Below are 250,642 nucleotides of genomic sequence, written 5' to 3'. Positions count from 1 at the left end.
AACCTAGTAAATCCATTACAAAGAATTTCTCCTAAGAGAATAATTGGAGTTATGCTCAAACATATTTTTATAAGAAAGTGTAAAGGTTTTTCTTTTTTCCTCTTTCTAGAAGGAGGAGGTATTTAACCTTTCTGAGGCTCCATGGTTTCTCTCTAAATGTGACTGAAAACTGAGACTCCTTCACATTTCCTTGGATGGTCTTAAGAAAATACAGTAAAACAAGTCAACCACTGGCTTTGAGAGTATATAACCTATAGGTATAGGTGAGAATGGTTGGCAGCACTCCCACTAGAGCAGTCAGGGAAATGGAATCAGTGAATGCTGGACTCCTTACAGAGAAAAGCAATTTCTTTCATTTCAATATCAGGAAGCGGTTTTTCCTACAGATATCAAATATTCCTAAGCATTTTTGTTGTGAAAACTTGTTTCAGAAAAGGATCCTGAAACTAATTTTTACAAAGGCATAACAGATAACCATGTTATTCTCCACTGAAACGCTTAATAAAAATTTTTCCTCTTTCTATCCGAAGGTTTATATCAGGAAGTTTGCAATGTGACCCATGATCAGCATTTAACAAGCATGCCAGATGATTTTTAAGGAATTAGTTTTAAGATGACACTGTGAGAAACACTGCTTTAACATGCTATCTCAAACATGGATATTTGCATTTCAACAAGAACCAAAGCCTCAACTTAAAGGAGCGAAGTCAGTATCATTTCTGACAGCATGGTGGGCTAGAGACCCTAGTCAATTCTATCACTGGAAACAACTAGAAATCCTGGATAAAATGTCTTTTAGCATGTTTTAAATTTGTTGATGAGCTGTCCAGAAAGGAAGGCATCGTCTGAGGCCAAAAAACCTAAATTTAAAGCAAGAAGCCACAAGTGTAAGCAGAGCAGTTAGGTTGGCTTTTGCTCTCAGGGATTTGCCAAACCCCAGTAAAACTGAGTTTCAGTTTTCATGGTGCAAAGGGTTCAGGGAGAAAATAGTACACAGACAGTGGGGAGCCTAATAAGACATGTCCATTGAACCTGGGGTTCACAGGGCTACATACTCACTTAAGAGGTGGACTAGAAATAATCCAGCCCCCATCCCTGGGTAATGTAAGGAAAAGTACCTCTCTCAAACTGTGGGGAGGGTAGAAAGGAGAAAAAGTCTCCCTTAAGTATTCTTAACCACAAGCCAGATTTCATGTGGCTTCATGCTACCTAGGCCATCCAAAACTCCTCAACATGAATATTTGGTTTAAAGTGTTTTGGGGTCAGTAGTTGCCCAGAATCTTGGCCGAAGCAAGAGAAAATTTTCTCTGATGGAAATCATTTTTGACCCAAGTACAAAATATTGCCAAAGATAAAGTTTTCAAAATATGAGCTCTTAGAAAAAATTCCCCATATACATACAAATATATAGAAGCTATCAATATCACACTGTATTACTATATCAACAAACCCTGATGACTTGATCTTTAATATATGTGCACCATTTCACCACCTCCATCTTTACCTCCCCCACCTTAGTTCAAATCAACATCATCTCTCACATGTGCTGTATGTTCAGGCTCACAATTTTAGATATATAATATATGAACAAAGAATTCTGAAGCATGATCTTAAAAATGCTGTTTTACAATAGTATTAAAAATACAGAGCTCTATCTTGGATTGGAAGAATTAATATTGTTAAAATAGCCATACTACCCAAAGCAATCTACAGATTTAATGTGATCCCTATCGAACTACCCATGATATTTTTCACAGAAGTAGACCAAATAATTCTAAAGTTCATATGGAACCATAAAAGACTCAGAATTGCCAAAGCAATCCTGAAGAAAAAGAACAAAGCAGGAGGCGTAACCCTCCCAGACTTCAGACAATACTACAAAGCTACAGTAATCAAAACAGTGTTGTACTGGCACAAAAACAGACATATGGATCAATGGAACAGAACAGAGAGCCCAGAAACAAACCCACACACCTATTTAAGTCAATCAGTCTTCAACAAAGGAGGCAAGAATATGCAATGGGAAAAAGACAGTCTCTTCAGCAAATGGTGTTGGGAAAGTCGGACAGCTGCATGTAAATCAATGAAGTTAGAACACACCCTCTCAACATACACAAAAATAAATTCAAAATGGCTTAAAGACTTAAACAGAAGACATGACACCATAAAACTCCCAGAAGAGATCATAGGCAAAACATTCTCAGACATAAATCATACCAATGTTTTCTTAAGTCAATCTCCCAAGGCAATAGAAATAAAAACAAAAATAAACAAATGGGACCTAATCAACCTTGCAAGCTTTTGCACAACAAAGGAAACCATAAACAAAACGAAAAGATAGCCTACAGAATGGGAGAAAATATTTGCAAATGATGCAACCAACAAGGGCTTAATTCCAAAATATACAAACAGCTCATACAACTCAACAAAAAAAAAACAAACAACCCAATCAAAAAAAGGACAGAAGACCTAAATAGACATTTCTCCAAAGAAGACATACAGATGGCCAATAGGCACATGAAAAGATGCTCAACATCACGAATTATTAGAGAAATGCAAATCAAAACTACAGTGAGGTACCACCTCACACCAGTCAAAATGGCCATCATTAAAAAGTCTACAAATAACAAATGCTGGAGAGGGTGTGGAGAAAAGGGAACCCCCCTACACTGTTGGGAATGTAAGTTCATATAGCCACTGTGGAAAACAGTATGGAGGTTCCTCAGAAAACCAAAAATAGAATTACCATATGATGCAGCCATCCCACTCCTGGCCATATATCCAGACAAAACTATAATTCAAAAAGATACAAGCACCCGTATGCTCATAGCAGCACTATTCGCAATAGCCAAGACATGGAAACAACCTAAATGTCCATCAACAAATGAATGGATGAAGAAGATGTGGTACATATATACAATGGAATACTACTCAGCCATAAAAAAGGACAAAATAATGCCATTTAAAACTAGAGATTATCATACTAAGTGATGTTAGTCAGAAAGAGAAAGACAAATACCATATGATATCACTTACATGTGGAATCTAAAATATGACACAAACGAACCTATCTATGAAACAGAAACAGAATCACGGACATAGAGAACAGACTGGTGATTGCCAAAGGGGAAGGGGTTGAAGGAGGGATGGAGTGGGAGGTTAGGGTTAGCAGATGTAAGCTTTTACATATAGAATGGATAAACAACAAGGTCCTACTGTATAGCCCAGAGAATTGTATTCAATATCCTATGATAAACCATAATGAAAAGAATATTAAAAAAATAATATATATATGTATAACTGAATCACTTTTTTGTACAGCAGAAATTAACACAACACTGTAAATCAACTATACTTCAATTTAAAAATTGATAGAAGTATATAGAGCTATATATCTAGCAAAAAATATGCAAGGCCTTCATAGAGAAAGTTAAAAAATGTTATTTCAAAGATAAAAAATAAATATAGCATTAGATCATGTTATGAATTGGTTAACTCAGTATTGTAAAGTTGCCAGTTCTCCTAAAATCTATAAATACAATGCAAAGCAAATCAAAATCCCAAGAGATATATTTTTAATTTTCCCTTTTGTATGTATGTGGATAGATATATAACTATACAAGCTGTGAGTAAAATACATATGGAAGTACAAAGAACTAAAAGCAGTGAGGAGTATCTTGGTAAAAAATTGGTGGGAGTGGAAAAATTTACCTAATCGCATGTCAAGAATTATTATACAGCTACCTCAGTGCAAACAATAGAGTATTAGTAAGGGATAAAATGGAACAGAACACACATGTGGTTTATGGCAGAGAGAGATGACAGAACAGCAAAGGAAGGATGAACTTTTTTTAAAATGGTACAGGAACAACTGGTTATCCATAAGGAAAACTGATCAAATTGGAGATCTTCCTCACAGCTTATGTGATAATCAATCCCAGGTGAATTAGAGACTTAAGAGAGAATGGCAACATTTTAACATTTGAAGGAAAAAAAAATAGAATATCTTTATGACCATGAGATAAGGAAACATTTTCTAAAGTAAGGCTTAAAAGCACAAACCATAAAGGAAAGACTTTGCAAACAACAACTACATGAAAATTAAGTACTTCTGTACATTGAAGGACATCATAAAGAGAGTAAAAGGATAAACCACCAACTGGGAGAAGACATTTGCACCATACACAACAGACCAATGTTTAATATTCAGAATATATAAAGAGATTCTACAAATAAAAAAAGAAAATGGCCAAAGCTTGAACAGACATTACAAAAGAGAAAATATATCAATAAACATGAAAATATCAACTTAGTAGCAGTAAGAAAGCTGCAAATGAATGGTACAATTATAATAGCATTTCATGCCTACTAGAAAAGCAAGAAATTAAAAATTCTGAAAAATAGCAAGTATTGGTTATGATTTTCACACTAATACAGCACTGATGGAAATTTAAATTGGGGCAACCACTTTGGAAAATAATTTGACATTTTCTAATAAATTTGAAGATGCACGAGCCCTACAATTCTACATCTTCTCTCCTAGGAATAAACCTAGAGAAACTCCTGCACATATGCACCAGAAGACCCATGCAAGAATATTCATAGCAGCACTGTTTAGTGGTAGCAAAAATCTAGAAACAATATAAATGTCCATCAGTTGTAGAATAAAATTTAAATTGTGGCATACTCATTCAATACAATTACATGTACCAATGAGACAAATGAACTACAGACACACCAAGAACATGGATGAATCCCAAGATATACCACTGATTTTTTTTTTTTTAAGTTGCAGAACATAGTATGATTCCACGTATATAAAGTTCAAATATAGGTAAAACCAAACAATATGTTTAAATATAAAAGGTAAAATCTGGGACTTCCCTGGTGGTCCAGTGGTTAAGAATCTGTCTTGCAATGCAGCGGACATCGGTTCAATCCCTGGTCAGGGAACTAAGATCCCACATGCCACGGGGCAGCTGGGCCCAAGTGCCACAAGTAATGAGCCTGCATGCCACAACTAGAGAGAAGCCCACGCGCTGCAACGAGGAGCCTGCGTGCTGCAACTAAGACTCGATGCAGCCAAAAAATAAATAAATAAATTTTAAATATATATATATATGTATATATATATATAAAAGGTAAAATCTTAAGCAAAAGCAAGGTGATGATCAACGTGAAAATCAGGATAACAGTTTTCTCTGAGAAGGAAGAGCCTGCAAAGGACTTTAAAGACAATGATAAACTACTTTTCATTATTCATTTTATCTTATACATGTTTTATTTATCTATTTTGTATCTTTCACTTTAAAAACTACTTTCAGATATTACATGTTCCTCAAAACACTGAATTTCTATTAGGGTATTTCAAGCTTTTACAAGCAATCGGGAAAGAGATTGAAAAGGGATTCAGGGAACCTTCTAATTCCTCTGACCTGTGGGTATGAGGAATGATTTCCTTCCCAGAAATAGGTCCCTCTGACTCTCCTGTTCTGTCGTCTCTTTCGAATCTTGGAGTTTAAAAAATTCCCCAACTCTCCTACGCCATTTGCAGGTATTCTTTTCAAGGCCATCGAGGCCCATTTCACAACCCCCCTTTGTAAATGAGCACATTTACCCACCCAGGGTCTGTCAAACCTATAGAAAAGCCCTCAATGGGCAGTGCCATTTCCTCTCAGCAGAATTTGCCCAGACCTCATCCCACTGGCCCACCGACTTTCCTGGTTACTCAAAAGCCCTCATTTTGACCTAGTTCCTTGGTTCTTGACATTGCTCAGCTCTTGAGATGGGTGACCTAGCTGGGCCATGTGTTCCTGCCTCATCTTCAGCACTTTCTCTAACCTCCCTCCTTTCAGCCTGTCCTCCATCATCCATCCCCAAGCCTCACGCACCCATGATCTCCGCTGACAAATGGCCTTGGGAGGAACAAGTCAGGCCCCCTCAGACACTCACCTCTCCATCCCAAATACAGAGGAGAGCAGTTGCTTCAAATTTGCCGTAATATAGTGATTTCATATCATCTGAGTCATGTACCTCGGCCAGTGTCCCCCATTCAAGCCCTGCTGACATTAGCAAGTTGAATGCTCCCACTGGGAAGTTCCAAACAATGGAAAAACTCTTCAGAGAGATTGATGACTGTTTTACTTTTGGCCTTTTGGCCTTGGGGTAGGATGGGAATTCCAGAGAACCCGTCCAACACACCACCTGATCTGGTCCTTTTACTCTCTGAGTTCAAAATGTTCCTCACATTGCATTTTACAGACTGCTGCCCAAGGAACTTGTTGCTACAACAAAAACTCCCAAACCATGGAAACTGTTTGTGTCGGCCAAACCCAAAGCTCAACTTTATACACAGCCTAAAAATCAAGTTGCCTTAATCTTGCATTTTTGGCTCATTTTGCCTGGCCACATCCTAAAACCAAATGGGTTGAATTACTAGGTGAAAAATAAATTTCATTCGTGGGAACTGTTGCTATTGTCACAGAAAACAAAGGGAAGGCCTTTTTCTGCCATATCTTGGAAGAGGTGAAGTCATTGTTTGAGGATAAAGGATCAGACTTAAATTCCTGCCACATGCAGAAAAACAAAGGTGGGTGCTTAATTAGACTCCCTGCTGAAAGGTCTCTTATTATTTTAAATTGTGTTTTAAAATAGCAAGTCCAGGGAAACCTTTTGGGGAACAAGTTGAAAATGTGTATTTAAATTCTTTAAAATGTATGTGATTTTACCCAGTAGTTCCAATTCCAGGAATCATTATGAAAGTGCCCAAAAGAATTATCTTCGTGGATATTTTAACAGTGAGAAAGAAAAGAACCTTTAGATACCCAGCATAGGAAACTGGTTAAATAAATTCCTATATAGTAGAAGTATTCTTTAAGATCTACATAGCCCCCTGGATTAACCATCACTCTCTATTCTTTATATATACGTATTGTGTAATGCCCCAGCATGCTGAGTGTTCACAGCTGGTAGCTCTCTTTAGCTAAGCCACACACTTACACTCCCACCAGGTGAGCTGTATGCACATCAGGAATCAGTTGTGTTTGTTCCCAAACCTGTTTTTGCTGCTATAGCTTTTATTGCAATTATGTAATTTAATTCAATAAGATGTACAGCAATGCAATGACAAAAGAGAGATTTATATTTTAAAAAAAAAAACTGTATTGGATATTTTAGAAAGGCTGGATAAGGTTGAGCTGCCAAAAAATAATAATAATAATAATGCTGTTGAGTTAGGTGATAGTGAACAACTGTAAAATATTAAGGGAGAAAACTTTAATGATGCCAAAGTCTCTTCTCTATATTGGTAAATATTTCTTAATCTAAAATAAATGGCCTGGGGTACGTTGTAAGTTTAAGTTACTCTGATCAAGTTGGATATGAGAGAGTCTACTGAACACCCATATGGTAGAATACTAGTCAGCTATTAAAAATGAGCATGCAGAAAAATAGATGATGAAATGGAAATATGTTTGTGGTACATTTATTGATAGGTACAGCAAATCAGTTATGGAAGAATATATAATATACAATCCTAATTTTGTTTAAAAGTATACATTTTTGCATGAGAAAACCCTAAAGGGACGTATTCTAAAATGCTCCCAGTGGTTATCTCTGGGTGAGCATTATGGGAAGCTGTGGCTTGGCTATGGAATATCGCGTGGACCATATTTAGCAGGCTATGGAGGGAGGTGAACAAAACAGAGAAGTCTGACAAGGCAAGAGATGCAAGGGATTACTATCAGCTTTCTGCTTCCATTTTCATTGCCTGGTAACTGGTTCCAGTATTTTTCTGAGGCCTAGGAACATTCCTGGCTGTGGTTCTCCAAGACACCCGTATTATTAATTCCTCATTTTTGCTCAAGCTGGGTTTCCTAAGCTTGGTTTCTGTTACAGCAACAAAGAATTTAAGTAATATAAACAGCTAATAAATAGACTCACTTTTAAAAACAAAAAAGTGCACACACTCACCTAAAACTCAGGTAATCTTGATGCACATATGCAAAAAAGTGAGTCTGAGGGTTCATTAATTACCTTCAGTGGCACTCCAAGTGCCATTGAAGCTGTGTTATAAGTAAGTGGAAAGGTCCATTCTCTTCTGGGTGTTCATCTTGAATCTGACAAGGTATAAACCTAAGAAAACGTGAGAGCCCATCTCAGGGTCTGGAAGAGCCAGCAAGTATGTTCCCACCAGCCTGAGATCTGGACCTATGGCTTGTCAAGCCTGGACAAGGGTACTGACCAATGCCAAGGGTGCTTGATTGGCACCAGAGTTCATCCTTGTTACAGGGGACGGGCATGTTGCCCCGTGTCTGTGGTTGGGGCCCACTGTGGTCGGCATCAGTTGGACTTAACTGACCCATTTGAACTTCACTAAGGACATAATATGCCAACTGAAGTCAATATTTTTCTTGAAACTTGCCCTTGAGGATCCTCTATCAAATGAACTGGGGAGCTTGTTAAATGCCCTTTCTTGGACCTCACTTGAGTCCTACTGAATCAACACACTGGGTTGGAGGCTTGAGAAGCTGCATTTTCCAAGCATGTCATGGGATTCTGGCATACACTAATGTCTGAGAACCACTGTCCAACCATTGTGTAAGCATTGCATGAATTCTGCCTTATCTCCTCTGAGTTATGACTCTAAGTCATACTTCATTGAACTGAGTTCTGCCCCTGGTCCTGACTTCAATTTGCTCTGTGATCTTAGGCAGAACATTTAACTTCCCTGGACTTCAGTTCCCTCATTTGTAACCTGAATAGGGTTGGAGAATAGATCATCTCTAAAATCCCCTGCAGCATGAAAACTTTCAATTTCTGTGTTGTGACGGATTCTTTTTTATTTGAAATGGGCCCAAAGTCATTTCAGGCTTATAGTGGGCTTTAAATAACCATTGACTGATTGCTAAAAAACATGTACCAATGCATATAGTGCATAGCAGAATTTGAAAATAACAGAGTTAACTATATAATTGCAGAATTTCAGAGTTTCTGTACTCTGTACTAAAATGGCAAGTTCCTTCTAATTCATCATCAACCATTAAATCATTAGGACAAGAACAGATTTGGCAATTTTCTACCAGAGGATATGAAGAGAGATATAAGAATGACATTAGGGCTTTTCACCCTGGTTTAGAAACCACTTCCTAAGTAAGCCACCATTATGACCAGGGTTGGGGATGGGAAGGAATTGTATGATTTCCTTTTTATTATTGAAAGGAAATATATGATTTATTTATTAAGATTCTAGTCCAACCTAGAAATTATAAGAGGAAAATAATTGATACCCAGAGAAGTAAATGACTGGGCCAAGGTCACCCCTCCATTTGGAGCAGAGCAGAAATGTCAGAACTCTGTCCTCCTGACTTCTTGTCCAGGGCCCTTCTTGTCACACCACCAAAGGCCTAGTTCCAGGGCCACCAGACTTTTCCCAGGGACTTGGGGCCTCCCAGCATCAGAGGTTTCACTTTAAACCCTCTGCTGTTCCCTGGGGTAGACAATGTCCAAGGAAGGGGCTGGTTAACATTTTCCTTTCTGGGGATGTAGAGAAGAATTTGCAACATTCCCCAGCCTAGGTCATCCTCCCAAGCCTCCTGAGGCAGCTGTGTAGGGAAAAGGCTTGTTATGTTCACCCCATCCCATTCTCTCTCGCCACACACACTGATTTATGCAGAACAAGGTGGGACTCTTAACTCTGCAGCAAAATGCCAATTCAGGCTGAAAAAAAAAAGTGTGGTCCACCTGGGATCATAGGCCATGCACGTGGCCTGCAGAGCTGTGCTTCTGGCTGGGATCTACCCCAGCTTGTCCTCCTAATAGGGTTAACGTTGCCCCTTTATAGGTGACTCCCTGATCCCAAACTTCTGTCCAGTTACCTTCCAGAGCTCCAGCTAAAGCAAAGGACAATCTTTGCTCAGCTGAGCTCTTCTTTCCCTCCTGAAGCTTGTTGCAGTTTCTGTGTTTCTTATTCCTATTGAAGCCATCCCATCCTTCTTTTCAGAGACATTTGAGACCTCAGAGACAGCTTTGAGGGTTTCTCTTCCCTCAAGTATCAGCAACAACAAGAATGACAGCAATGACAACAGCCCTCCTTGGTGCCGTGATGAGGGTCTGCTGTGTGCACACACAGTATTGGGGGCCCTACACACATGACCTTATAACCACACCATGAGGTGGGGATGGCTATCCCCGTGTTTATCTCAGAGAAGGTGAGGAAGTCACTGAAGGACACACAGCTAGACAGTGAGGATGCCGGTACCAAACCCAGCTTGGTCTCAAGACCCCTGGGTCCCCACTCTGCAGCAGTGCCTCCCTGCTCCTCCCTTACATGCCCAACCCACCACGGTCCACCTTTACCTCCTCCCAGAGCGCTGTGATGCTTCCTAGTACCTGGCCCAGCTTTTGGCCTTTCTGTGTTTCAAACCACCCTGAAAGTAGCAGCCAGAGTTCTCTTTTTAAAGAACTACTTTAGCATGTTGCTTCCCCGCTCCGACATCCCCCATAGCTCCCCATTTCCTCCCTAGGAACATGCATATTTCTTATGTGGGCAATAAAGCCTTTCCACACTGTGGACCCACATGCCTTTCAAATCTGACTCTCATGTACCCAGGGTTTCACTTTGAAGACTCAGGGTTTGCATCAGACTCTTCTGACATGGGGCCTGCTTTCTTTGTTCCCTTCCCCACACCATCATCTCCACATGAAAGTCCTTTCCTTCTGGACAACATGGCTAACATGCCACCTCCTCCAGGCAGTCTTCCTCAGCTCCCCAGCCAGCAACGATTGATCCCTATGCTGACCTCCATCAGCCTTTATTTGAATCCCTCTAATGTCCTTTGTATGTTTCACCCTTTGGAATTTTGGGTATATGTCTAATTTCTCTATTAGACCATGGCATCGCTGAAGCAAAGACTGAGTTTTCTGTTTTATCTCCCATGGTGCTTCACTCAGTCCCTACCCGTAGGCAGCATCGCCTTTGTATCCTGGCTCTACCACCTACCAGCTGTGTGACTTCAGGCAGGTTGCTCAACCTTTCTGTGCCTGTTACTTCATCTCTAAAATAAAATAATTTTATCATGTCTCCTAAATTCTACAGAAATTAAATTACCCCATAGAATTAAGTGAGTTAATAAATGTGAAATACTTAGAATAGTGCCTGGCACATAGTAAGCATTCATTAAATATTAGTTATTATTAGTTATATATGTACCAGCACTTATAAAATACAGACATATGTTTTATGTGCTTCTTATAAGCTGGCTTCTGCAAATGACTAAACTCTGGTTACTAATTTAAATGGAAAAAAGATAAATAATAAAATAACTAGGGATTTCCCTGGCTGTCCAGTGGTTAAGACTTCGCCTTCCAAGGCAGGGTTTGCGGGTTCGATCCCTGGTCAGGGAGCTAAGATTCCACAAGCCTCGCAGCCAAAAAACCAAAATATAAAACAGAAACAATATTGTAACAAGTTCAATAAAGACTTAAAAAATGGTCCACATCAAAAAAAAAAAAGTAGCAGGGGACACGGGTTCAAGCCCTGGTCCCAGAGCATCCCACATGCCGCAGAGCAACTAAGCCTGTGTGCCACAACTACCAAGTCTGCGCTCTGGAGCCTGTGAGCCACAACTACTGAAGCCCGCACACCCTAGAGCCAGTGCTCCACAAAAGAAGCCACTGCGATGAGAAGGCCGCACACCACAACGAAGAGTAGCCGCCGCTCGCCACAACTAGAGAAAGCCGCGTGCAGCAATGAAGACCTAGTGCATCAAAAAATCTACAAATAATAAATGCTGGAGAGGGTGTGGAGAAAAAGGAACCCTCTTGCACTGTTGGTGGGAATGTAAATTGATACAGCCGCTATGGAAAACAGTATGGAGGTTCCTTAAAAAACTAAAAATAGAGCTACCATATGATACAGCAATTCCACTACTGGGCATATATCCAGAGAAAACTCTAATTTGAAAAGATACATGCACCCCAATGTTCATAGAAGCACTATTCACAATAGCCAAGACATGGAAGCAACCTAAATGTCCATTGACAGATGAATGGATAAAGAAGATGTGATATATATATATACACACATACATACATATAATGGAATATTACTCAGCCATAAAAAAGAGTGGAATATTGCCATTTGCAGCAACATGGATGGACCTAGAAATTATCATACTAAGTGAAGTAAGTCAGACAGAGAAAGACAAATATCACATATCACTTATATGTGGAATCTAAAAAAATGATCCAAATGAACTTATATACGAAACAGAAACAGACTCACAGACATAGAAAACAAACTTATGGTTACCAAAGAAGAAAGGTGGGGGGAGGGATAAATTAGGAGTTTGGGATTAGCAGATAAAAACTACTATGTATAAAATAGACAACCAACAAGGTCCTACTGCATAGCACAGGGAACTATATTCAATACCTCATAATAAACTACAATGGAAAAGAATCTAAAAAAGAATATATATATATATGAATCCTTTTGCTGTACACCAGCAACTAACACAACATCGTAAATCAACTGTACTTCAAAAAAACCCCACAGTTGTCCTTATGAAAAATAATAATAATTTGACTGAATTTGAAGCACAGGTGGACACTGTTGAGGCTATTATAACATCATAATTTTTAGCTGTTCATCGGGATCAATTCAAGGAGAAACCTTACAACCTAAGTCTGATAACTGCAGGTACTCAAAAGAAATGAAGTTATTTTTTAGAAATAATATTCTAATAATCAGATAACTTTTCTAAATCAGACTAGTAGCTCTACTTTAATCTAGATTAGTGATCAATAATAATAGGCATACATGCACACCTATAAGGAAAGACTTAGTACATTCACATGGTGGCTAATTTCTACCATAGGAAAGTAGTAGATTTAACATTTATTGAGCACTTATTATTTTCAAGTAACTGTGAGGAATGAAAGATTAACAACAAATAGTTCCTCAAAGCAGTAGCCCAACAGACCAGTGTGGGAAATGCACACAGATAGATGGATTTAATACAAAGCAGAGGGAAGCCCTACTGTAATGTTTGATGAAAGTAGATGAGGGAGCAGTTAATTCTGACTCAGGGAATGAGGAAAGGGTAAGGTTTCCAGGAGCAGAGCTGGGCCAGGGCACCAGTGGATGAAAGCACATGAGCAATAGTCGATGTGTAGGAAAAGGGCTTGCCCTGGGAGCATTGAGCAGCTTCTCGTGAGTCGAGGGCGTGCCCATTTTGGGTGGGGATGAGCAAATGTGTGGGAAACAAAACTGGAGAATCAGGCTGTGGCCAGACCAGGGAGAGGCTTGGAGACCATTCCAGGGAGCTTGGGCTTTATTCTGTAATGGGGGAATCCACCGACGTTTATTGAGCCTAGGAGTGAGCAGATCTAGGTTTGGGGCACTCTCTTAGGCAGCCATGGGAAGGACGGTTTAGAGTTAGGAAAACCTGGAGACCAGTGAGAAGGTCATGGGGTCCAGTGTTCCTGGTTGAGACTTTTATTCCCTGTCCTCCAGTTTCCTGCCATCTTCAGAGAGGATGATTAGTATATCAAGATGCAAGTTTCTGAATCTAGAAAATTTATAAATTAGGTTTATCATTATTTCTTTGTTCCAAAAGACTGGTGATGAGAGATTTTTTTAGGGCCCTTTTCATAATCTAAGAGCCTCTAGTGAGCTAAATATGCAAAAGAATATATATTTACAACTTGCTCAGTTTATAAATATTGGCCATGTTAATTGACAATGTGAGATTAATTTTTTAATCTGTTTTTGGGGGTTTTTTGTTTGCTGTTTTGCAACTCTTACTAAATTTTTTCTTCTTTAATGTTAGTCCTTTTTTTCTATGCATCTACTATTATATGACATTAATGTGTTTTTGATATACAGATGATGAGAGAATGTTCTGTGAAAAATTGCCTATTAATGCATATCTATCATTCTTGAATAAGTTGCTAAGGGCATTCCACCACCAAGAACAGAACTAAAGAAAATTAGTTCTGCTTTGTCTACAAATGGTGACTTCTACCTTGGGGTCATGTGCACTGAAATGAACATCAGCTCAGTGTGCATGGGAGGGCATCGTGGGTGGAGGGGTTCAGTTAGATGTTCTTCTCTCAGGACATCCCCAATAATTTAAACATAAGTGCCAGCATCTCCATGTCATAAGCAAGCACATAGACCAAAGCTTTAACTGACTAGTTTCAAGATAAGCACCTAATGAGTTCTAAAGCTGAGAGAAAATCCTCATCTTCAGAATTCTTGTTGTATACCTAAATGTAAATATAATAACTTGCTGCTAAAGACATTTCCCCCTCTTTTATCCTAGAAAAAATACCATGCCCAAATGTTTCCAAACTTTCTCCCAGAACTCCACACGTTTAAATATATCAAATATAACCAATTTACTGGCAAAGCAAGTTACAAAGTACAACATATTTATGCCCCTACTTTTGAAGAAAGGCAAAAAAGGTTACTATGTAAAAGATGTTTTTCTCCCTCACACATCATCATGGCTTCTAGCACACAACATATACTTGGACTGTATTTCAAAATTTCTGAAAACTTCACATCCCTTGTCTCAAGCCCTAGGTCTGAACCTGCATATGATCTTGTGGGGTCAGAGGGGGAGGCATCTGAGCTAATTGGTTGATCTTAACACTTCCTTTCCTGCCTACAGCGTAAGCCACAGACACGCTAGAAGAAGGGGTCTGCAGCTGTGCCCTGTGATGGAGGAAATCTACCCAGGATGTGTGCACCTCATCCTTTGCTTGAAACCCTTTCTTTTTGCCTCAGCTTCCTTCCTGACATCATCCACCTAGAATCTGCCCAAGTCTTTTGGGTGGACGACTCACTGGGCAGCCTGCCTGGATCTATGTTCCAGCCTCTCTTGCAGATAAGATGCCATCTCTCAGATCCTTCTCTGCTTCTCACCCATCAACCCAAGGGCCAGATCTTCCCAATCCAAGATGGGCCCCTTCTAGAAGGGAATTCACACAGGGTAAGTTAAAAGCAGTCACAGCAAAGGATAAATCCTTCTAGCTCTACACATGATAGGCCTTTACTGCTTATCCTTAACTACAGGAATACATCATAGCCTCTTCAGCACAACTATAAAGAGAAATTTACATTTGCATATAAGAAAGAAGGTTGTTGGAGCTGTGGCTTGCCACCTGACATATTAGAGGCTAACGAGTCACGCCATCTGGCTGACTGACTTTGCCAGACTCCCCGTAGGTGAGACTCTAATGACTCACCTGAACTTTTAACATTCTGAAGGCTGGACCTTCTATCTGGAAAGTTTTCTGACGAGCAGGATGTTAGTTTGTGAGCCTGAGCGCTGTCTTGACCTCTGGCCGTGTCTGCGTGGCAAACGTGGAGACAGAGCTCAGCACAGATGGGGGCTCCTGACCATTAACTGCAGGCAGCTGTGTTCAGCGGCCGCCGAGCTCCCTGGCAACACGTGTACTGCAAGCCCACGGACTGTGCCGAGAAATAGTATGAGGCCTCTTGCAGGTCGTAGGCCATAGAACACATGTTCAATTTCTTCAGGAAAAAAAAGAATCCACTGGCAAAAAAAAAAAAAAAAAAAAAAGACAGAAAAAATCTGCCAAACATCTCATTTCCTGCTATTACCCAGGTGGTTATGAATCACGTAAAAATCCCTTCCACCTCATGAACAAATATTTCATGTTATTTACAAACTAGGAGTACATTGGTGTCAGCATAAATGCATAAGAAACATCTAGGCCAGGGAATATCTTTCTCAAGTATATGGAAAAATATATAACATTCAAATCTTTATCTTCCTGGGTTTTCTGAATAATGAGTATTAAACAGTTATTGATGATCCAACAAAGATTCTTGGGTGTTCAAATGCTAGACACATCACTATTCCGGGAAAAGGATTTTCCGCGAAGCAGTAACTAAACTTTTTCACTGTGGTTTCACCCTCTTATTTAACAATAAACATTTTTGGTTATGGCTTTGAAAAGAGAAAATGAATGCTTTTTTGAAAGAGAAAAGAAAAGGGAGAGAGGAGGGAAGGATTGGATGGTCCTTTGCCAGCCAAGGTGCCTACGAGCTGTGAACAAAACTAGGAAATGCTGGAGCTTTCGGCACATCTGCCTCTCCCTGGGGCAGAGCACAGGCCCTCAGGCTCCCAGCCCCCCAGGGGAAGCGCCAGCCTTCAGCACAATCTGGCCCAGAGCGGTTCTGGCGCTGTCCTCTTTGGCCTCCTGACAAGAATGTTCGCTTACACATCCCAAGTTATTCCAAGTCCATCTGTTGTGTTCTGAGGGTCAAAAACAAATGTGGGAGACTCGCCTGTCCGGCACCCACCCGATCTCTCAGGCTCTGGCCTGCTTTCACAAGCACTTGGGGTGAAGCCCAGACTTGTCCCAGGCGGGTGGTCTGGGACGCAGAGCCGAGCACACGGCCAGTGGCGCCTCTGCCCGCTCACTGCGCCCAGAGGCGGGATGAATCAGCCGGCGGCCCCTGACAAACAACGGGGACAAGGGACCGCAGTGTCCCCAGAGCCTTCAGCTTGGAGATAAACCACACAGCTTTTGGTTCGTTTCTTGTTAGAGACAGAGCTATAAGGAAACTTGGAGATGATTTTATAGAAGGAAGACTCACGAGGGTCAGCAAGGCCAAGCAACTCGTGCTGGTCACACGCTGAGTTACAGAAAGGTTGGGATTAGATACCAAGGATGGGGATTTTATTTTTAGTGTCTTGCCATCGCATGGATTGGATTAAATGAAAGGTGACAGCCTTAACCCAGGTACTCTTCAAGAGGAAATAAAGCCAGGACTTTGGGGGTGGTAGGGAATGAGAGTGAGGGGAAGAGGAACATCAGTCAGCGTTGGTGTCACTGAACAGACGCCTTTTGGACACAGGTGTGATGTGTCCAATAAAATACCATGCCATATGCACCAACCCGCCTGACAGGAACAACTAGCTCAGGTGCCAAGGTGGCGGGAGGAGGGGAGGGTGCAGGAAGAGAAGAGAGGGGGAGAGGTTTCTACTGCTTCTCAGGACAGCAGCCTGGCACCTTGATTTCTGGGGACAATAGAGCCACTATGTGCCCTACATCACCCTGGGGGAGAAGCCTGGAGGCCCCTGCTTTGTAAGCCGCACCACTTCCTCCCTGTTGACTCCTGATTCCAGGGGCTCCCAGTGGGCAGCGACTGAAGTCCAGTCACACGAACTGCCCACCCAGCCCGTCCTCGATTTTCCTTCGTTGCAGGAAGAAGGCAGAGGGTAACTGGGGGCTCTCTGGAACTGGATTTTCTGACAAAAGAGGACTTATAAACAGAACTTGAGGGCCTTCCTGAAAAAGGGGAATTGGTCCCTCTTCAGCCGGGAGCCAGGGATTATTTGCACTCCAAGCAGACAGCGCTCAAGCTGACAGTAAATGGCTCTGGGGACGTGTCGCTCATTGACCCTGGGAATTCACTCCAGACACCTCTGGAATTTGAAAATTGCTGTTAATCACATTAAATTCTGAGGGTTACAGATTCTTCCAGAAGGAATGACCATTAGAAATGCAAGGTATCAATTGAGGGTCTGATGAACAGGCACTACCAGTTTAAATTGTTTTTCTTATAACCCAAGTCCCTTAAAGTGATCTGAGATTCATACATGCAAGTTACCTCTGAGTCAGGATTGGCCAATATTATGGGAAGTGAAGTTAAAACTTGTATTCTTACCACCTCCCCTTAAACATGCAAACTGCATTTGTCTGGTGCTGGAAATACCCTCCACAGGTTATTGCTTTGGGCTTAAGCACTTTTGTATCCAAGACTTTCTTCAAGATGAAAATATCCTGGGAAGGGACAACATATCAGGCTGTCATGGGCTATATTAAGTCCCCTCAAAATTCATATGTTGAAGTCCTAACCCCCAGTACTTCAGAATGTGACTGTACTTGGAGACTGGGTCTTTAAAGAGGTAATTCAGTTAAAACAAGGTCATTAGGGTGGGCCCTAATCCAATATGACTGGTGTCCTTACAAGAGGACATTAGGACACAGACATGTACAGAGGGAAGACCATGCAAAGACACTGGAATAAGACAGCCATCTACAAGCCAAGAAAAGAGACCTCAGAAGAAACCAACCCTGCTGACCAATCCTGATCTCAAATTTCCAGCCTTCAGAATTGTGAGCGAATAAATTTCTGTGATTTAAGCCACCTAGTTTGTGGTACTTTGTTACGGCAGCATTAGAAAACAAACACACAGGCTATTTACTCTCAAACATGAATTACTGATGGTAGAAAAAAAGCAAGCCCTGTTGATTCCACAGGAACGGAGACTGTGTCCAACCAAGCCCCTTGCAGGGATGCTGGGGCACAGTGTTTAGGGCATGAGCTTTGGAATCAGCACTAGCTATGGAACCCCAGGTAAACTACTTAACCTCTCTAAGCTTCAGCTGGTTCATCCATGATGTGGGGATTATAATTGTGCCAACCTTATAAAGTTTTTAGCATTAAATAAAATACATGGAAAGTGCATAGTTCCTGGGATGTGGTGACTTCTCCATAGATTGTAGTTATGATAATGGTGAGAGGACCAGGAGAGGAGACCTCTGAGAATGGGACTGGGGAAGAGAGAGACTGGGAAGTTGACAGAAACAAGGGTGGTCTGGAGAGTTGAGAGCCAGACTTTAGTTCCAGCTCTGTAGCTGATTAGATAACTCTGAGACATCACTTAGCCACTCTAATCCTCAGTTTCCTCATCTATTTGATAAGAGGTCTGGCTGGACAATATACAAAAGGAAGTAGGGGGACAGGGAGCTGAAAACCACCTTAATTTTTTCTCCAGGTGTTCCTGGTTCTTTGCTTTTCCTTTCTACAGATGTCAATTATGGCTCAACTTCAGAGTCACACTGGGGACTTTAGCATAAGTTTCTACTTTCTTTTTTTTTTTTTTCTGTTCCACCAAATTCCCATCCTTGTAGTAGCTACTATGATTGATAAGAAGAGCATTTTCCTAGGCCACCTTTAGCAGTGATCTTAGGACTCTGGCATGGACCCCTCAACCCCTCTCCAACAATCTTCATTTGAGCCTCGCCTCCAGACTTTCTGTAATCCAAGAAACTTAGATTCCCGCATCCCAGGGCAACATTACCCTGGGTCCTAGGAGAGTGAAAGAGCTTGGATGAGTTAGACCTTCTGTTACCCAGAGATTTACCCTGGCAATAAATTCTCTGTCAACATCAACCTTAAGAGCCTTAATCACAAAAATGATTACATTTATTAGATGACAATTGATGAAGCTTTGAACAGAGCATACATTCATTCAGGCAGTCGGCACTCGCCCTGTGCCTTCTTGCTGAGCAGACACTGTGCTAAGCGCTGGAGCTGTACATGGGGAGGAAGAAGACACAGTTCTTTCTTGGGAGGCAAGGGTGGAATTCATAGAATATTAGACAGTAAAAAAAAAAATTCCACCATTTTACCATGCTTCTTATATCAAATGAGCCGTGGCATTTTGCTGTGAAATACTGTTACGAGCCATTGTGAAAATAAACTTCCTCACCTTCCAGAGCCATTAATTGGCCATTTCTCACCAATGGTGGGGAGAAGGAAGAAGGAGAAGAAGATGGCAGAAGAAGAGAAGAGGCAGGGGGAGGGGAGAAAGGAGGGGAGGAGGAGGATGATGGAGGGAGGGGGGAGAGAGAGAATAGGGAAGGGAAGGGAAGGGAAGGAATTGTCAAGCTCTGTTAATAAGCGGGCCTGCGTGCATAGAGATGAACTTGGCTGGCTTGACAATAAAGATTCTAACACAGAACTTCTTTGAAGATTCTGCATATAGTAGTGTTCCTCGTGCTCCCTGGAGAGTGGACTTTTCCAAAAAGGATGCATGATCAAAAACTTCCCCCAGCCAGAGACGACTCAGAGCTGCCACACAAACCTCACTTCTATCCTGTAATGAGTTGTGAAGAATATGCTTCCCCTTAGATTCTTGACTACACAAATCATCTAAATGCTTACAAATGAAAAGATTCATGAGATATGGCTTGAAAGTATGTATTTTTAGATGAAATAAAAATTTTCTGAAGCTGGAAGGTTTTAAACTTGCCACTAGAAGGTTTCTTAGGAGAAAACAGGATGCCAAAAAAGTTTGTCCGTACAATAGTTAAAATGATTCTCTCTGCTTTGCAGAGTTAAGAATATATTCAGGGCTTCCCTGGTGGCGCAGTGGTTGAGAATCTGCCTGCCAATGCAGGGGACACGGGTTCGAGCCCTGGTCTGGGAAGATCCCACATGCCGCGGAGCAACTCGGCCCGTGAGCCACAATTACTGAGCCTGCGCGTCTGGAGCCTGTGCTCCGCAACAAGAGAAGCCGTGATAGTGAGAGGCCGGCGCACCGCGATGAAGAGTGGCCCCCGCTTGCCGCAGCTAGAGAAAGCCCTCGCACAGAAACGAAGACCCAACACAGCCATAAATAAATAAATAAATAATTAAAAAAAAAAAAAAAAACAATATATTCAATCAGTGGAAGGAAAATGCTAAGTTTTTGAGGAAAGGCCTAGGAGCTAATACCAGCAAGTAATGTTTATTGAACATTTACTATGCACATTTGCTCTTCCCAACAACTCATGTGATGGGTATTATTATTTTCCCTGTTTCATAGATTAAGGCAGTTGAGGTTAAGTGATATTAAACTTGACCAAGGTCATGGGATTTGTCGGTAGCAGAGGATAACTAAGAAGCTGGAGTCTGACCCCAGCGCCTACCTATTCCTCCAAGTATTACATTGCACTGTCTCCCTACAGATTAAAAAGGGAAACATCTTAATCTTCAGTTGTCTGAGGAAATGACAGGTGATTCCTCTGCTTTGGGGGTCAATAAAGTATGTATAGCGCAAGAGACTATCTTCCGCTCTCTCCTTCCTCTCCAGGATTTCCAGTGCTTGCCCTCTTGTCAGTGGCTCAGCATACAAGGAACCTAGAACCTCCACCTATTTTATTTTCTCTCCAGCTGGAGCCAAAAGCTGCTTCACCCCTCAGGCCTGCCCCAGCTACGAAAATCCACCTACTCTCTCACACAGCAAGGCGTGGGCAGTCTCTGAAGAGGCAACACACACTTGATGAGTACCAAAGAGAACTGTACCCTCCAACAAGGAGGTGCCAGGAAACATTCCGCAGGCAAGTCTGGAGTCACGGGACCTTTGAGAGAGACCACCCACTGAGGAAAGGAAAGTGCAGAGCTTTTCCATTCTCAGTTGATCTACGTATGGAAGAATCCTCTGTTAATTACGAATGTAGCACGTGTAAGATCTCAATTCTTCTGTCACCCGTGTCAGTCGTTGTCTTTGAAGATGGGCTAATGACTTGCTCATTCTTGCTGGCCAGCCATCTCTCGGTCATTTGTCGACAATTTAGTACTGTGTAAGGGGTGAGAAAGTAAGTCAGACTTCAATCCATCAAAGGTGATGACATCCTGAGAAAGAATTGAAGCGGTAGGAGGATAAACATGCCCTGTCAGAGCAGGAACTTTGTGTGTCTTGTTGACTGTCAGTGTTCCATGAATATGTGTCAAAAAAGGAAAAAAGAGGAGGAGGAAGAGGAGAGATGAAACTATTGCTCCCACTGGAAAAGTGCCATTTGATGCTCACCTGAGCCCCGGGCTCCTGCTTGTTCTCAAGGTCTAATTACGCTTTCGGTGGGAGAGATTTACATTTGTCAAGCATCAATATAGCACTGAGTCAATTTGCTGCCAGTTTCTTTTGATTATGTATTTAAGGTCAGGAATGAGAGTGATTGTATGATTCAGTTATCTACTGTCACATATAAGCTGTCCAGAAACATAGCGGCTTAAAACAACAGCAATCACTTATTTGCCCGTAACTCTATAATTTGGTCAGGATCCAGTGGGGACAGTTTGTCTCTCCTCCATACAGCGTGAGCTGGGGCAGCTCAACTGGGGCTGGATGGTCCACTTCCAAGATGACTCACCCACAAGGCTGTCAAGTTAGTGCTGGCCGTCAGCTGGGACCTTAACTAGGGTTGATGACCAGAAGCCTCATTCCTCCCCCCGCCCCTGAAGCCTGTCCATGTGGCTTCTTAAGCTCTTTCACCACATGGCGGCTAGGTTCCAAGAGCAAGTATTTCGAGAAACCAAGACCAGTATGAAAGCACTTATCAAGCTTCCACTTGCATTATACTTGCTAATGTCCCCTTGTCCAAGGACAGTTCCATGACAAAGTCCAGAGTCAGTGTGATCAGTTCCATGACCAAGTCCAGAACCAGGAGTCCTGGTTCATTGTTGGCCACCAAAGAAATAGTTTACCACAGAGTATGATCATTTTTGTTTCCACAGTAGAGAAAAATGGGAAATTGGTGTTAACTGCCCACTTCTACATTTTTTATTAGCCAGAAACTTAGTACCAATGTTTCCTAAGTTTTCAATTGGCTTAGGAAAATTGTCAGGGAAAAAATTCTCTGAGAGGAAAAAAAAAAATGTTATGGGTATATAAAATCAGGAGAATAGAAGTTCTTATTTAACAAACAAACAAACAAACAAAAACTATCCTGGAACCACAGGAAAGGAAGGGGTGCACATGTGACTGGGGAATGAATAAGTTATAGGTGAAAATCATGGCATGCTGGTTGGCAAAAAACACATACAGACATAAAGCACACATAAATGTCATAAGAGATGGAAATGTCACAAGTCAATAAAGGTTCATGAAGAAATAATAAAGACTCCTCAGGTATAGCCAGAAAAAAAGCAAGAAAATAGTTCACTTTTGTAAGAAGCAACATTTCAACAGGATTTCAAAGGGTTGTTAATTTGACATTTTATGTTCTTATCAAGATTGTTAAAATAGTGAGATGACTAATATCTTGAAGGATTGGATTAGATTTCAAATTAACTGAACAAATAGAAGAACATTATTATTTTTTGAGCTGTTACACGTTCCAGGCCTATATTAAGAACTCCATGTACATTTATGTTCACAAAATACCTTAAGCCACAGAGAGTTTTAGTCATCTTCTCAAGGTCATAGTGCTGGTCAGTGGAGGAGACAGGATCTGTAGCCAGATCTGTCTGCTTATTTTGATCAGTTTGGTCGATAACAAATCTCTGTAAATGGAAGCATTTGTTTTTTCACTGGCTCCATGAAACTGGAAAATATCTTTCCAAAGGAAAAAAAAAATACTGATCAAAGATGCAATAAAAACATCACATATAAGAATTTTGAAAGATCTTCTAATCCCCAAACTGAAAGAAAATGTTAATGAAATGATGATACTAACTCTCAAAGTAATTAACCAAATCAAATACTGAACCTTCAAATATCAAATTATAAGCATGTTTCCCTGTGGCTAAATATATATGACAGGAACTTCCCTGGTGGTCCAGTGGGTAAGACTCCACACTCCCAATGCAGGTGGCCCGGCTTTGATCCCTGGTTGGGGAACTAGATCCCACATGCATGCCACAACTAAGAGTCCGCATGCCACAATTAAAAATATATATATATATATCCTGCATGCCACAACGAAGATCCCGGGTGCTGCAACTAAGACCCAGTGCAGCCTAAATAAATAAATAAATGAGAGAATATTTTAAAAGTAATAAGCAGCTTCTTTCTTTATTCCAAGTATTCTCTTTTAAATTCCCCAAAAGTTAAAAATTAAAAAACCCAAATCTAGGTACTTTTAAAAAAAAACTTTAAAACAACTTGTGCTATAGAGTCTTTATCTTAGCTTATTTGCTTATTTCCTATGGGTCCCTCCCCAATTTTTTATTAGCTAAGGATTTTGCTCTGCTTGGGCCAGGAATAGTAATAAGGTTTGTTTAATTGATTCATTTGTTTGACACCCTTTGTAAGTTCTTGATGCCAGTGAAAAAAAAAAAATCACTCATTTTTATGTTCCTTCTTAGAAGTAAAAAGGGTATGTATAGGGATTGACCATTACTGTAGCAATAAAAGTAGCTCTATGAGATACTATTAAAAATCCCTGGCTTCCTGAGTTACTGTTTCTTCCAAAGTTGACATTTCTTCACAGTGAGGAAAACGACCCAGTAGAGCTCCAGCATAAGCATGGACCATATATGCAGGAGGAGAGCATATAGGACTATGGGATGGGTCCTCTAGTCCATTTTTCTCAGAGTTCTATTAGAATTAAATGTCCAATTTTGGACTCAGTAACTTAAGCCAGTAGAGGAAATTTTGGAAAGTGTCCAGAAAAAGAGCTATGAAAATTATTAAAAGGCCAAGAAAAGAGGTCTTATGAGAAATCTAAAAGAACTGGAGCTATTTATTCTATAAAAGAATGCCTAGAGTGGGATTTAAGATCATCTTGATGTCTGGGTTTGGCTATTAGAGGAGTGGTGGTGTCTCCCCCATGAAGGGGACTGAGGCAGAAAACGAGTACGTCTATAAGGACTGCAAGATTCTAGACCAGATTGACAGAAAGGGGAGTTGATTTAAAAAATAAGCTAGAAGCCTCTTTCTCCAGTGTTGCCCAAGAACAGATTTTTACTCGATCATCAGCAACAGAACTGGCCCCATTTCTAGGACATTAATTATTCACAGAATCCAATGAGATTCAGAGACTAGGCCAGAAGGGCAAAACCCCTGGCTCCACACTCCCATGTTTTGTTTACAGGGGATTCTTCTAGTGCAACACTGAGTATTTGCTAATGGTAATGTGCTCTCAGGAGTCCATCCAGGGTCCTGGAAGGAATTCAGGTTTGGGATTGAAGCAGATCTAGGTTGAAACTCCATCTCTGGTATTTTATCAGTTGGTAAATTCTTAATTCTTAGTTTTTCAGAGCTTTGTTTTCTCCACTCTTGCATGAGGGTAATAAGGCTTAACTTTACACCGTTGTGAGGGTCAAATGAAACAATATAAGTAAAATTCCTCGTGCAGAGCAGGAGCTTAACAGCTCTTGGCTCCTCTCCCTTTCTGTGATGGGGCAGGATTGTAAGAATGGGGAGGGTGGAAGGAGTATTCAGTTGGAGAATGAATAGGGATGGTACACGTTTTATAGCTAAATTTCAGTTTTTCAAATACCAGCAATATGTAAAAACTACCCACAAGGTCAACCAATCTTCAAGTAATAGTTCTAGAAGGCTCAGATTCCTATTGACTGCATTCCAAGGTCTATTGCATTTCTCAAGTGCTTTCTGAATGCCAGGTTCTTTGCCGGGCCCTTTACATCCTAATACAACATGTTATTGGCCCTACCTTATAATTGAGGAAACTGAGGCCCTGGAAGATTATGTACTTGCTAATCAAGACACATGGCGACCAAGCTGTGGAACTGGAATTGGAACAAGGTTCTTTCCCCCACCTGAAATGGCCAAGGGGAAGGGAGAAATAATAGGATGCGGGGGCAAAGCTAGAGTTAGAACTAGAAGCTACCAAGTTCAGAACAACTGACGAGCACCAACCATCAGGCTCTGGCACCTGGAATCTGTCACCACGTCTAGGTGCCATTAAAAAGATGTTTCCAGGAGTTCGGCCTGAGCAACCTGCTTGAAACCCAGGCTAATGGGTGTGTTACAAGGAAGATAGAGAATTGTTTACTTCCTCAGGCCTAATCTCTTTACATCTCAAGTGGATTTCTGAGAGTACAGACAAAACTCTCTGCTCCTGACACCAGTAAGTCTTGAGTGTCGCTTGACTTACGCTCCTTCTCTCTTGTGCCAGCGTGCCTCTCTGTGCCTACAAATAGCTCTCCATTCATTTCAGCCACACAGGTAGGAACAGAGCAGTTCTGACTCATCACTAGGCAGTTCCAACCTGGCGCTATTTGCCTTTCTTCACCCCGTCACCAAGTTAATGGGTTGTATTAACAGTGATATTTATAGACAACAAATTGAACCCCAAAGCAGCAGCTGTGCCCATCCATTTAGAAAGGGCCTATTCACTGTGGCTCTCATACTTGCAGTGCTGCTATTTCCTGGTGGCCCTAATCCCAGCGTACTTGCCAGAGAGTATATGTGTTTCTCTCCCTTTCATGTAAGAATTTTTTGGCTATGGCAATTGAGGGAAGAAAGAGTAATAAAAGAATGTACATGATATTTATCCTGATGTTTAATGGTTATTATGTCCTGTCACACTTAGAATAAAATAAAAAATTATTCCTATGGCCTACAAGGCTCTTCATGATCACACTCCCTCCACCCCCACCCCCCCCACACACACCAACTCCCACGTCTCTCCCCCTTGGTCACCTGGCTCCAGGCAGTGTAGCTCCTTTGTTGCTCCTGGAAGACACTTAGCGGTGTCCACCTCAGGACCTTTGCACTTCTTTCCCAGATGCCTGGAACTCTCTTCCCTTATGTAGCCTTGTGACTGACTCCCTCACTTAGTCCAGGTCTCTGTTCAGATGTTAACTGAATAAAGAGATCTTCCCTGCCATCCTATCCCAAATAGCACCTTCAGTCACTCTTTATCCTTTATCCTGTTTTATTTTCCTTCTTAGCACTCAGCTATTTGACATCATGTTGTCTATCTGCTTGTTACTTTGTACTCAGTCTTCACACACACACACAGAAGCTCCATGAGGGCAGGGTTTTATCTGTCTTATTCACTTCTACAGCCCCAGGTCCTAGGACAAAGCCAGTCCTATAATGAGTGCGGGACAAATAGTGGTTGGATAAAAGATTGTATGTGTGGTTAGACTAAATTTTAAGGTGTGATAAAGATTCCTAAAAGTTCTATATCTCCATTGTCAGCTGGCCTCACAGGATGTTAGAAACCATAGTTTCAATTTTTATATCAGGAATTTATTGTGAAAAGAGTAGCCCCTAGAAAAATGATCCTTCTCTTGATGTGGAAGGAAAGAATTTGACACAGGTAAGGGAAACAAGGAAAGACAGAGAAAGAAGGAGGTCGACAGATCTAGTTACCAATTATGATGATACAACAATTTTAACTGAAGAGAGTAGATAAACCTATTGTTAATTTTGAACACTATTTGGATCTTAAGCTAATACAGAAACATATTCCAAAGAGTGCTTAAATTTCATGGCAGAGTATTTCATAAGTCATTGCAAACACCATGCAAAATACAGTTGGTGGTCCAGAAAAGAGACATTTTAATCTAATGTTTTATGTTAGAGGAAGCAGAGCTCATAAGTCACCAGAGGTCTTTATAAGTCAACAGAAAATGTTAAGGGCTGGAACCCAGGTGTCCCCTCTGGCTGATTTTCTCCCAAAGGTACTCATTTCCTCTGGTTGCCTCTTCCTTTGGGCTTTTATATTAACAAATTATCATCTTTTTGGCACAAAACTCTGTGTTCTCTCCCTCTTCCAAAGGAAAATTCATGTTTATTTTAGAACCCAAGTCACCATTTCCCAAACTGCATTCTAGATAGTATGCAAAGTATTTACAGAATTCCTCAAATTAAAATACATATATACAATTTGGGAGATGGATGATGGTGAGAGTTGCACAACAATGTGAATGTACTTAGTACCACTGAACTGTTCAATTAAATATGGTTAAAACAGTGTGTTTTATATTATGCAACTTGTACCTCAATAAAAAAAATTTATTTGTATATATATATGTATATATATACACACAAACACATATATGTATATTTCAATAAGTTTAGGAAACTAATGTTCTCTCTCTCTTTCTCCTATAGGTATGTAGTGCATAAAAGACCCTGAGAAGTCATGCAATAGAGGAATTGCCTACCTTTGTTTAGCTCAGTACTTCTAGAACTTATTTGACCAAAGAATATTACTTTTTTTTCAAGGAATTTCCCACAGACACAACTGATGAAATAAATATTCCTTTCTCTCTCTCTCTATACACACACAAGATAAATCATTTATAATACACTGCTTATATGTGGAGAGAAATGTACAGAAAGAAGATTACACGTCATATGTACACATATATACTGTTGGAAGTGCCACCGGCTAGCCCGTTTAATAAAGTTAGAGTCGCAAAGCTCAAATTGCAGTTTGCTGGCAGAAAGGAAAATAGGGGAGCAGGGAAAGCAGACATGCTATTTAATTTTTTGCCCAGCACCTCTTTTCTAGGAACTGCTTCAACCCACTCACTCGCCACCCAATAGTTATAGTAGGAAAGGCCATGTCTCTGTACTCTGGAGTCCCTGCCCTCAGAGCTGTGGTCGACTGGTACATGATTAGCATTCTCTACTAAGACTGGCCAACTAGTTCCTTCCCTAGGCATTTTGGATCTATGATTGAAAGACCATAAGGAAAAGAATAAACATGGCACTGAGAGAGAAGCTAAGACGAGATTGGGAGAAAGGAGGCCTTCCTGGAGACCCCCTGCCCACGAGTCTCCTGCCAAGGCCCAGCCGCATCCTCCCCTTGGAGTCTATGAGATACCCCCCGCTAAACCGCCAGTAAATCTTCTCCCTTCTCCCTTTGTCCTGATTTTTTGCTAGTATTGGTTCCTGCTCTTTGCAGACGGACTAATACACCAGGGCAAGAGGGACGTAATGAATCAGTCAAAGGTAGCAGGGAGCAAACACTAGAACACAGAACCCACTCATTTGTCATTTTCCATCCCCCATACCCTCCATTTTCTCCCTCTCTGTCTTTTCAATGGAAAAAAAGTACAGTTCATGGAAGGAAGAGAAACCAATTTTGTAGAATGAGATGCCAAGGAATCTTGCTTTTAGATTTTCATCAGTCTGTCAAAACCTGATTACTTTTAATAAAAGCTTTTAAATTGTCCCACTGTTTTCTGTAAGTTGGTTGCGCTGCTCATATATTATATCACACTTTTCTTCTTAAAGATCTCTTTCTTTCTAAGCACCGCTGAAGCATTTTTTTGGGGGGGGGGAGGTGGGGAAGTATTTCAGGTGGCTAATTCTGTTTCAGTACAAACGTTATTTAGCCCTGTTAAAGCTCATTGATATTGTGGTTACATGTAAAAAGCACAGCTCTAGATTGCAATCCATATTTTGGTGGCTGGGGGTAAGGAGTATCAGAAAGCAATAAACAACCTAATTTTATTGTGATCATTTGCCTTAACTCAACTTTAAACAAAAGAATCACTTCCCCCCAAATTAGGCCAACGCAAAAAGAATTGAACAAGTAAATAATATTAGAGGCATACAGTTAGGAAAGGATTCAAACTTACAAGCAATCAGAATTACAAACTAAAACAAGGCATCTTTTTCTATTAGTAAAATTATATATATCCACCCACCTACACACACACACACATACACACACACACACACACGTATGTGTGTATCCTTTGGGGGATAATTTGGCAGTATATACCAAATGCTATATAAATGCATGTGCCCTTTGATCCACAGTTAAACTTCCAAGAAAAAGGAAAAAAACATATTAAATATGAAAAAGTTACATCCTTAAATATGTTAAATAGTATGATTTTTAACAGTAAAAAATGGACACAAAAAAACTAATGTCCAGCTAGAGGAGAATAATGAGGTAAATTATAGTATACCCACTTGATAAATTGATATACAATAATTAAAGCAATGATTTTGGAGACTATACAGGCAACTAAAACTTACTCATAATTTTATATTAAAGAGGAGGGCCAACATTGCATATATGAGATACTCACAACTATGTAAAAAGAAATATATGAAAAAAAGTCTGAAAGAAATAGTCCAAATTGTTTATAGTGGTTTATTGAATTGTAGTATAACTACTTTTTGGTATTTTTTAAAATGTGATTGTATTATTTTTCTAATTTTACATTTTCTAAATGAAGCAAGTCTCGAAAACTATAATAGTGAATGTTCATACTCCAAGAAACCAAATTCTGATACTAACATACAGCCAACTAGAATTTAAAGACTCAAGAGAATCCCCAAAAAAGAAAGCATCTGTTAAAAAATGCAATTAGATCACTGATCTATACCTAGTTTAAGTCCTAGGGAAAGTATTATAGTAGGAAATATAATATCAGAGTACACAGTGTTTTAGAAGTTGTGCACTGAGAAAATATTTTTAAATGTTCACCAACGCAGTTCCCAGGTGTGATAATATGCTATTCAGCAATGGACAAGATAATTAGATTGTTTCCTTCTGGCAAATTATACTGTTAAATTTTTTTCTGAGGGAAAGCAAACATACTACATAGTGTTATAAATATTAAACATCTACTCTTTTACATATTGTTACTTTTTTATCAGACTCAATTCATGTGCATGAGAAATTCTGAAAACAATTCTCCAATGTATAACAAATTCCATCAGAAGGCCGCTTTGAAAGAAATGAATGTTATTGTTCCCATTGTTGTTGCTATTACTATTACTCTACATTGGAACTGAAATTTAACATTCTAAAGACAAACTTTGCCCTCCCTCACCACCACTCTAAGAAAACTTTCCTCCAAAATGCACTACTGTATATAAAATAGATAACTAATAAGAACCTACACTATAGCACAGGGAACCCTACTCAATCCTCTGTAATGACGTATATGGGAAAAGAATCTAAAAAAGAATGGATATATATATACGTATAACTGATTCACTTTGCTGTACAGAAGCTAACATAACATTGTAAATCAACTATACTCCAATAAAAATTAATTTAGGGTCTTCCCTGGTGGCGCAGTGGTTGAGAATCTGCCTGCCAATGCAGGGGACATGGGTACGAGCCCTGGTCCGGGAGGATCCCACATGCCGCGGAGCAGCTAGGCCCGTGAGCCACGACTACTGATCCTGCGTGTCTGGAGCCTGTGCTCCGCAACAACAGAGGCCGCGACAGTGAGAGGCCCGCGCACCGCGATGAAGAGTGGCCCCTGCTCGCCGCAACTAGAGAAAGCCCTCGCACAGAAACGAAGACCCAACACAACCAAAAATAAATAAATTAATTAATTTTTAAAAAAATGTCATTCCTTACCTCCCTTTGCCAAAGGCAATGAATGGTCTTTGTCTTCTCCCGATTTGCGTGGAGTCCTCTATAGCGTTTGGCACCATTAACAGCTTTTGAATTATTTCTGTATTCCAGGCATTGTTCTTAGTGTTTTCAAGCATGATCTCAATCCTCACAACAACCCTATGAGCAGGTAATTTTAATAGCCTCGTTTATACACATGGGGAAATGGAGACACCCAGAGGTTAAGTTGCCAAGATAACCCTGCTAGTTATGTTATGGAAGCTAAACTTGAACTCAGCCAGTCCTACTTGAAAATCCATGCTCTTGTCCACCAAATCAAAGTGATCATCTCCAAGCTGCTGCGCTGCTTGGAGTGACCTCCTGTTGAATCACTTCTTCTGTGTCCTTTGCTACATTCTCATGCTTTCTCTCCTTTGCCCCAACTGATGAATAAGCCCAGGACCTATTCCCCCTCTGCCCAGAGGTTCTTTCTCCTGGACTTAAAGATCATTTCATGACAATGAGGGCTCAGACTTTAACTGGGAGAGTCCATTTAAAATACTTGCCCCATGTGTAATTAATGGTATTATTATTATTATATGAGAATAGTGCTGTATATGAGCATATGCTTCAACCCATTTTTTAAAATTTAATCCTCAAACTCTACATGTGCAAGGTCAAGTTAATTACATTTCTCTCCAACAACTTTTGGCCTCTCTTCTTTCAGGGTGCTATCATCCTCCTGTGCTCAAAATCTGAGTCATCTTTAATTCCTCCTTCTTCCTTAGTCTCCACATTTGATCTGTTGCCTTGTCCTATAGGATCCACTTTCACCAAGCTTTTGAGCTTTTGTCCCCTTTCCGTTTTCCTTGTAGCTAAAGCACACTCCACGAATATCATCCTCCTCCCTCAAGAACATTCAATGGCTCCCTACTACCTACCAAATTAAGTGCAACCTCCTGAATCAAACATTAAGATTTCTTTATGTCTTCACCTTATCTTTCAGCATTCACTTAATTCATTATGTGCGTTCCACACTCATTCACATTAGACAACATTTATGCCTCATCTTTAAGCAAAGGGGACCACTGGAGGGTTTCAGACAGATTAAGTCACAAGCATTTTGTCTTAACAATTGTCAGACTCTTCTCAATGGGTGACTTTAATTTGGCCTGAAAATTTCCTATAACATCTTGCAGCTATCAGCTAAGATTACTTCATCCTTTAAAAAAGTAAATCATGTAACTGTTCTCCAAAGTTACATTTACAAAATAATCCCCACTTTTTTTTTTTTTTTTTTTTTGGCTGCACCACGCAACATGTGGGATCTTAGTTCCCCGACCAGGGATCGAACCTGCGTCCCCTGCATTGGAAGCACAGAGTCCTAACCACTGGACCGCCAGGGAAGTCCCAATCCCCACATTTTAACACAGAAAGCTGCTCCTTCCATTCCATGTAGCAGTAGAACAGGAAAAGAGAAAGGTACAGAATACTGTTGAGCTATTGAAATTGTGAAAATCCCTTTAAATGTTCTCCCTGTCCTAATAAAAGAGTATGGTTCCCAAATAAGAAATCATTGTGAGTCAGAAGGATTGTAGTCATGACATCCGGTGCTATAAACAGGGTTTCCCTGAATGATGAAAGCAGCCTAAGGGTAGTGAGGCGGGTAGCAAATTTTTTCTTAGCTTATGATTTAAGAACTTACTCATATGAATCATCTTTAAACCTAATTTTGGTACTATTATTTAAATTCTACATTTTTAAAGAAGTAAAAATTACCTTATTCTCTCTGGTAAGCCTGATAGTTTGGCCACTCAATCAAGGCCCTGAAGTGCCCCCTGGTGGCAGCCTATCATTATTGCAGGTTCATACTTCCTTGAAGGCTCTCCAGTTTCACCCTTTCCCGAGTTCTAGATAGACATTCTTGCCTACACGGTGCTACTTCAGGGGCTATTAGTTCTAATCTTCCACCCATCTTTCAAAAAGCCCCAACCACCTAGCCAATGCCTGATGTTCTTCAGGTAGTCCTTTATTACTTCAGGAATAAAGCACTGGGAGAGACAAAAGCTATGTATCATGTACACCTGATGTCAACAGGCTACTCCATCGTGTGAATAAGTTCACGACTCTTTGCTGAGAAGGTTTTGACAGCAGAGACACACTCCAGGGTCTTCAGAAGAGAAGGGGGTATTACTGGCAAAGGTGAGGGACAGGCACAAAACAGAGGGGCTAGATGGGCCAAAGATCAATTTTGTCCATCTTGATGTTTTCTTTTTTAAAACCCTAGTCAGCTTTGGGAAGGAAGTATCTTTGATGGAAGCAAAGACGTTTTGGTGAAAAGGAGCCTTAACATGAACAGAGGTACTTGGACAGGTGAGGGTTGGGGGATGACCATCCTTCCTGAGTGCCTCTACCCTTCCCTGTCAGCATTAGGAAACTGTTCTGTGATCTGTCCTGAGAAATGTGTTTAACCTAGTTCTCAGCACACGTCACTAACACTTTCTTCTTACTTGCCTCAGGCTCAGAAGAGCTACATGACCTGGTTACAGTTTAACACATGCCGATGGCTAAGTGATTTCTCTCAATTCTTTAGGGGGAAAAAAAAAACAACCCATGGTAAAAATCAGATCCTAGGAATCCAATCTAGGAAGATCTTTATTATATTCATCAGCTGGTTTGGGAGATCAGTGAATGAGGCTTCTTTTCTAAGAAGAGAAGGAAGATTGGGACAGGAATGCCAAGCCTCAGAATTTTATCCTTCCACATCCCTGATTCCAGCACTGACTCAGCTATGCAGATACGAAAATCTCAAAAGATGCTTGTGCTTACTACCAGTTGATTCCAGGCAAGGAAAAGAAAATGTAGCCAATGACTACATCCTTATTTTTTCCTATATCAAAGTCAGTGGAAGCTCAGTATTTCCCAGTATCATAGGGTGCTGAGAAACTCAGCACAGTATTCATTTGTGGACCTTAATATAGCATCACAGAAGGATTGGCCCATGTCACTTAAATCTCAGACATTTCCCTTTTTGGAAGAAACTTTGCAAAGTTTCTAAATTCTACCTCCTCAGACACTTCTGCAATGATCTTTAAGAAGCTGTTGGCAAACAGGAAATAATATGGAATTACACCTCATTGTCTCCTGAACCATCACTTCTATGTTAAATGGGCACTCATTTTGTTTCCCACAGGTGGCAATCCAACTTTCATAGTCGGCGCTACTGGTTTTCCTTGAAGCTGCACTGTCCAACATGAAAGCCATTAGCCACAGGTGTCTACTAAATTCTTAAAATGCAGCTAATCTGAATTGAGATGTGCTCTAAGTATAAAATACACACCAGGGCTTCCCTGGTGGTGCAGTGGTTGAGAATCTGCCTGCCAATGCAGGGGACACGGGTTCAAGCCCTGGTCTGGGAAGATCCCACATGCCGCGGAGCAACTGGGCCCGTGAGCCACAGCTACTGAGCCTGCGCGTCTGGAGCCTGTGCTCCGCAACAAGAGAGGCCGCGACAGTGAGACGCCCGCGCACCACGATGAAGAGTGGCCCCCGCTTGCCGCAACTGGAGAAAGCCCTCGCACAGAAACGAAGACCCAACACAGCCATAAATAAATTAATTAATTAAAAAAAAATACACACCAGATTCTGAAGCTTTACTAAGAAAAAACAAAATATCTCATTATTGGTTTTTATATCGATTACATGTTAAAATGGTAATATTTTGGATATATTGGGTTAAGTAAGATATATTGCTAAAATTAATTATACTTTGTTTATACCTTTTAAATTTGGCTACAGGATCATTTAAGATTACATTTGTGCCTTGCATTTTATTTCTACCAGTGAGGCTCAACTCTTGCTGCATTAAATCACTCAGAGCTCTTAAATACTACCAGACTCCAGGCTCTCATCCCCAACAGTTAAATCAGAATAACTGGGGTTGGGGCTCAGCATTGGGGTTTTTTGTTTGTTTGGTTTTTGCTTTTTGAAAGCTTCCAAGGTGATGCTAATATACAGCCAACATGGAGAAGTACTGCTCTACATTCTGGAATTCTGTGATTCTAGGATTCTGCACAACAACGCAGGCAGGTTAAAAGTTCAGAGTTGTTTTTTTCCTTATTCTGTATAATCAACTTTGTCTGTTCTGATCTATTTCTCCCTAAAGAAACAATGAAATGTTTTTCGAGTCATGCAAGTTAGAAGTTGTTTGTTTTATTTTTTAATGAAGTTCACATGAATCTAACCCACTGCCAGGGCTAGAAAAAAAAGCACTGAATTTGGGATTTTAAGGTTGATGAGTAACATGTAATCTTTCCTGGGGCTGCTTCTGACACTTGCCTTTTCTTCTTGGAAGCATCTGCTTTGTCCCTGCTAACAACAAGAAATGCGTTCACAGTGATTCTAGACTTGACTGTGCCTACGAATCACCTGGGCATCTGGTTCAAATGCAGATGCTGATTCAGTTGGTCTGGGGGACGGCCAAGTCCTGCATTTCTTTCAAGTGTCCAAGTGAGCAACAGGGCTGAGGGAATTAGCTATGACTCACCTGGGCGGGTGGGGCTCATGCATAGCTGCCCAGTCACACACAGGAAAGTCAACAGCATGCTGACTCTGTTTTCTGAATATGCACAGAGCAAACTTTTCAATGATGCTTCAATGGACAAACTTTCTGCTCTGGTTTGTCCATTGAAGCATCATTACATGGGCACCTATTTCTATAAATGTGAGGGTCCTGCAAGTGGGGTGGTATCTTCATCACATCTATTAGACCTAACTCCCCTGGACCTACTTTCTTCCCATCCTCAGGGCTGAGTAAGGATCCTGTGAGCTGGAGAAGAGACTTTGAGTGGGACTAATTCCATATTTCACCAGACATACTTGCATCCGCCAACAGGACTCAAAACTGAGTCCCAGGGAGCCACCACTATTGGCCTTGGGTCCCCCAGGACTAATTGTACCATGTTTGCTATCCTTGTCTGTATCACTGGCCACGAGAAGCCCAGGCTCCCAGGTCGCCCCACTTCTCTCATTCTTTACTTCCCATCAGGCTCCTCACATCCCTCATATGGTATCCACCTTCCAATCACAAGATTCTCAAACCGCAAGACCCCCCCCCCCCCACTGCAGTGTGCAGGGCGCCCTCTGGATTCACAATCCTTCTTCAGCAACATCTATTATATCCTCAGCCTCTTCTCTGAATGTTCCTTCCAGCTGGAGCCCCTCCTGAGGGCACTGCTCCCCTCGCAGGCAGCGGTGATGTTTCCCCTCCTTCTTCTGACATCTCTGGGCCTGGAGGCAGAGTGGGTGTCCTCCTTGCCCCGCAACACTGCCTCCATACCACTCTCCCTCCTTCCTTGCTAAAACCCTCAGCCTTTCTCTCAAGCTGTCACCTTCTATCACTCGCTACCTCTCCCGGTTGCTATGACCCTTCTGGTCATTTGATTACTTTAGCTCCTGGCTCACTGTCACTCTCTCCCGCACTGTTTCTCTCCCTTCTCTTGGTGATTTCAACACACACATAGATGGAACATCCAACCGGTCCTCTTAGTCACTTGAACGCTTCTCCTCTGACAATTGTGTTTGACATCTCCCCTCGGCTACTCACTCCGATGAACAAACCCTCCCAGAGCAATAATTTCAGCATCTCTGATTTAGCCAGGGTGGGATCGATGCTTTATAAATATCACAAAATCGAACAAACTAAGCACAGCCTGAGCTTATTCCTGGCTCGTGGCACATCACCGTATTGGGGTTGGGTGGAGAGCCTTCCACATGGTGATGCAGGGACCCAGGATCCTTCTGACTTGAGGTGCCGCCTTTTCCCAGGTCTAACAGTTCTTTTGCTGGATTCTCTGCATCCAGCTGGCAGACAGAAGAGAGGGAGGATATGGGATAGCAGGAGAGGATTTCTTACGGGCCAGGCCTAGAAACAGGGTACGTCCTTTCCACTCACATTTCATTCGCCAGAACTAGTCACTGGCCATATCTAACTCGAAGGAGGAATAAAAAGTGTAGTCCAGTCAGGTGTGGTGGTGAACAATGACCACGCCATCCACATTCTCATTTTTCATCCATCCCGGTGTCTGACCCCTCACCACCTAGCTCTCCAGTTCACTTCACCTCATGCCCCAACTACAACAGGCCTTCAGCCACTGGGAGCCCGGATCCATTGATCCCGCCACCTTTTGCCGTCCCTCATCCTCTTCCCTTTTTTGCCCACTGAAATCACCTGGTCAGTCATCGTAATGACTCCCTGGCCCCTCTAGCTTTTTCACTTGGCAAAACCTCAACCCTGGTTAAATCCAGCAAACTGCCTGCACCTGAACAGCTAAACACAGCTGGGGGAGAACTCACAGCCACACTCAGTGATCCCACTTCAACTTCGTGATGAGGAACATCAGTGAGCTCTTGCCGCTGCCAGGCAACCGTGTCTGTTTTCCACTCTCCTAGACAACCACGTAATAATACCTTATCCACTCTCCTCGGGCCTCTGATAGCTTCTCCACCATCCTCACTTTCAGATGATGGCCTTGCTTCCTATTTCACTGAGAAAGTTGAAGCCAGCGGAAAAGAAATCCACAAACTCACCCCGCTACCCACCCTCTGGCATCAGGACCTGTGTGTCCTGCCTTCTCCCCCGCCCAGACTATAGTCGTCCACCTAGTGCCACCCCCCCACACCCCCATGCTCTAGATCCATCCATTCCCACCTATTCAAGAACATGGGTCCACCAACTCCTCTCTCTCCAGCACCAAGAATCCCTCCTCTTCTTATTCAGTTATTCTCATTGTCACACAAAACTGCTATAGTCACTCCCATTTAAAAACTGAAAACAAACTGAGAAACTTCTTTTGCCCCCAATTCCCCTACTGGCTACTTCCAATCCCTCTACTCTGTCTCCAATTCCTCCCCTCCCCTTCTCTCTTAAACCCATCCACACTGGCTTTCAGCCTCTACACCACAGACTCTGCTCTTGTCAGAGTGACAAAAGCCTCCCCTTTACTGAACCCACCAGTCACTTCTCAGCCCTCCTCTAACCTGACCCTCCAGCAAGGTTGGCGCAGATCCTCTCACCCTCTTCCCTCCATGCTTGCTTCCCGCGGCTTCCAGGGCACCACACTCTCCTGATTTCCCTTTCACTTCACCGGACGTTCCTCATCAGACTCCTTTGCGGGTTCCTCCAGACCTCTTGGGGAGCCTGGGGCTTAGGCCTTGCCCTTGTCCTGCTCTCCAGCTGTACTACCCAGTGATCTCATGCAGTCCCTGGCCTTACACACCATCTCTACCCTGATGGCGTCCACATGTGCCTTTCATCCCAGGTGCTTCTCCTAAATCTAGACCCTTAGTCAATCAGTGCCTCCCAGACATCTCCACTTGAGAGTCAGACTCCAATGACCAAAAGCAAACTTTAGTATTCCTTCCCCAAATATCTTTACCCACTATCCCCCATCTTGAAAGCAACTCCATCCTTTCAGTTGGTTGCTCAGGCAAAACCAAAGAAACAAACAAAAAAACTAAACCAAACCAAAACAAAAAACTGTAGAGTCAGTAGTTCCACTCTTTCTCTTACACCCACTTCAACCTGTCAGGAAATCCTGCTGAATTTTTCTCCAAAATATGTCCACTTCTCACCATTTCCATGGCCACCATCTTAGTCCAAGCCTCTGGAAGCCTCCTTACTGTCTCCTCTTTTGTAGCCCTGCCCTCCTACAATCTCTTCTCAATGCTGCAGCCAGAGTGATCCTGTTCTAATACAAGTCCAAGCCCCCTCTGCTCCTGACCCCCCAGTGGCATTCTATCTCACTCAGTATAAATGCCAAAGTCCTAAATGCCTGACAAGACCTGTCGTAATCTGGCCATTTTCTCTTTGACCTCATCGCCCTTTACCTAACCTCTCTCACTTCACTGAGACCACCCTGGCCCCTTTGTTCTTCCTCAGACATCCCCTGCAGGCCTCAGGGCCTTTGCACTGGCTGGTCCTTCTGCTTCAAATGTTCTTACTCCAGATACCCACATAGTAAAACTTCTGCTCCTTCTTCAAGTACTTGCTCAATGAATCTCCTTAACTATCTTATTTAAAATACTCTAACATTTTATTACATTCTAACATTTTATAATTTACTTACTATGTTTACTTTTTTATTGCCTCTCTCTCCCTCTCATAATGTAAGCTCCAAGAGGGTAGGGATTTTTATCTGGTTTTTACTTTTTTCACTGATACATCCCAACACCCTAGAGCCATGCTCATTAAATATTTATTGAATGAAATCATATCTCCATGATTCTTAGCCCAGTGTCACGTGCCCAGTAGGCACTCGGTAAATTTTCATTGAACAAGTAAATTAAACCACTCTACAACCTTTATTTTAAAATGGGTGTGCTTTGTTTGACAAAAGCTCTCTAGCAGAAAGTCATTTTTTAAAATCTAGAAAAACTGGAAAAGCATGTATAAGACATTTCCTTCAGACGAAATACTGAAAGTACCATTTTTCACACTTTCATCTTCGCCGTTCCAGACATTTAAAGCCGACTAATTAGCAGCAGGACCTCAGTCTTGTAGCTTTCATCCAGCATTTGCTAGAATCAATGTCCAACAGGAACACTGTCGGCCTTTACTTGTTTTTCATGCCTCTGCTTCCGCACGCACCCCATGACTGAGTCCACTTATGCCCACACCTAATACCAAAGAAAAAAAAAGGAGAAAAGGATAGGAAAGAATTGGAGGTGATGGCAGTGAAGGAGGAGGTGCATAAAGAAGCTACCATTTCTCATTGCCTTACTATGGCAATCCAATGCTGCTCAAGTCAGCCTGAGTTTTGTGATCATCTGTAAACTTTCTAAAACCATAGACGCTTGGAACCCACCCCAGAGTTCCTAAGTCATAATCACCAACAGCCAGGTCCACGTGTGTGTGCCTTGTTAAAACTCTCCATAGCTAGGTGTGAGCAATACTGGACAAGGCGTTTCATGTTATCCCATTTCATCTTCAAAACAGCCACAGAAGGTAGGTATTTTGATCTTCATTTTATAGACAATGAAGCCAAGTCTCAGAGAAGTTAAGAACTTGCCCAAGGTCACACAGTCACGAAGTGACAAAAACAAAGTTCAAAGTCAAGCCTTTCTAAGCTCTACTCTGTCTGCAAATACAGGCCACCCCAAGTCCTACAGCACCCTGACAGGGGCAGGCCATGCTGACACCCCTGATGGAATCTAGTCATCAGTCACTCTCAGGAATCTCAGAAATGCCTGCCAGAGTCAGGTCTCAAGGACTGCCCCCTGGGCACCCATTAGGTCCAGCACTCCTGCTCACCAACCCCAGGCCCTAGTCCTTGGCTTTGGCCTCAGCCCCAGTTCCTAAGCCCTGCCTCCCGGTCCATCTCTGATAAAGTTATGGGGTGGTCCCCCTCCCTATAGTAAAATTGCACGTTTCCTTAAGGTTGTGAACACCCCTGCCCTGGATTCCCCATCTCCTTGCTCTACCTCCTCATGAGACTCTGATCCTTCACCTCGTAGAACCACCTGCCCAACTCCAAGCCTGAGGCTACACCTATTATCCACTTTATCCATTCATTCACAAAGTTTTTACCGAGCACTCACTGAGAACCAGAAACTAGGCAGCTCAACGGTCCTAGTACCTTCACGAAAGTTATGGCAGAGACAATGTGAGGGTCAACTCACATTCCCACCTCCATTCGTGTACCTGGATCTAGTCATCTGTCGTAATGGCCATTTGCTCCTCCATGTATTCAACAAAAAGAACACATGGTAAGTGCTTTGAAGGAAAACAGGAAGATTCAACAGGCAGGGGACAGAGACCTTGACCCGTAAGAGGCTAGCCAAGAAAGGCTTTGCCGTAATGAACTCGTCTACACTGTACCCATAGGATGGGAAGGTGCCAAGTATGGGAATAATGACAGGAAGGACATCAGAGGGAGAGGGGACAGGATGAACAGGTCTGCTGGGCAGGAAGGCGCTCCGAGGGGCAGCAGCAAGATGACCAGCAGGTATAGGGCTAGGGTCAATGTGTGCCGTTCTAAAGGGAGAACAAGTGCAATATACACATTTTGCCAAGAGATACATTTAGACTAACAGACTCATACAAAGCCGTGAATACCAAAATGGGGCAGCAGGGAAGAAGCAAGGCAGGAGGGAGGCAGAAGTAAAGCCATGGACCACTTCAGACTCTTTGTGAAAAAAAAGAATACTTGAACAGCGCTTTTTAAATCATGTTCTGCAAGGTCTTTCACTCATCCTTTCAACAAATATCTATTACATGCTTATGTGGTGTCATATACTGACACTGAGGAGCCAGGGGCAAATAAGAAAAGTCTCTTTCCCTCCTCTCTCACCATTAAACAGATTCTGACTCTGCCCAGGTGGGATCTTTCCCTCCCTGCCTTGCTAGGTTCCTCCTTGGGGGTCTTTAAGTACAGAATGGGGAGCAGAGGATAGAAGGACAAAGTGGCACAGACTAGGGCTAGGGGACAATGTCCCCACCACCATGCCACCAGGGATTTTTAAGAAAGAGATAGTGCTGCAGTATGTGAGGAAAACTAAGAGGAAAGAACGAAAGTTTTAAGAAATAGAAAGAAATAGCATAGCTAACGTACTCAGCTCTTACTCTGTGCCTGGCAATATTCTAAACATTCACATGTATCATCTCACTTAAACCTCATGATTTACAAACTATAATGACATCCATTTTACAGATGAGAAAACTGAGACACAAAGAGGCTGAGTAACTTGCCCTGGGTTACCCAGCTTCTAAGTGGCCAAAGCTGGGATTCGGACCCTATTGGGGTGGCTCCCACGCCCATTCTCTCTATCATTCCATCATACTGCTTCTTGACACAAACTGCTCTTGACTGTCAATGTTTTTTATGGCATTCATGAAATGTAAATTTTAAAATTGCTACTCTATTTTCTTCTTTCAACCTTTCCATTATAAAATAAAACTGATTCAGAAAACAACACAAAGTGAATGTATAGTTTAATGAATTGGTACGAGGTGAACACCTTAGCAACCACCATCCAGGTCAAGAAACAGAACTTTGCAAGCCACCCCCAAAGCCCCTCCACGTGTCCCATCCTGGTCAATGTGTCTTCCTCCTCACAAGGTTAACCACTACTCTTTTAAGCTAATCATATCATACTTGAGTTTCTTTGTAGTTTTATCGCCTAAGTATGCATCCTGGTGTACTACAGTACAGCATTACCCATTTGTAAATTTGACATGTCTTTTAAGTCTATTATATTCTACAGGTTCTCTCCTCCATCGCTTTCTTTTTTCTTACAACTTCTCTGGGTATCTGACCTGTAGAACTCCCACCATCGGCACTTTACTGATTGTACACTCTCGGGGCAGTTCACCATGCTCCTCTGTCTTCTATGTTTTCTGCAAATGGGCAGGTGAATCCAGAGGCTTGGTCAACCTCAGGTTTGATCTCTTGGCAAGACTCTAGGTGCTAATTTGTTCTTTCACCAAGAGCCATGTGGTATGTCTGCTTGTCTCTCTTTTTGCAATGATAGCAGCTGTTGGTGCGTAATGCCAAGACTTATTCATCCAAAGGGTGTTGCAAAAGGGTGATATTCTACTTCTATCATTTCTTTTCTACTTATTAATCCATCCGTTGGAACACTTTTATAAATAAACATTTTCCCTCATCTACTATTTGGTTACCCCACGATACCATTCATATAGGAAAAACAGAATAAATGATTCTTTTCCTTCATCTACCAATGTTCACAAAAATAATTGGTTCCCTACCATCCTCTGAAGGAGATCAATTTTTTAAAATATCATTATGAAGTCATGGATTTCAACTTATTTGATGGGCTTCAAGTGATTATAATTATTATCCTTTTTAAAGCTTAAATTGTCACCCTTTGGCCAATAGAAGCCTTTTCAAGTTGGCTCCAGGGTGTTTCTGACATAGCCCTGGTGGTGTTTGATAGCTTCCTCACTATCTATTATGACAAGATGTTCCAGGTGCATATCCTACATTTTCCACCCCAAACCTGGAATTTGTCTAGATTCCTTTAGTGGGAAATGGCATTTCAAGACTACAATCTGGGCACTAAGGATGTCATAGAATCCAAGTTCATGTGCCCAAAGCACAGTGAAGACAAACAAACTGAACCGTCAGAGTTGGAACAGAAAAAGTTTTACTGAAGGGCCAAGCAAGGAGAATGGGCAGCTCATGCTCAAAAAGCCTGAACTCCTGATGGTTTTCAGGGAAGAGTTTTTATAGGCAAAATTTTGAGGGAGGGCTGCAGGGTGCATGACGTTTCTCTGATTGGTTGGTGGTGAGGTAACAGGGCAGTGCTCCAGGAATCTTGTGCTCAGTCTGAAGTTACCATCCTCCACCTGAGTGGGGATCTTAGTTTCTGTAGAAGAACTCAGAGATATATTGTTATGTATATCCTTCGAGGAGGAACCAGGACTCTGCTTCATCTACACTTTTGTTTCTTGTCTGCTCCTCCTTTGTTTCTGCATTCCCTCCCTTCCCTAATTAGTAACTGTTTGAATCTGTCCTTTAGAACTCAGGTAAGGTCTAGGAGGCCAAAGCCTTTTTCCGAAAAACATGAAATGGGAGGCAGGGAAAGACTTTTGTACCCAGGAGAGCCCTACAGGGTCCTGCTCAGTTTCAAGCATGCTTATTGCTACTGGTTTGATCATTGCTTCTAAGCCTTTTCCATGAGCAGAGCTAGGAAATATGCACACACACACATACACAATGCACATACACAACATACTTTTTTGTATGTATGTTATAGTCAATAAAAAGGTTTTTTTGTTGAACATTTTGTCCTTCATTTTGCTTCCTAAACTCCCAGTAGTATAGCCCACTGAGGACCTATTGGCACAAAGCCCATTTAGTATTTTGAAGTCTTTGTGGAGAAAGAAAGCAGTTCTTCAGTTTGAGTTTATGGATCCAACTCCCATCTCAATGTTGTTCATTTTCTCTCTCATATATTAGTTCCAAAAAATCTCTGCTCATCCATACCATTTTACAAAGTCTATTTATATTTTCCATATGCCAAAATTTCATCAAATAATCCTCTTGGGGGACTGTTTGAGATGCAAGCTGTTGCAGAAAAGAAGAGGAAAGAATGGCCTGTAGGCCAGCCCACCTGTGCTTTGCTCTCATTCTGTGAGTTTGCTAGTTGCAAGTCCGGACTAAGAATGAGCTACACAGGTTGCTAACACAACAGAAACACACCTTCTTATAAGGGATATTAACAAGAATATGGCCCTGAATCCTAATTTTAGCTTAAATGCTAGGCTATGAAAGGAGAAGTACAAGGGGCACTAGATTAGGGAAGGATTTAGTCTATACTGAAAAGCGTGAGAATAGGATGGCAAGTGCAAAAGAGTCAAGGGCAGATATTCAGTTTCTGTCACACTTCCCAATGGAGACAGAGGGAAACATTTGCTGTAACAGTTGTGTGGTCTTGAAGACAGGTCCAATGTGTCAAGTATGACATGGCATAATACATGTGAAAGGCCTTTGCATGTTGCAATACACTGTGCAAATGAGCTAACGATACTATTATTAAATATTATTTAATTAAATTTGGAAATTCTTCTCTTAAAATTTCTTGACCAAGTCTGTGTGCCCCGACATGTCATTTTCAAATGAAAGGCAAAGGAACATGAGCACATGAGGCTGGTTGCCTCTCAGTGCCTGCAGGGAGGCCAATAATATGACTCTGGGATCATCATTATCTTCATAAAAAGAAAGTCTGGAGGTTGAAATGGAGCCAGCCTCCTTGGCTTCCCACTGACAAAAAGCACAAAGGCAAAACTCTTCTTATGCCCACAAGTCCTCACATGCCTTTCATTGTTTACCAGAACTCAGGCCACAGGCATTTTGACAGAGGTGCCATGTCTCAGGAAAGTTCTAGAAAGTGTGCTGCCCTGAGGCGGGGCACTGGGGCCTGAGCAGAATGAAGGGAAGGCAAGAACATGTGTGATGTTTCAGGGAAACTGAAAATGAATGAGTTTTTGAGAGACAAACAGGCAAGGAATGTAGATGTCCTGTGGGCCCCTAATTACGCAGGTTTATGCGTGGGAATCCCAGCAACACTGGAGGTAAATGAGAGTTATTTTATCAAAGAGATTATTCTTCTCTAGAGGGGACAGAATGATGAAGCTCCAGCAAAATAAGTGGGGAATGCTATAATTATGGATTAAGTTGGAGGAATATCTTTAAAGAAGTTTCACAAATCATTTTCTCTAGGTTTGTATCTCTCTGATCTGTGGATGGGTACAGCCTCTTCCCCACTATGCAGAATTCTAGTCTTTATTTTATAAACAGTTGTTAACTTTTGCACTCATACGAGGAGTTTTCACTGAATTTGTTCTAATGCTGTTAAGAAAGAACAAATGTGCCGCCCAAGAATAGGAAATATAATTATTCCATTTTTACAACTTACTTTGCTTTCCTCTGCTGTGAGAGGAATAACAAATGAGATGGTTAAACTAAAATTTCTGACTCAGAAAACAGATCCCCTTCCTTTCCTAAATGGAATGTTATGACTGGAGACAATCAGATAAACAAATGGCTAACTTTTTAAATATGCATTTCAGAGAGAGGTTACAGCCTCCTCTCTCTCTCTCTCTCTCTCTCTCTCTCTCTCTCTCATCAGTTCAATTCAATGCTCCAGGAACATCCAAATTCCTTCTATACAAAAGAACATAAATGTGCTATCAGGAACATCACTGATGGTATGAAGAGCTCCCATGTCCTGGCTGCAGCACAATCAGACTCTTTAATCCCCAGAGAATGGGGGTGTTCCTGTCACCTCAGAAAAGCCCTTGCTCTCTGAGGAAGCACCAGCATAAATGTCTCTGGGTTTCAACACGCTGTCTTCTCAGCCTGGATGTAGTACTCAAATCCAACCTATCCTCAGCTTCTACTGTCCCTGCCACCTCAACTTCTGGCTTCCCACTCTCTCTTCCGGTTCCAACTTGACCTTTATTTTCTTGGTTCTCACATCACCCACCATCAGGAGCCACTGCCTCTGTTTCTGACTCTACGGCCCTGTTCTCAGGTGTCAAACTCCATCAGCTGTTTCCTATTTCTGCCTGCTGACAGTGAGAACCCTGTCTGCCCAGAGCTGGCAGGACTCAAATTTAGCAATCCTAACAGGAATTAATGCATTGGGTAGTAGCGGCTACTCTTTTCCGGAGGGTAATGTTTTCTAAGCTGCCTCACAGCTATCATGCCATGGGCTCCTGGAGTATAAGAAGATTAAGGACACAGAGAAGAAGCATGCCTCAGCTCAAAGGAAGGAATATGTTAAATGGGCAATGGCAGTCTGCCTCAGGGAGAGAAGCACAGAAAGGGCTCATTTAGCTTCAGGAAGATCTCTTCAGTGTATTACAGCAAGAGAAGGTTGTTTTCTCAAACCAGAATCTAACCAGAATCACTGAGAATAATTGTAATAGGTTCAGTGAAGCAATATTTAAATAAAATGAGCAGTGTCAAATTTGGTTACAGAACAAGGTATGTGAAAAGAGATTCTAAATAATCTTATGCACAAGTCAGAAAGAGGAGGCAGTGTGTTTTTGTTTGTTTTCATTGGTTTTATTTTTATTTATTTTTTAATTGATGTATAGTTGATTTACAACATGTTAGTTTCTGGTATACAGCAAAGTGATTCACTTATATTTTTTTCAGATTTTTTTCCATTATAGGTTATTAGAAGATAGTGAATATAATTCCATGTGCTGTACAGTAAATCCTTTTTGCTTCTCTATTTTGTGTATAGTAGTTTGTATCTGTTAATCCCATACTCCTAATTTATCCCTCCCCCATCCCTTTCCCCTTTGGTAACCATAAATTTTTTTCTAGGTCTTTGAGTCTGTTTCTGTTTTGTATATAGATTCATTTGTATTATTTTTTTAGATTCCACATATAAGTGATATCATATAATATTTGTCTTCCTCTGTCTGACTTACTTCATTAAGTATAATATCTCTAGGTCCATCCATGTTACTGCAAATGGCAATATTTCATTCTTTTTTATGACTTAGTAATATTCCATTGTGTATGTATACTACATCTTCTTAAGCCAATCGTCTGTTAATGGGCGCTTGGGTTGTTTCCATGTCTTGGCTATTGTAAATAGTGCTGTTATGAACATTGGGGTGCATGTATCTTTTCAAATTAGAGTTTTCGTCTTTTCTGGATATATGCCCAGGAGTGGGATTGCTAGATCATATGTTAGCTCTATTTTTAGTTTTTTAAGGGACCTCCATAGTGGTTGTATCGACTTACATTCCCTCCAACAGTGTAGGAGGGTTCCCTTTTCTTCATACCCTCTCCAGCATTTGTTATTTGTAGACTTTTTGGTCATGGCCATTCTGACCTGTGTGAGGTGATACTTCATTGTGGTTTTGATTTGCATTTCTCTAATAATTAGCAATGTTGAGCATCTTTTCATGGGAAGCAGTGTATTCTTTGTATGGACAGGAAACCTCCACTCTCCAGAGCCTGCAGTCTTGCAGGACAGGTCAGACCAAGAAGCTGAGGTGAAGCGCAGGCTCTCTGCTGGAGCTGCAGCCTCCAGCATGCTGAGCCCACAGGGAGATTTACTGAGACTCGCTGGAGAAGGGACAGGATACAGCAACTCAGCAAAATAAGGGTCACTTGGGGGCGGGGTAGAAAAAATGGGAATCATGACAAATCAGACACTAGAATGGAAACCACAGCAACTTCGGAAAAGAGAATCAGCCGGGAGAGCTCTGCTCTCTGGTAGGAAGCAAAGAGCCATCTGCCCTGCTACTCAGGGTAGTGTCCTCACAGGCAGGCTTAGAGGATAGCTATGCTGTGTGCACTTGTGGATGAAAGCAGAAGAGGAAATCTCCAAGGCCATCAGGAATGCCTCCCAACAAGTACAGTGGAACAATCACAGGACCTTTGGCTGTTTATAGTTCCATTTCATGAAGTTCAGTTTCCTCATCTGCAAAACGGGGCTAATAACAGCACTTACCTCAGTTAGGGCTGTTGTGAGGATTAAAGGGCTTAGTACCTGTAAACAAAGGTACTATGTGCCTGGCACATAATAAGTACTCAGTAAACATGAGCATTATAACTATAATAATTGTATGACCACCATTCAGAGTTAGGTCATCTACATATAATATTGTATTCACACAAATGACACCAGGAGTTAGGTGTTTTATAGTCCGCTCCTCCAGTAAAGGATCTAGTGGAAATCGATGAACGGAAATACACAAAAAATGTATAAAATGGCATTTTGACAAAACAGGACAAGTACAAGAAAATGCTGTTTGAGCCCTAAACTATGAATTGATTAACCTTGTATGACATTAGAACTCAGATTTGATTACTGTTTAAATTCCAAATAGATTCTTCAGTTGTACAAAGTTAGGAGCATGCCACATGTAATTTAAGCTGGAGAGAAAAATGTCAAGGGGCTCAGATGCAGGTAGTATAAGGGAGACTAGTTTGTTACTCAAAGGGCAGAGTCAGCTGGTATATAAGGGGCCAGTCTGAAGGAGAGTCCCAGGGTTTTCAGGGAGGTATCCAGAGGCAGAAATCCAGGAAAAAACAAAGCCAAATTGGGGGACCAAGACAGATTGCCCAAAGTCTCCCTTGACATCCCTCATTGCTTTGATGAAGCCACTCATGAGTTTGACCATGAGGCAGATTAAAGGTTCCAGCCATGTTTTAGTCAACGTTCTCCAAAGAAACAGAACCAATAGAATGTGTATATATAGAGAGAGATTTATTTTAAGGAATTGGCTCACATGATTATGGATGCTGGCAAGTCCAAAATCTGCAGGACAGGCTGGCAAGCTAGAGACCCAGGGAAAGCAGATGTTGTTGCAGGATTCTCCCCTCTTCTGGAGAGATCAGTCTTTTTCAACTAAGGTCTTCAACTGATTGGACAAGACCGACCCACATGATGGAAGGCAATCTGCTTTAGTCAAAGCTACTGATTTAAATGTTAATCTCATCTAAAAAAAACCTTCACAGAAATGCCTAGATTAATATTTGATCAAATATTTAGGTATTGTGGCCTAGCCAAGTTGACACATAAAATTAACCATTGCAACCCACCCTCTGACAATTAAAAGGCAGCCCTCTGAATCCCAGCACCTAGACCTGAGACTCTGGAAATGACCTAAGTCTCTAGAAATGATCTCAAGTCAAAGGGTTAAGGAAGCTCTTGTCTCTGCACTTTTGATAGGGCAGAAATACCCTATCAGCAATGCAGCTTCTTCAACCATGTGTGTTTTTCAAAGTACTGGATCTGATGTTTCAATTCAAAACACTAGACTAAAGAGGCTAGAAGAAGCTTGTGAAAATGTCAGTTCAGCATTAGTGACAGAGAAATCTTTTCATTTTATCATAAACTAATTTCTGAATAGATGTTGTCCTTTCACATTTTAAAATTCCTATGCAACTGTCCTACATTAGTGCTATTTGCCATTTTCCAGCCTCATTAGTAGTTCTACATGTTTGAGAAGAAAGACAGGTTGACTCTTGGGTGTATTCAGTCTGCAAATACCCATCAAATAAGACCCTCGATGTGTAGAAATTATCTTGGAAGAATGAGGTATCCTGTATTTACTTCCTGCTACGGAGCACATAGATAGGCAAAGTGCACAGCAAAATACTTTGCATGCATTCAAATGTTGAGTGAACTGAATCAATATACGTATTTTTTTAGCAAGTTCTTTCATTGCTCTGTACCTTAATAAATAGGTAATTTACTAATAAAAGGCTTATCTAGGAGTTGCCAAAATATTTGACTTTTTAAATAAAGTAGAAGCCACTCTGTGCAAATCATGGTTTTATTCAAAACGTAAATATTAACTCATTAGACACTGCGGACCTTTTATTCTCACTTCAGCAATAAAATGTCCCTGTCAATTAAACTGAGCAATTGTCAGTTAAACCTTAAGGAGAGCTTATACAGAATTGTGGTCTGGCATCCTGACAGCAAATGTCCAAGTTTCCTTATGAAGACAAAACCTTTTTACTCTTCAGAGTAAGCACTCTCCAGATGCCCTACTGTGCGTTCCTGAAATGTTGAAATATATTCCTCTCTGATTCTCCTTGAAATAAACAGAGTGGGGTATGAGCTGATAAGGAGTTGCCTTTGGCCGTCTGGGTCAGGAATGCAGAAAGCATAGTGCTCCAAATCATGCTGTCAGCTCAAAGTCTGCTGATAGGACCAGTGAGGGAGACTCCCGTCTTTGGGTTACTGACCCAGTTTGCAGGAAGATGACCATCTTTGATGCCCAACAGGACCTCTCTACCTATGTGAGTGGAAAACGGCAGTACAGTGACTGCCAAACCTGGCTTTATCTGTACATGAAAGGAAGAACCTGAACTCTAGAAGGAAGTAACACAGTTTTCAGTACCTGCCACAATCCTCAACGTTCTCTACATAGTTTGGAGGTGCTGTTTCTCATTTGTTGGTTATGTCAGTGGTGGTGTGTATCTTCCACCCATAAATTTGGGGTCATCTCATGGCATCCTATATAATAGTTAACTCCTTGGAGGAAAATCTCCTGGAGCAGTCATTCCCAAAGTGTGTGCCAGGGAGCACTAAGTCATCAGGAGTCAGGGTTACTTGTGGGGAGAGGGAGAAAGGATTCTGAGATTAATTTCAGGAAAACACGATTAAACAAAGTTCAGTAGTTTTCTCGTGCAAGACTTCTCAGAGCCTTTAATATGCTAATGTGGGTTGCCATCTGTGTGTTTTGTGTGTGTGCACGGTGGGTGCTGTGTATATTGTGTCTGCTGCATGTGTTATATGTGTGTTGTATTGCTGAACTGGTGTTTTTCCAAGTATATACAGAGTACAAACTGGAAAATTCTATGTATTTAAACTTGACTTTTCATATGTACTTCTTAAGCTTTATTTTTTTTCTGCATTAAAAAAATTAATATATTTTTAGACTAGATGAAACAATTCCTTATAACATAGCTATTTCTGTTTAACAGAATTCTAGCTAGGCTTGTGTAAAAGAAGCTTACAGAAACTGAAAGAAAAAAAAAGACTAAACTTAAGTTTAACTTAAAGCTTAAAGAAGAAACTTCTATTAAATACAAATGCCTATTAAGTCTGTAATCAACTTGGAAAGTGTTCAGCTAAAAAACTGAATGTATTAGGCCTTGATACAAATAATACAATGAAATGTAGTTTTTAAGATAATATTCAAAAAGGCAATAAAGCACTAGTGAAAGAGTAGCAATCATACCTCAAATATGAGTGCTGTACACAAAATAAATTGTAAAATGAGAACATTTAAATAAAAATACAGAACACCAATAGAATGTATTTATTCACTTTACCATAACTCTAATATTGACACTGCACAATTCCTAAAATTTTCACAATTTTTAAATTAATTTCCAGGCATTAAGTACCTAAATAATTTTAATATTGTATCTAAGGTCTTTCTTTTCCTTTCTTGGCACTTTCTCCTTTCACTTGGACTTAAAGTTTTCTTTCCACCAATTTCACCCACCCAACAATACCGGAGCAAATATGGTAGCTTATAAAGGGAAAGCATGCTTACCTTGCTTAACTTCAGAAAGTCACCCAATGTCTATCTACCATCAATCAACTTCATTTTGGTTCCAATCTAGTGGTTTAACACGGTTCAACCACTCATTCTTAATATTTCAAAAGCTAATGGAAATTGCATTAACTGTAACACCAGATGTCTTTGCTTTTAGCCAAATTACATTAATTATAATTATTCTATCTAGAATATCTCAAGCTGATCACAAGTTCTGTGTAGCTGATTAATTAGAAATAGATGGGAAGGTGAATTATTACTTAGTAAACTAAATTAACATAATGGACAAAAATATTCAAAACATGGAGTACATGGAGGAAAGAAATAATGAAAATGTTCAGCATTATGAAACTAAAAATATCCAGCTTCTGCTCGCAAGAAAAAACATTTGTTAAGAACTTACTATGCGTTGGGTACCATCCAAAGTGACTTACATGCATTATTTCATTCAATCCTCAACACCCTGAAATAGGTACTATTTTTATAGTTAAATTCAGAGGCTCAGAGAGGTTAAATAATTTGCTAAGGCTGAATAGCTAATGAATAGAAGAGCTGAGATTTAAACCCACCCTCTTACATACTACCCTGAGAAGGAGACTGTATTAATTTTCTGTTGCTGAGTAACAAATTACTACCAACTTAGTGGCTTAAAATAACCCCCATTTATCATCTCAGTTCCTGTAGGTCAGGAGACGAGGCATGGCTAAACTGGGTCCTCGGCTCAGGGTCTCTCAAGGCTGCAATTCAGGTGTCAGCCTAGTTGTGTGCCTTTCTGGAGTTTGGGGTGGTATGGTTACTCACATGGTTTTTGGCAGAATTTGGTTCCTTGCAGCTGTAAGACTGAGGTCCCTGTTTTTCCGCCGGCTCTCAGCTGGGGGCCGCTCTGAGCCTTTAGAGGCTGCCTGCAGTTCATTGCCATGTGGTAGCTTCCTTCTTCAAGGCCAGAGGAGACTCTCTTTCTCCAGTCTGCTACTGTGGACTCTTGTATAACAATAACATAACCATGGGAGTGACTATCCCATCCCCTTTGCCATATCCGATTTGCTAAAAGCAATTCACAGCATTCAAGGGGAGGGAATTATACAAGGATGTGACTCATTGGGGCTCACCTTAAACTTGTGCCTACTACAGGTTCCAGTGTTCTCTTCTTAACTGATTTATTTAACCGATGACTGCTATCTTCTGCATAGGGGTTAGTACTACACAGGAACATGAAAGCATTCCAGTTGGCCACAGCTCAAACAACCAGCCATAACAGAAATCAAATGAGAGATTCAAGTAGACAATGTGGAGCCTCAAGTTCTATAAGTCTGAGGACTTTTGTGTCTACGGTCATTCTGTGATTTCATACTAAACAATTTGAGATCAATATTAGATGAATTCCCAGCAAATGAAGAATATTGTTTAGAACAGAACGCTAATGATTAACTTTCCATAGGCCAGATTCTTTATTAGTGAACTTGATTTACAATAACTAAGGACCATTTAAACACTGAGATTTTCAAACTAGTAATCAAATAAATCAACCCTAAGCTACCATTTTACAATTATTGAACTGAACCCCCCAGAAAATGTTTTCATGACAACCTCCAGAGTGGATAAGTTGTTGTGACCCAGGTGACCCACAGACATTACCACTGGTGAGATTGTCAAGGGGTACGTCCCTTCTGTAAAGTGGTAGTGTACTGGCTTTTCTAGTCAAGTCCTTCAGGGTTATAAGGAGGATCTGTGCACCAACTATTAACAAACAAAAAAGTTTATTGCAGAGAAACATGGGAAGGTTCAGCAAAATGGAGGGGGGTGCATTATCCACCAGCAGCCTAGATACTCAGGACCAACTGTAATGTGCAGCTTCATTAATAGTTAGTGCCATTTGCTTACTATTACTCTAGACAAAGCAACAACCTTCAATGTTCTCTTTGATCATCTCATATTTATAAATACTTTTTAGAATAGGGATTTGATTCGGCCATTTAGCATTGCATGGTATTGAGGGACTTAATGGGTACAATCTCTCCCAATCTCCCAAAGGTGATTGGTTCCCTCACACACAGCGCATATAGCATGGCTTTCAGTTTCTGAATCTGGCCCAGTAGGTGGTAGCCAGTTAATACTAGGCTCCATTCTCTAAGAGAACAAGAACTAGTTAGTGATTATAACAATAGCAAAAAGTTGGGAGGCCATTTTTCTTAAAAGATGGATGTGTAGGTGAATGGTCTTTAAAAATGTATGAATATCTCCTTCAGGCCATGTGATTCAAATGAGGGACATATATATCAAACACTATAAAAATATTTAATCTCTTTGACTTTTTGAAAGCCTTTGACTCTTGAGAATTTACCCTATGGAAAAAGAACATGAGAGAAAAAAATATATGTTTGAAAATATGTTATAGTATTGTTTATAATACCCCCAAATCAGAAACAATCTAAATTCCCAATAATAGGTGTTCAGTGAACATTTTTATCATTAGCCATTAACTGTAACTATGAAACCATGTAAAAACTTGAAGGAAAAGGTAAACCAACTCCTAGGTGGGGGGAAAAATATCTACATATACATAGATATAGATATTGATATAGATATATAAATAACTTAAAACGTAGCAAAAACATGGTGATACAGAGTTGAGAACCAGCATTAGATTTTCTGAAGTCATGAGAACATATAGCATGAGAAGAGGGGAGAACCAAGGATAGACTCTTGGGAAATAGAATCAATTAAGGAATAGTCAGTGCTATGGACTGAATTGTGTCCTCTACAAAATTCATATGTTGAAGCCCATATCCCCAATGTTATTGTATTTGGGATGGAGCCCTTGGGAGGTAATTAGGTTTAGTTGAGGTCATGAGGGAGGGGCTCTCATGATGAAATTAGTGCCCTTATATGGAGAGATACCAGAGAGCTTGCTCTCTCTCTCTCTCCACCATGTGAGGACAGGGAGATGATGGCTGTCTACAAGCCAAGAAGAGAGTCCTCAAGAGGGTAGAAAGAAATAGAAGAGGGTAGAAGAAAATTGAACCGAGCACTGTGGAGAATCGGAAAGAGAGCCAACCAGGGGCATGAAGAAAAACGACCAGGCAACGTGAGACCTGAATGAGATTAGATTACATAAAATAAATGAGTAATGGCACTAATCTCTGTGGTTAGTGATTTTTCTTCAGCAGCCCAGACACAGGTACAGAATCGGCAGATCTTATGATTGGCCCAGGGTGGGAAACTCAGCAGTGTGTCAGAGCAAGCGGGGGTGGGGGGTGTGTGTGTTACTGTTCACTAAAACTCTGACTCAACCCTTAATTTACTTATCAAACATTTAACACAATGAACCAGAGCATTCTTTCCTTCAAATTTCCTTCACAAATTAAAAAATAATAGTAATATCTGAATGAATAAGGGTTCCCTGTTAATTCAGTATGGACCAGCACTGGAATAAGGGATGATAGATTGGATTTTATCCATCTCTGGAAGTACACCCAAGGAAACAATTCAAGAAGCAGATGAAAATTATTTATAAAAATTTTCATCACAACATTATTTAATTAGCAAGAAGTTGAGAAAAGATTAGAAAATGTCATATTTATGGTCATTCATTCCTTTTAAAAATATTTATTGAGTTCTTACTCTGTCCCAGGTACCATTTGATGCATGAAGGACATATTAGTGAACAGAAATAGCTTGCATTTTGGTGGGTAAATACAGGTGCCAATCAAATAAACGAGTAAATACATTGTATGCTATTATGGGCTGAATTGTGTTCCCAAAAAAGATGTGTTGAAATCCTAACTCAGAATTGACCTTATTTGGAAATAGGATCATTGCAGATGGAATTAGTTACATTAAATTGAGGTCATACTACAGCAGGGTGGCCCCTTAATCCAATAGGACGGCATCTTTACATGAAGAAGTGAGAGACACAGAGGGAAAACAGCCATGTGAAGATGGAGGCAGAGTTTGAAACCATGAATATAAACCATGGAAATATAAACCAGAGTATAAACCATGGAATGCAAAAGGATTGCCGGCCATCACCAGAAGCTAGGACAGAGGCAATGAACAGATATTTTCTCAGACCCTCGGAAGGAATCAACTCTGCCCACACCTTGATGCCAGACTTCTAGACTCTAGAACTGGGAGAGAATAAATTTATGTTTTTCAAGCCACCCAGTTTGTGGTACTTTGTTATAGCAGCCTTAGGAAACTAATACATATGCAAAATACATAGAAAAAGCAATATGGAGAAAAATAAAAACAAATAAGAGTGTGGGGAGAGAGTATTGGGTAGAGAGAATGCTCTTTATAAAGATTACTCAGGGAGAGCCTCACAGATAAAATGGTATTTGAACATATACTTGAAGCAAGGAGGGACAGGCAGCTATCTGCAGGGAAACATATCAGGTGAGGACACAGCCAAGCAAAGCGCCAAGGGGAGAGCAAGCTAGATGCATGTGCGGCCGGAGCAGAGTGGATGAGGGCCAGAGAGGTGGGGATAGAAGCAGTGATGGAACATGGTGGCTTTTAAATAGCAGTGAGATTAGAATCCTTTCGAGTCTTAACTGTCATGGGGCCAGGATAGAATCAGGATAAGACCCATTAGGTGGCTACTGAAATCATTCAACCAAGAGGTTGAATGATGGTGTGGGCCAGAGTGGCTGCAGCAAAGGTGAAATGAGAGGTGACTTTCATCAGATTCTGGACATACTTGAAAGGCAGACTAGAGAACTGGTAGGACTTTTTTTTTAATCAAGAGAGAGTTTATGGAAATCCAGAAATTATCTTTTAAAATAATAAGGTTTCATAATAAAATTCATTCACCAGATTATATACGAGGATACAGAAATTTTTAAAAATAAGCAAACATTCTGAAATTCTTTCAGCATTACTTCCAGATGGTTTCTTTTGTGACTGTTTAAAATACTCCTGGGCATATATCCGAAGAAGAATATAATTTGAAAAGATACATGCACCCCAATGTTCATTGCAGCACTATTTACAATAGCCAAGACATGGAAGCAACCTAAGTGTCCATCGACAGATGAATGGATAAAGAAGATGTGGTACATATATACAATGGAATGTTAGCCATAAAAAAGAATGAAATAATGCCTTTTGCAGCAACATGGATGGACCTAGAGATTATCAAACTATGTGAAGTAAGCCAGGCAGAGAAAGACAAATATCATATGATATCACTTATATGTGGAATATAAAAAAGGATACAAATGAACTTATTTACAAAACAGAAATAGACTCACAGACATAGAAAATAAACTTATGGTTACCAAAGGGAAGGGGGATGAGAGATAAATTAGGAGTTTGGGATTAAAACATAAACACTGCTATATATAAAGTAGATAACCAACAAGGACCTACTGTATAGCACAGGGAAATATACCCAATATCTTGTAATAACCTATAATGGAAGAGAACATAAAAAAAGAATATATATATTTATATATGTGTATAACTGAATCACTTCACTGTACACCTGAAACTAACATAACATTGTAAATCAACTATATTTCAATAAAAATTTTAAAAAATAAAATAAAATGTTAGCAGTAACTCTGTTTACTATTGCTGTTTGTTTTTATGCACATAGACTGAAAGGTTTACACTTAAAAGAGAAGATGCCTACCTCAATCACTGATGTCACGTGAAGTCAAACCACAAGTTTGAGCTTGTGTAACATGGAAAATCTAATACATGTGAAAACTAATCCCAGTATCAAGAAATCAGATTATTATTATCAAAAAATAATGATAGATGACTTTTCAAATGAGAGGTTATTTTTAAGAAAAAAGCAATCTGATTGAATTCTTATAGCTTTCCACATCACAAGGACTGCTTTTCCTTAGGTGATTTATTAGTGTTTGGTCCTCATCTTGGTATGACATTATCCCCTACTCTAGCTTTGGTCTTCTTTTTTCTTCCCGTTTCATTGAGATGTAATTGACATACAGCATTGTATAAGGTGTACAGCATAATTATTGGACTTACACTCATGGTGAAATGATTCCCATGATTCGTTTAGTGATGTTAGGATTTGCTGAAGGGTTGGATGTGTGATATAAGAGTCAGAGAAAACCTCAGACATGGCGTGAGCAGCTCAGGGATGGGGTTGCCATTTGCCGAGATGGGGAACCTGGGGTGCAGGTTCATTAGGAGTTTAGCTTTAGGCATATTAAGCTGACTATGTCCATTAGTCATCTAAGTGGAGGTGGCAAATAGGCAGCTGTACGTGTGTCTAGTGTTGAGGCTAGAATTTGGGAGCTGGCAGTGGATCAATGATATTTGAGGCCATGGTACTTGATGGGATCATCTGGCAAGTGAATGCACCTGGGGAAGGGAGGAGGCCTGAGGCCTTAGGACTGAGCTCTGGGGCACCTCCCACTGTTAGGAATTGGAGAGATGAAGATCTTCCACAAAAGAGATTTAGAAGATTCTCAGGATAACCGAGAGAGAGATGTCCCAGCCAAGTGAAGAAAATGTTTCAAAAAATGAATGTTAAAATATGATGCAGCCATTAAAAATAATGTATTTTAATCTTAATGTTACAGAAATAGGATGATGTAATATGAAGTGAGAAGAATCTAGGGCTCCAAACTGTATAGAGCAAAATCTTAATTTTGTTCAAAGAACAAAACATGTTTAGGCCTAGAAAAATAGCCTGAAAGAAAATATAGCAATGTAAACAGTGATTTCTGAATATTTACTTTAGGATGGCATTTGTTTTCTGCCTTCATAGCAATTTCCAAGTTTTCTACTGTGAACTTATTTTTTAATAAAATTATATATAAAATTTTAAAAAATCACAGTAGCAAAGACTTTTGGATTCAGCCTTTTAAAAGTGAAAATGTGTAACACTTGCAAAGTCTTTAAAGCAAGACAGTAGAAACTGTTGACATAGCGTGTGGTTGAGTTAATTTGGTAGACTTAGTTCTCTACTCAAAAAAAAAAAAGCAGGAAAGTATTTAAATTTTTTTCTTTTGTTTTCACTTGCATGGCAATTATCTCCTCCCAGAAAAGAGCAGTGTAATTAAAATAATATCTGATCATTTATATTCATTTAAAGAATCACTTCTATAGATATGGAGAAGCTGGCCTTCTATTTTTAAATGTTAGGGTTTGAGGGAAATAAGTCAGACAGACAAAGACAAATATTGTTTGATCTCACTTACATATGGAATCTAAAAAACCAGACTCATAGGTACAGAGAACAGATTGGTGGCTGTGAGGGGTAGAAGTGGGCAAAATGGGTGAAGGTGGGCAAAAGGTACAAAATTCCAGTTGTAAAATAAACAAGTCCTGGGGGTGTAATGTACAGCATGGTAACTATAGTTAACAATACCGTACTGCATATTTGAAAGTTGCTAAGAGAGGAGATCTTAAAAGTTCTCATCACAAGGAAAATAATGTAATTCTGTGAGGGGATGGATGTTAACTAGACAGTGTAATGATCGTTTTGCAACGTATACATATATTGAACCATCACGTTGTACACTTCAAATTTATGCAATGCTATATGTCAATTATATCTCAATAAAACTGGAAAAGAAAAGAAAATTTTAAAGCCGAAAACAAATGTTAGGATTTCCATGTGGCCTTGAATAGGACACTTAATAGGTCTGTGTCCTGGTTTTCTCGCCTGTGAAATGAGATTGATGGACCCTCCCCACCCAATAGTGTGGTTGTAAGACCATTAGACTGAGTTCAATTTGACACAGTGTGGTTGTGAGACTGATGAGAGATGGGGGTGACTCTCCATCTAGGTTCCGGCTTCACTGCCAGCACCAGCAACAATAGACAGCTTAGACCAGTCAGCTCGCTTTTAACGCCCAGAAGTGGCCACACTACCTCTGCAGATGGGCCTTGAGGGCACAGCTCCTGCTCAGCAGGCGAAGGAGAGGGTGGTTTCCAGCCAGGCCCCAGAAGTGCAGGTTTAGTTTCTGATGCTGGTAGTGAGACGGGAGCCATTTACCCTGTTATTAGCCTGGTGAAGTCAGTGGTGGAGCTAAGCTCTGCCCACCCTGAGGCCTTGCCTGGGCATGTGCTGGAAGCCTCTTTGAACAGCTTCAAATAACAACATTTTATGTCTCAAAATGCCACAAGCAATTGAGGGCAGTCTGGACTTAGCAGGCTGCCCGTCTCTTTATTTTATTCTATTATACTTTTTATTGAAGTATAGTTGATTTACAGTGTTGTGTTAATTTCTGCTGTGCAGCAAAGTGATTCTGTTATACATATATATACATTCTTTTCTTTTATATTCTTTTCCATTATGGTTTATCATAGGATATTGAATATGGTTCTCTGGGCTGTACAGCAGGACCTTGTTGTTTATGCACATCTCTTTAAACAAATAGTTTATCGCCGATTCTTTTAGCAAAAAAAACACAAAAACAGTGTAGGGGAGAAGAGGTGAGGAATGACACTAACAGAAATGACAGATGCAGGTATGAAAGTTCCAAACACACCCTTTTCCTCTGACGTTAATTCCTCAATAAAACATACACACAACTCAAGAACACACACAACACAGACCTGGTCTCCACTCTACGAATTAGGAGTAAGATTGTATTTATGTCCCATAGACTCGAAGCTGACAGTTTTCCCCTACCAAGAGCAAGGCAATAAGCAGAAGAGACAAGCCTTTTCTTTCTCTTGCGGAGTGGGGTGCCTCGAGAGGCATTCTCACTCCCAGGAGAAGGAGATGAGATTTGGGATCTATAACGCAACCAGCCACTTGCAGACCTGCATGAGTCAGTCAACCATCGGGAGACCCAGCTCACTTCCTATTTCTGTAAAACTTGGGCTAATCATATCCACTCCCAGGGTGGCTGTGAGGCTGAAATGCTGTAAGCACAGCTGGCTTTTTTGGCTCACATTTCCCGTGTGCCTACGTTACATCGCCGGAGCCATTGCCCTTGTGCTTTTCAAGACCCCAGGTTACGTCTTGCAGCTGCTGTTCAATAAACACCAGGTTCTCTCCTCCCCACACGCGCCCACCCCCAACTTTGAGCAGCTCGCAGCCTCCAACGTCAGTTTTCGATCTTTGGCTCTGTAATGGTAATGGCGATCCACTGCTGCGGCCCTAGAAAATCTTTCCTCATTAGTCCTGCTCCTTCGCTCAGCCAACTCTTGCCAGGCCCCTAGCTTTTCCAGCACTTGGGAATTCTGAATCAATCTGCAAGTCCTCTTCCTAGAATCCTTCCCCAAGGGTTCTGATCACATAGGAAACAAGTTTAGCCATTGTGCAAATCAGTTCTGTGGCCAAGTTCCTAATGCAAAGTCTAACAGAAGCCAAGGGTGGGACTGGGAGAAAGAAGTGAGTGTGACAGCCCGTGGCAAGGGGGAGGGAAGGAAGGCTGTGTGATCCACGGGAAAAACACTGGACCAGGAGTCAGGAGACTTAACGTCCAGTCTTAGCTCTACCCTTGAGTTCTGTGACTGTGGGTCACATACTTCCTATCTATGGCTTCAGTATCCTCACATATGAGATCAGGAGGTCGGGACCAAATCAGACACTGCAAATAGGTAGCAGTGGTGCCGTCATTCTCTCCCTCCCTCCCCCCACGCCCATGGCAAACATCCCTGATCAATCAGTACGGTCTTTCCTGTGGAACCCAGACTAGCCCAAGCTCTCCACGCGGCCACCATCAAACCAGTGCTATTGGCACAGGAGACAAAAACGTCTTTGCAATCCCCGAGCTACGATCAGAAATCTCCCTTGTTCTTCAACCAGTCTCTGCCTCTGTGACACGGACTGCCTCCAAGTACAGGTTTGCTCGCTGATGAGCATCACCAGGAAGTAGGCGTTGTGACTTTCCTAGAAATCAGCCATGCACACCTACAGTCCAATGCCCTTTAACACTGCAGCTCTGGGCAGACTAGGGATGGGTCCTGCCAGTGTGCCATGCGAAGGAAAACCAATCCTAACTATAACTCACAGCTGGGTGGAGTTTGCCCCAACCACGCCCGTGCAGCGGGGTCTGGCCCTTTAAGACGACACTGGCTTTTTGTTGGAATTTCCAAAGAACATATCCCATGAGCCTCATTTCACCATGGTTAATCAGACTAGTTCCACAGAACTAGTTCCACAGCAGAATCTGCTGTGCCAAGTCCTGCCTTACTTGCTAGCTTCAGTGTCTGCTTTGGCCTCCTGCCCTGCCTGTGAAGCCCTGGCCCGCTCCACTGTAGATTCCACAGCACATGACCTTGACTCAACTCCATGTCTGGCTCCAGCCATCTTGGGCTGATTTGGTGTCTCTCTCCCTCACCAACCAGGCAGGGCCTAGCAGCCCCGGAACTGCTCTCTGTTGCCTCCTCTCCCCACCTAGGCATCCAACTCAAATGCAGATTCTAAACTGACTCTCCCCTGATGTATCTGACTTCTCACCACTTTGCCCAAGAGCATGAAAGTGGCATCCAGCTTTGGGAATCTCCTGGCCCTGCTGGGTCCATGAAACAGTGTTATCTCTGCTACTCAACAGCCTTCAACGGTTTCAGTACTTCCCTTTTCTCATCCGTATTCCTCTACCTGCTTCTAAGGCCCTTGGTGACCCAGCCCATCCTACACACCTTCCAGAACACCCCCCAACACTCAACTCAACTCACTCAGGTCTTCTTACTGTGCGATCAGCTCCCAAACCCCTTTCTGCTTCTGGCCACCAGACATTATGTTCCTTTTGCCAGGCACTTCCTGTCCTTTCTTAGACCCCAAATCTACCAATTCTTCACAATCCAGCTTACATCCCATCTCCTCTACGAAGCTTCCCCTGAGTATACCAGGCCTCAGTTTTCACCTAACATTTAACTTTTACATCAGGAAATCTAGTACTTAATTATATGTTACTTCACAGGATTCATAAATGTTTTGTCAGTGTTGACCTTCACTTCTCAACTAGAGTGAAAATTTTTTGAGGACAAGAAACTGCCACAGGACCTGGATGTCTCTCACTGGTGACATAACAAATCAATAAACACATGGTTGAGCATCTAGTCTATGACAGAAGTGCTCTGTAAAGCAAGTTCACTAATTCATTTTTCTAACTCAGATGCATCAAATTCTTATCCATTTATGTCCGACCTGGACCATAACAGACACTTCCCTCCCTGAATTAAAAAAAAGGTTAGATTATGCCAGAGCCCAAGAAAGTATTTGCCTATTGGACTTCAGCAGTGGTTTGCACACTTTTAAGTACAAAGAGTCATCTAGAGTATTTTCTAGAAAAGCAAATTCCCCAGCTGCATTGACACAGTTTCTGAATCAGGGAGTCTGGGGTGAGACCTAAAATGTGCATTTGAATAAGTGGCCTAGGTAATTGTGAAGTAGACAGTTTCCCCTACTCTGAGGAAAACTGGACTCTGGGAACCTCATTCTCCAGAGACACTGCAGCATGTGGGTGAAGGCAGACGAGGGCCCACCAACCCTCCCAAGTCTATGCAGGTGGCCTCTGGCTGAGAATTTCCTCAGCCTCCTCCCTGGTTTCAGTCCAACTCTGGTCACCAAATCTCGGAGCCCTTCAGCCAAAAGACCATTTGGCCTTGAAGGATCATTTTTATCTTCGGCAATCTCCCTCCTGAAGGCGTCCATTGGCCCTGCCCTCATTGAAGGAAACAAATCATCACACCAGTGCTCTCACTCAACCAGCAGCCATCCTGGGTTCACAGGCGGTTTTAGCTCCTGCTATGAATCAGAATGGATTTATGAATAATTTGTATGAGGCTTGTCATCTCTTGTTGCAGCCTTTCTTCAGCACATAGTTTTCCTCGTTTGGCCTTTCCAGTACTTATACCTCCGTTTATTTTAAAGGCTTCAAGTCTGGAATATCACATATGCAGCATTACACAGAATCTGGCTTCTCATAGCGGACATCTCAGTAAGCTCTCAAATTTAGAGCCCCACATGTCAAAAGCAAGGAAACAGAGAAACTTTCTGAGCAGGCAGGGCAAAGCCAGGTAATAGGCATCTCAGCTCCCCTAGATCCTGCTGGCACCCTGGCTGAGTAACCCTTCTGTGTGTCTTAGCATGTTGTTTACAGAGTCCTGAGGCCAAGTGGTTTTCCACAACAACGTTGTGGGATTATTAGCACTCATTCTGTTGGCAAATGAGAACTTTGTAGGGTACACAACTGTTCTCTCTTCCTCCAAAGCTTGATTCCACTCTGGGGTTCGCATAAGCATGTGCAATATGTTTTGGAAAAACTGGTTCTTGCTTTCCTGCAGGTGTACAGGGTTTCTGAGCTGTGAGGCAGGTCGTAGAGTGGGAAGAGTGTCTGGGAAGACTGAGAGTAAGGATGCCCCATCTGATGGAGGAAGGGAAACAAATGTGTGCCTACCCATTTTTGCACTTGGCCCTTTTCATCTGCCTTCACACTGGACTCGCGCAGGCCCTAAGCAAGGCCATTGCATGCAGCTGATTGGCTTATGTTGAATTCTCTTTCAACTCACCTCAAGCATGAGGAGAGTCACCTTTCATTAAACTTCACCAAGCCTCTTTTAAATTACAGTTCTCCCTTTGAAACGATAGCTGCAGGCATTGAAGTCCAAAGGTGCAGTAACTTTGATCACCATTCAACAGAGGGTCAGACAAGGTTGCCCACTCTCACCACTATTATTCAACATAGTTTTGGAAGTTTTAGCCACAGCAATCAGAGAAGAAAAAGAAATTAAAGGAATCCAAATCAGAAAAGAAGAAGTAAAGATGTCACTGTTTGCAGATGACATGATACTATACATAGAGAATCCTAAAGATGCTACCAGAAAACTACTAGAGCTAATCAATGAATTTGGTAAAGTAGCATGATACAAAATTAATGCACAGAAATCTCTTGCATTCCTATACACTAATGATGAAAAATCTGAAAGTGAAATTAAGAAAACACTCCCATTTACCATTGTAACAAAAAGAATAAAATATCTAGGAATAAACCTACTTAAGGAGACAAAAGACCTGTATGCAGAAAATTATAAGACACTGATGAAAGAAATTAAAGATGATACAAATAGATGGAGAGATATACCATGTTCTTGGATTGGAAGAATCAACATTGTGAAAATGACTATACTACCCTAAGCAATCTACAGATTCAATGCAATCCCTATCAAACTACCACTGGCATTTTTCACAGAACTACAACAAAAAATTTCACCATTTGTATGGAAACACAAAAGACCCCGAATAGCCAAAGCAATCTTAAGAACAAAAAGTGGAGCTGGAGGAATCAGGCTCCCTGACTTCAGACAATACTACAAAGCTACAGTAATCAAGACAGTATGGTACTGGCACAGAAACAAAAATATAGATCAATGGAACAGGATAGAAAGCCCAGAGATAAACCCATGCACCTATGGTCACCTTATCTTTGATAAAGGAGGCAAGCATATACAGTGGAGAAAAGACAGCCTCTTCAATAAGTGGTGCTGGGAAAACTGGACAGCTACATGTAAAAGTATGAAATTAGAACACTCCCTAACACCATACACAAAAATAAACTCAAAATGGATTAAAGACCTAAATGTAAGGCCAGACACTATCAAACTCTTAGAGGAAAACATAGGCAGAACACTCTATGACATAAATCACAGCAAGATCCTTTTTGACCCAGCTCCTAGAGAAATGGAAATAAAAACACAAATAAACAAATGGGACCTAATGAAACTTAAAAGCTTTTGCACAGCAAAGGAAACCATAAACAAGACCAAAAGACAACCCTCAGAATGGGAGAAAATATTTGCAAATGAAGCAACTGACAAAGGATTAATCTCCAAAATTTACAAGCAGCTCATGCAGCTCAATAACAAAAAAACAAACAACCCAATCCAAAAATGGGCAGAAGACCTAAATAGACATTTCTCCAAAGAAGATATACAGATTGCCAACAAACACATGAAAGAATGCTCAACATCATTAATCATTAGAGAAATGCAAATCAAAACTACAATGAGATATCATCTCACACTGGTCAGAATGGCCATCATCAAAAAATCTAGAAACAATAAATGCTGGAGAGGGTGTGGAGAAAAGGGAACACTCTTGCACTGTTGGTGGGAATGTAAATTGATACAGCCACTATGGAGAACAGTATGGAGGTGCCTTAAAAAACTAAAAATAGAACTACCATACGACCCAGCAATCTCACTACTGGGCATATACCCTGAGAAAACCATAATTCAAAAAGAGTCATGTACCAAAATGTTCATTGCAACTCTATTTACAATAGCCTGGACATGGAAGCAACCTAAGTGTCCATCATTGGATGAATGGATAAAGAAGATGTGGCACATATATACAATGGAATATTACCCAGCCATAAAAAGAAACGAAATTGAGTTCTTTGTAGTGAGGTGGATGGACTTAGAGTCTGTCATATAGAGTGAAGTAAGTCAGAAAGAGAAAAACAAATACAGTATGCTAACACATATATATGGAATCTAAGGAAAAAAAAAAAAAAAGAAAGGTCATGAAGAACCTAGTGGCAAGAAGGTAATAAAGACACAGACCTACTAGAGAATGGACTTGAGGATATGGGGAGGGGGAAGGGTAAGCTGGGATGAAGTGAGAGAGTGGCATGGACTAATATATACTACCAAATGTAAAATAGATAACTAGTGGGAAGCAGTTGCATAGCACAGGGAGATCAGCTCGGTGCTTTGTGACCACCTAGAGGGGTGGGATAGGGAGGGTGGGAGGGAGGGAGATGCAAGAGGGAAGAGATACGGGAACATATGTATATGTATAACTGATTCACTTTGCTATAAAGCAGAAACTAACACAACATTGTAAAGCAATTATACTCCAATAAAGATGTTAAAAAAAAGATAAAGAAAAAAAAAAGATTAATAGTTCCCCATGGAAAAAGGAAAAAAAAAAATAGAGGGTCAGAGACTGAGTCAGTCAACTGGGGTGAAGAGCACCCACAGGCTAGGGTGAAGGGCAGCCTGGTGGGTATCAGTGGCCTGGGTACCATCCAAGGGGACCTGCCTTCTGGGGTGCAGACATCATGAGTGGAGGGGCAGCAGGACCAGTGGTGAAGAGCACAGGGGCCACAATGAGACTGCTTAGGGGCAAATCCTGTCTCCATCACCTCTAACCATCTCACTTTGGGCAGTTTACCTGACTGCCCTGTGCTTTAGTTTCCTGGTCTGTGAGGTTGGGATAACGACAGGAACAACTTCAGGGGACTGCTGTGAGAATTAAATGAGCTCACCTATGTAAAAATATTCAATAGACATATAATAAGTGTGGAATCAATATCAGTTATTGATTCTATTTAAGGAATATGGATGCAGGAGTTAGAAGACAACTCGTTATGAGTATCTTCTGAGGATGTTAAAAGGGACAATGCTTCAGAGGCCGCCTGACATGGTGACACAGGTGGCAGTGTGATCGGGCACAGTTGTCACCACAACTGCTCACCCCAGTAATGCTCAGATGGTCTAAGGGAGACATCCGATGGAGACATCTCTTGATCTCCACCTCGGGCAAAGAGAAGAGGAAGCCTTTCTCCACCCTTGCTTTTGTTTTCGTTTCATGAAAGAATTTAAGACCTTCATTGAATTTCATGGGTGTACAGTAGAGTTCTTACCTGGCAGAACTAATCTGCTGGGGAACAATAATTATTTCATGTTAAGTATGTACTCTCCTCAGTCTATTTTATATTTATTATCTTAGCTTTTTCTCACAACAACCCAATGAAGTAAGTCCTGTTATCATTGCATTTTACAGAGGAAAACTGAGGTCCAGAATGGTCACTTGCCCAAAGGCAGCAGTTTAACGAGGACTTCCTGACCCAAGTGCCCACCCTACAAAGCCATGCCTCACTTAACCAACCCACTCTCTGTGTGACTCACTTAAGTATTTTATTTATTTTTATTGACATGTTCTAAGAAGGACAAGTGGATAATGAAAAATGTTAGTGAACATCCATTTTACCAAAACTGTACCGAGCACTTAACCATGAACCAAGTTACAAACCACTCTACTGGGACTAGAGGTGAAGAAGGGAGGGTCAGACATGCAGCCCCTGCCCCCGTGATGTTCAGTCTCCTTGATGGGAGGGCAAGTGAGGGAGAAACCTCGGGAAATAAAAGTAGGGGAATATAAGGGAGGGAGGGGATATCTGGGTAAGGACAGAGGGCTGTTGGGATAATTTGGTGCCACAAGGAAAGTTAGTGTGTCTTTTTCTCTTTCATAGTAAACAGAGGAAACAAGCTCAGAGATCTTAAACAGTAAATCTTGCATTGCTCAGCAAGTCAGAGAGAGAGACAAGAGTCTACTCTCTGACTCTGCAGCCCACACTCTCCCCACTGCACCATGCATCTTGTGGAGCCTGAGAAAGTGATTGAAGGCCATGTCCTCAAGAGTCTGAATGTTGCTCTAAGAAGCTTGGGCTTTATTCGCTAATAGACGGAAGTACCCACAATGCACCCTCAGCTCTAAATTTAAGAGCATCATCCAGGGATTTCCTTGCAGGAGTCAAATCCCACTGGTTTCCCTCTGTGCCTACATCTATGCCCCCACCCCAGGGGCGTCCAGTGAGCCAATCAACCATTTCTTTCATTCTTTTATGCAAACACAGCAGCTGGATTTGCTGCACCTGTAGCCCCTGCTGTGTCACACATGATAAAAGGATCAAAGCCTGGAAAATGACTTCAGACTATAATTTAAGATAATTACAATTTTTAACCTAAATTACATTTTAACATTTCATAACAGAGCTGTCAAGATTCTATCTATCAAAACTCTATCAAGCAAACAAAAGAGGATAATTATATTTTCAGACGCATGCTGTCATCACTGGTTTCTCATAGAAAGACTGCTGTCTTCCTTCACATTCTCATTTTCAAATACCCTTCCTCCTTCCCACCCACCTTTGGAGTCTGAGACTATATGCTCTTAAACAAGTGGAAAATATGCCAAAGGCATCTGTAACTCAGGGTATGAAAGCATTTCTCAGAAGCAGCAACTCTAATGAGAAGTGCATCAAAAGGAAATATCTCTGAGTTGGTAGCGGCATCCTGTCTCACTAAATAGACTCTGATTGGGGATGGGAGAAAGGCAGGATATTAAACTCCTCAAATCAAAGAGAACAATGAAATGCCAAAACGCTTCCTACTAGAAGCTGAATTTGCTTTCATGCTGTCCCACTGGATTAGGAAGTTTGTTCTAAGGTCTTCTGTGAGATATCAAGGGAAGAATACTACCTATATCGGGTATTGTTGGATGCCAACTCATTATCCATTTTACCCCTCCTTGGACCATTAGGAAACAGCCATGTTGTTTGGGTAACAATGACCCTTCCCCCAGCCCCAGGAGTGTGTCCCCAGTAGCCTCAGGCACTCAGTGTAACCTTATCCTCTTTACAACTAGGATTGATGCAGGAATGGGCAAGGAACACAAGCTTCAGACAATCAGTACATGGCATCCCCCAGCCCCAGGGATCAGGCGGGACAGGAGCACATGACCTTAGTTGGTCCAATCAGAGTGAAGTTCACAAGTTTTGTTGGATGGTGGAGAGGAGAGAAACGCTCCCCTTTTGGACCTCTGGTGAACAGCATTGCACCTGGAACTGCTGCAGGCATTTTGCTACCAGTAAGGGAAGCCAGAGGACCAAACCAACACACGAAGGAGGGCAAAACCAAGAGCGTGACAGAGAAATGGAGCAGGAATCCTAATCAAACCGTGCATGAAAACTGACACAAGGCCAGTTTGAGGTGGGTTTTCTTTTGTTTGCAGCCAAGAGCATCCTAACTGATCCACCAGCTCTAATAGTTCAGTGACTTGTGGGACTACAGCCTTTTGAAAATCTGATGTAGGCCATGATCTCTGTTCCCAGAAAAAAAAACACATACACAAAGTTTACACAGAATTTAGGGAGGACAGCATCACTGACTCCAGATTGAGAGCTCCCAGCATACAGGTTAGGAACTTAGGTTTGGGGTAGGACAGATTTGGGTTGAAATCCCGCCTCGGGCATTTGCAACTGAATGACTTTGGGGTTCCCTTCCGTGACTCTTCTGAATTTCATTTCAGTCCTCTATAAAATGAGAATAATAATAATAATACCTACTTCATAGGGATGTAAAAATTAAATAAAACTATGGCTATCTAGAGATTAGCATGCCACATAGTCACGACCCAAACACTATGGCATCAAGTAATTAAGAATAGCCCTTAAGGGGCTCCAGAGAGAAAGCCCTTTAGATAAATGTCCGTGTCAAATGTTAGGACATGCAAAAAGTGAAGCCATGACTGCTCTGAAGATGTGAAGCAGTTGATCAGGGATTGGTCCTAAACTGAGGAAAAAACTGACATTTGGGGCAGGATTGGGGTCAATACACAGCTTCCTCACCTGAAAAGTACCTAGATGGTGCTCAGGGTTATTGTGGGTCAAATGAGAGAAAAAGGATTTGATCCCCCAGGGGCAGAATGGGGAAGGTTTTGTTAATTGTGAAGTTTTTAAAAAGCACAATAAAACGGGAATAAAAAAAGATCTACCGATGCAGATCTGCTAACAGACTTTTAGAATCTAAGAGAACACAAAGTTGCAATTTCCCACCCCAGCTCAGCAGAATTGACTCACCTGGCTGTCCTTCACAGGCCAAAACCCCAAAATTTCTTTTAAAAAGGAGAGATCTTGGACTACACAGGCAGTGGCCACCCTGTCTAATGCCCCGCCCTGCTGTTCCACCCTTGCCCTCCCACCTCCAGCACCTTTGAGCCTACTCCGCCTAGAGGCTTTCCCGGACATGCACATTCTAACACAGTCATACGGCTCTTCGAATATATTCCCTTGACTTATGACTTGGAAATGTCAGCAGGAATGGAAAATCCAGGGTAGAGCCAGGAGGAATCCTGTCCAGGGACATTTTAGAGCTGACACAGCCCATTTGCTTGGCCTTTCACTGTGGTCCTCTATTTCTACCTTCCATTATCTTATTTTTTTCTGCCTCAAAACTTTCCTTCTTTTTCCACTCCATTTTTCTAAGTAGGCCAGTCACAAATAAGCACTTTTTTGAGAATGAATGCAATCCCATCTTTGCATTTCCTGCATTTATCTCATTTATGTTGACACCAAAGCAAGTCCCAATAAAGTGGCATGAACCAACCCCTCCCTACTGTGAGGTGGGCAGAAAGCCTGGGCTGGGAGGAATTATGTCCCATCCCAGGCTATCATCCCCATTAAATCAATTCCTTCCTATGAATCTTCTCCCTCAACACACCCTCAGAGCTCCAGGGGGTAAAGTAGGGGTCACACATTAACAGAAAAATGTTAAAAGCTGTTCTGACTTCCCACATCACAGCCAGCAATGACTCAGTGACAAAGTTCTACTCCCTCCTAGAAACAACTGAGACCAAGAGGCAAGAAGAAATGCTGACAGAAACCCACAGAGCCTGCTGCAGTTTGGTAAAGCACCAAGTCAGCCAACATGTCTTATGGAAAAGGAGAGCAGACGTGACCCCAGTTGGCACTGACAATAGCCAAGCCACAGCGCTGCTGATGACAGTCACCACTCTGGAGGAATGCTCCAAAGGCAGCTGGCTCACTGAGGAAAAAGTAAGTCACGGCTGAGGGGAGGGATGGTTGGGCTGCTCTCAGGGAGTGGCTGTAATATCTGCTCCGTGTCCTAAACCAAGACCTCAGCCCAAAAGCAGAGATACCACACTACTATGGAACAGGTAGAAGAAAAGGTAAGGGTTTCCCAGATCTGATGACTGACAATCCAGCCATAGCTTGGGAGAGAGCAATTCTAAGGTTCTGGCAAAAATCCTGTTTAAATAATTTCTGATGGAGTCCAGGTTGGGTAGGTGACAAATGAAGCCAAAATGATACTGATGAATGAGGACACAAGAGAAGCATCTAGAGAATGGAGGCAAGGACTTGAAGAGACAAAGTTCAAAGGCTATGAAGATTTTAGACACAACCCTTGGAGATTTTTGTAAATTGATGAGCACCTAATATGTACCTTTTTTTTTTTTATGTAAGATAATAGTTCTGCAAGCCTAGTTGTTCCCACTTTTCTCAGAGGAAAAAATTTGAACTGAGTCTCCTACACTGCAGCTCAGAGCGACTAACTTTTCCTCCAGATAGCAAGTATCTAGGAAATGAAGGATCCACAAATAATTATTGGTGTGCTGAGCACTGAGACCTGCTCCATCGCCAAGGTCTCAAGCTGAAAAAGTCCTCTTCCTGACCTAAATCTCCTTTCCTTTTCATCCTACAGCTCTCTCTTTCCTGCTGAATCTGTCCTCACCTTCTCTGGGTCTCCATTCTCTTGATGCTAAACAAAGGAATACAATGCAAAATGTAATGATGAACAGAAATATCAGTATATATAGTATTAATTCTAATTAAGCTTGACTATAAGCAAAGCTTAATAATAATATGAATAACTAACAAGGAATTAAAAACAAGGTAGAAGAAAATAGTAGGTGCCAACAACATGGATATGGGAGTAGAGCTGAATCAAAAAGTGGAAGTTCTCCATTATGCTAAGTGAAATAAGCCAGCCACTTAAGGACAAACATTGCATGATTCCACTTACATGAGTACTTAGAGTAGTCAAAATCATAGAGGCAGAAAGTAGAATGGTTGTTGCCAGGGGCTGGGGGGAGGGGGAAGGGGGAATTATTGTTTAATGGATACAGATTTTCAGTTTTACGAGATGAAAGAGTTCTAGAGACGGATGATGGCACAACATTATGAATGTATTTAATATTACTTAACTGGAGACGTAAAAATAGTTAATATAGCAAATTAATGTTCTGTGTATTTTACCACAACAAAAAAATTGGGAAAAAAAGTAGAAGTTCTCACATTGTTTGGGAAATGTTCACCTTAAACTTAGTCAAGTATTGATGACAAAAAATTAAAGATTACCACCAACAGAAATAAAATGTATAACTTCCAGGGGACTTCCCTGGTGGTCCAGTGGTTAAAACTTTGCCTTCCAATGCAGGGGGTGCAGGTTTGACCCCTGGTTGGGGAGCTAGGATTCCACATGCCTCACAGCCAAAAAACCAAAACATAAAACAGAAGCAATATTGTAACAAATTCAATAAAGACTTTAAAAATGGTTCACATCTAAAAAATTCTTTGAAAAATAATAATAATAAATAAAAGTTTTAAAAAAATGTATAACTTCCAGATTAGAAAAGGAAGAGGGAAAATAAAGAAAAATCAAATGTAAGGACAAAAAGAATAGCAACAAGAATGGAAGGTAACACAAAAACAGAAAATTAGATAGAAGAAATAAGTCCAAATTATCAGTAATAAATGTAAAAACCATTAAAACTACTGCTTATAACATAGTATCAGATTGGAACTTTAAAAATTCCAACTGTATGATATTTATAATGGACAAATGAAAAAAAGACATGCCAGGCAAATAGGAACTGCCAGAAAACTATAGAGCCTTATTAATATCAGACAAATTAGAATTTAAGGCAAATAGAATTTACTCATATTAAACATACTAAGTGAAAAGGACAGTTTTTTCAGGAAGATAGAATGAGCCTGATGCTGTTGTGCTGAACAACATGGTCTCAATATACATAGCAAAAAGCTACAAAATTATAAGGAAAAAAAAAATGGACAAATCATAGAGGGAGATTTCAGTATGCCTTCTCAGAAAGTGATAAATTATATGGATCAAAATTTTGGTAAGACATAGAAGATTCAAATAATTATAACTATCAACGTTGACTAAAGGAAATGTAGAATCATGAATTCCCAAAATGCAGCAGAAAGACATAATTTTGTAACAATGGAACAATTACACATGACAAGAAAACATTTTTCCAAATAATGTGCGAGTTAACAAAGAACTCATAATAGAAATCATTAGCACAGCATGCCAACATTTGAGGATGTGGCTAAAGCAGCATTAAAAGGAAAAATTATAGCCTTGAATATATATCTATATACACTAAAACTAAGATGAGCTAAGCATTCAATTCAAGAAGTTAGAAAAAGGATAAAACTCAAAGATAGTAGATGAATGGTTATAATAAAAATAAAAGGAAGAAACAATACAAAAGAATAATAAAACCAAGTTTTTTCTGAAATGGCAAATCAAATAGATGATTTTCTGGTAAGACTGATCAAGAAAAAGCGACAGCACAAATTAAACAATGATAGGAGTAGAAATGAGATCATCATTTCAAGTGAAATAGAGACTGAAGAAATGACTTAAGTGAATGCTATGAACCCAAATTTTGAGAGCTAAATTTATAATTTTTAGACAAACTTGTCAACATTGACTCAAAAAGAAATTAAAAGTTTGCATATATCTATAATTTTTTAAATAGCAAAAATACATATTCATATAAACTTCCAGGGCATGACTATTTTTATTAATGAGTATTGTGAAAGCTTCAGCAAACATAAAATTCTAATATTATGCAAGTTATATTGGAAAATAAAATAAAAGAGAAATTTCTCGATCTCCCTGTAGGGGCTATTATAATCTTGATAGCAAAACTGCACAAGTAGAGTCTAAGAAATGATAGCAATAGGAAAAAGAATAGCAATTGAGATACACTGAATGTTCATAAAGCACTGGGAACTATTCTAAGAGCTTTACTCATGATTTCATTTAATATCTCAAAAAAAAAGACTATTTGGTAGGTGTTGTTGTTAACTCCATTTGGAGATAAGGTAACATAGACTGTTTAAGTAACTTGCCCAAGTTGAGAGTCAGGAAGTGATAAAACAAGGATTCAAAATAGAACAGTCTCACCTCAGAGCCTGCGTCCTTAACCATTATGCTATATTCCTTCCCAATTTTGCATCTGTAGCCAGTATGCAAATACTAAAGAATGAACAACAAATCAACGTAGATACTATCTATCTATCTATCTATATCTATCTATCTATCTATCATCTATCTATCTATCTATCTATCTATATATCAGCACTTCTAATCAAGCAATTTTTAAAGCATTTAATAAAACTGGAAACCCATCCATGATTTCAAGAATAAGGAAAAACACTTAGAAAACTAGGAAGAGAAGGGGAACTTCCTTAATTTGACAAAGGGCATCTATAAAAATCATACATATTATGGTCATTGATTTCCCATTAAGTTCAGTGAAAGAAACGGATTCCCCCATCACCATTTCTAGTCAACATTGACCTGGAGATCGTATCAAGTAAAATAAGTCAATGAAGAAAATTAAATGCATAAGACTTGGAAAGAAAAAACAAACTTCCGACTTTCAGACTATGTTATCAATATTATATATATAGAAAATCCAAGAAAATGTTAGAATTGAAAAAGTTGCTTCAGAAAGATTCCTACATAAGAGATTAATATAAGAAATATTTGTTGAACTCATTCTAGTCATGATAGTAACAAAAATATATACATTCAATAAAAATTTATTGAGTATCTGCTGTGTACCAGGCACTGAATTATGCACTGGAATAATAGGTACAAGACTTTCACGGAGAAAATTATTAACCTTTCCTGAAAGATATGAAAGAAGACCAAATAAATGGAGTAATATATCATGTGATAGGAGAACTTAATATCCTACACAGGATAACTCTTCTCGAATTAATTTATAAACTCAATAAAAGTGCAATCAAAACCCAAAATAATTTTAATTGGAATTTGACAATATGATTTTAAAATTAATGTGAAAAGGCAAAGAAACAAAAATATCGAAAACAATTTTAAAGAAGAAAAACAAGGTGTCGACATTTGTCCTATTAAATGACAAAATTTATTTTCAAGTTATACTAATTAAGAGAGTGAGTTCTTGGCACTAAGGTTCACCTTGAGAGGGGGTGGGGCAGCTCGCCTGGACCACTTTTATAGGCCCTGCATTGCCCAAGTTTACTGATAACAAATCTACTGTCAGCTTGGTTTTGAAAAATCATAAAATTGAATTCTCTGCTACCCTTCATGAAGAGCTCCTAGCCAAAATAGAAAAAGCATTCAGTTCTGTGTCTGGACAATGTAAATAGCTTCTTGGCAATAATCTGTAAACTGAGTATCAAATATAAGAGTCTTTCAGAATCCCATGCAGAAAGGCAGCCTTATCAGGAAACAAAAGTAGAGGTTGAGAATTGCCCTGGCTGGGGAGGGAAAGACTTCTGAGAAATGAAGGCCAATCATGGTGACCTTGAATGGCCTTTGTTAACAGGAGGTGGTATGCTTCAGAAAACCAAGATGAGCCATTTGCCACAAAGCAATTCAGGGCTAGAGGGCAGTGTCATTAAAAACTAAACTCTTTGGAAGGCAGAATCAGTCTTTTCATTTTTCTCTACCTCCACCCTCTTCTCTCCAATTTGGAAGAGATCCCTTTGGGATGATCCTTTCCCTGGGGCTGAGAAGTAACAGTCAGCAAGCCAGATTAGGACAAGAACTCAGTTTATTTCAGACATGAATATTAAATGAGATTTAGGACAGATGGAATACTTGTTAATTCTTTCTATTAGTAGAACCATTCATAACAGCAAAGAAAGGGCCATCCCCAAACACACAGGGATGTTTTTAGTCCTTTCTCTTGAAGACTAATATTCAGTCTCTCTCTCTCTCTCTCACATACACATGCACACACACACGCGCACACACACACACACACACACACACACACACACACGTCATCCAAGAAAACCAAACTGCCCTCAGCTATAAACCCACATTCCCACTGATCCCAGGAGGAGTTGTGGGCATGGCATCTGGAGCCAGAATGTGACCCATGTCCTATTAATTAATCAGTCCTACAACATAGGAATGGAATTTGAAGTTAACAGAAAGAGTCCTGTGCTCCAGCACTCTGCTCATCGACTCCCGTTTGTTCACATGAGAAGAGCAGCCAGAGCCCTAGACGGCCCCTTGTTTGTTAGCAAGGCCCCTACTTCTAGCCCCTACTCCCATCTTTTTGTGCTGCTACATTAAAAAACCTTGGCCAATAGCCCCTCTCCCCAGTGTCTTTACTATATGACTGTTCTTTTATCAGGCTTTTAAGGGACCCCAGCAACCTCCCCCAACCCATTTGGAAATGACAGTTCAGTGTGTGAACACAGATCAGCTCTCCTACAGGGCTCAGGACCAAATAATGCAGGAAGCTGACCTACAGAGCAGGCAGGCTCCTTTCTGCTTAACAGTTCTCACTTCAGAAAGGTGAAGGCTAGTACAGGTAATGCAAGAGCTAGAGAGAGCAAAGATAAGGGGAATGAATGAAAAATATTCACCGAGGTTGTAATGACACCATCCGTCCCATATCCTAACTTGAGTTGCTTCTCTCCCTGGCAGAGCTGATATCACTCCACCAAGTCCAACGTACCAGCTTTGGTTTGCTCAGGTATTGGGGTTTCAGAGAGAGACTGAGTAATACTGGCATTCGATGAGTCATTCATTTCTGCATTTATGCATTCAACATTTTACTGAGTGCTATAGACCAGGTACCCTGAACAATCTAGGAAGGAAAAGAAAGATCATTGCAATGCAGCATGATCAGTGGCTAGACTGGATTTGTGTTTGTGGTGCAGGGGTAGGGTGTGGAGAAAACTTCCCAGGAGAGTGACATTTAAGCTGGATCTTGAAGAACAAGTGTGTAGTATATAAATATATATAGTAATATATTTAATATATATAGTGCTCCCCTGGTTCCTTAGTGTTCTTCCCTTCATCAAAAGCACTCCAGAAGCTTTGCGGTATCCCCATTAAAGGTGAGTCCTCAATTTGCTTTTGAAGCATTTCATTTGACCAAAATGAAACAATAATTCTAATACAAGGTGCTCCATTTCTTGGAAATCATTAAAATATCCTGAACGTTTTTTAATCACATAAAACATTTTTAATCATGAAAGGAATACATGTTTTCCATAGGTACTCTGGAAAATTCAGAGAAGGATAAAGGAAAAACTTAAAAATTAGCAGGAATCCAGGTATTAGAGAAAACTCTATCACTATTTTGGTGTTTTGACTTATTTTCTAAGAATAGACTTTTGGTTCTGTGCAAAACTGGGACCACATATCGTACACATAATTTTGTAACTTTTTTTTTACTTATTCTATTCTAAACAGTTGCCACATCCTTGAATACTCTTTGAAAACAGTGCTTTTAATGGCTGAAAAATATTCCATCGTACGGATGGACCACAAATATTTCAACTATTGCTCCACGGGTGGTGGTTTATGTCACATCCATTCTTTCGCTCTCTTTGCTGCAATGATTATAAATTTGTCTGTACATCTATGATTATTACCCTACAGTAAATTTCCAAAAGTACAATACCTGGAAAAAAGGTCATGTGTATTTTTAGGATTCTTGCTACATATTGCTGACTTTTTCTCCAGAAATACAAACATAGTACTACTATGCAGTGTAGAAATCAATGAATGAACAAATTATTTTTAAGATTCTCCATAATACTCTTGCTAGAAATTGCCAGGCTTAAACCAGAGGAAACTCAACTCTGTGGGAGTAAAAAAACCATTGGATTGGGGAAACTAGTAAACTAATAAAATTCTAACCACTTTTGAGAAGAATATACACCAAGAATTATTTCTAAAGTTGAGTTACATATTTATGTGAAAATTATGTAGCCAAAGTAATGTTGCAGAAGAATAATTACTGTTATAGGAAATTGTGCACTATGTATCAAAAGCAGTCTCTAAAATCATACAGAGTATGATCCCATTTTTGTGGAATATGTATATGAGTGTATACATATATAATATAAAATATGTTGTGTGTAATATTAAAAAACCAAATGCCAACATTTTTTTCCAGTTTTACTGAGAAATAATTGATATACTGCACTGTGTAAGTTTAAAGCATGCAGCACGATGGTTTGGTTTACTTATATTGTGAAAGGATTACCACAGTAGGTTCAGCTAACACCCATCTTCTCATCTAGCTACAATAAAAAGAAAAGAAAGAAGAATAAAGGAAAAGACTTCTCCTTGTGATGAGAATCTTGGGATTTACTCTCTTAACAACTTTCCTGTGTATCATACAGCAGTGTTAGCTGTAGTCATCAAGCTGTACATTACATCCCTAGTATTTATTTTATAACTGGAAGTTTGTACTTTTTGACCACCTTCCTCCAATTCCCCCTCCCCAACCCTACCCCGTCACCCCTGGTAACCACAGTCTGACCTTTCTTTCTATGAGTTTGATTCTTACTGTTGTTTTAGATTCCACATGTAAGTGAGATCATACAGTGTTTGTGTTTGTCTGACCTAATTTACTGAGCATAATGCCTTCAAGTTCTATCCATGTTGTTGCAAATGGTAGGATTTCCTCATTTCTCATTGGTTAATAATATTCCATTGTAGATATATAGATATAGATATAGATGTATCACAACTTCTTTATTCATCCATTGATGGACACTTAGGTTGTTTCCATGTCTTGGCTATTGTAAATAATGATGGAATGAACATTGGGGTGCAGATATCGTTTCACATTAGTCTTTTTGTTACCTTTGGATATATTCTCAGAAGTGGAATTGCTGAATTATATGGTAGTTCTATTTTTAAGCTTTTGAGGATCTTCCATACTGTTTTCCATAGTGGCTGCAAACAATATCACCAGCAGTGCACAAGTCTTCCTTTTTCTTCACATCCTTGCCAGCATTTATCTCTCGTCTTTTTGATGATGACGATTCTAACAGATGTGAGATATATCTCAGTGTGGTATCAATTTGCATTTCCCTAATGACTAGTGATGTTGAGCATCTTTTCATGTACCTGTTGGCCTTTCATGTACCTTTTTTGGAAAAATGTCTATTCAGGTCCTTTGCCCATTTTTAATTGGATTATTTGGGTTTCTGCTATTGAGTTTTATGATTTCTTTATATGTTTTGGATATAAATCCCTTACCAGATATATGGTTTGCATATTTTTTTCCATTCTGTAGGTTGTCTTTTCACTTTGTCAGTGGTTTCTTTTGCTGTGCAGAAGCTTTTTAGTTTGAGGTAGTTGCCCCTGTTTATTTTTTATTTTCGTCACTTGTTCTTTAGGTATCATACCCTAAAAATCATTACCAAGACCCATGTCAGGGACTTTGTTCCTATGCTTTCCTCTAGGAGTTTCATGAAACCCCAAAATATTAACAGTTATTCTATGTGCTGGATTCTAGGTGATTTTTCCATTGTGGGGTGTGTGTTTGTGTGTGTGTATGTGTGTATGTTCTAAATCTTGCACATTGAGCATATATTACTTTTTTAATCAAGGGAAAAAAATGTTTTAAAATGTTGAGTTATCATGGAACTAAAAGAAATGTTTCCGGGCTTCCCTGGTGGCGCAGTGGTTGAGAGTCTGCCTGCCAGTGCAGGGAACACGGGTTCGAGCCCTGGTCTGGGAAGATCCCACATGCCACGGAGCAACTGGGCCCGTGAGCCACATTAATGAGCCTGCGCGTCTGGAGCCTGTGCTCCGCAACAAGAGAGGCCGCGATAGTGAGAGGCCCGCGCACGGTGATGAAGAGTGGCCCCCGCTTGCCACAACTAGAGATAAGCCCTCGCACAGAAACGAAGACCCAACACATCATAAATAAAAATAAATAAATACTTTTAAAAAAATCTGAATTATTTTAAAAAAAAGAAAGAAATGTTTCCTACAGTGAGACAGTAAACAAAATGATAAACAAGCAATTCTTCCTCTGAAGGTGTATTAGTCTGCTCAGTTGCCATAACAAAATACCATAGACCAGGTGGTTTCAACAACAGAAATTAATTTTCTCACAGTTCTGGAGGCTGAGGAGTGAGATCAGGGTGTCAACGTGGTTGAGTTCTGCTGAGGACTCTCCCCAGCTCGCACACAGTCACCTTCTCCCTGATGCTCACATGGCCTTTCCTTGGTGAGTGCTCATGGAGGACACCAGCCCTCTGGTGTCTCTTCTTATAAAAGCACTAATCCATCATAGAGGCCCAACCCTTATGGCTTCATCTAATCGTGATTACCTCCCAAAGGCCCCATCTCCAAACACCATCACATGAGGGTTAGGGCTTCAACGTATGAATTTCGGAGGGTCACAAACATTCAGTCAATAACAAAGGGAATCCTTCAGAGATTAATATTGAGACAGGTTCAAGTTCACATTTAAAAAAAATAATAAAATATATAGAAGAGTCATCTTGCTAGATGATATAATACAGAGGGGGGAAAAAAAAACCATAAACAGGATACAGCCCTGGCCTCAAAGGGATACATTTTTGAGAAGGAAGACAGAAAATTATTACTAATCAGTGCCATAGAATTCTCACAAAAATATATGCTGACACATATTTGAGTGGAGAGGGAGAACAGAGAGGAAGTGCTCTTAGTCTGGGAACAATCAGGAGATAATTCTACAAAGAAGTGAAACTTAAGCTGAGTTTTGAAAGGAAAAAAATGTAGAACGGGTCAAGCATGTGGAAGGCTGTGCCGGGCAGAGGGAACAGTTCGTACCAAGGCATGGAGGCTGGAAAACATGGCTCCCCACGCAGGAAGGGGTGAGGCGGGAGAAGAGGTCAGAGGAAGGACTCCAGTCTCTAACACGGTTCCTGAATTCTGGATGTCACCAGAGACTGAATGAACTGAACTGTATGCCATGCTAAGTTTGAACTTTATCTCAAGGACCATGCAAAGCACGGAATTTTAAGCAGAGTGGAACAAGACATGACTAATGATTTAGAAATAGCCCTCTGGTAATGGCTTACATATCAGTTTGGAGAATGGAAAACCAGTTTAGAGGTTCTCCTAATAGTTCAGAAGAAAAATGATGAGATCCTAAACTAAGCACAGTTATTTATCAGGAAAATAAATTAGGTATGTATTGTCCAACAGCCAATTTGGTTAGAGACAATTTCTATAACAAAGCTATAAGCTGTACATGGTTGGGGTACTTAACTGACAAAATAGGTACCTAAGGTGACATCCCTGGACTTCATTGGTTGTCCTGGTACAGCTATTAACAGCAGCACCCCTTTGTCTTCAAGAGTGTCCCAATTTGGGTGATAAATTATGGGGACCCTATAGTTACTCCCCTCTTCCAACTCCCTGAATTTTTAGTCTGAACGTCCTACTTTAGACACCATTCCTTGGAGTCCTCTTTTTTTCCCCAGATGAGTTCACCATCTTGCCACCTTCTAGGCCATACTTTGGGTCACCAGAGAAGAAAGCTGCCTGTTCTGTCTGAACCCTAAGATCAGCCTTCTTATAAGATTGTTTACCTTACCGTTATCTGAATCTCTCCATTTTTGGCCACAGAAGTTCCATGGAGGAGACACTTCTGTCCTGGATCCAAGCCTGTTCCCAAATCAGCTTCTTCTGCTCAAATTCCTCCTTCTCCCTTCAGCACTGGTTGAGTGCCTGGCCTTCAAAACCCCAGCCACTTCACCGCTAACACTGCCCTTCATCGTATCATCTTGAGCCCATGAACCCTCTAAACTAAAATGTCAACGGTCAACGTCATTCCCCGCTTTGCCTCACGTTGCCTGATCATCTATTTGGCCAGAGTCTCAAACTCCTAACACAGACACATCACCCTGTTCTCCACCAGGGTCAATATTTGTTGGACAACGTTAGTCTGTCACATGCCCTCTACTCCCCCATCAAGACTAACCAAAATGTAAAAGTTGTTGTTTATGTGGTAGGACTACATATGATTTTTATATCTCTTTTTATTTATCTACTTCTTTGTATATTCCAACTTTTCCACAATAGTATTTTATAATGAAATACATTTAAAATACGACAATTCTACCTTCACTCCCTTCACAAATTTGGACCACTCTTTCTTCTCCACTTCCAAGTCCCACTGAAGCTACTTATCTTGTAGCTATAACTTCCCATTTACAATCAGATTTGGCTAAAGTATTAGCCATTGTGCCAAGTTCTCTGCTAGAGTTTTCTCATAAATCGTAGAACAGCTAGCAATTCGAAAAGAATAACAAAAGAATCCTACGTCTGACAGTAAATATTTTTGACTCCATGTGAAAGTTTAAAAAAGAGTTTTAAAAAGTTTAAGAGATGGGTGGAGAAAGGGCCAAAATCAAAGAGATAAAAGTAGGTTACAATAGATGTTGATAGATATCCAGGGATTAAAGCATCATCACTGCTGTCTCCCAAAACATCGATTGTCAGAGACAGAAGAATTCAAAGACCAAATAGCGTGAATGAAGTGGAAGGCTTGAATTAGGGAGGAAAAGCAAATACACTAGAAACAAGATTACTTAAGCAACATGGCAATCAACCCGTAGGACTATTTCAAGGCTGTGTATTGAATCATCTTTCTGTAAATCAATCACAGTTGTAGTAATTTAATGTTTTAAGATAAATTTTTGGATATCTAACAATTCGAACCAGGGCTTTTTAGTTTAAGCTCTGAGGCTACTGCATGTAGACAGGAGGTGGCATAAAGAGGTAAATGGGTAAGACTCCTGCCTCCTACCCCCTTCAGCCAGTCTTTACTACTTTAGGAGATAAAATATGTTTGAAAGCCACTGGTCTAAATAAGTGTGTGTGTGCACACACACGTGCACACACGTGTGTTTCTACAGGGGATATGCACCACCTAACTTTTCATATGACTTCAACCTAACTAAATACATGCATCCTTTTAGCCTATTAATCAGCAACATATGTTTTTGTCCTTGTTCACAGGAAGCAGAAACATTTCACTGAGAGGTTTAAAAATGCCTCTTTTTATCCAATAATAATCTCATATTCATGCTTCTAATTCATATATGAACTCATGTGGAAATTTAATGAGCACACCACAAATCATGTGTTTTACATTCTCCCACTACATGATAAGTTCCTTGGAGACAAGGGTCCCCTCCCTCCCACTGCCTCGTATGTGTACTAGGAAGCTCAATAAGTATTTGCTGCTGAAAAAGAAAAGTGAAGGCAGGACAGATTTTAATATACATAACCAAAGAAATTCTTCTGTGAACCCAAAAGTAATTCATCTGAAGAGAAATATGTTCAGGGTTAAAGTTGTAATCCACAAACATATAGAGAGAATGCTAATTATCAGGAGAATGATTTTGCTATAAAGGCCTAACAGTGATAATGAATCAGTACACCATAACCCTGGTTTACAACACAGCCAACCTGGGATGTGGTAGGAACATAGCACATCAGAGTAGTTTGGCCTTATGTTAAAGAATGATACCAGCTTATTACCTTCCAAATGATTTTGGTGAAAAATTTCTTTTCTCAATGCTACTTTTTCTCTTTATGTTAAAATACACACACACACATTCATTCTCTGAACCAAAGAGATAGGGTTAAGCAAACCTTATTGTCTCTAGTAAAACCTTTGTATGTAATGATAAATACAAATGAGATGAGAGGCCTATCTTTGTGCAGCCTGCAGGCATTTTTTAAAAAAGGAAGCATCATGGTTGTGTTGACTACCTCAGATATTGGACCTAATATCTCATTTGAAATTTTAGTGTACAAGAGAAAATGCCACCTGCAGTGATTTTGTGGGTTTAATGAAAAGGTCAGATGGAGCATGAACTTGTTTTAAGTGCTTGAGAATCATATAGGGAACACAGACAAAATCACACAGGAAATAAAAGGGTGTGCCGCTGTTAGCTGTTTATTTCAGGCATCTGATGATGTTGTGAGGGAAAAAGTTACAAGCCAAACAATAACCTGGAGACTGTTTCTCCTAGAATAATTAAATTTATAAATGTAAACTATGCATGTTGTTATTTTATAAAGCTTTTTGAAAGCAAGTGGAATAAAGGAAAAACAGCTTAGCTGTCTATGGATAATTCCGCTTTGATACCAGTTTGAATAAAACAAGAACCCTTGGGTGGATTTATAATATGACAGTGCAATTCAGGCATGGGATGGATTAAAGGTGACAGGACAGGTGGCGTGTAAGCAACACGCTGACTGCGCAGCCTATAGGAAAACACCGCAGATATGGAAAGCGGTTGGGCACGGAGAGAACTGCGCTCCGTGATGCCCTGCATATTTGTGAAGGAGGATTTCTTAATGGGTGGTATAAATTCAATCCATTACCTTTCATAATAACTTTGTAAATTTAAAACACTGCTCTTTGAAAAGTGCAATCACAGTAAATCTGAGATCCCGTTATATCCAGTACAGCAAGAGACATTAGGACCACAAATAGGTGGCTAGTGACAGCCCACCACAAGGGGTCTACAGAAGGGTCTGCTGCAGGAGATACCCCACCATCCTCCACGACTTCTCTTACCCATTGATACTGAGTTACTTCATCCACATCATCCTCACCATCTTGTGTTTTCAGACCCAACACTCAGGATTCTCCCTCATATTCTTTTATGCCACAGATTATTTCTCAATCCTCTTTCTCGACTTCTCGCACTTCCGGTTACCAGTCTTGAGAGCTGGTTTCCGTTCTACAACCAGGCGTCAGCTCCATCCCAATCCAGGGAAATGGTGAGAAGAAATTCACCTTCCTTCAACATAAAGAGTGTGAAACAAGGATGGGAATCCAGGAAAAAATGAGTACCAAGAGATAAGATTTTTTCCTAGCCCTGTAGTAAGTCTATCACCAAAAACTACAATGAACGGCACAGGTCTAAGAACAGAGGGTGATGCCTATTCAAGAGCCAGTGAGAAGAGTCAGGTGCACACTCAAGGAAAATTCCCAGAAGACTGGATGCCAAACCAAAGCAGGAGGGAGCATGTGGTGGAGGGGTTTCAATGAGCAGCTGGTCTCCCACTACTCTCCTCTCACTCAGAACTTTTTTCAATTGTCACTTCCCTTAAGCCACATGAAGAGTCTTTCCATGATTCTCTCACCTCCGTGGATTTCTATTCTTGGGATTGGGTGCAAAGCCAGGAACTTGAAAGGACTCCTTCTCTTCTCCATAAATCACCAAACAGACAAAAATAGAGCCCATTCACCAGTTACTCTTCTCTTCTCAAAGGGTTCTATTTACAGAGCTCTACCAAGTGAGTTAAAAGGGAAAAGGCTTAGGAAAGTTGGCTGACCTCGGTAACTATCTCTTATGGTTTCACTGAAGTTAAACAGAATGGGCCGGGAGTACATCATCAAGAAGCATGCCACGAGAAAACTACAAAACCTCTTGGTAGAGGTCTTGGTCCTGGAGGCACAAACATTGAGCCCCAAAGAATAAATAAACCTGCAAGTTTGCAATTTGATTTCATAAGCTTATTCTAGAATCACAAACACAATAACTGATTAAAAGAAAAGAATAAAGCTTCTACATGGATGTGTTGAACACACACAGCTCTTTCATTGTGCATAATATAAGTAAAATTTCATTATGATGGAACTATTTAACTTCCTGTACTGCTATTCACCTCCTTCGTGCTTTTTCTAAGAATAACAGCAATTCAAACAATCAAGAAATTATCCATTGTGATTTCTTAAGAAAGGTTCATCTCTTTGTTTCTAAAATGCTCATTTATGTAGTGAATGACCTCGAATTTGCAGGGAAATATTCACCTGATTATGTGATACAATTTGAGGGCATGAATCTAGCAGCAATGATTAAATCTTAAACACAAGTGTGGGACAATTGTTCAGCGAGCGTGCAAAAGTCCTACGTGATTAAGTTAAGCAGGAATTAGAAACCAAAAATACTATATAAGAATCATTGCTTTGCCTGAAATTCTTCTGGGAAAATCAACATAGTATCTATCTCAGAAATCACAAAATCTCTAAGTTGAGAGAGACCTGAGATGACATTAAGGGTGATCCTCTTTGGTAGGGTGACCCCTTTCACCAGGTTGCCTGGGATTTTTCTGATTTTAACACTGAAAACCTCAGTCTTAGGCAAACTGGGATAGTTGTTCACTCACCTCTTTGGATCCAAAGATCCCCTCGAGGACGGAACCTACAAGAGACTTAACTTTCACAGGGTTCTATTCCCAATCATGAGTCAAATCAGTGTCCCTATAACCTATCCTTACTCTGCCTTCTGCAGCAAAACAAAGTTTATTCCCTCTTCTACCTGGTAGCCCTCCAAGTATTCGAAGACTGCCTCTTCCCATCCCGTACTTCCCGAGTCCAGTCTTTCTATTCTCTAGGTTAAATTGACCCAGTTCCTCCATCCACTCCTTGAGTGTTCCTGTTCCATTGGTGACCCCATTACTCTCCTCTGGGCAAGCTCATCTGTCCAGGTCCCTCAGATGGTGACGTTCCAAACTGAGCTCAAGCCTCCACACTCTGCCTGAGCAGAGTCCCTGAGCCCCTCCCCTGTCCTGGGCATTGGGTTTCCATGCCGACAAACTGACATTCCCTTGGCTCATTTGGCCACCACATCCCACTCTTGAAAAACAGTATGATTCACGTCAACGAAAAGCCTTGGAGATTTTCCACACGTACTGTTGTTCAAAGCTCTGCCATCCTGTAGTTATGTAATTGGTCTTTAGACCCAAACATCACACAAGGATCCCTTAGAATGAACCCATTATTGCAGCCCATGATTTCAGCTTTGGATCATAATTCTCTCACCCAAATCATTCACTCCCCTCCCAGGTTCATCTTGTCAGCAAGTATTTTCTGTGCGTCAGCATCTGCAGTCCTTCAAATCATTGGCAGAAATATGTATGAGGTCAGGAGGAAGACCAGCTCATTCGCCAGTGCATGGCTATTGGCTGCATAAAGACAGGTATTCACTTGGGTCCTTTATTTTGAGATATTCTCCAGGGCTTTTCCTATTTCCAGGTTTTAGGAGGGAAGTTGAAACTAGGAGAGAGCAAATACACTGAAGCAATACTTTCTTCATTTTCAACCAGCAACTGCCTTCTCCTTTACCTGTACCCACATATATTCCTTCAGGTGTTTCCAAATTTCAGTCAAGCATGTATGATGGAATTCCCACCATGAGCCTGGAACTGAGCAGGGCCCTGCAGGCAGCGAGTGTGACTTATTAGTGCAATTCCTCTGGTGTCCCCGACTCTCCTCTTCCAAGGTACACATCAGGGTTTCACTTGCCCACCCCTTTTGAAGTTAGGCATGGTCATGTGACTTGCTTTAGCCATTGACACGCTTATAGAATGATATGCCCTGTATCCTGGCAGAAGCTTTAAAAGCCAGCAGTGTGGTTTGTCCTGTTTTCTGCCCACTGCTGTTTTCATCAGGGAAGCAGGTGTCAAGATGAAGCCTTTCATGAGCCTGGGTCCCTGAGAGACACATGACTCACATGATCCAAAGCCCCCTGCTGGCCCACACTTGACGTGCAGGTGGAGTAGGAAATAAAGCCTCTGAGATTTGGGGCGCAATAAGCTCATAGTATAGTTGAACAGATAAATCATACCCACAAAATAAAAGTAGGGACTAAAGTAGCATAGAGTAAAAATCTGAATTGGAAAGTAGAAATAATCAGCAAACAAGATATGGTGCTAAAGGTGAGTCACTCAGACAACGCATTAAAATGGAATTAGGAAAGGGGAAGTCCAATGTGGAATGACAGTTCTCAGAAGACATCTCATTTCTGATAAACAAAAGAAAATTATGTAATTTACTGAAAAATATTCTAGAAAATGGTTCTACAAATATGTTGAGTCTACTCTTTTTTTTATTTTTATTGAAGTATAGTTGATTTACAATGTTGTGTTATTTTCAGGTGAATAACAAAGTGAATCAGTTATACATATACATATACATATATCCACTCTTTTTTTTTAGATTCTTTTCCCATATAGACCATTACAGAGTATTGGGTAGAGTTCCCTGTGCTATACAGCAGGTTCTTATTAGTTATCTATTTTATATACAGTAGCGTGCATATGTCAATCCCAACCTCCCAATTTATCCCTTCCCCTCCTTATCCCCTGGTAACTATAAGTTTGTTTTCTACATCCATGACTCTACTTCTGTTTTGTATTCTCTTTTAAAACTGCAATAAAAGTGTGAACCTAAGTTATGGGCCATTTTAACTATATTTGATTTTAGCCTTTTTAATAACCAGCACTAGTAAGGCACTTTGTTTTTTTAAATGGATATATTATAGGTCTCTCTCCCTCAAAAATGGACAGATTTAGCGCCCTATTAAAGACAGAGGGGTCATCATTTACAGGAGTTTTACAGGAACCTTGGCAATTTGGGGAATGCCAATGAAATGGAGCTGATCTTAACATACACTTAAAATGTGGTTTACTTTATTTTACAGAAAGGTCCATTATTATAACTATAAAAATAAATACTGGCTTGAATCCTCAAGGCCAAATACCAATTTGGCTGATATAGCAAAAATACGGCCTTCTTTTTCTCTTTAAAATATTTTCAGCATCTCCTTTCTGTACTTTTATAGGGAGGGAAGAATTTTGATATTACTTGGAACAGTCATTCACTCAGCAGAGATTTACCAAGCACTCCCTGCCTGGGACTATGCTAGATGATGGCTCTTCATTACTGAGAGGAAGAGTCAAGGGTCTGTCCTCAGGAGGCACAGTTGCAGAGGGGGAACAGCAGGGAGTGGGGAAGGTGTGGGGGACTCTCCAAGTAGAAGAAACACCATGTGTTCCCTACCCTGAAGCAGGAAAGGGCCTTGAGTGTTCAAGGCAATCAAAGTCCAGCATGTACCAATCAAACTGTGTGTGATTCAGGACAAGGATGGGAAATGGAGAGGAAAGTCGTTTGAGATGAGGTTAGAGTTGGGTAATGGGTAAACCACCTGGGCCTTGTAGCCCCTGTTAGGGATTTCTGTTCACATTTTTTCCCAAATGTCCTCAGAGTTTTGAACAGGGGGTGCATCACGACACAATTTCCATTTTAAGAACATCATCCCGGCTACTGCGTGAAGAAGGGATTGATGGGATTAGAGTAGAGATGGGGATTAAGAGGAACTGTTGCAATAACCCAGACAAGAGGTATCAGTGACCGAGACTGAGGTGGTAGCAGTAGTCGTGGCGTAAGTAAATTGATTGGGAATATATTTGGAAGTAAATGCTTCAGGACTAGGTAACGGGGTGGGTATGGGGGGATGGGTGTGTAGGGGAGAACCTCAGGTTCCGGCAGGAACAATTTCTCCACTCTGTGCAGTGGGAAAGCCAGACTGAGGGAGCCAAGTAGGAGCTCTGAGTTGAATTACTGTTCTGAAGCGCAGCAGAGCAGAGTAGCTGAGAGATACACACAGGCGGGTCACGCCCTGAGCACGGGTGTTAGGCTGTGGGAGAGGCTCAGGCGTGTGTAAAATGGCTGTAGGCTCACACAATGGATAAGGGGTGTGTGGTTCAGGACGAGGATGGGGATGTGGGTTTGGAAGATGTGAGCAAGATCAACAATAATGCTTGTGAGCTAAAAGGAAGAAGTCTAATGATTTAAGAAAATAATTCTTGGCAGCCCTTGATCCCACCCCAGACCTACAGAAGAGTATGGAAATGTTCACACCTGACTCCACTGTGCTCTCCAAATCACAGTTCAAAAAAGTGGCATCTCTCCTGTGCTACCCCACATAGCAAGCTAAGTTTGTATTCAACATTTACTGAAGTTTCATCTCCCACTCAATGACTATTTTTCAAAAAAGAATGACATTCTTATCACTTTGAAAGTTTTTACTACCCAAGCAATTTTGAGTAGAAGAATGTTTCCCAAATACCAAACTATGACAAAATGCTTACCAGTTCATGGCAAAATGAGGAAACCAGAACCATGGAATATATATATACATATATATGTATATATACCTCAACATCAGGTGGCCAGCTATCATTTCCCAGAGAAGACGCCCCTTTATTCTGAGATAATATCAGTCCTGCCATTTCAGTATTAAAATGCCCTTCCTTTTATGAAATAATGGTGATAAGAGATCATTTTTAATGTCCTTACTTGGTAAAATTAAAAAAATCAATAATTCTATGTATGACTCCAGTCTTTTTTCAATTGTACCAATCTGTGAAATCCCAAATCAGGAAAGAACCAGAAAAGAGAACAAAAAAGCATCACTGAAAAACTCCAGTGCCAGCTCCCAGCTGGGCACACTCTCTTGCTGGACCATTCCCTCCAGGCACAGCCCTGCAAGTGTCTAGGATTCACCTTTGTGCCTGGACAGACATTGCTAAATGCCATGGATATCTGCAGTTGCTTCCAGACAGTCAAAACCACAAATATTAGGGTGCACTTTATTGGCAATGCTGAGTCATGCTTTGCAAAAGGCAAAGAAATTCCTAAACTCTCAGAACTGTAAACAGGGCCCTGTGTCGCTGGTTGCTCTTTCCTATATGCCCCACCCTGTTGGGACCTTGATTCAATCAATTCAACTACAACAAGACAATTGGAGAGGGACTCCCCTGGTGGCGCAGTGGTTAAGAATCCGCCTACCAATGCAGGGGACACGGGTTCAATCCCTGGTCCGGGAAGATCCCACATGCTGAGGAGCAACTAAGCCCGTGCGCCACAACTACTGAGCCTGTGTGCTGCAACCACTGAAGTCTGCGCACCTAGAGCCTGTGCTCCGTAACAAGAGACGCCACCGCAGAGAAGCCCACGCACCGCAATGAAGAGTAGTCCCTGCTCGCCGCAACTAGAGAAAGCCCATGTGCAGCAATGAAGACCCAATGCAGCCAAAAATAAATAAATAGATAACAATTTTTTTAAAAAACTAAAAAAAAAACAAAACAATTGGAGATATCTGAATACAGTCTGGATATGACTTGCTATTAAGGGATTATTGTTCATTTTGTTAGGTGTATTAATGGCATTGTGTTAAGAAAATATTCTTTTTTTTAGAAATGCATATTTTTAGATATACTTGAAGTGAAATTTATGCCATTTGAGATTGTTTTTAAAATACTTTAGCAAAGATGAACCAGATAAGCATATGTGGCAAGCCATTGAACATTGTTAAATTTAGATGATGAGGAAGGTACATTTCACTATCTCCTTATTTTTAGGTATGTTTGAAAGTTTTCACCAATAAGAAGTGTCAAGGAAGGAGGGGATGGAAGGAACGGAGAAAGACTACCCTCCAACACCCTTATTATCGTTTCATAATGAATTTAAATGCAAGGGAGGGAGGTGGGTTAGGAGAAGAGAGAACTTACCACTAAGTTCACTATCTGTGAACTGCACCCTTGGGGTAGCCTCTGAGATGTGCCCGTCACGTGCACTCACGTGACGCGGCAGGTGGGTGTTACTGTCACCATTTTACAGACAAAGAAAATTAGACTCGGGTTAAATCTACTTTTCCACATGGAAACTAGAAAGAGAACAAACTGGCCAATTGGAGCTATTCTGGCTGCTAAAGAAATTCATTTCCGAGCGGATTAAAAACAAAAGCAATTATGCTAATACCTAATGGGCTGCCTCTAAATCCCCACAAAGCAGACACATGGGCTCTGCCAGGACTGGGGCATCCTCTTTCTCCAGGTCCTTCCCATTTCCCTGCCACCGAGGTAAAGGAACAGGAATTCTGACCTGGGGCACATGAAAAGGACAAGCCGACTTCTGTCATCACATCCAGAAAAAGGCAGGATGAAAACCATAAACCATTGACTACGACACGTGACGCAGAGCCAGTTTCCCGGACACATCAAGAGAGGGGGGGAGGGGGGCTTCCCTGGTGGCGCAGTGGTTGAGAATCTGCCTGCTAATGCAGGGGACACGGGTTCGAGCCCTGGTCTGGGAAGATCCCACATGCCGCGGAGCAACTAAGCCCGTGTGCCACAACTACTGAGCTTGTGCGTCTGGAGCCTGTGCTCCGCAACAAGAGGCTGCGATAGTGAGAGGCCCGCGCACCGCGATGAAGAGTAGCCCCTGCTTGCCGCAACTAGAGAAAGCCCTCGCACAGAAACGAAGGCCCAGCACAGCCAAAAATAAATAAATAAAGTGAAATTCTTTTAAAAAAAAAATTAAAAAAAAAAAAAAGAGAGGGGGGAGGACACCAAACTGAAGGTTCTGCCGAGAGCAGGGAGGAGAGAGCCCGGTAGATCCCTCTGCCCTCCCCGAACGCCTTCTGCCCTGCACGCCCTGCTCCCCTCTCCTAGACACTGCTTCCTTCAGATTTCATCCCTGCTGCAAAACACTCAATGGTGCTGTGCCTCAGCAGCGTGGTGCTTCCAAGGGCAGGCTCGCAGCCAGACCACCAAGGGTCAAATCCTGGAGCTGGGTGACCTGGGACTAGTTCTTAACCTCTCTGTGCCTCATTTCCTCCTCCCCTCTAAAAACAAGGCTAACCCCAGGGCTACTGAAGATGAGTGAGTTCAAGTAAAGCACTTTGAACACGGTGACACATAGCTTGGCATTATTGCTATAACCCACCCTTATCTGGTTTCACCCCAGGCAACTCACTTTACTATTGCTCCTCCAACGCAGGCAGATCCTGTGCCCCTTTATTCCTTGCCTTTGCCTGATGGTCTTCTCAAATATTCTGTCTCCATTGTCTCTGCAAATCCTCCCCACCTGTCAGAACCCAAGTGAAGGCCTACCTTCTCCCCAAGGTCTGCCTTTTGCAGCCTCCCAAATCTCCTGCTACCATCCGTAGTATTTGACCATATCTACCACTACCTGGAAATTTTGGGGAAATGAGTCAGTGAATCACAGTGTCATCAGAAAACAGGCAGCACCTCACAAAAGCAATCAAGGGACTGTTTACAGGGAGGTGGGCAGGGCGAAGGGAAACACAAACGGACAGTGAGGCAACCAAGGACCATCAAGAGGGGAAGCAGTTCTCCCCCAGGCCTGAGGGCACGGGGAGGGGAGCACTTACTGCGAACCAGTGAGAGGCATGGAAGTGGGTACCCAAGTCGCGGCTTTCAAGTTGAGAAAGAGCAACTGCCAAGGCATGGGGAAAGGGGATGAATAAATGTCTCAACCTCCATCTCTCCCACACTCCAGTCTCTTGGAGGTGATTCCACTGGCCAGTCCCAACTGGAGGCCAGTGGCCAGGCAGAGGTCAGTCTCCCAGGGAAGGCAGAGGGTGGAGAATGGATCTGGAGGGGCAAATGGAGACTAATCAGCATGGAGAGGTTTGTACCAAGCTAATCATCACTAAGCTGGGGGCTCTCTTGTATTCGCCCTTGTTGCCTCTCACACGTGGGCCTCTGCAGGAATCAGCATGGTGAAATGGAAAAGCATGGACCTCGCAGTCAGAGACCTGGGTTAGAATCTAATCCAGCTGCACAGCCTTAAGAAAGTGATTTCACCTGAGTCTCTGATTCTCGGCTTCCTCATGTGTGAGATGAGAGCGATGACGCTGGCCTCCCAGGGTTGTGAGAGTTCAATTAGAAAAGTTCTTTCCTCTGTCCTAGTCTCTATTCGAACTAGTTATACTGCCCTTAAGACTGAGACTCTAGCTCTTATACTTCTTCTGTGCCTAGAAATGCCGAAAAAACAGGAGGAATGTGCATACACAGTTCTGAGAATTCAGTCATTCTAGGCAACTTAAGGAATTTGTGTGGTCTTTGCCTTAAGCTGGCTTGTCTACTGAGGAAAGCAGAGAGATCGATACCTAAGGACTCATAGAACCTTGCAAATCAAAGTGTGGTCCAGCAGCATCACCATCACCTGAGAGAGAGCCTGTTAGAAATGCAGACTCTCAGGCACCCTACCTCCTTCCCAGCCCCACCCCTGGAACCTGAATTTTAACAAGATCTCCAGGTGATTTGTATGCACATTAAAGTTTGAGAATTCCTACTTTTGAACTACAAGGAGCTCCAGAGGCCATCTAGATCCTAGTTAAACCACCTCATTTTATAGCTGAGGAAACTGATTCCAAAATGATATAAATTGTCCAAGGACACCAGGGCAGATGCTGCCCCTTGACTAATCCTATAGGCATTTCCAGCCCCCTCATCCCTTGCTACTTTCCACTTTACAAGGTGAAACAACTAAATATTTTCCCAGTCTCCCTTGCAGCTGTGGGTAGCTATCTGACAGTTCCAACCAGTGGCATCTAATGGGAGGGTTTCTTGGAAATCTGCTTTCTTGGGAATGTTAGCCAGCTATGGATGTATCATCCTTCCCTGTTTATTCTGCGTAGTCTGGAGCTGGGGTGGGCATCTTGTGACCACAATAAAGCCACAAGCAAGAGGGTAAAAGGCCCACATGCTAAGGATTGTGGAAGGGAAAGATAAAGGGTACCTGGAAGACATCATTCAGCTGGCAGCTGAATCAATCCAGTAACTTCCTCCTTTTAGCCTTCTTGTTATGCAAAAAAAAAAAAAAAAACAAAAAACTCTCTTTGTGTAAGGTGCCACATGTAGAGTTTTCTGCTACTTGCTGTCAAATCCATCCCATGCAGTGTCACACAGCTAGCAAATGGCTAAGGCAACATTAGGACTCAGGGCCCCTGACTCTTAGCCCAAAGATTTTTTTCCTATGCTTCTTTCATCATTAAGGCAGAGAAATCTCCTTCCTGGCTAAATTTTAATAAACACATATGGAATCAAGAAGGAGAAGCGCTTCTGTGAGGATGCACCTGTTCATGAGAAGAGAGGCGTTATATAAACTCTCGTAAAGTTGACAAGATCTCCAGGGTAGATAATCAGGTTCAATCTAGAAATTCTGCATGTGTGTATTTACCCAACCTTTAAAAAGAGAGACAAAGAAGAGAGGAGAGAGTGATGAGCAGACAGATCCCCATTTCATCAAAAAAATTTCCACTGACCATTTGTGTACCACGTGGTACTTGATCTATAAAATTTAAATAAATGCTAGGTTCCTGTTCCGTGACGCCACCACCAAATGTCATGTTGATTCCTCAGTGCCCAAAGATTCCATTAATATGGATCTACTGAGTTATAAAAAATGCACGCTTGTCTAACTGCAGGTTGCTGTTCCCAAACTTACTTTTTTTAACCATTTTTTTTTAACATCTTTATTGGAGTATAATTGCTTTACAATGGTGTGTTAGTTTCTGCTGTATAACAAAGTGAATCAGTTATACATATACATATGTTCCCATATCTCTTCCCTCTTGCATCTCCCTCCCTCCCGCCCTCCCTATCCCACCCCTCTAGGTGGTCACAAAGCACCGAGCTGATCTCCCTGTGCTATGCGGCTGCTTCCCACTAGCTATCTATTTTACGTTTGGTAGTGTATATATGTCCATGCCACTCTCTCACTTTGTCACATCTTACCCTTCCCCCTCCCCGTATCCTCAAGTCCAATCTCTAGTAGGTCTGTGTCTTTATTCCCGTCTTGCCACTAGGTTTTTCATGACCTTTTTTTTTTTCCTTAGATTCCATATATATGTGTTAGCATACTGTATTTGTTTTTCTCTTTCTGACTTACTTCACTCTGTATGACAGACTCTAACTTAACCATTTTTTATTAAAGTATAGTTAATTTACAATGTTGTGTTAGTTCCAGGTGTACAGCAAAGTGATTCAGATATATATATATGAATATATAGAATATATATGTACTTCTTTTTTCAGATTCTTTTCCATTATAGTTTATTATAAGATATTGAATATAGTTCCCTGTGCTATACAGCAGGTCCTTGTTTTCTACCCAAACTTACTTTTTAAAAATCAACAAAATGAATGAGCTAGAATTTATTAAGTCAGAGAAATCACAAGAGTAAATGAAAGCGACAGCACACCCAGAAATAAGGACAACTTCCAGAAGCTAGACAGCCTATTGGAGGAAATGTCACCTCTGGTTGAGCCCAGGGAAGATTCTGAACAGGCATGACCGTCAGGGCCAGGGTTGAGGGGACAGGACACACTTGCCTCCTGCCCCGGCACAGAAAGGCTTTTGGAGTGAAAGAGGCGCCCATCTGGGCTCCTGCCCAATCAGTCTGTCACATTCAAGTGAGTAAATTGAGTTATCAGATACCGAGCCCTCATAATCGTTTTGTTTTTGTAAAGCTACTTTTTTACAAAGCAGGTTTTCATCCTTACTGAAGCCTTGTCGGGTTGGGTCTGTTCCCCGTTTTACAGATGAGTAATTAGGAAACTTTCTCAAGATCACATACCAACAAGTAGAAAGGAAAAACTCCATAAGCCCCTGCAGGATCTTACCCTGTTTCCCTCTAACCTCATTGTGATATTTTCCCTCACGTTTAGTCAGCTTCAGCCCTTCTGGCTGGGCCCCAACACACCACTCATTCCATTCCATTTCTTACCTCTTATTTCTGGTCTCAGGTTAAAAGTTACCTGTTTAAGAAATCTTTCCCTCAAGCCCTATCCCAGACTAAGCATTCTTTTAAGAACTCCCAGAATGCTGCATACTTCTTAGCACTTGCAACTGTCATTAACTAACCAATTGATTGATGATTAAATAAATCATATAATGTCTTATTTACTCTCTGATGTTGGCACCAAGGGGTGGCTCAGTGTTCTGTTGGGGGAGAGGGCCACTTGACAGTCCCCATCAGCTTTTCCTTACCATCTACCCCAAACAAACGGATAACATGAGAGGAGACTAGTCATTTTGCAACACAAAATGGCCTTCAGCATAAATCTCTATGCCACTCTCTTTCTCTCTTAAAATCATATTGAAGCCCCTGTCCCTTTCCCTATAGAAACTTTAGAACCGTGTTTTAGTGTCTTTCACTCTATTAGAGTAAGCACTCCGCCGAGGCACAGACTGTGTCTTGTTCACCCTTGAATCCCAGCACCTGACACAGTGCTTAGCACATGTGGTAAGCAGTCAAGTGTTTGCTGAGTGAATGAATGAACAGATGAATGAATGACTTAGTACTCTGGGATGGGAGTTTTTCCACGATACCCCCTGCCTCCTCCCAGGTAGAAGGCTACAGAAACTGCTGCCTGGGACATTCTCTTCTTCGGTCTTCAAAGCACAGCTTTGGTGGGATCCAGGGCTGGGAAAAGTGCACCCCCTGACAGACAAATCTTGGTTATGGATTTAGACTCGATGTTTCACGCCACACTCAGTCCCCTTCCAGGGGTACCTTCTCTTGGTGGGGAGAAGTATGACCCAACAGACCCAACAAAATCAACTCAAGAAGGACAGAATGTATGAGGGCCCAGAGGTCCTTATCTTCATCCCAGCTCTCAACATTTGGAAGAATAAAACTCTTTAGGGCCCCTTTCTCAAAATCCCTTGGAGATATTGATTTAAAAAACAAACAAACATAACAATTCCAGGACACCACCCTAGACCTACTAAATCAGAATCTCTGGGGATAATCCAAGAAATCTGTGTTTTTAACAAGCTCTCCAACAAATTCTGATGTTAAGTGTGGGACAGTCTTAGCTCTCAAGTCCCCTTTTAACCTAGGATTTTCAGAGGCTGAGCATCAGTTTAGTCCAGGCCAGGCCTGGGAGGCAGAGGAATTCCATGGAACTCAATGAGAATCCATCCAAACTAGCCTTTTACATTTTCAAATTACAGCATAAAAGTCACCACCCCTGGCAAGTGGCCTGGATCTCTGCCCCTTCAGCGCCCCCATAAGCTTATCCTTATCACAGTCAGGGTATCTCTGACCTGCCAGAGGGAGAGGAAAACGAAAGGATTAGGACCTGGTTTATGTCACTTAAAAACACAGTTCAAAGTGCCAGATTAAACCTGGATGGCACAGGAATGCAGTAGTTTGTCTTTGTTTATTTTGAGGAAGAGCAGGGACATCTGGGCAGCCAAATCCCCAAACCAAGACAGAATCACAAAGCCCATCTCCCAGGTATCTTGTGTCTAAGGAGTCACCCTCAGATGCTGCTGGGTCCCACCCAGGCCCCTGCTGAGGCAAAACTCCCACCGAAGTGCCCATAGTCAGGAGGGGCCCAGGGCCAGGTCACAACTGACCCACAGTGCTGACCAGGGGTTCACGGACTCTTTTGTTCTTTAAAAAATGGACATTTTTGAGAAATTGATGACAACCGGCACCGCTCTCCTCAACACCAATAAAACACACATAATACCCAGGATTTTTCATATAATTTCAGAGGTGCACAGGCTAACTGGAGCCCATCCATGGACCTCTGCCCTTGAGCCCCAGATTAAGAACTATCATAAACATGATGGAGGATTAAGAACCTGAAATGTCTAGGCTTTTTCATCCATACGTGAGGAAAGTCAAGGTGGGGATGGGTTGGGATGGATAAGGAGAAAAGTTGTCTGTATTCTTTTTATTCCTGTTCTGTTTGTTAACTGAAATTTGGCAGAAATGTAGATATATGCAATAATTAATTTTCTGGTCCTTTTATTAATCTGAAGTGATTTTGTTATTTTAGGGACATTAATAATTGACTATATAAAATTTAATCTGCTTATAAATAATCATGCTTGGCAAATTTAAAAGTATAATCTTTTGTGGCACATATATACAATGGAATATTACTCAGCCATAGAAAGGAACGAAACTGAGTTATTTGTAGTGAGGTGGATGGATCTAGAGACTGTCATACAGAGTGAAGTAAGTCAGAAAGAGAAAAACAAATAGCGTATGCTAACACATATATATGGAATCTAAAAAAAAAAAAAGAAAAAGAAAATGGTCAGAAGAACCTAGGGGCAAGACAGGAATAAAGATGCAGACCTACTAGAGAATGGACTTGAGGATACAGGGAGGGGGAAGGGTAAGCTGGGAAAAAGTGAGAGAGTGACATGGACATATATACACTACCAAACGTAAAATAGATAGCTAGTGGGAAGCAGCCTCATAGCACAGGGAGATCAGCTCGGTGCTTTGTGACCACCTAGAGGGGTGGGATAGGGAGGGTGGGAGGGAGGGAGATGCAAGAGGGAAGAGATATGGGGACATATGTACATGTATAACTGATTCACTTTGTTATAAAGCAGAAACTGACACACCATAAAGCAATTATACTCTAATAAAGATGTTAAAAAAAAAAAAAAAGAAAGAAAGAAAGATGGCCCTCACCAAGATCCAAATCTGGTGACACCTTGATTTTGAACTTCCCAGCCTCCAAAACTGTGAGAAATAAATTTCTGTTGTGTAAAAAAAACAACAACAACAAAAGTATAATCTTCAAGACAATTAAATATTTACTAGTTGCACTGACTTTAAAATATTTTATATTTGTGGTGGGGTATGAAACTACTATACTGTTCAAGAATTTAGGTTTAATTTTCACTATTTTATAAGAAGTACCCCAGAACTGTAAACATTTTCTTTAAATAAAAACTATGCTTTTTTTTTTTTTTTTTTTTTTTTTAATCCTTTGTCTATCTCAAGTTCTTGTGTCTAAGAGGAGGACCGGTTCTTTCCCCCTCCATACCTGAGACTTGTTCTAGCTCCTGTTTGTTAGTCATTTGGGTTGCATACCGATGCTCCTACTCTCACAGGCCTGGCCAACTGTCTGCCAACTCTGTGCCGAATCGCCTAAGAGTGAGCCCACCCGCAGAGAAGGCACTGGGTCTGTCTTCCTTTTCTGTAAAATGATAGTGGCTCCCTGAACGTCATAAGCCTGCATTTATACCACTTTCCATTGATTCTAAGACACACCTTTCCTTATGTACCGTGAAGGAAAGAACACTGTCCATTCAACTAGGACACAATGCCTTAACAATAGACCCCACAGTTATGCAAGCCTCTCCTTGCTTTGACTTCTTTTAATTCAAGAAGTGTTGATATTTTCTCCGGTCACCCAGCTGGGCTTGTGATGGCAACCCTAACGTGGATCTCAGTAAGAGTTTCTTTTACTTCGGGGATGGTTCTTCCTCTCTTTGCTTCTGGAAAGCACTCAGTTGTTGCTTTGCAAAAACTATGAACTTGTGTTCGTTCCTCCAACCACGTATATCTGCTTCACCAATATCAAAGCCCTGTTGCTCTGTTTCTACACCTTTTTGCACACATGATAATTTTTCATTTCAATGCCAAGTCATAGTGTGATCTTTCTGAGGGCCTTTTAAATGGCAACTCAACACCTGCAGTAAGAACAGTGCACTTAATTTGACTGAACTGATGGCAACATGAGCAACGATGGCCAAGTTGGAGCACCATTTACAACTGCATCTCCACTGAGCCCAGCTGACACCATCAACTGATCCCCAGAGATGCTGGAAGGTGGGAAATGTGCCTTCTAGAATAATGAAATATGGTGCCCACTCCCTACCCCATCCCATCCTCTTAACATCTCACTTAGACCAGGAGTCGTAACTAAAATTAGGAGGAAAATAATTCCAACCAAGAAGAAGATAATGGTTAAAAGAATAATATAGGCTTTTCACTATTCAGACTCATTTCACTGTTCTGACTCATTTCCATTGCTCTATCTTAAAGTGAGGGCCTCAAAGCTATCTTTCTTCCCTACTCCCCTACACTACGTCACATTACTTTACAATGATCTTAAAGACAGTATCTCACTACATGTCTTTTTCTTCCCTCAACTTGTCTCTTTTTTCCTCTCTAATAACCTGGAAGTATAAGTAACTACCCGACTCCTGTGACATCTGTTAATATTAGTACCTTGACTTTGAGTTTATAATAAAATTCCTTCCTCTCATTTTTATCATGATTCCCCATAAAAATTTCATTGAGTAGTAGAGACAGGAAGAGACTACGATTTTTCAGATGATGAAAGTGGGGGACAGGGGAAGCATGGAGTGTTGGTGGGGAAACAAGTACTAGCACTCAACCTCCCACATTAGTGTTTATCTTCTCTGTTGCTGACTCCTGTGGGAAGAGCCAGTCCACAAACAGAAGAAACTGTTACTGAGATCCTGGAAAGGATATCCCATCACAAGCCCACCACAGGATGGAAAGGATTTATTGTGGATTCCTTAGAAGTTGAAGTCTGTTAATCTATGCTCTATTTAGTAAGTACTCATTAAAAGACTATGCACAAATTGGGAAACATATCTGAAAAAAAATGGAATCACTTTGCTCTGCACCTGAAACCAACACAACAACTATACTTCAATTAAAAAAATAAGTAAAAATTTAAAAATTTAAAAAAAGAGTAAACAAAAAAGTGTGCTTGCAATAGCCTATAAGATTTTTCATAAAAATAACATTTTCCAATTTTATGTATAGCTAACAACTAAAGGAAAAAGAGAAAAACAGAATACTAAGATTTCCAGAGGGAAATAAAACCTATATTTTATTTTAAAAAACAAAAACAAAAGAAAAGACTATGCACAAATCATACCAGGCAGGATGCTGTTGGAGATTCATACATGAAAGTCATGGTCCTGCCCTCCAGTGATTCACAATCTAGGGCTGTTCTCAACTTGGGGATGGGGAAAGAGGCAAGGAGGTGACACTGACCCTTTTGTGAATCAGATGACATTTACAGGTCCCAGAAAATTGTTCCAGGTCCCCATGCACACACACACGATTTTACAAATAATTTCTTGGGGCTTATAGAGCTCCTGGACATTGGAGGAGTAGCTTATGTGTGTGCCCCATAACATCCAGCCACAAACCTCACATAGATGAGCTTTTCCTCACAGTTACCCCATCCAAGTACAAAGAGAGTAAGCCAGTCAAATAGTTCTGGAAGAAAGCAAGAGCCTGCCCTTTTGCCCAGGTTTTCTTGGTTAACAGCTGCTGCAGAAACGCCTTACTCTTCTCCCTCAGACTTGGTGTTTTGAGGCCTTCTTTCCTGACAGGGGATGACTGTATCCACCAGAATGCACAGCCAGCCAGGTGCCCTAAGTCAGGGAAGCCTAGGCTCTCCTCGCTGGACTTGCCCACAATACCCCGGCCTCCTCGTCCCTTTCCAGCCCCTGGGAGACACTGAAGCCTCATTTTACCAGATGAGCCATGCAGAAAGGAGGGCTCCTCTTAAAGAAGTTGGGGGACCCTGCCCTGCAGGGAAATCTCTGGCCAGGGCTATGGCTGCAAAGACTTTCTGGAATTTGTGAGTTGGCTGGTGTTTGGGGATTTTCCAGTCATTTACTACTCTGGAAAAGCAACCAGATTGTTCATTTTAAGTCAGGATGTTGAAGTGTCACTGAATCGCTGGGGACGGACATCTGGGATCAGAGCCTTGTCTTGATTGGAGCCAGAGCCTCAGTATCACTTAAGGACACAGACACTTTGGCTTCCTCCCCACATTAACTTGTGAATATAAATATGAGGCTTCTATTATGTTCCCCACACCCTCTCTTACAAAAGGGGACAGAGTTCCTGTCCTGGCTTTTCATTGTGACCTTCAGGCCTAGAGCCACAAAGGATCTGTCGAAACTCTGAAGCCACAGTCATTTTCCAGTGTTTGTCATCCTTCTTCTCTGGATGCTGGTGCTTCAAGGGACACTGCAGGGGAGGCCTCTTTTGAAATACTACCACTACTAGTACTAGTACTAATAGTAATAATATACAGTGTTTTTAATCTAGAAACAGTAAATGCTGGAGAGGGTGTGGAGAAAAGGGAACACTCTTGCACTGTTGGTGGGAATGTAAATTGATACAGCCACTATGGAGAACAGTATGGAGGTTCCTTAAGAAACTAAAAATAGAACTACCATACGACCCAGCAATCCCACTACTGGGCATATACCCTGAGAAAACCATAATTCAAAAAGAGTCATGTACCAAAATGTTCATAGCAGCTCTATTTACAATAGCCAGGACATGGAAGCAACCTAAGTGTCCATCAACAGATGAATGGATAAAGAAGATGTGGCACGTATATACAATGGAATATTACTCAGCCATAAAAAGAAACAAAATTGAGTTATTTGTAGTGAGGTGGATGGACCTAGAGTCTGTCATATAGAGTGAAGTAAGTCAGAAAGAGAAAAACAAATACCGTATGCTAATACATATATATGGAATCTAAGAAAACAAACAAACAAAAAAGGTCATGAAGAACCTAGGAGCAAGATGGGAATAAAGACACAGACTTACTAGAGAATGGACTTGAGGATATGGGGAGGGGGAAGGGTAAGCTGTGACAAAGTGAGAGAGTGGCATGGACATATATACACTACCAAATGTAAAATAGATAGCTAGCGGGAAGCAGCCACATAGCACAGGGAGATCAGCTCTGTGCTTTGTGACCACCTAGAGGGGTGGGATAGGGAGGGTGGGAGGGAGCGAGATGCAAGAGGGAAGAGATATGGGGACATATGTATATGTATAACTGATTCACTTTGTTATAAAGCAGAAACTAACACACCATTGTAAAGCAATTATACCCAATAAAGATGTTAATATACATATATATATATACAGTGTTTTTTGGTTTAAAAAGGGCTTTCATCTTTACTGTTATTTTAACAATTGTTATTCTCCCAAGATAATGTATCAGTCGGGATCTCAGCAGGAGTCAGGCGGCACATTTAAGGAGTTTAATTGAAAATTATTTAAAGAAGAAACTATTTACAGAGATACATCAGAGTCCAATCAGGAAAACAGAAACCATGCCAATTATTTTGATAAAGAGAATGTTTAAAAGAGTCAGAGATCTTTACATGATTCACACAGACAGAAGGTGGAATGGGAGTTGCAGGGCTGGGGAGCAGGGAAGGAGAGTTATTGTTTAATGGATACAGAGTTTTAGTTTTAAAAGATCAAGGTTTGACATAAATACATTACCATGCGTAAAATAGATAGCAAGTGGGAACCTGATGTATAGCACAGGGAGCTCGGCTGGGAGCTCTGTGACGATCTAGATGGGTGGGATGGGGGGGTGGGGGGGGAGGGGATATAGGTATACATAGAGCTGATTCACTTCACTGTACAGCAGAAACTAACACAACAGTGTAAAGCCATTTTACTCCAATAAACAAATAAATAAACAAACAAATAAATAAAAGATCAAGACGTTCTGTAAATCTGTTTCCCAACAATGTGAATACACTTAGTGCAACTGAACTGGACACTTAAAAATGTTTAAGACGATAAATTTTATGTTATGTGTTTTTTACCACAATAAAAAGAAAAACAGGTTGGAGATCTGAATACGTGAAAGGGCCCACTGAGATAACACAGAAAAGTAACTGTAAAATAGCAGCTAGCACTCCTGGGGCCAGGGAACCAAGGGAAGAGCTCGGAGTAGTTATAACCCAGCACTCGAGAGCGGGCACAAAGAGGACGTTCCTGGGAGTGTCAGAAAAAAGCAGGAGGCTGGACCCCGGTGCCTGGGGGACCTGCCTTTGCGAGACGACTGGAACAGGAAGAACAAGCCAGGGGAAGACCAGGTCCCTCGGGCCCTGCAGGATCCCTGTCGCAGCGCGCATGCGCAGAACTGGCGGGGAGCTGCCGCAAAGAAGGGTGCAGTTTGCAAACTCCCAGCCCAGCACCAAAAAGCAGGTCACAGGGTGGTTAGGGGCTGAGCATTATTAGCTTAATAATGGTGTGGTTTCACAAAAGGTGCGCACAGGGTTAAGGGAATGATAAAACAACCAGCCACTGGAAACAGCCGGAGGCAGTTACCGCCCTGAAGCCTAAGGGGACAGATGAAGGATCATGACACCGTAGGGACCTTGTCAGGCTCATGGCTGTGGGAGAGGGGCTGCCCAGTGGGAACTGCAGCCAGCTGCCCAAACCAGGGTCAAGCAAGGAGGGGATGGGCAGGGGTTGGGGGATAACCCCCTGACGTCTCGCTCCTCCCACCCGCTGATTTCCTGAAACTGCTGCAGCTTATCCAGACCAAACTGGAAGTCGGAGGGCAGTATGTTTAATGGTCGTTTAATGAAAACGGAACTTACCATATACATTTATCTGCATCTTCATCTCCCCACCTAAGAACAACAATAACAACAGCAACAAAATAGGAATCTCTCCAAGTTTATATAGATCAACTCATTCTTTCTAAGAGGCTTAATAACTCAGCATGAAGGAAATTTGGTTTATTTTAGGCATGAAAAATTGGCAGTATTTTTCAAATCTGTTGAATGCCTTAATATATGCCACTAAAACCCTTGCTTATTGATTTTCACAAACACCTGAATGTAAGGAGTGGACTAAATGCTTAATACCTGCTTCTCTTGACAGTGGCTAAGAAATCAGTTTGCCTTCAGGGTCCCCATCTAAAATAGGAATGACAATAATACACATCTCACAGGATAGTTATAAGATGAAATGAGAAAAAAATAGGTGAAAGCACTGTGGAAAGGTTGGGTTGTTTTCTATTCTCTTTAGTTCTCCCTGGATCTCAGTGTTCTTTAGAGTACCACCATCACCATTATCACCATCAGCATCATCACCACCACCATCACCATCACCTTTCTCATCACCGCTATCACCACTACCACCACCATCATCATCACCATTATCATTATCACCATCATCACCACAATCGACTTCATCATCACCACCATCACCACTACCATCATCATCACCACCGCCACCATCACCATCATCACCACCATCACCATCATCACCACCATCACCACTACCATCATAATCATCATCACCATTATCATTATCACCATCATCATGACCACACCCACCATCACCTTCCTCATCACCATTATCACCACCACCATCACCTTCATCATCACCACCATCACCACTACCATCATCATCATATCATCATCACCACTACTACCACCATCATCATCATAATTGCCATCATCATCATCATCACCTCCACCATGACTAACATCATCATAGTCATCACCATAATCATCACTAACATTATCTTTTCTCCTGGTGCTAAATATCCTTGCCCTTGGGACCTTCATAATTCTATTGAGCAAAAAAACGCTCTTGGAAGGAAATGAGATGTGGGACTTGGAGTCAGGAGGGCCTCTGTCATTGACCATTTGTAGGCTCCTTCTCAGTTTCCCAGTTTTCTCATCTGTGAAGTGAGAACACCTACCTACCTCTGCTGATTAGTCTCCCTTTGCCCTTCCAAATCCATTCTCTACCCTTTGCTGTTCTTTTCTGTGTCCATGGAGGAGGATGACCTTTACAGACTGAACTACGTAGGCTCCCCTGTATGTCTATATTGTTGTATGAATATTGATAGAAGGGATAGAAAATATACATGCCAAGCTTAAGTTATCTGGTTTAAGTGAGCAGGGGTTTTGGTGGTGGTACTAGAGATGTTTGTTAGGTAAAAAAGAAATTTTAATTAGGTGAAAAAAAAAACTAGGGCAAAATGAGAAAAAATTACATCTAAAAACATTATGCTCAGTAAAAGAAATGAGACACAAAATCATACCTATGTATTATAACATTTGTGTGAAACTCTAGAAAATGAAAACTAATCTATTGTGACAGAAAGCAGATCAGCGGTTGCCTGTGGCCAAAAGTGGAGGGAGAGATTGACCATAGTAGGGTACGAGGGAATTTTTGAGGAGTAAAGGAAATATCTGGTATCTTGATTGTGGTAGTGGTTACAAGGTGCATACTGTAAAAACTCAACTACCTATACTTAAATGGGTACAGTTTATTATGTGTAAATTATATCTGAATAAAGTTGATTTTCTAAATATTCATGACATAAGTGGAAGATATAGATCATAGAATTCCAGATGTGATATTACTATAAATTTGTACAACATGAATACACACATAAGGACCAGAGGCTGACATGGACCAGTGAACACAGCAGTTTAGTTCACAGATGCCTGCTACTTTAAAAGCAACAAACAGAAAAGACAGCACTGAAGAGGACATCTGAAGACAGGGCCCACCCAGCGATACCAAACTCATTGATGAGGCTGCCTTTTAAGGAAATATGTATAGGCATATTGGAAGGGTCAAGAGGAAACAAAGAAGACTCTATAGGGTCCTGATGCGTGTCTCATTTTAAAATAAAGAGTTTTATGCAATGGACTATTGAGTTATAACGAGGCTTACAGGTAGAAGGAGCATGGTCTCAATGTCATTGTGATCAAATAAGTTTGCTAACCTCTCCAATTTTCAGTTGCTTACTTTATAAACTAAAAATAACATTAGCCTTCAAACGCCAAGTTCTCAAGACCCCAATTGCTATGAGAAATAATTCCAAAGACATGAAAGGAAACATCTATTGACTCAAACACAAAATGTGTTTGGCCCATCAGCCTTGGGTTAATTGTTCAGGAAATTTAAAACACAATTAGCTGGATCATATGGTAGCTCTAATTTTAGTTTTTTAAGGAACCTCCATACTGTTCTCCATGGTGGCTACACCAATTTACATTCCCACCAACAGTGCAGGAGGGCTCCCTTTTCCCCACACCATCTCAAGCATTTATTGTTTGTAGATTTTTTGATGATGGACATTCTGACCGGTGTGAGGTGATACCTCATTGTAGTTTTGATACATGAACTTCAATGTTCTTTGCAGCACTATTTACAATAGCCAGGACATGGAAGCAACCTAAATGTCCATCAACAGAGGAATGGATAAAGAAGATGTGGTACATATATACAATGGAATATTACTCAGCCATAAAAAGAACGAAATAATGCCATTTGCAGCAACATGGATGGACCTAGAGATTATCATACTGAGTGAAGTAAGTCAGAGAAAGACAAATGTCATATATCACTTATATGTGGGATCTAAAAAAATGGTACAAATGAACTTATTTACAAAACAGAAATAGAGTCACAGATGTAAAAACAAACTTATGGTTATGGGGGCGGGGAGGGATAAATTGGGAGATTGGGATTGACATATACACACTACTATATATAAAATAGATAACTAATAAGGACCTACTGTATAGCTCAGGGAACTCTACTCAGTACTCTGTAATGGCCTATATGGGAAAAGAATCTAACAAAGAGTGGATATATGTATATGTATAACTGATTCACTTTGCTGTACACCTGAAACTAACACAACATTATAAATAAACTATACTCCAATTAAAAAAAAAAAACTTAGGGGCTTCCCTGGTGGCGCAGTTGTTGAGAGTCTGCCTGCCAATGCAGGGGACACGGGTTCGAGCCCTGGTCTGGGAAGATCCCACATGCCACGGAGCGGCTGGGCCCGTGCGCCACAACTACTGAGCCTGCGTGTCTGGAGCCTGTGCTCCGCAACAGGAGAGGCTGCGATAGTGAGAGGCCCGCGCACCACGATGAAGAGTGGCCCCCGCTTGCCACAACTAGAGAAAGCCCTCGCACAGAAACGAAGACCCAACACAGCCATAAATAAATAAATAAATAAATAAATAAATAAAAATTAAAAAAGAAAAAAACAACAACAAAACTTAGAGGTTAGAAAAAAACCTCTAACCTCCTCTGAATTTATGGAACTAAGTAGAACCCATCCTCTTTACTCCAGTCAAGTGGCTCTTACCCTGGCTGTGTCCCACAAGCATCTACAGAACTTAAAAAGTACAGATTCCTGAACACAACTCTTGGAATGTATGACTCAGTGGGCCTGGGATGCAGCCCAGAGAGCTGTGTAAGTTTCACGGTGACTCGGCACCATCAGCTAATGGTAAGAACTACACCACCTGGCACTCGTCTTGATATTTTTATGCAGCCTGAGCATTCCAGCAGAGCCCTCTCAGAGCACACTCTCCATTTTCTGGCATGAAAGAAGTTTTTTGATATTCATTTAGCACTACCACCAACTCCATGGCCTCAAGATTTGAAAGAACTACAAGGCAGCTTCCTTACCCAGCTGAGACTAGATACATCTGAACTAGGGTAAAGGAGACAGAGAGATAGGATGGTAGGGATCCCCTTCCATGTTTCCATTAAAAGGGCTTAATTTGAAATGTAATTATTATGTATCTTCCTTTCTACTTCTATTGGTGGTTGAGCTAGTTAACAAATAATACCTGAGAAGCACCGTTGGCACCTTATGCAATAAAATTTTAAGGAAATGAGACAACTTCCTGACGTGCTTATGACACCCCGACATACATGCCATCCTGAGATCCAGGCTTTTCAGGAACCAGAAAAACCAGCTCTTCATTCATTTCTTCAAAAAATGTTTATTGTCTGCCTACTTCATACAAGTTCTGTTCTAGGCACTGGGGACACAGTGGGGCATGAAACAAACAAGGTTCCTTCTGTTCTTGGCTTACAACCTAGTTAGAAGGGACAAATATGAGACAACAAAACAAAAGATAGCATCAGATTATAGTCACTGTAATGCAAGAAATTAAAAATATGTTGTGATAAAGAGTGAAAGGCAGGAGGCAGGACGCAGGGGTGGGCAATGAGATAGTGGGCAGTCAGGGAAGGCCTCTCTGAGGTGGTGAAATCTGAGCTGAGATTCAAGGGAAGGAAGAAACCAGCATGCAGAGAGCCCGGAGGGGAGCCCGCAGAAGGAACAGTGTGACAGCCGAGGTCTGTCAGGAAGCAGAAGACACCCAAAAGTGACTCTGTACAAAAGTGCAGACAACGAACGTTAATGAAACTAGCAAGAGAGAGGGAATACCCGAGGGCTACCAAAAGTGGGGGGAGACAGGGGCACTCGAGGCCTGCAGGGGCAAAGGGAGGAGGGGTTGCCAAAAGATAGACAAGGTCCCGTAGGAGCCATGGCCCTTGGTAAAGATATACAGCCAATCCCCAGGGACCGAGCCAGAAAGGAGCAGGGGGAATAAATACCCTAAAAAAACCCATCTCCTCCTTCCCTCTCTCTGATATTCTGCTAGTGCTTCCCATTGGCCAATTCCAATAGGAAACCAGAAGGTGAGAGTGTCCATTGATGCAGTTCACACAGTCAGCCTGCTGGGGCACAGAACACGGTGGGAAAGCACGGAAATTGGGTGTGGAAGGGTAAGTGGAAGGCATCAGCACAAACAGCAAGGGCAAAGGCTTGAGACGGGAAAGAGCATAGCTTGTTCAAGGAACAGAAGGGCCATGGGGCTGGAGCTTAGTGGACAAGATAGAGGAGGAGGGCAGGGAGGAAGACAGGCCAGATCATGCGGGGCCTTGTATGCCATGTTGAGGTGCTGGTACTTCATTCTGTGCCCAACAGGAGGCCTTGGGATGGTCTGGATGGGAGATAGGATCCGATTCTCACACTTTGAAGGCCTGCTCTACCTGCTGTGTGGGGTAGGAACTGCAGGAGCGGTGTGTGTGTGGTGGGAGGAGGGGAGGAACAGGAAGCAACCAGCATAGCAGGGTTGCAACCAACTAACCCCAGAACGCAAATGTGCACAGAAATTAGACTTCCACTTGGTCTTGAGCTGATCTAGTCTTGCTCACCAGTTCCTACCCATGACAGGAAAGCAAAAGGAGCCGAGTGATAAACTTTAGACCAACACAATCATTTGAAGTTCCTTTTTAGGGGAGGGAGAGGGATGGACCGGGAGTTTGGGGTTGGTAGATGCAAACGATTACATTTAGAATGGATAAACAAGGTCCTACTGTATAGCACAGGGAACTACATCCAATCTCCTGGGATAAACCATAATGGAAAAGAATATTAAAAAAGAATGTCTCCCATTTGCAGGGAATGTATCTGTTCTAAATATTGCTTGTCCTCAAAGTAAGGTATAATGAGAAAGTCAGGTAAACTAGGAAAAAGGTGTGGTTTTTTTTTTTTTTTTTGATGACTAGGAGACAAAATAAATGTGCATAAAAGCATAAATCACTAAGAAAAAAAAAAAAGAATGTCTCTATGTGTATAACTGAGTCACTGTGCTGTACAACAGAGACTGGCACAACATTGTAAATCAACTACACTTCAATTTAAAAAAAAGGAAAAAAACAATAAATAAACTTCCTTTTAGACAGAACTCAGCTTCTTTGGTTGGACACGTTTAGTCTCTAGATTTAGGCACCACCCCTGTCCTCAGGACCGTGCATGGCGGGACAGAATCCCTCCAGAATCCATGACCTTGTGGATTTGGGGGAAAGAGTCCTCAAAAGCATGCAAGGCCCTCTGGCTCCCCAGCAATGTCCCTTGTCCCCCCTTGTCAATGGCCTGCAATGGGGTCATTAGGGCCTATGGCTGAGGCTGCAGCTGCTGTACATCTTGGTCTGACCTCCCTTTCAGCTCGGTGTCTGACTGACTCATGTCACCTCAGCTCCCACTGGCATTACAGGCCCCTCTGAGTGACTCAAGGTCCCCATGTCGGCCCTGCTGACTCTCAACTCCGCATTCATGCCTTGGGAGAACAGAGGAAGGACTGGGGAAACCAGTTAGACCCTCATTTCCCTGTCCACATCTCTGGATTTATTTTCATGTGGTCACTCTCCAGGTTGGTCAAGAAGGCCCCTCCCGGACCCTCCAGGTGACTCTTCCCAGGGTCCCAGACTAGAAGCCAGGAAGGAGCCCCCCTGTCCTCTGTATCCTCCAGCTATTGAACAGACCTCCTCTCTCTGGGCTGCAGTCTTGAGGGATGATCAGAATCCCTAAATGACCAACTGCTTCCTCTGTCTGTCTCCCTTCTGTCTTCCTTCTCCAAAATTTTTTTGGGGGGCAGAAGCACAAGCTTCATCATCATAGCCCCATCTTCTGAACTCCAGCCTTATCACTCAGCATTAACGGTGAAGAGTATAAACATTCTGCATGTTATGGGAGAAATTTATCATCTCATCTTGCAGTCCTGACCCCTGCTATGTAAATAGGAACTAGAAACATTTATAAAATCCTTTCTCTCCCTGCAAAGACTAGCTTTCAAGCCCATTGTCCTTCTGTAGAACCCGATTTTTAAATGTCAGAAGCCAAATCTTAACTCTTTCTTTCAGTTTCCATTCTTTTTTCTCCTCTGAGCAGGTATAGTCAGGAAAAAGAGAAAAGCACATTAAATTTTTCAAAACTATTGCCATCATTACACCTTACATTGTTAGGAAGCACACTATCTTAATGGTCTAGCTGAGAGATAAGTACAGCTTGCTACCTGGTGGAAGTGGAGTAGAGAGCAGGAAAGGGAGAGAAAAGTAGGCAGGTATAGAAAATATTTCAGCAGGAGAACTAATAGAATTGGCTGATGGATTAGATGGTAGGGGTGAAGAAAATGGGAAACCCAGAATGACTCCTACGTGAGTAATAGACAGATGGTGGTCAGTTTCTCTGGAATGGAGAATGCTGGGGAAGAAACAGGTTTGGGGTGGGATAAGTCAAGGATGCTGTTTTGCACCTAGTAAATTTGAAATTCCATTTAGACATCCAAGTGATAATGTGGAACAGGCCACGCAGAAGGGAGGTCAGAGATGATGATAAAAATTTGGGAGTCAGCAACATACAGATGGCACCTAAAGCTCAACACTCGGATAAAGAAAGGCTCGGTCCAGGCATGACTATACCAGGGCTGGAAGCTTCTATAGGCCATGCCATGTCAGGACAAGCAGAAATCCTGACCCAATCCAAACCTACCTCAAGGCAAGCTCTCAGATGCAGCATAACATTTAAGGTGCAGGCAGCACAAACCCATTTGATTTTAGTGATAACCACAGAGGAGAGAGAGCATATATACATTGGAACTAGGTCATCCATTTTGTACAGACTTATATCCCAGAGAAAGAAACAAATACTTATTTGGGGCCTATCATCACGGAGCAAATGCCCTATGCAAGCAGGAGATGAACAAGAAACGAAGCACTCCTTCCGGACTTTTTTCTCAAAAAGGAGCTGGTTGTGGACAACTTTTCATCCAGAAGTCACCCAGAGGCTGAGGTCTCTATTCAAGTTTTCCAACATACACTCAGACATTTTTGTTGTTGGATAGGAACGGGGGGGAAAAGAATTCATAGGCCCTTCTAACTAAATAAGAAGAGGCAGAGTGGAAGGATGGGGGTGAAAGGACTAGTACTATTTCCAAAGAAATAGGCCCACCTGCTGAAACACATTTCCTTCTGGATTCCCATAGAATCACTCTTCTGAAACAGTAAGAGATCTCCTCCACCATCAGGGAATGGAAGTCTGACAACTAGAAGACAGATACGCTTAATAAGGGTTTAGGGAAACCTAGCGGAATGTCAAAAAAGGAACCAGGAAAATAGAAAATGGTGAAGAGGACATGATTCTTCAAAATGTAGGGTGGAAGAGAAAGACAGAGAGAAGAGAAAAGAGGAAGAGAGGGGAGGGAGAGGAGAGGAGGAGAGAAAAGGAGACAGAAGAGCTCTTTTTCAGGAATTATTACTACTTAACTATAACCCTCTTGCTCCCTCTGGAGGTCAAGGTCATGAATAACATGTGTGTAAAAGAAAAAAAAATCATTGTATTGCTAGAAGCTGTGGCTTCAATTTTCACTGCACCTTTCTTCTTCACTTTAAAATAAGTCAGTATTAAAATAAAAGGACAAAACAAAGAAATGCAAGAAATTAAAATTCCACTGGCTTTCTGGCACTTTCCACATACTCTGAAATCTGAAGCCCAAGAATTTGGGGTGCTTTGTAAGCAAAGCCAGACCTACAGTACCAATCAAATACACAAGATGGGCCTTAGAAGATGGGGAAAATATATACTTTTGCATCAGCCTTCACTAATATATTTCTCCAAACTGCTCATTGTTTATTTTGAAAACAGGAGGAATCTGTAGGATGGCATTATTCCTCACATCAATGTTAAAGTCATTCTGGAAGAACAATGTCTGGACTTTGTTCCAGGTTTTCTGTATTTGAACAAGGATATCATTGTTGCCAGGCAACTCTGGACTCCAGATGCAGGTGCACCCAAAAGTTAAATGACCTTGTAATTCTAACGACTGTACTCTGGCAGTAATTGCAGTATTACAATTTGTTTAGCTAGATCCAGCAGCTGAATTAAGAAAACAAGTCAAGGAGCCAAAGACAACGAACCTTAATAAAGCCAGTGCTCATTAGGCTATTCTTCAAGGTTTCAAGACAGTGGTTCCAAAGTAGCACTGAGAGTAATTTTAGAAAGCTTCATTTCAGCCTAACGATTTTACAATATAACAGATACTGATAACATTTGGACAGAAGGAGCAATGTCTCATAGCTTTGGGTTCAATTTGGGTAACAGTGTTTTATAAATACAAAGCCAGAGGGTACATTTCTCTAGCTTTCAAGATTATTGTTGCAATAATTAACTATACTTTCAGAAGTACAAACACCAATCTGGAATGCTATCTGTGGCTACAGGCAATGAATAGACAGCATAAGACAAGCCACACCATGACAAAGGACAAAAAGAACAAAAATGAATATTTAAAGGTGATTCCATGCAATTTATTATACGATAAATGTGACATCTCAATGCACTGAGGCAAAGATGGGCTTTTTAATTAATGGTGTCAGGACAAATGGGTAGCCATTTAGAAAAAAAAAAAAAAGGTAAAGTTAGCTCTGTATTTCATCCCATACAAAAGAATAAACTCTAAATGTATCAGATATCTAAGTGCAAAAAATAAAACTATACAAGTACTAGAAAAAAATGAGTAAATTCCTCTTCAGTCTCAGTGTAGAGACAAAGACCTGAAATATAGAGGCAATAAAAGAAAAGATAGATAATCTGACCACATAAAAATAAATACAAAGCATAAGCACGGGTGAAAGACAACTGACAAAATGGGAGAAAATATTTGTAACAGACATACCCCTAATATGTAAAGAACTCTTAAAAATCAAGGAAGAAAGGACAATTCACCCAAAAAATAAAAAACAGCTCTTAAATATATGGAAAAAAAAGTTAGAGAAATTAAATTAAAACAACACTGAAATACCATTTTTTATCTATCAGACTGGTAAAAATTATAAAGTATGGTAATACATTCTGTTGGCAAGGCTCGTTGCTGGTGGGAATGAAGATTGGTATAACTCTTCTAGAAGGAAATTGGACAATACTTAACAAAAACTACAGATATATTTAACTTTTGCCCCAGCGATTCCACTTTTAGGAATCTACTCTGAAGATAAATCTCCAATAATACAAAATGAATATTTACAAGGTTATTCACTGCAACAGTGTAACTGCAAAATATTAGAAGCAACTTATCTCAGTGACATACATTGGAGAGTGGCTAAATTCTCCTATGGATAAACTATGATACATCCACACAATGGAGTACTAAGCAGCTATAAAAAAGAAGAAAGATCTCTGTGAAATTATATGGAATGATTTTTTTCCAGGACACATTAAATTTAAAAAGCAAAATGAAAGAGTATTTATAGTATGCTACCTTTCATATAAGGCAGAAGGGGATATGAATATATATATTGAATATTCACATATATAATATTCTATATATATTCATTTGTATACAAATGATTGTACAAATATTCATTTGTACAAATGAAATGCCAAAAGGATAAACCTTAAATTAATGAGATTGGTTACCTACAGTGAGTGGGAACAGGGCAGAAAAAAATGGGGAAAGAGAAACACGGTAGTGATGGGAGGGAGTGGAAATATTCTGAGTGTACTTTGTTTTAAATAACTCTGATACTTAAAACAATGTAATGCTTCACATACCCAAAAAATAAATAAATGATTGCAATAAACTAGGAGGTGGGGAGAACCCAAAATGGAATAAACAGTAACAAATAAACTTAACTGGATTACAGATGAATAATGTTCCCATATGAAAGAGGTGGGAAAAGGAAGAGCTATCCTAAGAAGCAGTATTTTGACGATCTACTACAAAAAGAAGCAAAGACAAAAAGAAATGTGTACAAATATTGTACTCTACTTAGTAAATTTGTGAATACTGGTTGTGAACAAACAAGTAAATATATTACGGATTATGGGAGCCAGGTTTCTCATTATCAAAGAAAGACATTACAAATAAGGAAGAGGGGGTAAGGGGCTGGAATGAATCCTATAGTACTGGACTGGAATTGGAGGTGTCAATATGAATTCATAGTTTTTAATATTTGTACAGATGGAAAGCTATAAAAATAGATTTAAATGTGTGTGTGTGCATGGGTTAATATACATACATATATTTCCTAGCTCTATCCTCTGAGAGGGCCTAGAAGCAATGAGCACACCTCGCTCCAAGATCTTGGTTTCCAAATACCATTCTCCAATAAATGGAACCAAAGCTCCTTGGAGAAATGGTAGGTTCCAAGCCTGGGACAGGAAAAATAGAAGATGCACCTGGAACATCTTCTGGTGCCAGAAAATAAGGAAGTGCTCAAAAAATGATAGGGGCATGCTGAAAGGATGCAGGAGCCAAATGGAAGGAGCTAAGGCAGGAACAACACACATTTTGATATCTGAGCAACAATATATATAATGATAGTGATGGATTATACCCATGAGTCCAAAACTGATAAAATAAATCAGCATTCCAATTAATAAATGTGGAAGGAATGATGGAAATAGAAAATCAGGGTTAGGCAAACACCATACCTAATAACTGTTGCATAGAAGAACCATCAATGGATGGTAAAATTAGCAGACAAAAGTATTATGAGAAACAGGATTTTTGCGTAGTCTCAAAGTATCTCCCTGCAAGACACTTAATGATTACAAAGGGAAAAAACAGTCACCTTACAGCACAGAAACCTGGCATACAGCATCCTAATCAACTTGTCAAAGTGAACATCACCAGTAATAAGACATGGTGACATCACGTACCCCTGATGGGATGCACTGAGAAGGGCACAGCATAACTTCTCCAGTATTCTTACCAAAAAATGCATCATCTCAGTCTAATCATGAGAAATCATCAGACAAACCCAAACGAGGGATATTCTACAAAACAACTGATCAGTACTCCCCAAAAGTGTCAAGGTCATGAAAGACAAAGAATATTAGAGAGATAACAGAGACATGACAACTAAATGCAGTACGTGATCCTGGATTAAATCTGGGACCAGAAGAAGGATTTCTTCAACGTTAGTGGGAACACTGTTGAATGTGAATAAGGTTTATAGATTGGTTGATAGTAGAGCATCAATGTTTATTTCCTGATTTTTCTGTTGAATAAGTATACACATGAGAGAAAGCTGGTGAAGGGCATATGGGAACTCTCTGTATTATTTTTGCACGTCTTTTCTGTAAGTCTACACTTATTTCAAATTAGAAAGCTTTTTAAAGGATTAAGAAGTGTTTCTGTGAAGTGAAAACATGTCCATGTGACACATTTCTGAGGTTATTACATGTGTAATACCTTTTTATAATTACTGAGCTTAAATCCCTCTGCAGTTATTGGTGTAAATTCTGTAGGAAGAATGTTGGACACTAGAGAAAACATCAGCAGAACCATACTTTGTTTAAAACATCATAAAATAAAATAGAGCCTATTTGCCATTTAGCAGATTTGGGGAAATAAGAATAATAATGAGCTATTTGTGCTATTTCCATATTTTCAGAAATATAACCAAGTAGTCACTAGATGCATACTATGTGCTCAGAATTGAGCTGGGGCCTATTAGTTTCACGAAATTTTAATGGACACCTCTTAGGCACCGATGTACATCCTTTGGTCCCACCTTTTGGAGTTTACACTTGCATGGCCAGCCTTAGCCAACAGGAGGCAGAAACCAATGGATAAATGCTCTCTCCTTTTGTTCCCCAGGCAAACAGTTCTGAGACACATTTAAAAGAATATCCCATCAATACTGAGCACCAATCACCCATAGGTACGGACAACTTAATAATCTATCACTGTATTAGTTTTTCCTCCCTCCCTGTTCAATTCCCCTGATTCCTTACCCTTGCTCAATGGGATCACGTCCAAACAAATTACTTGCTCACCAGTCTCTGTCCTAGGCTCTGCTTTTGGGGGGCAGGGAGAGCAGGGTGGGAAGGGAATGTGAAGGAAGGGATGGCAGAGACACAAGCTAAGAAAAAGATACAGGCTTGCCTTTAAGTGTAAGTTGCAGACACAAATATGAAATAGATATCAATCAGTGGGAGTATATTACCAAGTACATAAAATAGCCATAAAGATATCCGCAAATGAGAATTCTACCCAGTGAACAACCTGTTCCAGATGGAGGTAGGTTGTGAAGTGATCCCTGAAGGAGTAATAACTCTTTGAGAGAGTGACAGAATAAGCAGAGGGCATTCCTCATCCATGGAGAGTCAACTCAGGAACCAGCTCAAGATGGGTTTTCTTCTTGCCACATGGAAAACAAGACCGTCAAAAGACTTCATCAGCACTGCTCAACAACTTCTTAAGTACATGAGCTCTTAAAGAAGTCCATTATTAGCCAGCAAAGATAAAAAAAATGAGAACATTTTGACCTGGGAAGGAAAAAGATGTATTTCTGGCTTGTTTACATGAAGTGTAAGGCCTACATTTTTTTTTTTTTTTTTTTTTTTTGGCTGCGTTCGGTCTTCGTTGCTGCACGCGGGCTTTCTCTAGTTGCGGCGAGCAGGGGCTACTCTTCATTGCGGTGCGCAGGCTTCTCATTGCAGTGGCTTCTCTAGTTGTGGAGCACAGGCTCTAGGTGCCCGGGCTTCAGTAGGTGTGGCACACAGGCTTCAGCAGTTGTGGCACACGGGCTTAGTTGCTCTGTGGCATGTGGGATCTTCCCAGACCAGGGATGGAACCCGTGTCCCCTGCATTGGCAGGTGGATTCTTAACCACTGCGCCACCAGGGAAGCCCTACATTTTTTTTTAAGGGAGAGATTTCTTTTGTGAAATACCAGATAGGAAATATTTGGTTTATTTATACAAGGAACAAAAAAGGCAGAGGAGACTAAAAGAAATATAACTTAGCAAAATTTACATTCAGCTTTTTAATAAAAAATAAATTCAGTGCTATCGATACTTGAAACAATTTTTAACAAAACAGCTACGTATCAGTTTATGGTAACCACAATCACATTATTTTATGTTTGGCATACAAAACTTTTGTTGCTCTTTTCTCCTTGTGTTTCCTTTATTTATGGTAATACATTAGTTTGTTTTCTTTAAAAGATGTATTAGCTACTTCCTTTAAGAAGAAAATATAGGAATTGTGAACTAAGACTCTGGTTAGCCAGTACCCATGTTCCTTGCCAGTCTGAAATTTCAGCTGGAAAATAGTCAGCTACTAAATATAGTGTATTTTAAACCTAGTCAAGAAATCCAGCAAGGTTTTGGAAGATTTGCAAGAGAGCTACTTCTCCTGGCATGAATGGCTTCTCCCAGGTGTGGTAAACACACACACAAACGAATAAAAAATCATGTGTATTATATATTAGTTATACATCCTAATAAAAAAATTAGGAGTTTACCTATTTTATATATACATTACTATATATAAAATAGGTAAACAACAAGGACCCACACTGTATAACACAGGGAAGTTTGCTGTAGACTTGAAACTAACACAACACTGTAAATTAACTATACCTTAATTTTAAAAATAAATGATAACGTTTGACTCTAAGAGTTTACTCTTGTTATCTCCATATTTAACACACCTGATGAGGATGACTTTTAAGTTTCTAAATCCCATCCCCATGAAACAAGTTTTCCTCAGTATATCAAATCATGTTGCTTTCATTCATCTTTTTCCATTTCTCAAACTATGGGATGCAAGCTTTTAGGAAATCTAACCACCCCACACAGTTATACAGCTTGCACTGCACAAATGTACCAAGGGGATGTGAGGGTCAAGGAGGGGGTTGGTTGGCCCAAAGAAAATGCATGAATATAAATATATGTGCAAAACTACATAATTTCAGGGGATCTCAAACCTTCTGAAGTCCAGATCACAAGTTCAGAACCCCCTGCTCTATTAATTTCTATCCAAATAAATGAGATTTGCATTTTACAGTAATGATTGACAATTTGTTGCTGAGTCAATCCAACCTCAGGCACAAAGCTAACTACAAATGTGCCTTCTTCAAGGAGAGAGAAAATTTATCTTTACCAAGTTAATTAACTATTTTGTCCTCTGCGGCAAAACATAGATTTTTATCTAAATAAGATCTTAATGCAATAACTCTCAAGTATTTTCTCTACAATTTCTCTTCTGCCTCATGAAAGGTCATTCTCTGGCCTTTATAAATTTAATAAAGAACTAACATAATGGAAAGTATATCCAGAAGTAAAAGTCATATTTATAACTTTGTGATATCTACTTTGTATCATTTTTAAATTTCACTAAAATGAGTAGAATTTATCATTTGAAACTATCAGTTAGCACAGCCTAACTGAGTGAAATGATGCAGGAACATACCCTTAGATACATACATTCATCTGTCAAACCCAACTGATTTAATAACAATATTTGACAATAAAAGGGAGGAACAAAAGCATCACACAATTTCAGGACTCACCTATAAATTTAAACTCAATTCTGTGTTTGTGAAGTCACCCCTATGCTTCAGCATAAATAAGGTCCCAAATGTAATAGTTAAATGATCTTCCACAATAAAACATTTCTGTTAATCTTTAATTTTCTCAAAACAGTGCTGAAGTGATGGCAAGGAGATTTTTTTTTTTTAAGTGTAAATCCACAATACAAAAAAGAATAGGAGAGTACTTCTGCCTTAGGCAATTTAGTGAAGTGGATAACTCGAGAAAAACTCCTAAGACAGACACCTAAAAGGTCTAGATAAATGTTTTTTTAAGTCTCTTTAAATTTATGGCTGGGCATTTAAGGAGAAACTCTCCACAGGCCAAACATGAAGCAAAAACTTGAATCCAATGAGACAGCTAAGGTCAAGACCTAACAGCTACCACTGAAGCTTCTGCCCACCATTGGTAGATTTGATTTCCAGCTTTTTGGTCTTTATAAAAACAGGGGCACCGGAGAAAAAGCCTGGGATGACAGGTCAGATGAGGTGAAATTTGCCAGTAACTCCTTCAGACATAAGATAAACACAGACATCATAAGAAAATGTGCCTGTTTTACCTTAGATCTGGGGGAAAGGAAAAGTCTTCTCTGGGAGTTTCTATCCACAAGGTGGCCCTGCACACAAAGACAAAATCTGTACCACCTTCACGTGTGAAAAACTCCATGGTGAGCATTTACTTTAAGACACCACAAGTGACTGGCAGAAATAAATGAAAATCCTAGAGGAAAATACCTTAAAGCCAGGCCTCCAAGGATTTACAGATAAAGTAAATATGACCTTAAGATCAAAAATTCTTAGGCACAGAAGGAAACAAATTAGCATACACGACTGACACTCAACAGAACACAAACAACTACATCAGACTCACAATGACTGAAAATAATTATATTGACTATATTTAAAAGATAGTATTTAAAATAACAAGATTTCATTAGTACAGTGCCTAGAAATTTAAAATATATAATTGAATTTAGAAACTCAATGAAGAGATGAAATAGAAGATTAGACATGAATAAAGAAAGAATTACTATTGGAGATAGTTCTGAAAAAATTATTCAGAATGGAGGAAAGAATAATAAAGAGATAAAAAATTTAAAAGGGAATTTGATAGATATTGAGAACAGAGGGAGAATGTTTAACATAGCTCTAATAAGACTGTCAGAAGGAGCTAATAGATAATATAGGGATGAGTCAATATTTAAAGACATAACAGCTGAAAAATTTCCAAAAATGATAAAATGCACAGATCCTCAGATTCAAGAATTCAGATGAATCCCAAAAATCTTAAATAAAGAGATACACACATAGACACAACAGAACAACAAAAGGCAGATCATATATGCAGTCAGAGGAAAAAAGACATCACCTTTAAAAAATTATTCTAATAACTGGCTTCTAAAATTCAGAAGACCTACTACTCCAGGAGGAAGTAAAATGGGCCCAAAATCATGGTACATGACACAAAATCCAATGGTGAGCAAAATAAATGAAAACTATATGGGAAAATAGAAATTAACATTGTATAAGACAGCAACAAAATAGTACTATCTAAATTGTGGGGTTAAAGATAGAGAACTAAAACTAAAAATTATAGCATATATATTGAGAGATGGGCAAAAATAGTGATTACATTTTGAAGTTGTTAAGTTAAACATGCTTGTTAGAACCACAAAAAAATTAAAATAGCATCATTTTCAATGAAGGAGAAAGATGGAATTTCTTTAACAAATTGTTAAATCTCTGTCAGTCCAAAAGAAAGGAGACAATATGTATATAAAAATCAAGACACAAAGCACAAAATAAGATGGTAGAAAGAACTCCAAATATATCAGTAACCAGAATAAATATTAAGGGACCATATTCTTCAATAAAAGAAAAGGTCCATATATCACCACCTGTTTTGTAAATATTATGTTATTGGAACATAGTTCCATTCGTTGATTTACAGAGGGTCCAAAGCTGTCTTTGTGCTACAACAGCAAAGTTGAGCTCTTCAACAATGTCTCACTCTAGGTATTCCTAGTTACTATAAATCTCTCTGCCTATTTGTATGGGAGTAATCTGTACAAGCTTTTAATGTTCTGACTTAATTTCATGGGAATCACTGGGGGCCAAAGGCTTACTACAATCTTCTTCTTGACCTAGTGGCAAAACCTACTGCCCTGGTAAGGGCAATAGCTACAGCATCTAACTTAGTGAAGGCTTCTGCAGATTTTGTTTTAGGGTCCCCTTTAAACTTGATGCATCTTATGCCATACAATCTTTGTTGCTTGCTGAAAATACACATTTCTGAGCAAGTGGGCTTACCCCTATGAAATCGAAATCGTATTATTTTCTCTTCCACATATTTCATTCACTGTTACAATATTTTAAATGCTGCTACTCTTCTATTACCTGGAGAACGAGAAACCCCCGACTGTTTAACCTCTATGTGTGTACGACCTATACTCCAAATTAATTCATTAGAAAATCCAGACTTAAACTTCTCTGTTGATGGATCATATCTTAAGACCTACATAAAAAATATTAGGAGAGATACACCATAACAGGTCTCACTTCACCTCTAGAATATGACCCCTTGCAAGAGGCAAAATTTGCCTAGATGGCAGAACTCATTACACTCACCAAGCCTTGCTGTTTACTTAAAGATAAGAACATTGATATATAAACTGATAGCAGATATGCTTTGGGGGTAGACCATGATTTTAGAATGCTTTGGATACAGTAAGAGTTCTTAGTTTCAGCAGGAAATCCAATTAAGATCAGTTAGCAAAATAAAGAATTTTTTTAAGTGCTCTAATACTTCCTAAGGTGCCAGTTATTAAAAAGGTCAGAACTCACCCCCAAAAGGGCTAACCCTCAACAAAATATCCTGGCTGATCAGTGTGTGAGACAGGCATCTCTTGCTAAGATCCTAGCATCCATGAAATCCCAAAAGACCAAATTTTTAAAGAGACTCAAAAAGGCTATTACAGAATGCCAGCAATTAGATCCAGAGTCAAAAAGAGGTGCTGGGAGAAATCTGGATGCAAATCATATAAAGATCACTTCTGGCATTTTCAGCATGGAATGTTGTAAAGTTTACATGAAATTACTCACCACAGTAAGGAAAAATTGGCCACTGTACTGAATCAACATTCGTTCATGTATTAGGGTTCTCCAGAGAAACAGAATCAATAGAAGACGTATAGTTATAGGAGAGAGATCAAGAAGGCAGAGTAGGAGGACGCTGGGCTCACCTCCCCTCACGAACACCTCCAAACTACAACTACATATAGAGTGACTCTTGCTGAAATCAACCTGGGGACTAGCAAGATAGCTTTTCTACAACCAAGGCTGTAAAGAAAGATCCACATGGCGTCTGGTAGGAAGGGAGAAGTGGTCAGGTTGGGACCTACACCCCTAGTAGGAGACACAGAAGAAGAGGGAAATATCACAGGCTCAGGGATCCTCCCTGCGGGGTGAGAGATTCAAGCCACATATTAGGTACCCCAGCCATGGGGTCTGGCACCAGGAAGACAAGCCCCCTTATTTAGTTTGAAAACGACTGGGGCTTACTGGAGGGCTGTAAGAAACCAAGACTCCACTTTTGAAGAACATGTGCACAGATTTGCTTACTCATAGTCACACTGTGGATGCAACAGACTAAAAACTGCCTGGGGCTCTGGCCTGCTTCCCAGGACTGCCCTGGTGTATCCCCCAGCCCACACCAAGCTCCTGCTCCAGCCCTTCTTGCTCCAGGGCTGCTTCCCACTAAGGTGGAGGCTGATAAGGAGGATGTGTACACTTGAGTGACATGAAGCTGGCTGGGACCCTCGTGACCAGAGGCAGCCATTGCCAGCATGTGCATCAGTGCACACACTTGGGAGGGAGTGAAACCAGCTCAGCAGTGTAGTACCAACCTCTACAGTCCCAATCCAGCCTCTAACCAAGGCACACACACTGGGGGAAAATGTGAAACCAGCAGAGAACTATACCCCCAAGCCCTCAGGCACCAGTCACGCCCCTAACCAAGGCAGAAACTGCTATCACACCTGGGAGAAACCCAACTCCCTCAGGGCTCCTGCTCCAGACCCTCAGGCCCTGATCCACCCCCCTTCCCCCATAGGGTGGTGATGGCCATGGAGCCTAGGAGAAACCCCAGCTTGCACCTGGCTCTGGCTCTAGCCCTACCCCCTCACTAAGACTGTGGTTGCCAGCACACCCTGGGGGGGGAGATGCAGCCCGTGTTCACTTCAGATCCAGCTCTCCCACCAACGCTGCTGGGCACATGCCAACCACAAAGGGAGGCTCCCACACAAGGACACGCTATCAAGACTGGGATATGTAACTGTTTTACCTAATTTTATAGAGACAGAGAAAGTTAAGCAAAATGAGAAGGCAGAGGAACATGTTAAAGCAAAAGAACAAGGAAGAAAATGCTAATGAAACAGAGATAGTTTCCCTAATAAAGAGTTCAAAGCAATCATAATAAGAACTGAACTTGAGGAAAGAATAGATGAACACAGTGAGAATTTTAACAAAGAACTAGAAAATATAAAAAGAACCAGACACCGCGATGAAGAGTGGCCCCCACTTGCCGCAACTAGAGAAAGCCCTCACACAGAAACGAAGACCCAACACAGCCATAAAAAAAAAAAAAAAAAACCAGACAGAGCTAAAGAACACAATAACTGAAACGAAAAATACACTAGCGAGAATAAACAGCAGACTAGGTGATACAGAATGCATAAGCGATCCAGAAGATAGAATAACGGAAATCACCTAGTCAGAACAGCAAAAAGAAAAACAAATTTTAAAAATGAGTACAGTTTAAGGGACCTCTGTGACAACATCAAGCATACACATAAAAAAAGAATATGTGTGTGTGTGTGTGTGTGTGTGTGTGTGTATATATACACACACATATATATATATATGAAGAGATTTATTACAGAAATTGGCTCACATGGTTATGAAGGCCACAAAGGCCGGCAATCTGCTGCCTGCAAGCTGGCAAAACAGGAAAGCCAGTGATAAAATTCAGTCCAAGTCCAAAGCCCCAAAAACCAGAAACTCTGGTGTCCAAGGGTAAGAGGAGAGTGAATCTACCCTTTCTCAGCCTTTCTGTTCTATTTGGGCCCTCAACTTATTTGATGTTGTCCATCCACATTGGTGAGGGTGGATCTTCTTTATTCAGACTACTGATTCAAATGCTAATTTCTTCCAGAAATACCCTCACAGATGCACCCAAAAATAATGTTTACCAGGATCTGAGCAACCCTTAGCTCAGTCAGGTTGACACAAAATTACTCATCACAGTAGGGAAAGTTTGCTAAATTTGCTGGTGCATGTTTCATGCCACCAGCATTACCCTGGAAAAGCTGTAAAGTTGAACATGGACAAAAGCTCCCCATTCAGGTCCTCTTTGAACATGTCCAAATGGATTTCATACAAGTACACATTGCTATGGGTTTTAAATATGCCCTGGTCATTATTTGCGTATTCTCAGGATAGACGGGTCTTTCCTTGCCAGAAAGCTCTGGCTCTACAGTAGGAGAGAAACTACCATATTTCATGCCCCAACCTGGGGAATTCAAATCTATCTCTCTAGTGTCAGGGGCAGCAATTTTTCTGGAACTGTTATTAAAGAGCTTTAATAAGTGGTAGGTAAAGCCCTACCACTTAATCAGAAAGTTTGTACAGGCAAACCTTGGAGATACATCAGGTTCAGTTCCAGACCACTGCAATAATGAATATTGCAATAAAGCGAGTCACACAAAATTTTCAGTTTCCCAGTGCATGCAAAACTTATATTTACATTATATTTTAGTCTAGTAAGTATGCAATAGTATTATATCTAAAGAAAAACAGTGGACATTCCTTAATTTGAAAATATTGGGGACTTCCCTGGTGGTGCAGTGGTTAAGAGTCCGCCTGCCAATGCAGGGGACATGGTTCAAACCCTGGTCTGGGAAGATCCCACATGCCGCGGAGCCACTAAGCCCGTGCACCGCAACTACTGAGCCTGCGCTCTAGAGCCCGTGCGCCACAACAAGAGAAGCCACCACAATGACAAGCCTGAGCACCGCAATGAATAGTAGCCCCTGCTCTCTGCAACTAAGGAAAGCCCGCGTGCAGCAACGAAGACCCAACGCAGCCAATAAATACATAAATATATTTATTTTTAAAAATATATTTTATTGCTTAAAAATGCTAACCATCATCTGAGCCTTCAGTGAGTCATAATCTTTCTGCTGGTGAAGGGTCTTGCTTCCATGTAGACGGCTGCTGACTGATCAGGGTGGTGGTTACTGAAGGGTGGGGTGGCTGTGCTTTTTCTTAAAATAAGACAGTGATGAAGTTTGCCACATCGACTGACTCTTCCTTTCACGAACGAGTTCTCTATAGCATGTAAAGCTGTTTGACATAACCATTTTACCCACAGTAGAACTTTTTTCAAAATTGGAGTTAATCCTCTCAAACCCTGCCACTGCTTTATCAATTAAGTTTATCTAATATTCTAAATCCTTTGTTGTCATTTCAGCAACCTTCACAGCATCTTCAAGAGAAGTAACTCCCTCTCAAGGAACCACTTTCCTTGCTCATCCATAAGCAACTCCTTATCCATTCAAGTTTTATCATGAGATTGCAGCAATTCAGTCACACCTTCAGGTTCCACTTCTAATTCTCGTTCTCTTGCAATTTCCATCACATCTGCAGTCACTTCCTCCACTGAAGTCTTAAACCCCTCAAATTCATCCAGGAGGGTTGGAATCATATTCTTCCAAACTCCTGTTAATGTTGATATTTTGACCTCTTCCTGTGAATCACATATGCACTTAATGGCATCTAGAATGATGAATCCTTTCCAGAAGATTTTCAATTTACTTTGTCCAGATCCATGAGAGAAATTACTATCCTTGGTAGCTTTAGCCTTAAGAAATGTATTTCTTAAATAGTGAGACTTGGAAGTCGAAATGACTCCTTGATCCGTGGGCTACAGAATGGATGTTACCAGGCATGAAAACAACATAAATCTCATTGTACATCTCCATTAGAGCTCCTGGGTGACCAGATGCATTGTCAATAAGCAGTGACACTTTGAAAGGAATTTTTTTCCCTAATAGTCGTTCTCAACAGTGGGCTTAAAATATTCAGTAAGCCATGTTGTAAACAGATGTGCTGTCATCCAGGCTTTGTTGTTGCACTTACAGAGCACAAGCAGAGTCAACTTAGCATAATTCTTAAGGGCCCTCAGGTTTTCGGAATGGCAAATGAGCACTGGCTTCAACTTAAAAGTCCCCAGTTGCATTAGCCCCTAACAAGAGTCAGCCTGTCCTTTGAAGCTTTGAAACCAGGCATGACTTTTCCTCTCTAGCTATGAAAATCCTAGATGGCATCTTCTAATATAAGCCTGTTTAGTCTACATTGAAAATCTGTTGTTTAGTGTAGCCATCTGTATTAATGGTCTTAGCTAGATCTTCTGGATAAACTTGCTGCAGCTTCTACATTAGCACTTGCTGCTTCTCCTTGCACTTTTATGTTATGGAGACGGTTTCTTTCCTTAAACCTCATGAACCAACCTCTGTTAGCTTCAAACTTTCTTCTGCAGCTTCCTCACCTCTCTCAGCCTTCATAGAATGGAAGAGAGTTAGGGCCTTGCTCTGGATTAGGTTTTGGCTTAAGGGAATGTTGTGGCTGTTTTGATTTTCAATCCAGACCACTCAAACTTTCTCCATATCAGCAAATAAGGCTGTTTTGCTTTCTTAACATTCATGTAGCACTTTGAATTTCCTTAAGAACTTTTCCTTTTCCTTCACAACTTGGCTAACTGACACAAGAGGCTTAGCTTTCGGCCTGTCTCGGCTTTTGACATGTCTTCCTCACTAAGCTTAATCATTTCTAGCTTTTGATTTAAAGGGAGAGACATGCAGCTCTTCCTCTCACTGAAACACTTAGAAGCCATTGCAGGGTTATTAACTGGCCTAATTTCAATATTGCTGTTTCTAAGGAGATAGGGAGGCCCAAGGAGAAGGAGATGGGGGTGAACAGCTGGTGAGTGGAGCAGTCAGAACACACACAATTTATCGATTAAGGTTGCAATCTTATCGGGGCAGTTTGTGGCACCCCAAAACAATTACAATAGTAATATCAAAGATCACTGATCACCATAACAAATATAATAATGAAAAACTTTGAAACATTGCAAGAATTACCAAAATGTGACTCAGACACAAAGTGAGCAAATGTTGTTGGAAAAATGGTGCTGATTTACCTGCTCGACACCGGGCTGCCACAAATCTTCAATTTGTAAAAAACATAGTATTTGCAAAGAGCAATAAAACAAAGCACAATAAAATGGGGTATGCCTGTATCCATATTGCCTCCAATTTCTAGGAAAAGTAGAAAGAGCAAGTGGAATTCTGAAACTCAATTTAGCAAAGCTCTCAGTCTCTCAAAGTTCTATGGTCTAAGATCTTCTCATTGGCTTTAATGACTCCTCTGGGCTTCATCAGCTCTTGGCTTATGATTAAGTAACAGGCCTGTCCAGACATCTAGGAATATTTCATCTGATCCTAGACTCCACACACTACTAGCAAGTAGACATGACTAAATATTGCAAGGAGCTCATGCAATACACCCAGCCTTGTCATCAACGGGTATGAGCAGCCTTTCCTCAAAATCCTCCTAAACCTTGCACAACCTAAAACCAAAGATTTAGTCTTCAGGAATAGACAGTTTACTCATGAACTGGTTAAAGCATGCAATCAAACTAACTGCTGCAATTGTACACATTTTCCTTTGGGAGGAGCACCCAGCTTTCCTTGCTTCTACTTCCTTGTAATGATATCAGATGATTTTCTGGGTAACTGACAACTGTTTTATTAGGTGACTTTTTGGATGGCAAACACAAGTATAGCCAGAAATCTAAAATCCCCTATCATCATAGACTAGATGATGATCATCTAGGTGAAAAAAAAATACTCTTGTCTCCACCAAAACTAATACTTGGGACCTTCTGTGGGAGCTAGCTTTCACAGATACAGAGCTTGGGAGAGAACTAGGGAATAGATGGTGCATATTTGGAAGCTGTCTCACTTTATCCAGTTTTATAGGTAAAACACACTATTTCTTTCACTTTAGATCTGCCCAATTAATGGTCTTGACACTTCATCACCTGGAGCCAGACTACTCTTAAGTGGCCCCCAAATCATAAAAAACTATTTGACAACCCATAGGGGTATTTTGACCAAAAATAGATGACTGGGTGGCACCAATGACCAGATTTGTAACACAGAATTGAATTTGTAACACAATTACATCTTTTTTTTTTTTTTTTGACTGCCCCTCGCAGCACGCAGGATCTTAGTTCCCTGACCAGGGATTGAACCTGTGCCCCTGGCAGTGGAAGCACGGACTCTTAACCACTGGAATGCCAGGGAAGTCCCCTATGTCTTAAACACAAAAGCCCACCATCTACTACCTGCAAAATGGACAGGGGGCAGTTACCTTGATAGATGGATACCTGCCCTCAGGATAGTCTGACATGCTATGATTCAGAGAAAAGCGGACAAAGGGGAGCTAGACAAAGCCACCAAGGCTATAAAATTCCACCAAGGAACTCCTCATCCAAGAGGTTCAGGAAATTAAATGGAATAAGAGCCCATTAGATATAATATTGGTGTCTTGAGGGGGAGCATGTGCTGTTTTAGGCAGGTAGGGGGAAATGGTGAGCTTATATCCTTCCAAACTTCTAGGACATCTTTATTACTACTAAAGAGATCTGGTAAACTAACAAAGAAATTACAAAATTGGGTAATTTGGCTAATAATCCCATATTTGGTACTGCAGGCTCATTACACTGGAAATGAAATCTGTTCTTCCAGTTTAATTTGGGCACTCTTGGCTCATGCATTAGAACTCTATAAACTCTGGTCATAACCCTTCCCTTGCTGTTTGTTATACAGGGCCTCAGATGGGTGACTACAAGTTTTATAGCCACCATGCAACTGTCATCCCACCACATGATTAAAAAAATGACCCAGTAAAAGAACAGAAAAATCTCACACTTATGGATGTTGAAACAACCATCTAGGAAACCTGATACATGATAATGATGCCATAAATAGCGGTGAAGCTCTGCAGTCAAGATTGTGAGATCACATCCCCAGTTGTGAATCCTTCAGCTCAGGCCAAAGAATGGCAGTAAGGGGGCCATACGGATAACTGAACCCATTTGCACCCACAAAGCTTACTATTAACAACTTTATTATTCGACTGTCTTCATTCACATGGCATTTATATTCTAGGAAACTTGCCCAGGAAGCTAAAGTTGCAAATAGCTTCATTGTTCAAGAACTTCTTCAATGTCATTTATCTGAACACTAGACTATTCAATTTACCCTCAGCCAAGTTTATACTCCCTTCTCAGAACAATAGATGGCATTGAATGACTGTTTACTTTTCAAATTTGCTTTAAAACCCTAGTCCCTAATATGTCCCATCATAAACAAGCCCTCAGATCAAAAAATCACCTTAAACCAGATCCCAAAAGAACTCAATAACCTGCCTCTATCCAAGACACTACTAAGACTGTCAATGTAGTGACTGGCTTTACCATATATAGTAAGCAATAAACTCAGCTTTAGTTTATCAATAGGATGATTTTGGTGTATTTTCAGGAAGCTAGCATTCGACAAGAGTACAAAGCTTAAATTATAAGGTACCATACAAAAAGTTCCATACAAGATTAGGGTAGTACAGTATAGGAAAAGTTACTACACTAATATTCCTCCAAAAGTGTACTTTAAGGAATACTAATGCCTTGGGGTGTTTAGCGTGTGTTAGTTTTAAAAGGGGTTCTATATTCAAATAAATCTGGGAAATACCAGGTTGAACAAAGGTAAACTGGTCTTGTTGGTACAGGGACTGATGTATTATGAGCATCCAGAAGGAACAATACACACAGGCTTTCCCAAACTCATTTCACCATGAAGATCTTCTTCATGAAACATCTTGTGGGACTAGTGTTCTACAGAAGATAATCTGAGAAACATTTAACTCTATACTAAAGTCAGCAATCCTAGGTTCGAGTCTTAATTGCAGCACTTACTAGTTGTGTAATCTCAAGCGGGTCTCTTGGCCTCTCAGAGTTTCAATTTTCTTATCTGTAAAATAATAATAATAATAATAATACCTACCCTAAAATCAAGGTTTCTATGAGACCCAAAGGAAATAAATCTTGTGAAAGCCCTTGGTAAACTCTAAAGCAATACACACAAGTAAAGCGTTTTTAACAATACCTCACATTAGAGATAATGTAAATCAATGGGGATCATGAGACAGAGTATAGAAAATACTGTAATAAAATTTGTATTGTACAAAGTCTGATAACTGGCACCACCGGAGCTTTCTTTGGCGGTCTGCCTCAAGGTCAGCGGTAAACATTGCAGAATGAATACATTCAGCAAACATTAAGCTGTCATAGTGCCAAGACATGAATGCGATCCACATGAACTTAACTTGGGCAATTCTCTTCTTACTATAAGTTTTATAATGATGCTTCAACTAAAAAAAAAAGAAGAAAAAAAAAAAAAGGCTACAGAACCTCAGTGTACCTAACTGGTCTTTCTGTTCCTTAGTACCAAGCATCAGATTCAATCGCATCTCCCTATATGAAGAGGCAGAAATGTTATTAATGCAACTAAATTTGAAAGATCATCATTCACCTTGATGATTCTGTCTTTCCAACACAGACACATAGAGAAATGAGACTACAGGCCTAAGTGGTACAGTAATAGTCACCTGATAGATCTGTAAGCCAACAGCCCTTTTTGATCAAAGATTTGGGTTCCATTTAACAACACGAATAGCGCATTTAAGTTTGCAGTGGTATAACATGGCATGGCTTCCACTAACGCCACTCAGAGAAAACTTCGTGAAGTAGGAAGAAAGCAGTTAATGGGAGGAGACCTGAATCCTCACTTTCTACTGCCTTTTATGAGCTGTCTAGTGAAGAAACTTCAGTTTACTCATCTCAGACTAGATGAGTTTGTTCTCAAAGTTCAAAATTTTGTGGCCCAGTAAAATTCTCCAAATTTAGGATACTCACAAGAGATTGTCAACTCTGAACTTTTTTTTTTTTTTTTTTTTTTAAAAGGATTTTCTTTTATTTATTTATTTATTTATTTGTTTATTATTTTTGTCTGTATTGGGTCTTCGGTTCGTGCGAGGGCTTTCTCCAGTTGCGGCAAGCGGGGGCCACTCTTCATCGCGGTGCGGGGACCGCTCTTCATCGCGGTGCGCGGGCCTTTCTCTATCGCGGCCCCTCCCGTTGCGGGGCACAGGCTCCAGACGCGCAGGCTCAGTAGTTGTGGCTCACGGGCCCAGCTGCTCCGTGGCATGTGGGATCTTCCCAGACCAGGGCTCGAACCCGTGTCCCCTGCATTAGCAGGCAGATTCTCAACCACTGCGCCACCAGGGAAGCCCTGAACTTTTTTTTTAATTTAGCATTTTTAATTTTAAAAGCATTAAGAAGTAGAAGAATATATCAGAATAAAAGATGGTCCTTTAACTTAATGAAAAAAGAAACTCACCACATTGTCCTGTTCTTGTGTACTATAATTTCTCTGTAAGCTCATATGCAAGGGGGAGAACAAGTAACATCGTTTTGTACAATTTGTGTATCCTCGGATTAAAAATCAACCTGAAGGCTGCGGCCATTGCACAATCTGAACTCATACATAAACACCGAACATAACAAAAGAATTTTTACATGCTGTATCTAATTGAAAGTTATCGAGTCGTTTGGTTTCTCCAGCAATGATGTGTCAAAGCATCCATTGATAAGGAGCTCAAAAATCATATCAAAAAAAGTAATCATACTCTTTGCAGGTCTGCAAAAAAAGCCTTCAAAAATAGCTCAAATTACAATGCAAGTTACATAGTCTATTAAGCAGTAGGGCTATTCAACTGAAATCCCCTTTCATAACCATTAGATTTTTTTTTTTTAATTTTATAGCTACTTTATTTATTTATTTATTTATTTTTGGCTGTGTTGGGTCTTCGGTTCGTGCGAGGGCTTTCTCTAGTTGCGGCAAGTGGGGACCACTCTTCATCGCGGTGCGCGGGCCTTTCACTATCGCGGCCCCTCCCGTTGCGGGGCACAGGCTCCAGACGCGCAGGCTCAGTAGTTGTGGCTCACGGGCCCAGCTGCTCCGTGGCATGTGGGATCTTCCCAGACCAGGGCTCGAACCCGTGTCCCCTGCATTAGCAGGCAGATTCTCAACCACTGCACCACCAGGGAAGCCCACCATTAGATTAAGAAACATTCCATATTGAGCAGTTTGCACGTGCTAAGTTATAACTGGCATTTTCACATACATTATCTCATTTAATCTTGACAATAAACAAAAAATAAACTAAAAAAAAAAACAACCCACATATTTCAGAAGACATAAACATACCTCAGCCTTTACTTCCTCCTCCTCAAAGGGGACAGAATGGCAAAATAATTCTTTCTTACCACCTTCAAATTTACACTGCTCCCGTTCTCAGGAGAAGACTCAAGTTACTGTCAAAATGACACGTAAGATTTTGCATACTAAACACAAAATCCACATAAAATAGGATTTAAACTTGCCCCTAGTAAGCGAGGACGGAGTCAAGCTTCCTCTGAAGCACAGGGCTGCAAAGAAATGCAGAACTTAAAATCTGGGTTCTGGTGTGAATGATGACATCAGTGCTTACCATGAGAGTAAAGGCAGAAGAGTTTTTCTTTTCCTGCTCCCCCATCTCAGTAGATTGAGGACCCAAGTGAGTTCCTAGTGACACTCACACAGCTTACTGTCAACATTAGTAGCTTTACTATTTGACTGTCTTCCTTCACAAGGCATTAATATTCTAGGAAACTTGCCCAGGAAGCTAAAGTTACAAATAACTTGAATGTTCATTTCAAGAATTTCCCCAAAGTCGTTTATCTGAACACTAGACTACTCAACTCACCCTCGTTTCATAAATATGCAAATCAATGTCCAGAGAGGCGGCAGTTGCATTCCTGGGTCAGGGGCGGAGACAAGATTTGAAGCCAGGTCCCTTGACCTCTGCCCAGAAGTCTCCCCCCAACACTACACTTCGTATCAAACTAACAATAAGTTCCAGGCCTCAAGGAGCTGACAGTCAGCTTTTCGAGACAACAGATGAGAGCAATGTTTATCTTGTTGAAGGTAGAGAACCTCCGAAATCACTTTACTCACAAATCGAGGCCTAGAGATGTACTCTGGTTGCTCCATGTCAGTTAATTGGTAAAATAAATGCAAGAGGAGAAATATTACAAGATAGTATATGATTTAACTGCCAGAGAATGGTAGAAACCCACAAAATAGTTTCTTTCTGAAATAAATGACTGTGGGCCAGAAAGGACTCACAGGATTTGAGCTGACTCTTGAACCAACAGATGGAATGAGGCAGGCTCAGAGAACAACAGTTCATTTATTAAAGTAGTTTCAGGAACATTAGTTGGGTTGGGGCCAGAGGGATAGGGTTAAGAGCATTTACAATTTCCAACCAAGTATATACTTGATTCTGTGGCAACAGAAAGACTAAAGTTTAGAGAAGGTTTCTTAGGAATGCCTTGGTAGCAATATGTTGAAACTTCCTAAGTACTTACTTGAGTTGATACATTCTAACCCACTAGCAACCTTCTTTCTACTACATGCTTTAGTAAAGCACTGAAGCTTCGGAAGTTTAAAAAAACACTTAATTACTTAAGTTATTCTTCCAAGTGAAGTATCAACATATTTTCAATGAATTTAAAACATGACTCTCTCAATTATGCTTAGATTTAAAAGAAGTTTCAGATAAATCAAACCTCTATTTGCTTAACTAATTATAATTTCATTTTCAGGATACAACCAGTCTGAGTTGTGATACTACAATGAGAACAGGCTTATAAGTACTGTCACACATAGCCAAATGGGTAGAAAGGAAGGACAGCTGATTTCATTAATGGCCACAATACAGTACTGATATTATCACCATTTGTAATGAATGAATCAAAATAAAAAAATCATTAAAGGAGAAGGAACATTTTAGATGTTTAGTTCAAGTATGTAACTGAATCTTCTTATAGATTATCAAAGTTCCAATTTAAACTTGTTTTTCTAATTTCAATGGCTCTAAAACAGGTGCTGGATATGAAATACCAACATATCTAAATCTGCAAGTAGGATATTCAATTTAAAATTTACTTTTAGAATTACACAATTATACTCAGTATGACCGCTCATTTAAATACCAACCCAAAACAATTATGATTAATAAAAGACCCACATCGAAAGTAATTTGTCAGGGCTTCCCAGGTGGCGCAGTGGTTGAGAATCTGCTGCCAATGCAGGGGACACGGGTTCGAGCCCTGGTCTGGGAGGATCCCACATGCCACGGAGCAACTGGGCCCGTGAGCCGTAACTACTGAGCCTGCGCATCTGGAGCCTGTGCTCCGCAACAAGAGAGGCTGCGACAGTGAGAGGCCCGCGCACCGCGATGAAGAGTGGCCCCCGCTCGCCGCAACTACAGAAAGCCCTCGCACAGAAACAAAGACCCAACACAGCCAAATAAATAAATAAACTAAATTAAAAAAAAAAAAAGTAATTTGTCAATCATACCTCAGTAAAGCTTGGGGAAAAAAATTATCGAAAGAATTCTAACTTAAATTACGCAATGAATCAGAATATCCTAGGTAACTTTAAAATGAGTTAAAATGTTCATTCAAAAATGTTTATCTAATCACAAGTCCAGTACTATGCCTTTTTATGCATCGGGCTCAATAAGAACACAACTGACTAGAGAGAAATCTGCTTTCAAAAGCATCATTTATGGTAATAACCTCGATTCTTTATGCAGTACCCAAAACACAAGACTGCAAGTACTGAATTCTGGTATTTCTGAATAGTATTTGTTGCAATATTCTGGTAAGAGTGAAATTTTTATATTTATATTGTCATTTCATATATAAATTGCTAAACTTGCAGTACTCATGCTGAAAAAAAAAGCATGATTTGAAATCTTGTGGTTTCAAATTGTACCTATTTCTGCCATAGCTCTCTGAGCCTGTTCACCTGAATGACACGTAATGCTCAGATATCACATACTGTAGTCAGACTAAATGAATTATTACAGGAAAATAGCACAGCTCCAATACTCAATGAATGGAAAGTGTTCCCTATGGAACCTTCATTAAAACTATTGTCAGTCTTGCCCATTTAAGTATTTAGGCAATACGTGGTAGAATACTGCATTTTCTAGTGGAGTGATCAAATTTCAATACTTCAGTGGTGGAGCTGAATGACTGAGGCAGTGTGGGGAGCAGCGTTCTCCAGGATGCTGATATTGCACCTTACTCCCTCCTAGACGATCTGTTGCTAAGCTGCCATGTGGAGCCCCTTTAAACCAATGCAGAAACAAAAGGGGTCTGTTAAAGGTAAAATGATCCCAATATAGTTTCTGTAAGCCTCTGGTGTGACAGAAAATTGATTATTCAGATGTCTACAGTGACAATCCTGAAGACACACAAGATCATCTCTTTTCTGAAATATCAAGTCTCTACATGTTCAGCCTACTTGTAATCTTCTGTATATATTGCATTTTTTAATCACTTAAAAATATAGTCATGTATACTACAAGACTAGAAAAATAGAACGCTTAATTAACGAGCAGCATTTCTCTATCATCTCAAGTGACAGAAACAGATGTGTATGACTCTAGCCTTTTGATTACACATATCAAGTATATACACAGTGACACAAATATTCACTTGAACACTGTTAAATGCAAATTAATTAAGCATCGTTAAATATGCAACTAGAAATCACACTTGCCTTCAGCTTCAGTGAAGTGCTTAGAAAAGTTTATTTTGTGCTTAGATTATTTTTCCAAAGAATCACAAAATTACACATCCAAACTCTTCAATGGCAGAATATTTAATATTCTAAAGGACAGGCCTTTAAAGAAAACTGTTGTACATTATGATATTGTAAGTCTAATGGATTCACACAGCAGCAGAACCTAGATGAAAGGGGACATTACAGAAATTGTCTATTACCATAATGGAGAGGCGATCCATTCTAAATATTTATGCTTTTTCCCCTTCTTGTAGCTAATACAGTTCTCTACTGCCACCGCACACATCCGCCCACCCCCTCTTTTGCTGTAAAGTGAAAACTCTATTCTTAAACTCTTCAAGGAGTAAAAATATATTAAATGTCCCACCTTGCTGATACCCACCTGTGAAATACCACACAACAGAAAGTACAGTAGAATATAGAGTTTGTCTTTTCAAAAACATAAGACTTTTATGAGTTTAAGACATCAAGCATACATTGACTTTGTAAAATCAATTAAGAACTTTCTGTATGAGGACAAATATACACTGGAAACATACACTACAAGATGCTTTTTCCTGAGTAGAATGCTGACTTTATATCAAATTAAGCTTCTGTGAATTTTCAAAATGTAAAATACCAAGGCTTTTCCACAAAATCAAATAAAAATCAGGAATGTTCACCTTCACATCCAAAAAAAGTTCAAGTAGAGGTTCAACAAGAATGATGTAAAATCTGAAACAAGTAGCCAAGATTTTAAATTATCAGTAGATGCCTCTTCACTTTTAAGGATTCCTCAGTAAACTTCAGTTTGAAACAATTTATTAAAACATGAAAAACATTTCCAAGAAATTATCCAATTTGGAAAATGAAAAATGTAACTCATGGTAAGAAAAATACAAATCATACACTGAACAGAGGAGAACAAAAAGGCAACCAACCTTTTATAGGAATCAAGACAACACCATGGGCTTATAAAATCTTCCTAAACATATCCTGTATTATCATATGTAGAAAACTGTAACTAAAGTAAGGTAGCTTTTATTAGTTGCATACTCTAAAGCTATGACTAAATTTTGGACTTTACCTCTGAAAGGACCTCAGACTTGTCACTGAAATACACATTTCTTGAGACAATGGGCAAAGTTCCCATTAATGGGAAATATGTTCTTTTTTTCACACAGTGAAACTGAGAAAAATTGTATCAAATGAGAAATCTTTTTCTCTAAAGTAATCTCCTTCAATACCTCAATAATGCAATACTTGGGAAATGTAATTTTTCAACTCAGACTTGAAAAGGTTATTATGAAACAAACATACAGAAATCTTATTGCTTGGCACCAGATTTTTCAAAAATTAAACAACTGTTTGAACCACCATACTGTTCTCAAATCCTGTGTTTTCACATAGTGCTACTTTTATTTCCTTAAGGTAGACTGTTCAACCTAATGACAATCTAGACTGAACCCTGCAATGTACAAGCAAGTCACAGTTCACTTCAAACCAAAAGAAATGATCCATCTTCTGTTTTTGTCAGAATCATAGGCATATACTTGTACAAATTAACTAGATTTATCTGTGGCCAACGAAGGAGCCACAGAACGTTGTCTTATGGCATTCTGTGCAGAGTCTGCGTTTATTCTTTCTTTGCTTTCAGGTTCCTCTTCTGAAACATCTTCTTCATCAGCCTCTTGTTCTTCCTCCACTTTTTTCACAGGTTGAGAAGATTCTAGGAATAATTTTTCTTAAAGATAAAAACCAGAAATGTTCTTTTGTTGATGTATTAGAGTTGTGTTAAGAGTACAATCAAGACACAATTCATACGCCCATAAATTGCTTTGGCATTTGTTTATCAATCATGTTTGGATTTCCAAAAGGAAAAAGCTATCTTCAAGAACAAGTGATACTGTAAAAATAACTGGTTTGGAAGATCCATTTTACTTACCAAATTCATTCTTATTATCCACCTATTCATAAACTGAACTGAAATTAATGAACCAGAATTAATGCTGTGCATATGGATGTTGTAAGAAAACAGACTGCATTAAATATAACAATTTTATATTAACTTGCTATTAAATCTTCTAGCTAAGAAGTATACTAAGACAAACTTCAATACCACCCTTGTTTCAGCTCCCAGGAGAAAAGGAATCAGACACTTAAGTTGAAGGCTATTTTCCTAGCCATGTTTTTTTTCAAGTGGTTTCATAAAGATGCTTCCACTTCTCCACATGTGTAATTTTATTAAGGTGTAATTACAAATAATATAAGATACATATCTTAAGTATACAGCTCAATTAATTTTTTAATATGCACACACACACATATACCCCCCTCCCTTTGTTAATAGGGACTGTTGCTAGTTAACGTAAACTTAGAACACACCATGTTACTGAGATCCAGAACACAGAATTTGGCCAATGAGCTTTTCTCTGTTCAGTGATCCGAGACCGTCCCTAATCCTAGGCAACCCGGAACGGAGCAGGAAGAAGAACACGGGGGTGCAAGGTAGAAGAAATTACGGGAAGGAATTACCGTAAAGTGGACAATCTGTTGTTTGGTCTGCCTAGCATCCCTCTTCCTGTTGGGTTACCCCTTCCCTATGCCACACCCCAGGTGGCTGTGGTGAGCACAAACGACAGTTTAGAGCAGTGGTTCTCCACCAGGGGTGATTCTGCCTCCTCGGGAACACTTGGCTATGTGTGAAGATATTTTTGGTTGCTACAACAGAGAGGGGCGGTGCTGCTGGCAGCCAGGGGGATGCTGCTGAACATTCAATAATGTAATAAAGACAGTTTATCACGATTAAGAATTATCCAGCCCAGGGGCTTCCCTGGTGGCGCAGTGGTTGAGAATCTGCCTGCTAATGCAGGGGACACGGGTTCGAGCCCTGGTCTGGGAAGATCCCACATGCCACGGAGCAGCTGGGCCCGTGAGCCACAACTACTGAGCCTGCGCGTCTGGAGCCTGTGCCCCGCAACGGGAGGGGCCGCGATAGAGAAGGGCCCGCGCACCGCGATGAAGAGCGGTTCCCGCACCGCGATGAAGCGTGGCCCCCGCTTGCCGCAACTAGAGAAAGCCCTCGCACGAACCGAAGACCCAACACAGCCAAAAATAAATAAATAAATAAATAAATAAAGTAGCTATAAAAAAAAAAAAAATTAAAAAAAAAAAAAAGAATTATCCAGCCCAAAAGACCAACAGTGTCAAGGCTGAGAAACCCTGGTTTACAGTGACTGTTCCAAACAGTGAGCCCTCTATATAAGCGGAATACACCAGAATTTTTCCAAAAGATAGGTGAGTACAGGCAGAAGTATATTTCCTTCTTACTCTGGATGAGCTATAGCTTTCTATAGTCATTCTATTCTCAGGACTAAAAAGAGCCCAAAATGGAGCAAGCAAAGTCATAGAGAACTGAGCAATTCAGAAACATAAAAACATTTGAGCCCCAGGATCCAATCAACTCTGCCCTCAGGCTTCTTGACTACGTGAACCAATAAATTCTGATTTTGCTTAAAGTTAGACTCAGTTGGATCTTTCCCTAGCAACTCAAAATCTAAGCCAAACACACATAATGGAAAACAACTCAAAACTCCTGTAGCCTGCTGCAGAAGGGGTAATATCACATTAAAGTATGGATTAGTATCAGTTGTGTCACAGATTACTTAAGAGACAAATCTGTTGTTAGGCTTAAGGTTTCTGAAGCAAAATAAATATAAAATGTACATTCACTGACTTAATTGTCTTTTAAGTAATCTGTGCTTATTATATTTTTTCCTGCAGGTCAGTGGCCCTTGGTGGATAAAATTATTCCCTCCCCTACCTGTGTCCTTCTTAGCATCAATGCAACTATCTAAGAAATTTTTTAAAAAACCTTATCAGTTGTTCGACAGACGAGGAATACTGTAAATGCAATCTCCACTGATTTCATTTCAGGAGTTTTGACCTCAGTTTAAGTCCTAAGTCACGAAACACAACAGAACAGAAATGTCAGGCCAAAAGTCTGGTTTAGGTTCTACTCTCAGCTCCGTCATTTCTGTGTGAACTTGGAAACACAGTTCATCTCTCTGAGCTTTAGTTTCCTCAACCACAAAATGGGAAGAGTATCACTTATGCAGTCTACTTTAAAGAGCTGCTGAAAAGCCAATGGGACGACAGAAAGTGAAAGCTCTTTACAAACAGCAAATAAGAGGGCCTTCATAACAGTATAATTTTCATGATTAAAAATAAATGATTGGTAGGTAATTATATTAAGATAAACAGCAGTGAATATTCTAATTCTATAAACCCATCGTGTAGTAAAATACAGTGTCAGTGAGAATCCTCAAGCAGCTACAGGATTTGCTTTTCCCAATAACCTAACAGAAAAACTTAGACTTGACCAGCATACAAAGAAAAAGCTTCAAATGTGGTCACTATACCAATGAAAAGACTTCAAGAGTGGAATATATTCAACTTTTTTTGACCCAAGTATATTCAAATGGATCCATGAGTATCACGGAATTTTCAAACAAATTGACATCAGGTCAATGGTTATCAAATATCTATAAGTTATATGCAGTGTTAAAATTCTCCACACTATAAAAACCAAAAAAAAACTATGTTTCTAAATCCAATGGGCTGTCATTCTTACATGAAATATACATCCCTCTTCCCCCACCACTCCATATTTAGAAACCTAAGCTAGAGAGGCAATTTGTTTTATGTGTGATTGTGTTTATTACAGAAATCAATGGGATTATAGTGAATAAAAATAAACATTTAAGGGGCTTCCATGTTGGCGCAGTGGTTGAGAATCTGCCTGCCAATGCAGGGCACACGGGTTCGAGCCCTGGTCTGGGAAGATCCCACATACCGCGGAGCAACTAGGCCCGTGAGCCACAGCTACTGAGCCTGCGCGTCTGGAGCCTGTGCTTCACAACAAGAGAGGCCACGATAGTGAAAGGCCCGCGCACCGCGATGAAGAGTGGCCCCCACTTGCCGCAACTAGAGAAAGCCCTCTCATAGAAACGAAGACCCAACACAGCCAAAAAAATAAAAATAAATAAATAAATAAGTCAGGCGCTCTTAAAAAAAAAAAAAAGTAAAATAAAAATACAGATATTAAAATAAATAAATAAATAAACATTTAAAAATATACTTACTGGAAGGGTATGGCTGTGGTCTGCGCCTTTTTGAAGGACAAAGGCAATCTGCCACAAATATCATGCACTGCAAAAATAAACATAAGAAATATGATGTACAATATAAAGCTAGTGAAACTATACTGAATTATGAAATTCTAAGATATTTTTCTTCCCAGTACTCCGAAAATGAAGTGCTTACAAGTCCTAATAATAGTCCCGAAAGCAGAGTTGCTAAGGCAAACACTGTATATGATCCCCAAACCGGTAATCCAAGGTCTTCAATAAAATAGTTATGGCAAGTCTAAAATCAAAAGAAAAAAATAAACTAAAAACATGGTCATTTCTTAAAAAGTGACAGTGTCAAAATGTTTAAAATGGAAATAAAATTTTAGCCCATACCCTGATCCACATAGACAGCTGAAAGAGTGCTGACATACTACTCATCCTAAAATAAAGAGACAAGTGAAAAACTGAATCAGATACACAGCTTTGAAGTAGAATACATGTGTGTTACCTATATCTTCTATTTTTTACTCTATAATTTCCCCAACACAACAGATTTTATTGCTGTTACTCAAGATTAGTGATACATCAGTGATTTCAAGCCCATAATAAGGTTTGTTAATGGAAATTAACAGTTTCTGAATTTTTGCCACTATGTGATATCCTCATAAACAAAACACTTGATCATTTTTGTTTCCTTTTCTCCTATTGTTTTGACTTTAACCTTTCACCTGATGATTTCTCCAATATACTTTGAGTACAGGTTACAAGCTCCATGGAACAAACTGGTTTGAAGTTAGGCACACTGTAAGCAAATGGCAACTCTTATTCACCCTTAAAATCCTCCAAAGAAAAAGTAGAGAAGGGAGTCTGAAGGCAGACTGGGAGCACTTGTTGAGTTGATCCTTCCCACCTAAGAATTACCCTCCTTTTGTATTAAACTTACAACAGCATTAGTTTGATATAGTTTAATGATACACAAAATAATTACACAAGAAGTAAATGCTAAGTTACCATATAAGTAAAACGGTAAAAGTAAAAATAACAATTTTCACATAATTAAACCCAAGTAGCTTTGATGGGCAGTTAGAAAAGAGACCTGCTCCAAAACTTAGCTTTGTGGGTTCTCTCTAGCAGAAGTGGGGCCACGAACACATAAACTAATTCACACACAAGCCAGAGGTCCTGCATGCAGGATGGCCTAATCCAATCACCGATCGCTGTGTGGGTGAACCTGCCAAGCTGACCCTGGGAGCGTCTCTTACTCAGTCTACCAATAAAAAAGGTATGGACTGCTGCCCAGAGGAGTCAGCGGAGACTTACAAGCGACCCCCACTTCCTTGACCAGAGACGGGAAGAATCGTTTATGACATGAGATTTCAAACAAAAATCAGTTACATTTTCAGTCCAACACAGACAGGTACATTAACCGTGTTGCTTCTGTTCTTTAAAACACAAAATGGGAATAGGAACAAGGAACTGAAACATGAATCACTGTGTTGTCTCACTGTAGTCTGTGCTAATTAGATTCTATCAGGAAGAGCAGGTGCCTTATTTGGGCTGGGCATGGTGGTTCAGTGGGGGAATTCTGACAGTTCAATTCAGAGGTGTTAGGTAAAGGTCCTAAAGATGAACTTTCTTTTTCAAAATACTGTTTAGGGATGATCATGCCCCCACTCCCAGATCCAGAGCATTATCGCTTACACTCTCCATCCTCCAAAGGCAAGTGTGGTAAGAGGACAGGAAGAGATAGCTTAGCCACACCAGGATGAGTCCATGGTGGCCTCAGCAAAACTCAGTATTCCCAGAGGTCTCTCAAATGACCCGTGAGGCCTTGCTCCCCAAGGAAGTTTCAGAAAATGCGTTAGTTATGCCCAATCCTACTGCTCCATAGCGAGCTGCTATGGAGAAATGTACCCTCTACCTACATATAAAGCTCAGTGGTTAGTCATGCCATCGGGCTCATTGTTCATCCGTACTATTCATACAAAAAGCTATCAGACAGGTGGAATAATTCAATCACATTAAATCAAGAACTGAAATCTAAAGGTAGCATGAGTAGGTATATGGTTGAGGCTTCTCATCCAAATGCTAAGCTTAAATGATAGGGACTTCCCTGGTGGTCCAGTGGTTAAAACTCCGCACTCCCAATGCAGGGGGCCCGGATTCGATCCCTGGTCAGGGAACTAGATCCCGCGTGCCGCAACTAAGAGCCCGTATGCTTCAACTAAAGATTCCACACGCCGCAACTAAGACCTGGCACAGCCAAATAAATAAATAAATATTTTAAAAAACAACAAAAACAAACAAAAAAACCCTCAAATGATAGTTTTACCTATTATATCGCTCACACTCTTAGGGGGATTTATTAGTTTTTGATGATACAAATGACCATATTTACAGAGCTAAAATATTCCTAAAAAGACTTTCAGCTTAATTCTATAGAATGCCTCCTTCTACATTAACAAGGATCACAGTATGCACTGGACTTAGAAGATAAAGTCAAACTGAAAATATCACATAGTAAATCTGAACGTATCTTAAGAGTCCTAGAGTTAAAACTAAGTATATATGCTTTATTTACATGAAATATATGTCCCAATTAATCCTGAAATAAATAAGAGAAAAACCCCTCATACTTACAAAACAGAACCTGGACCAAGCCATGATGAAACGGGTTCAATACTCTTCCACTCTTTTTCACTTATAAAGTTTATGAAGTCCTTCTTAGTCCTTGAGCCCTGATAGCGCCTAAATTCACCATTTTTACAACTAAAGAAGATCACAAGTAAATATTAATCAGCACCAAATAAATAAACTTTGTTCTGCTATTTCTATAACCTCATTTTACAATCAATCCTAATCTTCAAAATCATCAGCAATGCACAAGTAGCAAATTACACTAATTACCTACCCTTGACATCCTAGCCCCAAATTTAATTAAACACTGAGGTTATATTTTTAAACAATCATAAGTCTTAAGACTGTTACTGTTACTCTTCCAAATAATAAAACTATGAAACACAGTAGTAGTTATATGTCAATTATGTCTCAATAAAAAACTGGGGAGAGGGCTTCCCTGGTGGCGCAGTGGTTGAGAATCTGCCTGCCAATGCAGGGGACACGGGTTCAAGCCCTGGTCTGGGAAGATCCCACATGCCGCGGAGCAACTAGGCCCGTGAGCCACAGTTACTGAGCCTACGCGTCTGGAGCCTGTGCTCCGCAACAAGAGAGGCCGCAATAATGAGAGGCCCGCGCACCGCGATGAAGAGTAGCCCCCGCTTGCCGCAGCTGGAGAAAGCCCTTGTGCAGAAACGAAGACCCAACACGGCCATAAATAAATAAATAAATAAATAATTTAAAAAAAAAAAACTGGGGAGAAAAAGAAACGCAGTACGTAGATATATCTCAGAAAATTATTTTTAAGCCATGATACACATATGAAAGAGATGACTTCATGAAAAAGCGGTTAGAATCGCGCCTGACATTTATTATTTATTAGCTATTGTTAAAGAGCTTTCACAGCCATCATGCTTTAAGTCGCTGGAGGCATCTGATGCAGTGACATTCGGCTTTGCGTTCTTCCTGACACCCACCTCCTCCTTCCCATTCCCAATACACGGAGCTCTGTCAGGATCGTAAGTGCTCTCCCTGTTCCCACATCTTCACCATTTCTAAACTATCTTAAATAATACTGCCAGTCTAACTCTACTCAATGAACACTTCAATTTTTATCACTTAAACGCAAAAACTTTCCATAGCTCCCCACTACCTACAGTAAGATTAGAGGATCCTTTATCCATCCAGAGCCAAAGACAACAAGGAAGCCCCCACTCAAAAACCCAAAGTTTTGCGGAGGAAATGACATTTGAGCTGTTTTTGAAGGATAGGTAGGATTTCAGCAGGCAGAAATTAGGGGAATGGGCATGATAAACAATGTTACTAAAAGAAAAAGGCAGGAAATTCCAGAAAATTTCAGGGGGTGTTGAGACAAGGGGGAGACTGACTAGCCAGTTAAGGGGCATGTGGAGAAAAGGACTGAGTAAAAACGGAGAGAAGCACTTACAGAGACAGAGAAGAGACATTTAAACATATACAAAGGGAGTAGTGGCAAATAAAAAGGTACAGGGAAACAGATACAAACTTGAAAAAAAGACAAGGAAAATCGAGAAACACACAGAACCGCCAACTTCTTGTTTTCGTAACTTTTAAGTGAAGGAGAGAAGTGCCTCCTGGCATTCAACCCACCAGCTAGATGAACATTAAGGTTCAGGGCAGATACAGAGATTTAAGATTTCTTATGGCCAGTTCAGAAGATAAAGACAAACTAAAAAACCTGACACTGAAGACTACATAATCTTGTTTATTCTGACTTAACAACCATTTCACCTACCACTGTCCCCAAGGCTGAGCTACAGCACTTTCTAATAGCTAATGTTTGAACATACCCTGCTCCTAATTATAACTGTTTATGAGACTGTTCTCAGGATGGAATGCTTACTCTGCACTCTTGAAAATGCTACCTCCAAGGTTGAGTTTAAACCTCATATTCTCCAGGAACCAGTCCAAAGCAGCGATTTTTTCCCTTACCAAACTTCCTACAGTACTTACCACAACTCTGCGCTCATAATCACTTACTAGCTGAATGGTATCACACCATTTCTCATGTACATCATCTTCTAAAATAATTACAAATCTTTGGGATCCCAGATTGTTTCATGCATCATTCATCTATCTAAAGGCACCTAGGATAGCACTAAGCAAAGTAAGCCTTCTAGTAAACTTACTGAATATAATGCTCTTTAAACATGATCTAGGCTAGAGGTCTACTATTCTGATTACACTATGATGCATCTTTCATAACTACAGAATCTTCAAATACTTACTGATAAATAGTAGGAAGAGCAGTTATGATAAATCGTCCGCTTAGTCCTACAAATGATAAAGAAAGATTAGAAGTAAATACAAGAAAGAACACACAGCAGGTTTTATATGGGCCAATCACTTACTACTTAAAAGCTGACTCTGGGGGCTTCCCTGGTGGCGCAGTGGTTGAGAATCTGCCTGCCGATGCAGGGGACACGGGTTCTAGCCCTGGTCTGGGAAGATCCCACATGCCGCGGAGCAACTGGGCCCGTGAGCCACAATTACTGAGCCTGCGCGTCTGGAGCCTGTGCTCCACAACAAAAGAGGCCGTGATAGTGAGAGGCCCGTGCACCGCGATGAAGAGTGGCCCCCGCTTGCCACAACTAGAGAAAGCCCTCGCACAGAAACGAAGACCCAATACAGCCATAAATAATAAATAAATTAAAAAAAAAAAAAAAAAAAAAGCTGACTCTGAATTACTTGACTAATAGGCAAAGAATATGAAATTATACCTAAAAATAGTTAAGCTCTGTAATATAAACAGTGAAAGAAATTCCAATTACGTACTTAAAGCAAGTGAAAAAAAAACTACTATACATTATCTCCATTTAAAAGTTATGTAAAATCTGAATATTGAAGACATTTGTGAACATATATATATGTATAAACATTTGGTCAATTATACTACTCTAAGATTACTAGCAATGAATCATGGGACAGCACAATATAACTGTGGTCTTAGGTCTAAAATCAAATGAAATTGCATTTGATAATCAAAAAACAAACACAGAGTTTCTAAGGTATTGTTAAAAATGGAAAATATTATGAATCTTTCAAAAGGTGGGCCATAACAACATCAGCTAACATTATCAACCATGTGTTAAACACTAAAATAATTAAGAATCAATCTATGACTCAGTTTTCTGATCTGTAAAACGGGGATATTATCTACCCCACAACGTTGTGTAAGGACTACATAATAAATGCAAAACACTTGGAGCAGTACCTGTAATAGTAAGTGCTCACCAAATATTATCAATTATTACCATTCGGGATAGGGGCAGAATCAAGAATCCAGGTTTACTGTGACCAAGAACAGGTAAGAAGAAGCATCTGTAAGGGCAGGGCCTGACACTTCTCCAGGGGGCCAAGTCAGGAGGCCACAACCATGAGGGCTTTGTAATTAACAGCCAGTGTCCTCAAATCATAGTTAATGGATTAAATTTGAAAGCCAATTGCAGAGATTTACACGACTCACACACAGGGAATGTGACCTTGACTCTACAAAGAACCTCAACCACATGCTCCTTATTCTGAAGCTTCGTACAGATGCAAATGCTGGGTTGACCAATGTCCACCAGAGCCGCAATGTTCTAGGGCTTCTCACAGACGTCTTACATACTACTCTGGGGCCTGAGATGCAAAGGAAAAAAGATCACAGGCAGTTCTGTGAGGGAAGAGTCGGGGGAGGGAGATGTCTCCAAGGTCCCTTAGAGCAATACAGAAAAGAAGTAAGCTGCCATACCCAACCAGGGAATCCACTTTTTGCGGCACTTCACACTGAGCCCCCATCAGGGAGGTGGGTAAGTCAGCCTAACCAGCTGAAGACAGTTCTGTTTTTAAAAACTAGTGAAAGGTAGAGTTAAGATCAAGCAATGTGGAAAACAGATCAACAGATCATCCCAATCTGCAACGAAACAAAATTAACCACAGACTTACGGTACCTGGCTGCTCTGTGACATCCACTTTTGCAACATTAACCTCAAGATCTTCTCCCCATTCGGCAAAACTTTCCCATTCTGGTTGAAGATTCTGACAAGCAGGACACCATGGAGCATAACTAAGAAATAGTTTTTAAAAAAGTTAAACACTCTAATATGATTATATTGGGATAAAAATTCTAAAATGTGTAACTTGTGAAGAATATTTTATACTAAAAACAAGATAGCAAAGTGGTTAATTTTGTGAAGATGAAAAGGTTTTAAGTGTGAGTCGAACACTCTGGGAATCAAGAACTATGAATTGATAATGCTAATCACAGAAAAGTAATTCTGAGAATAAGTTTTTAAGACACAAGGCCTTTTTCAAGTGCAAAACAGCTCTTTAAAAACCTTTGGATTTCTCTTATTATAAGGTGGGCAGAAAGCTCAAAGCCAAATTTGGAGTTCATCAGTTTTAACAATGGTATGTGCAGGAGTCACAAGTGCCAAGGTGCTAGTAAAAAAAGAGGAAGCACCCACGGCTGCGGTGAACAGGAAACACATGCCTCATCTTAAGGAAGGAAACACTACTTAGCTTGACAAGTCCAGGACAGCTGGCCCAGTGCAGCAGGCTATTCTAATTTAAAAGGAGCTGAAAATCTGCATTTTTATGTAAAAATGCTACCTCCAAACTTAACCCAGACACAAACACTAGGCAGACCAAATGAAATTCTTTGCCCAGACCTTGGTCACTCTTGGGTTTATAAATCTGTGGCCAAGCATATTAGCATTTTAATTACTCTTCTGGTATTCAGTCTTAAAAGGCCCTGAATCTTTCCTAGGATTTTATTTTTCCCATTTTATTGTATATTACCTCATAATTTACCTCAGTTTTTTTTAATGGAACCAGGAAGAATAAAGCCTGTACCTGTTAAACACAAGAGTACAGCTTCTGTACTTCATTCTATTTTGACTTATTTTATGAAAATAAAATTCTTAAAAGTAATATGCACTGTGGAACAAGACTAGTACCATACACAAAAGCCAAAGTCCATAACAATAAATTGAATTACAATGAAAATATCTCTGTAACATAACTCCTGATCAGGGCAGATTTAACGCAGATAACTAACTTGTAATAAGAGCAGACTATCATTAGAAATACTAGATCCTTTTTCAAGTTCCTTTTGTTTCTTAGGTGCTTTTTAGAGACTTCATATTCAGTAGGCTAGGGGGAAAAATACTATGGTATACTCTTAATTTCATACTGATGCTCTAATTCAAATCCCCAAATACTTCACTTCTGACTGCTGTATTGATATAGTTTGAGCAAATGAGTTAATAAAAATTTCCTTGAGTAATACTTGACTGAATTTGCATAAAAGTTCATAATCACAATTGCTCAACACATTATTTATGAAATTGTGAATATTTTACGGGCACAATCTAAAACAAGGTACCGAGGACAATGAAAACCAAATGCTGTCCCTGGTTGTATTTCCTCTCCCCTGCATCTTCAACGGTGCCTGAAAATTCATTTCACTGAGTTACAGATTACATGCATACTATATAAACATTTCCCCTATTGTATCCTGCATATAAATGTTCTATGCCTTGTTTGACTTTATGACTCAGGAGTTACTGATGTGACCTTCTGGGTTCTTCCTTGGGGATGTCCACCTCCACCTCCCTCCTTAACCGGCAACCCAACCACCCAGATAAAAGCCCGCCTGAACCCTGTTAAGGAAGGGGGTTATTCTAACAACATCTGCATGTCTACTCTGTGTTAGTTTCTGAAGACAAGAAGAAAGCCACTATGGCAATACCTGGACATGTTAATTAAAGCTTTTAGATATGTCTCTCATCTGTAAAATGCGGGAAATAATACCTATCTTATAGAATTTGTAAAGAATTAAATATGATAACGTATGTAAAGAACTTAGAAGTGTTTAGTACACAGTTAACAGTCAGTAATGGTGTTTTTTTACTAATGAATAATGACTAGTACCACTAATAATTCTGCCACCACCGTCACCACCACCACCAATTTAGTGACTAAAGCAAAGGCAGACAGTTTATTATCTACCGATGCAGAAGGGACATTATTAAAACGGAATCACCACAGACACATGGTTTTATCTGAACAATAAATGACGACCTGACGCTCTTTTAAGAGTTTATAATCACACTCGTACATTAATTTTTTGAATGCAATACCATTTAGAGAGGCATAAGAGTAATAACCCAAGACATTCAGTACTTTGCAAAAACACACACCCAAAAGAAAAATGAAACGTGGGCAAAGAAAAAAACAACAACAAATGATAAAGGGAACGCAGATGTTTAAATAACGCAACTTGAATTTACTTGGCATTTAAAATAAAAATATGCCTAATCCATAAAATAACATTTAAAATAAACTAAGAGTCTCACGTTCTAACACTGTAAGTGGACTAATTTTTAAGGATAATGAGACAAAAAGAGAGAAGAGGTTCACTCAGTTTCCTCCTTTGTAGAGTTTGGTGAAATAAGTCTGTAAGTCTGTGAAGACTCATTCCAAAATAAATAATTGTATAGGAACTACACAGACCAACCACCCTCAACCCCAAAGCCATGAAGAAAAGTTGAGAGAATTCAAAGCTGAAAGTAACCTCACAGGCGCACCTCAGTCCTAGCAACCGAACTAGGGTGCACGCTTTAGAAGAAACTTAACAGAGTTATCCCCTGGTCAGAAACGAGGAGGAGGTGGGACCAAGGCTGCGGAGGATCCCAAGAGGAGTTAGGGGATCGCGAGGAGTCGGGGGCTCCCGCCCCGCGGCTCGGAGTCGCAGTCCCGGGGAGTCTGGGACTCGCATGAGACGAACGGGGATGAAAGCGGGGGTCCAGACTTGGATCTAGGACCCCGGCCCACCGAGGGGGCCCCGAGACCACCGCCCCGCACTCACAATTCTATCATCCACTCTCCTTCCAGCAACTCTCTCCAGTTCTCGTCCGTGATGATCCGCACGTCGCTCCGCCGCCCGTGGGTCCAGGGAGCCCCCCAAAGCAACAGCAGCAGCACTGCCACGGGGATCCTGAGACTCCGGGAGGGCGCCATGTCGGCCGCTCGCCCACCCACAGCAAGCGCGGCAGCCCTCACTCCGCGCAGCGCCTCCTCACTTCCGCCCGCGCAGGCTGATCGGCCCGTGCGCATGGGCGCGACGGCGCTCGCGCGCGCGCGCGCCTTGAAAACTCTCAATGCGCATGACGAAGCCAGGTCCTAGTGGGTTGGTGGAGCAGAGAAAAAGGGAGCGCGCCTGTTCCCTAGTGCGCATGACAGAAAAGGGGTCTCTCGTCCTACCTTCTGCTTTGCTCTAAACCATTTTGGAGGAAGAGTGAACGGAGGGCGTGGTGTAGAAAGGGGGGCGGGACTTCGGAGAGGAACGGCTTAAAAATTTGCCTCAGGACTTTGGCGCCGAATGATTGGCATTTATACTTAACGAAGGCAGTAGGTAAGTTTACACTAAAGCAGTTTCCAGTTAAATGCCCGTCAGAGTTTTCTTTTGTTTCCTTTGAAAAATTTTGTAGGGAAGCTAATGGATGTTTGTATGAGTCAGAATATTGGTTTTCTTCTGGGGGATTATAGACTGTAACGGGGTACAAGAGAACCTTATGGGTTCACTTTGTATTCTGTATCTTGGTCTGAACAATGCTTACACAGGTGTACGCATACCTAAAAAACCATTGAGACTGTATAGCTCAGGGAACTCTACTCTGTGCTCTGTGGTGACTTAAATGGGAAGGAAATCCAAAACATGGGGATATATGTATACTTATAGCTGATTCACTTTGCTGTACAGCAGAAACTAACACAACATTGTAAAGCAACTATACTCCAATAAAAATTAATTTAATCAAAAAAACACAAAAAACCATTGAGCTGTACGTGTTTAGTGCACTTAGGATGTATATTATGCACTTTAGGATGTATATGATCCCTCAGTTTTTTGTAATGCAGCAGTTACAGAGATGCTAAATCAGAAATTCACATGGAACAAGACGCAGGCTTGTAACAAATATTTAAGGGTTTTTTTCCTCAAGCATTTGTAAATACAAATGCAAATCAAAATGTGCACTGTCTTTAGAAAGTATTAATCAGTCAAATGAAAATAGTTGCCATTACACCTCCTCACTTCACATTCTCTCCTAAACTCAATCCAGTTGGCTGATTTCCCCACCCCTTCGCTGAAAGGCCCTTTCTAGGACACTAGTAATCCGCATGTTAACATTCTTTTTACTTGACTGCCTGCAGCATTCTGTCACCACACCCTTCTTGAAAGGCACAGTGTGGTGCCTCACTTGCTTTTTTTTCTCCTTCCTCACTAGCTGCTCCTTCTGAAATTCTTGGCCGTCCTCCTGTACTTGACTTCCAGACATTGGCTTTCCCCAGGATGCTGTACTGGCCCCCTCCTCTTCATATCCACACGCTCCTCCAGATAGCCTCAATTCTGGAGCCCTAAAAGCTATCAGTATGCCTGTCGTTCCAGCCCTGACCTTTCTGGGAACTTCAGACATGTATGTGGTTAAAAAACAAAAGTCAACCAAGTAAATTTAAAGATCTAATTGTCTTGGGACTTCCATGGCGGTCCAGTGGTTAAGACTTTGCCTTCCAATGCAGGGGGTGCAAGTTCGATCCCTGGTTGGGGAGCAAATGGGAAGGAAATGGGAAGGAAATCCAAAAAAAGAGGGGATATATGTATACTTATAGCTGATTCACTTTGCTCGTGGCTCGTGGCCAAAATATCAAAACAAAAAACAGAAGCAAAATTGTAACAAATTCAATAAAGACTTTAAAAATGGTCAACATCAAAAAAAAAATCTTAAGAAAAAAAGATCTCATTGTCTTTATTCGGTGATTGATGAATCAGGCAGCATCCCATCTAGCAACTAGAAGGGCTCTCCTAGAGGTTATACAGGATGGAAGGCTTTTATAGGAAGAAGGGTGAGGTAAGGGAGTTATTAGCAAAAGAAAAGAAACAATTATTTTTTAGGCCTTTTTAGGAGAGGAGAACTGGCAAGGGTTTTATCATGAGATTGCCTCTTCTTTAAGTCTGGATTTGCTCTCATGGGGGACAACTGACTCCATTTTGAGACTTATTTCTTTTTCAACAATATTCAACCCGTGGCTGGACATCTCTTGGATATCTAATAGGTAGCTTAAACATAACAGGATCAAAAAATAAAATTCTTGATTCTTCCTCTCCTGGTTTTCCATCTCAGTTAAGAGCCCCAAGGTCCAGCTGGTTGCTCAAGACAAAAATTTACATTTTAATTCTTCATTATTCTCTCTTTTCACCCCCTCTTCATGTACTCCATCAGCAAGTCCCATGAACTCTACCTTCTCTAATTTTCATCTCCACAGCCAATACCCTAGTCCAAGTTTCTATCATCTCTTGCCTTGACAATAGTAGATTCCTAACTGATCACCCTGTGTCCTCTCTCTTGCTTCTCTAAACAAGATCTAGCAATTTCTCCTTAAAACCCTCCAAGTGGTTCCCACTGCACTAAACATTAAAGCCAAACTCCTTAAACTCATTACTATGGCTTAAAAAGTCCTACATGATCTGACATCTGCCTCACTGCTACCTCGTGTAGTACTGGCTCTCCTCCTCCCTACCCTGCTACACTCCAGGGGGTCCCTGAATACATCAAATTCATTCTCACACTAGAGAATTTGTATTAGCTGTTCCCTCTGCCTAGATTACTTCCCCACCAGTCTTCACATCACTCCTTTTTGTCATTGATCTCAACTTAAAAGTTACCTCAAAAAGGCATCTCCTGACCACCCCATCTAAGGAGCCTTCCCAGTCGTATTAGTGGGTCATATTATCCATCATATTTGTCCATGATAATTCTCTACATAGTATTAAACTGATATGCTTCTTTGTTTATTATCTAATTTCTTTCCTTACCCAGTAAGCATGTAAGTTTCATGACAGTGGAAACTTCTCTGTTTTGTTCATTACTACATTACTACAAATCTACAAGGTTTAGTGCCAAGCCACTATTAAAACCTGGCACATTATAAATGCCCAATAAGTATTTGTTGAATGAATGAATTAATGAGGAAAATTATAATTATAGATATGCTGTGCTTTTATTATAATGTATGGGCTTCATTGATAAAAAGAACGTAAATATATTCTTATATGTAATATGGAGCAATACCTGCCATTTATACCTCATGGAGTTGGTAAAATGATACAATGAATTTATGTTCATGAGTATTCTTTTTAAACTAAATCATTCATGATAATGTGTTAAGATTTCATTTTAATATTTCATTTATATTACAAAAGAAATTCAGTCTTATGACTAAAAAGTGCAAAGTACAAAAGGTTGGAAAGTGAAAAGAAATATCTTCTAGATTCTTTTCCCATCTCCTGCCAGAATTTGCATCCCTTAGGCAACTGCTATTAACATTTTCTTTTGTATGATTTCAGAACTTTTCTATGCACATAGACTACTCTTTAAAAAGACACTAATGAGCTCATATTTCATTATTAGTCAGCTTTTGTCACTTAACAATACATATATATCAGTTTAATAGAATTCTAATGTGGTCTCTGAAATATTTGTCTAAAAGTATAAGTATCAAGATATATATGAAAGTATCCATAAAATATCATGGTATTAATAATTTATTATATTAATAATTATTAACCATTAATTTAAATGTAGTTAATATTATAATTAAATAATATAAATTAAATAGTATCAGATGGTATTCATTATATTTGATAGTATTTAATATATTATTGATATTATCATTTTTTCTCATGCTCTGAATGCTACCTTATTCTCTGTCAATTAAAGCTGGTATGCAGACTAGACCATATGTACTCTTGACCATTGAGTTTTATTTAGTATACTGTACTTCCTCTCTGTATTAACCAGAATACATTCTACCATGCAGCATGAGTGTTTTCTGAAACTAGTGCCACCCTGTGAAAGATCAAAAGGCAGTGTAGTGTAGTGATTAAATGAATGCACTTGGGGCTTCCCTAGTGGCGCAGTGGCTGAGAATCTGCCTGCCAATGCCGGGGACATGGGTTCGAGCCCTGGTCTGGGAAGATCCCACATGCCGCGGAGCGGCTGGGCCCGTGAGCCACAACTACTGAGCCTGCGCATCTGGAGCCTGTGCTCCGCAATGGGAGAGGCCGCGGCAGTGAGAGGCCCGCGCACCGCGATGAAGAGTGGCCCCCGCTTGCCGCAACTAGAGAAAGCCCTCACACAGAAACGAAGACCCAACACAGCCAAAAATAAATAAATAAATAAATTAAAAAAAAAAAAAAAAAAAATGAATGCACTCTGGGGCCAGACTGGGTTAAAATCCTGCCTTTACCACTTAAATGCTCCTTGATCTTTGGCAGGGTTGCTTAACTTCTTTGCTTGGCTTCTGTGTTTGTATTGATAAAAAGGGGTAATGATTGTCCTCCCTCATGGAGTTCTTATGAGGATTAAGTGAGTTAACATTTGTAAAGTGCTAAACACAGAGTCGGTTCAAATCCTCCAAGATAAGGGTCCCCAACCCCCAGGCCACGGACCAGTAGCGGTCCGTGGCCTGTTAGGAACCGGGCTGCACAGCAGGAGGTGATCGGCAGGTGAGCTAGCGAAGCTTCATCTGTATTTACGGCCACTCCCCATCGCTCACATTACCGCCTGAGCTCTGCCTCCTGTCAGATCTGCGGCAGCATTAGATTCTCATAGGAGCACGAACCCTACTGTGAACTGCACATGTGAGGGATCTAGGTTGCGCGCTTCTTATGAGAATCTAATGCCTGATGATCTGAGGTGGAGCTGAGGTGGTGATGCTAGCGCTGGGGAGTGGCTGTAAATACAGATTATCATTAGCAGAGAGGTTTGACTGCACAGAGACCATAATAAATCAATTGCTTGCAGACTCACATGAAAGCCCTATCAGTGAGTGGCAAGTGACAACAAGCTTAGGGCTCCCACTGATTCTGCATTATAATGAGTTGTATAATTATTTTCATTATCTATTACAATGAAATAATAATAGAAATAAAGTGCATAATAAAGGTAACGTGCTTGAATCATCCCGAAACCATCCCCGGTCTGTGGAAAAATTGTCTTCCACAAAACTGGTCCCCGGTGCCAAAAAAGGTTGAGGACTGCTGCTCCAAGAAACAAATGCTAAAAAGGGATTAGACATACAAGGGATTTATTGGGGGAAAAGGTCTGTGAAGGATAAGGGGAAGAGAAGCAGCAGTAGGTGGCAAAACTTTCAGTCTGCAGTGTTGATGCGACACCTGTGAAAGGGCAAGGCGAAGGAGGATTGGCTGGGAAGAGCCTCAGACCAATCACAGTACAGTTATAAGAAAGGGTCAGCCAGATCAACGGGGAATTGTGAGCCAAAATTGCCTGTTAGAGGAATCCCACATCAGGCAGGAAAGGCTGGCATTAGTGTATCTGCTACTCAGTCATTGGCTGGGAGCAGTGGTTAAGGGGACAGGGAGGGGAACGTGGCCTCAGCATTCACAGTGCAGCAGCTGGGGACCATCCATCTGCTAATGGTCCCACAGCAGACTGTCTTGAAAGTGATCTGAGTAATGCATCTACAGCCCACACAGGGCCTGGCACATACTAATAAGTGTTGATAAATAATGAGGCATAAGAGTCTAGGGCAATTCTGTCCAATAGAAATATAATGAGAACCACATATATAAATTTTAATTTTCTTATAGCCATATTTTTAAAGTAAAAATTAAACTTAATTTTCATAATGTTTGAATAATGTAATTGAAAAACATCAATCTAATAGCCCTATATCAAACTCTAAATTTTGATAACAGAGAGAATATATTTTCTTTTCAGTTACTCAGAGAACTTTTACTGAAATTAACTTATATAAGACTACAGAGAAAAGATCAAAAAATTCGGGAAACTAGATGAAGAATAGCATAGTGGTTAGCCTGTCTTGGGTAAATCCCACCTCCACCCTTGGCTAGCTGACCATGGGCAGTTTTCCCTTGAACTTCCTCTTTTCAAAATATCACCAATTAGAACAAGAACAAGCCATAATGCTCCAGCAATGTCCTGGTGGCCCCTGTGGCAGCTAACAGTTAATTAATGCTTTAGTTGCGAGGAGGTCTCTTAAGAGGGAAGGTGGAGGGCAGGGGTAGAAGCCGGGGTGGCCACGGTAGCTGGGAGCTTTGCGGAGGTTGGTGGGGGAGAGGGAGGAGGGGGAGGAGGTAGGTGGCTCCAGGCAGCAGCTATTCACCGACCATCCTGGATGTATTTTAATATTTTAACAACTGGTGCAGCTTTATTACAACAATGTAACTGAATAACTATCCTGGGCTAAGTGCTGTTCCTCTTCCTCTGCCAACTAGTTTTTCATTGTTTTAGTTTATTTCATTAGGTTTAGGGGGAGGAGCCATTGATGATCTAACATCATTGCTCCATCTTAACATGAAAGCTCTCAAGGAGATACTATTAAACTTGAGTCACTAAAACCAGATCAACCCTCCTAACTGATCAACCAAGTCTTCTAGTCCTGTGCATGCTAACTCCTAAACTGATCTCAAATCCCTCTCTTCAACCCACTATCACAGCTTTGATATATGCCATCACCTTTTATTTTCCTGGAGTCTGCCGAGTTTATTTTTTTGTAACATCATTGTTGATATATAACTCATATACCATACAGTGTACCTACTTAAAGGGTACAATTCAATGGTTTGTAGTATATTCACAGAGTTGTGCAGCCAAATCAAATTTAGAGCATATTCATCACCCCAAACAGAAACCCCATATTCATTAGCAGTCACTCCCCATTTCCACCCAACCACCACTTTCCCCAGCTCTAAGCCACCACCAGTCTACTTTCTGCCTCTATGGTTTTGTGTAATCTGGATATTTCATATCATATAAATGGAATTTTTTTAACATCTTTATTGGAGTATAATTGCTTTACAATGGTGTGTTAGTTTCTGCTTTATAACAAAGTGAATCAGTTATACATATACATGTGTTCCCGTATCTCTTCCCTCTTGCGTCTCCCTCCCTCCCACCCTCCTTATCCCACCCCTCTAGGTGGTCGCAAAGCACCGAGCTGATTTCCCTGTGCTATGTGGCTGCTTCCCACTAGCTATCTATTTTATGTTTGGTAGTGTATATATGTCCATGCCACTCTCACTTTGTCACAGCTTACCCTTCCCCCTCCCCATATCCTCAAGTCCATTCTCTAGTTAGGTCTGTGTCTTTATTCCCATCTTGCCCCTAGGTTCTTCATGACCATTTTAAATGGAATATTTTAATACATGGTCCTTTGTGACTAACTTCTTTTATTTAGCATAATGTATTCAAAGTCTGTACATGTTGTAGCATGTACCAGTACTTCATTTCTGTTTATTGCTGAGTCACATTCCATTTTATGAATATGTTTATCCATTCATCAGTTGATGGACATTTGTTCTGCTCTTTGGCTGTTTATGAGTAATGCTACTATCAACATTCACAAGTTTTTGCAGGGACGTAATGTTCTCATTTCCCCTGGGTACACACCTTGAAATGGAAATGCTTGTGGTGTAGTATCTAAGAAACTGACTATTGCCCAATCCAGGGTAACCAATGTTTTTTATCTAAGAGTTTTATAGTTTTAGCTCATACATTTGTGTCTTTTATCCATTTTGAGTTAATTTTTATGTATGGTGTGGGATAGGGGGTCCAACTTCATTCCATAGCATGTGGATAGCCAGTTGTCCCAACACCATTTGTTGAAAAGACTATTCTTTCACCATTGAATGGTCTTGGCATCCTTGTCAAAAATCAGTTGGCCATAGATGTTTGAGGGGGGTTAATTTTCCCCTGACTTTTCAGTTCTATTCCATTGATCTGTGTGTCTCTCTTGATACCAATAGCACACGCTCTTCATTACTTTAGTTTTGAAATTGGGAAGTATGAGTCTTCCAAATATGTTCTTTTTCAAGATTATTTTACCTATTCCGGGACCCTTGATTTTCCATATAAATTTTAAAATAAGCTTGTCAATTTCTATTAAAAAGTATGCTGGGATTTTGCAAGAGAATGCATTAAATCTGTAGAACAAATTGGGGAGTATTGCCCTTTTAACAATATTAAGCCTTCCAGCCCATGAACATGGGAAGTCTTGTCATTTATTTGGGTCTTCTCAATTTTTTTCAGCAATGTTTTATAGTTTTCAAATTCTAAGTTTTGCACCTCTTTTATTAAATTTATTCTTAAGTATTTATTCTTTTTGATGCTAATGTGAATGGAATTGTTTTCTTAATATCATTTTTGTTTTGTTCATTTCTGCTGTATAGAATTACAGTAGAATGTGGTATTTATCTGTATCCTGCAGCTTTGCTGAATGTGTTTATTAGTTCTAAAAATTACTAGATAATTTTTAGAGGATTCCTGAGGATTTTTTGTGTACAAGATTATGTGATCTACAAGTAGAGATAGTTTTACTTCTTTGTTTCCAATTTGGATGCCTTCTATTTAATTCTCTCACCTAATTTACCTGGCTAGACCTCCAGTACAATGTTGAATAGAAGTGGCAAGAGTAGATATCCTTGTCTTGTTCCTGTTCTTAGGGGGGAAGCATTTAGTCGTTTATTATTAGTATGATGTGAGTGTGGGTTTTTCATAGATGCCCTTTATAAGGGTGAGGAAGTTTCCTTCTGTTCCTAGGTGGTTGTGTATCCTGAAAGAATGTTTAATTTTATCACATGCTTTTTCTGCATTTATTAAGATGATCAAGTAGTCTCTGTCCTTTATTCTATTGATATCATTTATTAATTGATTTTTGAATGTTAAACCAACCTTACATACTGCTCACCATATGACAGGCCAGTAAACCTAGAGATGAATTGTTGGGGCACAGAATAGTGACTTTATTTTGAAAGCCAGAAGACCGAGAAGATGGTGGACTAGTGCCCCAAAGAGCCGTCTTGCCTGGGTTTGGATGCTAGTTTCTTTTATAAACAAAGAGGGGGAGATGAGGAGGTAAAGTAAAAAAGGTAATACACAATAAGTTGTTGCAATATTTCCTGGTTCCAGGTAGACTCCGGAGGAGATGCGGTAATTTCTTCTTTCCTGCAGCAATTCACAGGTGAGCCTGGTCAGGATGTTTCCTGTGAGCTTAAACGAAGGTATTTTTGCTTGACGTTCAGGCATGGGAGGCAGGGTACCTGGAAATGGGCCATTATGTATACTTTAAGCTATAGGCAACATCCCTTTAGTGATTAACTTGTATTATAGCAAAAGCAATACAATACAAAGGTTAAAGTAAAAGAAACAGATCCAATATGGAGTCAGATCTGTTATTCCCTATTAATGGTGTTTAGTTTTTTTTTGTATATTGCTAGATTCAGCTTGCTAGTGTTTTGTTGAGGATTTTTATATCTGTATTCATAAGAGATACTGGTCTATAGTTTTCTTGTGATGTCTTTATCTCATTTTGTTATCAGGATAATACTAGTTTCATAGAATGAGTTGAGCAGTGTTCCCTCCTTTTCTATTATTGGAAGTATTCGTGAAGAATTTCTTTTGTCGTCTTCTTTAAATGTTTGGTAGAATTCTGCAGTAAAGTCATCTGGGGCTGGGCTTTTCTTTGTGGATATCCAATCTCTTGTAGATTTATTCAGATTTTCTATTTCTTCTTGAATCCGTTTTGGTAGTTTGTGTCTTTCTAGGAATATGTCTATTTCATCTAAGTTATCTAATTTGTTGGCCTACAAGTGGTCACAGTATTCCCTTATAATCCTTTTTATATTTGTAAGGTCAATATTAATGTCTCTTCTTTCATTCCTAATTTTAGCAATGTGAGTCTTTTCTCTTTTTTCTTGATAAGTTCAGCTAAAGGTTTGTCAATTTCATTGATCTTTTCAAAGAACAGACTTTTAGTTTTGTTGGTTTTCTCTATTGTTTTTTTATTCTCTCTTTCATTATTTTTTTCTTTTTGCATGATTTGGATTTAGTGTGCTTTCCCTCTCCCCCTAAAGTATTTTAAAGTAGAAGACTAGGTTATTGATTTGCAATGTTCTTCTTTTCTTAATGTAGGTTTTGAACCGCTGAGTTTCCTCTAAACACTTCTTTAGCTGCATCCCATAACTTTTGTCATGTTTGTTATGTTGTGGCCCTCATTTCATTCATGTCAAAGTATTTACTAATTTCTCTTTTGATATCCTCTTTGTCTGTTATTTAGAAGTATGTTGTTTATTTCCATATATTTGTGAATTTCCCAAATTTCTTTGTTATTAATTTCTAATTTCACTCTATTGTGATCAAAGAGCATACTTTCTGTGATTTCAGTTCTTTCTAATTTGTTGACACTTGGTTTATGGCCTAGCATATGGTCTATTCCAGAGAATGTTCCAACCCTTGAGAAGAATTTGCATTTTTCTGTTGTTGGGCAGAGTGCTCTATAGATGTCTATTAGGTCTAGGTGGTGTATAATGTTGTTCAAGTCTTTTAGTTCCTTGCTGACCTTCTGCCTAAGTGTTCTATTATTGATAGTGGGGTATAGAAGTCTCCAACTATTGTCCCTTCAATTCTGATAGTTTGTATTTCATGTATTTTGGGGCTCTGTTTTATATATCTTAATAATTGTTGTATATTTCTGATGGATTGACTCTTATAAAACTTCCCTCTTTATATCTAGCAACATTCTTTGTTTTACAGTCTATTTTGTCAAATATTAGTAGAGCCACTTGCTATGATTTTGTTAAATTAACACGTGTTATTAGAGCCCTGGGGTGTCAGATGGATAGCTGCCTTCCGACAAAAGACCACAAAAGACCACCAGGGAAATTGAATAGAGAAGTTTATTACTCACAAGTCCTGAAGGAAGTATACAGCATGCCTTGAGGGCCCACGCAAGGAGGATGAGGCAGGGTGCAGGCAGAGAGAAGCAGGACTTGGGGCACATGCCTTTCTTAGGGTCAGTGGGTGGAGTGCTTTGGTGTTCCTGGGCAATTCAAACCAAAAAGAGCAGGGTTTTAGTAAGCTTCTCAGGGGTCTTATCTAAGGGGTGCACAGAGCAAAGCCCCTGAGAGGATGAGGGGGACAGTTTATCACAAGGGCCACTGGGGGAGTCATATCAGTAACCTACATTTACTTGTGACCCTCGGGGCTGTTATCTAGGGCATACACTCACAGGAGGGGCTAGAGTTAGTTCAATGCCCCTGCAGGCTGCTGGGTCACACAAAACGTATGCCGAGGGCTTCCCTGGTGGCGCAGTGGTTGGGAGTCTGCCTGCCAATGCAGGGGACTCAGGTTCGAGCCCTGGTCTGGGAAGATCCCACATGCCGCGGAGCAGCCAGGCCCGTGGGCCACAATTGCTGAGCCTGCGCGTCTGGAGCCTGTGCTCCGCAATGGGAGAGGTTGCGACGGTGAGAGGCCCACGCACCGCGATGAAGAGTGGCCCCCGCTTGCCACAGCTAGAGAAAGCCCTCGCACAGAAACGAAGACCCAACACAGCCATAAATAAATAAATAAATAAATAAATAAAAATTTAAAAAAAGAAAAAAAAAAAAAGGCAGCGTAATACCCAAAAGAACTGAAAACAGGCGCTCAAGAAATCTCAAAAAAAAAAAAAAACGTATGCCGAGGCAGCAATATTATAGCGTAACTTAGCTAAACTCTCCGAGAACTACACTAACAGTAAGATAACATCCTCAAATGGTCTCACAGCTCTTTAAGCCAAGATTAGGAAGATTAATTATTCTCCTCTCCCATTTGGATACAGCAAGGCAAAAGTAAGGATCATTCTAAATGTATGAGGTTGGCTTTAAAATTTAACTTTAAAGACGCTTATTAAATATTTTATAATGTTCATGCATAAAATATTTAAACCCAGCTAGAGAAAATTGTAGCTTTTCAAAGGGATACTATCATGTGAAACCCTATATTAGAGTTAATAAATGAAGATTTGGCCATCTGAAGGGTTACTAATCACTGACATAATTACTTGGCAAGTTGCAGAGTATTTGTAGCTCAAGGTTAGCTTAATATATGTTATTGCAGTTGTCCAAAAGGCATAAGGAAAGCTAAAGCTATAGACACCAGAGTTAAATTCGGAAGTCTGGCCAATTTTAGGAGGAGAAAGAGAAGTGTGTTCACTTAGCATTAAAATCTCTGACACAAGTAGCAGCTCTTCCCATACAGATGGCTCAAGGCATAGAAGAGGTCATAAATGATGCAGAGTCAGGACAACAAGAAATGCTTGAACTGAACCAGGACAGATGGTTATCTGAGCACACCATGGGTCTCACAGTTTCCCTGCCCATGAGAGTTGGCAGTTAATATAGAGCAACATTGCATCTTAACTTATTTTTACCTATTATATTAATTATAGTAGGTTAAGTATCAAATTTTATATATGTACACTGATATACCATACTTACATGTAAATATGTCTCTGAAATTCAATAATTATGGAAAATGACCCCTTAATTGTTGTTATGGACTGAGTGTGTCTCCCCAAAGTTCATGTGTTAAAGCACTAAGCACCACTACCCGCTCCCTGTCCCATGCAATGGTATTAAGAGGTGGGGCCTTTGTGAAATAATTTGGTTTAAATGAGGTCATGGGGATGGAACCCCCTTGATGGAATTAGTACCCTTATAAGAAGAGGAAGAGAGACCAGAGCTTGTTTTCTCTGCCATGTGAGGATAACAGCAAGAAGGCAGCTATCTGCAAACCAGGAAGAGGACCCTCACCAAGAACCCAAACTGCTGGCACCTTGATCTTAGACTTCCCAACCTCTGGAACTGTGAGAAATAAATGTCTATTATATAAACCACTAAGTCTGTGGTGTTTTGTTACAGCAGCCTGAATAGACAAGGACTGTCATTTTTTAAAAATTAAAGGCAGCAAGTCAGTATGCTTTTGTTTTTTTGTTTGTTTGTTTTAATTTATTTATTTATTTATTTTTGGCTGCGTTGGGTCTTCGTTGCTGCGTGTGGACTTTCTCTAGTTGCGGTGAGCAGGGGCTACTCTTCGTTGCAGTGTGTGGGCTTCTCATTGCAGTGGCTTCTCTTGTTGCGGAGCACTGGCTCTAGGCACACAGGCTTCAGTAGTTGTGGCTCGCGGGCTCTAGAGCACAGGCTTAGTAGTTGTGGCGCACTGGCTTAGTTGCTCTGCGGCATGTGGGATCTTGCCGGACCAGGGCTCGAACCTGTGTCCCCTGCATTGTCAGGTGGATTCTTAACCACTGCACCACCAGGAAAGTCCCTGCTTTTGTTTTTTAATATTTCCATTCTAAATAATATTTGGACCCAAATATAGCATAGGAGTATCTGTTTTTACAAAAACCTAATATATTAGTTATCTATTGCTTCCTCAAATTGCTTCAAGTTTAGTAACTTAAAAACAATAAACATGATCTCTCACAGTTTCTGTGTATCAGGAATTCAGAAGTGGCTAAATTCCTGGTGATTCTGGCTCAGAGTCTTTCATGAGGTTATTGATAAGATGTTGATCATGGTGCAGTCATCTGAAGGTTTAACTGGTACTGGAGGATCCACTTCTCAAGTGGCTGTCATGTGCTGGCAAGTTGGTGCTGACTGGTGGGATACTCCAGCACCTTTCCACGTAGGTCTCTCCATAGACTGCTTGAGGTCTTCATGGCTCCAGGAAAGCAAGCCAGAAACAGTGATGCCTTTTATGACCGAGCCTCAGAGGCCACTCGCCATCAGTCACTTCTGCAATATCCTACTGGTCTCGAAGGTCAGACCTATTCATTGTGGTAGAGGATCATACAAGAGTGTGATACACATAGACAGGGATCACTGGGGGCCATTGTGGAGTCTGGCTACCATATCTAATAGCTCCATTTTAATGGTCATGATGGCTTAGGTCTGGTGGCTAAGAACCTGGTTCTGGTGTTGGGTAGACAAGCATTCCAGTTTTAATTGTACTACCTACTTACTCTTTCTAATCCTCTGTTTCCTCATCTGTTGTATGGAAATGGTAGATCCATGTCACAGGTTTGCTGTAAGCATTAAATGAGTTAATGGACACAGAATAATCCTTTCTGTCAGATCATGTCATTTCGTAACTTAAAATCCTCCAGTGGCTTCCCATCAGACTTAGAATTCAACTGGTCTACCAGATCCAGACCTAGCTACTAACTGACTTAGACACTACTACTACTGCTGCCACTATCACTACTACTACTACTACTACTACCACCTCCACAACCAGCACCACTACCTAACCTAGCTCTGATATGGTTTCTTCTCACTGTCTCCCTTCCTCACTGCACTCTATCCACTGGCCTCTTTTCTGTTCAACCATACTAAGTTCTCTCCTACCTCAGAGCCTTTACACTTGCTGTTCCCTCTACCTGGAACATCCTTTCCCTGTATGTTTTCATGGATCATTTGCCCACTTCATTCAGGTCTCTGCCTGAATGTTACCTCCTCAGAGACCTTCCCTAGCCATTCCTTTCATCCCTTTATCCCTCTTTGTTTTTCTGTTTATAGCTCTTATCACTACTTGACATTTTATTATATATTTGTTTGCCTATTTTGATTTTTGTGGCTCTCCTTCATTAGTATGTGAGTTCCATGAAGACTATGTCTCATTCACCACCTTATCCTTAGTGCTTAGAAGTATGCCTGGCTTATAGTACACGTTTCATAAATATTTGTTTGAAAATTAAAGAATGCATGCAAATTACTCAGCACATTGCTTGACCCACAGCATCATGAGGAGTTCAGTAAATCTTAGCTGACTTCAACCTCATCGTCATCTACATCCTTCCCATCTTCCCCAACCACCCTAATATCTCACATGTATATGGTGCTTTACAGTTCTCAAATTCTTTTGTCGTTTGTAGAGAGTAGGTAATAATACTTTAAAGCAAAGCTGTAATTATGTAGCTATAATTGAAATGCTCTGACAAGTAATGAAACTGGAAAGTGCAGGGGGAGGATTTGTCTCCTGTAAACAGCTTTTTTTTTCAAATGGCCCTGCCTGAAAATTGGTCTTTTCCCACCAAATGAGCAGGCTTTCCTCAGGACAGATCAATGTATTATAAACTGGTCATTTTAAGTTCATTTAAGACTTGACTCTTAAAAGAGTCGTTAATGGTTGAGCAGTACCCTGGATCTTTCCAGGCCAAACTCTGAAGCAGAGGATCATGTCTTATGACTTTTCAACTTTTGGAATTCTCCTGGAAGGTTAGTCATTTCTTCCACACGCTCACTATCCCTCTGTCTACACCCACTGTCCCTAGCAAATCAGATCCCCATGCTGGCCTGCTTGCCAGTCTGGCGCCTTCACATAAATTAGGAAAAGGAAACCTTTCCTCCTGCAGGGGCCTTGACTTGGCAGAGATAGCGGCTGGGGCACAGGGCACTGTCTACAGAATACAAGATGAATTTGAGCCTCACTTACCCCTTGGCTGGAGGCCCTGGAGGACAGTGGCGGGCAGTGGAAGTCTCTGCTTCCTTTGTGCTGCCCACAGGCCACCCATCTCCGCTGTCATCCTAGGGGATGACTATCCTGCCGAATCCTATTGAGTAGAACAAGTCTTGGCTGAGTCTAGTCCAGTGCGGACTGTATAGCAAGGTGCTTAAGCGTCAGGGGTCTAAAGTCAGATTCCTGGCCTTGAATCCTCCCTCTACCAATTAGTGATCTGAGACCTTAGGCAAGTTATACAATCTCTCTGTGCCTCAGTCTTGGGCTATTGTGAGGCTCATGTGAGTTAATATATGTAATGTGTACTGAATACACGTTATTTATTGATATAGAGTGGCCCAGAAAACCTAGGAGCATTGTCCAAATAGTGCATCCTTGTGCATTTTTGAGCAACTGGATGAAAATATAGTAACGTCTAAGAATGCTTCATTTTGATGCCTTCCACTCACCCTTTCTGGAGTCAGAGACTGGCGCTGAGTCATTCAGCAAGCATTTGAACACTTCCTGTGCACAGTGGTGGACAAACACATTTAGAGAGATAACCCCCACCTTCAAAGTATGTTCCCTAATTCTCAAAAAGTGAGTCAAACTAAGAGAACACTATTGTCCTAAAACAAATGTGACCATATCAGGAAGCATGGCATATTCTGGTTTACTGGCATGGACTCATGCTTTAGAGATAGATCATCTTTCAACTCAAGCTCCCTCAATTATTGGTTGTGTGACCTCAAGTAAGTTACTTGACTTCCACGAGCCTCAGTTTTCCACTAAGTAAAATGAGGGGGGAAAAGTTTCAAGGGTTACTGTAAGGATTGAAATAATATTTAGAACGAAAGGGGTCTGGTACACAGGAGATAATTATTCAGTGGTAGCTTTTGCCCTTATCAATCATCTAATTTCCATTGTAAACATCTGTGATGGCTTCTAATATCCCACAGGTGAAAGTCCAGATACATCCCATTCCAGGCCTTTGGGAATCTGGCCTCACCTGCCTTTCTACACACTACTTTCACCGTGAACCTTACAGCCCAAACACATGGAACTATTTACAGGTTACAGAGCCTGCCGTCACACATACCCTGCCTTTGCTTCCAAGGTCCCCTCTGTCTAGATGACCCTTCTTGCTTCTTTTGCCAGTGAACTTTCATTCTTGTATAAAACAGATACATTTAGTTTAAAGAATAATAAAAAATAAACATGTTCTTACCCCCAGTTTAAGAAATAAAATAGAAGGCACCTGAGCACTCCACACTTAAAAAAAATCAGCACTTGTGATATTTGTATTTTAAAAGCATAGAAGATGAAATCCTTATGTTTATGTACCACCTCTACCATGAAGACACCAGGGAACTTACTTGTGTCCTAAAAGCCATAAAGTCTCCCTCCCAGTCACTCTGCAGAGATGCTGTTAGCAATTAAATATTGAAATACAATTTGATTAATATAATATTATGAAGAAAAAATAATGTTAAATTTAAGCAGTTTTTTGCTACCATGTATTACTTCTTTTGAAAATCTACAGCATGATTCCTTTGTTAAAATAAATGTGGCTTTTGTGGGGAGATTTGAGGGTGTCTTTTTATGTTTTCCTTGACTGGTCATAAGGAGCCACTAGGTGGCAGAGGACACGTCTTTAGATTACAGTGAGAAAACATGAAAATATTTTCAGCTGGAAACAGGTTTTGGAAAACATAAAAAGCATCACTTCAGGGCTTCCCTGGTGGCGCAGTGGTTAAGAATCCGCCTGCCAATGCAGGGGACACGGATTAGAGCCCTGGTTGGGGAAGATCCCACATGCTGCAGAGCAGCTAAGCCCGTGCGCCACAACTACTGAGCCTGCACTCTAGAGCCCGCGAGCCACAACTACTGAGCCCGTGCGCCTAGAGCCTGTGCTCCACAACAAGAGAAGCCACCGCAATGAGAAGCCCGCGCACCGCAACACCTGCGCACCGCAGCAGAGTAGCGCCTGCTCGCCACAACTAGAGAAAGCCCGCGCACAGCAACAAAGACCCAACACAGCCAAAAATAATAAATAAATAAAAATAAATAAATTTATTTTAAAAAAAAAAGCACCACTTCATAGGTTAACGTGTTGCACTAGTATCCCATGGCCCTGCAGTTAGCAATTTTGGCCTGTTGCCTATATTGTAGTAACAATATCAACAATATCAAGACCACAGTATTTATTGTACGATAACTGTGTATGAGGCACCAGATGAAGAGGTGTCCAGATATTATGCTGTTTAATTTTCACAGCATCCAGAGGAAGCAAACGCTGTTAATCACCTTTTTGCAGATGAGAAATCAGTCTTGAGAAGAAACAATATGCCCAGGACATTGATAAGCAGCAGAAGCCAGATTCAAACCAGGTCTGTCAGATCTTAGAGCCTGGGGGATTAACAGCTTCACTCCACAGACTCTCAGAACTGGGAGAACATTTAATTTTTTTTGGAAGGATTAACCACTGTATGATATCATGTTTTAGAAGTCATGTTAATATCTGTGAGCTTAGTCCTTAAAGGCCTTATCAGATAGAGTTTATTAAGGCCTTAACAGGTGTGTGGGCCCAACCTCTTATCTCTTTCCCCATTTAGTGACCATTTGAACCCAATTCCTAATCATCATGTTTAATCCATTCCCTCAAAATCTTTCCATTGTGCCTGTATGTCAAAAAAAGGCAATTTATGAATGAAAGCCAAATTTTCCCCAGTATTTTGAAGATCTTTCTCTAGTCAAAAAATTTTAAGTTCCTTGCAACAGTGTAATTGGCAAGAATAATATTATAATGGTGTCAATATACACATGTAGATAGTAAAGTGAAATCAAACATCATTAAAAAATTAGTCTTTGCAATCCCATGTGCTCATCTTCAGAAAATGATACCATGTTCTAAAGCCTCAAAGTAACAGAAGACATCCATCATACCAAAGAAGCATTTTTCTTTATTTCCTAAAAACACTGAATAACAGTCTTAAAGGTATAATGAGAAAAGCGAGAGATTATGGAGACAATACTGGTTAATGTTAAGCTTTGTGGCAGTGTGTGACTGTTTTATAAATCTGAAATGGGGCAGTGATCATTTAGAAATATCTCAGGGCTACATGATTCATAGGGCCGGTCCTTCTTCTAATTGATAAAGTTTTCCTTAGTGTCTTTATACTTGTGTTTCCTTTCTATTTTTTTACTTTGGGGAAAAAAAAAAGGCAGAGGGGTGGAGGGAGTGAGGTGATAACCTATACGTGCATAGATGTTAATTGAATAAGAGAGTGTCTCCAAATGTTCATGTTCCTGGATGTGAAGGTGGGAGTGTAGGCTAATAGAAGGAAGCTTAAATCTCATATGTCTTTACTTGTTATGACATTGTCCTCAAATCATCTAGATTGAATGATATCTTACACTACCTTCATATTATGCTTTATAGTTGAGAAGGTGCTTTCAAAAACATCAGCTTATCCTTTGAAATAGAGGAGAGAAGTGCACAGATTAGAATGGCGATGGGTAGTTCATTAGATGTTGATAGTTTGTTGGATGTTAAATGTGATGCTTATTTGTATTATTATTTAAACTAGATTGTAGTGTTTTTATTTTTGTTTTGAAGATCAAATGATAGTAGGCAAAATTTTTTTTAAATACTCCTTTATTTGGTTTCCTTTTAAATATTCAATCTTTATTTTGGTCAAACTTAAATGTCTAATATGGCTGTACATTTTTTTCCAGCAGGTTTTTTTTTTAGTTTTCTTTTTGCTTTTTAAATTTTTAAAAATATTATTGAAGTATGGTTGATTTACAATGTTGTGTTAATTTCTGCTGTACAGCATAGGGACTCAGTTATACATATATATATTCTTTTTCATATTCTTTTCCATTATGGTTTGTCACAGGATATTTTTTTTTCATATATAAATTTATTTATTTATTTATTTATTTTTGGCTGAGTTGGGTCTTTCTTGCTACGCGTGGGCTTTCTCTAGTTGTGGCGAGCAGGGGCTACTCTTCGTTGCGGTGGGCAGGCTTCTCATTGCAGTGGCTTCTCTTGTTGAGGAGCACGGGCTCTAGGCACGTGGGCTTCAGTAGTTGTGGCTTGCGGGCTCCAGAGCACAGGCTCAGTAGTTGTGGCGCACGGGCTTAGCTGCTCCGTGCATGTGGGATCTTCCCGGACCAGGGCTTGAACCCGTGTCCCCTGCATTGGCAGGCGGATTCTTAACCACTGCACCACCAGGGAAGCCCTGTCACAGGATACTGAATATAGTTCCCTGTGCTGTACAGTAGGACCTTGTTGTTTATCGATCCTATACATAATAATTTGCCTCTGCTAATCCCAAACTCCCAATCCTTCCCTCCTCTACCCTCCCCTCCTTGGCAACCACAAGTCTGTTCTCTATGTCTGTGAGTCTGTTTCTATTTCTTAGATCAGTTCATTTGTATCATATTTTAGATTCCACATATAAATGATATGATATGGTATTTGTCTTTCTCTTTCTGACTTACTTCGCTTTGTATGATAGTCTCTAAGTCCATCCATGGTGCTGCAAATGGCATTATTTCATTCTTTTTTATGGCTGAGTAATATTCCATTGTATATATGTGCCACGTCTTTATCCATTCATCTGTCGATGGACATTTAGCTTGTTTCCATGTCTTGGCTATTATAAATAGTGCTGCTATGAACATAGGGGTGCATGTATCTTTTCAAATTATAGTTTTGTCTGGGTATATACCCAGGAGTGGAATTGCTGGATCATATGGCTAACTCTATTTTTAGTTTTGGGTTTTTTAAAATATTTATTTATTTATTTATTTGGCTGTGCTGGGTCTTAGTTGCAGGGGAGGGATCTTTGTTGCCCGCGTGCGGGCTCCTTTAGTTGTGGCATATGGGCTCTTAGTTGTGGCATGTGGGATCTAGTTCCCTGACCAGGGATCGAACCCGGGCCACCTGCATTGGGAGTTCAGAGTCTTAAACACTGTACCACCAGCAAAGTCCCTCTATTCTTATCTTTTTGAGGAATCTCCATACTGTTTTCCATAGTGGCTGCACCAATTTACATTCCCACCAACAGTGTAGGAGGGTCCCCTTTTCTACACACCCTCTCCAGCATTTGCTATCTGTAGACTTTTTAATGATGGCCATTCTGACTGGTGTGAGGTGGTACCTCATTGTAATTTTGATTTGCATTTCTCTAATAATTAGCGATGTTGAGCATTTTTTCATGTGCCTCTTGGCCATCTGTATGTCTTCTTAGGAGAAATGTCTGTTTAGGTCTTCTGCCCTTTTTCTGATTGGTTTGTTTGCTTTGTTGTTGTTGAGTTTTATTAGCTGTTTGTATATTATGGAAATAAAGCCCTTGTCAGTCGCATTGTTTGCAAATATTTTCTCCCAGTCTGTAGGTTGTCTTTTCATTTTGTTTATGGTTTCCTTTGCTGTGCAAAAGCTTATAAGTTTGGATTAGGTCCCATTTGTTTATTTTTGCTTTTGTTTCTATTGCCTTGGGAGACTGACCTTAGAAGACACTGGTACGATTTATGTCAGATAATATTTTGCCTGTGTTCTCTTCTAGGAGTTTTATGGTGCCTTGTCTTATAGTTAAGTCTTTAAGTCATTTTGAGTTTATTTTTGTGTATGGTTTGAGGGTGTGTTCTAACTTCATTGATTAACATATGGCCATCCAGCTTTCCCAACACCACTTGCTGAAGAGACTGTCTTTTCCCCATTGTATATTCTTGCCTCCTTTGTTGAAGATTAATTGTCCATAGGTGTGTGGGTTTATTTCTGGGCTCTCTGTTCTGTTCCACTGATCACTATGTCTGTTTTTGTATGGCTGTATATTTTTAATGTGCCAATAAGTTGTGCATGTATATAATTTAAAACTTTTCTAAAAACAAAACAAAATAAGTAAAACTTTCAGGAATCCAATTTCTTAAAAATTTGGGAGTAAAAGTTGCTATCACACTGATTGTAAATTTTACTGACAAGCAGTTTTTAATATTATTTTTTCCTTAGGCTAAAGAAATAAACAGAAGTATGTTAGGGATTAGCAATTTAAAGCTATTAAGTGTCACTTTAATGATTAATTGATTTTTTCATAAATGGTTTACTAGCTCCTTTTTTTCTATTGTTTTGTAAAGAAGTTATATTTACCTATAACAATTTAGAGAGACTTCTTGTCAAAAGAGATCTCTCATCTAACTAACTTTACAATTTAAAATGCTGTACATTTAGAATGTAATTATCCTGTATAATATTATTTTAGCCTACTTATTTCTTCTAGCTGTTGGGTAATATTCTGTTTATCCGTTCATTGTTTAGGAAGAGATTACTGCCTGTATTTTTATGTTTTGCATGATTTGTATATGTATTGTTATGCAATAAAACCACTAAAAGTCAGATGTTTTATATATTTGTACCTTTCTCCCCTTCTCTGAGCCTTTGTAACACTTTTTGTTTTCCTACTAAAAATAGCTACTTTTTGGTATCTAAGCATCAAGGGTCATCACTCCACTGAAAATGGTAGTGTAATTTTAACAAAAAGGGGGCAGCCTTGACAAAGGCATTAAGGAGAAACAATTTCATATTGTATAAAACTGCTTCCCCTTCCCCACTGTACTAGAGTAAATAAGGCTAGCTGCTGTGACAGTCAAATCTCAAAATGTCAGTGGCTTAACACAATAAAAGTTTATTTTTGCTCTCCTGTCAAGTCTAATGAGGGTGTTCTGGGCTGGAGGACAGCTTTCAGTGTGGTCATTCAGGGTCTCCTTCCCCCATATGGCTCTAATTTGCTAGGATCTCAGACTTCTCTGTTGGATCCTCTGCATCCAACTGGCAAATAGGGACTGAGAAGGTACAGAGGATCACATAGGGAGTTTGCATGCCAGGCCTGGAAATGGTCAACGTGGTTTGCCCTTGTTTCGTTGACCATAACTCACTCATGTGCAAGGGAGTCAGGGAACTGTGATTTAGCTGTGTGACCAGGAGGTAAAGGAAAAGGTTTTGTTGAACATGTAGTAGTCCTTGCCTAGCTAGTGAATTCTGTTACTGAGAGGTCTCAAATGTTACATGGCTCTGGAAGGCTTGAAAGCAGACAGTGGTTATGGATGGGCATGAAAGAGGAAAAATGGACATGCAGTAGCTGAAGCGGGGGCTCAGATTTACCTGTGTCCTCTGAGGGCACTTCCCAGATGCCGCAATGAGAGCTCTACTGCCATCATTCCAGCTCTCCTTTGAATTCACTTTCCATTGCCTTTAGCATGACCTGGCCTCCACCTCTGTCAGCCAGAGAACTCATAATCAATCAATGTGGCCAATATTCATTAGTAGAATGAAAACTGAAAACCTGAATAAGAAAATTAATGAGGCTATAGGCTCATTAAGCAAATGTATTAGTGAACAGTTTAGTGATATCTGAACTAGATTACGATGTTGTTTTTATCCTTATGCTATGAAGGACACTTGTGCCCAGCACTGAATTTGGTAATTGGGTTGTTTGGTTATTGAAAATTACATTCAAGTGTATTGATCACCTTTTTAATCTTTGAAGCTGACTGAATGTAAATTTGATTTGATGGTTTAAATTTGAATATGTCGTAAAAGGGCCTTAACCCCTTTTATAGAGATTAAGAGAAACCTCTTCCCGTTAACTTGTTTTATTTTTGTTACCATGGAGACCACAAGAGGCACAATCTTCATAAATTCATAATGCAGATGAATTAGCCTCCAAGTAATGAATGTTTTTATACATTTATTCACTTCAAATAATGTTTGAAGTGATTTACATTTATGTCAAAAATGAATATGGATTTTTTTTACTTTCTTGAGATTCATAAATATGCAGTCTAGGATCATAGGTTATGAATATAAAATTAATTCACTGAGATACCCACTTTATGAGTCTAAGTTATTAATTAGTTCATCACAAAATGACATAGCAAAAAAGCAGTTTAATGATATAAATTGCTTTTATCAACTACAGATCATTAAAATGTACAGTTATAATGGAAAGAAAATCTTATACATAATATCAAGCTTAACATTAATACTCTATTCTAAAGTATCTAGTATTCTATAGGATATATATTTTCTGTTCTAAATTTTGGAATAATAATTATTATTTCAAAATATATGCATAAAATGGGAATCACCAAAAGTCATGAGCTAAAGTAATTTGCTGCTGTCAGTTTAGTGTTAGTAATGGTTATGACCAGCAATATTTACTTAATTCTTATAACAAACTCTTTGCTTGAATGGTAACATTTCCTCCCTCACCCCTAAATAATTGTGTCTTTCTCACTGAAGAGTTACGACCCTCGCAGAAATCTCTGCGAGGATTCTGGAGAGAATATGGATTTAGCCCAAATGGCTGTTATAATTCTATAAATTCATTCATCTTAGCCAGAAATGACATCTCATGTTTACGTTAATTTAAGAAGAAAAGTTCTGATATTGTCCTCAAAGAACATTCAGCAAGACTCTGCATATTAGCTTGAGTTCAGATGCAGCCTCCTTCTGGGGGCAGAGGGAGGAAGCAGCAGTCCTTTTTAGCTTGGTGGGGATTCCCTCTCACCAGCCTTCAACCATCCAGGCTAGAGTCATCTATCCCTTCCTAAAGCTACTGTCCCCACTAGAGACCCACAAAATAGTTTTTCCCACAGCCAGTAATTAGCATGTAGATAGAGATGAATTTGGGGTCACTGGGGGCTGTTTTGTCTACACTTCCCCAGCAGAGAAGCAGAAAAGCTTTGGAGCCTCAGTTTGTTGCCTCAGCTCAGGCATTCACAAATTATGGAAACTTGGTCAAATTATTAAACTTCTCTCTTCCTCATTTTCCTATTAACATAAAATGGGGATAATAAGAGTACTTGCTTCATAAGCAATGGTGTGAGGGCTTGTATCTGTTTGCAAAAGTCAACTGTTAAATTTTCAGGAATTTTGCACGTCATTGTTAAATATAGCCCCTATTAAAAATTAAATTATATAATTTAATGAATAAGTTATATTAAATCAGGTAATAAATAATCAAAACTCATCACTTCCTAATTATTTGACTACATTTTACTATTATCTATGGTTCTGAGATTATTTACATCTGTTGAATCTATATGGTGCAAATAGCATATAATGGTGAACTACTGTGAATTTCTGCCCAAGTCCCACGTTCAGTGACATCAGATTGGTAGCTTGAAATTGGCCATGGTGGCGATGTAAGTTCTCAAAATGCGTTAGCCATTAGTATTTCTGAGGTGTGTTTATTTCATTTTTCGCATCTCTGTTCTTTCCAACCTTTCTCCTTGAAAGGTCTCTTCTTTTCCTCTTCCCTCTTTCCCTTCCCCCACCCCCAAACCCAAAGCAGGGGGTATGGGGAGATATGACAGTAACTGGAAACCATTCTAGGTCCCTTTCCTTTCCCTTTCACCTCTATTGACTTGACTTTAAGCTCTGCCTGCACCAGATCACAGACAGTGTATATCTGACTTAACAATGGATCTCCAGAACCAAGCAATGAGCCTACCCTGTAGCAGCCCTCAAATAATCCCTGCTCTGTAGACCCACCTGAGGACAAGGAGGGGGAGTGTTGTAGAAGCCCTGCAGGACACACATTTGCAGTCTTCTTTCTGCTCACTCTGACTCTCTTATGACCCTTTTGGTTCTAGAAAGTCAAAGCTATAGCTGGGAACTGCTGCTTTTCAACACTGCTGCCCTCCCCAGATCACTGCCAAGATTAACTAGAAGGGTTCTAGAAAATGTTCTAGAGAGTATATTTGATTAAATGACCTCAAGCAGCTGTAAACAGCAGTAGACTATTCTGTGAAGAAGTATGCAGAGCTAATGACTTACTAAGGTTTTCATTTGTCCCCAGTTCTGGAAACTTCATCTTTGCCCTTCCTCCTCTATTTTATATGCCTAGTCAAGAGCTTTCCTATGTAGCGATTGTTGTCAAATTGGCTCTGGTTTTGAGAATCAGCTATTCATCCTGTTTGTCAGTTTAATGACCTGCTTTGGTTCATTTTACAATTAAGTATCCTTCTGCCCCATGGCCTAATTCAGTTTTCATTAATTTGCCTTTTAATGAAGAACTTTGAGATATAGTTTTACCATGTCTTGGCTGCGTTCTATTTTAAATTATAGGTTACCATTTTGCCCTAATTCAAACTACCAGTAACACCTGCATTTTGAGTTGCAGTTGAGCATGTAAAAATAGATTTGCTATGGAATAACTACCTTTAATTATACTTTTAGTAAACAGAGTCAGTTACAGATTCCAAAATTTAGAGAACTATCCAAGGGATATTTTTTTCCTCCAAGGGATTTTTATGACTGACTTTTGCCACAATCCTCAGTGATCTTCCTAGCGCTCTTCATGATCAAAATAGTTCAGGGTTCTGTAACTGGCTCTTTTATCTATGCCACTGGGGCTACTTTATCTAAATATGTACACTTGTATCTTCAAATAATTGTAGATAAAAAAATGAAATTCTAAGGTAAGACCTTTCCTTTAATGACCTAGTCCCTTAAAATTTTTTTGTTTTTTTTGTTTTTAAATCGATTAAACACTTTCTCTCAAGATTTTGCTGCCCAGATCATCTTAAATAGGCCATGGATTGGCATTAACCCACCATCTGGGGCAATTTAGTAGTTGCTTTTTAGGTTAAAGGGGGCCTTCTGCAGGGGCAAGTTAATTGTCTAACCAGCACCTGGTATTGTCCCAGCTGCAGAGCAGATGGTGCAGTGAACAAAGCGCAGCTGTGGGGCCCACCCCATGGTCTCACCTGCTTGCAGGCCACAACACACTCTCTCTGTCTCTCTACTGGGGGCTCAAAAGCATTCTCTTCCATCTCTGCCTCCGCAACCCCAGCAGAGTTCTGAAATAGAAACCATCTTTTTGTGTAATAAAAGATAATGGAATGACTTCCACAAGTGTTGCAAAAAATTTCTTTGAGTTTAGGGAGGAGGCCTGGGTGAGAAGTTCCCTAAAGAACAGGTGTTAGGATGTGTTTGAATAGTGGGCCATCTGCTAGGCTGTGGGAACCTGCTGGGTGTAGCTGGCTGCCTGACACATCAGGGTGTCACTGATTAATACATCACATGTATTAGCACCATGCTTGTAGGAAATGATGCCCAGTGTGGTATGAAGCTGAAATTAAAATAATAGATCTGTAACTTGTTTGTTCTGCTTGGGGTGGCCTAGTGTGTGATTTAAAGTATATCATACTTGGGAGCATAATAAGATTTTCATTCACTTACTTAGTAAAGCTATAAAGCCTGTTACTTCTTCTTTTATAACAGTAAGGTCTAACAGCATGAATCTTTCAAAATGTAAAATATCCTTCTCTACAAAATATAATGCAATCAAGCAATATTCTACTCAAAAGCACATCTCCCAAAGATCAGATTATCTCTTTAGTAAAAGATTCTTCCGTCCTAATCCAGAATTTTTTAGAGTATTACCAGAAGTTAATATTCTCTTTCATGAATGTAGTATATATCCAAAGTGTATTACTTTGTCTTGACTTCCTTTGAATGACATTTCTGTCTCATAGAAGTTCTTGTTCATATTTTCAAAGGGAGTAGGTGTAGAACCATTTGCAGCCATTATATAGCTTTTGAAATAATGTTATGTGTTATCTGAGTGATCTGTCTGCTACTCTTACATCTTTCAGACAGGCTGGCAAATTACTAGTAGCTCTCTCCATCTTGAAATACAGTTGACAGAAACTGAAGGAAACACCTTACAACTACTGGGGAAAATCTTATAATTGGGTTATAATTTTCCTCTCTGAAGGGAAAATACCATTTAGACATAGGAAATAGGCTGGGAAATATAAACTAAGCTTAGGAGCAACTCGATCTGTAATACATAGACAGCTTTCGGTAATCCTCAGTGAAATTAGAAAATCTCTTCTTCGTGATGGAAGTCTTACATGAAAACAGAGCACGGTTTTCTGTGTTTTCCTTTGTCGGATCTCTCCAGTTCTCATAGGAATTATGCAGGTAAATAGCAATAATGTGCTAATAGTCCTAGACATCAGAAGCATCATTGGTTATGTTGTTGGTCTGTGAACATCTATTGCAAGTTTCATCTCAAAACTCAAGTCACAGTCTCAGGCTTTCCTTCTCCCTCTAGCAGAGGGCACAAGATCTGGGGTCGGACCCCTGGGGTTCCGGCAAGTTGAGAAGAGTGTTTTGCCCATCTATTTAAATGCTCTGTGAGCTCCAGTCTGGTCAGCCTGGACCTTAAGACACAATTGGTCTGGGCCTTCAGGAAGCAGCAACTGGGATGGAGAGAGAGGAGGGAAAGGAGAGGGAGACAGGTAACATGGGCCCAGCAGCCACCATCCACGGGAAGAGTCCATCCTGATCCTGGGCAGGAGGGAAGGGCAGTTCTTGCAGTCAGGCCAAGTCTACAGAACGGGTGTTGGCACATTAGTGACTCCCTGCATGAATTAAAACCCAAACTCCCCAAACTAAAGACATGCTCATCTTTATAAAGTGCAACCATCTGCCGGTGCATCGGTGGGCTTCCTCTTGCAGCATCAACCTATGATGACAATCAACATTCAAGGCAATTATTATTCATAAGAAGTAAAATAACGTTTTAAGGAATTGTTAGCTGCTCCTTTGTTAGGTAAAGTGATTCTACAGAAATTCTGGTTCACCCTGATGAAATTCAAGGATTATGAAAATTAGACAAACTAAAAATACTTCCAACAACAACAAAAAATTAAGTTTAAGATGTTGTGTGCATCTAACTAAGGAGAACAGAAATCTGAGCTGTGTTCAAAGGAGGTATCTTTTACAAAAGCAGGGGCAGATATAAAAACAGAAATCTGAGCAGTGGCTCACAGCCAATTTTATATCATTTGGGTTGGAACAAATGGTACCATAGCATCTATCATTAGAAAAGAACATATCCTGCCCAAACAGAGAATGGGAGAAAGTGATTTATGAGGTGCTTTTGAAGAAAACTTGCCTTCTGGAAAGCAAATGAGAGACAACCAACGGAACAGCTGTAAACGGTGACTACTAAAATTCAGGAACCAGACCAATATAAATTGAAACATTAGCGTAAGATGAATAGGTAAGAAAGATACCTTAAGGTCAGTACTCATCTCAGGCTCTTTGTATTCAAATGACCATAACTAATTAAGTCTCTGCCCTTTTATTTTCCCAACATATATAAATTCCACCAATAACCTAAACTTAAAGTTATGTTGTCTTTGTATGTTTTCAATATATTGAAGAGAAACAATAAAAAAAAAAAAATCACCCACTAAAAGGAGGTCTCTTAGCCACCTAGAACTTTCAAGTTTGGAAACACTGAGTCATCTAAATTGATGTTCAAGGGCATGGTAATTTTTATTAATCTGGAAGCTGGATTCTAAGGTAAAGGAGGTACCATCCACTGGCACTCACTTCTGGGGCAGCACAAGAGTTATGTCTCCGATATTGCATCAGCAGTTTAACATAGGAAATGCAGAGCCCATCCCTGTTTTTTGAGTAGGACCTTGGTGACACATTTCCTGGACAGAGTGGACATGTGATCCTTCATCACTTCCCTCATGTTCTCTTGTCTCAGCCTTCTCCTCTGCTACCACCAGCCCATGTGGTCACAGCAGAAGGAACTAGCTCCAGCAGAGAAGGGGAACAAAGCTGCTTTTTGCCATAGGATCTGCCTCTACTCTTGACCTGCCTTTGGCAAGGCTCCTTCTGAAGGAGACTGGCTGGACCAGGGCAGCAGGTGACTCTGGACCTCCCAACCCTCTGTCATGTGCACTGGATGTGGGGAGGGGGTCGTCCCAGGAGAGGAGCACATTGTTCCCTCCATGGCTTTAAGAGGTGTTCACTTTTCCACATTTCCACTGAGAGGGGACTACTGAGCTCAGGTACCACTGAAACCAGGGAACACACACAGCTAGCTATCAGCTGACCACCCACAGGCTTGCCATGCCCGAGAAGCCAGCATTTCTGGTTTTAAAAAAAAGGAATGCTGTATGCAAAATTGTTTAGCCAAGAAAAATGAGTACTATTTCTTTCTCATTATGGAAAAAAGTGCTAGACTTCAAGTGTGATAAATACATGAACTGGCCCAATCATTATTTTTTCTTAAATGACATAGGAAATTTATCCAGATTAAACTTAGTTTTCATTGGTACTTCTTTCTGTTTGGAATTTTCATAAAGAAGTGAAATTTATTTTGTACTTTATATTTATAAAGAAATTTCAGTAAAATTTTCAAAATTTCCTAATATAAATGGTACCATTTTCTATAAATATAAACAGTGTAATAAAATATCTCTATACATAAATACTACAAAATAACAATAGTGACAGACAGCAATTAAATTAATCAAAAGAAATATAAGTATGGTAATCATCCTTTAGTGAGATACAATATAAGATATTGTATCTTTAGTGAGATACAATATTTACAAATTGCTTTCAATCCAAGTGTATAGGGGGACTCAATTAAAGGTTGAATTTTCAAGAACAAAAATAAAGGTAACAAAAGAGGAATAAAACAAAATAAAGATTAAATAAGATTTTACATATCAAAACTGAGTGAGATTATTTAGGAATTCCAGACTCCCTGATCACAAAAGCCAAAAATCAACCTTTCTACTACACTAATGTTCGAACCTATATTTATACATATATATATTTTTTGAAGTATATGGGGAGAAATCCCACGTAAATTGTTTTTGTAGAGCCTCAAACAACAGTTAACTGATGACAATTATCGACAATATTGGTATACCTTAGAATTCAATGTCTTTGTGGGGGAGAAGGAAAATTGTATAACAGCTTATTGTACCATTTAATGCTACAAAATTAGAATACTTTATTAAGGTTATGTACATAAAAGAGCTCTAACTTAGTTAATGGGAAGAAAGGATCCTGTGTTTTATGTTCAGTAGATTATGCTGCATACTTTTTAAAGTTTTTTTCTTAAAATTCCATAAGTTATGATCAATGAAAATAATACAGTGCATGCATGTTGACAGAGTCTGTGGAGGTCTATCAGCCATTTGAAACTTAGTTTTGAAAGGCTTTATTAAGCTCACCCACACTTCACCTCACCAGGGGTAATTAATAAGTTCTACATTCACCCACTTGCCATTTTTGCTGGGTTTTTCTTTTAATAAAGTATGGTATTTATTGTTTAGAGCAATGTTCCCTCTGGAAATAACACATGATAAATAGTGAGAAATTATTAGCCACAGGGGAGTATTGGATTATGGATAGGAAACCTTGGAGATGTAAAGCCTTCCATGGGGACTAAACTCCCAGGAGACACAGCCACCTCCAGCATTTTTATTTCCTTCTGTCTCTTGCCACAGGTTCTGCTTTGCTTCCATCAAGAGAGTCCTGCTTGGCCTCCTGTGTCATATAGATGGGTAAGAAAGTCCAAGTTTCAAGTTCAGTCAGAAAACTATCAAGCAGTTTTGAATGTGGGTCTCATACGCTGCCTACAGCCATGCTTTACCAAAGTAATTCTTGAAAGAAGCTAGAGAAAGAGGGATTCAATGATTACTGAAAAAATTCAAGCTAAACATGGAAAGAATTTCATGGAGATTGATTATATACTGGAAGTGGATATTGAACAAGGTCATGAGATAGCTACCTAATAAAAAGGTCTTTTCTTAATATAACTTTTATTATGACAATATAACAATCTGTTTTATGACATAGTAGCAATTTGACTAAGGCAGAACACTGGATAATGGGTTATCAGTTCAAAAATGTTCTCCACAGTGCCTATGATTGTGTAAGAAATATCTCTGATTTCTCTTTTTCAAAAAGCCAGTAAAACATTATGCCTGTGTTCCTAAGAGACATTGTAAGCATAAAGCATTTGGACCCCGATGTACCTACATTTTTTAACCCATTGACTGCTGGAATATATGGAACAATGGATTTCTCAGACTGTTTTCCAAGCATACTAGATTCAAAAAGGAAAATAAATCTCCTTTTTCCCATAGGCAAGAACATCTTGCATTCCTCAGACTTAAATTTATTCCAGTCTATTTTCTATTCATCTAGTCCATTCATTTGCCAAAGGATTATTTCCTAATACACCATAAAGTATGAAATGAATGGATGAATAATGGAGTGAAGATAACTAATAATTATACCTCATAGTATGTACAGTAGAAATTATAAAAGTCACAGATTTAAAAATCCCCTGCAAGATAAATATTCTTTCTTTCTACTCTGTGTTGTAACATAGAGAAAGTTAGCATTTTGGAGTTAAGTTGCTACTTGAATCATGACTGGTGGCATTTTTGAAAAGGAAATGCCGAACTGTTTTAAGATTTCAAACAACAGAAGAATCAAGGGATCAGAATTAAAACTGGGATAGAAAGAAATCCCTGTCACTTAGAGATTGACGCTTTCATTCATCTTCTAATTACTTCACTCAGAAATGTCTTCCATTATACACTGCCTTAGTCATCCCAGTTATCACTGCTCTGGGATTGAGCCCTAAGTCCCTCCTACTCTTTTCTGCACACAGCCATCCATATAGTACTAATTTTATTCCTGGTGGCCTTCCAATTACCCATATTCTGCCCCATGAAGGAATTCAAGGTGAGTACTGTTCCCAAGGAGTTATCTGGTTCCAGTCTGTTACCTTCAGGTAAGTCAATAATGAAAGCAACCATCTAAATACATCTTGATCTTCTCCACACTAACAAGCTTTACACCTGGAGAACAATATTAAATTTGTTCCAGAATAGAATCTGATGTTTAAAATTGTCCTAACGTAGCATGCTATGTTCCAGTATAATCAGCTTTGGTAACTTCTAGTTCATTCCTTCCTCAAGCCCAGCCATTTGGTACGTTTTTGGAATCATCGATTCATTCACCATCTTGTTTAATCAAGACACTTCAGTGTGCCTGCTGTAATTCAACAGGAGACTTATAAACTAGTGTTTCCCAAAGTATCTGTGGTAAAGAATGATTTTTTTTAAATTTCCCCACTGTCACAGACCAATTGTTTGGTAAAAGACAATGAAAATGAATTACTAGAAAATGATACTGGATATCAGCAAAATCAAATTGCTATTAAAAACCATCTAAGACTTGACTCTCAATTTCTGTACTTGTCACAAATCAGCCTCAGGGCATAGCCCATGCCTTCCTTGCATAACACTATTCCCAAACATTCTTGTTACTTTATCTCAGGGTTTTGTCCTATGTGTGCATCATTATCATGCCAAGAACAGGGAAGTGGGAGCAGACCACCTGGGAACATGCAATAGGAAATTGTATTGTCTGTAGACAATTTTTTTATCTTTTTCAAATTTTATTTATTTATTTTTATATTTATTTTTGGCTGTGTTGGGTCTTCGTTTCTGTGCGAGGGCTTTCTCTAGCTGTGGCAAGTGGGGGCCACTCTTCATCGCGGTGCGTGGGCCTCTTCACTATCGTGGCCTCTCTTGTTGCGGAGCACAGGCTCCAGATGCGCAGGCTCAGTAGTTGTGGCTCACGGGCCTAGTTGCTCCGCAGCATGTGGGATCTTCCCAGACCAGGGCTCGAACCCATGTCCCCTGCATTAGCAGGCAGATTCTCAACCACTGCGCCACCAGGGAAGCCCCTATCTTTATTTTTATTTATTTATTTTTTGGCCATGCTGAGTGGCATGTGGGATCTTAGTTCCCCAACAAAAGATCAAATCCATGCCCCCTGCAGTGGAAGCGAGGAGTCCTAACCACTGGACCACCAGGGAACTCCCTGTAGACAATTTTTAAACAATCATAAAACTGAATAAAGACCAGAGGACAGACAGCAGAAGCAAATAGAACTGCAATTCTGCAGCCTGTGGAAGGAAAACCACATTCACAGAAAGATACACAAAATGAAAAGGCAGAGAACTTTGTACCAGATGAATGAACAAGATAAAACCCCAGAAAAACACCTAAATGAAGTGGAGATAGTCAACCTTCCAGAAAAAGAATTCAGAATAATGATAGTGAAGATGATCCAGTACCTCGGGAAAAGAATGAAGGCAAAGATCGAGAAGATGCAAGAAATGTTTAACAAAGACCTAGAAGAATTAAAGAACAAACAAACAGAGATGAACAATACAATAACTGAAATGAAAAATACACGAGAAGGAATCAATAGCAGAATAACTGAGGCAGAAAAAAGGATAAGAGAATTCACTGCCACAAAACAGAATAAAGAAAAAAGAATGAAAAGAAATGAAGACAGCCTAAGAGACCTCTGGGACAACATTAAATGCAACAACATTTGCATTATAGGGGTCCCAGAAGGAGAAGAGAGACAGAAAGGACCTGAGAAAATATTTGAAGAGATTATAGTCAAAAACCTCCCTAACATGGGAAAGGAAATAGCCACCCAAGTCCAGGAAGCACAGAGAGTCTCAGGCAGGATAAACCCAAGGAGAAACACGCTGAGACACATAGTATTCAAATTGACAAAAATTAAGGGCAAAGAAAAATTATTGAAAGCAACAAGGGAAAAATGACAAAAAACATACAAGGGAACTCCCATAAGGTTAACAGCTGATTTCTCAGCAGAAGCTCTACAAGCCAGAAGGGAGTGGCATGATATAGTTAAAGTGATGAAAGCGAAGAATGTACAACCAAGATTACTCTACCTGGCAAGGATCTCATTCACATTCGATGGAGAAATCAAAAGCTTTACAGACAAGCAAAAGCTAAGAGAATTCAGCACCACAAAACCAGCTCTACAACAAATGCTAAAGGAACTTCTCTAAGTGGGAAACACAAGAGAAGAAAAGGACCTTCAGAAACAAACCCAAATCAATTAAGAAAATGGTCATAGGAACATACATATCAATAATCACCTTAAACATGAATGGATTAAATGCTCCAGCCAAAACAGACAGGTTTGCTGAATGGATACAAAAACAAGACCCATGTATATGCTGTCTACAAGAGACCCACTTCAGACCTAGGGACACATACAGACTGAAAGTGAGGGGATGGAAAAAGATATTCCATGCAAACGGAAATCAAAAGAAAGCTGGAGTAGAAATACTCATATTGGATAAAATAGACTTTAAAATAAAGAATGTTACAAGAGACAAGGAAGGACACTACATAATGATCAAGGGATCAATCCAAGAAGAAGATATAACAGTTATAAATATATATGTACCCAACATAGGAACACCTCAATACATAAGGCAACTGCTAGCAGCTATAAAAGAGGAAATCGACAGTAACACAATAATAGTGGGGGACTTTAACACCTCACTTACACCAATGGACAGATCATCCAAACAGAAAATTAATAAGGAAACACAAGCTTTAAATGACACAATAAAACAGATAGATTTAATTGTTATTTATAAGACATTCCATCCAAAAACAGCAGATTACACTTTCTTCTCAAGTGCACACAGAACATTCTCCAGGATAGATCACATCTTGGGTCACAAGTCAAGTAAATTTAAGAAAATTGAAATCATATCAAGCATCTTTTCTGACCACAATGCCATGAGATTAGAAATCAATTACAGGGAAAAGAATGTAAAAAACACAAACACATGGAGGATAAACAATACGTTACTAAATAACCAAGAGATCACTGAAGAAATCGAAGAGGAAATCAAAAAATACCTGGAGACAAATTACGAAGATAACACAATGATCCAAAACCTATGGGATGCAGCAAAAGCAGTTCTAAGAGGGAAGTTTATAGCTATACAAGCCTACCTCAAGAAACAAGAAAAATCTCACATAAACAATCTAACCTTACACCTAAAGCAATTAGAGAAGGAAGAACAAAAAATCCCCAAAGTTAGCAGAAGGAAAGAAATCATAAAGATCAGATCAAAAAGAAATGAAAAAGAAATGAAGGAAACGATAGCAAAGATCAATAAAACTAAAAGCTGGTTCTTTGAGAAGATAAACAAAATTGATAAACCTTTAGCCAGACTCATCAAGAAAAAGCGGGAGAGGACCCAAATCAATAAAATTAGAAATGAAAAAGGAGAAGTTACAACGGACACCACACAAAGCATCCTAAGAGACTACTACAAGCAACTCTATGCCAATAAAATGGACAACCTGGAAGAAATGGACCAATTCTTAGAAAGGTATAACCTTCGAAAACTGAACCAGGAAGAAACAGAAAATATGAAGGGACCAATCACAAGTAATGAAGTTGAAACTGTGATTAAAAATCTTCCAACAAACAAAAGTCCAGGACCAGATGGCTTCACAGGTGAATTCTATCAAACATTTAGAGAAGAGCTAACACCCATCCTTCTCAAATTCTTCCAGAAAATTGCAGAGAAAGGAACACTCCCAAACTCATTCTATGAGGCCACCATCAGCCTGATACCAAAACCAGACAAAAATACTACAAAAAAAGAAAATTACACACCAATATCAGGGATGAATATAGATGCAAAAATCCTCAACAAACTACTAGCAAACAGAATCCAACAACACATTAAAAGGATCATACACCATGACCAAGTGGGATTTATCCCAGGGATGCAAGGATTCTTCAATATATGCAAATCAATCAGTGTGATACACCATATTAACAAATTGAAGAATAAAAACCATATGATCATCTCAATAGATGCAGAAAAAGCTTTTGACAAAATTCAACACCCATTTATGATAAAAACTCTCCAGAGAGTGGGCATAGAGGGAACCTACCTCAACATAATAAAGGCCATATACGACAAGCCCACAGCAAACATCATTCTCAATGGTGAAAAATTGAAAACTTTTCCTCTAGGATCTGGAAGAAGACAAAGATGTCCATTCTCGCCACTGTTATTCAACATAGTTTTGGAAGTCCTAGCCACAGCATTCAGAGAAGAAAAAGAAATAAAAAGGATACAAATTGGAAAAGAAGAAGTAAAACTGTCACTGTTTGCAGATGACATGATACTATACATAGAGAATCCTAAAGATGCCACCAGAAAACTACTAGAGCTAATCAATGAATTTGATAAAGTTGCAGGATACAAAATTAATGCACAGAAATCTCTTGCATTCCTATACACTGACAACGAAAGATCAGAAAGAGAAATTAAGAAAACAATCCCATTCACCATTTCAACAAAAAGAATAAAATACCTAAGAATAAACCTACCTAAGGAGGTAAAAGACATGTATGCAGAAAGCTATAAGACACTGATGAAAGAAATCAAAGATGACACAAACAGATGGAGAGATATACCATGTTCTTGGATTGGAAGAATCAATATTGTGAAAATGACTATACTACCCAAAGCAATCTACAGATTCAATGAAATCCCTATCAAATTACCAGTGGCATTTTTATGGAACTAGAACAAAAAAATCTTAAAATTTGTATGGAGACACAAAAGACCCCGAATAGCCAAAGCAGTCTTGAGGGTAAAAAATGGAGCTGGAGGAATCAGACTCCCTTACTTCAGACTATACTATAAAGCTACAGTAATCAAGACAGTATGGTACTGGCACAAAAATAGAAATATAGATCAATGGAACAGGATAGAAAGCCCAGAGATAAACCCAAGTTGACCTATGGTCAACTAATCTATGACAAGGGAGACACGGATGTACAATGGAGAAAAGACAGTCTCTTCAATAAGTGGTGCTGGTAAAACTGGACAGCTACATGTAAAAGAATGAAATTAGAACACTCCCTAACACCATACACAAAAATAAACTCAAAATGGATTAGACACCTAAATGTAAGCCAGGACACTGTAAAACTCTTAGAGGAAAACATAGGAAGAACACTCTTTGACATAAATCACAGCAAGATCTTTTTTGATCCACCTCCTAGAGTAATGGAAATAAAAACAAAAATAAACAAATGGGACCTAATGAAACTTAAAAGCTTTTGCAAAGCAAAGGAAACTACAAACAAGACAAAAAGACAACCCTCAGAATGCGAGAAAATATTTACATTCAAGTCAACGGACAAAGGATGAATATCCAAAATATATAAACAGCTCATGCAGCTCAATATTAAAAAAACAAGTAACCCAATCAAAAAATGGGCAGAAGACCTAAATAGACATTTCTCCAAAGAAGACATACAGATGGCCAGAAAGCACATGAAAAGCTGCTCACCATCGCTAATTATTAGAGAAATGCAAATCAAAACTACAATGAGGTATCACCTCAGACCAGTTAGAATGGGCATCCTCAGAAAATCTACAAACAACAAATGCTGGAGAGGGTGTGGAGAAAAGGGGACCCTCTTGCACTGTTGGTGCGAATGTAAATTGATACAGCCACTATGGAGAACAGAATGAAGGTTCCTTAAAAAACTAAAAACTAAATTACCATATGACCCAGCAATTCCACTACTGGGCATATACCCAGAGAAAACCATAATTCAAAAAGACACATGCACCCCAATGTTCATTGCAGCACTGTTTACAATAGCCAGGTCATGGAAGCAACCTAAATACCCATTGACAGATGAATGGGTAAAGAAGATGTGGTACATATATACAATGGAATACTACTCAGCCATAAAAAGGAACGAAATTGGGTCATTTGTAGAGACGTGGATGGATCTAGAGACTGTCATACAGAGTGAAGTAAGTCAGAAAGAGAAAAACAAATATCGTATATTAACGCATATACGTGGAACCTAGAAAAATGGTACAGATGAACCTGTTTGCAGGGCAGAAGTAGAGACTCAGATGTAGAGAACAAACGTATGGACACCAAGGGGGGAAAGTGGCGGGTGGTAGGGGTCGTGGTGTGATGAATTGGGCGATTGGGATTGACATGTATACACTGATGTGTATAAAATTGATGACTAATAAGAACCTGCTGTTTAAAAAAATAGATAAAATAAAATTCAAAAAAAAAACTGAATAAAAATCAGTCTGCTTTTGAAGTCACTGTGACTGTTCTGGTCTTGAACTAAATATCCACAATTTCCTGATGGTGTGGCCAGCAGAATTAGGTAGTGCCAGGCGACAAGTATCAGAGATCTTTAAATGGCATTCCTTTGAAGATTAGCAAATCCTGTCTTCTCAAATTCACCAGTAATCTTTTTATTTGTATTTATTACAGGCTGGATACATAGTAAGAAATCAATAAGTTCTTTTCTTTGTTTGTTTGATTAAAATTTTCCAATGTGTAAAAACACACTCACAAAAAAAATCAGTCTGCTTTTTGTTATCATCTTTCATCATTCAGTCATTGACATTTCTAAACAATGTCAGTAATAAGATCTTCTCCTTGATAAAAACACTCTTCTCCCCTCAAAAAAATCTTTTCCACACACACAGAACCTACTATGTGCACTTTGATCAATTTTGTTGCTGTACCCTACATGGTCTCTAGTTTCTCCACAATCTCTGTTATCAAATAGGACAACTATTAAGAGTCTGACCAACTCAGAAAATAATGGAAGACCTATTCTTAGCTGTTTAGACATTAAATTTCTTCAATATATCTCTGTTTTTAACAATATTTAAACAATAGCACTGCCATTGCTAGTTGATATTTAGCTTTTGAGATCAACTATACCCAGTTCTTGTTTCCTCTAGTGTTTAGTCTTAAGCTACACTTCTGTATCTTAAATTTTCTATTTGAGGAGGTTTTGGGTTTTTTTTAATTTCCCCTAATTATACCATGGGGTTCTTTTCCCTTCTGAAATCCACCCATTGTTGAATTAGTCTTCCAATTGGTTTAAGTCAACTTAAAAATTGTTCCCGCCTCCTAGAATCAGGAAGGGCACAGTCTTAAGTTAGTTTCCCTAAAAGCAGAGCCTGCAGTAGGGATTTAGGGTGTTTTATTGAGGGGCTGGTCTTGAGGAAAAACATTAAGGGATTGAGAGAGCTGAGTGAGGATATGATCTCAGTGGTCTAGCCTTGGCCTGATCCACTGGGTTGTGTGTGCCTGTATGCGGAGGGTGCTCTGGGGTAAAAATCACAATGTAGAATCATCCTGCCTATAACAGACTATCATTGTCTGTCCCCAGGAGGGAAGTATATAACCTCCCAAGCATCCTAGCCATTGGACTTGAAGAAGATGGAAGATATAGGTCTGGTTATAGGTTATGTGGGTGGAGCACCAGCAGCACCTACTGTGTGTGCAGTGCTCAGGTTCACTGGCTTCCCACATTAAGTTCACTCCATCTAGATACAACTTCTCCAGGATTCTAGTTGGTCACAATTTCTGGGGAAGCTTGCAAGAGTAAGGTTAGAGGAAGAAGGTAGATTTCTGCTGTGGCAGTTGTTCCCAAGGCTATAACTAATGTTATTACCACCTGTTCTAGATTCCCCTCATCCTTGGCTAGTACTTCTACTAGTCTAAGTGGTTTGCTTGGTGGGATGACCTAGACCCACATCACTGAAGGGTCTGGGCTACACTTCACTGTGCCCTATCAGTCTATGGTTGCTATACTTGCCCATTTACAGTTAAAATCAGGTATGGGAGAACCACAGGATGCCTCAATAGATCACCTGAGTGCCAGATATATTCCTCCCACCCCCATTTTGTATCAGGCTTACCTCCTTATAATGATCAGGGTCAACTCCATCTGGCAGTGTGGGAACTCCTTTGTGTGCCTGCCAGTCTACTGACACAAGGAGCCTTAAGTGACCACATGGCAGCCACAGAAATAAGTGTAATAGGTATCTTGATGCACCACCTGTTGGAAATATCCCCCTTTTGTGAACCAGGACTTCTAGACCCACAGGGCCAAGGGTTGTGAGAAATGGGAAGCACAAAGTCCCCGAGTGGGTCACTGGGAATACTGGAGAGCAGTGGTACTCCTACTTCTGTCCCTTGGTTCCCCAGTCCATGTTGTTCTTCCACCTGTTTGGGACATAGTACCATAATATGGCTTTTGGTTTACATCTTGAAGGATAACACCCGTTCCTCACAGGGTGTCTACCTCCAACTCGGCATGTCAGCGGTGCCTTCAAGTGTCCTTTCCACAGCTCTATCAAGCTGGCAACTTCTAGATGATGAAGTATGTGATAGAGCCAATGGATCTCATGTTCACGTATCTTTTCCCACACTGGTGGTCTTTGCCATGAAGGTTCACTTAGTCCAGGGTGGTGTTTTTCAGGATACTGTGTCAGGTTATCAGACAATCTGTGAACATTTGGATAGTGCTGCTGTACTGTGGGTAGGAAAGGCAAACCTATACCTGAATTATGTGTCAGTCTTGATCAGTGATGAATCATTGACCTTTTCAGGGTAGAAGGCACCTGATGGAATCTCCCTGCCATCAGGTTGCTGGTGTGTCTCCTCAAGGATTGGTACAATATCAGGGGGACAGTTTGGGTTTCTGTTGCTAGAAAGTGAGACATTCAGCAGCAGGAACGGCTCCATGTTCTGTTGTGCCCAGGCAGAGTCTCCACATATGCCTCAGTGGCTGTTCTGTTCTTGAGCCCAATAAGTAAGCCCTGGGGTGGCCAGTGACAGAGGCTGGCTGACATCTACTGGCCAAGTCATCTTGTCTACTTGGTTACTTAGTGTTTCTTCTACAGTGGGTACTCTCTGGTGGGCATTAATGTGCAATATGAAGATCTTACACTTTGTTCCCACTCTAAAGTTCGTTCACATGCCTCTTTAACAGAACACTTTTGTCCCCATACCCTCTTGGTGGGCTGAGCAAGGGTATATATATATACACACATTTTTATATATATTTGGAGAGAGAGAGAGTATGCATTATAGTTATAGTTATTTATATGTATATATATATATATATAAATCCATTAGTTTACACCAGTATCTCTAATTCAGTCCAATATCCGGGTGCTAACTCTAGTTTTCTCCCTTTCTGTATTTGTAACTCCCTTCTCCAACATTGAGAAGTCCAGTTCCCATTTTCCTTAATAAGTTTACGTATAGGAAATTTATAATTTCCCTATATGTAATCTATCTCATATTGCCGTTGTTGCCCCCTACCCTTTATGGGCACCCTCCTCACCCCACTTGGGCTCCAGTACCTGACACCAGTTCTTCCTTCCAAATGGATGCCTTCCTCATTCTGCTGAGGCTCTAATACCTCATGCCAGTCCTGCCCTTCTGCATGGATGTCTTCTTCACTCTATTCCGACTTTGACACCTCTTGGAGGGAGGTAGGGGCCTCACACAGTCCCCGAGTCTGAACCACATGTTCCAAACCGTCTTTACCAGAGCTTGACAGTAGGGACATTGGTTCAGATAATGAGGTAGAATTACCTTGTTTTTTTTCATTATCTTTTTTCTTTGTGTAAGTCTGTCTCTAGACTCACCCATGAGGGGGACAGGGCAAGAGGAAAGGATTGTTAGGAGGGCAGAATTGGAGAATTTCAATACCCTCAACTATTATGTTTCTAAACTTAGGCCCAATAAGTGATGAAGACGTAAAGATAAAAATGGAAAAATATAGAAGTATCGTTGTTGCGTGCCAGTATATGAGACATATTAATTTTCTTTGTTGTAACAGACACTATACAGAACTCCTTGAATGCATGTCAGAATATTCAGATTAACAAATCACAACGGCCACATGCAGTGGATGAGAACTGCCTTGAGTAACAGCCTTTTAATTTCCATCTACCACTTAACACCATAAAATTGCCCTCTTAATTTTACTATTCACATACTCCTGGAAATGCTTCAGTTTCAAAAGATAAAGGCAGGGGAAAACTTTCTCAAATGAAGTACTTCTTGCTGTAATAATTGTGTTTTCACCATAAATGATGAGATCATGCCTATATTTCCTTGGCCTTAAGAGCTAGAAATGGAAATTGAACTGCCGTTATTGCTGGTAGGTCAGTCACAGAATAAAAGCAAGAGCAGATTTTGAAATGTGTTAAGACTAGGGTCACCAAATAAAATACAGGTTGCCCAGTTACATTTGAATTTCAGATAAGCAAGGGATACTTTTAGGACAAGTATGTCCCAGATATTAAATAGGGTATACGTATACTAAAAAATTATTTGCTATTTATCTGAAATTTAAATTTAACAACATGTCCTGTATTTTTATCTGCTACATCTGGCAACCCAAGATGAGAAGAGAAACCCAAAAATTCTAAACTATTTGTTTTTCTAAAGCCGTGGAACAATCTCAACCGCTTTACTCAATGAAAAGAATATAACCCAGAGAAAAACAACTGGCACTAAACTGGGAGTTTTTCCAGATGTTACCAGGATTGAAATTAACTGGTAAAAATGGAAGAAACAGACTAGGGGAATATCCCAATCCTAGGAGAAACAGAGAGAGTGAAAGAGGGAGAAACCAAGAAGGCCGAAGGAAATATAAGGAAGAGAAAAGAGAACAAAGGAAGAAGACAGAAGGGGAGAGAAAGAAACTACTAGGAGAAGGAAGGTGGAGCCACAGAGGAGAGGGCGTAACCATTTTCACCAGCTCAGCAGAAGCAGAATGGAGACAAAGTCCACCATGGGAACCCCATGGCCATTCCATCTCCAGCTCCAAAGCAAAGCTATCTCCCATCTCAGAAATCATGATGAGATGCATATCAGATGAAGAATACAGTCAACTTAATGTCCCAGCCCCCAAAAGGACAAGCAATTATATCTGCACTCCAGAGTCAAGCCATAGGCCCCGAGTGATTTCTTATTATGAAAAATGCTTCTGTAACATCTCCCCATATCCACTTTCTTCAAAATGAGCCTCTCTAAATATGTAACAAACATCCTTTCTTATTCATGGCTTTGGAAATTATTGCAATAAAATGTACTGGAATAGAGTCATAATAACGTCCCAAAAGATCCTACCAAGAAATCAGATATTTTGATACCACATACCACAAACAATATCCTAGAACTTAGTTTTCTTACATAGTAGAAACTTCTAACATTGCGTTTATATTGTAATAGTAACAAGATAGCATTATAATTCTGGCTGCAGAGTTTAAGCAAATGAGGAAACTGAAAAATATCATGGAAGCTTTAGAAACTATCTGATCCAAATATCTCTCCCAACAGATGAAGATATTAACTATTAGGTCAACATCTCATCTAAGTTGAGTTTTAAGAGGTCTGGATCAGTTACAAAGTCATGGTAGCAGACACTCTGGTGTCCCACCCATAGTTGCCACCCTCACCAGGTTACTCTAGCATGGTTTCCAACTGCCAGCCCCATCATGTATTTGTCTGAGAACAAGAACTCCTGCTGCTGGAACCAGCAAGATAAAACTGTACTGCCATCACTTTGTGATGGTCAGTGGGCGGGAAAATTAGCTCTTCCTGGGAGCAGCCCTCAAGCACTCCCCTATTCCTTAGGTGAGATAACTGAGGTGTGCGTGAGATCCAGGCTGGCTCCACACGTTCCTCCAGTGGGATCAAGCACCATCTCCCACATGGATAGCTCCGTGGATAGCACCCTTTATTGGCTGCCTTCCCTTCTTTGTCTAATTTCTTCACTCTTTTATCGGTGCTCTTTTCACCTCCCAAATCAAGTATCTGCACTTGAGTCATTGTTTGCTAGTGGGGAACCCAAACTAAGGCAGTCAGACTTCTAGAATTCTGTTGTATCTCCAAATTTCTGATCAATATGATAGGTTATTAGAATGCATTTGGTAAATAAATCTCATTTTATTATACTTTGATAATATACTATTGTGCATAATAACAATAATTGCTACTTGGATCACAATATTTTCAAAGAATTTATATAGACATAAGTATATATATTGCTAATTCAGTATTCTTTCATTCATTCATATTTTTTCTTTTAGATGAATTTGTGAATTAGTAAAATAGCAACAAGAAAAGTGAAACTTTACTATCAGTAGATAGAAATCACTAGGCCCTTAAGATAAAACAAGAAGAAAAACTTAACTGCTTTAAAAAAAAAAAAGTGAGGTGAGGCAGACAGAGAGAGAATGAAGTCCATTTAAACACTCTGGCATCATTTAAGTTGCTAATTACTTCTTATAGCAGCTAAATGGGCTAGGTTACCTTTGTCTGTGACCTACTAGATCAGTCTAAAAACTATAGAATTAGAAAGTTCAGAGGTTTCTTTGAACTCTAAACATTTCTTCTTAAGTATCCCCAGGAAAGTCATCTCAGTGTTTCAAGCACTCTACTTCTCAGGCAAGAAAGGATTTAAGAAAGTTAGGAGGAAAGAGACACTTTATTCAAGCCCCAGTGGGGTAGACAGTTGATATATTTTGGGCTGCCCTACTCTTGGATCACCCTGCCTATATTGGGAAATTCTCCATCTTTTGAGTCCTGTCCTTCCCCTGACAGAAGCCAGAAACCCTTTCCCACCTCCCATACAACTAGGCACCAGCATGTGATAGGGGCCACCCCAACTAGACATACTCATGCAACACCTCAGTTCAGAAACTGGTGACCCACCTGAGCTAGTGCTACACAGATTCATTCTGGGGAAGGTGAATTGCAAAGACATGGACTTCCAGTGGCAGAGAGGGCCGAGGTTCAGCTGCAAGCTACAGCTTGTTTTGGGGGGCAGCAGTGAGCTGTGGTCTTGCCTCCATCTGGTGACTCCATGGGACCGTACTGTGCTATGATTTACGTGTTGCTCCTGAGACTGCACACCTCAGATGAGACTCGAACCCAGCCGAAATTCACATTGGGACTGGAACCCACAGGCTGGGACTCAAACCCACTGTCTTTTAATTGAGATTGCACAGCTGGTCTCAGGACTTAGAGAAGCTCGGGTTCTTTATGTCTCAGTGCAGAAGGAATTCAGAGAGAGGCAAAGTGATTGGTTAGAAGTAGATTTGTTGAGAGAGAGACACACTCCATAGACAGAGTGTGGGCCATGCGGTCCATCTCAAAAGGTGAGAGCAGCCCCGAAATACGGGGTGGTTAGTTTTTATGGGCTGGGTAATTTCATAGGCTAATGAGTGAGAGGATTATTCCAACTATTCCAATATTTCGGGGGAAGGGGTGGAGATTTCCAGGAATTGGGCCACTGCCCACTTTTTGGCCTTCTATGGTTAGCCTCAGAGCTGTCATGGCGCCTGTGGATGTGTCATTTAGCATATGCTAATGCATTACAATGAGCATATAATGAGGGTCAAGGTCTACAGGAAGTCAAATCTTCCGCCATCTTGGACATAGTTGGTTCTAATCAGTTTATGTTGTATCCTCAATGGCTATGACATTTTAAATGTTGTGCCCTGCCCCCTTCCCTCCTGTTTCATTCTGGACTATATAATCTTTAAAGCTGATTCTCTGGTCCTTTGGAAGAGGCTTTGGGCTACCAAAATCACTTGCTACATTTCTTTTATGCTTAAACTAGCTAGAGTTTGCAACTCTGTGGCCTGCAACTAAGAACTAGCTGACATACCCTTTATAATATGCAAAGCTACAATGCAGGAAATTTAAAGATGAATGGAATCTTTTCCTCAAGGAGTTTATATGGCACAGTGGAGAGAAAACAAGCAAGTGACCACAATGTACAGTAGACTCTGAGAAGGCAGAAGAGTATTGTAGGTAAGAGCAAACCCTTTGGAGCCATACTGCCTAGGGTTCAAATCATGGCCCCACCATTGTTAACTTTGTTTCAATGGACAAGTTACTTAACTTCTCTGTGCCTCAGTGTTTTTATCTGTAAAATAGGGATAATAATATAACTATTTTATATGGTTTTATCATGGAGAGTCCTGAATGTTTTCTCACATCCATTCTCTCCTTTCTGGGCACATAGCCAATCAACTAAAGATTATATTTTCAACCTCCCTTAGAACTAACTCAATGCAACTATGTCACTAAGTGTTAACCACTGGAATGAGAGCAGAAGCAATGTGCACTACCCTGGCTTTACTTGGTTAAAAATTCCTTATCCTGGACTTATACTCTTTCTTCCCTTTCCTCCGTTTGAAAATGTTGATTACAGGTGATGAATGGTGATGGTGAAACTTAATGTTGAGGATGGGCCATCCTGCTAGCCTGGGTTCATGGATGACTCTGTGGAGTAGAGCAACCCTTCTACCATCATTGCAGTGTTGTAAGAGAAATCAATGGCTGTATTAGTCAGGGTTCTTCAGAGAAACAGAACCAATAGGAGATAGATAGACACGTACATACATACATACATACATAGTTAGATACATACATACATACACACACAGAGATAGAGATATGTTAGAGGAGATTTATTATGGGAATTGGCTCACACAATTATGGAGGCTGAGAAATGCTGTTGTTACTGAACCAAACTTGGGTCTGTTCACCCGCCACACAGCAAAACCAATCTACTGACACCAGGGTGTGGTGAAGGAAAGTACAGTGTTTATTGCAGATGCCAAGCAAGGAGAATGAGAAGCTTATGCTCAAAAGATGCAAACTCCCCAATTGCTTTCAGGGAAGGGTTTTTAAAGGCAACGTTAAGGGTGAGGGTTGCAAGGTGAATGATCAGCTCATGGACTTTCTTCTGATTGGTTGGTGGTAAGGTAACTGGGTGATGTTTTGGGAATCTTAATCATCATCCTTCTGGTTCCAACCTGTTTGAAGTTTATGTGCTTGTGGTCAGTATGTAGTCATCATCATCTGCCTGGGTAGAGGCCTTAGTTTCTGCAGAACAATTCAAAGATATGTGTCAGATTGTTACGTATATCCCTTGAGGAGAAACTAGGGGTCCTGTGATTCTGCTTTATCACTGAACTATTGTTTAAAGTATCGCTGCTTTTCTTGCTTGATGGCTTTTCCTTTATTTCTGCATTCCCTCACTTCCCTAATTAGTAACTGCTTGTGTCTGCTCTTTGGAACTCAGGGAAGACCTAGGAGACTAAAGCCTTTTTCTTTTCCTTATTGGCTTTTTAACAATTTGATGCTTATTAAATATTTAGCAAGACTCTGAGGAACAGGGCTATGGTATCAGATGAGTGGCTTTCAAACTTTTCTCCAAAAAGTTGAAGAGTTCAAGGTGATCCTATATGACAATGATGCCCCAAAGAGTTAAGACTATAAATATGCAAAGTATAAAGGACTTGCCACTGAAGGGCCAGAGAAGGCATATAGGAAATGCACTACAGTGCAATAGTTTTGTGTACTATTAACATCATTATTTATAGGTGAATTCATTTTTCATTTCATTACAAAATGCCATTATTAAGTTTCAGTAAGTTCTAAAAGTAAAGCCTTTTTCTATAAACAAGAAACAGGGGACATAGAGGGACTTTTATATCCAGGAAGGCCCCACAAGGTGCTTGGGTTCATTGTTTGCAAACCAGACAACCAGTTTGCAGTAATTCAGTCCAGATCTGAAGCCCTGAGAATGGGGGTTGGGAGGATAAAAGGTGATGAGGGGACACACTGGTGTAAGTCCAAAGGCCTGAGAACCAAGGGCTGCTGTGTCTGAGGACAGGAGAAGACAGACATCCCAGCTCAAGAAGGGAAAAAGAGAATTTGACCTTCCTTCACCTTTTTGATCTCTTTGGGCCCTCAAAGGATTGGATGATGTCTACGGCCATTGGTGAGGGCAGATTTTCTTTATTCAGTCTACTGATTCAAATGTTTCTCTCTTCTGGAAACACTCTCATAGACATACCCAGAAATAATGTTTTACCAGCTATCTGGACATCTCTTATCCCAGTCAACACATAAAATTAACCATCACAATGTCTTTATTTTTTAAGCCTTTGCATCACTGGGGCTCTTTATCATAGCAACGCTGGCTTTTACTCTAAATACTATAGTTATTACAAGGATTACACATGTTTTACCTGAGCTTAGAACAGTACCTGGCTTAAAGTAAGCACTATATACATTTTGCTAGTATTAGCCCCATTCTTTTTTCATGTGAAGATATTGAGGCCTAGATAGATTAAACAATTGAACCATGGCTATACTCAAAGTGTCAGAATTAGGATTTAAACCCAATCTGTCTGCTATAGAATGATGTATAAGTTTCAAATTATAAATGTCTTTGTTATTTAAACAAGTTTCACACTTAAATAAAAATAACAAGGTCCTAATTGATATTGTCATCCCTGAGAATTTACATTTATTAGGTTCCCTTGAAGATCAGGGGGGGCCCTTTCTATTCCAGGCTTCCCTTATCCTCTTATTAACAATGAAATGAGTCATCAGGGGAATAGGAAGTGAGTGGCAATGTCTCTAGAGTTGGGGTCCAGGGAGGTGATCATGAGAGAAGGATTCTAATTCTCACTGAACAGGCTCTCCACGGGGTCCAGCTAGGAAGGGAGAAAGTGAGGGTAAAAGGACCAAGGGGGGTACTTCCCTGGTGGCACAGTGGATAAGAATCTGCCTGCCAATGCAGGGGACACAGGTTCGAGCCCTGGTCCGGGAAGATCCCAGATGCCGCGGAGCAGCTAAGCCCATGTGCCACAACTACTGAGCCTGCGCTCTAGAGCCTGCATGCCACAACTACTGAAGCCTGCACGCCTAGAGCCCATGCTCCACAACAAGAGAAGCCACTGAAATGAGAAGCCCACGCACTGCAACAAAGAGTAGCCCCAGCTCGCCACAACTAGAGAAAGCCCGTGCACAGCAACGAAGACCCAATGCAGCCAAAAATTAATTAATTAATTAATTAATTATTTTAAAAAAGGACCAAGGGACTTTGAGCCCAGGTACCAGCTCCCTGTCCTTCTAGGGATATAAAGAACAGGTGAAGCACAGGGAGGACTGGGAAAGACAGAAGGATGAGAAGTAGCAGTCACAACGGGGTATTTCAGACCAAGTATAAAGACTGTTTCAGCCTTTGCCTTGATGGTTTGTACATATTTGTTTTTTCCCTCCAACTTTTTAAAAATAAATTTATTTATTTTATTTATTTATTTTTGGCTGCATTGGGTCTTCGTTGCTGTGTGCGGGCTTTCTCTAGTTGCGGCGAGCAGGGGCTACTCTTCGTTGTGTGCAGGCTTCTCATTGCGGTGGCTTCTCTTGTTGCAGACCACAGGCTCTAGGCACGCAGGCTTCAGTAGTTGCGGCACGCGGGCTCAGTAGTTGTGGCTCACGGGCTTTAGAGCCCAGGCTCAGTAGTTGTGGCACATGGGCTTAGTTGCTCCGCGGCATGTGGGATCTTCCCGGACCAGGGCTCGAACCTGTGTCCCCTGTGTTGGCAGGTGGATCTTAACCACTGCACGACCAGGGAAGCCCCCTTCCCTCCATTTTAATGGTCAATGAGATCTCCCTATCATCTCTTTGGGAGAGGTATTTCTTTTATGTTAACAGCTCATATCATTTCACTATATTCTGCTTGCAAAGGATTTAGTCATTTAATGGTTCATTTGCTCACTCTGACGATTGAAAGCCTATACAGATTGCTTCTCCCAGCTTGATTGCGTATGGATCTAATGTGACTTTTGATCAACAGCCCTACTATACAGCAATAGTCGGGGACTGCCAGGATTGCAAGGGAAGGAAAGGAGAACTAGAGTTTATTGAGCACCCACTATGTGCTTGACATTTTAAGCATATAATTTTCTTTACTTGTACTAACTCATGACATTTTATCATCCCAGTTTTCAGACATGAGAAACCCAGGTTAAAGAGGTTACATAACTTATATGTAACCAGGGTCACAAATATAGCAAGTGGAGGTAATGGTGTTCAAACTCAACCCCCTCCGACTCTGAAGTCTATGCCCTCCACTCTACTCTGCACACACCCATGAGGATGCTGCCATTCAGACTGAACTGAATTTTCTCTATAAAATGGGGAGGATAAAGTTACTTACCTCATGTAACTGAATAAAATGAAACAATGTATGCACTTAGCATGGTGCCTGGCACATAGTAGATGTTGAATGTGCTTGGAAACACGTACTGATTTTCTGTATGTGACCACGAATTGATAGAGTTCTATTGGCATTTCATTTTGCATTGAAATCTATGAAGCTGACTGATTTGTCATCTTGATCTGCCTCCCTAAGCTGTGAGTGGACCCTTGGGCTAATTGTTATTGATAGAGTTCTAATGGCATTTCATTTTGCATTGAAATCTATGAAGCTGACTGATTTGTCATCTTGATCTGCCTCCCTAAGCTGTGAGTGGACCCTTGGGCTAATTGTTCCATTTGGTAGTAAATGATGTATTATCATATGAAGACAAAAAAATAATATGGTAGTTGACTTTTCTTGGTTGCTGCAAAAGGTAAACAAAAGCAAATGGGTGGAAGTTATAGAAAGGCGGACTTCAACAATATTTAGAGAGAGAAGTCCAGTTGTCAGATGTTTCCTAAGGAAGTAAAGGCCACTGAACATGTCCAAGCTGACTGGGGGACCCCCTGACGAAGGTCGTGTGTGACAGCATCCTCTACTGGGCAAGACACCAGACTACAATGTCTCATCCAGTCTCTTGGCCAAGTTTCTATTGCTTTTTTGTAGGTTACAGAGAACAGTTCCTGGGTGATTTCAGGACATCTCAATCTTGAAATTTATATGAATTATGCTTGATTAAAGACTGTTTTCTTCTTCAAAAGCCAGTTTTCCCATTTGTTTTTCCTCCGCTGCACCTTTTGAGGGAGGAACCGCGTTGAGCATCTGCTCCCAGATTTCTGTCCTGTCCTCCAGCTATGAAGAACACCCCCGTTCCCCTGTGGGCGGGAGGCTTGGCTCTCCTTTTAGAAATTCCCTTCTGTGCTGCGCTAATCACATCCTCAGTACATTTTACATCTTATTTTTAGGAGCAAAGTATAAAGAATCCTAGCACCAACAGCAGTTTCTGTGGCAACTTGCATCGCCCCCTTGCTTGTCCAGCTGTGCAGAATTAAATTCTAAAAGAGGCCATTTTACATCATGTAAAGGAGATCCAAAGTCAGGGTGCTTTTTAAATGCAGGTTTTCTTCTAAGTTAAGTGGGAACCAGCCAGGAATTAGGTTGGGAGGTGGGTGGGTGAATAAAAGAAACAGAACCTTTACTTAGAACTAGAACTCTTATAAAGTGCCAGGAGTTCACAGGCATGCCCTAGTTGCCCTGATTTTTTTCCCACAGGACATCATTTTAGATACAGAAATAGCATTTAGAACAATGAAAACTAGGTTTGAATATTTATATCTGGGGAGTTTGTTGATAAGTCCTCCCTCCTCCTTCTCTTCCTCCTCCTCTCATGGGGTCTGCCTGCATAACCTTCCAGGTTAGACTTGATTAGAAAATGACATGCTTTTCATGTTTATCTTGAATAGCTCTTTCAAGCCAACTATCCAAGCTTCCAGGAGGCTTTCACCAGACTCTCCCTTCCTGACACAGTCAAAACAGGCTGAGTCCCCCTAGGCCAGGCCGGAGGGTGTGCCTATAAAAGCTGTGCCCTGAGAATGTGATTCGGGGGACATGGAAAGACCACCCATCCAAAATGATCTCCTCCAAGGCCAACTGATGTCCCTGATTATCATAATAACCACTACTTTGTGTTGTCATTTGGTTCCATCTGATTCTGGGAAATTACAAATATGATTCTGGGAGGAATAACATATTCTAATGAACGTTATATTTTACATTCTGTTTGCTTCTAGGAAAACATGACGTGGCCCATAATTAAAAAAAAAAGAAAATAGACATTTCTCCTAAGACCATTAGTTTAGAGACCACAAAAAAGAAAAAATAAATATGCCCCAAACTTAGACTATGCTTAAACATTGATTGAACTCCAAGTTTCCTGAATTCAAATGAGTTTTTAAATTATGATTCATTACATGATTATCACCTGTTAAAAGATACCAGTTTGTCAGGAGAGAGACATTTTTCTGATATAAAATACTTTTTTTTAATTAATTTTTATTGGAGTATAGTTGCTTTCTGATACTAAATTCTTAAAAGGGATGCTTCTATGTAGGAAACAGAAGAATTAACTTTTTTTAACAATAATTTATGAAAAGATGCAAAATCATTCTCCACAGGACCATTTATAATATTGACCTTTGATAAAATCTAAGGTTATAACCTAAAAGTAAAACTCAGTAAAGCTACCAATGTAGTGCATTAAAACATTTTACAGTCAAAATATATTTTATCCTCGAAGTGTTTTTCTCTCCATTAGATACAGATTCATCAAAGGACAGGGACACATTTTATCCATCTTGGCATCCTCAGTACCCAACACAATAGCTTACATACAGGTGATACTTAGGACATATTTATTGAATGAACTGATAACAAGACCAGTTCTTCAAAGTACAACCTGTAACATCCCAGAAAAATTTACCGTGGCACTGGATTTAAAGAGTGTTACTCTTTCTAACGGGGACATGAGAGAGGAGGGGAAGTGTCATTTCTGCATCTCCATCCCCCTCGCCATGCCTGCCCCAGCAGCTGCTCAGCTCATGTCAGCATCCTCTTATTTGGCTCTATAGATAATTTGGGAGTTTGTGTAATCTTTTCTGGTAAAAGTCGTTGAGGCTGGGGAGATGACATCATAACAGGTGCCGGCATTAGGAGGAAGTCCGGCCAAGTGGCCCCTGAAAGAAGGCATGGCCAAGACTGGATTGAGTGATGAGAATGCTGGCATGCTCCTTCCGGCAGCACAAAAACAGAACAAGCTCAGAGAAGCTCAAAGACTGAAGGCTTCCTCACAGTTTCTGAGAATGAGAGTTTCTCCTTTACCCGTCACTGTAATCATGGGTCCTTCTCTGTATTTCTGTAGAGTTCTTCTCAGTATCCATAAGATACTGAAGCATACAGCTTTGTATTAAATGTAAGGGAATGGTAGAGGCAACAGTGTATACTAATCTGATGATTTACAAGCACTTGAACCCATTCAGTTGAACTTGGCATGTGTTCTTTGGTGGAACCTATTTTTAGGTCACTTCTCCCTCTCCTGTAGCTGTGTGGCTCTGAGGATGTTTCACCACGTGCTCTTTGGCTCGCTGAAGAAGCAAGGCTGCTTTCCTTCAGTCCCTTACTTTTCAGTTGAAATGATTTCTGATTCTCATAGTCAGTTTCCTAACATCTACCTGGGATTTTGCACACAGAATTTCTTGAAAATAAAGTTCTCCCTTTCCTGGGAAGATCCTTTTTTTTTTTTCTTTTTTTTTACAATATTTATGTCCATAGTTTTATTTCTGCGCACATACTTTTTTCAAACATGAATTATACTATATATTCAGTTTCATAATTTGCTCTTTTTCTTTTAATATTCCTGGGAAGATTCTATCCACACCAAGTCTCTTCTGTTGTTGCTTCTCTGAGATTCTCCCACTCTTTATCGAAATGCCCCAAATTCCCTAACAATTCCAGGCTTGACTCATTGTCTTAACCTGACGAATTTTCACACATTTAGTGGAGGACTTTAGCCCACTCACATTTATTTTAACCACCAGTATATTTAGTCATATTTTTTACTTTATATTTTAAATTCTCTTTTTCATGATTTCCTGTTTGCTTTGTTTGTCCCTCTTTCCTGATCTGTACTGGATGGAGTTTTCTTTTTCTTTCCCTCTACAGCAGGGATACTTTTTCTGTTATGGGCCAGATAATAGATATTTTAGTCTCTGTAGGCCATACGGTCTGTGTCACAGCTCCTCAATTCTGATGTTATAGTGTGAAGCAGCCAGACAATACACAAATGAATGAGCATGGCTGTGTTTCAATAAAACTTTGTTTACAAAACAAGCAGCAGGCCAGACTTGGCCTGTGGCCGTAATTTACTAACCCTTGTTGTAGAGGATTAGAAAGAAGTTCTATATCCTTCATTTTTAGCAAACATACCTTGCATTTATTAGAATATACATTCAAATTCTATGAAAGATAATGTAAATAATATGACTTAAACAAGACAGTTTCTTTCTTTAATTATATGTGAGCAGTCAGGGGCTGCTTTGGCAACACTGCATTTTTGGGACCCAGGATTCTACCTTGTTGGTCCTAGTCACTGAGGTGTTGCACTCACCTGTACCTACATCATCATCCACATTTCAGCCAGTGGGGAGGGGGCATGGGAAGTGGAGGACATGGCCCTTTTCTTTAGGAGGCACAGCCCTGAAGATGCACAAATCACTTCTGCCTGCATCCCTTTGATTAGAAATTTGTCATAGGTCACACCTGGCCTATAAGGGAGCCTGAGATATGTAGAGAAACTGGGAGGCCATGTACCCAGCTACAAATCCTAAGACTATAGAAGATGGGGAGGATAGATACTGGGAGGCATCTGGCAGTCTCTGCTGGAACTAAAATTTTGATTTTCTGACTTGCTTCAAAGATTAATTAGAATCTATAACCCCTCATCCAATCAAAAGAAGACCTTTAGCATATATTTATTTAGCACAGTTAAAATCCAGTTATGTTTTTACTGCTGTCATCTCGCTAGATTTGGGTTCTTCTAACTCCCTTGGGAGTTTTTGGTGCTCCATGCCCCTTTTTTAATAGATGTGATTGGTTTCTCAATGATCATTTTCTAAATCTGACCTTCAAACTTTCAGGACAATTATTCCACACATCTTTCTCTCTTTTTTTTTTTTTTTTTTTTCATGGAGAAAGAAGAAGCAGTACATGGGAAAGGCTTAATATTTTTGCTTAGAAAGACCTGGGTTTTAATTACCGTAATTTACATATGAGTTTTGTGTTTAGTGGTGGACAACGTGAAATGAAATATCTGCTAATGAGACATGACACTAAGTGAAGGAACAGCCCTCCACAGACAACATGTCAGTGAATTAATTCCCTGCTGTCGTATCCCTTCTGAGAACCTCAGTCATCATCCCCCGTTATGAATAATTTTCCATTTGTATGTATGGGTGTCTGACAGTTTGTTTACGTGAACATTGTGAGGAAAAGCCAAAATTATTTGGCTTAGCATCAAAAGTTGCCTCTATTTTTGTTGTCTGCACTGCTCTGATTCAATGCATTTTAATAAGTTTTTAACAATGCATGAATTTGAGTCAGAGGAACTAGAGCAAAGGCTAGGATGACACAGACTTATTATAGGCTATAAAGGGATGAGACGTCATCTATTGCTTGCCATGCCAACAGCCCTTAAATTAATGCCCTTTCTCCTTCAGAACTGAATTGTTCTCATTACAACCGGGCATGAGCAACTTGGCATGATTTGGTGTGTTCCTTTAAGGCGTTTTAAATCTGAAGTCATGCTTGAGTTAATCTCCAAGTTCTGTGTCACCTAGATTTTATCAGCTTTCTTCAAGGTCCAGGCTTTGGAAGATTTCTTCCCTACGTGACCATTAGACGTTTGTAGTTCGTCATGTGGGAATATATCTTAACCCATGCAAAGGCAGACAAGAAATGCAGTATTGTTTTCTTTAGAAGCTGGAGTAATCCCTTTTTCTGCATGCTTGCCCTCCTGCTCTTTGGCTTACAATGTTGAACAAACAATGTAACAAACTAAAATTTAAAAGCATTGGGGTATTTTAGTTTTTTTAATAGGTGAAAAAGTAATTTGGCCTCTCTTATTTAGTCTTACTGAGTAGCCCCTGTATCAGGGACAAACCAGTATTGTTAAGCTGCCTGCAGTTTCTTCCTGTTGCTAGAGGTAGAATTTGAATTTTAAGTTGCCAAAACTGAAAACCTGCTATCTGGGGGTTCATAACTAATTTCTGCATATTAAAATGGAAACAGAAGCTATTCTGCAGGCAAGCCCTTTTTAGGTTTTGCATTGTGGATAGATGTAAAGCAAATAATTCCACATTAATTTTGGGAAAGCCCTAAACCACTGAAATAATACAAATATTGTTGCCTCAGACTGGAATGTTTTCATTCAGTTTAGAAATAGGAATTGGATGTGTCTTTAGTAAGACTGTGTCCTTGCAGAAAAACGTCTTTTTTCTAAATATATTTTGAATTGCCCTGAATGCGTCCCAAAAGGATAGTTATTTAGGACTGAATAACCTACACTTTGGTTAATATGTTGCCTATTATTATGATTGCCTTGCAGTGGAGGGAGTAGGACATCAGACCACACTGACTTCCCCCCCCGCATTGGTCATAACTGGGGTGGAAAAAAGAAAGGTGAGCTTTAAACTGAGGGAAGGGGAACTCTCTCTCCTAATGGCTGAGAGAGATGGGGAACTAAGCTGTTGGAGAAAGAACAAGGGATGAGCTATTTGTGGGGCATAAACAGGTGCCTGTATATAGCGGCAGATCTGGAGAAATGATCTGTAGGGGACCTCTGTGAAGGGGCATGGACCATGGGCCCTACTTAACTTTTTTAGCCCCAAATTTCCAAAATTTATTCAAATAAGGAATCCTTCTGTTGCGTAACACTTGTTAACATGTCTTAGAATACTTTCCTGAAGAATACACCATGGGAAATAGCATTAGTCAGACAACCTCATAGCATGCGTTGGAACCACCCAGATGGCTTGTTGGAACACAGATTTCTGGCCCCACTCCCAAAGTTTCAGATTCAGTAGGTCTGGGGTGGGCCTGAGGATTTGCATTTCTAACAAGTTCCTGGGTACATGCTGATGCTGCTGGGTCCAGGAACCGTACTTTGAGAGTGAATCACAGACCAAAATGGTCTGGTTCCTTCTTTCTCTTTCTAGAGTAACACAAATCAAATCAAGAAGTAGTCACTGAAATAAAGACCACAAATATGAAAAGCCCACATCTAACATTATACTTATTGGTGAAAAACTGAAAGCTTTTCCTCTAAGATCAGAAATAAGGCAAGGATGCACACTCTTGACACTTCTATTCAATATAGTACTAAAAGTTTTAGCCAGAGCAATTAGGCAAGAAAAAGAAATAAAAGACATGCAAATCAGAAAGGAAGAAGTAAAATTGTCCCTATTTGCAGAAGACATGATCTTATATGTAGAAAACCCTAAAGACTCCACAAGAAGACTCTTAGAACTAATTAACTCAGTAAAGTTACAGGATACAAAATCAACATACAAAATTCAGTTGTGTTTCCATACAGTAACAGCAAACAATCTGAAAAGGAAATTAAGAAAAAAAATCCCATTTACAATAGCACCAGAAAGAATTAAATATTTAGAAATAAATTTAATGAAGGAGGTTACTTGTATAGTGAAACTACAAAACATTGATGAAATAAATGAAAGAAGACACAAATGGAAAGTCATGCCATGTTCATGGTTTGGAAGACTTAATAATGTTAAAATCCTCATGCTATCCAGAGCAATCTACAAATTCAAAGCAATCCCTATCAAAATTCCATTGGCATTTTCTACAGAAGTAGAAAAGCAGTTCTGCAACTCATATGGAATCATAAAAGACCATGAATAGCTAAATTAATCTTGAGAAAGAATAAAATTGGTGCCATTACACTTCCTGGTCTTAAAATATGTTACAAAGGCTATCATAATCAAAACAATATGGTACTGGTATAAAGACAGACCTACAAACAAATGGAACAGAATGGAGAGCCCAGAAATAAGTCCACACATATATGTTCAACTGATCTTCAACAAGCACACAGTAGGGAAAGTTTAGTCTCTTCAGCAATTGGTGTTGGGAAAACTGGATATCCATATGCAAAAGAATGAAATTGGACTCTTACACCATACAAAAATCAACTCAAAATGGAATACAGACTTAAATGTAAGGCCTGAAACTGTAAAGTTCCTAGGAAAAAACATATGGGAAAGCTTCATGACATTGGTCTACACAGTGTTTCATAAATAATGACATCAAAACACAGGCAACAAAAATGAAAATAGACAAGTGGGACTACATCAAACTGAAAAGCTTCTGCACACCCAAGGAAACAGTGAACAGAGTAAAAAGGCAATGTACAGAGTGGAAGAAAATATTTAGAAACCACATATCTGGTAAGGGGATAATCTCCAAAAATTATAAGGAACTCATAAAACTCAATAGCAAAAACACTAATATGCCAATTTAAAAAATGGGCTAAGGACTTGAGTAGACATTTCTGCAGAGAAGACATGTAAATCACCAACAGCTATATGAAAAGATGCTCGATGACATTAAACATCAGGGAAATGAAAATCAAAACCACAGGGAGAGAACTGCTGGACAATCATTGACAGGAAGACACTGGAACTCACCAAAAAGGATACCCCACATCCAAAGACAAAGGAGAAGCCACAGTGAGACAGTAGGAGGGGTGCAATCACAATAAAATCAAATCCCATAACTGCTGGGTGGGTGACTCACAAACTGGAGAACACTTATACCACAGAAGTCCACCCACTGGAGTGAAGGTTCTGAGCCCCACGTCAGGCTTCCAAACCTGGGGGTCCGGCAACGGGAGGAGGAATTCCTAGAGAATCACACTTTGAAGGACAGCGGGATTTGATTGCAGGACTTCGACAGGACTGGGGGAAACAGAGACTCCATTCTTGGAAGACACACACAAAGTAGTGTGCACATCGGGACCAGGGGAAGGAGCAGTGACCCCATAGGAGACTGAACCAGACCTACCTGCTAGTGTTGGAGGGTCTCCTGCAGAGCTGGGGGTGCCTCCGTCTCACTGTGAGGACAAGGACACTGGCAGCAGAAGTTCTGGGAAGTACCCCTTGGCGTGAGCCCTCCCAGAGTCTGCCATTAGCCCCACCAAAGAGCCCAGGTAGGCTCCAGTGTTGGGTGGCCTCAGGCCAAACAACCAACAGGGAAGGAACCCAGCCCTACCCATCAGCAGTCAAGCAGATTAAAGTTTTACTGAGCTCTGCCCACCAGAGCAACAGCCAGCTCTACCCACCACCAGTGGACTGGACAGCTACATGTAAAAGAATGAAATTAGAACACTCCCTAACACCATACACAAAAATAAACTCAAAATGGATTAGACACCTAAATGTAAGACTGGACACTATAAAACTCTTAGGGGAAAACATAGAAGAATACTCTTTGACATAAATCACAGCAAGATCTTTTTTGATCCACCTCCTAGAGTAATGGAAATAAAAACAAAAATAAACAAATGGGACCTAATGAAACTTAAAAGCTTTTGCACAGCAAAGGAAACCATAGACAAGACTAAAAGACAACCCTCAGAATGGAAGAAAATATTTACAGATGAATCAACAGACAAAGGATGAATCTCCAAAATATATAAACAGCTCATGCAGCTCAATATTAGAAAAACAAACAACCCAATCCAAAAATGGGCAGAAGACCTAAATAGACTTTTCTCCAAAGAAGACATACAGATGGCCAGAAAGCACATGAAAAGCTGCTCAACATCACTAATTATTAGAGAAATGCAAATCAAAACTACAATGAGGTATCACCTCAGACCAGTTAGAATGGGCATCCTCAGAAAATCTACAAACAACAAATGCTGGAGAGGGTGTGGAGAAAAGGGAAACCTCTTGCACTGTTGGTGGGAATGTAAATTGATACAGCCACTATGGAGAACAGTATGGAGGTTCCTTAAAAAACTAAAAATAGAATTACCATATGACCCAGCAATTCCACTACCGGGCATATACCCAGAGAAAACCATAATTCAAAAAGAGACATGTACCAAAATGTTCACTGCAGCTCTATTTACAATAGCCAGGTCATGGAAGCAACCTAAATGCCCATCGACAGATGAATGGATAAAGAAGATGTGGTACATGTATACAATGGAATATTACTCAGCCATAAAAAGGAACGAAATTGGGTCATTTGTAGAGACGTGGATGGATCTAGAGACTGTCACACAGAGTGAAGTAAGTCAGAAAGAGAAAAACAAATATCGTATATTAACGCATATATGTGGAACCTAGAAAAATGGTACAGATGAACCGGTTTGCAGGGCAGAAATAGAGACACAGATGTAGAGAACAAACGTATGGACACCAAGGGGGGAAAACCACGGTGGGATGGGGATGGTGGTGTGATGAATTGGGTGATTGGGATTGACACATATACACTGATGTGTATAAAATTGATGACTAATAAGAACCTGCAGTATAAAAAAACAAACAAACAAAAAAAAACAACTAATACTAAACTTTCTTTGGGTTATTTGTATGGAAATATGTTAATATAAATGTTTCAGACATTACATGAAATTTCTAAAAATCTTATATGTTCTGGTATAATGTTATAAGTCATAATTCTAGTTATTACTTTAAAATGTGTATCTCAGAAATTTTAAAAAAAAAGAACCTGCTTATAAAAAAATAAATAAAATTCAAAAATTCAAAAAAAAAACCCACAGGGAGATATCAACTCACACCTGTCAGGATGGCTATTATAAAAATAACAAAAGATAGCAAGTGTTGGCAAGGATGTGGAGAAATTTTTAACACTTGCACACTGTTGGTGAGAGTGTAAAATGGTGCAGCCACCATTTTATGGAGATATGGTTATATTTTATGGAGATACCTCAAAAAATTAAAAATAGAACTACCGTATAACCTAGCAACCCCACTTCTGGGTATTTATCGAAAAGAATTGAAATCAGGATCTCAAAGAGCTATTGGTACTTCCAGGTTAGCAGCACTATTCACTGTAGCTAAGATATGGAAACAACCTGAACGTCCACTGTCAGATGAAAGGATAAAGAAAATGAGGGCGGACTTCCCTGGTGGCGCAGTGGTTGGGAATCTGCCTGCCAATGCAGGGGACACGAGTTGGATACCTGGTCCCAGAAGATCCCACATGCCGTGGAGCAACTAAGCCCATGTGCCACAACTACTGAAGCCCGCGTGCCTAGAGCCCGTGCTTACAATAAGAGAAGCCACTGCAATGAGCAGTCCGCGCACCGCAACAAAGAGTAGCCCCCGCTCGCGGCAAGTAGAGAGAAAGCCTGCGCACAGCAACAAAGACCCAATGCAGCCAAAAATAAATAAATAAATAAATTTATTTTTTTAAAAAAGAAAATGTGGTATATACATACAATTGAATTCAGCCTTAAAAAAGAAGGAAATTCTGCAATATGTGACAACATGGAGGAACCTGGAGGCCATTATGCGAAGTAAAATAAGCCAGTCACAGAGGACAAATACTGCATTAGTCCACTTATATGAGGTATCTAAAGTAATCAATTAATAGGATCAAAGAATAGAATGGTGGTTGTCAGGGACTGGGAAGAAGGAGAATTACTAATCAATGGTCATGAAGTCTAATTAAACAAGATGAATAAGCTCTAGAGAGCTGCTGTTCAACACTAGCTATAGTCAACGAGAATGTTTTGTAATGTTTTGTTAAGAGGGTATATCTCATATTAAATAGTCTTACCACAATAAAAGAAAACAAAACAAACAAAAAAGAAGTAGTAATTGAACTTGTCATTGAACTCATAGCATGAGCAGGGCATATAGGATTTGTTCTGCCCCAGAAACTCGAAGGCATACTGGTGAAGAAGATCCCAGAGACAAAGATTTAAAATACAGTCACCCCTCAGTTATAGCAAGGGAATTTTAAAAATTAATAAGCACTTACTACATTATCCACACTTCCTGGCTATTTTGACCATTTTATAATGCAATAGTGTTTTGTTTCAAGTGTAAAATAATTGAAAGGAGTTTTACTCATTATTATTAGCTATAGTGAATTTTCTGCCATCTTGCCACCTTAAGAGCCATTTGGGCATGCTGGCTTATGTTGTCATAGCGGTCCAAGATCTAGTCAACTGAGTCTGAAGAAACCCAGTTAGTCATTAGGTGATTTGGAATTATAACAATAAACAACTGGCTTTGTTGATTGCTTTGGCTGAATTGATTAAATGCCTCAGAGATATAGTAGAAACACTTCAGTTTGTGTGACAGCATTGCATTTCTGCTTTCCAGTAATTATAGTGTCTGTTGAGCCAATATTTCCAAAGGAAATGCTGTGAAATATTCTGAATTGGTGTCTCATTTACAGTATATGGTTATCTTTACTACATTCACCTGAAATAGGGAATTAGAGAAAACAAAACCACAAATAAAGCAGAATAGATGAGCTGCCTGTCCCCAGTCAAAGTTCACCTGGAGAAGTTAAATATAAACACAGTATTTCTATATCTGTGAGGCAATTAGAAAGTGATATGCATTAACAGCCCACAAATGCACATGTGTTTTCCTCCAAGTTGCTTTAGGCATTGCCTCTTGGCACATCTGTCTATAGTGATGAACTTTAAGAAAATGTCATGGTCACTCATTCTGTTTCAGAGACTTAGGGCACCATTCAGCTATCCATCTTGTAACGTGCATCTTAATGACTGTGGTGACCCTGAACTTGTGCTGCTCAGGTATCCACTGTGATGGGCATAATTGACTGTGGCCCTCATAGCTGCCCCTCTGAATGCACCACCACATTTGTGCCAAGGTCACAATTCCCACAGGCTGCTTCCAGTCAGTGACTGAGCATGATGAAGATACAAATGTGTTCTGTTCCTAGGAAACACGAGACTCCTTCAGTGGCTAACTTAGCTCGAGGACTTCCCATTGGCTTGGCTGAACCTCTTTGGGAGCCACGCTGCAGTCTGAGACGCTTACCACCCAACCTTCCTACCCCTCTCCTTCCACGAGAGTCAGACCTTTGTTTCCATCTGAAAGCTCTTTCTGCCTTTTCCTGCTCTCCCTTCCTTTGTCCTTCACAGCTGTTACCCTCTCTTGCACATCTTACCCCATCTTGGCATCTACTTCTTGGAGGACCCGAACAAACAATGACCTTGATTTTTATACTGTCACCCAAAACAAAATCAAGAAAACCTGTGGGAAAAATAATGCTGGGCCTAGAGTAAAAAAAAAAACAAAACCAGAAATGAACAAACAAACAAAAAAAACCCAACCAAAATCTAAAAGTTTAATAGTTTTCTTGTGAGAGCCACAAATTCTCTGTAAAACCAGTTGATATTTTCTGATGTTACTTCCTTTGTATTTTGCATGTCAAAACTATCCACAGCAGCATGTTACTATGAGAAAAAAGTCTGGCTTCTCCTGATATGCACTCTCTCTTATTCAAAGACTGATGCAGAGTTATTGAAAACTATCTTTCACATAAACATTTATAGTGTTTATTAACTAACACATTTTAAATCATCTTACTTGTTCCTGCTTAAAAATTTTTCCCGTTAGAAAATCATTATGTAAAGTATAGAACACTATTTTTTTTATATATATAAATTTATTTATTTATTTTTGGCTGTGTTGGGTCTTCGTTTCTGTGCGAGGGCTTTCTCCAGTTGCGGCGAGCGGGGGCCACTCTTCATCGCGGTGCGCGGGCCTCTCACCTTTAAGGCCTCTCTTGTTGTGGAGCACAGGCTCCAGACACGCAGGCTCAGTAGTTGTGGCTCACGGGCCTAGTTGCTCCGCGGCATGTGGGATCTTCCCAGACCAGGGCTCGAACCCGTGTCCCCTGCATCGGCAGGCAGATTCTCAACCACTGCGCCACCAGGGAAGCCCAGAACACTATTTTCAAAAAAATTAAAATCACCAGCTAGTTCTAGCATCCAAAGATACATGATATCCATGGTTACCATTTTAGTATGCTTTTGTCTGTGTTTTTTCTGTGCATGTATTGATGTCTACGTAGGTGAGATAATACTCTCTATATAAATTTAGTATCCTGCTTTTCCCCATGGTATTAAATTTTTTATGGAATACTTTTAATGTCTCACAATATTCCATTGTACATTATCCTATGATTTACTTAACTATTATCTTACTGTTAGAATTCAGATAATTTCTAATTTTCTGGCTATTATAAACAGCCTATAATGAATATACATGTTCATAAAACTTTAGCCTACATCTTGGGATTTTTTTCCTCTGTATAGATCCCTAGAAGTCTTCCCTGGTTTCCTGATAAGCTTGCAGCTTGAGGAGAATCAACAAGTTTACTCCCCACATTCACATAACATGTTAGAGGGATACAGGCCTAGCAGTCAGAAGACTCACTGCTGGGCCTGTATCCTTCTAACAATACCAAATCTCTTTACCTCAGAGTCCACAAGTGTAAAATCAGGGAGATGAATTAGATAATCCCTATTGTTCCATCCATATTTAGTATTTCTTAAACATTCAATTAGTGGACCTAGCTCCTATCCAGTGCCATAATTTTTCTTATACCCTTTAGGGCTGTATAGACACAAAAGTACATGAACGATAATGATGGATCTAGGGTATTACTATATTATTATCTTTATACCATAGACAACACTCCTTTATATAGGAATATAGTTGGCTCTATAACTCTGTTCTCTCCAGCCCATATAACTTATAGCTATCTGTGTGTTTTTAAATTACTTTTGGCTTCTAAGTATTAAGTACTATATTATAGCTTTGTGAACCTACTCACTGAGCCTTCTACTATTAACCCAAGCAAAATTAGATGTTAAAATATCACATTTGAAATTTTTCTTTTGTGTTCCCTAAATTTACATCTGGCTCCACCTTCATAAAAAAGACTGTATTGGGCTTCCCTGGCACAGTGGTTAAGAATCTGCCTGCCAATGCAGGGGACACGGGTTCGAGCCCTGGTCCGGGAAGATCCCACATGCCGTGGAGCAACTAAGCCCGTGCACCACAACTACTCAGCCTGTGCTCTAGAGCCCGCGAGCCACAACTACTGAGCCTATGTGCCACAACTACTGAAGCCCACGTGCCTAGAGCCCGTGCTCCAGAACAAAGAGAAGCCACCGCAATAAGAAGCCTCCGCACCGCAGCGAAGAGTAGCCCCCGCTCACCGCAACTAGAGAAAGCCCGTGCGCAGCAACAAAGACCCAACGCAGCCAAAAAAAGAGACTGTATTAAGTGTTTCTCTGTGCATGACCTTATGCTAGGAACTGAGTTATAAAGATGTTATTTTTGATGTCAAGGGATTTCTAATTTAAAAACCACAACACTGAGGACAAGGAGCATCTAGCAACCAGTCTGGATCTCAGTGCCTGCCAGGTACTGAAGGCCTCTCGTGGGAGGTCAGGAAAGAGGGGCTCTGAGGAATTCTGGGTTTCAAGAGGCTGGAGCCGGTGTAGTATTGTGCTCCTCAGAGAGAAGATCTGTGGAGGAAATGGGATTCTGGAAGCTTTTCAAACTGAAGTGGTGAGGTTTGGGGTCTGCCAGAGAAAGAACATTTCAAGATCTGGGATCTAAATCAGGAAAGATTATTTTTCCTGATAAAGGTGGAAACAGAGCCATCTAATGTTTTACAGATTGAAAATATGTCAGATTCAGAATAAACAGGAATGATAGTAACTTAGGAAAGGCAGGTCTTAGCAAATGACAGTGCAAACAAGCAATGAGAGTGTGGAGGATTAAGGCTGAGCACTTGGACACACTAAAATGCTTACATGAGAAAATGCAATTACTTTCAGGTGCACTAGACCTAATTAGGTCCCCTTATTGCTTTTAATAACAACCGCTCTTTATGAAATACAGTAGTTCTGGCTATTTGCTCATACACTGTATTGTGAGCTTTACCTGGCTCTGCCATCAAGGACTGCATGAGGGGTATGGGAAAATGTTTTGTGGGAAAAATACTGCCTCTCCCCTAAATGGACTTGGGGTAGAGCGTGAAATGTAGTTTTGAGAATGCTAATATTACCAATCATCATTTAATTCTAAGCTGGGATATGTTTTCCAGGTGAGGATATTTTAATAGGCTAACTGATGCCCAGTGTACTGTGCTACCCATACATGAATTCTAGGAACTTGAAGTTCTAGCACAGAAGAGCCTTAGATGGTGCTCCCCTGAAAGCAAAGTGTGAGACACAGACTGGAGTGTGGAGTTGAGCTAGGAGGTGACCCCAGGGAGCAGGAGTGAGGCTGCTGAGAGAGGGAGACAGAGCAGGAGAGAGACTAATACACAGTGACTTTTGACTTTGGAGTAGCCTGTATCTGAGGCCAATAGAGGGAGAATTTTTACCGCCATGGATGGCAGGGACCCATCTCACCACAGGCCCTCAGAGGAACTGTGGCCAATGTGTCCCAGGATTATCCCGCTGAAGGACAGGGAGGCGGGGGGATTCATTCACTAACTGCTTGTTCCTCATTCCCTGAAGTTCGTCCCCTAAGGCATTAATACACCCCACTTCCGCATCACATCCACGTGGACTGAGCAGACTCTGAAGAAAGTCCTAAGGCAGAAAGCAGAGAGAAAGCCAGGCACGTGCTTGAGGCTAGACACCGGCCGCTCATGGGGACTGTCCACTGACCAGCTCCAGGGTCCCCTCCAGAGGTCTGCACTGGAACCAGATGAGCCGGGGGTGTGGTCAGGCCTACGGAGGGCAGCGCCCTTGACTTCTCAGCGCTGCCACTGTCACCCTCACGAGCGTGTTCCTTCTTTTTTTTTTTTTTTTTTTAAATTTATTTATTTATTTATGGCTGTGTTGGGTCTTCGTTTCTGTGCGAGGGCCTTCTCCAGTTGTGGCAAGTGGGGGCCACTCTTCATCGCGGTGCGCGGGCCTCTCACTATCGCGGCCTCTCTTGTTGCGGAGCACAGGCTCCAGACGCGCAGGCTCAGTAGTTGTGGCTCACGGGCCCAGCTGCTCCGCGGCATGTGGGATCCTCCCAGACCAGGGCTCGAACCCGTGTCCCCTGCATTGGCAGGCGGATTCTTAACCACTGCGCCACCGGGGAAGCCCGCGTGTTCCTTCTTGCCTTAGTGACAGGACTATCTTCTGGACCCTCTTCCCGCAGTACATAGTCACTGGTTAGGTTCTCGGTGTCTGTCCTATAATAAACCAGTACAAACATGCCCTTCTGACTCTTCTCTCCACACTTCGCCCAAGCAGTTGTGGCATTTCTGCCTCATTTGTTGTAAGTTATTTTCATGTCCAACCAACAGAGAACCCGGCCAGCAACTTATTAAGTGTCCCTGCCTGGAAGTTAAATGCTGAGTCATGGGAGGGTGCCCCCAGGTCAATAAATGCTCACTGTATAAATTCTCCCCTTCACACTCCACCTCCCTCTGTCCATCACCCTCAAGATCCACTCCCACACTTGCTTCCGTGTTCCTGTCAGTACATTTTAGTCCTTCCCCTAAGAAAGCTGTTTGCTTCTGCAGAGGGGACTGCTTGGGCTATGCAGAGAGCTGACCCAAATTATTAAAATCTTATGGCATCCGTGTCTTGACTACTGATAATAATGCTGCTGTGAACATTGGGGTGCATGTATTTTCAAATTAGAGTTTTCGTCTTTTCCAAATGTATGCCCAGAAGTGGGAGTGCTGGGTCCATATGGTAGCTCTAAGCAACCTAAGTGTCCATCAGCAGATGAATGGATAAAGAAGATGTGGTATATATATATATATATATATATATATATATATATATATACAATGGAATATTACTCAGCCATAAAAAAGAATGAAATAATGCCATTTGTAGCAACATGGATGGACCTAGAGAGTATCATACTAAGTGAAGTAAGTCAGACAGAGAAAGACAAATTATCATATGATATCACTTATATGTAGAATCCAAAAAAATGATACAAATGGACTTATTTACAAAACAGAAACAGACTCACAGACATAGAAAACAAACTTATGGTTACCAAAGTAGAAAGGGAGTAGGGGAGAGATAAATTAGGAGCTTGGGATTAACAGTTACACACCACTATAAATAAAACATATAAACATCAAGGACCTACTGTATAGCACAGGGAACTATATTCAATATCTTGTAATAACCTATAATGGAAAAGAATCTGAAAAAGAATAGATATATCTGCAGACACATATATATATATACATATATATATATGTATAACTGAATCACTTTGCTGTATACCTGAAACTAACACAACATTGTAAATCAACTATACTTCAATAAAAATAATCTGATGGCAACGATGGAAGCTGGGATCAATCTTGGAAAGGACAAGTATCATCTTATATCTGCCTCAGGTAAAGCCCTTGTGTCACCTGTTGGCAAAGGGGGTGCTGCTCTTCTCTAGCAAGATGGAAGGGAATGTTTCTTCCCACTCAGAGGAATCCAGGGCTTGAAAATTCTCAGGTACATCCACCTACATGCCTGATGAAGGTGAGGAGATGCAAGTCCATTAAAAAAATCTGCTTCCAACCAGACTCCTTTCTCAATGGTGCCAGTCCCATTCTTTATTCTGGTATCTCTTGGGCTCCTGGTTCCTTTCTTGGAAATAATCATCATATTGATCTTCATTAAAGAGCAGGTCCTGGCACCCCCTGCTGCTCTCTTGGGACCAGCTAGATGATCTCTGAACAGATTTATTTTCCTGGAAGAGCTCCTGCTGGCACCCACACTGTAGGACTTGGCTTCAGTGCCATGAAGCTCTTAAGGGGGGAGATGAGGACACAGCAACACTCATCACTGACGACCTGAGACTGTTTGATAACAGTAATAGCTGCAAGCAGCATCTCAATCAAGTCACTGTAATCCCCTGCACTGGCTCCAGAAATCACTTTGGAAATGGCACTGTTGGAAATTGCTCTGTTTTGCTTCATGCTCTCTCCAAATGCAGCTTCACTCACCATAGAGTGTGGAAAGCCCAAATCTTGGCTGCAGTGGTGGATAGAGGGGCCAAAGGCCTTCATGTAAAAATCTGGTGGAGACCCCACTGTAGCATTTGGTGGGGGAAAGAAGGCTGGACCGCCTAAGGTAAAGGCGGTGGGATGACCCAGGGGAAGGTACAGCTAAATAAGGAGATAATGGAGGGGCATGAGACGCTCATGGTAGATGCCAGAAGGAAGAGGAGGGACTCCAAAGCTTGATGAGAGAAGTGGTAGGGATGGAATTGGGACTGGGGCCAGACCCATCAGGTGAAGGGCTGAAGGAGGGCAGTTGAAGTCAGGCAGCACACTGGGGGGCTTATCCATGTGGACGAATGAGAGTCCAAGTTGCTCAGAGTGTGGCCCATCCACCAGCAGAACCACTAGAATCTTGGGCATGGTCCCATGGAGCTATTTCCACTCTTGAGACTCAAGTACATTCACGTTCTGAGCCCCTGCCTCAAACTGTGGCAGGTTCTGCCAGGTGGCTGACCTCACATCCACTTTTTCTCCATTAAGTACTTTTCTGGCAAGAATTTCCAACAGTTTTGTGGACAGTTTTCAGAGGCTTCCACCTCCTCAGCATACCCCCTTGGACTGGCCATTTGCTCCATTCTCTGCAAATTTCAACTCCACCGCACCACAGACTCCTACAAAGTGAATAACCTGGCTCAGCTGCTTGTCTGTGGTCCACCAGGAGAAGCTGCTCACATAGACAGCAGTTTGTCTGTTACTCAGGCCGCTGTAGGTATGCAGGATTACAGGGCTTATTGGGCTTGGAGTTGACTTCTGGTGAACAGGAAGAGGTGGCTTAGTACTGCTGCTTCTGTCATGTGAGGGCTGTAAGGTGGACCTCACCAGATGGGATTGCTTTTCCCATAACACCCAAATTGTGATGTGGTTTCTGCCGAAGGAGGCGCGGCAACAGGGTCCTACAGCGCCCACGGAGGGATGGTACTTCTGCCCGCACGTGCAGGGCAAGCTGCGTCTCACATGAGAAGGGATGGGGCGTATAAGGTGAGACTTGGCACGTGAGAGGTAGGGTCACTGGAGACCTCTGGCTCAGCGGTGAGAGACTGAATTGGACTGAATTCTTCCTCTGTTCCCTGGACATTTCTGACATAGCCCTTAATCAGTCACTGAGGGAGTCTCCCCAGGGTCAAAGAGGCACATTGCCTAGGGACAGAGGCTACAGGTTGTAGCATTTTCCCCCCGTCCCCCAACCCTCACCCGACCTCCCCTCAGAACATGGCAGCTGTCCAACCCCCCCAGTGGTAAGTGATGTCCTTATCCTCAAGGGCAGTTCTGGGTGTCTTTAAAATGTAGAGATAACCAAATAAGGTGATAATTTGAGGAAAAAATATAGAATGCCAGAAGAGCCATTTACCCAGAGAATTTTGTCTCCCCATTTTTATTTTGTTTTTACTCAATAATACAACTTTTAGCTTTAATTACTGAGAGCAAACAGAAAAAAAAAAAAAAAAAGCCTTGTCCCTCTGTTGTCGGTTATTTGTTTATCTTTCTGGTAGGTTGAAAACTGTATGAGAAACTTGATGATGCTATCAACATTTTATACTGCATTGTATTTTTTTCCTCTTGCAACAAAACATTTTAAAATGAGAAAAGAGGTATGAGCCGTTAAACAAAAACTACAAGACAAATATGTGATTCCACTTATATGAGTTACCTAAACTAGTCAAATTTATAGAAAGTAGACTGGTAGTTACCAGGGGCTGGGGGGACGGGAGGGTGGGGAGTTAGTGTTTAATGGGAGCGAAGTTTCAGTTTGGGAAGATGAAAAGTTCTGGAGATGGATGGTGGCAGTGGTTGCACAATGTGAATGTACCTAGTACCACTGAGCTGTACACTTTAAAATGATTAAAATGATAAATTTAATGTTGTATCTATTTTACCATGATACAAAAGAAAGGAAGAAAGGAAAAAAGAAAGAAGGAAAGAGGGAGAGGGAGGACGAACCCGGAGAGGAGACAAACACTTATCTGTAGACAGAAAAAAATTCCGCTCGCAAATCAGGATCTCATCTTTCAGTCGTGGATGGGACAAAAACAAGAGAGACTCCTACCAAGTCTGTACCCAAGGGCAGCCCTCAACAGGCTCCCTCCCTGATGAGTCTTTTCTTCTGGCACAGAAAGCAAAAACACGAGTATTAAATTGGATTTTTATGCCGTTCAATATTTCAGACTCTGGGTGCTGTGTGATTGCTGTATTTACTGAATGCCTGCAGCGAACCACACTCTGTAAACCTCAGAGTCACTCCTATCAGATAGATCTTAATATTCTCTCTCTCTCTTTTTTTAACAGATTAGCAAACTGAAACTCAGAGAGGTTGAACCACTTCCTGAGACCTTAATGGTCTATTAAGCTATTAATGGGCTAGAAGCAGAATTTAGTCCTGGCTAGGCCTGTCTCCCAAACCACCCCACCACCCTCTCTTTCATTCAGTAACACTTGCAATGCTCTTTGCTGTCTGGACTCACAATAAGAAGGGACATGGTTCAGGAGGGTGCAAATTTAGTTCATTTCAACAAATGTGACAGGAGGCTGGTCGCTGTGCTAGAAATTGATAAGTGGTGTGTGACCATATATTATGCATTTCCATACAGTCTATAAAATGCCCTTCTGATTGTGACAAGAAAGCTAAAGTGGACAAAACATTTTGAAGGAGCCAGCTCAAAGGTGTTGCCACTGGCCATATGGAATATCATTTTGAAAATCCATGATACCCCTAGGGATACTCAGAGAGAGAGATAGAAAAAGAGAAAAGAGGAAAAGATCTTTATAGAAGAATAACTTAAAGAGAAGGAGATAATAAATAGAAACAAAATGATTTCATTAGAAATCATCATTTTGTAACCCTTATATAATAATTGATTCGGGCAAGGATTAATAAAGGATGCTAAAACCATTGGGTGAAAGTTTGTTGGAGAATAAGATAGGTATATTATTCAAATTATTCCCCCACAGATTCTTTTTTAATTAAGAATGAAAAAATATGTTTACAGTGAAGATATCTGGCAGACGCTCCTTAACCAAGTGATCAAATTTGTTTCTCAGTAATAACAGAACAAAATTTATATTGTCTACCTCTTTCTCATAAGCTACAGGGGGAAATACACAATGTCATTTATGTAGTTGTCTTGCCAAAATGTTTAACTTGAATCTTATCATTAGGACCAATCCAGAATTGTGGTAAATCTATAAGACAGTAACTCAGATTCTTCAAAATGTCAGTGTCAGGAAAGAAAGAAGAAAAGGCAGAGGGATACTATTCTATATTAAAGGAGATGAAAGAGATGTAACAGCCAGACATAATGCATGAATCTGGATTTCATCTTGGATTATTTAAATTTATTTATTTATTTATTTATTTTGGTTGCACCAGGTCTTAGGTGCGGCAGGCGGGCTCCTTAGTTGCAGCACGTGGGCGCCTTAGTTGCAGCCTGCAGGCTCCTTAGTTGTGGCAGTCGGGCTCCTTAGTTGCGGCACTCGGGCTCCTTAGTTGCGGCATGCATGTGGGATCTAGTTCCCTGACCAGGGATCAAACCTGGGCACCCTGCATTGGGAGCTTGGAGTCTTATCCACTGCACCACCAGGGAGGGAAGTCCCCTTATCTTGGATTTTAAAAATATGTAAATACCATTTTGAAGATAAGTGGACTGTATGTTAGATGATATTATCAAGTCATTGAAAGTGTCATTTGGGGTGAATTGTCATGATATTTGCAACTTATTTTTAAATGATTCAAAAAGTATGTTTTTATATATTATATGTTATATAAATATATAAATATAAAAGTTATACACATATATAAATATAAGTAAATATATAGGGACAGACAAAGGCAGAGACTGAGTAGAAACAATGACCGACCTGTTAGCAATGAGCATCCCTAGGGCCCACACTGTGGTCTTGAAATACTATTTCTCACTAAAAGAAACCAGAGCCTCTGGAAAAAATGGCTAATTCCAAGTCTGTGGCAGAAAATGACAAGATGAGCCTGGAATATCTTGTCTATCAAATACCAAGGAAGTTATCGAAGACTGTTAGGACCACCTCAAAAAATTTCACAGCCCACCTGAAGAAGATTTCACTGGCCAAAAATGAGAGAACTGGAGCTTCAGTCATGATAATAGTAATTTTGATGGATTAAAACAAATCAAATATGTTTAAATCTATGAGCTCAAAAAGAATTGATCACCTTCAGAATGTGATAGGGCATCAATTCATTATCTTGGAAAAATGGTTTAAATAAAAACAAAGAATCTATCCTGACTTTCTATATGAACTATATACCACTGGGTAACCAAATAATGGATTGGGGGAGTATCTCTTTATAATAGTGTTTCAACTAACAAATGAGTAGAAATTATTAAAATTAGAATATCTCCATTCTGCAAACCAAATGAACTACTAGATATAGGCAGTAATAATCACCAATGGCTACTGACATCACGCTGAGGGAGACAACCAGATGTGCCTCCTACAGAAGTGCCTGACACCTGCTTGCCTTGACAACAGGATCAACGTGATCCAGCTGCCAATTTGCAGGAAATACAGAGGACAGAGAACCTGTTGAATTACACCACGAACATGCACTCAACAGAATCCAGGCTGTGGGAACCTCTGCCAGTCAAAGGACGCAGATAAAATGTAAGGGAAAGAAAGAGATCATTAAGTTAAAACTGAAAATCTATTTTTTAATAGGCAAGACTAAATTATAATGTCCAGGGACATTTGATCACAATTGGGTGATAAAACTATTTGCAAAGCAGCAATTACTGTAAGAGTAATCGGGGAAGAAAGTGTTCATAATTGGAATGAGTCTCATGGACAGAGCTTCTGAAGTGGAAGCCAAAGTTTTATTTTCTGACCTCGGTTGTAGTTACAAAGCTGTTCACTTTTATAAAAATTAATTGTCATACATTTGTTTTGTGTAGTTTTCCATGTCTTTATTTTATATTCTAATAAAATTAATTGTTTTAAAAGAGAGAAAGATACTTTAGGAGACACAGCAAGCAACTGCAATCTGTGGACCTTGTTTGGATCCTAATTTGAACAAACTAATTATAAGCTGTTTATGAGATAATCAGGCAAATTAAAACATTGACTAGATCTTTGATGATATTTAGGTATTATCGTTTAATTTTAGATGTAATAATGCTATTGTGTGTTTTAGAAAAAGAGTCATTATTTAAAGATACACACTGAAATATTTTAGATAACGCCTAAGGTTTACTTCAAAATAATACATTAGGGGTAGAAATGGCAAATAGATGTATAAAGGAAACAAATTGACCAAAGTTGATAATTGGTGAGACTGGTTGCAGAGTACATGGGGAGGGGGGGTCATTATAGTATTCCCTCCACTTCTGTGCATGTTTGAAATTTTCCATAATGAGAAATTTCTTTCATGATTTGAACGAGTAGTTCATAAGCAAAAGAAAGCTGGACCCCTAAATTCTGGGTGTGGATGGCTCAAGCAGCTCCCTCTCTCTTCAGTGAACTACTCTGAAAATTCTCCCTCCATGGAACAGTTGTTTAAGTCAACCAAAACTTCAGGGCCAGGTGTCATTTGTCAGATAAAATGTCCCTGCATACCGAATATTCCCAACACTTCTTTCAGATCAGACTGGCCAAATAAAACATGTTTTCACTTCTCTGTGGAGGGCTGAGGACTGTGAACCACAGCTTCTCTGCAGTGTGCATCCTGTCTAGGAGTTGAAGCCCAGATTGGTACCTTGTAGGACAGAATCTTCCATTCCATCCTGCAGAATTTCAGGTCCAGACCCAATATCTGTCTCTGAAATGCCTCCCACACTTGTTGAACAGCTGCTCAATCTCAAGTTAGCTCCCAAAGTAAAACATAATAATATGGGTTGTTTTTTAAGGCCTCGCTGCCTCAATTTTGTCATGCTGACATCAGCACCATATGCCTACTGGTGTGGCAAATTGAGAAGGAAGTGTTTCTATGGCCATGCTGCTGATTTCAAAAATAGCATAGCTAATGAGCCAGCTGTGGTTAGACAGAAAAACATTAATAATCATTTCTGCAGTTTCTTTCATCCTAAACAGTTCTCACATATTACTCTCTCTCGTTTCAAAACTGTAATACAGATGTCATACAGATGGCCCATTTGATGGGTTCTATTCTAAACAAGCCACCTGGGAGATCACTGTTTTTATCAAAAGGTAGGGAAAATAATTTATCCCAGGTCAAACAGGCAGCGCTAAAAGTAAATTATGATTTTGACAAAATGATGTACGTTTTATAAGACAGTGCTATCAGTTCATGAAGATACAGTGATGTGTCCCCCCTGGAACCTAAAAATGAGGGAAATAAAGATTGACTTGAGCATTAAACTGTGCAATCAATATATAGTGATCAGAGCTGAGAATACAAATCTGCTTAGAGACCAGACAGCTGTCAGGTCAGCAAGACTGGGCTGTCAGAGAATGAATATATTATGATACCTAAAGAGTGTGTTCACCCAAAGTGGGGGGCAGTGGGGGGGGTGATGTTGGTCCATCAGAGAAATACAGGAAAAAGTGTCACTCAGACAAGTGTTGGCTGTGTGTGTCTAAATATTGTTCAGGGGACGGGAGCCTTAACCAATGGCTCTGAATTACTTGAGTCTTATGGCTCAAGATCACGTGAGCCAGATGCATCAGGCTTTGGAAACTCAAGGCAGAGGTCGCAAACTGTAGTACTGGGCACCTAACCTCGCTTACAGCTGGATTCGTCTGGCTCTGTTAGGTTCTTTCTAACTGGAAACTTTTTTTTATTGAAAAGATTTTACATAAGATTATCCATTTATTACTTTTTTTGAAAAATCCCACATTCCCATGTGGCAACAATCAGCTAGAGCTGTGTAAGAGCTGTCCCCTGCAGACGGCTCTCTGCTGTCCACAGCCCACACCAGGCCCCTTCACTCAGCTCGCTTACGTTCCTGGCCCCTGGACACATCTGCGCTGGCCGCCCCCAGCTTGATAACTTCAGCTGGCCTCACTTCCTGTGTTTTGAATCCATGCTGCTCACAAAATCTTCTTTTCCAGCCTGACTTCCCTTGTTGGTCTTCTACAGGGAGAAAATGAGCTGGTCATGTCAATGTGAGGATTCCTGACTTTGTGACAGTTTTATGTTTCAAGGCTCAGTAAGAAACTGGCATTTTGATGTTACACATCAATCTCCGATAAGTCAGCCCTAGAGAGATGGCTCCACTCTTGGTGTAACAACAAAACCAAGTGTCATTCTCCAAGGCTGACAATCAAACTTCTGTTGCTGCTAAACTCCCTAATACAGTGACTTGGGACTAAACTATTCAATGTCACCATATGGAATCCTGCACAAAGAAGACATTTTCCAATTTTTATTTTATTTAGAAGATACTGTATGGTCTAATTTTGTTTTATAAATCACATTTGCTTACACTATACTTTTGTATGTAAGGGTGTGTGTGTGTGTGTGTGTGTGTGTGTGTGTGTGTGTGTGTAAAATCCAAAAATGGGAGATTAGGTTAGTGGAAGAGCATACAAAATGAAAGTTTTGGTTCAAAAAACACGATCTTTGCCTTTCTAGCACTTCTTCCTGCAGAGTGCTGAGGGTATGTTTTTGGTTCCTTTATCCTTTCTATTAGTATCACATTTCATGACTCTTTATTAGTTGTGAAAGAATTAGTGCTTTTTCGAACTCTCAAACCTTATCTTCTCCACTTTGTGAATGCCATTGCCTCTGCAGTCACCCACTAGCCGCCTATATTTTATAATTTAGAAAATGTCCACCTACATATTGCACCTCCATTGTGTCATCTGCCAAAAAGCAAGATGATTGGGAAAGAAAATCTTAAAAGCACTTCCTACACGTTCACACATTGCAGAGGCTTTACATCATAGGCATTCGGGAGTCCCACTATGTCTGAAAGAACTTTGGCATGATTCGTGCAGGAAATAACTTGGGAAAAGATAATTCTGAAAGCTTCTCATTAGCATGAGTACTGTGTTGCTGACTCATGTAACAACTCTGAAATATTTAAGATCCTCCAACTCTTTTCCCATTTCAGCCATAAACATAGACATCTCATTCATTCATTCATTTAAAAAATAAATGGTTACCAAGCATCTACTATGTGCAGGTAATTAAAGATATATCTAAAGCCAATAGAAAGCAGTTTTCCTAGACTTAGTATCAAAGATCATAATAATGATGATAACAATAAAACAGACAAGGACATTTTTGCCTTTGTAACCATGTGAGTGATTTCAGTTGTTCTGTTGTCTGTACTTCAGGCTAGAACTGTTTGGCAGCTTACAAGAACTTCTAGAAAGTGCCAAGTGGTTCTACACTTATGATTTTTGTTTTCCTCCCATAAAGAGGTATCTTTGGACATCAAACTGGAGTTTACTACAAAATGTAGGCTGAAGCCGGCAACTGTTTAGGGAACATTCCTTTTTTTTTAAATTTTAGGTTTGTTTTTTTTTGCCCGCGCCACTCAGCATGTGGGATCTTAGTTTCCCGACCAGGGATTGAACCCGCAACCCTTCATTGGAAGCATGGGGTCTTAACCACGACCGCCAGGGAAGTCCCAGGGGACTATTTCTGAGTATTGCTTCCAGATAATTTTTAAAACACAACAGAATATCAGAAACTCTTTTTCTATCGATCTCTGTCCCTCCTATATCATTCTTATGTATCACTTATGGTGGAAGCATCTAAAAATGAAGTGAATATGTGGCATATTGAGAAACAATAACTAAACATATTTCTTAAAATTATGTTTTTGGAATCACAGATGCATTTGCTTAATAAATTAGTCACACATAAAAAGATCCTAACTGAGTAACTTCTCAGACCTTTCATTTCTGCAAAATGGAGTACTTCCAAGGCTGACCGTTCAATCACTAAAATACATCTTCAACGACAGGAAGAAGTACTTGGGTTAATTCTTTATCAGGGTTACAAACTTAAGTTTGTTTTAGATCTTGCTTTCTAAGAGTCAAAGAGAAGAATAGAAGAACAGAAAAATGACCACATTTTTGAAGGACTGAATATTGATGTATTAATTACGGAATTGACAGTCCAGCTCCAGTAACTCAAATAAAGCAGCTGGCATTGGCCTGGGAATGGGTTTTATCCCATAAAGATATTACATTTGTTGCCTTTAATGAGTACATAGAATTCAGATAGAGATAGAAACATCAGAGATACAATTTTAATGTAAACATTAATGTAAGTAGGATCTATTTTTTTCCTAAAATAGATATACTTGACTAAAAATTTGTTTCCTGTAAACTCTGTCAGCAATAAATCAAGGCATTTAGTCGTCTAACAAATAGTGGTATGGAAGCTATGTGAGATTATGTGTTCTTAAAACTTTTAAATAGCAAAACATAGTAACAAAACTATGTTTATCATAGTAACAAAACAATGACTCTGTGAGTTTTATGTGGGAACCCTGCAATTAATTTTAAAACTGCCTTAGCAACCTGGAGGTAAGCTTAGTGATGTGACAGTCAATGAAGACGTTTGATGGCCTCACAAGAGTGGATTTGATATGGTATTTTATAACAAAAGGGGAAAAAATATCAAGCTGAATGCCAACTATAACGCATTCTGTAAGCAACCACAGAACGATAGCATTACGTACATTGCATACATATTTACCTGTACTACTCAAAGCCACTGCCCAGCTGCTCTAAACATGAAGGACAGAAGGCACATGACTCCCCTGCCTGGTATTTACTTTGCAAAGCAAGGACTGCAGTGAGTCTAATCTACTCCAGAATCTTTGGCTTCAGAATTAGACACTTAGGATCTTCGTGACCTTGGCCAGTTTCCATAACCTGAGTCTAAGATTTTTATCTATAAAATTAAAAAAGTTAATCTATAAAAATAAAGAGAAATACCTTTCCTGCAAGACCGTAAGCCGATTGTAAGAATCAGATGAGATAACGCACTTAGCAGGGGCCCTGGTAGATAGTAAGTGCTCAATAAGTGAGAAGACTTTGTATTACCCTCTCCACGCCCTGTCTGCTACTGCTGGAAGCAAAGAAACAGATTTGCTTTGCTTTACCTCATAGATGTGGTCACCACAGCTGAACTGCAGCAGCTTCTGGTTTCTTCCTAGGAGAAGAAAATTTTATATTAGCAATATAATGTGTGTTTTCCTGAGGAGGATTGACTGTGGGGTGAATATGTGTATCCCCTTCCATGTGGCAGTGTGTGCCGGGCCTCCCAGTGTAATTGAGACGGCCTCTTGGTTACATGGAAAACACAGGTGAAGACCATTTTCTCATTATGAATGGGACTGAACTTTTCCCCCATGGGTATTTCTCAACTCAAGTCCTTGCTCAAATATCACCTTCTCTACAAGGCCTCCTCTGACCACCACGTTGAAAATAGCAACCCACCTCCCCATATTGATTCTCCTTGACCTTCTTCATTAGCCCCATTAATCTAATGGAAAATATTGTTTTCAAATTTATTACGCCCATGGCTTATCATCTGTCTCTTCCAGTTAGAATGTCATCTTTTGGGGGATAGGAATCTTTCTCTGTTTTTTGCCTGGAACACTTGATAATTTGTTGAATGAACAAATAAATCAATAGATTTATTCATATTTGCTTGTATATGCACAGAGAAACTCTGGAAACTTTCCTGAGAAAATAACAGTTGTTACTAGGGCAGGGAAAGTGGAAGACGTGGTCTGGATAAATTGGGGATGGGGTGGGAGGGAGATTCCAATTTTTGATTTTTGAACCATGTGAATTATATATATATATATATATATAATAGATATATAAATCAGACATCACTATTTCTAAAGTTGCCTACCATCTCTGATAGGCCTTATTTCCTTCTATCCACTGTCTCTAAAGAGACCTCTCTCTCCCATCTCTTTTCCCTGCACCCCCTTAATTTCTCCGTTAAACCTCAAAATAACAAATTTTCTTCCTGTTACATATGCATATGCGTCTGTACATATCTTTTCTATATAAATGAATGTTGTAAGAAAAGTGTGAAGTTGAACTTCAATTTCAAAACAGAGGTACTCTACTCAAATACAGAATGTGACCAAGTAAAGGTTTACTAAACAAAAGCAACAACAAAAAGTTGAATCCAAAGAGGAAGGTCAACCGGGAAGAGTGATGGTGACTTTGGAGAGTTTGATAAACACATGGTATATGATGCTTTGCGGGCATCCGCCCTTGATCCCAGGGGTCACGTGATGGATGTCCACTGTGTAGTAGGTGAAGTGACCTCTGTGCTGGGAGCAGGTGCTCTGAGATTCTCCCTGAGGCCAGATATCTGCTTCTGGGCTGCACGCTCCACCATTCTGATCAGAGGACTCCTTGGTGTTGGGGCATCTGAGGCAACTGTCCCAGAGAGACTGAGGGAACACAAACAAGCAGATCTGCAATATGATGCAAAGAAAACAGAAGGGGCACGTGAGTTGGCATGTGTTAAGTGTTATGAATCCACTTACATAGTCACCAGCGGAAGCAACATAATCCAAAGTTTAGATGAAGCCAAGAGCCTTGCCTTCCTTCAAATCTCCAGGGAGTCAGAATATAAGTAAAAATTTTAAATATAGATGCTTTCTTCTTCCCTTCCAGCCTCTTTTCCACCTCCCTGCCATGTTTTCCAGCCAGTTTTAGGCAAGGGAATTATTATTCTAGCCAGATTCCTCTAGGAAGGAAAGAACAAGCTCAATCCATCTTCATTTCTCTCTTCTGACAAAGTAGGTAAGACAGTGATGATATCAGTCTTTTAACTCAAGGGATTTTGTTCACAGGGATTTAATGAATATTCGTTAATACACTGTGATAAGCAATGCAAAAATACGAGGCACAGCAAAATGATAAAAGCCACGAATTACAAATTCCTAAGCCCTTATTATGCAGAAAACTAATTTCTTCTTACTACATTAAGATCTGACCATCCCCAGACCCAGTTCCTTTTATGTACTTCTATGAATTTTAATTATGTATAAATGAAAACCTGAAGAAAGGAGTCATTTTAAATATAAAGATCTATTCCTAATTTCTTACAAAACCATTTATCTTCACAAAAAATGTTGGTGAACAATGGTCCTCCAGCATCGACAATGGTCAGAGTCACATGCCACAATGACTTGTAAATATTGTGTATTAAAACGAAGTCTAAAAAGATGCTTTAAATCCACTTGTCAGATTGTGCATGCTATTTAATCCACTAACCTAGAAAATCATGTTAATGAAATTGGAAATTGAAATCAACATTTTCTAAACTGCTGCTTGATATTTTTCAGTGTTGGCTATTGCTTCTATCCTGAAGCACTATAATGACATCACCCCTTGAGAATCTCCCCCCAGAACTGTCACATGATGCCAGAGAAGCACATCATTCAGTTCTTTGCTTTTTCCCCTACTTATTCACCACCATGGCTGTAGTTATCTTTCCACTGTGGGAGTCACACAGTGGGAGAGGAGCAGGCCCCGTCACATCTCCAGGTTACGTAAGCACCCACCCAAAAGGAGCAACCCAGATCCTCTGAGCGGCACCGGCAGAGAGGGCTCAGACCCCAAATAGCAACTTTTGCGCTGAGCAGCGAAAAGAAGACGCAGTTCCACTTATGATACTCAGAGACTGCAGCAGTCTTCAAAATTGGGCTTTCCTAGAGCACTTAACAGAAGTCACACTTCACCGTCAAGTACTGGAGGAAGGGCCAGGACAGCACCGAAACCTCCAGCAGTTGCCATGGCAGCAGCAACAGGACTGGAGAGGTTTCCAGAAGCAGGTCTGTCTCAGGAGTTTATAACACAATCACATGCTGTCTGTGTTTAACACAGGCCGAATGAACAGTCTGTTTTCCAACTCCCTCCGTCAGTTTGCATTATGATTATCTGGTGAAATTCCGGCAAGGGAAGTGTGATGCATTCTCTGACCTGTGTCTTCAGGTTTGCCTGCAACAAAGAAGGCTCAAGCCTTTCTCCCCAGCTTGTGCAGGAAATGCAGCATAAACCAACTGCTGACTTGGGCTTAACCTGGTTGGCTGAAATTTCTGGTTATACTGTAACATTTACCAGTTAATGCAGTGTTTGATCGAATAGCAAAGCTGATTCTACCACTATAGTATTAGTTGGAAATATTAAGACCTATTCCAGATGGTACAAGGAAATGTTCTTTGAATCTAAATTCATTTCAGAAAAAGCAACAAGGAGTTATTTCTTTTTCTCTTTGTTCCTAAGTAATTTGCAGGGAAAATTAAGCTATGATTGCAGATGTTGACTCTTCCTTGGGACAAGAGGCCAGACCCGCAGATGTGGATCCTTTCTCTAGATGAATTTTACCCTTCCTCAATCCCAGGGAGATCAAGTTGCTTTTTTATTATGGTAAAATACACATAACTTAAAATTTATTGTCTTAACCATTTTTTAAAATTTATTTTTAAATTTATTTTTATTTATTTATTTTTGGCTGCACTGTGTCTTCCTTGCTGTGCACGGGCTTTCTCTAGTTGCGGCGAGCGGGGGCTACTCTTCGTTGCGGTGCACGGGCTTCTCATTGCAGTGGCTTCTCGTGTGGAGCACAGGCTCTAGGCGTGTGGGCTTCAGTAGTTGTGGCACGTGGGCTCAGTAGTTGTGGCTCGCGAGCTCTAGAGCACAGGCTCAGTAGTTGTGGTGCACGGGCTTAATTGCTCCGTGGCACATGGGATCTTCCCAGACCAGGGCTTGAACCTGTGTCCCCTGCATTGGCAGGCGGTTTCTTAACCACTGCGCCATCAGGGAAGTCCTGTCTTAACCATTTTTAAGTGTACAGTTCAGTGGCATTAGATATGCTAACAAAGTTGTGTAACCATCACCACTATCCATTTCCAGAACTTCTTCATCATCCCAAGTAGAAACTCTGTACCCATTCAACAATAACTCCCCGGATAACTAATAAGAACCTGCTGTATAAAAAGAGGAATAAAATAAAATTAAAAAAAAAAAAAACAAAAAAACAACAATAACTCCCCACTACTCCCTCCCCCCAGCTCCTGGCAACCACGATTCTGCTTTCTGTCTTGATGAATCTGCCTAGTCTGGATACTACATATAGCTGAAATCATATAGTATTTGTCCTTTTATGTCTGGCTTCTTTCACTTAGTATAATGTTTCAAGGTTCATCCATGTTGTTGCATGTATCAGAAGTTCCTTTTTAAGGGTGAATAATATTCCATTGTATTTATATTCAACATACACACATTGTATGTATATTTTGTTTTTCCATTCCTCTGTTGATAGCCATTTGGGTTGTTTCTACCTTTGGCTACTGTGAATAATGCTGCTATGAATATTGATGTTAAGTACCTACTGGAGTCCCTGGTATCAGTTCTTTGAGGTATATACCAGAAGTGGAATTACTAGATCATATGGTAATTCTATGTTTAACTTTTTGAGGAACCACCAAACTGGTTCCCATGGTGGCTGTACCATCTTACATTCCCAAAAAGTTCCCCCTTTTAATACCTTTGAAAAGATATAACCTGTGTTACTTTCCCAAATTTCAAGGTACTGGGGGAAGATTGCCAGTAGAAGCATCACTGTTGTCAATACATTTCCCTGATGTCACGCTGAAATCCTAAGTTAAAGTCAGTAAACATTCATTGAATGCCTACTATGAGCCAGGTAACAACGGGCCAGGCATTAAAGATACAAAGAGCACAAAGCTTAGTGAGGAAGATAGACATTTAAATGCAAAAGTGTAGTGTGATGAATCCAATAATAGAAGGATACGCAAGGCAATAAAGGGGCAGGAGAAGCTTTGCAGAAGGGATGACTGAGCTGGGTTTTGAATGACGAACAGGAGTTAGCCAGATGGGAGGAAGGAGAATAGCCCAAGCAGGGAATAGTAAGTTCAGAGAACATCCAAGAGAACATGGCACTCTCAGGGAACGAGGGAGAGTTCATTATGGCAACAGCTTACTGCTTTTACTGGTTTCTGGCCTATTGGTGTCCCCTCAGAAGTTCTGTGGACAGGAAAGGAAGACATGCATATGTGTAAGCATATGTTCATATATGTACTTGCATCTGAGGGTAGGAAGAGGTGGGACTTTACCAGGTGGTATCTGGAGTCTTGTGATTTGTGGCCCATAGCAATGCTGAGTGAGGAAGGTGATTGCAGGGGGAGAGCTGACACTTTGAGGCACTGAAGTGGTTGTTACCAAACAAAATTTTAAGGCCCCCAGAGATAGGAAATATGACTTAGAACTTTAGAAAAATCCACTTTTGATTGATCCAGTTTCAGCAATATGGCAGACTAAGAAACCTGAAAACCCTCCCACTGCAACCCGTAGAAAGGGTTTGTAAAATACAATAAAAATTCCTATAAATGCAAAGCCAAATTAATGCACACACAAAATAGGAACATCTCCTGGTGCCAGAAAGGAGGTCAGTGGAAGCCAGAGCAGTGACCTGAAACCGTTGCCGTGGGGACAGGGATGCAGGATGGATGGTGAAGGATAGGCAGAGTTTCCTTGCTTCTATAAAGCCAGCAGGAGAGCAGGAGTGAGAGTCAACAACAAGGAGTGTGATCTGATGTAACGTAACACTGTCATGGGGGTGCCAGCCCATCACCTTTGCCATGTTTTCTTGGTTAGAAGCAGGTCCCGAGTCTCACTCACAAAGAGAGGGGATTATACAGGCCATGAATAGCAGAAGACAGGGATCATGGGGGACCACTTTAGGGTCTGTCCACCACTGTCCACAGACATTCATTGGTGCCACAACCCAGGAGTATCTGTCGAGACGTTTCTACCAACATCAGAGTTCAGACTTCTCATGCCACCTTTGGGATGCTAATGACATACTTTGTCCCATGGCCATTGCCTATAAGTGTTGAAGAATACAAGATTTATTAGTTTTTATTTATTTTATGAAAATACTACATGGTTATGGAAACATTCCAAACAGTGCAGATAAGGATAAGTACAAAGGACAGATTCTCATCTTCTTTCCCATTCACAAACCCCGTACTACTACTCAGAAGTTATCTTTGGAAATGGTTTCTGGATAGTGTGTGTTATCAAAACTATCATCATTTCAGGAAAACAAAAGCACCATCTGTCCAAGAGAAAACTGGAGTTGTCCTGGGCAAGTTCAGCTATTTAGTTTTTTGAGGTTCCCAAGGTGAAGATGAAAGAGTAAGAGATTCATTAAAGGGGCAAGAGGGGCGACAGGGCAGCTGCAAAGGTGGCCTCCAGTCTGCCCTTCTGTCCTATGACTTAAATAGTAAAGTTCAGCGGTAGGTTAAGGATAGAGTGCAAACAAAAGCTTACTTATAAAATAAGAGAATTAAAAATTAAAAGGAATGAAATAAATAAATTTACATAGAAAAAAACACAAGAGATTATTTTGGAGTAAAGACAAAAAATATTAACATGAAAATAGTACAAAGTATAAAAGTAAATAAAGGTCAAAAGTTAAAAGATACCACATTGAAAGTTAAAAGCCAAAGAATTACAAAAGCTAGGCTTAATTTTTTTTTTTAAATATGGGTGAAAAGTTGAACTGACAATTTACAGAGAAACACAGATGGCCTGTATATGTGAAAATATTATAATTTAATCTTCCTTGTAACCAAAAAATAATAATAAAAATCACAAGATACTATTTCTCACATATTAGATTAGCAAAGATTTAGAAGTTTGATAACATCCAGTATAAACATGAGGAAAACAGTCTCATACACTGTTGGTCAGAATATACATTTCTATGAACTCTTTAGATGGCAATTTGACAATATCTACAAAAATTTACTTAGCTATTTGAATTAGCAATTCCATTTCTAAGACTGTATCTTAAAAGTATATTTGCATGGTGTGTGTGTATAAATACACAAGATAGATAGATAGATGCATAGATACATAGATACATAGATTCATAGATAGATCATCATTGATTGAAACAGAGAAATGGTAGAACAACCTATATGTCTATCAATTGGCAATTGGTAACATAAGTTACTATTATCTCCATTAAATACGATTTATTCCCACAATATAGCTTTCTCCTACCTGAAATGGGCTTCTCTTCATTCTCCTCCTTCAGGAAGCCTTCTCAGATTATTCCATATCCAGTCACCAATTTGGGGGGTTCTGTTTTCTCCCAATCTATCCCAGTTTCAACAGTGGTTCAAGACCTCAGTTGACACAGAACTGGTTTCAAATCCAGGAGAAAGAGGTATACCTGCAATCAATTATCCATGGTAAGGGAATTAAAAAAAAAAAAACCAGGAACCTTTCAGATTGAGATGAACATGGCTTTATTTTGATCTTGAAAAAATGTCAAGCATTTTTTACAATACTGTGTGACACAAATTGATTTAACCGTCTGTCCTCACTTTTATACTTTTTAAAGCCTACGGAAAATAGATACTACAAAAGGAGAAGATGCCAATGTTAACATTTTAAGTCCCTAACTTTTAAATCCATCAGCTTTTCTTTCTGCTCAGTGCCTTTTCTAGAATCTCATCTTTTCCTTGCATTTTGTTCTTTTTAAATTTTTTTTAACAGTCTTCAATTTTCTGAAACAAAGGAGGATTGATTAGGACCTTCATTCATGCTTCAGGTGCCCGATTCTTGGAAGATGAAGTGCTTCTTCAAAAATCCTTTCTAAACAAGCTCTCAAGTCAATTACTCTCCTCTTTTGGTGATGTAAAACAAAGTGTACCATTAGTCATTTAGCAAGAGCAAAATGTCTCCCTTTGTGAAAACCACCAACCATTTGGTTTAAAAAAACTAAAGGATAAATCAGTTCTAATGGATGGAACTTGATAATTTTTCCATATGTTATTACTAAAGTTGACATGGCGGAAGTTGCCAAGAGGAAGCAATAAACAGTAACGCTAGAGAAGGAAGAATAGTTCTTGAATCCTCATTAAACGTATCTTTGTTTTAAAGTTTGATTGTTTTTCCACCATGAAATTAATTGACATTTTCACTTATTATTTTTACTTACAACTAAACAGCTTGAAGAGAGTGGTTTTCAAAATACTCTTCCCCAAATCAGTCTATGGAAAAAGTAGCATTCCCAAGTAACTTTTTATGACACTTGGTTACCAGTGAGACTTGTCCACACGCCCTTTTTATACCCTAGCAAAGCAACAAAAAGATGCCCACATCTGCATCATTTGTCTTCTATGATAGTGGACCTTGGCACGAGTATCATCAATTACAGGAAACTGGAATCTCCCAGAGCAAAATGACCTAAGTTCACATTGCTTTCTCTAAGTCCAGCCTGGATCTCCTAAGATCATTGCCCATATTCAAAACATACACTCCTTTCTCCTGGCAATTATGCTGTATACCAGTGGAGCTTCCTCTAAGAAGCTGAAAATTCTATTAATTTAATTCAATCTCTTTTTTGCTATTTAGCAATGGTTTCCCAAAAAAATTAATTGAAAAGGCTGTAATGGCAGCCAAAAGCCACTCTTACTGGATGGCAGGATGCCATTATTTTATATCTATACATATATATGTGTGTGTGTGTGTGTGTGTGTGTGTATATATATTTGTATACATACATATATATGGGGGGGAGAGTTTTGTTTTGTTTTGTTTTTTCGCCTCACTAGTCTCCTTTGTTTTTGTTTTTTAAGTGTTTTTTTTTTTTTTTTTTTTTTTTTTTACCTATCTGGACAGGTCATGACAGAAGACTGTTTCTCTTATAATAAAATTACATTCATGTTGTGGTTCTTTGAGTTGTTGGAAAATGTCCCCTTTTATATCCACTAAAGAGAGGTGTGATTCAAACAGAGGGAAGTATAAACTAATTTAGGAGTAACCATGAGCCAGGTGCTTTACATATGTTAGCTTATTTAGTCCTCCTAACCACTCTATAATTTAGGTGTTATCATCTCTTGTTTTGTAGTTGAGGAAATTAAGTCTCTTTAATGGATGAGATAACTTGCCCAAGACCATGTATGGAGTCAGAATGTGATCCCACATGGGTCTGATCCCAAAGCCAGAGATCTACCTCTTTCTTATTATCCAGTCATATTTAATAAAATCTATTTGAATGACACTTATAAGAAGCCACCAAGATTCATCTAATTTAATTTCTGTATCTAGGATTGTTTTCTCCTGTTTTTTATTTAATCTGCTACTTGCTTATATTTGACCCTTCTCAGTTGTCCAAAATGTAGGTATATAATTAAACTACAGTCCCCTATCACAAAACCCAAAACTTCACGTGACTTAACAGGCAAGAGAGGCAAGCTCTTTGCACAGACTCAGGGCAAGCATCATGGTTTAAATTCCAGGCCCTGTCATCAGGCAGGCCTATGTTCAAATCCTCAGGGTTTTTTTGAGGACTAAACAAGATCATGTATTAAGCACCTGTTAGATGTACAATAAATAGAAACTTAATTTGAAAAATACAGAGTGGCAAACAAAGCTGACCCAATTGCCACCCGCATTAGACAGGCCTTGGAAGGGGAGAAAAGGAAGGAAAGGTGAAGGGAGGGGAGGAGAGAAACAGGAAAGAGCCTTAGGGCATGGAGCTCAACCAGCTGAGAACGCAGAGACCAAACCTTCCACTTTACAAAGTCAAGGGCTGTGGCTTTTAATTATATCTGGGGCTTAGTAAAGCTTTTTTCTCCCGACAGAGAACCTTCAAATTCCCACTTGAGAGAGAAACAATCAGGCTTGGCAGATAACAAGCCTCTCTGTGATGACAACAACGCTCAGACATCAAACCTGTTGACAGAACAAGCTGACAGGTTCATACTCTCTATGCGGGATTGCGAATTCTCAAATGTGTTTTGCCACCTTCAAGTATGGACAGATGTATTTGGGAAAAAAAATGACTTTATAGCAAATTAGATTTTTCATATATTGCTGAGCAGCCCCTACAGTTTCGACAGGTGCAAGAGAGGCGGCAGAGGTAGGTTTGCAAATCAAGCCACGATGCCTCTCCCAACTGTGCGAGGTGAATGATCAGCAAGATATGCGTGTAGGTTCCTACTGGTATTTGTTCCATCAGCATAGACGTGACAAGTGCTGCTTGGAAGAAGCCTTCCTAGCTAACCTCACCCCACCTCCATCTTTCAGCCTTTACGGTACATTCTTCTAGGGAGCTTACTGTGTGCACGCACTGTTCTAAGTGCTGTATGTGTAATAAATCACTTTATCGTCACATCAGCCTATGAGGTAACCACTATATTATCCCCTCTTTACAAACAAGGAAACAGAGCAGTTAAATAGCTCACTCACACAGCCAGGGCCTTGTACTGAGAGGCTGGAAATGCTGGGATTCAGTCCTGTCTCGCTACCTCCTCATAGCGAAGGCTACATTCATCCAGTGCATGCTGTGGTCCCAGCCCTGTGCTAAGCATCTTCAGTACATTTCTCATTTAATATGACACCTGTGGGAAGTAAACACTGTTATTATCCTTACAAATGGGGAAACTGAGGTTTAGAAGGGGTAAGGAACTTGGAGTTGGAGCCAAAAATAAAAACTCAATCTGTCTGACTGCAGAGTCCAAGGTCTTAACTACTACAGTGCTCTGCTTCTGCCCCTTGCTAATTGTCTTGAGTATCTGATCTCTCTCAGCCTCAGTGTCCTCATCTGTGAAATGGGGATACCATCAATAACTATCTCAAAGGACCAGTGTGTGGGTGAAACAAAGAAAGGTATGTGAAAATGATCTAAGAACTATACTGTGCTATGCAATCTGAGTTACTATCATTTTTTCTGCATTGCTCTAGATTTGCTCCTTAGCTCTTTCAAATACTTATCCAACCATTCCCCCAACTAAATGCTACTTTCTCAAGGGTAGACACCATGACTTCTCTGCTTGTAAGTTTATCTCCCATAGAATTTGGCCCTTTCTGGGTACATAGTTGGGGCCTGATAAGTGCTCCTTAAATAAGCACAGGCATGTGAAACAGCAATGCCAGAGGTTCTGTCTCAGGAGGAAACTTGGTTAAGCCATTTTGCAAAGGTTAATTCAGGCTTTTAGCCAAGAATTGTCCTATTTATAATGATCATGAAAGACGTATACATTCTTCTACTTTAAAAAGTACATAAGCTAATGTAAATCAACCTCAAATCAATGTTGGAAAAGACTCAAAGAAAAAAAAAAGCTCTGTCATTTCACTAAATCCCTTAACCTGTGGCATCCACCCCCCACAGCTGTTCCAAAGGATCCTGTGCTTAGGACAAGGAGAGTCTACCCTGTGCAAGTACGTGATTGATGTAGCAGGACTAATGAAAATGACTCCCCTTTTCTTGAATCTTCTAACTCATTCTCTACAAAGATAAACTTGTAAATCATGTAAATAAAGGTATTCTACTAGTAGTTTTAATCAGTGTGTGACCATTATATTATCAATTCACACTTTCTACAAGGCATGTGGTAATTCATATTCTTCTCCAAGCAAATTAATTCAGTCCTTCCCAAAGCTGAAGGTTTTGGCACCTGTGACCCCTCATTGATTTATCAACATGATACATTTAGAGGGTGAAAGGGAGAAAAGAGAAGGCAAATCCCTTGCCTCTGTCTCCCCCACCAAGTGGTTTTGTGCAGGAGAACCCCAGACAATCCCTGTAGCGTGGCCATGTCTTTAGTCTTGAATGAAGTAATAGCAAATATCTGAGCCTTTATCCTTCAAACATGACAAGTTCCTTATATCAGGGTCTTTGCATTTGCTACTTCTTCTGTTTGGGGGTGCTTGTCCCTAGATTTCCCTTAGCTGCCTCCTTCCCATCTTTCTGGTCCTTTCTCAAGAGGCCTTCACCCCTGGCTAAAGTAGCCCTCCTGACTCAGTGCCACCCTGTAACCCTGATTAATCATCTCCACAACATTTCTCAGGGTCTGATGTTACCTTATTTGTTTAAGTTTATTGGGCATAAGCTCTCTTGGGTATAAGCTCCTTGAATGCAGGAAATGCTGCTGCATCCCCAAATGCTTGACACAGAGTCGGCGCTCATTAAATATGTGTGGACTAACTATAGGAAGACAAGTTCTCCTCTCCCAAACCCCACCTTTACCTCCATCCCCATCTGTAAGCCAGAAAGGAGGTACAGAGGACATATCTAAGGAAATGGCACTCCCTGGTCCTTGGTGGTGATTGTCTAGTGGTGATTGGAGCACCACGGCTCTGCCTGTGGCAGCCTCAGTTCAAATTCTAATCCACACATTTGGTGTATTGTTTCAAGGAGTCTATGTCATGACTGCCAGGGTGCAAACTCCTGCTATGGTTCTAACTAGCTGGGTGATCTTGGGCTAGTTATTTAATCCCACTATGCCTACATTTCTTTACCCTTACAAAGGGGGGATATATCACCTATCCTGCAGAGTTGTGATGGTTCACTAAGATAATGAATGTACCCGGCTGAGCCCAGTGCCTGGCACAGGGTAAGCGCACAATGAATTGTAGCTTTGAATTTATTAATGATGGAAGCTAATTTATACTTGTGCCACTAATCTCTCTCCCCTAGTAGACCTCACTAACTGATTATGCCATTCCTTCTTTTAAAAAATGGCCTCACAACCTTCATATAACACCACCCTCTCCTAGACAGTCACTACCAATCAATCATTTGGAGCTGGCGTGCAAACTGAAACCTATTAGCCCTTCCTGATTCAGGAAGCTCTTTAAAAGGCTGTCAAGCAGGGCTATTAACATTGAGCTTGATGTCCAAAAGTAAATTGGTAGTTAATTTTGCCACTGGAGAAGTGGCACATTCAGCAGGATACATCCATGGGCAAATTCACTAGCGTGGGAGAAGAGAGAGTCATGGGAGAACCCACTCTTGACAGATGAGGGTAGAGGGGAAGGCCCTGCCCCTCCCATTAGGCTTGGTTCCCTAGAGGTTATAGAAATCAGGGCTTTTGGAAGGCAGGGTGTGAGCAGTGCTCAGATTTACTCTCTGATATATTCCTTTCCATGAAGCAGCTCTGTTGGAAATTGGGAGTTCACCAGGAAAAAAATCATCCCTCATGATTGGCTCCCTTTGAATTCTTATTAAATATTCCAAACACCTCCTAACAATTTCTGGATTCCAATCAGTATCAACAGAGGACTATAATTTTTACTAACTTATTTTTAAGTGATAGAGAGTCTAGCAGATTATTAGTGGGTGTGTGTGTGTGTGTGTGTGTGTATGCATGTGTGTACCATTTTATAAGTGACAATGAGGTTATTGAGGAGCTTTTCCAAGAGCTAAGGAGCCTGCCGGCTTGGATGGATAGCAGTGACACTTTCAGAAAAGAAAATGAAGCTAGAAAGATGAAATATAGAAATAACAGAGAGTAACGCTTGTGTTTAATTTACTTACATAAATCTGGCTCTACCAAAAGTAGCAAATTGGGAGATGCCAACTTTCTAGCATCCCCGGGTCCCCTTTCTTGCTCATTTTTCTTCATTCTCTAAAGGACCCAGCGCCCCAACTTTCTCCATTAGTTTCATCATCAAAATCTTTCTGCAGGAAATTAGTTGTAGAAAAACTAGTTCATACCAGAGTAGAAATGACTAGTGGCTTAATATTTCCTCTTATAGGCAATACACAGATTTTATGACTTAAAGACATGGGCTAAATTGTGTTCACCCAAAATTCGTTATGTTGAAGTCCTAACCCCTGGTAACTGAGAATGTGACTGTATTTGGAGATAGGGTCTCTGAAGAAGTAACTAAAGTTATATGACATCATTGAGGTGGGCCTTAACCAATATGACTGATGTCCTTATAAGAAGAGGAGATTAGCACACAGACAGGTACTGAGGGAAGACGATGTGAAGGCACAGGGAGAAGACAGCTATCTACCAGCCGAGGAGAGAGGCCTTAGAAGAAACCAACCCTGTTGACACTTTGATCTTTGACTTCTAGTCTCCAGAACTGTGAGGAAATAAATTTCTGTTGTTTAAGCCACCCAGTCTGTAGTATTTTGTTATGGCAGCCCAAGCAGACTAATACAAATAGCTTAGGAGTTGGTCAGACTTGTGTTAGAATCGCAACTTTTCCGTTTAGGAACTGTGAAATCTCAGTCAGTTATCTATCTGAGCTTCAGTTTTCTCAACCATAAATGGAGATGATAATGCCTGTCTCATGAGGTGTGTGTGAGGATTTTTTTTTTTAGTTTCTATTGGAGTATAGTTGATTTACAATGTTGTATTAGTTTCAGGTGTACAGCAAAGTGATCCATATACGTATATATCCACTCTCTTTTAGATTCTTTTCCCATATAGGCCATTACAGAGTATTGAGTAGAGTTCCCTGTACTATACAGTAGGTTCTTATTAGTTATCTATTTTATATAAAGTAGTGTGTATATGTCAATCCCAACCTCCCAATTTATCCCTCCTCCCCCTTTCCCCCCTGGTAACCATAAGTTTGTTTTCTACATCTGTGACTCTATTTCTGTTGTGTAAATAAGTTCATTTTTACCATTTTTTTAGATTCCGCATATAAGCGATATCATATGGTATTTGTCTTTCTCTGTCTGACTTACTTCACTCAGTATGACAATCTCTAGGTCCATCCATGTTGCTGCAAATGGCATTATTTCGTTCTTTTTTATGGCTGAGTAATATTCCATTGTATGTATGTACCACATCTTCTTTATCCATTCCTCTGTTGATGGACATTTTGGTGTGAGGATTAAATGAGACAATATACATTATTGGTTAGCACAGTGTCTGCGTGGTACCTGGCACTTAGCACTTCATAAAGTACTATTATTACTGTTATTACAGTAGAATTTTAACTGGATACAAAGTACTGACGAAATCAGTACTTCTGTACATCACTTGTCTTTACACCACAGATACTCAAAAAATATGTTACTGGATCACACTGCAATGGTGGCTTCTCACTCCTAAGGGGCCCTTAATTCCCATACAGTTGGCATCAGAAGCTACAGATGTGGTCTTGGTCTCCAAAATGTAGACAAGAATTATGGGAAAATATAAGAAAAATCCGTACTGCAGTAAAAGAGGCAGATAAGAGTCTACCAACAAATGAAATAAAATTTAAACTTAAAGAACAGTGAGTAATTATGTTAAAACCACTAGTTTATTAAACCATTTATACTAATAAGTAAGTAGCTTATTTCTAATTAACTTTCTGAGGAAGCCTCTTAAGTGTTGGTTCTCAGGTAAATGCCTTGACTTGGAGGACAGTCATCTAATAACTGTCGTTTCAGGTCAGGCACATTAAATTTCAAATAAACATTCTGTATTTTAACACTTAAGTTATTTTTAGTATAAATGGTTCCTCTAGCAATCAAAACTCCCCACATGGGAAAGGAAGACAACACTAAAACTTATACCATTCTCCTGCCCCACAGTTTTACAAAAAAGGTTATGAAACAGATCACTGAAAACTGTTTTCCCTCAAGGCAATCTACACAATCAGTATAATATGTCCGGTTGCCTTGCATCCCTCCAGGAAGCAGGAACAGAGCCACTTTGGACCTCTGGGTTCTGGGATTTTAGAGGTGAGCACATTAGTATCCACTGCATATTTTGAGGCTTTTCCTGTGCTTTTATCTATAAATGGAAATAAAGCTGAGCTTGAAACAGCCAGGTACATAATGCCAAAATATAAAACCAGATGTAGCCTTCTGAGTCTAACTCCCAGTGTGCACAGTCTATCCCTGGCCATTCCTCCTCAGCAGCAGAAAGCTGCTCTGTCCTCTCTTTGTCTCTGTATCCCAACTCTGGCATGAGATGTCTCCATTCATTAATCTGGAGTCCATAATGTTACCCATCCTGCAGCTCTGTGTTCTATTCTGTCCTCCTCGCTCCTCTTGCCAGGCCCACTCATTTGTTCTTTGGTACCCAAAGCCCACTACACCTCCCCTTCTGACTTAGCTATCTATCTCTTATCTATTTCCCTGTGCGATACAGCTGATGGCATTGTGCAACAGACACAAGAAATCCTGAGTAGGGAGGCTGAGTACCAGGTCCCATTCTTATATCAGGCCTCTGGAGCCTGGCTATTAAGAGTGTATCATTAGCCTGATAATTTAGCATCTCCCCAAATCCAAAATTCACCCAAAACGAATATACATTAAAATCTTTGGAGAAGTAGCCTAACAAAAGAAAAATAGAGAAAGGTTTGATTTTCTAGATTTCTATTTTCTCTTCAAGAAGAATGTAAGCAAGTAACCTCCTTTGAATTGAAGTGAAATTCTCTGTTGTAAATGGTTCTTTACATGAGCCTTGCAGAAAACCATTTCTCAACATCTCCATCAGAAAAGAAATGACCACAATGACACATTCCCTCAGCTCCTGTTAGCCTGACACCTCCCCATTTTCTAGCAGAAGAGAGAAGAAAAACTGACTTGTGGTTATTATAAATGCTATAACTGAAACTTTATTGCATATAAATTTTTGCTCACTAAATTGCTGAGCCCAGTAAAGATGTATTTGTTTTCTGTTTTTCTTAAGTAATGATGAATCAATAGGTCTATTTAGCTCAGCTTCTCTACATTTAAATCCCCTAGTGAAACATGAGGGTGGAAGACAGGACCACACTTGATTTCCTTTGTATTACATTCTTCTATCTCCAAAAAGCTTCTTTGACTGTTCAGGTGACCTCAGTCCCTAGGCTGGCTTAGCTATTCACGGGTAAACTTGGTTTGCAAGTGCACACCCATAGTCTTTGATTCACTGATTCCCCACATCACTGATTTTGTGTCTGACTTGACTATGCTGTCTCTCCTTTCATCAGATTGTAATTTGTCAGTCAATTTTATCAACCAGTCAGTGTGATTTTTATTTTTTTAATTCTTTTAGGCTATACTAATGAAAGGAGACAAAAGCCATTAATGATTTAATCCTCTGAATTTTTTTTAGTGGTTCACAGAGGAATTTGGATTGATACAACTGGATGTGACAGCTTCCACAAATGTCCTGCAATGCCTCTTGCAGGACCTGATAAAATCTTCATATGCTCTCACAAGCAGATCTATTATCTTGTACATGCAAAAGAACCCACTAGAGAATATAATTATGACTAGCTCGATCAGAGAATTCCCTTAGAATAATAATTAAAGGAATAAAATGAAATTAAAAGCAGCAAATATAATGTAATGCTCCCCATAAGCATTTAGTAGATACTCATTAACAGACAATGAGACAAAGAAGATACCAAAATGTGACTCGGGTCTGCACCTTCACAGAGTGCAGTCACTGACACACCATAGACACTAATGATGCCAGGCTTAATCATCTCCTGCAGCAGGTGATGGAGGCTTGAACTGGGGAAGTGTCATTTAAAAGGGAATATTTTTTTTGTCTTTAGCAGTGGTAACATCGATGGAACAGATTCTTTTTTGTTGTTGTTTTTACTGAAAATCTCCAAACTAAGCAAATACTCACCTTTGTTTGGTGGAAAACTGCCTTGTCAGCATTAAGTAGAATGCACATACTTCCAAATGAGATGTTCGGTGTTCAGTTTAATAATGTATTGGGTCTATCTCTGCCCTTAGTAGCAGGAGAAGAAATTTTTTCCCTATTTACTCCTAAAGGGAATGGATGTTTCCCTGTCATTCTCCGGGGACAGGAAAGGACAGCTCACTGCCAGACATCTTTTTTTTTTTTTTTTTTTTTTTTTTCAGACATCTTTGAATAGGAATGGAGGTGGGTCTTGCAATGAAGGTGGGAAAGGACTTTCTCTAGAGCCAGAGGTTGGACTGGCAATCTAAGGTATGGTGGTGGTTGGAGATTTTAATTTTTAAGGTTGAGCTAACCTACTACTACTCAGAGGCCTATCCAGCCATGGGCCTAACAGTAGCCACTTTTGTGGGTGTATCTAAGCTATTCTCAAAGGTCGATTGACCTACACAGGCAAAGTCTCACCTCACTATTTCTTCTCCTTTGTCACTTGCAAATCTTATCCTGAGTCTAAAAACAGAATGAAGTTTCTTATTTGCCATTGTAACCCCTAGCATCTAGCATAGTTCTTGGCCCACATTTTATTGGATTGATTTTGTAAAATTCAATGAAATTATCAGTACAGGAGTTTTATCTATATTGAATAAAAGGAGCTAGTCCTTGAAGTGACTTATTTCTAACTTGAGTTGCATTTATGGACAAAGTCTAGATCAACTGGCCTGCTTTCATTTTTGTAAAACTAAATTCATTGGTCATGTCTTTGAAAACAGGTGAACCCACTGGCGCTCCCAGACAGACACAGAGGAGAGAATCACGGATTCACCCTACTGTCGCTCGGTGCCTTGTCTCCATTTCTCTCAGCACAGGCTGTGGCTGAGCCAGCAAAAAGCATCACAGCCAATACTGGTTTCTTTTTCTAATCCATGTAAAGAGCACATTTTCATGGGGATCTTGGGCCTACAGATATTAGACCACATATTTTTAAAAACCAGATGTACAGTCATAAAAATAAAAAAGTAATTAATTAATGAAAGATACAGTTAGTGCATCTTGATCTGAAGATGGAAAGAAAGTCATGTGTTTAGAAACCTGGTACATGAAAGATACTGTGTTAGAGGATTTCCCTGACATTTTCTTATTTAATTTCTCAATACAACTCCTTGAGTTAGGTATTATGTTTCCCACTATATTAATAAGGAAATTGAGGTTCAAAAGGAGCATTAATTTATCCAACAAATATTTACAAAGCGCTCATTATATCTCAGGCACTGTTCTCGATGCTGGGATATACAGCAATGAGAAAAACAATGTCATCATGGAATTTATGCCCATGTTCTTGTGGCTAATCAGTGGGTTTACATCCAGATCTGTCTGATCCCAATATTCATGCTTTTTTTCACGGCACATGGCAGCTGGAATGGAGGAACTCAAAGAGACAATTACAATATTTGTGTAACCTGAATAAATTCTATGTGACCCTGCCTTGGCTCTACAATAAAAGAGCTAGAGTACCCAAAAAAGTAAAAGTACTTCAATTCTTGGTTCTAAGTTATTTATTCTTCTTTTTATGACTATTATTTTTTTAATTAATTTATTTATTTTTGGCTGCTTTGGGTCTTCGTTGCTGCACGCAGGCTTTTCTCTAGTTGTGGCGAGCAGGCTTCTCATTGCGGTGGCTTCTCTTATTGTGGAACACAGGCTCTAGGCACACGGGCTTCAGTAGTTGTGGCACGTGGGCTCAGTAGTGTGGCTCACGGCCTCTGGAGCACAAGCTCAGTAGTTGTGGCACACGGGCTTAGTTGCTCCGTGGCATGTGGGATTTTCCCGGACCAGGGCTCGAACCCATGTCCCCTGCATTGGCAGGCAGATTCTTTATCACTGTGCCACCAGGGAAGTCCCTAAGTTATTTATTCTTTTAAACGATTAACATATGTTATTTTTTTTACTTAAAATATATTGTTAAATTCCCTTTTTCCTGTCTAGACTCTGGAGAGTATCAGATTTTTGTTAGTTAACAAGGAATTATTCTGACTCTTTCAGAGGATGCTAAGGCTCATGGACATGTTTCTGCCCTTTTGGAAAAAGTCCAGCTCCTTCTTCCATCCATATGTTCTTGTGTCCTATACACTAAAATAATAACTCTGGGTTGATTCCCTTTACTACAAATTTTGTTTTCAAAAGACCCCAAACTCCAACTTCTCTGCTTACTATGTTCCCTACTAAATGCTCTTCCCAACCCTAACTGTTTCTTCTGAAATCCAACCCATGAAGGCTTCATAACCTCACCCACACATGCTCCCTCCTCTGACCCCCATGACACTATGGAACATGTTTATGGCACTCACAGTCTTATACTGTGATCTTGAGGGATTTTGTCTTATTCTCTAATAAACATTCACTCTGAGAGGGCAGAGATGTCTTCCTTTGGTCTCTCATAATCAACAAATGAGCAATAAATATTTTTAGTTGATTGTGTTATTTTTAAAAATTAAGCCCATAATTATCTCTACTCAGATTTTTTTTAACTGTCATTTTACAGAACCATCTATTTTCAAAACCACAAATAAACATGCCACTCAAATAAAAGCCCATGTTACAGTTACTGCATCTGGAAGAATGTAAAAGAGGATTTTCATTCAACCCATAAATAATTATTTGTCCTCTACGCTGCACAAATAATAATTCCAAGATAATTGGAGGTTGCAGTGAAGAACCATATGTACATCCAAATTTGTGAAGTGTTATGAAATAATTTAATAGCCAATCAGTTAAGAGGTGATTGCAAGCAATTCAAAGAGATTTGAGTTATGGAGTTGGAGCAAGAAAAATGATCTTGCTCATTCAGGCTCTCATCAGAAGTAGATCAGT

At 40.2% G+C, this 250,642-nt stretch overlaps 1 protein-coding gene, 1 long non-coding RNA gene, 1 other non-coding gene and 1 pseudogene across 7 annotated transcripts; 1 reads left to right on the top strand and 3 right to left on the bottom strand.

The window, feature by feature from the left end:
* Positions 1-39,485: 39,485 nt before the first annotated feature.
* TMX1 (thioredoxin related transmembrane protein 1) lies at positions 39,486-151,941 on the bottom strand. 5 transcript variants are annotated; one of them, XM_007192852.3, is made up of 9 exons: positions 151,696-151,941; positions 148,775-148,890; positions 147,071-147,116; positions 144,828-144,956; positions 142,581-142,626; positions 142,381-142,482; positions 142,200-142,266; positions 131,292-131,346; positions 39,486-39,501 (listed from the first exon to the last, which is right to left on the bottom strand). In XM_007192852.3, coding segments are annotated over exons 1-9 (714 nt in total). In that variant the 5' UTR covers positions 151,848-151,941; the 3' UTR covers positions 39,486-39,500. The 5 variants fall into 5 exon arrangements, with proteins under 5 accessions (XP_007192914.2, XP_057398149.1, XP_057398150.1 ...); XM_057542166.1 differs by lacking the exon at positions 39,486-39,501 and adding an exon at positions 84,792-84,807; XM_057542167.1 differs by lacking the exon at positions 39,486-39,501 and adding an exon at positions 118,004-118,019.
* On the bottom strand, positions 148,523-148,657 carry LOC114239226 (small nucleolar RNA SNORA70). Its single transcript, XR_003624409.1, has one exon. It is a non-coding gene; the product is annotated as a small nucleolar RNA SNORA70 (small nucleolar RNA).
* Positions 151,942-151,985: 44 nt separating the features above from the next.
* On the top strand, positions 151,986-183,786 carry LOC130707490 (uncharacterized). The gene is made up of 4 exons (XR_009007390.1): positions 151,986-152,241; positions 160,838-160,889; positions 182,534-182,590; positions 183,709-183,786. It is a non-coding gene; the product is annotated as an uncharacterized LOC130707490 (long non-coding RNA).
* A 36,172-nt stretch (positions 183,787-219,958) lies between these two features.
* Positions 219,959-224,537, bottom strand: LOC103018993 (cleavage and polyadenylation specificity factor subunit 7-like; annotated as a pseudogene).
* Between the last annotated feature and the right edge of the window lie 26,105 nt (positions 224,538-250,642).

This window comes from Balaenoptera acutorostrata, chromosome 3 (assembly GCF_949987535.1).
Source record: "Balaenoptera acutorostrata chromosome 3, mBalAcu1.1, whole genome shotgun sequence".
In the NCBI taxonomy this organism is placed as follows: domain Eukaryota; kingdom Metazoa; phylum Chordata; class Mammalia; order Artiodactyla; family Balaenopteridae; genus Balaenoptera; species Balaenoptera acutorostrata.
This window is presented reverse-complemented; position numbering and strand designations above follow the sequence as displayed.

Excerpts from the sequence above, each read along its gene's own strand:
- TMX1 (XM_007192851.2), bottom strand. The coding sequence starts at position 151,847 with ATGGCGCCCTCCCGGAGTCTCAGGATCCCCGTGGCAGTGCTGCTGCTG. Across the intron at positions 144,957-147,070 it reads GCTCTTCCTACTATTTATCA|TTGTAAAAATGGTGAATTTA; the intron begins GTAAGTATTTGA and ends GATCTTCTTTAG. Across the intron at positions 142,267-142,380 it reads CGGGACTATTATTAGGACTT|TGCATGATATTTGTGGCAGA; the intron begins GTAAGCACTTCA and ends TTATTTTTGCAG.